Source organism: Betta splendens, chromosome 6 (assembly GCF_900634795.4).
Source record: "Betta splendens chromosome 6, fBetSpl5.4, whole genome shotgun sequence".
NCBI classification, from domain to species: Eukaryota; Metazoa; Chordata; class Actinopteri; order Anabantiformes; family Osphronemidae; genus Betta; species Betta splendens.
Genome location: NC_040886.2, coordinates 13,804,819 through 14,037,746, shown reverse-complemented (window position 1 = coordinate 14,037,746; position 232,928 = coordinate 13,804,819). Strand labels below are relative to the sequence as shown.

The 232,928-nt window shown below is 45.5% G+C and overlaps 21 protein-coding genes and 2 long non-coding RNA genes across 37 annotated transcripts in view; 11 read left to right on the top strand and 12 right to left on the bottom strand.

The window, feature by feature from the left end:
* The window catches only part of cd82b (CD82 molecule b), a 14,413-nt gene extending 963 nt beyond the window's left edge, over positions 1-13,450 (top strand). The window contains exons 2-9 of the mRNA XM_029154259.3: positions 2,445-2,517; positions 3,642-3,714; positions 7,320-7,444; positions 8,225-8,299; positions 9,536-9,631; positions 10,345-10,518; positions 11,209-11,292; positions 11,792-13,450. Coding sequence (XP_029010092.1) covers positions 2,455-2,517; positions 3,642-3,714; positions 7,320-7,444; positions 8,225-8,299; positions 9,536-9,631; positions 10,345-10,518; positions 11,209-11,292; positions 11,792-11,869 — 768 coding nt within the window. The 5' untranslated portion in view covers positions 2,445-2,454 and the 3' untranslated portion in view covers positions 11,870-13,450. The remainder of the gene's footprint in view (positions 1-2,444; positions 2,518-3,641; positions 3,715-7,319; positions 7,445-8,224; positions 8,300-9,535; positions 9,632-10,344; positions 10,519-11,208; positions 11,293-11,791) is intronic.
* A 21,536-nt stretch (positions 13,451-34,986) lies between these two features.
* tspan18b (tetraspanin 18b) lies at positions 34,987-60,087 on the top strand. Of its 2 annotated transcripts, XM_029154010.3 has the most exons (10): positions 34,987-35,260; positions 38,115-38,325; positions 49,570-49,653; positions 56,030-56,125; positions 57,098-57,292; positions 57,578-57,652; positions 57,951-58,049; positions 58,136-58,312; positions 58,855-58,938; positions 59,268-60,087. In XM_029154010.3, exons 3-10 carry the CDS (start codon positions 49,651-49,653, stop codon positions 59,313-59,315), a joined length of 777 nt encoding a protein of 258 aa, XP_029009843.1. In that variant the 5' UTR covers positions 34,987-35,260; positions 38,115-38,325; positions 49,570-49,650; the 3' UTR covers positions 59,316-60,087. The 2 variants fall into 2 exon arrangements, with proteins under 2 accessions (XP_029009843.1, XP_055365545.1); XM_055509570.1 differs by lacking the exon at positions 38,115-38,325.
* A 1,298-nt stretch (positions 60,088-61,385) lies between these two features.
* On the top strand, positions 61,386-67,532 carry LOC129604216 (uncharacterized). The gene is made up of 3 exons (XR_008694910.1): positions 61,386-61,490; positions 66,958-67,057; positions 67,230-67,532. It is a non-coding gene; the product is annotated as an uncharacterized LOC129604216 (long non-coding RNA).
* Positions 67,346-81,451, bottom strand: alx4b (ALX homeobox 4b). The gene is made up of 4 exons (XM_029154340.3): positions 80,684-81,451; positions 73,807-74,120; positions 69,628-69,756; positions 67,346-69,538 (listed from the first exon to the last, which is right to left on the bottom strand). The coding sequence occupies exons 1-4, from the start codon at positions 81,024-81,026 to the stop codon at positions 69,218-69,220; spliced, it is 1,107 nt and encodes a 368-aa protein (XP_029010173.1). The 5' UTR covers positions 81,027-81,451; the 3' UTR covers positions 67,346-69,217.
* LOC129604217 (uncharacterized) lies at positions 67,838-91,045 on the top strand. Its single transcript, XR_008694911.1, has 3 exons — positions 67,838-67,927; positions 85,590-85,724; positions 85,820-91,045. It is a non-coding gene; the product is annotated as an uncharacterized LOC129604217 (long non-coding RNA).
* A 4,778-nt stretch (positions 91,046-95,823) lies between these two features.
* lmo2 (LIM domain only 2 (rhombotin-like 1)) lies at positions 95,824-98,437 on the bottom strand. The gene is made up of 3 exons (XM_029154682.3): positions 97,930-98,437; positions 97,108-97,323; positions 95,824-96,855 (listed from the first exon to the last, which is right to left on the bottom strand). The coding sequence occupies exons 1-3, from the start codon at positions 97,968-97,970 to the stop codon at positions 96,630-96,632; spliced, it is 483 nt and encodes a 160-aa protein (XP_029010515.1). The 5' UTR covers positions 97,971-98,437; the 3' UTR covers positions 95,824-96,629.
* Positions 98,438-101,969: 3,532 nt separating this feature from the next.
* Positions 101,970-108,682, top strand: caprin1b (cell cycle associated protein 1b). 2 transcript variants are annotated; one of them, XM_029154482.3, is made up of 18 exons: positions 101,970-102,131; positions 103,068-103,232; positions 103,332-103,394; positions 103,476-103,562; positions 103,643-103,881; positions 103,993-104,075; positions 105,247-105,396; positions 105,473-105,525; positions 105,619-105,702; positions 106,384-106,551; positions 106,624-106,732; positions 106,829-106,881; positions 106,976-107,068; positions 107,222-107,353; positions 107,580-107,733; positions 107,881-108,054; positions 108,197-108,303; positions 108,398-108,682. In XM_029154482.3, exons 2-18 carry the CDS (start codon positions 103,068-103,070, stop codon positions 108,482-108,484), a joined length of 2,001 nt encoding a protein of 666 aa, XP_029010315.1. In that variant the 5' UTR covers positions 101,970-102,131; the 3' UTR covers positions 108,485-108,682. The 2 variants fall into 2 exon arrangements, with proteins under 2 accessions (XP_029010315.1, XP_029010314.1); XM_029154481.3 differs by having other exon boundaries at positions 106,820-106,881.
* Positions 108,683-109,335: 653 nt separating this feature from the next.
* nat10 (N-acetyltransferase 10) lies at positions 109,336-116,103 on the top strand. 2 transcript variants are annotated; one of them, XM_055509506.1, is made up of 29 exons: positions 109,336-109,494; positions 109,726-109,846; positions 109,968-110,059; positions 110,174-110,345; positions 110,439-110,561; positions 110,651-110,712; positions 110,799-110,913; positions 111,043-111,150; positions 111,322-111,455; positions 111,539-111,632; positions 111,721-111,819; positions 111,901-112,037; positions 112,123-112,247; positions 112,334-112,484; positions 112,763-112,859; positions 112,954-113,070; positions 113,162-113,263; positions 113,349-113,423; positions 113,503-113,619; positions 113,696-113,829; positions 113,910-113,958; positions 114,050-114,146; positions 114,227-114,334; positions 114,414-114,586; positions 114,677-114,796; positions 114,885-114,983; positions 115,151-115,224; positions 115,301-115,381; positions 115,456-116,103. In XM_055509506.1, exons 2-29 carry the CDS (start codon positions 109,733-109,735, stop codon positions 115,598-115,600), a joined length of 3,114 nt encoding a protein of 1,037 aa, XP_055365481.1. In that variant the 5' UTR covers positions 109,336-109,494; positions 109,726-109,732; the 3' UTR covers positions 115,601-116,103. The 2 variants fall into 2 exon arrangements, with proteins under 2 accessions (XP_055365481.1, XP_029009376.1); XM_029153543.3 differs by having other exon boundaries at positions 109,349-109,494; positions 109,729-109,846.
* On the bottom strand, positions 115,580-118,292 carry adal (adenosine deaminase-like). Its single transcript, XM_029153547.3, has 10 exons — positions 118,129-118,292; positions 117,905-118,035; positions 117,751-117,811; positions 117,595-117,682; positions 117,285-117,366; positions 117,021-117,147; positions 116,553-116,633; positions 116,338-116,476; positions 116,163-116,263; positions 115,580-116,060 (listed from the first exon to the last, which is right to left on the bottom strand). Exons 1-10 carry the CDS (start codon positions 118,171-118,173, stop codon positions 115,860-115,862), a joined length of 1,056 nt encoding a protein of 351 aa, XP_029009380.1. The 5' UTR covers positions 118,174-118,292; the 3' UTR covers positions 115,580-115,859.
* A 194-nt stretch (positions 118,293-118,486) lies between these two features.
* LOC114857238 (tyrosine-protein kinase CSK-like) lies at positions 118,487-126,915 on the bottom strand. The gene is made up of 13 exons (XM_029153546.3): positions 126,548-126,915; positions 123,159-123,268; positions 122,957-123,070; positions 122,754-122,866; positions 121,420-121,639; positions 120,903-120,996; positions 120,739-120,804; positions 120,517-120,616; positions 120,332-120,422; positions 120,172-120,245; positions 119,822-120,017; positions 119,624-119,710; positions 118,487-119,454 (listed from the first exon to the last, which is right to left on the bottom strand). Exons 2-13 carry the CDS (start codon positions 123,171-123,173, stop codon positions 119,266-119,268), a joined length of 1,359 nt encoding a protein of 452 aa, XP_029009379.1. The 5' UTR covers positions 123,174-123,268; positions 126,548-126,915; the 3' UTR covers positions 118,487-119,265.
* Positions 126,916-127,083: 168 nt separating this feature from the next.
* On the bottom strand, positions 127,084-131,457 carry edc3 (enhancer of mRNA decapping 3 homolog (S. cerevisiae)). The gene is made up of 7 exons (XM_029154579.2): positions 131,317-131,457; positions 130,887-131,052; positions 130,559-130,785; positions 130,127-130,465; positions 129,803-129,956; positions 129,348-129,565; positions 127,084-129,244 (listed from the first exon to the last, which is right to left on the bottom strand). The coding sequence occupies exons 2-7, from the start codon at positions 131,048-131,050 to the stop codon at positions 128,910-128,912; spliced, it is 1,437 nt and encodes a 478-aa protein (XP_029010412.1). The 5' UTR covers positions 131,051-131,052; positions 131,317-131,457; the 3' UTR covers positions 127,084-128,909.
* Positions 131,458-132,168: 711 nt separating this feature from the next.
* Positions 132,169-137,927, top strand: LOC121202299 (centrosome-associated protein CEP250). The gene is made up of 24 exons (XM_055509836.1): positions 132,169-132,216; positions 132,495-132,535; positions 132,605-132,669; positions 132,777-133,050; positions 133,168-133,262; positions 133,347-133,467; positions 133,567-133,644; positions 133,725-133,850; positions 133,928-134,032; positions 134,118-134,180; positions 134,261-134,478; positions 134,561-134,759; positions 134,854-134,959; positions 135,087-135,120; positions 135,217-135,286; positions 135,356-135,429; positions 135,517-135,601; positions 135,677-135,749; positions 135,834-135,916; positions 135,998-136,096; positions 136,188-136,316; positions 136,403-136,753; positions 137,389-137,449; positions 137,723-137,927. The coding sequence occupies exons 2-24, from the start codon at positions 132,503-132,505 to the stop codon at positions 137,908-137,910; spliced, it is 2,730 nt and encodes a 909-aa protein (XP_055365811.1). The 5' UTR covers positions 132,169-132,216; positions 132,495-132,502; the 3' UTR covers positions 137,911-137,927.
* A 248-nt stretch (positions 137,928-138,175) lies between these two features.
* syt18b (synaptotagmin XVIIIb) lies at positions 138,176-142,015 on the bottom strand. Its single transcript, XM_029153444.3, has 5 exons — positions 140,930-142,015; positions 139,833-140,815; positions 139,383-139,527; positions 138,718-138,878; positions 138,176-138,635 (listed from the first exon to the last, which is right to left on the bottom strand). Exons 1-5 carry the CDS (start codon positions 141,072-141,074, stop codon positions 138,462-138,464), a joined length of 1,608 nt encoding a protein of 535 aa, XP_029009277.1. The 5' UTR covers positions 141,075-142,015; the 3' UTR covers positions 138,176-138,461.
* A 139-nt stretch (positions 142,016-142,154) lies between these two features.
* LOC114857202 (AT-rich interactive domain-containing protein 3B-like) lies at positions 142,155-150,018 on the bottom strand. The gene is made up of 9 exons (XM_029153443.3): positions 149,686-150,018; positions 148,570-149,181; positions 145,794-145,865; positions 145,626-145,698; positions 144,937-145,120; positions 144,611-144,861; positions 143,513-143,794; positions 143,344-143,433; positions 142,155-143,271 (listed from the first exon to the last, which is right to left on the bottom strand). Exons 1-9 carry the CDS (start codon positions 149,707-149,709, stop codon positions 143,135-143,137), a joined length of 1,725 nt encoding a protein of 574 aa, XP_029009276.1. The 5' UTR covers positions 149,710-150,018; the 3' UTR covers positions 142,155-143,134.
* Positions 150,019-151,505: 1,487 nt separating this feature from the next.
* On the bottom strand, positions 151,506-153,851 carry LOC114857206 (cytochrome c oxidase subunit 5A, mitochondrial). The gene is made up of 5 exons (XM_029153449.3): positions 153,691-153,851; positions 152,746-152,862; positions 151,952-152,073; positions 151,731-151,848; positions 151,506-151,644 (listed from the first exon to the last, which is right to left on the bottom strand). The coding sequence occupies exons 1-4, from the start codon at positions 153,761-153,763 to the stop codon at positions 151,735-151,737; spliced, it is 426 nt and encodes a 141-aa protein (XP_029009282.1). The 5' UTR covers positions 153,764-153,851; the 3' UTR covers positions 151,506-151,644; positions 151,731-151,734.
* An 86-nt stretch (positions 153,852-153,937) lies between these two features.
* On the bottom strand, positions 153,938-155,610 carry rpp25a (ribonuclease P and MRP subunit p25, a). Its single transcript, XM_029153448.3, has one exon. The coding sequence runs from the start codon at positions 155,260-155,262 to the stop codon at positions 154,660-154,662; it is 603 nt and encodes a 200-aa protein (XP_029009281.1). The 5' UTR covers positions 155,263-155,610; the 3' UTR covers positions 153,938-154,659.
* Positions 155,611-155,635: 25 nt separating this feature from the next.
* On the bottom strand, positions 155,636-161,511 carry parp6b (poly (ADP-ribose) polymerase family, member 6b). 2 transcript variants are annotated; one of them, XM_055509495.1, is made up of 24 exons: positions 161,066-161,511; positions 160,875-160,955; positions 160,527-160,592; positions 160,204-160,301; positions 160,054-160,114; positions 159,899-159,986; positions 159,758-159,824; positions 159,534-159,683; positions 159,312-159,453; positions 159,101-159,232; positions 158,918-159,013; positions 158,753-158,845; positions 158,507-158,632; positions 158,352-158,417; positions 158,194-158,261; positions 158,043-158,091; positions 157,838-157,950; positions 157,693-157,765; positions 157,532-157,601; positions 157,368-157,447; positions 157,225-157,288; positions 157,058-157,142; positions 156,829-156,971; positions 155,636-156,095 (listed from the first exon to the last, which is right to left on the bottom strand). In XM_055509495.1, the coding sequence occupies exons 2-23, from the start codon at positions 160,875-160,877 to the stop codon at positions 156,875-156,877; spliced, it is 1,887 nt and encodes a 628-aa protein (XP_055365470.1). In that variant the 5' UTR covers positions 160,878-160,955; positions 161,066-161,511; the 3' UTR covers positions 155,636-156,095; positions 156,829-156,874. The 2 variants fall into 2 exon arrangements, with proteins under 2 accessions (XP_055365470.1, XP_055365471.1); XM_055509496.1 differs by having other exon boundaries at positions 160,204-160,298.
* A 1,155-nt stretch (positions 161,512-162,666) lies between these two features.
* pkmb (pyruvate kinase M1/2b) lies at positions 162,667-167,837 on the top strand. Of its 2 annotated transcripts, none has more exons than XM_029153447.3 (11): positions 162,667-162,806; positions 163,636-163,814; positions 163,904-163,995; positions 164,960-165,091; positions 165,170-165,356; positions 165,440-165,710; positions 165,800-165,950; positions 166,025-166,177; positions 166,579-166,745; positions 167,169-167,350; positions 167,475-167,837. In XM_029153447.3, exons 2-11 carry the CDS (start codon positions 163,664-163,666, stop codon positions 167,579-167,581), a joined length of 1,593 nt encoding a protein of 530 aa, XP_029009280.1. In that variant the 5' UTR covers positions 162,667-162,806; positions 163,636-163,663; the 3' UTR covers positions 167,582-167,837. The 2 variants fall into 2 exon arrangements, with proteins under 2 accessions (XP_029009280.1, XP_029009278.1); XM_029153445.3 differs by having other exon boundaries at positions 162,691-162,802.
* Positions 167,838-168,879: 1,042 nt separating this feature from the next.
* On the bottom strand, positions 168,880-181,168 carry hcn4l (hyperpolarization activated cyclic nucleotide-gated potassium channel 4l). The gene is made up of 8 exons (XM_029154542.3): positions 179,852-181,168; positions 176,294-176,717; positions 175,316-175,477; positions 174,828-175,046; positions 173,972-174,118; positions 173,331-173,571; positions 172,253-172,417; positions 168,880-172,069 (listed from the first exon to the last, which is right to left on the bottom strand). Exons 1-8 carry the CDS (start codon positions 180,496-180,498, stop codon positions 170,580-170,582), a joined length of 3,495 nt encoding a protein of 1,164 aa, XP_029010375.1. The 5' UTR covers positions 180,499-181,168; the 3' UTR covers positions 168,880-170,579.
* Positions 181,169-181,180: 12 nt separating this feature from the next.
* On the bottom strand, positions 181,181-194,581 carry nptna (neuroplastin a). 4 transcript variants are annotated; one of them, XM_029154257.3, is made up of 8 exons: positions 194,274-194,581; positions 188,886-189,054; positions 188,718-188,812; positions 188,086-188,219; positions 187,505-187,778; positions 185,966-185,987; positions 185,579-185,655; positions 184,453-185,411 (listed from the first exon to the last, which is right to left on the bottom strand). In XM_029154257.3, the coding sequence occupies exons 1-7, from the start codon at positions 194,362-194,364 to the stop codon at positions 185,595-185,597; spliced, it is 846 nt and encodes a 281-aa protein (XP_029010090.1). In that variant the 5' UTR covers positions 194,365-194,581; the 3' UTR covers positions 184,453-185,411; positions 185,579-185,594. The 4 variants fall into 4 exon arrangements, with proteins under 4 accessions (XP_055365473.1, XP_029010090.1, XP_029010091.1 ...); XM_029154258.3 differs by having other exon boundaries at positions 185,966-185,975; XM_055509497.1 differs by lacking the exon at positions 185,966-185,987.
* A 2,778-nt stretch (positions 194,582-197,359) lies between these two features.
* LOC114857948 (uncharacterized) lies at positions 197,360-201,536 on the top strand. Of its 2 annotated transcripts, none has more exons than XM_029154899.3 (4): positions 197,360-197,633; positions 199,804-199,863; positions 200,103-200,578; positions 200,710-201,536. In XM_029154899.3, exons 1-4 carry the CDS (start codon positions 197,621-197,623, stop codon positions 200,872-200,874), a joined length of 714 nt encoding a protein of 237 aa, XP_029010732.1. In that variant the 5' UTR covers positions 197,360-197,620; the 3' UTR covers positions 200,875-201,536. The 2 variants fall into 2 exon arrangements, with proteins under 2 accessions (XP_029010732.1, XP_055365647.1); XM_055509672.1 differs by lacking the exon at positions 197,360-197,633 and adding an exon at positions 197,747-198,570.
* Positions 201,537-203,127: 1,591 nt separating this feature from the next.
* LOC114857894 (uncharacterized) lies at positions 203,128-206,170 on the top strand. Its single transcript, XM_029154810.3, has 4 exons — positions 203,128-203,947; positions 204,389-204,906; positions 205,007-205,141; positions 205,565-206,170. The coding sequence occupies exons 1-4, from the start codon at positions 203,914-203,916 to the stop codon at positions 205,571-205,573; spliced, it is 696 nt and encodes a 231-aa protein (XP_029010643.1). The 5' UTR covers positions 203,128-203,913; the 3' UTR covers positions 205,574-206,170.
* A 906-nt stretch (positions 206,171-207,076) lies between these two features.
* LOC114857907 (uncharacterized) lies at positions 207,077-228,604 on the top strand. 6 transcript variants are annotated; one of them, XR_008694935.1, is made up of 13 exons: positions 207,077-207,236; positions 207,320-207,795; positions 207,903-211,368; positions 211,493-213,232; positions 213,712-213,768; positions 214,302-219,102; positions 219,234-223,105; positions 223,204-223,676; positions 223,775-223,903; positions 223,980-224,051; positions 225,519-225,953; positions 226,215-226,696; positions 227,340-228,604. XR_008694935.1 is itself a non-coding variant. In XM_055509673.1 (4 exons), exons 1-4 carry the CDS (start codon positions 223,075-223,077, stop codon positions 224,016-224,018), a joined length of 669 nt encoding a protein of 222 aa, XP_055365648.1. In that variant the 5' UTR covers positions 223,006-223,074; the 3' UTR covers positions 224,019-225,465. The 6 variants fall into 6 exon arrangements, 1 of the variants encoding a protein (XP_055365648.1); XR_003786293.3 differs by lacking the exons at positions 225,519-225,953; positions 226,215-226,696; positions 227,340-228,604 and having other exon boundaries at positions 207,903-210,747; positions 210,899-211,368; positions 223,980-225,490; XR_008694934.1 differs by lacking the exons at positions 225,519-225,953; positions 226,215-226,696; positions 227,340-228,604 and having other exon boundaries at positions 214,302-218,358; positions 218,642-219,102; positions 223,980-225,490.
* The last annotated feature ends 4,324 nt before the right edge of the window (positions 228,605-232,928 follow it).

Sequence of the window (232,928 nt, the reverse complement as noted above, 5' to 3'; positions counted from 1 at the left end):
TGTGGAATTTTTCGTCAAAGTGTATGACTTTTCCTTGTTTATTCATTGTTTGTAAATACATTATTCAGCTTTGAATGTATCTATAATATGTAAAGGTTTGTAATGTTTTGCTCTAGTACTGTAAGTCATGATGACTTTCCGCTTATTTTCCAAGTGGTTGGAGTAACCTGACCCTGAACCCCTGCTGGGGGATTTTACTCCATTTCTCATTACTCATTACTCATGTATGTGGGCACGTTCTATAAACGCTAAATTGGAGATCCCCTTCGGGTCAAAGAGGAGAGGACACAATTTTAATCACTCATAATCTACAGCAGCGCACAAAGTTCAATGTTCTCCGGCTAAAGTGACAGCCATCTCCCGCTGCTCAAACAAAAGCTGCGATCGGACCTGCAGAGATGCATAAAGCACCTTCGGGTTCTGGATCAGTGGAAGGGACTTAGTACCGGGATGCCGGGCTGCAGGCAGGTCTTTGCCAGCACGATAGCCCTGCAGATGTGTAAATGGGTCATGTATGAAAATGACGGATGAAGGTTGGCACCCAGCCAGAGGGTTGCAGTTGATCTGCACTCAGGCCATTAGTGACACAGTTACTGACATCTGTCGCTCATTCCGTCTTTGTAGCCATCTTTCCCCTCGTGTTTCTGAACGGGCTCTTTGTACCAAGAGCACGTTGGAGGGTGTTCACACCTCTGCCAGACCATGAGAATGGAAGCGGGGGCTCCGGTGTGATGTCATGAAGGTGGACCCCCCCCCCCCCCCCCCCCCCCCAGAAATTTCCGATTCATAACACCGCTATAGTGCTCACAGCTTTTACTAGTGCTCCAGACACAACTTGGAATTTCCATTGTACTTTACAGTCTTTGCTTTCTTTTTAGAGAACATTCATTGTAGGGAAATTCCATGCGATTAAGATTTTATCTAAAGGGAATTAGAAAAAGAATAAATAACACTTTAAATAGGCCCCTTGGGTTGTCTGCACGATATGTGTTCACATAAAAATTAACATATGTGGTTTGGCTCAGCTTTGCTAACCTCAGGACAGTCATTTGGCTGTCAAAGCACAAGTTGACTTGGCTTCCAAACTGTTTAATTCGATGTAGCATTAAGGAATATTTTTGTTTTCACATTGATGGAGCTCAGTCAGCAAATAGTGGTAGTCATAACTAAGTCTCTTTTTTAATCCATGCTGCTGATCACTATCTAGACATACAGACCAGCAATCTTCTTTAAGGATTATCTACATTTTGGGGCCATGTTCTGTTTGGGCGTCGTGCTGTGTTCAGTTTTATGAAGATGAAATATTTCTGTTCATTTTACAGCTTGGAATGGGAAACCACAGGTTAGTTTTTACCTACAGCCAGGCATGAGTGATTGGATGTTATGAACTGCACTTAATGTAATAGTTGTAACAATCTATTGAAAGAATGCACTAAAGTCAAAAACGTTTGTTGGGAAGTAAACAGCCTCCTTTTAAATACAACACTTCATATTTTATTAGAGCTTTAGCTTTTCTTGCACAGTACCTATCAACCAAATGTAATGAATGTAGTTTAAAGGCTTAGCAGTAAAAGCACTTCTTGGTGTTTCAGCACAAGGACAAACTAATCTACAGGTTTTCAAAAATAGCACCAAGCTAAATATAAACTGATGTAGACGGTCTGAGTGGCATGAAATGAGGCAGAAGAGAATAGCATGTCATCTTCCACACAGATATTCTTAGACTCCTCAAACAACTGCGGTGGCTGCTTGTGCTATGTTTTCATTTCTCCCAGTGAAGGAAAAGTTCTGGTTGTGGTAAATGTTTTCTTTGGACTTTTGGAGCACAGGTTGAATGGTGTTGCCAGCGAGTTTCTTAAACTGTGGCCACTGTACGTGTGGTGCCGGCCTTGTCTGCCAATGTTTCCTAAAGGAAAGTGTGAAGCTGCTGAATACAGTCATAAGCATCAGAAACCTGTACAGTATATGTGTGCTGTATTGTCTCTAATGTGGTCATGTGACATCTATCCAATGGGGCTGGATACTGTTGTAAATGAGCTATTTTTGTTGCATCTTTGCTTTTAAATACTTTATAAAACTCAGTGTAAAACATGCAGATGTTCATAAACTAAGTTTACCCTTTTCTCATTCAATTCTACTATTCTACAGCTGGCTGGTTATTGCCTATTAAAAGATTAGACTGGGATTGTTTGATTAAGCTTAATTAAATGTGTTTGTTGCAAATGTTTACTTATGGATCCAAGTGTCCAGATTTTTGTTCTGTGGCTCAAATATGAACCTATTGAAACAAGTTTATTGTGAAGCTGGATGTCGTATTTGTTTTTCTGGCTTTTCTCCACTATGTGTTTTGTCATTGTATATTGCATAACTATAATATCTCATAATATTTCTTTTTAATATAATTTAAATTAAAATTTTAATTACATTTTACTTTTGCCTTCCAGAAGTGCAACTATGGGAAACGGCTGCATCACAGTTACCAAGTATTTTCTATTCCTCTTCAACCTTCTCTTCTTTGTAAGTAAACACATTTCGTCATTGCTTGGTGGCCGTGCTGCAATAGCTGCACACGCACATCATGCACAGATTTACGCCACACCTCTACCACTTTGTCAGGAGCTGTGTTTACCCAAGATAGAAGATCGTTATAGTATGCTGAACTTGTTCACTTGAACCAACACGCATTACACATACAGAGCTGTGTGATGTGTTCAGGTTTCAGGTTTATTTGAATAAGGATATTGAGTCAGATAGATCTATACTGTAGGTTAGTGGGGAGGCAGTAGGAAATGTTGCCTTAACTCTGCTCTGGGGAGGAGGCTTTCCACTGTTTCTCAGCACAACTCTTCATAAAGCAACAGATGGTTTCTGTTTATTTCCTCTTCTTTTAAAGTGGCCACAACAGAATCCAGGGGTTTCTCCAAAAACGGACTCAAAGGGTGTTCTGCTATAAACCTGACAAACGACAGATTAGACCAAGGGAAGCCAGGAAGTGGTGGGCTAATGATGGCTGCCGGGAGCTCAATAGACCCTCTAAATGAAAAACTCTCAACCAGGACTCTAATTACTGTTGTGGGCTTGGGCTGGGGTGGCAGCACACTGGGGAAACTAGTGAATAAACAGAGTCTCTTGTCTATGGATTTTACCCCCTCTGCAATTCCTCACAGGGCAAACAAGGGGCCTCTTAATTAAAAGAAATCCAATAAACTGGTCATTTTTAAAGCATTCACACACCAAGTACAAACTGTTCCAGTCTAGAATTTACGACTCTTCTCATTTATTAAAACTGCTCAATTTGCTGCTAGATCTAATTGCATGGTTAGAGTGTGGCTCTTGATCTAGACTCATTCACGTTTCCCAGTAGCGATTTCTAGTGCTTTCATTTTACATTGAACCATCATTAGAGCAGATAGTTAAATGGAAAGCATGAAAACCTAATAATATTGCTGTGTCTTCAGTGTGAGTGTGAGTGTGAGAAAAAGAGACAGATAAAGAGAGAGCGAAGAGCTGGGACCAGATTATTCCCATATGTGACATGCTGGGGAAGCAGAAATGAGGCCCACCGTTTCATATCTTTGTATTCTCTGTTTTAGTCTCATGTGAAAATTGGTGCCTGACAGTCTTCTGTTTCCCTTCCACAGGTATTTGGGGCACTGATTGCAGGCTTTGGACTATGGGTTCTTTTTGATAAAGAAAGCTTCATTACGGTTCTACGTAAGTGTTTTGACTCTCACTGTCTTGCTGCTGCGCGCCTAATTGATAACACATACTGTAAGCAAGTATTCAGTTCTTTGACCCTTGCCAGTTCAGTCGGTTTGTGCACAGAGGCAGTTGCAACACAGAGCAAGGAATATTCCTGGCAGACCCTAAAACCTCTGACCTACTTTGTACAGCTTATGTGGAATTTACCCCAAAGAAGCACAGGGGATGTTCACACAAGACAAAAAATGTGACTCAGATGAAAGTTGATGACTTCCTCAGCTGCTTACATCTGCTCTAACACCCACTAACACACACCTGTTGAAGAGTAGGTTAGCCACTCGGCTATCAGGTCATCAGGCAGAGTCATACAGACAAAATCTCTCATCTTCGCAGGTGTTGTCACAGATCTACCTGTAGCACAAGAGGCAAAGTTTGCAACTTTGCACAGACAGTAACGTGTTGTCGTTTATGCTGTGAAGACACGAGAGAAAGCATATTGTAACCCAGTTCTAGTCTTGCCTGAAAAGAACTGGGAACTAAGGATGGAAACTATTAGTTGCTATAAATCTGTCTTGCAGTTATAAATACTTGCAGTATATTCATCCCAGATGGAGCTTTGCTCAGAGGAGCAGTGAAGTTTTCTGCCTTTTGTAAAGAAAAAGTCAATTGAATAACTAACTGGCAGCTTGACACATGATGGAGGTTAAATTTAGCATATCTTCTAATTGGACTAGTACCATATTTGATAGTATGAATAGTCTGATGATATAAGTTAAGTTGGCTCTGCAATAGGCTGGCGACCTGTTCAGGGTGTACCCTGCCCCCCCACCCTCAGCCTGCTGGGACAGGCTCCAGAACCCCACGACCCCCCACGCGCTTCAGAGGTAGAAAATGGATATAAGTTAAATTAGGTTAAGTTATAGTAAATTTAGGGGAAATAGTTTTGCCTCTTTTGTGACAATGTAAGAAATCAATGTTAGACTAAAAATATAGTTGGAGCTTCTCCTTGAACCCTTTTGATGAATAGAGCCTCTGAAGGCCAGGCAGGCCCAAAACACTGTTATTTAGGCTGAACAACTGAGCTGCTTTGACTAGTGGAGTGGCAAAATACTGGAGTTTTGATTCAACTCAGAACAGAACTGACCTTGTGTCCTAAAGCAGTTCCTCTGTCGATTGCTAAAATCACTCCAAGGTTATTATTGTCTGTCCTTATCTATGACTGCTCAGTATTCATCATGGCTGAGAGGCCGAGTCTCATTGTTATGATAATCCAGCTGTTTCTCCAGAGATAGCGGAGGCAATGCTTTACTAATGATATTCCTTCCTGTCAGAGCCTTGATGGCCGTCTCTCCTCTGTGTTTTTGTTCTCCTCTGTACCCAGAAGGTTTCAACCTCAGCTCCCTGAGTTTCTAACCTCATTGGAAACCTCTTACATCTTGGTAGAGAAACAAAAGCCAAAGCTGCTGGCAACTATGTTTATTGACTTTGTATGTTGCTTTCATTCGTACCATTGCCTGACCATAAACAGGATCTCTGTGTTTTCAGTTTCCATTCTTTATGACTGGTATTAATAGGACCTTTGCAGCTGTCCCAGTGGCTTGGGGAACTTTAAGGATGTTTTTTTAAGCCCCCCAATTTTTAGTTAAAAGGGTTTTCCCTTCATTGCAGACTCTCCAAAAGAGTCTTTTCTTGAAATATATAGCAGAGACCTACATGGAAATAAGCCACAGTACACACTGATTTAGGGAGAAATGTATGTATTCAGTATTGCAACAGATGCAAGCTTAACACCTACAGCTGCAACTCTGATAAAACCAGCCCGTAATATAGATACTGCTGAAGCAAGTCACAGCTGAATGTAGTTTACTGAACTGCTGCACGATGGTACTGGAAATAGTTAATCTGAACAATGAATGTATTATAGGCTGAGGATGTTAGAAAACTGCTGGAGAGTTGTTTTGAGGTCGTATTAGTGTTCCACTATTCTGTTCTCACTAACTCCAGGGTGTACTATTACTGGAAGTGTTTATTTAAGCACTAGGCTACAGAGACGCCACAAACGAGTATCTTTTGTACATTAACACACTAACTGGATGGAGCAGAACACTGGTGCTGTTCTCAGCTAAAACAAATCAAGAATAAATGTACGTCTAAATAAATGTCTGTTTCAGAATGAATGAATTAGTTTAGTTATTTCCTCACTTCTGCTTCTCAGCCTCTGTGCCAGTAACACTACAGTTGCATGATACTATATTCTTCAACCTGAATTCCCCAGTTACTTTATGTTTTAGGGACACCATGTGCTGCTTTCGCAAGCTCTAGCTGTGCGTGGGTGTGTGAATTAGAGACACTAAAATAACATGCTTCAGCAGTGTGCTGGATATGGAACATACAGCGTGCTTGTCTGCTTCCTTTTAAATGCTACCCTACAGCCACATAAACACACTGGATACTTTTAGCTTCTGGTTCTTCTTGAACCACCACAACCTGTACTCCTCTGGTCGCCCATGTACAGCCAACCGCATACATGAATGTAATGACAGAGTTGACGAAGCCCGTATGCAAGATAGTATCAGCCTCACTAAGCCAACAAATGTTACTAAGTTACCAAATCTGATTTATACCCAGAAATGTCATTTACAGAATATGTTTCATGGCTGCAATATTTATTATGTGCACAATTTCAAAACAGAAACAACAACAAAATTGCAGCTTCTGCGAAGTCACATAAATTTTTGGTCAATTAATTTAAAAAAGCAGAGTGATGAAAACATTTAAAAATGCCACAGTGCTTTTCGATGTTTATTAAAATTATTTGACCTCCTTGTTGTGATGAACACAGTAGCTTGTTTACTTGTTGACTGCTAACACAAAAGGGGAAGCTAATAATCCTCACCCTGCTAAGACGTTACAGTGCATTGAGGTCATAGAACTGCAGTAGAGGAGCTGCTGCCTCTGTCAGCGTCTTAATCAGATCAATGGGAGTGAGTTTACATCAGCTCCGGCTACTTTTCTAACCTCAGAAATCTTTTCTAGCTCAATCTGCAGACCTAGCTCTGACTCTCTAGACCCCGTCCAGCCCAGATAATACACAGCTACACAGAGGCTCCAGTGTATCTGGTCTTAGACCTTCCACTCTTCAACCCGTCCTCTTGCTCTCCCAATCCACATACCAGTGAGGAAGTCAATTACTCTTGCCACACGCTGACTCGCCTCGGTCCAACTCTGTCTCTCTGGTGGCCCATAATCTGTTGTGGGAGTAACACTAGAATGCTCTGAATTCAGAGAAGTGGAAGGTTTTCTGAGAAACATTTCTTTCACTTGTTGCAATCATCTGTGTCAAAATAGTTTTACATGTGATGTATTTATCTGAGCTGCATTCGTTTGCAAGCACGCACTGTGGTTAACATAGAAGAGATATCAGATCATCATTAAAGCCCCTGAATGAAACTTGATTCTGTATGATAGTCAAGCTTTTTTTATAAATAAGTTGGGTTTAACTAATAAACTCAATTTTATTTCAACATAAGGCTGTTGTTGTGTTGAAGTTTGCAGCACCATGTGGTTTCCATGTGTTTTGTGATGGCTGATACCTCACTGTGCTCATACATCTTCAGAGGAATCCTCAGAGACGGTGAAAGGCGCTTCCTACATCCTCATCGGAGTGGGTTCCCTGTCTATGGTCATGGGCTTCTTTGGCTGGATTGGAGCCATCTGTGAAATCCGTTGTATGCTGGGTCTGGTAAGGAACGTCAACAGATTATTCCTGCCATGTTTGAACTTGATATCATACCCTTAACTGGAAGTCTTAAACTGAATGTCATCAGAACCCCCACGTGATTACATTTCAAGACCACTCAGGAAATGTGTGTATATTACAATAAAGGTGCTAACCACTTTTGTTACAGTTAGGAGCATTATAAACAGACAAGCTTTGTGTTGTTGTGCTGTGTTGTTGTGCTGCCAATAATATATATATATATGAATGCCTCAAAAGCTGCACATACTGTTTGCTGACACTGACTTAAAACACCTGCTTGAAATCTCAGGCTTGGCTCAGAAGCCCTGATAGATTCCTGCTGACAGTAAGGTCTTTCAGCATTTCTGCTTATATGTGGGCTGACAGTGTGCAGCCTGTGAGGATTTACTGAGTGGAGGGGGTGGGAGGGATAAAGCCAGAGTGAAGCGGGGGGCGCCACAAGAGCAGGAATGGGTGCATGACCTCTACAATGTTAAACCTACTAGGGGTTAAGTGAAGAACTGCTGTGACCTACTTTCTCAGTGACAGTGACCAGCTGGCAGTAGACACAGCACCCTACACTCAGAGAGGCTCTTTAATGACTTACATTAGCCCACAGAAAGCTTCATTGTGTTTTTTTCATTATTATTATTATTATTATTATTATTATTTTTTATTTATTTATTTTATTTTATTTTTTTTTTATATATAGATATGGTTGGTTACTGCTACATTAATTTTATTTCAGTTGGTGTTAATCCCACATTTCTTTATCCCTCACAGTATTTCACCTGCCTCCTCCTCATCCTCATCGCCCAGATCACAGCTGGAGTTCTCATTTACTTCCAAAGAGACCGGGTGGGTTATTTTTTCAGGCCTCTTAGTTTTTGCTTTTGTACTCGCGCTCTCAACTATGACCTTCACTTACCCGTTTCTGCCTTTCAGCCCTTTTCTTTCCACCGGTACAGCTGTGCTGATTATTTGTGCTGCCCCTCCTAACAGATGAGTCTGACTACATCTGTAGTTCTTAGCTGAGTTTGTTGGGGAGCCTCCTCAGTCCTGTGGTGAAGCGCTGTTTTTTTTGTTCTGCAAATAGAATGTTACAGGATGTTGGTTTGTTTCTGAAGAAACAGGTGAACCCAGGGAGGTGCGTAGCAACTGTAGAGGAAGTCGAGGTGCCGCAGTTATTTCCACAGTTGCTTTAGTTTTCCTTTTGGCTACTACTTGAGATGTGGACTGTAGTAAGAAAGGGCAAAAATACTATAAGTAAATTTAAAATGGATTTAAAATCTTTGGATTGGAGGAGCTTTTTGTACAAAATTATTAAATTAAATTAAATTATTACATTAGAAACTTTTTTACAGTCAGTAATGGCACAGTGCCCCCTACAGGAGAGACCGAAACACATCCAAGTAGGAGATGAAGCCAGGTTTCACATTTATTAGCTGACCTTTTTGGTGCGTTTGTCGAAAGTCATTAAACATTTTGCACAAAATGCTGTATTTTTTTCCTTAAAACCATTGTTAGTCAACTCAATGACAGATAATACCACCACCTTGAGGGCACTGTGTGAAAAGGAAGTGTTGTGTTTAAACAGGCCAAGCCGTCAGATTAATTTAATGCTTTTTCCTCCCAGGGAATAAAATTTTTTTTCCCTTCATATATTTCACCCCTGAAGGATTCCACATAGGCGGAGCCTTCCCAGCTGCCAGGCCTCCAGCATGTTTGTATGTGTGTGCCTGTACCCTAAGACGCGCTCCCTGTGTTTAAGGCTCGCCACAGGGCAGGGTGGTGCCCTTTCCCAGAATAGGGCGATACTCTCACTGATCTCTAGTGGATCCCTGCAGCCGCATCGCTGTGGTGTTTCACACATAAACACTGTCCTGCTACTACTGTGCTGTGTTTGCACAGTGTAACCTGACAGTCAGCTGAGCTTGGAGTCTCAGTGTTGTCACCAACGCATGTATTTTTATATCAAACGCTTTTTTTACTTTTGCTGTTGCTAGACTGTGAGCAACCTTTGTAATCTGTGTGAGGTGCAAACTTTGCAGCAGGCCTCTGCAGTGTGCTGACTTCTCCTCTTCTATTTCCTAGTTGAGACATGAGATGTCCAACATCGTACAGGGCATCATAGTCAACTACACAGGCAACAGGACCACTGAGCACGCTTGGGACTATGTTCAACGACAAGTGAGTTGATTTTGCAACTTATAAAACACAATGAATCTAATGTATGTGTTCACAGTGTTCATTTGGAATATCAATGTTTTTATTAAACAGGTTTTCACACCTGTAAAGTAATAAACTAAGTGAATTAGAACATGGTGACATTTAATAATAACACCCCTATACCACTGCTATTGTCATATGAATATACTGTAGGCTAAAAAAAGGCATGAACAGCAGGCAATGTATCACTTTCTGATTTAGCTGTCAGACATTCTTGATACCTCTGAGGACAAAATGATGAGCTTTTCTCACTCGCGTCTACACTAATTACTTAAAATGATAGGATGTGAACACTGCTCATTAAACAGCTCCATGCTACAGTGTCACTTCACCAAATTACAAGAAGGTTCCTTTGTATTTGCCCCTCGTGATATTTAGCCATGCAATTTTGTTTCCATTTGCTCTGGTTTTGAATATCTCTAATTTCCGTCACTTTCATTATATTGATGAAAATAGTGCAGGGAATTTTTCATGTACAGCAATAGCTGTATTTGCCAGTGACAGAGACATCAGAGTGTCTAAGAACATTTAACAATGAGGTCTGGGAATTATGACCACATCTTTTATTATTTGTTCGACTTTTGCCTGCATCTTATTTATTGTGCCATGTGTTTATTATGTTGTTCACGCCATGTTTTGCTATAAGTCACATCTTCCCTCTGTCTCATCTCCAGATGGGGTGTTGTGGATGGACTGGTCCAGGAAATTGGTCTGAGAACGTTTCGGTCAGAAACAGCTCCAAACACTTCTACCCGTGTTCCTGCCGGAATGTGTCGATGCACGGCACAGACGTGTCGTCGGGGGGTCTGTGTGAACACCTGTCCCCAGAGTTACCTGTTTTTGAAACGGTACGTGGGCACTGGAAGATCTACTGTACCGATGAAAATCCTGACTTTCAGTTTTACTGGTGCTAGCTCGCATAGTGCATGCACAGTGTTCTGTATCACTGGAATTGCTGAACTATTAACATGTACAGTAAAAAGGTATATTAAGTAACTTCAGCCGATTACAAACTCTATTGAATTAAAAGAATGTGCATAGTTCCATTTACTACTGTGTTCTTGGCAGCTTACCTGAAGCAGTCTTTTGTAATAAATGCTGGGAATGTTTTATCTTTGGGTCCAGACTGTGATCAGTGTTTAGCTGGTGTTTCCTCTGCTGGGTGAACAATGCTACAGGGCGCGTTTACTTCAGTACATATGTCAGTGTGACGTGTTGAGTAACTCCTGTTCCCAGCGCTGTGTGGCACTGTGGTTGCTCTTAATCAGCACAGCCGAGTCATCGTTAGTGCTGCGTGATTTGATCGACCCCTAGGAAAAGACGCCGCTCCTCTGACGTTTGCTTTGAAAACTTGACTCTGTATTTCTCCGCTGCCTGTTTGTGTTACTCTCCCCCTCACAGGCTCGATCCAAAGTCAACTGCTATGTTTTGAAAAGGCTCTTGTTCATGTCCGGATGGGATCACGTAGTCCAGCTCACTGCCACACTCACTGCTTGCACTCTTCTCTTTTGTAACCAAACTGTCTTTGTCTCTCTCAGGGCTGTATTAGCAGTGTGGAGAAATGGCTCGCGGACAACTGTGGACTTATTTTGGGAATCTGTGCCACCGTGGTTGTAGTAGAGGTACAGGAGCCACGTCTTTCCTGCATTAGTATTACAGTACAGAATAGTCCTTACTTTTTTATCTTAGTGGCATTCTAACAAATCCACCATGTGAGGTGAAGTAAAGTCAGTGTTGACAGTATTGAACTGATAAATAAGCTGCAAACATCTACATACAGTAAGTCATAGGTGCCCTTTAAAGCTTGTGTTAAGGTTGATCTTTTAAAATCTGAGCTGCAGCCACTCAGCGTAACTAGAAGCAGGAAAAAAGCCAGAGCAAAGCCTTGTAAAACCACATGCTGTTTTTACACTTTTGTTGGCTTTTATGTTGACCAAATACACAATTAGAGACACAAATTGTTGTTGTGGATTTATGGGCTTTGTAGGTGCTGCTAAGCAGATGGTGTGTTTTCTTTGATCCTTTGAGGTTTATAGTGTTAGTGAAGGGATCTTAATCAGGAATGATACACCTGCATCCTTTATATTCAGTAACTAAGTCGTCTCCTCTCTCGTCCTCCAGCTCCTCGGAATGATCCTCTCCATGTGTCTCTGCAAGAGCGTCGTCCAAGAGGATTATACCAAAGTACCGAAGTACTGAGCTGAAGCTGGTCAGCACAGAAAGATGGACCTCTACTTGTCTCACATTCTCATTCATGCACACACACACAAACAGGAAATGAAACAGTTGTCTTCACCATTTCTTTAGCTCGTGCTTTGACAGCTGTGGAAACCTCTCACCCTCCACATGTCCCACCCACCTGTCAGTCAAGCTTGACACACTTGTTGACAATAAGTTCAATAAGTTATTTTTGTTGTCGTTTTGTTTGTGTTTTATAAGTAGATATTTTTGATGGAAGCCTGAGAATTCTGTTTGATCCTATGCAAATGTTCATTCATGTGTAATATTTTCCTTGGATGACCTCAATGAACCGCTTAACGTTAGTAGGGAGAGCACTTTAGTGACACTTGGTGAGCTGCGAACCAGAGCATCTTCTTCCTCCAGGGTAGGGAGATGAGAGGGAGGCGGGAGGGTGTGGGTGTGCTCGTGGATTAATGCCATTCTGTGATCTTGTAGCTGGTATTTTTAGTGGGAAGGGTGGAGGAAATGCCCAAAGCCGTGCTGCTGTGGTGGAGGTTCTGACTTAAATCATCAGCATCCTCGTATGCAGAAACCCTGATATTAGCCTCTGTTTACACCAAGCACCACCACCTCCTCCTACCTCCCACCATCCGTCATGTCAGCGACCTTTAATCACGGGTGTTCTTTACTGGAAACCAGTAGCTTTCAAAATGACTAGCTAGCATTGAGTTAGTGTGTGAATGATGAGTTGATTGAGTATGTTTCCTACCATCTTTATCTTGCAACTGTACAGTATATATGACTTTAACAATAGGTTTTTGCACAAAACTGATTAGTTAACATTTTTGGATGGGAACTCGCCCCCATGCCCTTGTTTTAATAGTCCCATTGTTCTTCATTTCCTTTCTATTGTTTGTGATGTACAGTATGTGGCTGCCACCGCAGCCCGTCAGCACTATTTTAGTCTGAATCAGAGGAATTGGATCCTTGGGGAACGAATCACTTCTGATGCTGGATTTTCCTTCCTAAAACATGGCATCAGCCCTAAACATCTTACCTTAAAGCTTCTTATGCCTTCATTTTGCAAAATATGTTTTTTAATATTGTAGCTGTAACATGTAATTTCCATTATATGCATGCTTTCCAAGCAGAGAAAACAAGACAGCTAGTGGTGATTGAATAATTTCAGAAACTGCTACATATGACTATAAAATGTTCATTAACTCATATCAAAGTAATTCTATGAGTTTCATCCCACGTTCTCCATCTGTCCATTGTTAGAGCAGGACCTAAAGGATATTTTGTGGATAGATTCAACTTTATGCATTTTTAATGCCATTTGAAAAAAAAAGATACAAACGGGAGGAAACTGTTTTTTTTAAGTTACTTTTGTACTTGTTACAAAAACAGACTGTTTTATAATCTGCCAAATTGAAATATTAATTTAAACCTCATTAGAAATGAAGGTTTTTGTTATATTTAAAATATTTTGTACGCAATTACACAAAGAGAATAAGTTTTATAAAGTAAATCTGCCAGTTTAGCTAAAATGAAAAAAGTGTTTTTACTCATAAATAAACTTTAGTCCATTTTTAAACACTTGTTGATTTTGTGCTAATTAATTGCAAACTTCAACACAAGGTCTTTGAACGCATCATTTGTAAGGAGCTTATAGTTTCCCCTGTGCGTTTGTATTCTGATCAACCAGATGAGGGCAGTAGACACTCAGCTTTGCTACTGACTCATGCAGTTGGGCAAGATGAGAAACATAAGTGAACTGCATCGTTTTCCGTGTATAATAGGAGCTTCTTCATCAGCTGATTAATTATGTTTTTAAACCCCAATTTATAAAGGCTGCAGCTTTAATTATGAGCTTCATGCAAATTCTTAAGACATTAGTATTTCCGCTGCCTTCACAGTTCTACTCCTTTGAGCTAAGTCTTTCTTTTTTGATTATTTCCCAATTAAGTCTTTGTAAGTTCATGTTAATTTAGTCTGACTAGCCTGTGGCTGTGCAGAACAAAGAGCTCTGCATCCATTCATTTCTCTGCGATAACAGGATTTTTCCCCCTCTGCAACGAGCACAAAGAGCTGCCCTCGTAAGGTTTAAGTGGAATGACTCTTATCAAGGTACACGGGGCTCATGATGTCATGTCGTGCCAGCAGCTAATGCCTCACCACCGAGTCTCTAGCACTGCTTTAAAGCACAACAGGCGCAGCACAGACTTTGCCGCTTTCATCTACTATTGTCTAAGACACTTAACCTCAGTATAATGAATCCAGCTCCGTGTTTTCTCAGGAGAATGTTTAGAAGCAGCTGAACAGAACCATATCTCATCAGGGAGCTCGGTCCGTGCCGAGTTCTTTGAGCACAAACATCAGCTTCTCATTTAAAGCTCGTCATTGAAGAACAAAAGCTGTTGGCTGCACAAGAGGAAGACGAAATTTCAGCGTCCGCCCGTTGGATTAAAGCCCCAATTCTGTAAAGAAAGATATTAAAAAGCAAATGAGATTTTACCCTTCATCAGGCAGAATGACTAAAGAAGCACAAAAGTGATATTTTATAAATGTCTCTAAGCAATTAAAACTAAAATATGAACAGTGGGAAGTGTTTGCAACACATCCACAAAAATACAAGCAGACCTGTATTAATATTTACACTGTGACCATGAATGAAGCTAAAATACTGAACTCATGCTTGTTCATTTTCAGTTAGTTTCTGTGTACTTAGGTTAAAGCAAAGTGATTAATCAAGGTTACATTTTAAAATGAGGTTCGTAGTCTCTGCTAGAGTTTTACCATTTCAGCGCCGGCGTTTCTGAACTAGAAGGTAAAGTGTGGGCTGTCTATAGTCAGGAGCGCCTCCTGTGCCTTTTCCACTCATCTGTCACTCAGTGAGTCTGGCAGAGGAAGTGGGACATGATGATCCCACTGAGACCGAGAGAAATGTAGGGATGAATAACGAAGGCGTCACGTGTTCAGTAAACTCTGAGCAACCTGCAGCAGGTTGAGATGGAACGCGCACATACACACATATTCACACACGCATCCTCACACACACATCCACATACACACACACACACATCCACACACACACATCCACACATATTAACACACGCATCCTCACACACGCATCCTCACACACGCATCCACATACACACACATCCACACATCCACACACATACACACATCCACACATCCACACACATCCACACACACGCATCCACACACACACACACACATCCACACACACATACACATACACACATGCATCCACACACACATACACACACACATACACACATGTATTCACACACATCCACACATGCATCCACAAAGCATCCACACACACACACACACACACACACACACGCATACCCACACACACACACACACGCATACACACACACACACACACGCATCCACACACATACACACACACACACACACACACACACACACACACACACGCATCCACACACACACACACACACACACACACACACACACACACGCATACACATACACACACACACACGCATCCACACACGCATCCACGTCAGTGTTTTAGCGTAGCTGATGCCGAAGGTCTCGGCTCGTCCTCTCCCATCCTGTTTTTGCTGAGTCATGGCACCGTTGTGGAGGTGCCCCCGCTTCCCGTCCCTCCGTCCGTCCACGCTGGACCCCTCCCCCACCTGCAGGCTGACCCGCCCGCGTGGCCCGGACCCCCGCTGGCCTTCCTGTTTGTCACCTCTGCGCAGCGTCCAGCGCTCTCATAGATATGTTTAATGAAATAACTGGTTGAGGCCGATCCCGTCGGCTGCGGATTACTCTTTAAGCCCGAGGAGCTATAATAAGAAATGAGCAGTGTGAGTCACAGCGACTCTGTGTGAGACGGGAAGAGGATCAGCCGAGTTCCATTAGCTGTTTAAATTGTTTCTATGATAGGCTGAGAGGCAGCAAGTGGCTGCAGGTCAGTGGGAGTCCTCCGCCTCATTTCCTGCCCAGCGGCTTGTAGAATCCAGCCCCACTGTCAGAATGATGCACTGACTTCTCTTCACGCCTCCCTCTCCTCTCTTGGAGGATAATCCAGCGCGATGAGGGCGAGGTCTGCTCTCCACGCGGCCTCTTTGACCCGCTGGGAGTCAAGACCCCTGAAATCACTCGGGCAACAGCTCCACCGCTTCGCCAGCAGCAGCACAGGGCTGGAACCACCCCGGCTTCAGCAGCAGTTCCTGTAACAGCCGGAGGCCGGAGCGGTCGCCCGCTTTCTTGCCTCCAACCGGATGTTTCCCCGTAGAAAATCCCACCGTGAGTGTGATTTCACCGGCGCCTAACAAACGAGCCTCGAGTGTGGGTATCGCCTGCGGATGTGAGGTAGTAGCTGTGGGCTTGGGTGTTACTCATCGGGCTGATGGGAGCCTTCGCACATTATCTGCCCATGTTAAATCCTCCTGAAGCAGCCTGCATGCTCCTGCAGCTGCGCCTCCACGCGTGCAATCAGTCCCCGCTCGCTCCGAAGCCGCTCGATGGGCTCAGGGTGCTCAGGCCTAATGCTTTGTGATTCCAGTGACATCTTTTTGTTTTTTTCACCCAGAAGTGGGAACTGCCAGAATTCCCAAGATGTCCAATTTAGAGCCAAAAATATGATAATGATATTAAACGCTGCATAATGTGTCACAGTTCATTTATTATTTATTATGGTATTCTTTCTTTGTGTGTTTTTGCCCTCTAACATCTGTCCTGCTGTTCCAGACCTTTCCACACGCCTGCCCTGCAGCTTTCCCGGCCTTCCCGTCCTCCCAGTCCCGGGCCCAGTTGTTTTCCCAGCCCAGCGTTGACCTCCACATCCTCTGCAGCTGCCCTGCCCTCTGTCCTCGTCCTTGCATCCTCTTTCCTGCCCATCTTCCCCTCGTTTTCCGAGGACCATCACGTTAAAATGCCTGCTGGCTGGTTTTCAGCCCTCCTCTGTAAAAGTGCTCATATAAGTGTAAACCATCGCTCACTCTGCTTCATCAGCGTGAGTGGGGGCGGTTTGATCATAAGCGACAAGGGAACGAAAGAAGACAGAATCAGTGAGTGACGTCTTTCATTTCAGCCTTCTGAAGGAGAAACTGAAAACTATATCTGAGCCAAAGGTGATTGAAATGAGACATAATATTCGCTTTCTTATTTTCCAGTAGGTGTGTATTATAGCAACCATTTCATACTAAGAGAAGCAAATATATACTTAGAAACTCATTACAAAAGGTAAGTTGATCTTAAATGTTATCTAGTATTGGAATACACTCTTTTAATGCCGTATCCTGACCCATAACTAGGTTTATCAGAACCCACACTGCCAGAACGTGGGTTCTGAGAACGGACACTAATGTCCCACTGGCACCGAACCACAACAAAACCAGATCTCCTGTGTGAGTATCAGCGACTGAACCTGAGCCTGTTTCTGCAGCAGCAGCAGCAGCAGCAGCGGCTGCCGTCTTTAGATGATCACACCTGTGCCTGAGGTGCTAATTATCTCTCATTGTGCTCATAAACCTCTTATAATCACACTGTAATCGCCAGCGCTTTGTGCCGCGCCGGCTGTGTTCCACTGTTTGGAGGCGCTGCTCTACTGTACCTGTGTGCTCCATGCCTGAGTGGGAGTTTATGTCTGATCTGATTGATGGAGGTGCTGGTGGAGGCAGTGCTCCCCTGATTGCAGCTACAGGCAGCACCAGTCTTCCCATTAACCTATGATAATGCACCTGTCACCTCCATCCCAGCCTCCAGCCCATTTGTTGTGGATGGCTGTTTTCGCTTCCTCCTGCCTCTCTCTCTCTCTCTCTCTCTCTCTCTCTCTCTCCCTTTCTCTCTCTCTTCCCCCCCCCCCCTTTGCTCGACTTTCCTCTCCCCGATCCATCCATCGCCTTCTGTTTTCTTTCTGCAGTCCTGTGCATTATGCATTAACACACACGGGGTATGTTGTGCCGTTTGCAGCGTCTCGGTAGCACAGCTGACCACAGCAGATGGAGGCTGGTGCCGGTGTTTTCCTCTTCTTCCCCTGAATGCAGCAGCAGCAGCAGCAGCAGCCACAGTATTTAATAAGATCAGTGCTCACTAACCCACGGGGACCACGGTGATGTGCAATCAACTGTTCCAGCTCTCGTGCATTAGTGTGTGTCCTACAAATGTGCGTGGCTCCACAAACTGGCTAACAGTATGTGCTATCACACAACATAAGCCCTCGGAGTTAACTCGTTTTCTGGCTGACAGAGACGTGATCTCTCCTTCTGGTCGGCGTTCGATGAGCCAACGGCGACGGGACACTTTTCTCTCTACACTGCCAGGATTAGATGGCACTAATCCTGTAAATCCTTTGTTTTTACAGCCCCACTATATATATATATATATATATATATATATATATATATATACGATCAGGTCAGTGCTCACACTAGTTGCTGGTGAAGCATTCAATATGTTATATAGTAGTTTTAATTTGCAGCCAACTAAATATAGAGCTTTTCTATTGGTTCTTGTTTCTTCTGTTGAGACCATTTATTGGTTGATTGTGGATGTTGGACATCATTTGACGCATGTGATGGTTTTATCTTAGAAGAGTGCCGCTTTTTTAATGACTATCACACGTTTGTTTAACAAACTAACCAGTAAATGTGTCTTGTTTCCCTCATATTTCCATGAGAATAATTCACCACAGTGTAATGTTTGCAGAACGATTAGTCGGCCGACGTCAGCTCCCTGACAGACTTCTCCTTATCGCCGCATCTTCCTACACGTCATCTCTCCTCTGCAGAAAGGCTCCAGATGTCTGCTCGGTTGGCTGCAGCCGGTTCCAGGCTCTGTCTCTGAGGGTCTGCGTGTGATTTATTCATCCTATCTGCACGTTCGGTGCCAGGAACACGCCCTGAGAGCACGCGGGGACGCTGGGAACGCTGGGAACGCCGCCCCCCCGCGCCGCTGGAGAGTCAGGACGAACACACAACACGCATCAGCCTCGACCCGAGGATGCGAGTCGGGACCAGAAGTCCAAAAGCAGCTCAGCGCTGGGCTTTTGCAGGGCGGCAGCTCCACGACCTTCCATCAGTCACTTTGTGTGATGATAAAACAGACAGACGAGGCGGCTCTGCTCCCGCGTGATGCCGGTTTTTCCAGCATTGGCAGGACTTGATCATGATTAAAGAATGAGCATGTGTGGTGCTGGGAACGTCTCTGGCACGACCGCCTCTTTCCAACCTCTAATCGCTCTCTATTTCATCCTGTGCCATGCGGATTTCTCCAGTGACAATCAAATATTGTTGCGTTGAAGTCGTTGGGGAGTGACTGGAGGTCGTTATCATCATCTGCATGTGGCAAATAAGACACAGGAACAGCTTCCTGTTGAACCACCAGCCAGCTTCCTGTCGGGGGCCTGGGAGTTCATCCCATTCCCAATGTGGGAATCTCAGCCTCAGTCACATGCAGCTTAAAAAGGCATCCGACACCTCTCAGTCGCGCTGACAGCCTCCCGGCCTTCGAGCGGCAGCGCTGCCCGTCTCCGTGCATCAGCACGAGCGCCCGTTCACGCCCGCTGCTCACCGAGTGGAGAAAACAAGCGTCGAGGGCAGAGTGGACGTCTTGAACACGCTGCCCGCTGCGCTCCACGTGTTCCAGCCTCACACGACGCGCCGTTAAGAGGCCTGAATTTATGCAGCACAGTAATCAGCATGGGAGGGAGGAGGTGGAGAGCGGAGCGCATGGCCATGATTAGACAAGCCGCCGTAATGAGATTCACTGATACGGTGAGCAGCAGGCAGCGCTGTGGCGGCTGCTGTCGGCGCCGTCTCTCCCCTCGCCTCCTCCTTTTCCCTCCTCTCGCTCTCTTTCTCACCATGTTTACGCTGGAGCCGGAGCAGCGGGGGATCCGGCCTTTTCCACCGGGCGCTGTAGCAATCACAGCCTGAGGAGCCGTGCTTTGGTCTGAGCAGCGCCCTCCTGCCTGTCGCCGCTTCCAGCGCCCGCCTCGCTGGAGGATCCGAGTCAAACGGGTCCGGCGTCGTTCAGCGGTTCCGCGTGAATCCACGAGGAGCTGAGAGCGACGGCCAGATGTTTCAGCTCAGCCTAAAGATGAGTTCACGGAGGGAGCATGTGAGGCTTTTAGCTCCGCTGACCCCAGAAAGAAATTCCTAATCCAGACACTTTGAGGACGTGTGTACGTATCTGTTTCATAAACTATTTTGCGTTGTGACCCAATTACCTTTTTTGGCATAAAACAAAGCCATGAGACCCAAACACCCAGCAGGCAAAGGCCACAAGTGAGTGTGTTGAGTGAGTAAGTGTCTGTGGGGGGGGGGGGGGGGGTCGCTCTTAAGGAAATAGCTGAGACTGTGATTGTGGACAGCAGGAAGTGGAGGTGTTGGATCAGCAGGACTCTGTCTGTGAGGTCGGGCCCCTCGTGGGGGCCGGGGGCCACACGCTGCCGTGTAGCCGTGCAGCTGCTCCCTCAGATCAGCTGACGGGAGGGAAGGGGTCAGCGGAGGTCGGGGCCGAGGGGTGGATCCCGGGGCGCTGTGTTTGCTCTGCAGTCATAACACCCCACCTCCACCAGCTGAGCAAAAGCAATCTGCTGCCCACAAATAAACGCCGCCCACGTTTCATTGCGCCGCGTCGGCCCCGGCAGACGAGCACTTCACGCCTTCCAGTGGAACGAGATCCCGTCCGCGCGTGTTTATTTACTTTTTCCGATCAAATACAATATTAGTTGGGCTCCTTCTGAACCTGAGCCCAGCTGATGCATGGAGCTCGCTCCCTCCGGCTCTGAGGCTTCATCCAGTCGCTGCACAGGTGGACGGAGGCCACGTGAGACCCGTTAAGTGTTTTACAAGGCCGAGCCAGACGGACGGGGGATTGGGACAGGCTTTATGGCCTTTTGGGGATGGACATGGACACTCTCAGCGCCTGCGGGGTGGGACACGACGCACCTGGGCTCTTGACCCCTCGGCTCTGTTCAAATAAGCTGACATATAAACGGCGGCCTTTCACACGCTGCGGTGTAGGATCCTCTAAAAGCGGCAGAACCCAACAGTGAAAACAAACAGGGCCCAGCTGTGGTTCCACACCCAACGCCCAGCTGCTGCAGTGAAGAGAACTCTGTGATGACGCACAGGTGAACCCACGCAAACCTGCATCAACCGGTGCGCTAACCAACCGGGATGTGATTAAGTCCAGCACAGGGAATGAGAAGTGAGGCCCAGTTCCTGCGCACTCGCCTGAAGTCTACTTGAAATTGAGCTCACATCCTCCCCGGCCGGTCCTCCTGCAGCCGCCCGTCCAGAAAGCTGAGCAATTTACAGCCGGCAAGGGAGAATTTGTCGCTAGATTGGCTTTGTCATTTTGATTCATGCGGGGCTCGGTAGTGACTGTGTTATTGTGCAATCCGGAGCCTGTTCTCCTGCCGCACCTCGCTCTCCTCCTGGTGTTATTAACTCGGCATCTGAGATGTGCGCAGGGATGATTCATTCTTAAAGGAAAGTTCCCTTTTATCTCGCCCAACTTCCTAAATCTTGCTGTGCACGGTCGGTGGATGAGCGGGAGGGGGCCGAGCGCGTGACGGAGGAGCGGGGACATCAAACGGCCTTGATTCGCCGCTCGTGACGTTGTGAGTCTGCAGCTCCGCCTGCCTGCCCTGCTTCGCCCTCGGCTGAGCTGCTCTCGCCCAGCGACGACAGCCGCGGGGTCTCACATGCCGCCTCGTCTCCGGGACGTTGCAGGAGCGCTCCCGCATCTGAACACCTGCTCCAACAGACTCTTTGCCAGCTCAAAACACGGAGCCCAAAGATGCTGCTGCTGCACTTGCATCATACCCGGTCCTTCCTCCGTCCAGTCTATACTTCTTTCTCCCCCCTCCTCTCTCTCTGCTTGGCAGCCTGTGGACACCAGAGTGAACCTGACAGTGCGGGGCCTCCACTGCTCCCGGGGGAAGGCGATGTCCTTCTGTCTGAGCGCTGAGCCGGAGCCAGAACGGCCCGAATGCAAGGCTCGATCCAAACTCACCCTGACAGAGCGGGTGGAGCCGCGCGTCCAGGTGGCGACGGGCGACGGGCCGCAGCCCGATCGAGACGCCGTCCTGAGGAACGTGCACGCGAATGCAAAGTGTGCCGTGATTCACGTGCTCGGGAACAGGACGTCACGCAGAGGTCTGGCTCAGAGCCGCCGCCCAGGACGAGCAGCGAGGAGCTGGAAGACGCTCCCGTCCGTCTAGTGTGATTAGAAGTCACTCACGCGGGGCAGCGTTGCTGCTTCATCTGCCTTCGTGTACACGCAGACGCGCCGGTAAACCTCAGGCGTGCGCCCTGTGACTGTGGAGAGGGACGACGGGCCTCTCGGTTAATGGTGAAAGCAAGCGGCGCAGGAAGCCTGTGTTTTTCCAGCTCATCTGGCTTATATTAGAGCACGGCTGCACTCAGTCACAGGGCGGAGGGGAGATAGAGGCATTAAGAGATGAACAGAGCGGAGCAGAGGCGAAGAAGGAGCAGAGGCGAGGCTGCGAGGGGGCGGCTTTAAAACAAAAATACAGACAGCGATCGACAGGGAAGCAGAGAGGGAGAGAGAGAGAGAGAGAGAGGGAGAGAGAGAGAGAGAGAGAGGGGACCCCCCTCTCTCCGCTCTTTGGTCTCTCTCGCTCTCTCTCTTTCCTCTTCTCCGTTTTTCTCTGCTCTCTCTCTCGCTCTTCTCTCTCTTCCTCTCTCGCTGCTTTCTCGTCTCTCCTCTCTTTGATCCTTTTCTCAGCTTCCTCTCCTTCGCTCTCTCAGCTGGCTCTGCGTCTTTCTCTCTCTCTCATAGGCTCTGCTTCTCTCTCTCTCTCTCTCTGGTCTCTTTCTCTCTCGGTCGCTCTGCTGGTCACTTCTGTCTTTTCGTCCTCTGCTCTTGCTAGCCGTCGATGAACTCTGCCTCGATTCGTTACGCAATTACGTCTGGGGCTAGGTAGAGGCATTTCTTTGACTCCTTGTAGTTGTGGAGGGGGCTGTGCTGGTGGGGGGGAGGATTCGACTGATGGGTGTTAAGAAAAGGCTAGAGGGAGTGGAGTTCTGGCAGTCGGACTGTTGGGGGTGCTGGCTGTGTATGGGTTTGAGGGGTTGTTTACATTATTGGTTGGTTTGTGACATGTGGCGGTTACTTTGACCGTGAAATGCGGTGCGCTGGGGGCTTATTCGTGGTGGGGTGGTGCCTGGAGGGTTTATAAGCTTGGGGGATGTCGTTTGGTTAGATTATGGCGGCGTCTATGGATCGGGGGGGGGACGTAAAGGGGTGCTGATTTGGTGTGGGCTGGGATTTTTATATGGGTAGGTCTTGGGGCGAAGGTGTGGGGGTTGGGGAAACATGCGGGGAGGGGGGGGTTGGTGGAAGGGGGGAGTTTAGTGGAGGAGGGTCTTGGTGGTGCAGTGACGGTTAGTTCCTGTATATGGTCCGCTTTCTGGTCTCATCGGTTGTTGTAGGGTGGATTGAGTGAGCGGGGGGGTAGGGCTCTGAGGATGGGTTGCGGGGATCATCTTCGGGGGGTGTGGTGCGGCCGGGGGAGGGATTCGGATATGTGCTTAGGGTTGGTTGGATTTGGACTCTTGCGGGTGAGGTAGGGCTTTAATTGGCGGTTTGGTGGCGGGGTTGGGCGAAATCATACTTCCTGGGGTGTTCTAGGGCGGGGCTGATGGCGGGGCGGGTAAGTGGGTGGGGGAGTAGATAGGGTTGGGGGGGGAGGGGGTAAGTTGAAACTGGTTGGGAGTATGCGTTCTCGTGCTGAGTGGGGGGTGGGGAGGAGCGGGTAGGCTGGTTGGGGGGGCTTGGGGGTGGAGGGTTCTCTATCCGCGGTAACTTTCTCATGTCATCTGTGGTCGTCTTCGTTGGCTCCTCTCCTTTCCTTCCTCTCATCCTCTTCTCTCAGCTCTCTTGCTCTCTTTAGCTCTGCTGGCGGCTCGTCGGTGGTTCTGTCTCTTCTACACTTACTCTTCCCTCTTGTTCCTTCTCTCTTCTACCTCGGGTCCGGCGCGTTCTCGGGGTGCGTCATACGACCGTTCCGAAAGGCATGGCGATTCTCTGCGTTGTTTTTTGGGGGCGAGGGGAGTGGGGAGGGCGTCGTCCGACGGATGGGTGGACGGCGGCAGTCTCGCTATAATATTGGTTGAGTGGTAGGAGAGCATGTCGGGCTCTGGTTGTGGAAGGGCAGAGCTGGGGGGGGACGCTGTGTTGGGTCTGTGGGGAAGAAGGGGGTGAGCTGAAGGGACTGGTGTGGCGATTGTCTGGGGGGCATCTCGGTGTACGTATATGCCCATGCTTTCCGATCCGGCTCGGTGCTCGGCTCTACTACGCCTAACTACTCTTCTGCTTTGCGAATAAGTGGGTTTTCCGATGTCGAGATTTTCCCTATCCTTGCTTCCGGGGCGTGACGCCTCACGGAGAGGTGGGTGTTTGAGTACGGTGGCCCCACGCTGCCAGAGGAGGCCAGCTCCCTCCCCTCCCCTCCTCACCTTCGCCCGGCCTCCGCCGGGCCTCGTTCTCTCCTCCGGTGGGGTTCTCTGCGTAACCATTCTTCTCCTACACGGCTTTCTTTCTTTGAAGTCATGGTTGCCTGTATATGGGTTTCTGCACGTTGGGGGAGTGTTGTGGCTGTGGGGGAGCGGGGTTGGTGTCGCTAGTTTTGCTTCTGGAGTGCATCATAGGGGGGGGGGTTGGTCCCGTCTTCGTTGTTCGACGGTGACGAGGTTCGTGAGGTCGGGGATCTCTGCGCGGGCGTTGTGGACCAGGGGAGAGGGCCGTTGGAAGTGGTGTGCTATTTTGTTGTGGTGACTGGGTGGGTGGCTAGGGGGAAGAGTTATCGAGCTCGATTAGTTGTTGGGCTCCAAAGCTTAGCCGTTCTCACTGCGCTTTCTCCTGGAGTCTGTCTCAAGGGCTTGGCCGTGCTGGCGTGGTGGTCGTCGCCGCCTTCGGCCCCCTTCGCTCGCCGGTTCGTTCGAATTTCGCCGTTCTCTTCGCCGGTTTCGCCATCGCCGCGTTCGTCCTGCTCCGTTCTGGTCTGTATTCTCGACTGTCTCCCTTGAAAACCTAATCTTCGTCATTAGGCGTTGCTGTCTCTTCTGTGATTCTCCTTCTTCTCCAAGATACCCTGAATGCATTCTCTCGCATCTCTCCGCTCCTGCCTTGCCTCTGACCACAGCCCTGCAGTGTAAAAGATTTGGGGGTGGGGGTTTCGGCTCAGTCGCCCGCTCGCCTTCCGGTCCTAGCCGTCCGGCCCCCCCCTCCCCGGCGGAAAGTCAGCCGGCCCTGCACCCGCAAGAGGGCTCTCCTGATTCCTTCGTTGCGGTATGAGGCTCGCGCTCTGCCGTCTTCCCTTCGCTTGGTAACTTGCGCATGTGGTGGGGGGGGGGGGGAGACGTGTCCTTGGGCTATGTGAGAGTTGGGGTGTTGCTATCAAGTGAAGGGAGGGCAAACAGCAGCGCGTGCGTATCAGTCGCTGCAGGTTAGCGCTGATTTACGCGGTTTGTCAGCGTCACCTGCGACTCGTTGTACCTGCAGCTTTACAGACAGGACGCAGACGCGCTGGAACTAATTTCTTCTTCTGTGGTGACGGCACACAGAGCCACTTCAAAGGCATTAGGAGGCTAATTTCAGCCTTGGCGCCGCTGCTGTACCGGTGTCAGTGCCCTGTTACATGTTACCTATAAAGTCTTTGGGTGAAATCTGTCTTTTTTAATTGCTGTTTTTTTTCCTGAATGAAATGTTTTTGTTTACATGTGTGTGAGTTAATCCAGGTTGAGACCCAGAGCTGCAGAGACGCGCAGCGTTTAAATCCCGTCAGTCAGTGTTGGCGCGTTGTGTAGCTGTGGTGCACGCAGGTTTTCTAGGTCAGGCCTAATTGACGAACCGTATTTATAACACAGAGTGATATGAGCCTGTGTGTTTATATGTGTGTGCCCTCACTGTCCTCGGGCACCGCCGAGACGCCCCAACCCCACCCTCCTACTGCTACTGTGCATATCAGTGTGTGTGTGTGTGTGTGTGTGTGTGTGTGTGTGTGTGTGTGTGTGTGTGTGTGTGTGTGTGTGTGTGTGTGTGTGTGTGTGTGTGTGTGTGTGTGTGTGTGTGTGTGTGCGTGTGAGAACGTCCTGCTGTCACTGCAGGCAGGCTGGTCTTCGTCCATTCCACACTGTCTCCATTCAGGGGTGGGGGTGATGTTGGGAGCTGCTGTCTGATGAAATAACGTCACGTTTAAAGTGGAGACGGTCCAACGAGCAGCAGGCGGAATGTGACTGGAGCAAACAGCGCTGGACAACAGGACGAATCGCAGGGTTCATGTCATGCTACACGCACAGTTTACTGTCTGGGGTTCAACAGAGTGAAGGGCGATGCTGGTTTTGGCCCGAATGCTACAGGACTCAGTGTAGTTTCATTTAGACACAGAATGTGACTAAGTGCTGGGTTATTAAACAGGATGAAACTAAATCCAAGTGAGCAAACAGTCGTAAACAAAGCCAACATTTGGGCCAGATGATCTATGGAGGTATCACATTGTGGCCGCGGTTGAATCGAGACGTCGGTGCTGCAGCTCCCATGATGCTCATGGAGGAGACTTTGAACAGCGGCTGCTTGTTTGCGCAACGTTCGAGGCCAAAATACATTCCTAATAAGCCTGAAGAGCCCAAACAAGTAGGTCACAGAGATCTTCAGGAAACGTTCAGCTCATTAAGTCTGAGCCAACGAGTTGAAATTTATTACATTTTCTTCCCTGTTTGTTGTGTGTTAAAGATGATCCCACCTCATCATCATCATCATCATCATCTGTCACACAAACAAACCCTGACTCAGCGTCCGTCAGCTATGTGTCGCTGTAAAGTGAAGACAAGACGACACCATGTAAGCTCTCATCTCGCTAAAGTTTCTCTTTGGGGAAAAACACCTTCTGCAGCTCGTTTTCCTTCACGCGGTTCCCCGTTAAATGGCGCAGGAGCCGCGTTGAGGCTCATTCAGAGTGCGTGAGTGAAAGCTGCGCTACCTTGAAAGCGAGAGCGGGAAGCTGTTCTCTCCGGAGCAAATCGCTCCTGCTGCTCGGCCTCCTGATCCCTCAGAGCCGCCGTGTTCAGCGCACACTCCAACAAGCCCGCGCTTCTGTCTCCCTCACACGCGCTTCAGCTTTATCTCTGCCTTCTGTCTTTCATTTGTTTCCCATCCACCAGATCCCTCCTTCGCTCTCTATCCGTCTCATATCCCAGAACCACCGAACTCCCGCAGGAGGTGTCAGCGCAAAGAGAAATCATGTCTGTGTTCAATATTCTGCCAGAGCTGTGTGTGTGTGTGCGTGTGTGTGTGTGACGGGACGCCGTGTGATGATGCAACAGATTCCTCCCTCTTTTTGCCTGATCAAGGTCACAGGGCCAAGTACTGCTCGCTGGCTTGCTGAACCCTGTTGTCATGGCGACGGAGATGTCGCCGCACTCGGAGTGCATCTCCTTGGAAAAGTAAGGCCAGCGCCAGGCATTATGCGTCTGCTCGTGCTGCCTCTTTACTATTAATGGACATAAATATTTATACGGTTTGGAAGATATTTTCACAGCGGAGGCGAGTCGGCGGCCTGTGGCGAGCGCACGCGAGCTGATGAAGTGCTCTGTCCCAGACATTTGTGCCTGTGCGCTCATGTGTGGCAGCACAAGTGCATCTCTCAGCATCCATTAAACCTCACACACAGGAATAATAACGCCGGCGTCCAATTTAACATACAAATGGGGTTTTTATTGTGTTTAATATACATTTAAATCTCACTCTCGTCTCCAGCGGTGCTTCAAATTTGCGTCATTAATCTCCGTCTGCGCTCCCTGACACAACGGGGCAGACTCGAGTGCTGTAGCCATTTGTTGATGGAAAAGATTAGGCAGATTAGAAAAATGTGGCTAATCAGATAATTGCTGCTGTAATTTATCCAGAGGAAATATCAAACACTCACCGATTCCAAATCTTCGTCTGAATCACAGGGATGGAACGCGTTTAAATCACTACTTCAGGCAACAGGAGCCTGTTCGTTATGTGTTCATGCAATTAACGCTGCGCGTTGTTACGCTGCGTATGGTTTGAATAAATCCCACCCGAGCCTCATCCTGAGAGCTTTTCCCCGCGGTCGCTGGCAGAGGTGGAGTCACCAGCTCATCACAAGCTCCACGGATGGAGGGTTCCTCCGCGCCGTGATGCTCAGCGGCGGTGAGGTCACCGTGGCGACGCAGTGTGATGCTGTTCAAGCTCCTCCTCCACCTGTTCGCCGCCGCTTGTTCGGTCTGTCCTCGTTCTTTTAAGTTTCCTTTGATTGTGTAACATTATTTCTGGGGACGCGTGGAGGAAGGAGACTTCTCCCCGAGGGCTTCCCACGGTGGCTTCATCTTTGCGGTGGATTCAATCACAAGACCGGGCTGTAAAGTCTACGGAGAAAAGAAGAATCTGCCTTTTTCATATTTCATTCATACAGTACTTCCCCTCCAGGCCTTCAGGCAGCGTGACCCGCCTCCCATGGCTGTCTCACCATCCATCCTCTCCATAATGACTTATTCAAATGACTTTGATAATCCGTTAGTGTTATGAATTAAATCGCCATTAGAGGCCTCACATGGAAGGAGGTGAATGGAGGACGTGTCCTGAGTCTTTTGTCCGTCCCCTCTTTCGTTTGGCACAAAAGTCATCAGACCGTATTTAAAACATTAAACAAAAGGAGCTGTGCCAGTTGTTCTGATTCATCTTCATCACTCAGAGCTTAACTATCTGTGGGGCTTTGTTTGCAGACTGATGATGACGTTGCCTAAACATTCCAGGGTTCGGGCTGTTTGGATCCTCTCCCTCAAACAATACTTTATCATCCTTCAGCCTTGAGCTAAACAGTGGGCGGATCATTATTGTTGCTTCCCTTTATCACCGGCAGTGCGCTAAACATAAAAGCAAATGTATGACATTCAGCCATTCAGGAATGCATGTATGCTACCACAGAATGTGACCTTGAGGCGAGTGCAAAGGATGGAACGACGGCCTGCGCGTTGAGGACACGCAGGCGCGAGAGACGTCTCAGACGACGCTGGAGTCTTTCTGAAGCATCCTGCCAAAAGGACGGCGCTGCCAGGTGGCAAATTATGTAAGGCGCTGCGCAAAATAAATGAAAGCCAACTCCCCGCGCGGAACCTCTGGGTCCGGTGCTTTCACGCGCTTTCCACCCGGCGGCTGGAAGTGCTGCTGATGAGGACACGGCGTCACCTTCAGCACGGCCGGACGTCCCGGTCCCGTTTGGGCCCCGGTCGCCCTCTACACGAGCTAGAGGTCAGTCACAGCCACAGCCTGAGTCTGATGAGTTCCATCACACGCAGCAGAGAGACGCGGGCTCAGTGTTAACCGTGCGGCTGTATTGTCGGCGCTAATTAACAACGCGCTTTACTCGCGGATAAACAGTTTATTAAAAGGCAGCGCGAGGTGAGCGGCGGATCCGCAGTCTGACTCGCCGTGAGGTTCAATCAGACGGAGGAGGGCTTGAACGTCAACCTGCTGCGTTCCTTTAATCCGCCCCTCGCTTCCAACGCTCCGACCGCCGGCGTCTGAGTGCTTTCTGAGGGCACGAGCAAATTGAACGTTCGTCTCGAGGGGATAAAAATACCACATCTAAGATCTGGATCCTATTTATTAGCAGTATGTACACAGCCGGCTGACAGAGGCCCCGCTCGTCCCTGATGGACTCGGCCTCACTGGTTATTATTTCAGAATGAGCTTTCATTCCAGCGCCGGCAGTCAGGTGTTCCCGCGGAGCCGCCCGCTGTGTTTTGACAAGGAGCAGAATGTCGGAGCCGACCCGCTGCGCTTCCGCTCCCATTGGCTTTCATGCGCTCACCGCGTCTCCCTTTTTCATGAAGTCCCCCGTCTCCCATGGGCCGTGACATGTTTGCCGCCTCGGCTTTGATGCGGCAGCGGGTGGATGGCGGCGCGGGCCTCTGATGTTGCCGCGAGCTCATTGGCGGAGCTTTTACTCAGCGTGTCTCAAGGTTAAATGTGCAATCAGGCTCGTCACCTTCACCTTCTCTCCCCCGCGTCGGGGAATAATTACTCCACTGGGCCGCGGCTTCTCCGAACAGGCCGGCCCGATAAATCACCCGGATTGCCTTTGACCGCCCATCACATCTCCAAATAACGATGAGTGAGCGGATGAGCCGCATCGCTCACGCATAATGGAAATCATCTTTGCCCCGGCGCACTAATAACTATCCATTGCTTGTTCATCCTCCCACTTTGTTTGACAGGCTCCTTGGTGTTGTGACTTATTTATTGCACCTAATTGTGTTTTAATTGATTTTTTATTGGTCCTATACATGAATGAATTCTGCAGATGCAAAAAGCAGGATGGTGTGAAGTGAAAACTAGAGGAAAGACGTCTTAATCCCTTGTGACAACGATGCGACAGACGACTGCGAGGCAATAAGCGGCTGGAGACAAATTGTCGTTTGTGGATTTAGACCTTGGAGGCGTGCGAGGAGCTTTTCAGTGAAACGACTGACTTTTGACTTTTTGTGTCTCATGCAGATGTGTTTACGTGCGGGATGATAAGGAGGAGATCCTTTGTTTGCGCGCTCGGATTTGTGTGCGGCGCCCTGAACAGGTGTGTGGAGGAGGCAGGGCTGGTTCACACTCACACAGGCGCGCGCGCTAAGTCCCTGATGGGTTCTCTCAGGCATGGTCAATCTCACGCGGAGCAGACAGTAATGAGGAACGGATAACTGTGTTCCGTCAACAGCTGAGTCCTGCAGCTCCTGTCAGCTTTAAATGCACATATATAGCCTCTGGCCACGCAGTTGCTAAGGAAGTGCTGGTATCCAAGCAGGAGTTGGCAGGGAAACATCCCCAAAGTTGATTCCAGAGCCTGGCTACCGCTGGAGTTGACTTGGAGCTGCATCCATTTCTCGTTTATGTCTGACGGGAAGCGGCAAAACGAGCTGGGCATCTGTAAAAACGCGCAAAGGCTCCAAAGTCAACTCTGGGAACGTCATTATTGCCGCGCGGGACGCGGGGAAACGGCGGCGGTGGTGAAAGAGCCCGGTTCACCATTAGCTGCACGGACCATGACAGCGCTGGCTCCAAAGCAGAGCCATCCAGGCCACAGCAATGGAAGACAATACATAATAATAATAATAATATATGTAATAATCTCATCCCAAGTTATTACATTGTGACTGTTTGTGTAGGTTTCAGGTTCCGGTGCTGCTGTTTATCTTTTTAATCCGTTTGCAGTGTTTGACAGCGAACTGGGCCACAGAGCCTCACTCCATTCATCATCATTCATTTTAAAAGACCCTCGTATCCCACAGTTCCACCTTCCAGACCTGACCACCGACCACAGGGCTCTGCTTTTGCTGCGACCACAGACCTCTGGCAGAAAACGTGTCCGAGTCACAGACCTGTTCACGTAAAACTACACACATCAGCCTCCTGTTAAAATGCGATGCACACAGACAGTGAGTAAAATGAAGATCTACAAACGCATGTGAGACCTGTTGTGTTGAAGGGAATCAGATTTCAGGAGGAGGCAGAGAAGAGGCCGCCATGGCCTATTTTCCTCCACTCGTCGGCTACTTCATCCTCCTGGGAGCTTCGGTGTATGGAGGCAGTTCAGCCATGCTTGGCCTGTCATTGCAACACAGCCAAAGTAATGGCTGCCCACAGGAGCGGGTGGTGGGGGGTGGGGGGGTTGTAGCTTTGAGGGTCAGCACACTTACTGTACATAAAGAGGGAGCAAGGGCAGAAATGGTGCAGTCGTTTCCATTTTTACACTCTCCATTTACTCCTGCCCTGCAGACTCACAGCCGTGTGTGTGTGTGTGTGTGTGTGTGTGTGTGTGTGTGTGTGTGTGTGTGTGTGTGTGTGTGTGTGTGTGTGTGTGTGTGTGTGTGTGTGTGTGGCTTTTTTCATGCCTTGGTGAAGCCGGAGCCGGCAGATGTTTCTCTTGTGGGAATTCTTCAACGAGGGGCCGTGTAGACACATCTCTGCACTCTCCCTCTGCCTCCTATGCATTCTCCTGCATTTGTAATTAAAGCCTAGCACTGGGCCTACAGGTGTTTTAATGCACATGAAACCGTGAAGGAGGCGAATGGAACAAAGAAAACATTAAAGACCCTCCGAAGCGCCTTTCTAATCTCAGTTTTACCGTTTCAAAGCTCTGACTTTCTTCTTCACGCCTCTTCCTGCACATCGGTTCAATTACTCCTCTAAACAGCGTCGGGGGCTTGTTGCTAGGTTACAGCCAGGTAACAAACCGCATTACCACAGGAGTTGTTAGGATGAAGATGTTTCCAAATAAAGATGATTCATTACCTTCCAGCTTAAGAGTGAAATGTTTTTCTGTCACCACCTTCCTGTGCTGCTTCTCCACACATGCAGGCTGGCGGCGTGACAGACGCAGGAGGACTCTCTGAGCCAGATGGAGCCGCACGGGTCTGCGGATGAAGGCGCCGTGGTTTCACATAATACACAGGACAAATCCACGAGCAGCAAAGCTAGAAAGCGGTTTGTCTGCGCAGGGGTCTCTGGGTTAAGAGCCATCTCAAGATGAGATGCAAGTAAAACGATGAGGTATAAATGAGACGTCAGCGGCAGGAGGAGAAATCGGTTCATCCAAAGGACGAGTCGTCCCATCTTCACCCCGTCGCACAGTCTGATCTGATCCGGGTTCTGGAGACGTGCAGGGGAGGCCGTCACACGTAGCACGTTTCCCCAGGGCGCCGCCTGATGCCCCCTGACAGATTGAGGCTGCGAGAGTGTGTGTGTGTGTGTGTGTGTGTGTGTGTGTGTGTGTGTGTGTGTGTGTGTGTGTGTGTGTGTGTGTGTGTGTGTGTGATCTGTTTGTTCAGCAGATGAAGTAAAAATACAAAGTTGAATTAGTCATAACAGCATCATCAGTGTTCTGAACCCTCTGTGGCTTCCGCTCGTGTCTCTCTCATCTACAGATGCCAGATCTCTTTTTAATTGCCTTCTTAAATCCCTGGTCTGTGTGTGACAGTAACGGTGCGCGTTTCAAACCAACCAAGGTTTTAAAGGGAGCCGTGTTCTTGCCAGACGGGGACAGGACGCAGGGACTTCCTGAGCTTTTGTCTTCTTTCCATCAACCGTCAAGGAAGTGGCTCGTCTTCAAGACCCGGTCCCGTCCTGTGACTTCCCCTAAAACCCCGCTTTGTCATTTATATAAAGAGCTAAAGGAAGCTCTGTTAAGAGGAGACAGATGTTGGATTCATGTATTAGCGCTTCACGGCTGTTTGTGTCCTTTCTCCTGTTTCTGTGACCTGAGTTCAGCATTTTAGCCTCCAATTTGTAGACAAATTCATTAGGAGTGAAATCGATTTGCAGCAGCTGTACAGTCGTGCGAGTGGGATGGATGTTCTCATCTACAGTACAGGGCAAAAACAAACACTTTCCTAAATGTCACACTTTGTGCAGCGCGTTCATCCAGCGTCGCTAGAAAAGCGGCTCTCCTCCATTCTAAAGCGTAAACCCTGTGGGTTGAGGACAGGATGTTTTCATCCAGGAACCACAGAACAGTGAAATTACACAGAGTGTTTACAGGAACTCACTATTTACATATTGGGGGAAAAAAACAGCAACGAGACAAAGCAGCGTCACATCCTCACGAAATGAAATATTGAATTAGTCCTATACTGTTGCCGGGGAAAGTCCTGAAGACTGCGTCCCCTGTGTTGGCGACAATAGGTCCCACTCTGTGTGAAGGACGGCCACGGCCTGTTTAATGGGACAGCATGTGGTACGATGCTATGTGTGTGAAATGGAAGCGTGGGCTGTGTAAATTGAATTAAAGGGGGGTTTGCGCTATCACAGACCCAGAGCTTGAATGGAGGCGGAGCGCGGCCCATCGCGCCACCAAGAATACGTGTGCAATGATCACGGTACGTGTAATGAACACGGCGCCGCGGCTAACGCTAGCGCTAACGCTCACCCGTTAGCTTGGAAAAACAAATGATTCCTGAACAAGAGCGCCGGTGACCCATGCGAGAGCCTCTCAGACGGGGGAGGCGGCTGCTGAGTCAGTGATCCACCTCAGCCGTCTCTCACTTTCTGAGCCCTCTGAAAATATCCAGGGAGCCAAAAAGAAAATACCTCACAGCTGTTCCCTTGGCAGCCAGAGCGCTCCTGCGATGCTTCTCCTCCACCGACGACGTCTTCACCTTCTCCTGTTCTAAAAAACCCGCAAGCTGCCGGGTGCCGACCTGAGGAACGGCCTCAAAGCCTGCGCGGGGACTGCGGGGGCCAATGAGAAAGGGATCAGGAGAAAACCCGGACCGTGTGTGTGGGTGTGATGGGGGGGGGGGGGGGGGGGGGGGGGGGGGTGTAAGTATCACGTTAGCCACTGGGAATGTCAGAGTCACGACCTCAGAGGAGAAGGCAAAAAGATCAGCCTCCGCTCCGCTTATCTCGCCCTCCATCTGCGGCAGGTTTAGTGACGCAGGGGGAGCGACGGCGGACCCCCCCCCCCCCCCTCTCGCCTCCCCCGCCTCCCCCGGCCCAGACAAAAGCACTCATCTTGTTTTCTGGCTGCGAGAGTGGCACACGGCATGAATAATTAACGAGGGCCAAACAAACTCCGCCGCCGCCGATCGGTTGCTCCCGTCGCTGACGCCGTCGAGGCCGTTTATGCCCACGAGTCGTGACGGACTTCGTAGTTTGACCCCTGAGAAGCTTCTGTTTGTTGAATTTCTTGTCTTTCATTTGATTTCCCCCAAGTTGTAGAAGTGAGATGTTGACTTTCACCGTCTGTAAACATGATGTCGTGATCGCGTCAGTGTTACAGCACTTTTACCTCTCAGCTGTTTATTATCATAGAATATCCTCATTTTTAAAGACAGATGGTTGTGGTGTTATTTTGTTTACAACAAGTTCCGCTGTAATAACTTTAAGTGAACTATCTATTTATCTAATTATCGCTGTCCTAAACTGAGTAAACACAATGAAATGGACGTAAGATTTAAAATGTAGCTTCCGATTCTAATATATTACCGTATATTTTTGTAGCATTCTGAGTTTGTGTTTTCTCACAGCAGCGACAATGGGGGCCCGCTGGGGGCGTGTCCGTCGGCGGAGAGGCCCCGCCCACCGGAGCACAGCAGCTGCAGGCTGCGGCGCGCGGCTCTCAGAGTTCGCTAAACTGTTTGCGTAGCAGCCTCCTCTCGCCGCCGCGCGCCGCTGCTAATTGGCATCCCAGATCTCGGAGCGGTGGATTTTACACGCCTGCCGGAGCGGTTCACCGCCGCGGACGCTGACCCACGGCTGCTTCAGTCCCGGTACTTCCATCCAACAGTTCCCGAGCAGAGAGGCTGATCGGTGGCAGCTTCTTGCAGAGGTGACGGCACCGAGCTGCGTCTTGAGGTAGGAGGAAAAGTGTGTGTAACTTATAGACTGTGTGGAAATGACGGCTGGAGGAGCGGAGTTGAAGTCTCCCGCCGCCTCGTGCGTCGCTCTCGGTTATTTATCCGACGGCAGCGGGTCGACGGTCGACGGTGGCGCGCGGCGTTTCAGCCCGAGGTCACTGAAAATGTTGGAGGTACATTCGCACATGTTCGCCGCCGATACGGCGGAAAGCACATGAAATGAAATGAAATGAAATGTAGAAGCAGCGAAAGTCTAATAGTTGTAGTGACTGAGTGGCTGTTACACCGTGGAGAGTTGAGCTGCTGTTTTACTGCGTTACAGCGGGTTTTATTATGAGAAACTTGACAGCAGCGGCGACGTGATGTGGATGTGCGTCAGTCTCCAAGCTGGCAGCTTCCCACGGGGTCCAGCCACGACGAAGGGGGGGGGCGGCCCGCAGACGCGAGTGGGTTCAGCAGATGGAGAACTCGGACGGCGCTACCGTCGCTGCAGGGCAGGAGTTTCCTGTCGGTGCGAATTAATCAGACGGGTGCATCATCCAAAACCGCCTCATCTCTGCGCCGCTGTCTGAAATGCACTGGAGCGAATATGACACGTTCAGGAGCTCGGAGAACGGAAAACCCCAGGCTTAGCAGCACGCGGTCATCAGGTGTGAGGTTCCCTGCATTTACTGACGGAGGTGTGAAGAAAGTTTGCTGCCTGGACGTAAGGAGCAGCGGGAGAAGTGCAGGTTCGGGGCAAAAAGGTCCAAGTCGCTCAGACGAAACTCAATTTGCCTGGTTGCTAGAACAGCTGGAAACCAGCGTTTAATCAGATTTCGCCCACGGAGATTGGCTCCGAGGGAGCCATTACCACACACGGGTCCAGGTGAGCGCGCGGCGCTGGCTTTCCTCGCCTCCAGTCAAAGTCAGAACCACTGGGCCCCGCTCTGCATCTCGCAACGGGCCTCGGCGGCTCGGGCCAGACTGACGGACCGAATCCGCTCCTGTCGTGATTAACGAGCTCAGCTGCTTCACTGGCGGCGTCATGTGCAGGTTGCTGCCGCCCGCCTTTGTTCCCCCTCCGCCCCCCCTCGCTCGCCCCCCCCCTCCCCGGTCCCGAATGAAAGGGAGCTGGAGCTTAGTGGGAGAGAGATGCACACAACCTGGAAACAGAGGCGTGTTTGTTCACCATGTTGTGGGGGAACATTTGCCTTGTCAGGAAGAAGCAGGGGAAGAAAGGGAACAGTAGTATTGATGCGTTCGGAACAGCTGCCAACACGGATGACTACACTCCGCCCGAAGCCCTTCTCTCCGCGGCTTGATTCACATGAGTGTTGGGAAATAGTTTAGTCGCCCAGACGCTGGAGTGATGTTTCAGGATACGAGGACAAATGCAAACAACAGGCTTTATAACCCCCGCTGTGTAATTTACACTGCGAATAAAGGTTAGCGGCAACACGGCATGTGGCCGCGGAGAACAGCAATTAGACGGGAGCACGTTCGAGTGCGTTCAGATCCGCACTAAGCCCAGTTGGTGTTTATTCCGCCTACAGACGCCGAACACCTGGCGTGAGACTTGCCACGGGTGATCAGGGCGCTGCTTTTACTGGGGCCTGTTGCGACGAGGCCGACGGGAAGCGGAGACGCACCTCCGGCGAGCGCGAGCCGCGGCGTGTGGCACCCCCCGCTGAGAGGGAGGGGGCGAACGACCCCGCGCCTCGCGGCGCACAGCTCATTAGGAGCCTGGAATGAATCTGTGGTTCCACGCGCTCCCGTCCGTCACGTTGACTTCCCCGGTCCCTTAATGCGACATGACACTCGCGCCGGTGTGTTCTTTGGCTGTTTGGTCCGTCGCATCATTTACCGCCTCCCTCTCTCCATCCGTATCGATGGAGGCGGAACCGAGACGTCCCTGCACATGAGCTCGGCGGCCGGAGCCGCGGTCCACAGAGAGCCCAGAACTAAATGGAGTATCCGTTGGCTCAATGAGAAAATAGCTTTTTTCGATTGCCGGAGGACTCTTCATTTAATGTGTGCGATGCACAGAGTTCAGTCAGTAATGGGTCCGGCATCTTTGTTGTCAGGAGACATGAGAAAATGAAATTTGCCTTTCAGCGGACTGAGGCCATTTACTGTGGTGGAGGTGCATTCTACTTCAGCTGTTTAACAGCCGTGAAGGCGCCGCTTTATTAAAGGCGTCGGTGCTGCGTTTAGGTGCATAGATGATGCAGGTCGTATCATGCACCAGCCTGATTCGGTGTGAAGGGGTGCGTTCACTGTGCTCCCCATGTTGTGATTGTTTTCTGCTCTGGCTGCGAGTGAAATGAGGTTCAACGGAGGGCAGCAGAAACAGATTAAGGAAGTTAATAATGGCGTCTGTGATGAACGTTCACGTGGCTTTCGCTCCACTGACGACGGAAACAACAGGTGTGGACTGATGCTTCTTAATTAATACGCCACTCAAATACAAAGCCTCACGTCGCGGGGTTTTTCCAATCGATGACTTTTGCTCATTTGTTAATTGCATTATCTTGTTTCTCCCGTTTCATTTTCCTCCTCCTGATGCGCTGGAAGGTTAAAGAAACGGACTCGATCTGTGAATTAAAGACCGTGAATCCAGTAATGGAGCTTTTCTGACGTCATCTATGACAAGTTTCTGTAGATGAACAGCTGATTGCGTAGGACGCATTTAGTATATAGTATAAATAGTTCCGTTCATTATTGCCTCCACCTATAATTATGTTACATTGTGTGGCTAAAGCTTCATTGTTGCGTAATAAATCTTCAGTAGAAACAATGTGTCCTGTTAAACTGCACAGTGAATCAGAAGCGACGTCTTCTTCGAGGTCTTCGTTTCTGTTTGACCACAGGCCAGAGGCGCTGCAGCCGTTCCTGTTCTCACTCGCATTCCCTCGTCCCCCTCGCTTCGTCCACGGCCCAGAGTTCGCAGGGAGCAGGAAGCCGAGGGGACGCGTCCTCTCTATCGGGAGGAAGCAGGACGCCGGCCTGTGCTCGGCCGAGGGTTCTTTGTGCTTATCTCGCGTCGGCCCCGTTTCCCTCAATGACGGCCGCGCGGAGCAGGTAATGAGCTGAAAGGTGTGTGTGTGACAAGCTGGTCTCAGCAGATAGCGTTTAGCTGTCAGCACGCTCGGCCCCCGTCTGGACCCCCGGCACGCGCGCGCACACACACACACACACACACACGAGGAAGGAAAGGCTGCAGGTCACTGCACAGTCTGAGCTCTGACCGTTTGGGGGGGGGGTCCTTTCGTCCCCCAGTCTAAGCCCCAGTGAGAGGGGCTTAGACTCGCCAGGACTCACCCATTCACCTGGCTGCTCCGGGGAAACTGGAGCACAGCAGCTTCGATCCTGTGACCCATTAGACCACCGCTGCCTAATGAAGACGTAGCGAAGCCCTGCACGTCTGTAACGTTTACAAAATGGCTCCTGACTTGGCGAAAGTCACACAGTGGTTCTGTTCGGACTCGCTGGGTCCAGTGTTGTGGCGCCGGGCGCTAATCAAGCAGCAGCGGGGAGGAAGAGCTCATTTTATGGATGCGTGATTGTTCTGCACAGTCGCTGCAGCTTTTCACCATAGAGACGCGGAACATGGGAAAGATAAAGAGCTTTTATAAAACGGGCGCCTTGTTTTGTTTCTATCTTAAACGACTTGGTTCCTGTCACGGTTTCTGATAACGGCCCAGTGTTCAGAGGAATCCTTTATCAACACAAACGGAGGATTGTGGACTCTGTGAGAGACGGCCGCTTGTGCGCGAAGGCTCTGGCTCTGCGTTGTCAGAGTAAACGCACAAACCGCCTCCATGTTGGTGGAGCAGCAGACGCTCCTGCTGCTCGTAATGGCCGTGAACCCGTGAGCGCAGCACCAGCGCGTGCGGCGTCTCCCGCTGCAGCTGAGGCGCGTCGCAGCATCTCTGATCGCCGTGCGTCGCCTCGTGCCCGCGGAGCCGACGGCGGCTGAGTAGTGCTTCCGCCGGCGTGTGCGAGACGCGCGTCCGCTCCGGCCGGTCGGGGATGGCACCGGGAGCCCTGCCGGGCCCGGATCTGTTTTTACAGCCGCTCCCTGTGACTCATTGGAAGTAATGGTGCTCTCGTCTCCTGACTCAGGCATTCTTCTGATGAAATGGGACTCTCTCCCGGCTTCTGGTCTTTCTCTCTCTGCTGCTTCGACCGCAGCTGTGCCCCGGCTCTCCTCCTCCGCCCGGGTTCTCCTGGGTTCTGCCGCTCTTTCCATGCGGCAGAGAGCTTCAGAACACCCTCATTAGTCGTGTGGGCCTTTTATAATGTGCCCTATTTTATTACTCGTGCAGCTCTGCATTTTTTATCTCCTCTGTTAAAAGGGGATCAGAGCCCCTGTAAATATTCTGTTTATTTTTACTCCAGCGGTGGGCTACGCATTAAAGCATGATATAATAATCATTACTGGAAAATAAAAACACTTGCTCCGTCTCACCACAAGTTGATTAGGTAATTTAGGTTTCACAAATTGAAGTAGGAATGGACAGCAGGTTGTTAATGATGACCCAGATAATTAGCCCATTATCACTATAAACAAATTAAGTGCATGTTGGCGCAGGATGTGAGCTCATTAGCTCGCTCTCCCTCCGTTAGCAGATGATGGCAGGCAGCGATATGAAGCCGAACGCTGTAGTTGTGTCAGATTTATGGACACGTTGGGGACCCTCGCTTGGTAGAAATGACGTGGTCTCGTTTGCTGCCTCGGCTTTTCCAGTGTGACTAAATTACAGAGTACATGGAGGAGATTTATTTTGAGCATGATTTGGGTTCGCGTCCCGGTCTGTTAATAACACTTTGCTGTTCCAGTCGGTGATAACCGTACAAACCTCACACACACACACACACACACACACACTGGAAATTGCTTGTTTTATATTAACTGTGTGTGTGTGTTTGGATGTATTTGGATCTAGGCTAAATGTTTTGAGTCCGACCAGTAAACACCACAGCGAAGCAAATTTCTTTCATTTAACTTGGACTCGGACTGAACTGGGCTAATGTTATTCCGCTTCTCTCAATTAGCATGCGCGCTTGTATTCAAACATCACCCGGCGCCGGTGGAAGGCCCTTTTCGGCGTCGCGCGCCTTCGCTCCTTCCCGCTGCCTTTGAAGCCCACACACCTTGTCCCCGGCGCCGCTTCTCCTGCGCCGCTGCCGCTCGTCAGCCTCCGCGGCATCAGGGGGACAGATCAGTGTTTGATTAAAGAGAATCCACAGCAGGTTCCAGCTCCTACCGGTGGGAAATCTGGGGAAAGGCCCGGCTAATGATCTCTCTCCTGCCAGGATCACAGGCCTCTAATATAAGCGCTTGTGTTTCACTTGAGCTTGTTAACGGACAGCGACTGAAATCCTTTAGCGCTTATAAACTGGGAGCGGCGTGGGCGAGTCGTCGTCCCTGTTTGCCCGGGGTCTTGGCTTTGTTGCCTCACCTGGGGTGAAGCCGTATCGGCTGATTGCGTTGCAGGCCGTTGAGACCTTGAGCGGGTACAACAATTAGACAGCGAAGTGCTTCCAGTGCCTCATGATTTTTTGATGGGGCTTTATGAAAATTTTAGCCCACGCTAAAAGCACGCTAGCTGGGGACGACATTCACGGGTCGCCGCGCTAAAACCCAGGCGCTGTCCTTTGGGCAAACAGTGGGTCAGCGCCAGCCGATGCGGCGCGGCCACAGGCGGCCATTGCTGCGGAGGGAGCGACCTGCATGTAACGAGCCCTGTGGTCCAGCGGCCGCAGGGAATTCCTAAGGAATAAGGACGAGGAGAAGAGTAAAAATGGACGCGTACGTTTTGGAATCAAAGAGCAACTTTGCACAATCTAAAAATAATAGTTATTATGGTAAATACGTGCAGACGGTGAATTATAATTCCCTTTTTCCTTAATCCATACTTTTGTGCTTTTGCTTTTCTTTGAAGCTCAGGCAGCAGCAAAGCCGGTCCCCGTTTAAGCATTTGACGTATATTAAAGGAGTTTGATATTTTCATGAAAGTCTCTTTCGGTCCAAGCATTTGTGAGGCTGGAATCCAGGGATCACCTTCACATGTGTTTGTCAGAGATAGCACCGGCACGGCAGGTGTTTCTACTATGTGAAATTAAATTGGCTGCAGCGTTGCCTGATTCCATGTTGAAAAGGAAGGCGCGCAGATGCCCGGTGACACCCCCCCCCCCCCCCCCCCCCCCCCCCCCCCCCCCCCCCCCCCCCCCCCTCCCTACCACCACCACCCCCGGCGGAGCACCGGCTGATCTTGGACGGCCTCCCGCCGGTTTGTCGCCTGTCCCGCGTCAGGACGACGGACCCGCAGCACAGTCGTCCAGCCTAATCTCTGCCCACCTGCCTGTGAAGCGTTTGAGGACAGAACACACGGTTTAGGTATTTCTCCAGGAGCGTCCTCCGCGGAGAAGCCGCCCAGATTATCTCTCCTGATAGTCAGATGCTGCAGTGCAGCGTGCCAAAGGCCTCTGCAAGCGTTGAAGCCAGAGGTCAGCGCTGTTATTGATGAAGCCACACAGTAAAAACATCATCTTCAGCTTGTGGCTCATGACCGTATTTTTTAAGCTTCTATTCCTTTCATATGTAAATAAAACTTGGTGTCCGCAAGTCACACGATGATGCACCAGAGAAACAATGAGCGAGGGGGAAGCCAATGTTTTGAGCAATTACCCAAACCACATTTGCTTATCTCTGCAGGCGCTTTGGATTCGGACAAGCTGCTCTTTTTCTTTTTCTTTTTTATAAAATAAGAACCAGATGTCTACGCTTTTCTAACTCACAACATCTCTGGGCCTTCTATACGTCTGCCACTTCTGGAGCAGCCTCACCCTTCACTCCCACCCCTGGTAATCCAGTCTATACTGGGAAAGCCCCTCCCCCTTTAAACAGTTGGTGCGTGTGTGTGTGTGTGTGCGTTCCTAGAAGCTTGAGAATTTGCAGGCAGATGAAGTTAAGGAACAAACTCATTAAATGTCTCCCACCGTACTTCCACCTCTCATTATAGTGAACGCATTCAGGGACCTCCTCCCATTTGTTTCTCCAGCATTCGCCCGCTATATGTGCATCAGAGGTGCCGTCGTAGCCGCTGATGTGTGATCTGCGGTCCTGCTCCGGTCCTGATGCGGAGGCCTCTAAACGTGCTGTTTGTTTACAGCTGCTCGGCTGCGACGCCAACGCAGACGCGCTCCCCTCCGAACGCTGGGGCGCACGCTCGGGCTCATTACCCGCAATTTCATCACTATCTCCAATTAATACTCACGACGGCGTCAGCAGCATCTGCTCGAGCAACACAGTTGTCATCGGCTCCCCAGAGTTGAGGAAACGGAGTTAGCCGAGCGGCGGCGGCGTCGTTAATATTCACAACTTCTCTCCACGCATGAGCGGCCTCATCTGCAGTCGTCACCGCTCGCAGCTCGCTGCTTTTCTACCGGTAAAACACAGCCCCGTCGCTTCAGACGTTTGACCTTACAGTGTTGCCAGTGTTTTTTCTGACCACATTCATCCTCCACACAATTGTCTCAGATCCATCATGTTTTGCGGTGTAAACCTATTGACTTGTATTTCTTCAGGGACCTAATCTTGGACCACTTCCAAGCGGCTCAGTTTCCATTCTCTCCCCATCTTTCCTCTGTCTCCCATAAATCAATGTGATGTAATTGCATAAACTCCCTTTCCCACAGCTCGGCCAGAAGGCAGAGAGAGAGTGTTTCAGTGAGGCCAGTTAACCTCAGACCCCCCTACCCCCATTCAATTCCCAGAGCTGCGATGTCCCCGGCTTGTGAAAGTTTTATTTTGACCTCTAAATATCTGCGTCTGCAGACCTTCACTCGTGTCTTTGATGGTCTGCGTGTTGCTTTTCTGGACCTGGGCCTGTGGAAGGTCACGTTCTCACAGCTGGTACTTGATGTTTACGTCTGGCTGAAGCACCATAAGCTCAGCAGATTAAATCTCCCTTCTCTGAGTGCATGTGTGTTGAGCCGCGCGTGATTCCTCCTGACGGCGCGAAGGAATGTTCCTTAAAGCTCTCCTGCACTTTGGGCACGGAAAACGCCCCCCTCCCCTTTTTCCACGTTTCGGTCCCACCTGACTTCGTTCCGGGGCCCGAGCAGAGGCTGCTCTGCTGCGAGCGTGAACCACCGCGGAGGCGCGTGCGTCCTGAGGTTTTGCCTTCGTCAGAGGTCTTCCTCGTTCTGCTTCGAACCCGTGCTGCTCCCGTAATTCTTCTGCCATCAGTCGCGCTCTGCTGCTTTAAAGGGGGCGGGGGGGGGTAGATGATAGCAAAAGCGATAAAACCATTTCTGCGTCTCTTACAGAAACACGTTCCCGGCTATTTGGCCATTAGTGAGCTCACGTCTGACAGTACGAGAGACAAAGAGCGTGAGCGATCTCCGCTCTGGCACCGTTATGAGTTTGTCACCGCTTGTTACCTGCTGTCACGACAGCCACCAGCTGACTGGCAGCGGCGGAGGGCTGGGAGGCTATTTGGCACATGTGCGGTTTAATGAGGAGGTCCCGGCGTGGCGCCCCCCTCTGGGCCCAGGAAACGAGCCAGATGCAGAGCTTGGGGCTCCCGTAACCCAGTGGGACACCTGCCCTGCTGCTCCTGTGCACCGCCCTGAAGAATCCACATAAATGAGGACGGCCGCGTCTCAGAACGGGGGAACTGTGTCATAACAGGTTTGCATTCGCTGCAGCCTGTGTTTTTTTTTTTAGCAGTTACTCATAAACTCAAGCGTGCTTCAGCACAAGAGACGACATCTTTTCTATACAAGGTCACAAAGTGCATTAATCTAAAAGCATCATGTTTTACAGGTTCTCATGTTCATGATGTATTTGGTCACATGTAGCTGTATAACATGACCCATACTTGCATTTATAGATGGTAACCAGGAAACAAACTACACGTTAATGCCGCTTCTTTCTAGTTGTGTTGCAGAGCTCATGTATCTGTCTGCATTTGCGGAGATTTGATTAGAACTAACTGGCTGCAGCAAACTGCTGTTAGCATGCACATAATTGCCCGTCCGACATCAAACCACGTTTGCTAACTAATTTGCATGTAATGTTGAACGCCGGGCCGGCGGACGCGGCCGACCGTGCACATGCATCTCTGCTGTTAATCGATTCATTTGGACTGAGCGATGAACCAAGTCTCCAGCGTTCCTCTGAGGATGCTGACGGTGGAGGTGCTCTTTGTTCAAACTCAGTCCGTCCTGGAGGTTTTATGTGTTTTGGAGCCTTTTGTCCACTGACCCACATGTTGGTGCTCGTAAACGAAGCCCACACCAGCGATGCTGCGTTTTGGACCCAGCGGAAAACAACAATTTGTCCGTCAGTGTGTCAAATAAAGAATATTGGTTCTGGGATCAGTCAGTCAGTCAGTCACACATCATCTCACATCACTCATCGTCAAATCTGAGAACGGTGCTTTTCATTTAGCAGTAGCTTGATGAGGCAGTGCAGTAAAAAACATCAGAAGAAGCAGCAGATGCACTGGGCCTCAGCCCAGTTCTAGTTTCTGTATTGGATTCATATTCATTTTCTGCTTCTGACTCTAGTTTTTGTTTACATTATTATACATAAATAGACAATACAGTCATGCAGCAAAGGTAAAATTAACACCAACATCTTTACTTTGGCAGATTTCCTTGTGCATATGAGCAATTTCAGAGGAGGAGTCATTCTCTGGTTTTAATCATAAAAATAAATTACATCTGGTCCCATTGTGCAAAAAATCTGTTTTCACTTCTTGTGTCTTCTGCGCCGAGATGTTTACCACATTGTTTGTCAGCGCGCTGCAAAGCTTCACGAGCCTTAAACAGAGAGGAGGGTCAACGCGGGGGCAGGTTGGGAGAATGTTCCCGAGCGGCGGCTGGTTCTGGGCCCCCTCCGCTAAAACCTGGTGAAGTGTTCTCTGCAACAGAATCTGATTTCAACAAACACAGAGAGTGGCTGCTCCTCCATCGTCCGAGGCCCAGAAATGGGTACCAGATGTTCTTAACACGTGTCTAAGTGGCTGCTTTGACTTATAGACTGACATATTTTTGCATTCTGATTCTAATCTTGGCAGGACACACGTGTTGTGGTGCAGAGTCACAAGATAAAGTGTTTAAGTTGTGATAACGTGCAACAAACAACATCACACTAGAACTTTAGCTTTAGTATGTTTGGGAACAGTGTTATTTGTTTGGACTGAGCAAGAAGAAAAGGGCTTTAATTAATAAAATCATTGCATCTAGAAGAAGTTTTATCTGTAAATTCCATCAAATACAATTGATATAACCTTCATCTTTCCATGAAGTCATACATCTTCACTCGGCTCAGACTAATGAGTCTTCCTGTTCCAGGACTTTCTCAGGGTGCGGTAACTTTATTTCACAGGAACGTCTCTGTGCGCTGTCACTCTTCTAATATGACTTGACTGCAGTTCTGGCGTGTTGTCTTTCGTGCACTCGTGATGTTTTAGCAAAGGAAAACATCCTGAGGGGGAGGCTCCTCTTGGCAGCCGGTCTGGATCTTTATCTCTGCTCCTCGCTGCGGCGAGGGCTGTGCGAGCGCCTCTCCGCCTCGCCGGGGCTGCAGGATTTGACTGGGATGGAAGCGGCTATCATCTGGCTGGCTGATCGGCTTACGGGGGCCTGTGGGTGGGGGAGGCGCCGAACAAACTGGCGAGAGTTTAACGCCCCCCAGCCCCCGTGTTTGTGGTAATGAAGCCCGCTCCGTCGGTATCTCCGCTGTGTTTTTGTAACCCTCACTGAAAAGCCTTGCTCTTAATTGCGTCCCCCGGGGCCCAGCGCGCTCAGCATTCACAGCCTTTCCTGTCCCTCGCGCTCCTCCCGCTCGTCTCCCGGCTTTAGCCCCGTCATCCCGTTTCGACAGGTCTTTCCTCTTTAATCGCTCCACTTCAAAGCGGTGCTGCTGACCCCCGGGCCCGGCCTCCCCTCACACGGGCCGCCGGCCCTGGGGCCTGAGAACGGGGCGCGAAGGCGGCTGGTGAGGTTGGACAGACGCGGCCTAACAAGCTGTTTGCGCCGCGTAAGGACGGGAGCAGGTTGCAGATGTTTGACGGATCTGCGCGAGACCCCTCTCGCTGTTTGCAGACGGCATCTTTGTGCAGCTGATTGATGCGGGCGGCTGCCTGGGAAACCCGCTGCGACGAGGGCAGGCCTGGCCAATGTTTTCCTGCGCCTCACCGAGCGGGTGGACGCGGCGTCGCCTTTCATCAGCATCAAGGCTGCGCCCGCCGAACGCGGCTGCGAGGGGGCCGCATTCTTATCAGGTTTCCATTTAGCCCAGAACAATTAACAGTGGGGAAAATGGAGGACTGCATAATGAGTTCAATCTGCATCTTTTAGCTCAAATCACTGTGGGCTGCAAATGAGTGAATGCACACTGGGCCGGGTTGCAGCAGAAAGCGTCCAGTGGAGCGCGGAGAACAAAGGAAGCAGTGGCTTGGCTGCGGCCAGACGGGGGATGCTGACTGATTAGGTGTGCGATGCCCTTTGATCGTAGCGGGGATTGTTCCTTCACCGTGATGGTTTATCTTTATCTCTGCTGGTTGACTCACACTGCTGGATCGATAAATCCAGATGGTGTAAGGCGATAATTCTGCCGGGGTATTGGCCTCATTAAGGCAGTCATTCCAGAAATATATGGCTGCCAACTATGGCTCTTTCTGCTCTCTATAGCATTACAGCATGATCTATATGGAGCGAAGATCACCAGGGATTTTTCTTTTTATTAAGTGTTTATCAAGGTTGGATTTAGGGCCCGCAAAGACTTGGTTTCTAAATGTACCTGGGTTCAAACCCAGCTGCGAGGAGTCCTTGGGAGAATTGTCACTTCCTTCCTAGCTTTCCTGTGCACTTCCCCACAGGAAGTGTCTCCCATTAGACTTTCTGCTGTTCTCTGACCTCCGGCGTTGTAGTCAAGGTTGGCTGCATGATTGACAGGATGATGTGAGTCATGAGTACAAAAGGGAAACTGGAACAATAGCAGCCTAGTCAATGTGAGCGTACAGGAAACGCTGGGCCGGGCTCATAAATGACTAATAGTGTGATGTTGGTGAGTGTGAAACCAGAACAAGTCAGCGAGGACTTTATTTTAGGGAAAACTGTGATAGAAAGCTTTTACAAAGTGATGTCCAACTATGTCTGTGGGAGAAAAAGTTTGGTTGGCTAGAAAGGCGAGAGGAGACGGTTGTCATGGCGAGCAGCAGTGTTACATCCGATCGGACGTTATGAGGTCACTGCCGCGAGCTCTCCATCTCATGGAGGAGCTGAAAGCACCAGTGGGCAGGTTCGCTGGGCAACATAGTCAACATGGTTCGCCATCATTTGGCATCAGCTGCCTGACAGAGACTGGGATCTGTGACGGAAAAGTGAACACTCACTCAGAGCTCAGAGCGAAAGAGGTTTAAACTCCACCTGAAATGAGTGTAAATGTTGGATTGGCGTTTTTAAGATGGACAGGAACCGTTACACCTGTTGTTGCCTGATAGGTTCCTGTCCAACGTGTTGGGAATTCAGCAGCTACAGGAGCCCAATTTACACCGTGCAACTGTCCTACGCACAGGACAGATGTTGGTGATGCAATAATACTGTCAGAGTGTGAAATATCAGTGGAGGCTAATCAATTAGTGGCTGCCTTGATGTTAAAATAACCCACAGTGCTCCAGAGCTTAAATGTCAATGAGTCGTTGCCCAGATCCTTTTATTGTAAATAAAGGAAGGCCGTGGAGCGGATGAAGCCTATTCTCCAGTGCTGTCGCTCCCCGCTTCGCCGGACCCTCGGTGGCCTGGCCTTCCCAGTCTCCCTCGAGGGCTCGTCCCATTGTTGTGCTTTCTCAGCCGTCTGCGCCGATCTCTCTTCTCACCCCCATAACCGATTCAATGAGGCTCCGCGATCCTATTGGTGCTCCACTTTCTTGTGAAAAGGTTCCCATGGAAACCACAAAATAATGCAGACCCTCAACACTGTTATTCTCCACCAGCTAATATCTCTCTAAACAGCGGTTCACGAGACGCCGGCCGTGCAACAGGCTCCAGGAGCGAAACCTGGCCGTTCTGCCAGATTACATGATGACGCCAATTATGCACCTATCTGCTGCTGCAACAGAACGAAAGGGGGGGGTTTGCCAGGGGGCCAGTCGTTTACTCTGTAAACGACTGGTTCCAAACGCAGCCGCCGTGGAGATGCCATCGGCTCCCCGAGCGCTATCGGAGTTCAAGGCTCCGTGATAAGGCTGCGTATCGCCGCGGCGCATCTGCCGCCGCTCACACCCGTCCGTTTCCTCACCCAAGCTTTGATTGCCTTTTCTAGATGCGATCGGGGGGTGAGTGTGTGTGTGGGGGGGGTGCGCGGCGGCTGCTGTCAGATGGCTCCCGCGCGCGCTGGTGGATCTGATGTCTGCTGGCGTGTCACGGGGATGATGTCGCCGGCTCCATCAGCCAAGACACTCCTGGGATTCTCTCCATCTTCAGCCCCTGTCAGGACGCGAAAGCCCCTGCCTGCATTCCACCATCTAATGTGGAGGCTCATGCCACCGCAGGCAGCTCTCACCGTATGTGACGCCGCTGTTGTCAGCGCCAGGGCTTTGAAACCGGCTCCAAAGTATTGTCAAAACTCTGCTGTCGACTATTTTTGCACAGCGCGGCTGGAATACCGGCGCTTTAATTGGCTCTGGTTGCTATATCATTATTTTCAGCTGGGAGACACTTGTGGCGACGCAGTTTAGAGACGGGGGGAAAGTTGAAAGCGTTTATGCTCATTAGATGCGCTTGGTTGGAGACGTACTGTACATTAACGGTTGAAGCCGCGCACGTGAGCGCGAGGTGTTGGACTTTGAGCGAATAATGCATGAGTTGAGCCGCTCGCCAAGGTCACGTCGGAGGAGACGGTGGCGTGTTGGGTCTTCTAATGAGGGATAATTCCCTGAGTGAGGAGGTGCATTGATTCCAGCGTCTGACGGCAGATACGAGCGCTTTATTTGAGCGGAACCCGCTGCTATTAAAGACAACGCGTTTTTTATTTTGTCTCTGTTAATTTTGCCTTCAAGCAGGAAAGTGAAATATTCACGCCGATAAAGCACTGTTGCAGCCTGAGATTAGCTCACTGTTGGGAGCCAGCGCTTCATACATAATTAATGCAAACTCATTTTAAGTGTCCTAGAATTTTTTTTTTTTCCATGCGCCCAGTCTAATTCTCCCCAAATCAATTTCGCAAACCAAGACGAGTTCGCCTCTCTTTGCTGCCATTTTCATCTAAATCCCGACCTCTGCTTCTCTCTTTGTATTCAACAGCCCATGAAAACAGGAGAGGAGAGGCAACCAAGAGGAGTCACCAGCTTCCCCTGAACAAAGACGAGGCACCAGCAGATACACATGGTACCGTGGGCTTTTATTCACCTATGCATCACACGCTGCGCTGAGTTAAAAACTAAACACTGCTCTGGTCCGACTGCCTGTACGACACACGCCTGGGCTCAGCTTTGCTCCTGCATCTGAACGATTTCCAGCAAATCCAGCAGCGATTGCACTCCGGCAGACACGTGTTAAATCGGGGGGAGCGGCGGCAGAAAGCGCTTGTTGACAGACTCTTTCACTAAGATGCTGACAGCACGGAGCCGAGCCATTGTTACCGTCAACAGCAGGCACCGAGCTGGTGAGAGCCGGCGCGTGAAGCCGGTCCTGGGAACGGGCTCAAAAATGCACCGCGCTTTGTTAGCGTCCCATTTGCATGGGCGCTCGCGTTTGGTATTCCAGGCACGGCCGAGCCGCAGACGTGCATGGATTGAGAGGTGAAAGGGGAGTTTGGAGTCAGACACATCAGTCGTAATCAGCCGCAGCACATCCGCTTTAAAATCAGCCAAACAGGCTCATTTATATTATAAGTGCTGCTTGATTATAACTTCTTCGGGAATAATTCTGGCTTGTATGAAGTTGGAGTTTCATACTTCTATCAGACAGTAGCCAATAAAACTAGAGTGAAGAAATAAAGTCTCAGCAGTAGCTTGAAAAATGATCTGGCTCATCTTAAGGTCTGTCTGGATGCTCCACTTGATTTCGATCGTCCTCAGCAGATGGAGTTTACTGAGGATTTGTCTGTGTTCTCAAAGACGCTGTGCCTGGTGTTTGTGCAGATGACAGAACGGCCTCATCAGAACACTCGGCAAACATCCTCATCTGTGTAGGACTGTGTGTGTCCTGATCAGCCCATAACTTGAGATCGTTGAGTAAAAAGTCAATTCAAATGAGGCCCGACTTGTCATAAACAGACATTATAAGTTCTGTGATGAAATCTTTGAGCTGAGCGCTTCGGAATCTGTCTCATCATCGCAGAGGTGCGTTAATAACAACATGTGTTTGCGCTGAAATTACAAGGTTCAGTAAAAGAATCACGATTCGGCGAGTCTCATCGTGCAGAGGCATCGACACACTTAGGGTTTATTTATATGAAGTTGTTATTTGCAGCAGGGCCTTCGATAGAAGTTGGTATCGCTTTCATCTGTGCTCCCACAAAGACGTTCACACGCTTCATCCTCAGGCTTTGTTTTGATCTAGAAACCCCGGCCTGTACTGTAGCACAGATCCCGTTTAGGGTTGTGGTGTTTTATCCTCTTTATTTGAACTTTAGCTGATCGTGTGTGTGTGTGTGTGTGTGTGTGTGTGTGTGTGTGTGTGTGTGTGTGTGTGTGTGTGTGTGTGTGTGTGTGTGTGTGTGTGTGTGTGTGTGTGTGTGTGTGTGTGTGTGTGTGTGTGTGTGTGTGTGTGTGTGTGTGTGTGTGTGTGTGTGTGTGTGTGTGTGTGTGTGTGTGTGTGTGTGTGTGTGTGTGTGTGTGTGTGTCGTAAGTGGTAAAGCAGCTTCTCAGCAGCCCCCGCCCCGGTGGAGCTAGCTGTATTCAAACCAACATATGGCCTTTAACAGGGCGTGAGTGATCGCTCATTACACAAATGACTGGCCAAGCTGTCGCCCCGTCGTAAAGCGTTCGCCTCTGCTCCCCTTTTGTTTTCCAACAGGAACTAGTGCTAAGTGGAGATGCCAACTACTGATCTGCACACAAAGGCCACTCTTGCCCTGTATCCGGGTTGCCGTGGAGACCAGCATCCCTCTCGGAAGGCTGGAACGTCTCCAACATGTGCTAAAAACCCACTCCAGGGGATTTCACAAAATTGCAAATTTGAGCCATAACAAAATCACAATTCTTATCGTTTGCTTCATATTCCTGTTTCCTCCAAGGGGTTGCGAGTCTGCAAACACTCATGTGATTGTGTTAGTGTGTGTTTTGTGTTCCTGTGTATGTTTGCCCTCCTAAGTTTCCTTTTATGCAGAGTTCCCTGAGGCTGAAAGTCTTGTCTTTCCCTAAATCCCTGCTGCCTGTGATGGACACTCTCTGTATAAGCAGACGTCTCGAACAACAAGCTCGCCTTGAACATCATTAATAAACACTGGTCAGACTGCAGAAGGCAGCAGGAGAAATGCGTTTACAGGCAGTTGCTGCAGAAAAGAGGAAAAATGAAAACAAGGAAGGAAGAGGTTGGAGTGAATGATTCCCCCCGTTGTCGTCACATTCATTAAGGAGCATTTAGTTTGAAGTGGAGTTATTACTCATTTCTGTGTATCCTCCACAGCTCCCTGTGGGAAAAGCCCAGTCCGAGTCCAAACAGGCGCTGAACAAGTGTTTATGTGTTCACCGTGTGCTGCTGCCACATGCCCCCAATGCCAGACAATCAGTTAACTAAGAGCTGGAACTCCAAGGTGATCAATGCATCATTGAGCATGTGCCCGGGCCTGGTATCGATCCGGTGCCGCGCGGCCCGTTTGTGTCTTCACTCAGCCAGATGGAGGTGCCGACACAATTAAGTGAGGACGTCTGCTTTGGGAGCGCGAGGGTGGCTCCCACACACACAGCAGCGTGCGGTGGAAGCCAAAGTCTGCTCGTCTCCATCACGTGCGCGTTGCACAAGTTAAGCGAGAGGCCTTCGGTGCCCTTCCCCCTCCGGCCTTTCTTATCTCGGCAGCTGGAGAATCGATTTCACTGTGGGAGTATGAGCGACTGTAAATACTAAGCCGGCAGATGGATGTGTGCCCGGTTGGGATGTCAGGAATGTGGCCCGCAGAGCTGCTGACAACACATGGTCAGTGTGTTACTGACTGTGCATTTGTTCATTCTGGGAGTCTTTCCTGGTTAATCAGCCTGTTGTTCAGGAGTGTGTCAGCTGCCTGGTCAGAGGACGTCTGCCCTCGGGGATTCGCAGGCTCTCCTTTCCAAAGCGAACGGGTCCGGGGAGCATTAGGACCTTGGCGTTTCCCAACCCAGTAACGCTACGCCCACGCACCAGTGTGAGCTGGGCTGCTTCTCAGCTACGTTCCACCACTCCTTCAGTGTTGCCTGCGAGCGGCGTGCCCTCGAACGCAGCGCGGGGTGCGCTAGCTACTTAGCATGCAGCACTTCAAAGCTCCTCGGTGTGACAGCACAGCCCTGGGCTCATTCTTTACTAATTGGAGGTTCATTAAGGGACACAGCGCGCCTCAGGAGAGGCCTGCTCACTGCCAGAGGAGTCTGTCTTTATTCAGATTTGGGGGGTGTTTATTTGCTTCAGCTTATTCAGGAAGTCATGGAGAAATATGAAAATGGGCTTTTAATTGAGATAAAGGTTGATGCGGCGTGTGTGGCCCCTTAATGTCATTGTCGGAGGGTATTAGTGCACCCCGGAGAGAGCTTTGGAGTGAATTGCAAAAGCTGGAGTGGCACACCTGCTCCAGCTGCATCTGGGCCCCGGGGCGACACCGCGAGCGCCGTCCCCGGGGATCAATTACAGGTGATCATTTGGAGGGTCAGAGGCGTTTAACGGGGTCAAGCTGCAGCCCTTATGAGCTCAACAGGGTTCTGGTACTAACGCCTATCGCTCATGCAGGCTCACGTTGGACACGAGGCGAGCCGGCTGGTTACTGGGGGGAGGCGGAGCGCCCCCCGTCCTTGTGGTGCCCATCCATTTGTGGCTTATGGAGTGGGGTGAGGCGGACCCGCCTCATTAAGTGCGCGTATCCGTGCACGGAGCACTCTGGGAGCCCGGTTGCGTGCTGTGGACGCCGACCAAACGGACCTCTGGATCTGTGCGTTAAGCATGAAAGATGGCCTGTAGCAGCATTTTATAATTCCTCCCCATCATGCAGAGAAGAATGTAGGTCAGATGGTTTTGCCCTCATTACAGAGCTCCGGTTTCTTTCGGTGCCGGTGAGGTGATTTGGGATCAGATCTCATTAATTCACTAGATCGGGCTGTGGAGCTGTCTAACCAGGAATAATGCATCAAATTTTACCGTCCTGTTTTTTCTGAAATCAGATGCTGCAGATTGATTTGGCATTTACTGGAAACCTCGGGCAAAGACTCCCACTTCTATTGCCAGGCAGCGTTTCCTGCTGAACTATTGTAAACACCGGCGGCATTGTTGTCGTATTTGCTCATAATTGGTGCTTTGCCGCGGTCCTATTCAAACACAACGCCACACAGCTCATTATCCTGCCACGCCGCTAGCGCAGCGATGCGGCTCACCTGAGGAGGGCCTGCCTTTGCTCCGCCGCTGACTCGTCGACGCTGTCGGAGGCTGCGGCTCCTGGGGCTCGGCGCGCGTTCGGCTTACGCGTGCGATGTGTTCGAGCAGACTCAGAGGTGTGATCTCCGTGAGTGAGCCGTGGTCCCAGTGAAATCATGGGAAAGACCCGTTTGTTTACTCGGCGCCTTCTCCTGGGTGTCTGTGGCACTTTGATTTATGTGGTGCCGGTTCGCACCGCGGGCTCCCTGCAGTACTGTATGTGGAGGCCGGCTGGGCCTGTGGAGGGCACGCCGTTCTGAGGCAGCCAATGCATTTTAATGCATAAAAGAAAATTGGCTCCATATCTGACAGTTAGTTTGACCCGCAGAGCAAAAGGGTGACGCTGGAAGCGAAATCAGACGTTTTGTCTGGAAAATGAGACGCAAGTCCTGCGAGGTTTTCCTGCCAACCTTATCCTCCTCTTCCTCCCCCTCCTTATTCCGCCTCTTCATCCCCAGCTTGAATAAATGCGGTTTGCACTCATCACAGGAGCGGAGGACTCATAGCGGAGAGCGGGAGGGATGAGAAAAGGTCCTTCCTGCTTCTTTGCTGAGACTGTAATGAATGCAAATCTTAGTGGAGACCTCTCGTGCCCTCATTAGAGCTTTCACTGGATCTTTGGAAAGGAAAGAGTTAATTGAAACCCATCTCAGGCTGTGAGGCCGTTGGTTTCTCTCGGTGCCGCTAGCAGAGTGATCAATACTTAAGCGTATTGGTATGATTTACAGGAGGCGTTTAACCATAGCTCTAAATCAATTTGCGTGGGTCCTGGGAGGGAAGAAAGGAGAGCGGAAAAAATAATAAGCCCTTCGGATGGCGCGGCGAGGAAACGCTCTCGTTCTGCGATAACAGAGCGAACGGCAGACACATGCTGCCTTCATATCTGTGGTAGTGTTCAGTTTTATTGTCACTACAGCCTGCAGTGAGACATTAAACTTTCACTCGCAGCACAACAGAAACGGGAGCGGGAGAGAAAAACGCAAACCAGAGGCAAAACACAGGGCGCTGCCAAATCTGCCGTGACTGGCTTTAACTCCCAGGGGTCGTGGCTGATTTCACCTGGTGTGTTTATATTAGAAGAGTGGAGGCTGGAGCTCATCTGAGGGGACAGCACAGCCAGACAGACAGGACTCGACGCTGGCGTCTGTCATAAAGCGGGCCTCAGCGCTGCCTGGCAGACGCAGAGATCACCCAGAGGAGTCCTCTGACAGCACATCAGCCGGTGGAACCACTGACTCAAGATTATGAGATTACGTCTGATGGATGTGCTCTGGAGAATAGATAAAAGGAGTCAAAGACGGCATTTCAACGTGGATTTGCATTTGGATGCGGCGCTGGCTAGCGGCGCTTTGTGAGAACCTATTTACCACTTGCTACCCACCCTCGGTCCCGACTATCGCTACGGGAGGGCAAATTAATAATCACAACTACAAAGCATAGAGTGCCGGCTCATTTCTGCCAAATAATTAATTTTCTTCTTCGCCTGAGATGATCGTTACAGCTGCCCTACAGAATGTTTCCATTCCTGTTTTCATGGAATGTGATTTCTTAGGCAATAACTATCTTCCCTTATGGGAGAATATCCTCCATTTGGAGCTTGGTAGGTTGAACTAACTCCTGGTGATACTGTCTGTATACAGGGTGTGTGGGGTTATAGACACGGGGACAGACTCTTCATTAACTGGGAGTGCTTCATCGGGGGAAGTGTGTTTGTGTCGGATGGAGGTTTGCTGATGGGAGCAGAGGGCGCCTACTTCTCATTACATTAGGAAGAAGCAGCTTGATCGCAGGAGCCCCAGTCAGAACTCATATCCTCAAAATGCTCTGAGACAGGCAGCCCCCCCGAGTCGCACTGAACCCTGGGATCCCGTCTCTCCGGACATGGGCCGTGCTGATAGGAAGTGAGGTCGCAGGACTGTGGAGGCTTATTGTTCAGCTTAGGCTGAGTCATGGTGTCAGGTCGGATTGATACAGTTGGGCCCGAACGCGAGGAGGGTTCTGCACTAAATGAACCGACCGGCGTCTGACTGGCAGAACTCGTTAAAAGATGCGAGCAGGTTTTATTTATCCATCCGGGCCGGAGCGCGGGCTCCATGGGGCTCCATGGAGAACGGGCATCCTGAAAGCCCGCGGCGGCGTTCATCATGTGCTGCTGTGTTTTCTCCAGGGGCAGGGCGAGGCTTCAGCTCGGGGGACCACCATGGAGGGGGACTGCCTCAGCTGCGTCAAGTACCTCATGTTCGTCTTCAACTTCCTCATCTTTGTAAGTATCCCTCGCCTCCCCCTCAAGGACGCCCCCCCCGCCGCCGCCGTCTCTGAAGCTACTGTCACTCTAACCATTGGAGATGGGCTCCAGGCTGCCCCCTGCCCGACCGGCTAATGGAGCCACATTTGCATTTCATTAGACGGAAGCAATCTTGATTCTGTCATATTCCCGTCTGATTAGATTTTAGCGTGCGGACGCACATCTGAGGCTCACGGTGCCTCGCGGACGCCGTGACTGGCACCTGAGTTTATCAGACCCGATCAGACAATCGAGAGTAATCCTGTTAGGTTGAAGCCTGCAAAGGAGGGGGGGGGCGGAGGCTTTGTATCCTTTCCTGCTTTATTAGGCGCATCCAGAGACTTTACTGGGATGAGGCTGTTTAAGGCTGTGGTGCGAATGGAACCGGCCGAGGCATTTTCTCACGTCTCCGTGTCGGCGTGTCGCTTGTGGCCGTTTCACGCTCGCGTTCCGAGCTTTCGAAATGGCCTCCACCTGTCAGCAACCTCTGGCTCTGTGCTGATATGGCCTTAATTTGCAGACAGCCAGGTGTCTCCCGGCGACAGGGAGGACGGGATCGTGGGGGAAGCGTTTGAGGCTCGCGTCTCTCCGCCCCGACACTGCTTTTCTTAATCCACACTGGCTGCAGACGGGTTTGAGTGGGAGGCAGGATAGTGGGACGGAGGCTGCAGTCGGGTCTTTAGCAGGTCGAGGGTTTAGGCGAAGCCTCGCTCCACCCGCACCCCCTGAGGTGTCATGGCTGTGTAGATACCAGCCGTGCGTCTCACCTCATCCTTTTAGAGATTTGCACTGCTCTTCTGGATAAAAACACACTTATTTTCCATTATGGCATCCTGAAATGTTCGGAGCTACTGAGGATACAGAGCGATCCTTTGACTGTCATTAATTTATAATGCGCAGCCAATTTTGGTTTTGTCTAACTAGTGCCTTCTCTCCCCTTGACTTCACCAGCTAGGCGGCTCCTTCCTCCTGGGGGTGGGAGTGTGGGTCCTGGTGGACCCCACGGGGTTCAGGGAAATCGTGGCGGCCAACCCCCTGCTGTTCACCGGCGTCTACATCATCCTGGGCATGGGAGGCATGCTCTTCCTCCTGGGCTTCCTCGGCTGCTGCGGGGCCATCCGCGAGAACAAGTGTCTGCTCCTCTTTGTGAGTCTGCCGGCACATACGGAATGCGGTCTTTGGCACTGATCTTGTTTGCGTGCGCGCGTGTTGATTATTCTGTGCGTCGGTTTTTTGAGGAGCGTCTCGCTCGAAACGGAAAGCAAAGGGAGCAAAATGCCCTTTTATTCGCCTTGATGCCTCGAGCCTCATGCATAGTTAATACCGCGTGAAGCCGGCAGAGCCGGGATGTGATGCGAGTGACTGACGTGCACTTGTTCTGACTCCCATCCACGTTGATCCGCTCTCACTCTGCCTCTCGTGTCGTTGCAGTTCTTCATGCTCATTCTCCTCATATTCCTGGCGGAGCTGGCCGCTGCCATCCTGGCCTTCATATTCCGGGAGCACGTGAGTTGAACGCGCTGAAGGTCCGGTCGGGCACCCAGTGCATCCTTTGAGCGAGCAAACAAAGGATTCACAGCAGGAGCAGATATTTTTACTCACATTACACAGCGTGACCTCTGGCTCTGAATAGTTTCGCTGTAGATGAGCTATGCTAATAGAAGCTGCTCTCGGGCCGAGGTGAGGAGGCTGCAGAGCTTCAGTCCCGGCCGGTCTGCTCATTAGGTCCTTCACAGTCAGTCCTGCTCTCAAACACTGTTTGAGCCCCAGACGTGCATGTACTAACCTGTGCCTGTTGCTTCAGCTGACCAGAGAGTACTTCACCAAGGAGCTGAAGCGCCATTACCAGGGCTACAACAACACTGACGTCTTCACCTCCACATGGAACGCCATCATGACCACAGTAAGGCCACAGCACACGGCCTGCGTATGTTTTAATTGACGCTGGGCTTGGGCGATAACTGCTCCGACTCCGCCTGTCTCCTCCAGTTTGACTGCTGTGGGGTGAACAGCCCGGAGGACTTCAAGGACAGCTTGTTCAGGCTGCTGAACCAGAATCAGGTGGTGCCAGAAGCCTGCTGCCAACGCGCCAGTCAGGCTGGGGAGTTGGCCTATGACAGGAAGGAGCAGTGCTTATCTGGCACTTTGATGTTCCGCAATAACAAGGTAACTCCTGACATCCACACCGTCAGCCCGCTTCCTCCTTCACATCACGTCCACGGTTAATTAGAGCCGGAGCCTGTTGGAAGGTGACATGGAGGAACTAGCCGAGTCCTCCATGGCTGATTAGTGAGGAGCCGTGAGAGACCGCGCTGTGGAATACGGTGTGCATTTGTATGTGTGGGTTTAATGAGTTGGATTCCTTGTGAAGCATATGGATATTTATAGCTTAGAAACAGAGCTCGCAGTGAAATGTAATTACAGTGAAAGCTGATAGCATGAAGTTTTTATTGCACCATACACCTGTTGTATTTCCAGACACCAGGACAATATGAAGCACACGTGACGTGCGCTTCTGCCTGGTCGCACAAAGAGCCGTCGTTAAGAGGCAGTGCTGCTGGAGGCCCTGCTTCCTGCTCTATCAGCCCGGCTTTTGTTCAGAGCCTCACTCGATTAACGCCGCGACGTTGCTTTAATTGTCTTGGTAATTCTGCAGGTTTGGAGCCTATTGATTGTCTACTGAGCTCTGCATCTCCGTGTCTCCTCAGGGCTGTTATTCTGCTGTCGTTGACTACTTTGAGCTGTACATCTATGTGGCTGGAGCGCTGGCCATTGTGGTGTTGACCATTGAGGTAGTATTTAATTTTATATATTTTATGTGTAGTATCACGTGGTGGTTCTTCTTTAAGCCCCCTGATGTTGATATTCTGTTAATTTCAGAAAAACTATTAATTTATTAATTACTGCATTGAGCTGGATGTCTGCGTAAAGTTCATTTTATGTTGTTTGTGTAGCAAACTCGCCATCTAGTGGTGAGATGACACAGGCACATACTAAATGTTTGACTCATCTTTCTAGTTTGAGCTTTTACAAATATGTTGTTTTTCTAAACCTACAAGCTTCATTATTGCTGTGTTTGCTCATTTACTGCACTAGTAAATAATTGAATTTCTTTCCTCAGCTCTTTGCCATGGTCTTTGCGATGTGTCTCTTCAGGGGAATCCAGTAGAGCTTCTCCATCTGCGAACTTCTTTTTAAAAAGGGAATTCAGGAGAATTGAACCAAATGGACTCTTGTAAATTTGTTGGTCTCTTTTTCTATTAGTCAATTGGTTGGAAACAACAAGGTTGCAAGCTCTTGTACTTCACAGCTGGACTTTTGAGGTACTGGGTGGAAAAAAAACATACTGTACACACACACACAACATAAAGAAAGAAAGAGATCAGAGACAAAACTGATGTAAAAAGATTTGTGTGTGAAGTGGAAACAGTCATTTGTGGACCAGGTCTAGCACAGACTGGGTGTAAAGTGGGCCGAGCATGAGGACCAGGTGAAGCCTGAGCAGACGGCACTGCACTGACTTTTGGATGAAGAATATTTATATTGAGTTGGTTTAACTTTAAAAAAAAAGTGTTTTATGTACACGTTGGCTGTTTTCCCCTTCATATAGTAACAACCCGCCCCCCTCCACACGCCTTTGTACAGCCACTCTTCTTTAGCGCTGTATTACATAAGCTCTGTGTGTGTGTGTGTGTGTGTGTGTGTGTGAACATACTGTACTGGATCCTTTTTTTGAATGTGTATGATCTGGATTGTGAGCTTGTGACTTTTCATGAACCCTCCCATCCCGAGCTTCAAAGCCAACTTCTGCTTCTTTTTCTATTTGTATTGTGGTGTTTATTGCAGTGGTGGTTACTTGTGATTTAGGTGGTGAAATGTATGTTTATGCATTTGTATTAGATTGTTGGAAAGTCAACAATATAAAAGGCATTTTAAATGGCTTTTCCTTGTGTGGTTATTAAACTGGTTGCACATTTTTTAGATTGTATTGGTTGAGAAAGATCAGTCAATTCTTTGAATTTAAAATGTATCCATACATTACATACAGCACAGGAAAACTGCCTCAACAATGTTCTCTCTGTCCAGCAGAACTTCATTTTACTGCACATACTGCGGCAAAATTCAAAATTAAGAAGTAAAGGATGAAGTATAGTTTCAGAGACACTTGGAGAAAATCTGTAGCAATTGCAAATGGGTCAAACATGCAGAAGGTAAAAGCTAATCAAGGAAAAAATAACATAAATCACAGAGGTGCATTTGTGAAACTGCATTAGAAGAAATGGGAGATTTCTGCAATTTACCTCAACCAAGGTAATGTATCTGGTATCTTGCTAGAGCAAATTATGTCGCAACAGCAATTTGCTGAATCGTGCCCATTTACTTATATCATGGCATAAATCCAAGAAACAGCTTAGGTCATATACATTTCAGAACGTTTTTATTTGTAGAAACCAATTTAGTTCTGCAATGTGCCGTTTTCCTCCTCATTTAGAACTGTCCACGCACACACACACCTAAAAGAGTCCACACAGTTTTTCAAAGCTGATGTTCCTTCGGCCACTAGGGGGCAGTAAACAACCCAGAGCCGGACGCCGTTCTTCAGGTGTCAGGAACCTTTATCTTGTCGACATGAAGAAAAGAAGGAGCAACTCACTCGCTGTTCTGGAGTCATATTGTGGACAGTTTTTAAAAGTAGGTTCACTCTCAACCCTATATGTACAGTAACTCTATCTGTTTGGGGGGTTTCACTTGGATGCTAGCTTGCTAGGTGTTTATCCGCCATATTTGATTGATGCATATCACCCGCATTCACGGTGTTTAGGATTTGAATAGAACTCCAGCGGGAGCAGTTGGAGCGTAAAAGCAATTCAACGTTAACTGTTCCATCCAAATATCTAGTTTTAACTCAAATTGAATAGCATTTTATCAATTTAAATATAACTTACAAGAAAAGTAACATTTGACATTATCATTGGCCAAACCACTGACCATAGTCCTGCAAGTGACGTCACCTCTGTATCACGTGCGTCTAGGAGGCAGGACGTTCAGATGTCACTCATTCCCTCTGCGTGGGTGCTCTCCATCATTGGAGGACGCTGCTTTCTCCGTGTCCTCCTCGCTCTCTCCCTTTGAAGCATGTTTCCACTCATTTCACTGTAGCCATCTTTGTATTCTGGGCTTTTTTGCTCATGTGCTGAATCTCGGTCTGGCTCAGCTCTGACAAATCCTCTGTCTGTAGTGCAGGACTGGTCAGCAGCTCCTGAGCACCACGTTAGAGACCTGGGCTCTAAGCGAAGTACCAACTAAAGCCGGCGGCTGCTGCACTTCTGCCGTGGAGGTTTAGGTACTAATTAAATGCACCACATGAGGGCGCTAGAGTTCCTAATGCTGCTTTCACTTTCTTTCTTTATATACAAAAAGGAGACTCTGAATGTTAAGATGCATATATGAGGAAGTCAAATATTTATTTATCTAATAATTATTAATTTCTAAATGTAAGTATTGTATTTTGCTGTATAAATTACATTACATTTGGCTTTATCGACATGATAAGTGTTTTTCATGCTAATATAATCATGTGTATCCTGGATTGCATGGTTGAGCCCATATTCTCCCTCAAACGCTCAAGTTTTGGCCTGAAGCAAATTTGACGTGACTACAGGGCCAGACCTTCAAACGAATTCAGTGTGTCTTTGGTATTTTAGGCACAGTTTGCATTTGACCTGCTCGATCAGAACGTGAGCACCAGTAGCAGTGGGCGAGACAGTGCCCCCCCCCCCTCAGGTCGGGCTCTCACAGGGTATTTAACAGCTGCTAAGTGTTACTGGTGGTCAGCGTGAGCGGCTTCTGGTCTCCAGCTCTAAAAGGGTTATTAACACAAGCTCTTCAAACTCTCCTGGTGGCATCAGAGCAGACAATAAGTGTATGAGCTGTTCACTAATACGGCCCCTGTGCCTGTTTCGGCCATGATGATGCTACAATCACGTTTGGATCCAGATGTGAGTTTTAAAAACAAACAAAAATCTGCCTGATGCGAAGGTTCTGTTTGTTATATCACACACATTAAAGGGCACTTTCATTTTTCTGAAGAAGACCAAAAATAAAGCATTTGTTCTGCTTGGAAGTTGTGATGTGACTTGACAGTTTGCGGTGAAAGTCTGTCTTAATTGTGGCCACAGGAAAATACTCGCAGAAGCTTTTAGATCCTCTTTATAGTAACAAACCTTAACAGAAGAACAAACACAAACAAACATGTAAGAGCGCTTCTTTGTTCTCAGTATGTCATCAGTTACATGGTTAGGATTTAAACCTTCCTACTGTTGTCAGAGACTTTTGAAAAAGGACTTTTAAACATAATGTTTAATTTCCTCCAGTTTGGGGTCACAAAGCACTGATGTTGTGATTTCGACGTCTCCGCTGAAGCGCAGTCTCGCAGCACCACATCTCTCCTTTGCCTCATAAAAATTCCTCTCAGGAAAAGGGAGACGAGTGTGAGGGATGAGAGCGCGGCGGAGCCGAGGGGCTCCGTGTTCAGTTTGTTTTAGGCCCCTGTTTAAAGAGGAAACTTTGATTGTGTGATGATTTATGAGTGGTTGGCCTCCCAGGGGGATTAGGGAGCCGGTTTTCCTGCTTGTAATAACCCACCCTCTAATATAAAGCGTACGCCTTGCTTTGTGTGGTGTTAGTCCAGCGTGAGAGGTGTTAGGTCCGGCAGGACTTAAAGGGCCCGGTGAAACCATAGCGGCGGCAGTGGATCCACATCTGCCGTGACGTGACTGCAGATCCTGTGTGAGAGTGTGGAAAATGCTTGTTTGACACACGGGACGTGCAGTCGACCGCCGTGACACGGTGCGTCCCACAGAGCGAGTGGCCTTGGACCCGACCGGGCCGCCTCTGTGACGCAGTGCGGTGCCCGCGACCACGCACGGAGCGGGAAGCGACGCGGAGAGGCCGGGCGCCGGGTCTGTGGGGAAGGGCTGCTTCTCAGGCTGAGCGTCCTCGCTGTCATGAGGGATTTCTCCAGCTCCGTGACTCACTTGTGAAGCATGTCTTTCCACAGAGCTGGGATTTAGCCGATGACTACAAATAGACGGCCCGGACCACGTGAGGCGACCACAAAAGCGCTCTACGGTTACAAAGGAGGAGGGCGCTGTTCAGAGTCCAGCTGAGGGCAAATGATCCAGCGTTCTCCATTAGTGATCTCTCTGCTTTCTCGCTTTCGCCCGCAGCTGGAAGCTAATGCGGCACTCAGCCGCCGGGTGCGGAGCCGCCCGTCACTCAAATCCGGAGTGACCCCTGTGCGTGCGGGTCCACGAGAGGTCGGCTGCTGTGCGCGTCTGACCTTTGACCCTGGCGGCAGCCATCGAGGCCGCACTCAAGCGCACGGTAAATCAGAGCGATGCTCCGCCGCCCCCCAGATTCACTAGATTCCTAATTGGAAGCATGTTGCAGAGAGCCGAGACAAAATGCTGCTCCAGAGCAACAGCGCTGCGGGGGTTAGAAACACAGGCTGATAACAGTGAAGCGTGGACGGCCTGCTGGTTTCACTATGTCAACTCTTAAATTTTAAGGGGGCTTCACACAGACAGTGTGAAAAGTGGAGGAATCCCACTGGCTGGCAGCTGACGCTCCATCAGTCAAGTCACTCATGTTCTGCCATATGTGTCTTGTAAACGCACAGAGAAGAGCGTGTTTATAAACATATCCAATGTTCTCATGTCTTTATGCTTCTGAGATCTGGCACTTTTATATTTGCTTGTTTCTCCAGCTCGCTCGCCCACTCTCTCTCTCTCAGCAGCGGTACACAAGTGCTGATTTAACCCACTAACCCGGAGGCTGGAGGCAAAGCCCTTCGCCTCCCTATAGCCCCGAGTCAGTACCACTTTAAATGCCTTTCCCCTCTGTTTATGTTAGCATGTCAAAAAGCCACACTAGACATTTCCACACGCTAATAAACTAGAGTTTTATTAGTGGGAGATGGTGAGCGATGCGAGGCCGTCTCCACGGCAACCGACCACAGAGTTGCCTCTCGGGCAGCTGACGGTTGTTTGGTGGCCGCTGTCGGCTGATGGGAGGACGGCGAGAGGCCGGGGGTTCTCACAGGTGGGAGGATGCTCCCTGTGACCCACTGGATGGAGACCGGAGCCTCCAGCCTGCTGTTTGTCCTGCTCCGTGTCGAAGTGGTCGCTCATCGTCACGGCAACGCTCACACAGCGGCCTCAAAGGTGTTTCATTTACTGAATAAGGGGGGTGCAGTTATTTGTAATTCAGTTTCATCTGCAGGTCTTGAATGCCGCTGTTGCAGATATTTAAATTGCTTGGCGACCACGTGTTGGAGCGACTCCGCCGGCCTTGTTTAGCTCAGTGTGTGAGGACGGCCTGGACCGCAGCCAGAGGTCCCATTAGAAAGCGCTCAGGGAAGTGGGGTTTTCGTGATCCACTCACAGCAGACTTCCACCCTGAGCCAAGTCCCCCTCCCACACTTATTTCCCTTTACCCACACAGCGACCTGTCAGTTTCCAGTGAACACACTCCCACTTGGTTGGAAAACGCAAAGCTGATCTTAGATCAGTGGAATATTGAGCGCTGCTCAAGGCTGGTTTTGTAGTTTCATGTTCTCATCGACCGGCCGTCGTGATGGACGTTTTGCAGGTCAAAGCCAAGTGTGTTTTGTTCTTTCATCCTCAGCCACCTGCCTCTCACCACAGAGCCACGCTGAGGGGATGTAGTTCGGACTTCCAGCCACAGCAGGAGGCTGTTTGCCTTTTATGTCCCTTAGGACAGCGTCATATTTTAAGCCTCCGCTGAGTGTGTTTGATTTACGACAAGGAGCCATTTCAAGTTATTTGAATGAAGTAGACTTGGTTTTACAGTAGCAGACGTAGCTGCTGTGAATTTACGCGTTTGGGTATGAGTTTTTGTTTTTTGCGAGTCATTCCTTTACACTTCACAGTCCGTCTTTCACATTTGATTAACAGTGTAAACAGCAGCTTCTTTCAAACCAAGGGGATCATTTAACAGTGTAAACCAAAGTGTCCGCTCTAAAATATGACCTATAACTGATGTTTTGCTGAAAGCTGATCTATAGGAGCTGATTTACTGCCTTGGCCTCGCTAACGATGGTCCTTCTAATGAGCAGCTCAGGCTTCCACTTGTTTATTGAGCATGTTGGCTGACGGGCCGACTGACGGAAAAACTGTGTATGAGGAATTGGATCTGTCCCCTGTTTTCTATATCGGCTGGGCCCTAATGCATTGGGGTGAACTTTGAAGTGCCCTAATGGTCTTCACGCTCTCTTGACCATGCAAGCTTCTATTAATGGTGTCAGTGGAGCCTGGCTGGAGCAGCGTGACCCATTAGACCTAATGAGAAAGCTCTTCTTCCACCCTCCTTCATTTTTTTTAATTTTATTTTATTTTTGCAGACACGTTGTCTCTTCAATCACCACTATTTCCAGTTGTCATCGCCATCCTCCGTGTTTGTGTAATGATCTCATTATCATCGTGATTTCTCATATTACTCGGACCTCTTGATTTTATCATTTATTGGGGAGTTGGATAAGTCAGTAAACAAAACGATGAACATCGGCCAGAGCCCCAGACACAGTTGGCTCTATAAATAATACAATTGTTGACATTTGCTCTTTGCACACCACTACATTCAATTTAATACGAAGAAACCATTTGGGAATTATAACCATTTCCATACACAGCTATTTTGGAACACATGGTTTCACAAAACGCTGGTAAAAACTGAGATTAACTTGCAGCAGAAAAATGGAAAATGGATGCGGGGGACACTGGGGGAGCTGTAAAAGCACTGACAGCAATGCATAAACATGCAAGTTTCTGTCCTTAAGGGACTTGTTGATGAAGATAAAACCTCTCCAGGGGTTTTCTGACGTACAGTAGAGTCACTGTAAGGCAGCCCTGTGCTGTTGTGGAAGACGTCTGTGTAAGCAAGCTTTATTGTCATTGCCACCGAAAGGACATAAAAGAGGAAATGGCTATTGTTTAATAGTATTTGATGTGACGTGTACAAGCCTGTGCTAAAACGGCCCCACTTCCATCCGTCCCGCTGATGATCTCCAGCTCCTCGAGCCAGATCCGGAGCCTCTGGGTGACAGCGGGCTTCTCTGGAGCCTTGCCGTTCTCATGCGATCAGAGCATTCCGGTTAAACTCTTGCACAACAGTGGAAAGGATGGCGATTGTTGCTGCGAGCAGGCAGCGATGGGAGGGCTCCAACATTCTTCGCAGGGCAAAGACCACAGCGATGGCAAGACGGGAGTTGGCACCGGTCGAGGTTCTTTTTCCTGGCCGTGCCTTCCCTTTGTCTTGCTCAGTGGTTGTGCTTCGTGTGGATGATACTCAGCAGCTTGAAATCAGGGGGGGGGAATTTATTTCGGGCGCAGTTTCAGTGGTGTGAGTTTTTGAAGCCCTTATGAAAATGTTTTTTTTTTCTGGAGATTGTTTTGTTGCATGATTGAGCTCAAATTGCAGAAACAAGGGACATGTGTGTGAAGTGATGTTGAGCACCGCATAGCGTTCCACTCGGCCCGGCCGTAGTTGGGTTGTTAGGCAAAAACCACCTGGAGGTATTTAAAGCCCATTCAAACTATTAGGCTCTACTTTGAGCCTAATGGCTCAGACAGAGCATCCCATCTGGAAGCTGCTGATGCGAAGAAAGGATCAGGATCACATATCATCCACGTTCAAACACGTTCATCTTGAGTCAGTGATACAATAAATATTTTTACAGTTCGTCAATGAGTTTTGACTCTGTTAAGCCCCTTTATGTCATTTCCTCTCAGTTTGTCAGCAGGTTCCGTGAAAACCACAAGTATTTAAGAGGAAATGTTTTAAGACTGAGGCTACAGCAGCTTACTGTAGCTGCCTCCACTCTGTCCAAAGGTAAGATCCAGCTCACCTCTGAGTCTTAGTATTCAACACATTATATCTCTTGGTCAGTTAGTAAAACTAAAGAAATACAGTAAAGCCGTATCTTGCAATGTCTGCAAAAAGTTTCCTTAACAAAAAGATGTCTTCGGTTTCATACGTTCAGGATTTTTTATGCTTTACACAGAATATTGTTAAAGGAGGTTTCCTGCCTGTCGGTACCTTTTACTGTGTGCCAGCGATGCTGCCAAAGCGACGGAGCAAGCTGATTCCCAAGGCCTTTAAAGAAGAAACCATTCCAAATTCACTGTTGGAGATTAATTTATTTCATATTGACTTCAAGAACAGAAACAACAAGTTACTTATGTACAAACAAACGTCCAGCACCTTGAATAGATGCTGCTCATGGTGCTAAATATGGAGACAGTTCTTGACTCACCTCTGGCTTTAGGAAAGACACTAGACCAGTAAAAAAAAATACAAAAGACCCTCTCCAACACTGTAAGTGCAATAACTTATTGCAATGGCACATTATGTAATGTCACAATCAGATGTAGAAATATTTGATTAATATACAAAAAGCTGCTTAAAGCAATAAGAACATTAGAAAGCTATTTCAACCACACAAACCATCATTTTACACTTCTTGGCATTATTGCTGTAATACTTTATTGGTTTATCTCTGGAGGTCCATTATCTGACAAACAAGCAAAAAAAAATGTACGAGCGAAAGGAACAATGTCGTTTTTATTGTTCGCGTTCACACGGTACGTCATAACATTAAACCATGCATTTGTTTCAGTAGTATCCACATGGGTGGAGCTGCAGAGGAGGGGAGCACTGAGGGAGCATCAGCCAGAAGACCAATACCGCAAACCTGACAAAGTAGGAACCCAGACACACTTCACATCCGCTCAATCCTGAAAACAGCCTAAAATGTTTCCTGGCACATCCAGTTTCTTAAGGGGACTGAGCCGTAGCTTCATTTCTAAAGCCTTTGTCTTTGTATTTACAATTCTAGTATTTTATTGACTAAAAAACAGCAACTGCATAAATATGGGAAATAACTGAGTTGCTGTGAGGCTGTAATGGGCAGCTCTAAGGAGCAGACCTTTCTCGAGTCCTTCACACCAGGGGCCGTCATAGAGAGATCAGCCAAAGGACTAATGAGGCCTGTCTCTACCCTCGGCCTGCAGCTCGGCGCTGGTGACGCGCTTATTCCAGGGAGGCAACGCACTGAGACACGCCTGCAATCACTGAACATGCTCTCCGCATTCCTGGAGTCCCGCTCTCACGTCATCACATTACCTAAAGCTCACAGAACGCTGCTCAGGACCCTCAGAGCCTCTGACGGAGTCTGTGTCCGAGCGCGTTTGCTGGCCCTGACGCTAATGAAGCGTGTCTATTCCTGCCGGTGGCTGATTGAGCCCGCTGTGGTTAGTTGGTGTTGAAGGCTGCTGCTGCTGCGCCTCGTCTGCCAGTGGAGACGCCGTTTCCTGTAACCCGAGGCCCGGGCCTCTGCGGGGGAGCCTCCCCCCGGGGGAGCAAACAGCACCTTGGTTTCAAATCGCTGCCGCTCCAATGGACGCCCTCCTGGACTAAACTGGCACAAGCCGTGTCTGCGCTCGCTCAGTTGGACACACTTATTGCTTCCGCTCGGTCCGAGCGTGAACGGCAAAATGAACGTTTTCAACAGAGGAGACTTGTCTGCTTCTCTTATCTGCTTCTGTGTTTGTCCTCATCAAGTGGAGCCATTTTAAACTTGATTTAAGTACTGATTGCTCACGTGTGAGTGAAGTGTAAACAACGTGACTGGGAAACTGGGGTGGTACCAGACGTAACCTGAAGGTGACAAACAATATGGGTCATCTAAAATACTATAAGGCGTCTGTGTTTTTGTAAACGATCTGTGATATTGCTCGGTGCATCATCTGTCATACGCCGGACCCATTTTTTTTAATTGGGTCACAAATTGAGGAAGAAGAAACATCTTCTGTGTCACACTGGTGTTTGTGTCTCACTCTCAGCCTCTGCTTATCGTCCCAGTCATTGTTACATTGGTCTGGCTGATTGTCCACCCCTTATTATCTGTTCTGATGACCTGTGTTGTCAGTGGCGCTCCCCAGGAAAAGCTCCCTCCTCCCCCACAGCGCTGAGTGGACCCGGGCGGGGGCATCATGTCGCCCAAGAGATGGCCGCACTGTGTTCCTTGGCCTTCATGCGCAGCGCGGCGATGCTGGAGGACTTGCGGTCCGGATCCACGTTGAGATCATAGCCGTTAATTCCCCCGCCCATCGCAGGGCTGCCGAACAGGCTGCCCATGTGCGTCTGTCCCATGTGGCTGCTTCCTGGACTGGGCACGCCCAGGAAGTCGGAGACGCCCCCCGGACCGTGGGGGTGGGGGGGCATGCAGGAGGGCACAGAGTCACAAGGCACCACGCAGCCGGGCACTGGGGAGGCGCCGCTGCTGCTCCCGATCCATGAGGGGTTCTGGATCTGAGGAGAGACCACGGTGCCCAAGTTCAAGCAAGTGCCACACATGGCACGAATCTCTATTCCAAAGCTGGGCTGTCGCTGTCTTTTACCTGTGCGTAGTTCTCGGGCCGAGTGAGGAGAGGCAGCTCGTACGCGGTGGAAAAGTGCGTCCTGACCTGCTGCATCTGCCCAAAACGCTCCCTCTTCCTCCACTTGGCTCTGCGATTCTGGAACCACACCTGCAAAGCAAGCAGAACACTGTATGAGGACAAGGAGGCGCAGAGATTGGTCTCAAATACATCTGCGGAGGTTTCCAACCCACATGCAGTACAGTGGAACCCCCCTCTGCTGCTAGAATACATAAATGGGGCCATCCTCTCCACGCAGCAAGACGCCGTAAGAAACCGAGCCACATAAAATGAAGAAAGTGAGGCGAATAAATTCTGCAGCACATGAAAGTCCAGGCGCAGGTTGTAAGAGTTGACGGGCCTTTAAAGTGCCGTCCTTACGAAGCTATTGATGTGAAAATGGCGAGTCTCCCCCGGTGCTGTGCGTTTCAGCTCCTCCCTTTGATACGCAGGCCTCTGCCTCCCTTCAGGCTGCCAGCGTCGACAGATCCACATCTGGGCCTGTAGCCATTCATAAATCACTCTGAGATAGGTGTGCTCTCCCCCACATGTCAGTACAGCTGGACAGTGGGGAATCCCTCTGTGTAGTCCATGAAACGGGTTCAGCCTTCCACCAAATGCTCGCATTCAAGTTTATTATATAAAGCGGTTTTCTGGCTAATTTCTTCTGTTGAGATGGAGAGACATTGTGCTTTGCAGAAAGCTTGCGGTGCTTGATGACAGACCGGGTGCAGGCTACCGAGGCCACTTCTTAACTCTGGAAAGGAAAACACTCAACATTGGAGCAAAGCAGGACTCAGACGAAGCTGTGTCGGAAAAGACGTGTGCAAAGATGTTGAATTTTGCAGCTTTGAAAGAAACTTCCAGACTGCAAAGGAAAGGAAGTCTTGCTTGCATCCAGATATGCTGCATTGCGTCTCTGTTTCACTTTTTGTGGAGTTTGTGCAGTTTGTTAACTGGTTTACTGACGCTCCTAACTGGGCTGGATAAAAATGTTAGCTGAGATAATTGATCTGACAAACGTAGATCTCAAATTGACCACTTTTCTCTGCTTTGCACAGTTTTTTCTCTTTTCTCATAGAGGAGAGTGGAGAGCAGGGAGTCTCTGCATGTTTGTGTTTCTATTTGTTGGTCGTCTGAATCGTATCCTCCCAAGAGGAAAGGGGGGGAAACTTCTTCAAAGAGCGAAAAGACAACGACTGAGCTTCAACGTGGGGGTTTGAACTTGGATTGCGGGTAGATTCCCAGCTCAATCAGCTTGTGGTTTTCACAGTCCCTGACATGCAATTTCCCCAGTTCAGACCCCCCTTGTGTATTTGACTCTTCCTCTATATCGACCTAAAATGCAAAGTAGTAGCTTTTTTTTAAAGAAAGGTTTTTAAAATAAAGCTGTTTATTCTGAGATGGGAAACTGCTAATAACGGGTGTTTTCTCCAGTTCTCTTGGTACTTATAACTTCAGCCTGCGTTATTGTGAGAAGCTGATGTAAAAAAATGTGGTCTGACATCCACATGCCGGGGCTCAGCTGGTGAGATTAGAGAGCAGCTCACGCTTTCAGGGGAAAGCTGATATTTGAGGTGGGGGCTGAACTCCAAAGTCAAGGTGACGGGCTGTTGCCCTGTGAATTATATCATATGGTTGCCGGGGGACCTGGAGTCCATGTTATATTCCCTGTGAGGGGAGTGTGTCATTTCTTTTTGGGGTCATGATTTCAGGCCGGCTTTGACACTTTGATTAGCTGGAATGAAACACGTCATGTAAACAGACTCTGTGCCTGTTAGCTGCACACAACCTCCTTCTCCAATTTTTTACTTTGTGTATATTGACGTTGATTGATGGTGAGGATATTAAATTTTTCAACTGGGCACAGTGATGCCGTCACAAATTTACAAGAAGTTGAATTCTAATTGATTTTATCTGTATAAAATTTGATCAGCTGCTGTCAGTTATATTGACGCATACCTCCAGTTTTCTCCTCCACTGATTTCCACCTCGTCACGGAAGCTCAGCCTTCTAGTCTCCCCCTCCAGCCCCCATACCCCCGCCCCCCGCCTCCCACCGACCCTTCTCTCAGTGTCTCTCCTCCCTCCTCCCTTTTAAGTCAGCGAGGGGAAGTGGGGATATTGGAAAGTGAGATGGGAGAATGTTCAAACTGGAGCTTGTTTTCATTTCATGTTTAATTTCCTGACGCCTAAGCCCTTGGCTTTCCCGGCTAACCCCTCTGACCTTTCAGAGGCATACAGACAGTGAGCAGCGGACCAGGCGCACACTTACACCCACACACACAGGATGCACGCGAAACACACATTAACATACGCTTTTACAGACAGGACTCAAAGTCCATCACTGTTTTTTAACCTGGACGGTCTCCCTCGCTTATTGAAACCAGTCATAAACAAGCAAACAGAGTCTTAGCGTATATATGCCCCTTGTCATGGGTTCTTGGTGCGGAGTGTGTCATGTTTCAGAGAGCGTTCGCTCGACGTAGCTTTGCCTTTGAACCACAGTACAAATGAGACCCAAGCCAAATAGTTTGGCGGAGAGATCATTCGGAGAACATTATGAAGTCAGATGTGTCCTTTGCTGCTCTGTGTCTCCTGTTCCCCGACTTATGAAGTCTGTTAAAAGAGAAGCCTAATGTTGCCTTTGCACAAGCCGAGTCCCAATTAACCGGACTCATGTCTTATTATTTCTTATTATGAACAACTTGAACCCGTCGTGTATACAGAACAATGCCCCAAAGTAAGTGTATTCACCCACGGCAAACGCACACTAGGTTTGTTTATTTTATCTAGCAGACATCTGCAAGGAAGGTGGCTCAGACCTCTTGGAGCTCCAAGTGCTTGGCAGTGATACAGTAATTGCTAAAGATGTTGACAGCAAAAGGCAGCTTACAGAGCCATTAAAGAGCTTTATTTATGCTCCAGAGCCAGCAGGCAGAGAGAGGGAGGAAGAGGGAGCGAGGGAGGGCAGAGTGCAGCGCTGCAAACGCAGCTTTGAAGTCCGGCCGTCTCACCTCATCTCTGTCGCGCTGGGCCGCGGCGATTGATAGACTGCCTCCGCAGTCACTCAAACGCGGCCTCCTCCTCCTCCGTGGCGACGCTCGAATCTGGGGCCGCCAGCTAATTGTGCTAAATAAACTAGTGGCGGCAGAAGTCGCAGATGTGATTATGGCGCGCTGCAGCTGGGTTTATGAAGGCATTCATCATCTGAGCGAGGATGAAACCGTAGGACCTTGACATTGGCATTTTGGCAGAAAACATCTGTACTCTGGCTCTCAGTGGCTGCAGTTTCTGAGATGAAACAACTTCCCCGTTCGCTTGCTCGGTTTCCAGTGCCCCTTGGTATTTAACGATTGGATATCCCTGGACTTTGTCTTGACGGACCTTCACTTGAAATTGTGGGGTTTAGTGTTGATTGTGTGCATATTTAGGTCTGATTTTAGGGTCAGCTCTCACAGTGTCACAGTCTCTGCTCTATGCTTTTCAGATGAGGAAGTTAATTATATTCATCTGGGGAATAGATGATTCTGTGTGAACACAACATGAATGCACTTATTTTACTGTACCAGCACAAGGACCCGGCCAGGTTCTCGGTCCCTGACTTTGTCTGGGACTGTGCATGGAAATTGAAGCTGGCATGTCAACGTGTTTTTTATATCCTCGCCCAAATATCTTTGATGATTTTTACTTTTTTCTCCCCCGGCCTCTTGGAGTTGTGCGGTGAAGCGGTTTGAACATGGCGGCGCTGGGGAGAAACCCTTGACCTTTGACCCTTCTGCCGAGTCTGCAGCATGTAAGAGCTAAGCGTATTCCCCTAGTCCCATCCATCCCACACTGATCTAAAACTGGCAGACAGACAGACAGACGGAGAACAATAGGCCTTGCTGTCTGCTGTTCCGAGCAACCTTTGTCATCATGCCAGCCTTAACTCTCCTAGTTCCCTCTGTTGGTTCCCTGGGTGATTATTAGCATGCAAACATGCAGACATTTAGCACGACACCGCTGACAGTTCTTTCAAGATCAAGGCACAACATTGGTCATTTTAGAGCAGCACAACAACAGACATTCGTAGTCGAGTCACGAGCATCATTGTGAAGTACTGTTTCCCCTTTGTTTCATAGTGAAGTTGTTTTCGACACGTCGATGCCGCCGTTCTCACCTGCACGCGTGCCTCTGTCAGGTCGGTCCTCAGAGCCAGCTGCTCCCGTGCGTAGACATCCGGGTAGTGGGTCTTCTGGAACACCTTCTCCAGCTCCTCCAGCTGGTAGCTGGTGAACGTCGTGCGGTTGCGCCTCTTCTTGCCCTTGTTGCTCTCAGCCTCGCTTTTGTCCAGAGGACTGGACATGTCGGAGCCCGGCCGCTCGTTTTGGCCCTTCATCACCGGCTCCTTCAGGTTCAGATAGCTGCCCTCCATCCCAGGAGGGTCCACGCTGGGGGGCAGCTCGGACTCAATCAGGCCACTGTTGTCCTTCCCTGTAGGAGGAGGTTGACATGGAGGTAGAGGGAAGTGTGGGAGCTGTCAGACGTCATTTGCTTAAGCTTCATCAGTTTCATACACAGCATCTAGTTAGTCTAGACTATGAACGTCATTATAGTAGTTTTTTTAAAATATGTCTCATGTTAAAGCACTTTAATTCTGCACTGAGGATTGACAGCGTCCTCATAACAGTTTAAATAATACAGTGTTTTTACAAAAATACAAAAGAATGTATTGTATATATGTATTGATATTATTTTCAAACAGGCCTGTTGTCAATAACAGTTCTATAATTATTGTTATTCAGCAATATTCAGCCATGCTTTCAAGCGGTGCCTCGGTCGAGTTAGTGAATGTCTGATCATCATCATGTTACGACATCCACACACAACCACATTTACTTTAAGCTTACATCACCTGTGTAATGTTTTACATTAGGCTTCAAAGGCCTTGTCTACATGCGGCAGGTCTAAACGTTGCCGGGAAGAAACGTCCTTTTCTGTTTGAAAGCCGTGTCACTGCACATTGGCGTGACCCGTGACACGCGAAACCCGAGCCGGCCAGAACCGGCTCCTCCTCGGGCCCCGCGCGGTGGGCCCCGTGCGTGAGGGCGACCAGACCTGCTCCGCGGCCGCGGCCCCCGCGTATGTAAACAATGCCGCGTTTGTCACCTTCAATTTCCAAAGCGCCCATTTTGTGACAGACCTCATTTTGTTTCTGCCGGCGCATGCCGGCGTTTTTTGTTTCCTCCTCGGAGATGAAGAAAGCTGTCCCTTCGCCTTCAATAAACAAACCGCCGTGTGAATAAATACGCCGACGGGCTCTGGTTGAGGGCCACTGAGAGCTGTGCTCTGTCACATTCTCTATTTGTCTTTCCTGCGAAGCACCATGTCCTAACTGTACTGGTCTGAAACCAGCACATAATGGCCTCCTCCGTGTAAACATTCAGCCCAAGAACATTTTAGCTTGGTCAACTTCATGACTTACGTCTGCCCGTGTTTTTGTTGTGAGTGACGTCAGTGCTGGTGCCTTTTTTACCAGGTGAAGGAGAGTCGACACCTTGTGGCGGTGGTGATGCTGAGCCGAGCGCTTCGGTGGTCATTGAGGTGAATACACGACTAGTTTTAGGGTGATGGAGCGAGGCGGAGGTCATGTGCAACATGCATGTTTGTTTTCATGGATCACTGTGCCTTTAGCTGGAGTGAGCCCCCCTCCTCCTCCTCCTCCAGCACCAGTCTCTGCCTCAGCCTTTTCCTGACTAAGATGCTAATGGAACAACACGGCTCTCCTAGCTGGGGGTCATGACCTCATATCGGTGTGGCCCACCTGATACAGATGCTCTAACTAGTCTCTTACTTTACATATTTAGGTTCTATCCGGGGTCGAAGCATAAGTACACGCTGATGGATGCAATGCAAAGGGGGATAGGAAAAAGGGGGATAGGACCTTTCTTCAGAGCTGTAGTTCTCACATTTTGGGATCATTCTGCAGTGAAGCATAAGGAATGAAAATAATAGGAAATATTTAAACTGGCTTTGTCTAAAGTCTGGCAGCCAGAGCCTAAAAATGCATCAATTAACATTTAATTCTTAGTGGGAACCCACTGCTCACAATCTGTCAACAAATTCACCGTTTTGTGCTTATGCCGACTTATAGGAATATAATTTACACTCTAATCTGCACTAATTAGAACAGATCTGCCCTAATCAGCATCTTTTCTGTCTGCTTCTCCGAGCCCATCTTTCTTTTTCTGCCATGCTAAGCACACTGAATCCTTTCCCACAAACATCTCCCAGTATTCCCGCACGCTGAGCTGTCTCTTCTGCACACTGCTCCAGAGAACGGGGCCATCGCACACGGCTTTCTTTTCGGAGCCAAGATTCCAGCACGCTGGCTCCGGGTTTTCCAGCGTTGGGTGGAATGTGTTTTTAACTGTCGTTGCCGCTGCAGCGTTCATCGGCGTATGTGCGATATCGCCTCGCAGTTTGCCCGAGTTACTTTGTGACAAGCTGCAGACCTCTTCGGTTAGCTGAGGTCAGATGTTTACTAGGGTCAGCGATTTAATCACTGCTGAAAACAGAGAGAAAACATCAAAGTGTAATATAACTGGTTGTAAAGCAACAGGGCACCCTCTCAGTTTTTATGGAATGGGACAGGGAGGGTCAAGTGAAGCCAAATAAAAGAAACACTATAAATTAGTAACCTGGGGAAGGGTTAATGACCAAACACTAAATAGAGACGGGAATGCTTTTAACCAGAGTGCTCCAAAATGTTCCTCACTCGTTTCCCCCTTACGTGGAGCAAATAAAGTCAAATATTCCTCTTTGGTCGTCAACAGGTGACTGTTACGCTGTGAGCTTCAGACATGCTTCAGGCTGTGTTCTTATTTTTTCTGCTCCGCAGTCTAAGACCTGATGTTGACTGTTGTTTCCTCAGTGGAAGGGAGGCTCCCAGATGTTCCTGAGGAAAGATCTATGCCAGCAGCTCATGCAGGAATGCAGATTCCCTGGGAAACAGAAAAATCTTTCTGTTCAGCCTCAGCTCCTGATAAATTGACACACTCGTGGCCTCGCGACTGTCATAATGCCTCGGGCCGTGGTTTGAAATGTCTCAAACTGCACGTATGGGACTGAGGGTTTATTGACTGTAGTAACAGTGGAGTATGTAAGTTTCCTCCTTAGAGGAAAAAATGTAGGAAAATCCCATGAATTGTACTAATAATTTTCATTTCTAACAGAGAAAATGAAATGCAAAGAAATGTCTGACTCCAGCTTAGCAGGTGTGAATGTTCCTCTACCCTGTAACTGTAATAAGTAGAGTTATGACACCAAAATGACTTGTGGATTTCAGGAACTGATAAAGTTTGATCAGGCCATCTGTAACATGTAATCACAATTCAACATAAACTGAGGAATCAAACTATTGTGATTCATGCCGATAAGAGACATCCTCCTTTTGCTTTGTTCAGTCCTTTTCAGTAGCTTTTGTGACAGGCTTAGTCATGTACAGTATATCCCCATAGATACATAGACTAAAGGAATTAGAAGGTATGGAGGCAGCACCAACTTCATTAAAGGCACAGTTTTCCAAATCCCGCATGCAGACCCCAGCCAATCAGCAGGGGGTCACCTCTGCCTGCGGGCAAACGACAGTAACTGACAGTAGAGATCAAAGCCGCCCGAGTTCACTGCACAGCAGCTTGAGGCAGAAAGTTGGAGAAGACTAGGATTTCATTTGGACTTGGGGAAATTTGCATCTCACGAGCTTTGAGAGTATGTGTACGTCTAAATTATGATTTCTTTTCATGGCAGAGTCACATTTTTATAAGCCTTTATACTTGACCTTGTCAACGATTCATCCTCAGGTTGTTCTAATTCATTCTGGTTCACAGGCCCATGTCGGCTTGATCACAGGTGTCACTCTGGCATTTGCTTATTGTTAACATCGGCCAAATGTGTTAGTCATCAGCACATGCATGTCCTGTGACATCACTTCCCGGGGCCGTTTAACGTGTGCTCGGAGAACTGTATTTTGACAGCAATCTTTTCAAATGCTGCCAAGGCTTTTTAAGATTCTGATTTAGTTTTTATATGCCGGGAGAATGTTTTGCATATCACAGGATGCGTCAAGGAAGGAGGGGTTGCTGGAGAGAGCTTTGACATAGCTGGGGTATTTTTTCATAATTTGATGGGCTATTTTGTGAAAGGACAATGATGGTGAGTCATGAATAGCCTTTAGGTGTGTCCCCAACGTTCCCACAAACACTACTTTGTGCATCAGAGCTGAACCTCAGTATCAACCACAGGCCTTTAAACCACATAACACACTTTGTGCAGTATAAGAAGAATTATATGATATATTAATTTAAATTATGCAGCAATAAATACATGCACAGAGGCATGTAAACAGCCGCACACGTGGAATCATTACCTAATCCCGTTGCCCATTTCTGACTGGCTGCTTATTTATACAATGTATTGTTGAGCTGGGGTTATGTAAACCAGTTCCACTTTGTCATCTCAGGGACTCTCCATAGTGTTGCAGACCTGACGTTTGGGGAGTATGAATAATAACTATAGGAGCCAGTAATGCACATCTGCCTTAGATTAATGCAGCACTCTCCTGCAGCGCTGACCTGCATTCCTCAGCGCTCCATCAGCTCCAGGGGTTTGATTTCATTCATTGCAGTGGGAGCAGGTAGACGACTGCATGTGGGACAACAGGGATGCAGGATGAACTAATCCAGCACCACTGGTTTAATTCAGACTTTCAGAAGAACATTATTGTATTTTTCTGTCTGATTCTGAATACAGCTGAAATGATTTTCTTTAACCAAGGAGTTTTAGAAAATTAACATTAAACTGGTTCATACACTGGATTAACTAATTATTGCAAGTATAGTTTTATCACAATGATCTTAGTTATTTTAAAAGTGTAAAACAATATGTGTCTCATACAGCACAAAATATATTTACACACAAATATCTTATAATAAGTGTATAGATCTATACACTTAATTCTAACCTTATAACGTCTTCTTTGTCCTCTTTGAATATGTATATTATCAATTTGTGCGTGTGACTTTCTGCTGTTTAGTTAAAGTCAGCATCATCTGAATGACACAAATGCACAAATGCTGTGTTCCCATGTAAACATTTAGTTGCCACACAGAAAACTCCCTTTGGGTACGAGACGACTTTTGTCATCACGATAGAGATAAAGCATCAAGCATTGAGCAATTTATCTCCCAATGAGGACCACACATAACAGCACAAGCCTGTTGACGCCTGAGGCTTTGGCAGGGCCCCAAAGCATCCTCCCCAGAGCCACGATGCCTTCATCTGGCTGCAACATTTTCAATAATAACATCTCTCTGCGCTCCTCAAGGGAGGCGTGCAGTATTTAATGGTGGCGTTTAAACGGTTCTGTCAATGCACGCGCCAAATCAGTGCGCTTCGATGCACCGATGCGCGGGCGTGTTGGAATATAGGAAAGCCAATATTCGCCTTTCGTTCCGTGAGACCCGGCTCCTGCGGTTCCGCTGCAGGCCCGGGGCTGTTTGCACTGAGCAGCATTGTTTGTCACTGATCAATTTCACCTGCACGAGGCGCCCGAGAATTTAAAAGTCTCAGGAAGTGTTCAGTGTCCACATTCACTCCTCTGCACGAGTCGCGCTCAGAATGTAAAGGATGCGTGGGTTTCAGTCATCACGCGTCAAAGTACAGCCATGATCGTGACACATGTTTTCCTCTGTAGCATCATGACAAACATCTGGAACGAGAATATGTGGGCGCCAAGGCGTCTATACTCTGAGAGTTGGCCGGAATATTGTTTTAACCTAATGTACAATAAACCAGAGTGGCTGTAGGCCGTATCTAGAAGAATTAGTTAGTTTCCTTTTGTCTCGTGTTTAGTTGATATCTGCTTCTTAAGAACGTTTTGTCTTTTTTTTATTTTTAACGCCAGTGTCGCATAAAAGACACAGTACAATAGTTTTTTTCTAAACGCCCCACTAGAAGAACATAGTAGTCCAACTCAGTAAAGCTTGTTAATCTTGTTTGTCAAGAGGTCACGTAAGTCACCCTGGAACATATTGAATAGCTTACCGATTTTACCGTTTTATTGGGGACCACAGATTATGAATTTCTGGAACCACAGTGCGCTTTGAATATTAAACTTATAATTCTTATAATGAAACTTAGTTTGGAAAAAAAATGAGATACGCCCGCTGTCTGTTTTATTTAACGTTGACGTCGTTGGCTCAGAATACGTAAAATAATAATGGAATAATGAAATCGAGTTTATATTCTTCTTTATATTTATAAAGATTATTGGTTTATTCGTGTTTTTTCGTTTCAGTCATTTTACGCAGACGCGCTTTTAAGTAATTAGTTAATATTTAATCATTAAGTTTAATATTCACAGCAATATGTGCAACTAATAAACAGATGTGGGCAACAACAGACTGCGGCTCAATCAAACTGTATTATTGGAATAACGATGATACTGTGCAAACGTTTGGCTCGTTAAACTAAACCCACCAGACAAATTCTTAAACAACTTGAAACGAAATCTAAAATACGTAACCCAGCTCTCAGTCACAGTGCAGTCACCATAAAATGGAAAAAATAAGTGAGTAGTCTTCGCTCATGTTACAGGCCTGACAGGTTTCCAAAGCCACACAAGTCACTTATTCCATGTATGTGATGCTTTTCTAAGGCTTTTTTTAAAGAGAATGATTCTGTTCCTGAGTCCAGAGAAAGTCATCTTTCCATCAAATGTCCTCTTTTTTGCATAGCGTACATTTATCTGCATCTGGCTGACACGATGATCATCATTCACGTTGATGAGCTGGCCACGGATTTGTTGTAAATATGCAGCAGACGGAGGCTGATGCCACTTTGTGCCTCGCTGCTCCTCGCTCAGTTTACCTTCAGATGGCGTGTTTGACATTCGCCTGAACCTACGCCTTACATTACTTATACGTGTTATAAGTGTGTTCTTCCTTTAACTCGGTGCGTTGCAGAGCAACGCGTCCGCCGTCCCCACGCGCACTCACCATAGCAGGGGATGAGCGTCCCGTTGTGTCCGCTGTCCGCGTGCAGCTTGCTCCCTTCGGGCGGAGTTTTGCAGGTCGGTCGCTGCATGAAGAGCTGGTATTTGCTGAAGGTGCCCTCCTCAGCGCCATCCAGTGACTGGCACTCCGGCTGGAAAGGACTACGGGACTTCTCTCCGTAAGCCTGCCCTTTGGCCGGAATGAACGTGGGGCTATATTTGGTTTCAGTGGTCGGGAAAGTCCTGAACGGGTTCGCCTGGTGATCCCTACCTTGCGCGTTAGACGTGCTATAATATGAATCCATCGATGTCATATCGCAGTATGAGACGCACGTATCCGCGTTCATACCTAAAAGTTATATTAAAAAAATCCACACGGTTCCCGATTCCCTCCCCTCTCCGCTCTCTAGACAGCAGATATTCTCCCCAAGTTCTCACGCACTGACGCGCTCACGCACACACACTCTCACGCTGGCGCATCTGGCTCTGGTTAAAAAACGAATCAGATGTTTTCCAGAGACTGCAGACTGAACAAATGCTAAAAGCCCCCTGAAGGTTTGCCGGGGTAACGAGGAATGCCTTGCTCGAACTGATGCCGCCTCGGTAGCTCGCGGTGTTTCTGACGCGCACGTGCACACGGAGCCGTCCGGTCCTCAGGCTCCACGCAACGTGAAGGAGGCCCGCACCGAGCTGCAGCCTGCGCTGTTATACGGCCGCCAGGACGGGGAGGTCGAGCTCTCAGGAGGCGAAGCGCTCCTCGCCGAACACGCGGGAGACGCAACACATGACATTAATGCAATTAGAGGTTGGAGCTTTGATTTTTGCTGTTGCGTCTCCAGACACGAAACTGTGACTGTTTTCATCAGCTTTATCTAAAACTTCAGAGTTTGGAGCGAGACACGTTTGATTAGTCAACATGTTTTCTTTAACTTCTAACTAAAACATCAAAAGTAAATCAAGCGCAAAGTCACATGGATCTAAGCATCGACTGCACCAATAAGCTACAATGTTTAAGTATTTTTGCGCCTTTTTGCTTATTAACCTTTATTTCTATAGTTTGACCTGACGTCATGGGCGTTCACTGCACGCTTGGCTTCACGCGCGTGGATTCTGACATCGCAGACGCATTTCAGTCATTTCATTTGAACAACTGTGCAATAACATTAAATAAATTGTAAACCATGAATCGTCCGATGCTTCCTTTTGACCTTTAGCTATTAAGAAGTTACAGCGTTTTAAGGAAACAGGATGAGGCTTCGTGTCCGTCAGACAAATTGCACGAATTAGCTCAAATCACGTTGTTACTTTCTAGAATAGTTCAGAGTAATGACTTCACTTAGAACGAGGAAAGCTTTATTACATCAAATCTCAGACGATGTTTTGTATCAGTGTGTTTAGGCCGATTTTAAAATCAGGCTGCACACTTAGATGAGAATAATCGTAAATATTTACACGTTATCACTATTATTGATCTTTTTTCCATGCAATAAGTGTATTTCTAAAGAGATAATAGCGAATAGGTTTTTCTTGCCTGTTTCATTGTAGATTAATTAAAGATAAACTCTGAAGCCCCTTATTTTTAAAGACATTAATTATGACTTTTATGACCCAGCAGGGGGTTTAGAAAATTATAAATAAATAAAAAATAATTATAATTAAATAATTAATATATAAAATGCTGTCCGGTTCTCACATTCTTTGGTAGTAAACGAGTTTCAGTTTTTGGTAAAGGCAGTTAAAAATTTTTGAAATTCAAAAATATAATTGTTGAGTTGTAAAACACAACGTTACTAAAGTTCTGGTCCAGACCCAGTTGACCGCACGTGCAGCTTTTCCTGTTCCCACCACCGTCTCTCTAGTCAGGTATTTATTAACGAGACGTCTTGACGCTGCTTTCGTGTTTAGTTCAGTCATTCATTCATTGTTTACGTTGCGGTTTGTTAAGTGGGAGTAAATCGAAGCTGTTCTGAGTTTTCTCCGGCTGTTTTCCGGGTCCCAATCCTGTTTTACTCTCTAAAATGCGATGATGATTCATTTGCCCGCATTGTTATTTATCAATATCAGTATCAAAACACTCATTTAACTTTCTTTGTTCAGTTTCTACATTGTTTCCAAAGGATTTTCGTAAACACCTTTTGCTAAAAACAGGAAAAAGTGTGAGCCTTAATTCAGGTTTTGCAGACTTATAATGAAAACAGTTGGGTCTGTGTAACATATTACTGTATATTTCATTTATCTAAAACCCTGTAGCATGTTAACAAACCTAAGGTGATGTGTGTATATATCTATGTAGGCCTGAGTGTTGAGTCCTCATAAGAAACGTACTGTATCAGTAGTGAAGTGTTGTGAGTTGGAAGGTCTAAGATTAAATTGTCCCACAGTCATTTGTGACCTAGTATTTTTATACTGCATTACTGGGCCATTAAGCTTGAAGTCCTTTATTTATTCATTTTCTACACAAACTGGGTGAATTTACCAGATATTGTGTAGAGACCATATTGACCCAACACTGGGTCTGTTTGTTTCTCCCAAACAATGCGTTTGTTAAAAAATAGAAATGCGATATGCTGCGTTTGTAGAACAGGCAGGCGTCCACTGTGAGTGCAGTGCATTTGCAGGCGTCCCTTAATAAAAACCACTCGAGCGCCACAGGCTAAGGTCTCGGCCGTCACAGATACACATCACCCAAGCGTGGCATTCCCTCTAAAAGGTTTGCACTAAACGGCATCTCGTCTGTTTAAGGCCTGGACTTCCAGCAGGGACCGTGTCCAGGTATTGGCTGCTGAGGGGACCAACCCTCCCCTGATGCAGCGGCTCGGAGCTTCTGGGGTTTGTGTTGGCTCGGGCCTCGCGTATCAGGATCCTGAAGCCTCTTCTGGCTTCAGCTCTGCGTAGGAGAGCGGCGGCGGTGCAGGTAATGGGCTGGAGAGCGCGCTTCAGGTCCGTTGAGTGTGTGGCTGTGGGAACGAGGTGGATGAGAAATACGCCGAGGGCCTCTTCACACTCATCCGCTTGTGATCACGCAGTCGTTTTAATTCAGCAAAATGCTCACGCGTCTTTCAACAACAAACTCAATTTAGAACTGGAGCTGGACTTCAACACGGGGATTTTAAGTAATTAGAATGTATAAATCTGTGCGACAGCCTCACATCACAGCTGCAGATCAAGTATCAGTGTGTCACCGTCATTTGTCCCAGAGTCTATTTTAGGGCTTCTAATGATCCCTGCTGAAACACACAGCTCCGTCTTCTCTGGATGTGAGACTGAAGCAGGCTTTGCTTATTGATAGTTCACCTGGACGTGTAACAATTTACAGAATGATCTTCAGTGCTGGAAATAATACAATGATAAGCTTTTACTGTACTTCAGTGCTGTGTTCTGAACTGACTTTGAAGGCGTAATGTTTCTTATGTTCACAGTTGATGTGGTGCAGAAACTCCCGCACTAGTTAGTGAACCTCTTGTCCTACTCACCAAGAGTTTATCTGTTGCTGCAGCGATAAGCTCATAAGCCTTGAGGACTCTGTCACGGTATTTATCTGCCTGTGGTAAAAAAAGACAGTTGCTTAATAAAGTTTATTCAATTCAATTTATTTCTACAAGAGCACTTCACTAAGGTGAAGATCTTTGGAGGCTTAAAAAAAAAAATAAAAAACCTGATCAAGCACTAAGCATCAGTGGACAGGGGAGAATCCCCTGATCTGAAAACAGCCTCTATTAGAATGTTCAGAGCATCATCTGCCTCAACTTGAGCAGTTGGAAAGTGGAGAGAGGGAAATCCATTTTTTCTTCGTCATTAACACGGCTGCAATTGAGAAATCGCCATCTCTCACCTCGCGGAGCTGAGGCTGCGGCAGGCGGGGTAAAAAGAGACACCAGATTTTTATGTGTAGCTTTAAATTGGTTTCACATGAGGCGTGCACACACGGCATCAGCAGATTCTCTGATCAAATTATGCGGAGATGAGGAGAGAGAAAAAAGAGACAGCGGTTGTACTGATGTATAATTCAATAAACAGGACCAAACAGGGGCAGACAGAGGGGAAGCTGTGCTGCCTTCATCTCTCAGCTCATGAGATGGAGACACAGGAGAACACCTCCATCCATCACAGGCGCCACAGAATGGAACAAATGTAGAGGAACAACCAGCTCTGTGCTGCTGGATATATCATAATAATATAATAATATGTATGCAAATATAATATAATAAATAAGGGATGACACAGAGTCTCCATGCTGGTGTTATACTGACTGGTGCTGGACTCTAGAATATCAGTCGCTGCAAGTGAACATGGAGGATAATGACCATAATGAGTCAGTTCCATCTGGAAATGTATCCTGTCATTTTGATGTTTGCTTTAATAATGTTGGAACAAGCCAGATGTGCTGCGTCCCCACGTCCTAACGCGAGGCCACAGCAGAGACACCAGACACCACCACTTTAAGACTGGAGCACTGAAATGAGCGTCTTCTAATACTCCCCTCATCCTTGTATGAGTCAGATATGATCGTGAGCCTTTCCTCCCGTCGCACGTCCAGTGGCTCCTGCTCGCTGCCATGCACCTGATCAGTTCCATAGCAGAGTCTCAAATTCAAGGTTCATACAAGTTGAATGGTGTCAGTCACTGTTTTTAGGGAACACGCTGCTGTCCTGGTTATATGTGAACCTCACATAAGCTGGTGCGGGATTGATGAGGCCGGTTACAACGGTCAAACACGGCCTTAGTCCTTGCTCTTCACATGTTTTTACTGTTGTCGAACCACCGCTGTCGCCCTGTGCGCCGCCAAAAACACTGCCACGTTGTTGTCTTACCCAGGTCTTCGCCGTGTGACTGTTTGATACAGTCGGAGTGAGTGTTTGGCTTGTAACAGAACACCATGTGTGCGCTGACCCGGCCTGATCTTCCCACAGCAGTCTGGACAGGACGAGGCGATGTGCACAGAGACACAGGGCCAAAACTAAACAAACGGGTCTGAGGGACCGTATCTGTCGATCCAGGGTTCAATTCAGCCTCACAGGGCTCAACGAGGACTCCTATCTCGATGGGTAAGGAGCCACATTCCCCTGAAATGAGCTTCTCTGGGATGAAAGCCTCGTGTGAGCTCCTCAGATGACCCACGACCCTGTCTGTATTTGTGCAGGGGGGAGCCCTGATCCCGGGTTCTCTGCGTCCTCGCCAGGATCCTGGGGAGTCGGGCCGAGGTGGCCAGACAGGCCTTCCATTCTGCCCTGCGGTGTTTTGCTTTTGGGGTAAGGAGAGCCCCTCAGATGAGACGGTACTGTCACAGCAGTGACCTTTGACCCCGGGGGATTCAGAGGTTGGGCCTAGGAGGTCGCTCCTGCAGTGCTGCACTATCCCGTGTCAGAGATCCACACGCTGCACAGGCGAGCCGGGTAAACTGGAGGCAGCGGAGCAAATGCGTGTGAAGAGGCGAAGACAGGAGCTGTCATCCAAAACCCGCCGGCCCTCCCTAAGCCAGCCGCCACCGGCGCTGACCTCGGCGCACGGCGAGCTCGGGGGGCGAGAGGAGAAGCGCAGGTCCGCAGATGGGCAGAAAGCGCCTTAATACGGGAGCCTGGTGACGAGCGGACGCCCGCGGCGGCGGCGGCGCACACGCTGTAGAGCGGAGGCGTAAGCTCCCATGTAGATGCAGCTACCATGACTAACCTCTGCCCCACACCAGGATGTCAGAACCAGCCCCAAACACGGCCGACTACAAACAAACAGATGCCCCGAATTCCACTTTCACTTGAAACAGTCGGCTGACCCCCCTTTGCCCTCTGTTCAGGTTACCTCTGCCCACTCTCACCCTCAGGCCAACGCTAATCCAATAGAGAGCCCACTTAAAAAGAGGCTGAACAGGAAGACGCTGGGCTTCCTCCACCCCCCACCAGCCTGCCGGTATCAGGAAGGGGACGTGAGGATGGGCTGCCATTAAATCATGGTAGAAAATAAGTAAGGTTAAGACTGTAATGGCCACCTAATACATATGTTATTCTTGAAGTTGCTCAATGCTCAAGGGAAAATGGTGCATTTCAGGGTTTTTAGTTCAGAACCTTTAACAGTAAATGTACAAAAACAGCCTGCAGACAAAAATGTTATCCTACAACCTGATGGTTGATGATAGAAAATGAAACCTAAGCAATAAGAAAACATCAGAAAAAGTTAAAGGAGAGTGATGTGATGTTTAAAAACTGCTAATTTAATCTAAAACATCCAATAGATTAATAAGCTAAATAAGTGTAAAGTGATTCTACAAAATTCTCTGGATGATGGATTTAAACCTCTGAGACTGTAAATCCACAAAACAGGCCTTTCACAATAAGGGTTCTCCTTCTTTTTCCATTAGGTGAACTAGTTAGAATTTGAACAGAATCATTTGACAAATTAAAAACGAGGTTTGTGGAAGCAGCTGAAATGTCTGAAAAGGTGTTGAGAGTCGTTATGTTTCATGCTCAGGGGACCACACTTCATAGTCATTGACATATTTCAGAGCAGATCTGTCTGGTGGATAATGTACAACTGAGGGCTGACCCCTAACATTATGGGATGCTTGTGTAAAAACACTTCGCCCAACTCTTTTCCTCTTTTTGCTTTTCCATCTGCGACGAAACCAAATTTCCTCCGTTCGTGATGCATTTTTAATATCGCCGCCTTCTCTCCTTGATCACTCCATCGCTCAAATGGACTCTCTCGCTTGTGCTGCTGGCGCTTTTCGGCGCGTTCTCAGAACCCAGAAGGCAATATCCGGATTAGGTTTTGTGGTTGCGCCATAAAATACCCTGACTGAGTGACACTGTTGTGCAGAGCTCTCCGTCCCCTCGTACCGGAGGCAGCGCCACATAATAAACATGTCTGTCAAAATGCTGCAGACGATGAGGAGGCAAAGGTTTCCTTTGTGCACGATCTGCTCCTTGTTTTTGCTGCTCATCATCTGTAACTGACATAAACAATAATAATAACATTGACTGTAATTGCTGTAATCTGACCTTCCTCCCGCTGGTAATGGGATGACTCCACTCACCTGCTGTCGCTGATGCTTGCTCGGGCCCACGTGGCTCCGGTGCATCTGGGGCTCCCAGGTGGCCGCTGACCCAACAGGCCCGGTTGTCTCCAGGAGACGAACAGAGCCGTACTCATCGTTGTAATTGTCAGGAATGTCCTCATGGGGACGGGACAGACGCGCATTCACATGGCGCCTAATCGGAGTCATGCTCCCCGAGCATAATTTCGGAGGAGACTTGTTGAACAACGGCCTTGTCCTCCTTCAAACTGCTGCAGGGACTCGACGTCCTCCTCACCCCGACGTAACCAGCGCAGGACACTGTTAGTTTGTCGCTTGGCCCATGTCGCCGTCTGCTAAACGCCACATCCGTCCAGTGCCACGTTAAACAATGTGTTGCCTTTGGCTCTAATTATTCTGTTGAACAACTCGGGCTCACGCTTTGCTCCAAAAGGCCAAAGCTCAGCAGCTACGACGGCGCAGAGTGTGTGATTCCTGCAGATCAGGCCGTTCCACGTTCCGATACGCTCCCCTTGAGTTTTAGGCAACTGTGAAATCAAATGGGAACATCCCATAATCACTGTCTTATTTTGACAGTGAGCACCGCTGCCAGTTACACGTCGTTCTTTTCTCTGCTGCGTTTGCAGCTCCGATGACTCCTGTGTTCTGCAGCGGGAGCTTTGGTGTGAAACAGTAAAATCGCGGGCGATAAATCCAAAACAATAAGTTGGACAATGCTAAAACGAGCATTTTATTTATAGTTTCCAGAATATTTCATCGCAAGCTATAAAACTGATCTGGTTTTTATCTGTTTTCCTTTGCACAAAAGTACTTTGGTGAAGTACTGATGTTTTAATCATCACTTTGCATAAAGCAGAAATCTGTAAGTGGATTAAACTTTTAAACACAAGGATTCCGAAAGCTTTCATAGTATTAATGTGTTTGTATTAAGAAAAACAGGTTTCTAACTATATAAATAGACCAGTTATTATAACAGGTGACTGATTCCTTCACTGTGATTTGCGGGTTCAGATGTGATGTAAGTCAGCTGCAGTAGTCGTCACTGCATCCAGGAGTCTGTAGCAATTACAGTAACAGAGCTTTACAACGTATAAGTGCAGGACAGGGCCTCCGGCTGCCGCCGGCCTCCGCGCTCGCCATCGCGCAGCCCCGTATTATTCTAAATCTGTGCGACGTCTTGGCACAAGGCGAGCAGGCGTCTGTCTTTAACAACGTGACAGTTGGCAAGTGGGCCGACCGAGCATTAAAGACACATGTTGGATAATACACTTGTCTACACACACGTTTGCCAAAATTGCTTCCACCAGTCAGCTCTTCAAATGGTGGCAAGAATTCCCTGACATTTCTATGATCGCGGATTTAAAATTAATAATTCCTTTTATATTGTATAACCACCCTTGGCTTTTTAATCCCAGCGAGAGCTCGTGTCCTTTTGGTTTAGTAATGCATCATATTTTACAGACTTCAGCTCCTCTGGGGACTTTGATTTACTCTGAGAATTAGCAGACATGAAGTAATTTATGGAACTATTTCAGTGCATCATAGTAAAATTATGGAGCAGGCCCTTTTCTTTATTATTGTGCCAGCCGTTTCCTGCCAAATTTGCTCGAGCCGTGGCAGATTGACGGTAAACAGCTTTGTAAATGTGCAGCTAATGGTCCACATGCAGGGGTAATATTTCAAACTGGGAAAATTGTGCCACAATTCAACGGTAATTTCACAATCTTGTGTCACTATCCTTGTATGAATTTGAAGTTCGTTTGGAGCAGCCTTGTGCCGCAGCGGCTTCGGGCCTGTCACAGTGAGCTGGTGGCAAACATTTCTGCAACTTGATGTATCGCAGCGAAGGGATTTGTCGAAATTCTGCTCACGGACGACAATGAGAGGGACGTGTTTGTGTGCTTCTAAAGATAGTGACTCACATGGAAAACACAAGACAGAGCGAGCACGAGAATTCGACCTGTAAACTGCGTGGTTCCTGAAATTGGTGGCTTAGACAATTAGAGCACAGGGGTCCAAACGGGGGTCCTGGCCAGTGGCCCACCCAACCGCGTGATTTAGCCTGAAAGGTAGCAGCGATGATGGAGGGTCACAGACAAAGGCTCCACTCACCAGTGCTCTTTTGCTTTACGCCTCACTCTCACGCGCATCGCTCTTCAGTCACTTATTGAATTAGGTCTAATCACTCAATTAAAGTCACATGGAGCAGCAGGATACGTTGTCCCAAGCGGAGCGCGGGGCTCCGGATAACGGCCGCTGTGTTGTTGTTCGTGGGAAGTTTCAAAACAAGATGTCTGAAATGTTAGCACTGTGACAGACGCCCCAGTCACTGGCCACAATCCGATGTGTTTGACGACAGCTCGGGAAATCACCAACGTGGACCGCTATCAAATACAAGCGTTTTAATGACTATGTCTTAGTTGAAAGTTGAAATCCATAAATCACACACTGACAAGGTGAGAAGGTTGCAGAATGTAAATCAGAGTAATGTGATGTCATGTACAACAGTAAGTGACTGGTACTAAATGATAACTGATGAGAGTGGATCGTCTTGCTCAGGTCCGGCACCTTCACCACATCAGAGCTACGTCAGACCCTGCAGGCCTCAATGAGCACGTGCAGCTCCAACAGCGGGTTCTAGAGGTGTGACGTCAGGCAAAACGACACCAGTCCGAAATGTGGAGGAGAATCTGGCATAAAGAGTAGAAGACATGAAAATAATACAGAAAGTACCAAAAAACACTGTTTGTTGTTTAAAATATAAAAAGACAAATAAACACAAATGGTCTTAAAACTATCATAGAAAATCAAAGATGCAAATTTAAACACTAATAATACTAAATAATCACAATAATAAAATAAGTTTTGTTATTTATATAATAAGAAATATGGGCGTGTACTGTAGGTTCAGGGCTTTGTGCGGGGTCGCGTCCGGGGTCAACGCATACACGTACGCGGGGATCCGCCGGGGCCTCGGCCGGCCGGGTGTTGAGGGGCAGCTGTGACTGAGGAGGAAATGGGCTGTGGCATGTTGACTCAGGGGTAAATCTCCCCGGACTTTTCAAAAGGCCGCTATTAGATTTTAATCGCCCCGCGATCCGGGATGCGCCGCGAAGCCGAGAGGGAAGACTGATGAGCGCGCAGCGTGAGGGGCGTGAGCGCCAACCCATCCAGAAGCTGCAATCAACGCTTTGGATGGATGAGTGCAAGCTAATGCTGAAGAAGCAGAATTATCTCCCAAAATAGGAAAGTTACGCTCTTCTTTCCACTTTTTACGCTCTGTCGTTTATTCAAAACTGGCCCTCGCCGGCTTTTGAACAATTGGTTCATAAAGCCACTAAATTACACTTGTAAATGATACTCGAATGGCCAGAGCAAGTTATTTGTCCTCCTAGTTATATTTTATTACTTTAATTTACTCAAGGCCCATGCAGTTGTGTTCTCAATTTATCAAGAAGTGAGACTCTTAGTTTTCATTACGCTGAGCTTATTTTTAGACAAAGGGCCCATTCTGCTGTCTGCAATAGCAAAAGACAGAGCACCAGTGAATTGTTTCAGGGACATTTGCATAACGTTCAGTGACGGAGTCTCTATTTTGAGCTGAATATTTTCCAGACACGACGGTTCGAGCTACCAGAGAGAAGAGAAAGAACAAGTGTGGAGAGAAACGGACTATCAAAGGGAGGAACTGGGCTTTCATGTTAGGACACTTTGATTGTGTTACAGATTGGTTCCAGGTGAGGCGACTGTGAAAGGGAGGAACTCCAAGCAGAGAGTTGAGTTCTTAACCAGGGATGGCATCGCCAGGATTTAAGCATTAGGGGAAGATTCGAAACAGCAGGTGTAGAGAATCGATGGGGACCAGATATTATTTGTTGTGGGTGGCATCTTCATGGGGTGGGTGAGCACTGAGGGAAAGCGTCTTTGTTTAATCAGAGACAAAAGGTCCAGTTAAATAAGAGGAAAATGTCCAAAATGTCACAAAAAAGATACAGATAGGGCCTATTTATTTATTTACTTACTTACTTACCTACACACACATATTCAATACTTACACCACAACCATAACAAAATGGCTACTAGAGGTAATAGAGAGTGGATAAACCTTCTGGCCCCTCAGGGGACTGATAGTCTTCCACTGTCCCTCACATTTCACCACATACTCACACCTTTAGGGCCTCAGGGGTTCGTCTCCCTTATCGGGGTCAGGAAGATGGGGCCTCGCATGCCGGCTCTAGAGGCGCCGTGGGTTCTGCCTGGGGGCCACACGGACTCTGGGTCAGAGACATGTCCTCCCCCATGAGTTAGGATGAGTGCAAGGTGTGGGTAGGCTCAGGTGTGGTGGGCGTATGTGGGCGTCCTCCCTGGTTCCTGGGTGGGTGTGGGCGTCCAGGGTGGGTTTCTTCTTGCTCGCCTCTGGACTGGGTCTCACCTCCTTGGCTTCTACAGGTGGCACCGTGCATCCTCTAATGCTTCTATCACGCTTCCGGTGAATGATGTAGAAAAGTCGCTTTTGTGATGGTGGAAATGCTACAACGGCAGGCGTTTCAAGCTCAATCGTAAGTACCACAAAAGAAGCATTTCACATACTGTCCAGTGCGGTTCCCCACCCGGCCGGTGCCTCCCTGTGCTGCCCCTCTGCTATGATTGGAAGCAGGCATTGCGTGGGAAGTCCAATTAGAGAGGGAAATTGCCTGGCGCTGTGCGGCCGGTTTGCGGTATGGTCACTTACCTGCACATCTGCACCGGCTCTGTGTTTGAAGCAGTAGCCACCTTTTTCCACCACCTTAATTGGACGTTCCATTGCTGATTGCTTGACGGAGAAATGCGCTGCTACGCTCTGCTGCCTGGTAATGGTCTGCCTTTTCACTGATGTCTGATGAGATGGAGGCGGGAGGCGGCCTTAGATTTATACCAGGAGGTATTTATGCTCATCTAGAGAGAGCGGGTCTGAACTTATGAGGTTCCTATGATGCAAAGGGCAAAAGGTCGCCTGCTGTCACTGCAGTAATGTGTCACATAAGATGCTGTCATGCTTTAATTGGATGCATTTTTGGTTGTTGAGTAGAAAAGCATCATGTTAATCACTTTAATTATATATTCACAAGCATTTTGTAATAATTTCCTCTTCATTTGACAGACTCACTCCTTTGACTCGCAGCAGTGGAACCACTCACTCACAGTCGTACTGAACCCCCGAAAATGTTTTCATTCGTCAAGTCGGTTCATTTTCTTTACCATTCAACTATGACAATGCAGGAAGCCAGTGATTCTGTCCTTAGAAGCACATACAGTGAATCCCATATTTCGCGGTCTTCTCATGCAGATAGCTGATTTTTCTGAAGCGCCGCCGCTCGCATGCGTCAGTCTGGGACCAGAAATGGTCCATCTGACGCCCTACGCTGGCAAAACAGCGGGACAGAGACTATAATGCAAGTGCAGTCAGTTCATCAGAAGCTGGGAACACTGTAAAACACATGGGGATCGTTTCAGGGGGGAAATAACTTACAGTCAAAGAAACATGTGCAAAAAACATACAATAGATTGTGTCAAAACAGATTTACTGCACTGGCATTGTACGTCTTTGTAGATATAAAGAACTGACTCTGTAGGATCTCTCAGTCACATCAGTTCAAACACATTACATACAATAGACTATGAGTGGTTTTATTTTTTTAGAACTCATTTTTACATAATTCGGCTCTTAAACAAAGGAGGTAAACTCTACTCCCACCACAGTTTCTGCAGCCTCATGCTTGAACGTAAAGGTCTGCAGGCTTCTGAGCCGAAGTCGTAAACATCATGAACACCACAGAGCCCATCATATCACACATCGCTACACATGGCCGGCGAAGAGGACAATGAAAGGGAGGAAAAGCAAAGAAACATAGTGGGAGTAAAACAACTGTGAAAGTAGAAGCTCAGTCTTAGACGGACTCTACCTAATAAATCCTCCGCACATATTTAATCGGGTCAGAGGGACGCGTTCTGCGGGAGTTAAAGGATGGACGCTTTTTACTCACCTATCCACCTCCTATCACCACCCCCCCTCCTCCTCCATCCAGACTGCAGGCGCTGCGGGCTATCGGAGAATCGGGGCAGGAATGTGGCTCCTGACGGACGCATCTCTCCGGGCCGCAGAATGAATGTGTTCCCAATTAGCCCCGTCTGATAAAGCGTGAGTGCAAGTGAAAGCCACGGCGGGCACGATCAGTAGCACTTGACTCATTCTGTTCAGATGCGCCAGACACCCGTGATTCATCGCTGTGGTGCGGCACGTAATTGTGCGACCGCATCTTGCTTCGCAGGTGTCGCTGAAGTCTCACTGTCACGTCTGCGCCGCTTTGAACGCGGCGCGTCACTGTCGCCTCAGACCTAATTCATCTTTCTTCGAGCTGGCATCTGGACCCTGGACCAGCTTAGTCCACACACACACACACACACACACACACACACACACACACACACACACACACACCAGGGCAGATACCTGATCCAGAAGCGCCCTCTGCTGTCCACTCTGCTGCACTGCAGCAGCGCCAGGTCAGCGAGTGGCGCATGTTTCACTGTGGGGCTCCTTGATAGGAACAAGCTGTGGTTTCATCCTCAGAGAGTGTCCTGGGTTTCCACGCACACAGCTGGATGCTTTTACCCGCGCAGTGACACGGGCGCCGGACACGGAGCAGGCCTCCCTCGGCACACGAACACGCCACCGCACTCCCCGCCTTGTGTCCAGCTGCTGAGGACGACGCACCAGGCACAGGGCTCCACTGAGTCCCGCTGACGTGGGTGCAGGTCGGCGCGGGGCTCTGGCAGAGCTCAGCCTGCAGGGCGGCCGAGCGCTGCGACGGAACACAGGCCGCTTGGCCGGCGCCGCGGCATCCGTTGAACCGGTGACCGTAGAGTAAATGATGTAGGAACCCTGGTGCACAGGCATCATCTCATGCCAAGACTTTTCTATTAGCAGTAAACACAAACAGCTCGCGCTCATGGTCATTAGTTTAATGCGTATTAGTCATAAATGTAATTATTGCACCGTTTAACCTGATGATGGCGCTGATGATGAATATTTAGAACATGAAAGCTGCTGCACGTTAACGTGCTAAACGTCACAGCGGTGCAGAGTTACTGGAACTGATCCCGTGAATGACTGTGGAAACCGTCTGGACCGAGGTGATGAGAGGACGTCTCCCGTGTCACCATGGCGACAGATGCAGGCGCCCGCTGAGGTTTCTGCCTCATTCTATTAGTTTGTGTAGTTAACGTGTCATTCACCCCATGATTTGTCGTTGAGGCCGCCGAGTAGTGGGCGTTTTCCTCACGTCACAGATTCCTCAGTGTGCAGACCTCTCTGCATGCCGCCGTCTGCCTTTATTCCTCTCTGTTGTGGGAACGCTCGTTAGTTCGCCCATAAGTGTGTCTTTCAGCAACACGTCATCTCAGCCTGGGTGGGTTTGCGACTCCTGCCTTGCCTTCATTCCTCCCTCTGCTGTGAAGGAGCTGCTGTCAGATCAGGCGCCCGATCAGCTCCTCTGCTCTTTCTGGGCCTTTTCTCGTCCTCTTTGCTGAAACTGTTTCCCGATCACGTTGTCCAGCTCGCTGTCGACCCTTAATGGGACATGGTCAGAGGTCCTCACATGCAAGAACGGATCGATCACTGATGTCATGCCTGTATAGATTACTATAAGGCAGTGGGGGAGCACAGCAGCTGGCAGATATGAAGACCAGAGTAGATGCACTGAAGTGACTTGAATGTGACTTAATGTGACCTGGTGAACTGAGCTGTGGGGCATTAGTGACTCATTCATGATATAGTGACCTCTTGTGGATAAAACACGTCCCTGAGCTTGTTTCTAGACTCACACTGAATGCAAGTTTTATTTGAGTATTTCCACCATGTGTTATTCAAACTTTCAACTAACTTATTTACTACGGCTTTTACTGTTGCTTGTCTGCACATGAGTAGTGTAATGCTAAATGTTTCTCAGGACACACCACCATCTCTTTTCACAATATTTCCAGACTGATTTTACTACATTAAACCACGTGATCATATTTGTCCAGGCTGTTTCTTTTGAATTTCTGCGTTGCTGAGAGACTCAGACCAAAAACAACAAAGGTTTCTCTGTTTTAGAATTTATTTATACAAGTTTATAAGTCAAAAGGTGAAAGTCGTAACAATTACAAATCAGACGCTGAAAACAAGTCCACAGTCAGTAAAAAAAATAATTGCCCGGCTTCCCCCGATCGCTGAAGGGCGCCACCATTTCAAGCTGGCATGAAGTGCAATCCTTCTGATGAAGACTTTTCCATTTACACTGTGAAATCTGGTAACACTTTATCTCATAGGTCTTCAAATTTGTGATAAATTATTCTAATTAATGACATTTCCTGGTTTCCAGTTAGATAAAAACAAATGTCTGATACTTTTCTACTTTATTCTTTTAATTAGCGTGTAACCAATAAAATAAATTATTAATTAACAATTAGATGTACATCAAATTCTCCCAAAGTAATTAAATAATCACTAAATATTTTCTTGACTTCACATGCTCCAGTTGCTTTAATAAATCCCAAATATAAACTAATAAAAGGGTTTAATGGTTAAAGAACATTTTTACAGACCCATAAAATAAAATGTTACTGGGAAGTTTGTGCAGAGTGTGATGCAACTAGGACTCAACACATTTTTAGTCTCGTTATAATCCCAGTGTGCACTAACGTTATTGCATGTTTAATAATATTTTTGCATTTAGAGATGAAGTGTTAGAAACAGACTGTCTCTTATTGCTGGTGCAGCCGTTGTTACTCTCCTGCAGCAGGAAGCTCTTGGAGTCCGTGTGAACGTGATGAGGCCTTCGCTGGCGACCAGGCGCCTCTTCATCAAGCGTTCACTCCCTCTGAAGCCACTGGCTCCGTCGCTCTCCTAAACCATGCTGCTGCCGTTGAGCTTGGTCCACTCAAAGATGTCCTGCTCGCACACAATGTCCGAGTTGATGAGCAGGTAGCGGTCGCCCACACAGAAGTGCTTCTGGCAGGCGGCGCACTTGAAGCACTCCAGGTGGTAAACCTTGTCCCGCACACGCATGGTCATCTCGAACGCCCGGATCCTCTTCTCACAGGACGCGCAGAGTCCGTCCTGACCGAAGAGCCTGAAGGGGACGAGGTAAAAATAATAAATAAATAAGAAGGTCACCATTAGCTTTACTGAACTTTATAGAAAAACAGAAAATTATGAAATTAAATAAATGTATTAATGTTTCACACAGAACTCTCATCAGACTCAAACTGAAGCTTCATTGTTATTGTTAAAGGAAAATGGGTTTAGAATATAAAATTAAATTCCTATCCAAGCGATGGCCGCAGCCACACTATTTATTTAAAGTGTAGACCACCAGACCCACCTGAGGTAATCCCTCCGACATAATTTCCTTCCCAGCTTGTAGTAAAGCCGTCGGCCCACCTCCCCGAGCCGACAGCCACACAGGTCGCAGCTCAGACAGTCCTCGTGCCAGTACTGCTCGATGGCCTTCAGGAAGAAGCGGTCCCCGATGCTCTGCTGGCACCCGCCGCACGTGAGCAGGGACGGCGGCATCTGGAGCACCTCGTCCACCGGCTCCCTGGGAAAAACGGCAGCCAGGTAGAAAATCACAGGTTACTGAGCTGCGACAAATTGTTAATGGCATGCGCTAATCGCGTGGTTTGTAAAATGCCACAAAACTAATGTCTGCAGGAGAAAAATAATATTTAATGTATAATAAAACCAAAGCCTAAACATATGAGCCTGGACGTAAATTAGGTAACAAGCCTAATGACTTTAAGCTTTACAGCATCCTGAGTCCATACAGTTTATTCCTACATTTCTAATAATCTAACACGAAGGCGATTTGATCTTGTCCACACGAGGGAGCCGTGTCCTACTAATAATAAATAAACTACGGCAACACACGTAATCTGTAAAATCTGCACCAACAACTCATAAAGTGGAACCAGCTGCCCGGCTCTTCTGCACCCGGACACCTCTCCTCAGTTCACAAATGAAACACAACTCCTTCCTTTTGTGCTGCCTTTTTGCCAACACTTCATCTGTCTTCGACATTAACTTCGTTATCTTTGTTGGAGACTCCTGGTCTCATTAATCATCAACCGCACCAATGACAGGCGAACGCGTCTGTGGAGTGGTTTTAATCTACAGAAATAACACGAAGTATTATTATAGGACTTACTCGTTGGCTTCCAGTGTCTTCCTTTCTATAGTGGATGCCATTCCTGAATGTCCAGCCTGATCCAGATTGGATGCGGAGGTCGGCAGCCAGCTACGCCGCTACCTGGTGCCAACACGCGCTGCACCTGCTCGCGCTCCTGCGGTTCGGGCTCCGGTGCGACGAATCCAGCAGGAGGTCCAGTCAGGTCGAAATGGCCGCGAGGCAGGCAAAAATCACTCTAAGCGGCCGAGCGATGATGGAGGACGCTGTCATCGTTTCCTGGGGCTGCAACGCGTGATGACATTTCCACGTTTCACGCGCTGTCTTTCAGATCACGATGCGGCGCCTCGACGCGTCGCGCGCGTCTAATTGGGAGCAAACGCGCACGTCCCCGCGTCTTTGTGCGTCTTTGCCGAGCGAGCGAGCTGCGGACGCGCTCATCCACTGAAAGACGCGGCCGCCGTTATGTTGTTCGGCAGCATCGTGTTTAAATACGTGCCTGCCCCCCCGCCCCCCCCCCGGTTTCTGCTTTCGCTTCCCTTTTCCTGCTCACGACTGCTTGACAATGGGGGGAAATGAGTCTTAAAGCGACAGCTGAACGGCGCGCGGGCTGCTCCGTCAGGCGTGAGTGCAGGTCGTGACTGAAACTAATGAGCTCGTTTAGTCCCACCAAAACGGCGGCACGATGACGAGCAGCGTGATGTGGGCCCGAGGTCCAGTACAGGGCCTCCCAATCACTGCCTGGCGGCATAAAACACGTGGACCCGCAACGGGTTCTGGTCTGCGTGGTTCAACACCTGACTTCATGCGTTACAAAGTACAATTACTCATCAAACAGCATTTTTGCCCTGGATTGTGCCTTGACTCTCACTCTACTGCAGCAGAACCTATTAATGGTCATTCCCATTAAGTCAAATCCTACAGAGAAGAACCAAAAGCCTCTCCTAAGGAGGCGGAACTAGTCCAATAATAGAAGAGACCTACTGTACTTTACTGTACTCGCCAATATAAATATCACGTATAATGTACTAAACAAATAAGGTGTTTTAAATGTAATAACACATTATTGAGTTCTCCCATGGTTGGATAGATTGGGTTGACACGTCCCCAAACAGCCGTTTGCTTTCAATGATATTTCCACACGTCCTCACAGCATTTCCTTTTCTAAGCAGAGCCGCTGTGGGCTGTGCCTCTTATCTGCTGCCAGGACCTCGGGGGGTGGGGGTGGGGGGGGGAAGCCTGCAGGAGGGAGCGGCGCAGACAAGCAGTTGGACTGGGCAGCGAGATAAAGCACCTCCGCTCCTCGATCGCAGGCGAACTCCGCACGTGGGCTGAAAGCGTCCCCCGGCCACGGGCTCACTGGACCGGTACCAAGCAGAAAGGCCCGTGAGCGAGGTGAGCGTGGCGCCGCCGTGTGCCAGCGACACACGCGTAAAACAAAGCAGCTCCACAGAGATAAAACTCCAAATGCTTAATCTGCAGATGAAACCGTTTTTACCCAGTGTCTTTGTCATAGTGTACACACGCACGCACACACACACACACACACACACACACACACACACACACACACACACACACACACACACACACACACACACACACACAAGCTGCAAGGCTTTCAAAATTCTAACTTTTATGGTTCTTCCTGTTATTCTTATACGAAAAATAAATAAGAATAAATATATTTTTATTATTCATCAGTCTGTCCAGTAAAGGCGTTTCTTTTCCATTGACACCAAGCTCTTACCATGCAGGAACTACAGCCTTTTTCATTTGGCTCAGCTGTTTATGATGGGGCTCAGTGACGTTGTTTTATCTACTTAATGGAAGTTTGAAAAAAAAACTCCCTTTCGCTAGATTTGAAGCCGATAAAACATTTTTCATAGAAATCATCGGATCACACTGATTACTGCGTATTTGGCCACAAGTGGCTTAAACATCAGCATATTCAATCTGTATAATCAAAGATAATTCTTGCAATAAATTGCACATCTCACATATTTCCAAATTCAACCAAGACGAGTGAAAAGATAAAGAGCTGAACGTGTGTTCATTGTTTTTATTTTCTGACGTTGGAGGAACAGGGGCAGTTGCAACCCACGAAAATGTCGAAAAGAACAAGTTTATTACAAGAAACGAGAGAAGGGAAAATCAGAACTGATATGACACCCATAACCCACTACTTCCTGGAGCTGACAGTGAAAGCCCAGAGGATGTGCAGCTGGCACACATAGATGAAGCTTTCCTGGGGGGGTGCATTCATTTCCTACAGCCACATACATGTTGGCATCCATCTCAAGGCTTCACAGATAGAAAGGTCCAGTACAGATGGCTCAGCATGATAGTACAATCATGGCATGACAGAAGAAGCAGAAGAAGTTGCGCTTGTGGCCATAGCAGACATGCACTTGATTTCAATGTGTCCTCCCTCTTCTCAGAGTGAGGGGTTTTAAGTTCTGACCGCAGCATTACTTCATCAGCCATATAATTTTATTGCCATTTGTGGAGGCCTTGTTTGGTTTTATGTCTGTCGTTAGAATTTGGGGAGCAAACAGTTAAGAGTGTAGAAAACCTGTTGGGAAGTTGGTTCACTCATGTCCAGCTTCCTGTTTTGCCTGCTTGGTGCTAAGAGGATGATGGAGCTGAAAGCCCATTAGAATTTGAGCGCAGCTAAACCTTTGCCTTAGCATTAATACAGCAAAATTCATCGAATGATCATATGTATATTATGTTTATCTACTAAACATTAGAGCAAATTATCTTATATTTGAATATAAAAGAGGTGTCTAGCCTTAGTGCAGACCTTTTAATAGCATAAAACCTTGATCAGCAATACCAAAAATAGCCGCTTCCTGTCTGATCTGGAAAAAAACTGATAAGTGACCTGTTTAAAAATTCTTTTCGTGAATTGTGACCGATCCAGAACGGGGGGACAATGTATCTCACATTGGTTACTGCACCACCTAAAAAATAACTATGAGACTGAAGGTCAAAGGTGAAGCAAGGAACCACCCAGTTCTTTCTAATGGCCAAGTTCAATGTTGTTGCATGATTGAAATACAACAGGCTACGGAAATGAGTCACTTGTTGAAAGGGAACTTCATGAACCCTCAGGATCCTCTTGTAATCAGTATTATCCCAAAAGAAAACACCGTCAGTGGAACAGTGCAATCAAAAAGCTGTGCAGTCATTTTCCTGTATTTGGCAAAACAAATCCTGTGAATTTTGGGTGAGTTTGCTCATCTTATAACGAAAGAGAATGCTGCAAACAGTAATTTAATAAGCACGAGTAATAGATTTAGAGCTACTGGACATTTAACACTTCAATGATAATTTTACTGTATCAGTACTGTGAAGCTGTTCATAGACTTGAGCTGTACTGCCCCCTGTTGATTAGAATTTACCATAACATTTTGGACCACAGGAATTCTATTTAGTTTATAGATGTAACAAAAGTCATGTCTGGGCACTTTACAAACTAAGGTTTAAGACCTTATATAATACACCGGTATATGAAAAACTACAGATCTAAAAAATGCCGAAATGCATAAATAAATAAATTAAAGAAGAAACGTAGGCAAAAATAAATTTGAATAGCGACATACTTTTTGGTTGTATTAATTTATTTATGCTTTTACATTTTCATATATTTATTGATCTAGTATTTCATTTCTGCATATATAAATTCATTTATTTTACTATGTCATTAATTTATTATATTTATGTATAATTCTCCGTCTTCCACAGAATGGAACAGCTGTTGTAGAAAACATACTATATAAGGCAGAGGGATGGACACGGGGTAGCCTAATCAAAGCTAATGATTGTGCAGATTTTCTGCCAAAAGGCTGTAGAGTGATTTGCCTGATCACAAATAGTACATTTAAAAAAGTTACTTATGTCACGTTTAAGATGCTGATAAACATTTGTATTAGAGAATTTTGTATTTTATTTGAAGTTCAAAAACAGCCTACTTTTGATTTTTTGTTTATTATTTTTGTAGGTAATTTAGTCAGGCATAACTTTAATAGCTAAAAACGGACATTCGTCTTTATAAAGAGTTTCTCCGTCTTTCGAACCGTCTCAGTTGTCGGTGAGGCCGGCGGGGCGGATCCCACACTAGAGTGAAACACAAAATAAAGCAACATAACAGTAAAAACAACTTGGCCTTTTTCTAAGAATTCGCAAATAAGCTACCCTGTGGATATATAAACGTCGAGGTGAGTCAATCAGGATTCATGCTGCTGAGGTAACGAGGTTCCCGGCCGGCTGTTGACTAGCACGCGACGATTCCACCAGACAAGCTAGCAGGGAGATGCTAAGTTCGTGGTGTGTGCTAGCGGCTGTGCGGCCAGGGCCATTTTACTATAACACTGACGAGTGAACAACTACAAGGAGAGTTCTTGATCAAAGGACCGATAGTTACAGAGAGTGATTCGTAACCCACGTATATAGAATATATGTCGAATAGAAGAGTTCTGGAGAGTGTGTTTTCCTATGGTTAGCACACAGTTGGCACCAAAGTTAGCTAAGCGCTGTGATGAAAATGGTTCTGGTCCTTGTTGCGAAGCTATACCTCGTGGTTATAGATCCTTTACGTCGGAGTAGTTAACACAGTTAATGCACTACTCATAGAAACGACATTTGTGTTTTCTGGTATTAAGTAACACCTCACCACTTTTACTCGAGTTTTACTTTTTGCTTACATAGCAAACATGTCCGTGACACCTGATTTATACGTTCTTCCTAGCACATAAGGTTTTTTCTCATCGGGCCTCGACTTTAGCCTTTTCATTCTACCGTTTGATGTATAACGCACCAGCAAATGTCCTTCTGATTAATCCTGAATCCACATGCAGTGACATCATCTTTTATCTGAACACCACACCAAAATGTTACTGGGTTGGTATTTTTTCGTCACTAGTAACAAATAATTGCTCTATACACATAGTTTTTTGGTAGATTACCCAAAAAATTGTTGCAGCTCCTATGACCTTGTTTAGCTTAAGTTGATTAACGTAACTTCTCAAATGCAACTATATACTGGAGCTTCTATGACTTTTAAAAAAACACATCCACGGTTTTGGTCTTTTTGCATCTGAATAAGGAAGTCTGTATGTTAAAGCGATAACCCATTGAAATTTTTGTTTTTTTAGATGCCCTCAGCAATGAATGCGAATAGGACAGACCAGTCTGCCAGCCCAGAGGTGGGATCCGCTCCAGGGTCAATGGGCAATTTTGCACTGGGTGGACAGTCCGAAGTCTTGAAGCAGGTTCTCTGTATCATTGACAAGAAGGTTCGCAACATGGAGAAGAAAAAGGTGAGTGCTTTTTCACAGCTGTTTGTTCTAGATCCTTTTTATATAACATGTACCTGTCTTGCACAGATCTCATGCTACATTTTGAATGTTCATCCACAGAGCAAGCTGGATGATTATCAAGTCAGGAAGAATAAAGGGGAGGGACTCAATCAGGACCAGCTGGTGGGTACAATTAAACATCTATTAAAAAAAAAGATTCTACTAAATGACATGTTTAATACATTTTTTTGTTTGTTGCTGTAGGAAGCCCTCACCAAATACCAAGAAGTCATGAATAATTTGGAATTTGCCAGAGAGCTGCAGAAAACTTTCATTACACTAGGACAAGATGTAAGACTTATTCTGGTTTATTTGCAGTGTTTATTCTGCCAGGTAGTAACATAGCGTTCTGTGGCATATGTTATCATAAGATCCAGAAAGTGGTAAAGAAATCTGGTCGACGAGAACAGCTGCAACGAGAGGAGGCAGAGCAGAAAAGGCTGAAGACAATTCTTGAGCTGCAGTTTCTTCTGGACCGACTGGGAGATGAGACTGTACGGCAGGACCTGAAGCAAGGAGTCAGCGGCTCGCCACTACTTACAGATACAGACCTTGCCGCTTTTGATGAGTTCTACAAGTTAGTGGGGCCAGACCGTGACCAAAATGTCAGGTTGGTCTAAGGCGTTAAGTCACATTATCCGTTGAACCTTTAAAATGCAAAAGATGTCCTCCTGCACATTTTTTACGAGATGGTCCATATAATTTATTTATGTTCTCACAGGTTGTCTAATCAGTATGAAGAAGCATCTGTGCACCTCTGGGATCTGCTGGAAGGGAAGAACAAGGCTGTGGTTGGAACAACATGTGAGTGAACCCTAACTTCTATAGAGAGAGAGAATAAAACTGTTAAACTAACAAGACAGACTACATGAAGACATCGACTCCAAACGACCTCAAAGGACATTTTCTGTCTTATTAACATAATATAATTTATAGTGAAAGCTATACTGTAATTTTTAGGAAATGAAGGTGTAATCATTATTGAAAACAAAACTGCTTGCTTTAGATGCCCAGCTGGCGGTGAAAATTGTTGGCAGAACATTTCATCAGATGGTTGGTGACAACAGTCACCAGCAAGCTTTTTATCAAAAGCTGGCTGTAAGTAATTTAACAGATACTTTTGATTAATCCTAGGAAGATGGAGACGGTAACAACTCTGAACAATAGCTTCTTGTCTTAAGTGAATAGAGGCTCAGCCTAGTCTTTATGTGTTAACATATCATGAACATTTTGTTAATGCAGTCTGCATGCAGTGCTGCGATGGGGAATAATCAGGGCTTGGGGCTTTTGGTGTACTGCATTCTCAGCGGTCTGGCCTCAGGACTCGCACTGCTGCATTCTGCTCGGGAGCTAAGCGCTCTAGGCTTATCCTGAGTCAGCAGTGGGGCAAGATGCCAATGGCCCTGTCGCCCATGATTCCACATGTCAGATCTGTGCCCCAGTGTGTTACTGGTGACCCAGTTCACAGTAGTGGCACCAAAAAACAATTTACAACTCAAGGCTTCAGGGTGTTTGTTCAAGAGGCCTAAGGCATCAGGCTGTCTGGAAGTAACTGCTCTGCCTTAACAGTGAAGTGGAAATACCTGTGCTAGCTTGAGGGCTTTTCCAGTGAATTAGTGCAGTTGATTGTAAGAATAGCTTATTTCTAATCTGATCAACCGTTAGTTTAGGAAATGCTTTTGTACTTGTTTGAGTTGCCAGAAAAGGATTCATGGCGCAATCAGGCTCCTATAAGCAGAACTTAAGATTATTGTTAAAAATACAACATTTAAAGAAATGGTTTTTAGTATGTGTCACAAGAATGTTGAAAATCTGAACTGTGTTTCTGTGTCAAGTTGTTTTTTTTTTTTTTTTTTTTTTTAAATGCATTGTATTACACATCTCACATTTAGTTCTGAGATCTGTTATACTATATTGAAGCTTAATAGGTTGATTCATGAGCATGTTTTTTATTTTTATGTTGTTAATATTTTAGACAAAGCACTGAGAGAGACTTTGGACCAGGTTTTGCTGAGTGGTTACTTTGACCGCGTACCATCGCACCAAAACGGGGTGTGTGAGGAGGAAGAAGAGCCAGTCGCAGCCGCCGTAGCTGAATCGTCACAAGAGCAGCCGGCTGATCCAGGTTTGAGCCACTCTGAAGTCCCTGTGCATAATGCATCTCATCGCTGCTTTCTCTTAAAAAGCTTTTCTCTTCACAGAAACTGAAATTATTGAGGAGTTTACAGAGCCCATTGCAGTGGAAACAACAGAGGTGAGAATAATGTTCTAGTAAAGTCTTGAGATGCAGATCAGTTTATTATAACTAAATTAATTAAAACAATGATGTGTGCTGTTTCTCTTCCAGTTTGTAAATAGACAGTTCATTCCAGACAGCACTTACAGCGGCAGTGAGAAGGAGCAGGGAGATGAGTGGACCACGGAAACAGAGGTATGCATCAAGGGCTTTTCTATATTTCTAAATAATTTCAGTGTTGTTAATTATTGGCCAAGCCTTGTAGTTATAATGTTTCACCATGTTGAACCTGGAACAAGTGAGTGAGGTATCACTGTGACACCAGCCTTCTCTTTGTTTTATGTTTGTACTGCCTGTAGGATATTCAGACAGTTTTTGGAAGACGAGTATTTGTAAAATGTTTGTCCAGTCATTCATGGTTAGAGTCGTACACACCATCAGATTGCAACAGCGCTGATAATGATAGTTGTGATGTCATTGGCAACAGACACAGTTAGACAAAGTTGATAAGCCTGTGGTTTCCTAGAAAGAATGATTGCACTCCCTGTGTTATATAAATATAGTTGGAACATCTGTTGGTACCCTTGAGACGATGGACAATTAATAGTCCAGTTAGTTGATAAATTCTGTAACTGCATTGTGACATGTTGTGTGGATGCTCAGAATTAGAGCTAATATTTTTATTATTTATGTTGGCCTCTCTTCTAAGTACAAGCAGCTGGTTTAGCCTAGGCTCATCAGTTCTTTCCCTGTTTGTAATCATCTGTAGTTATTGCATTCACTCAGTTGTATAATATTTCCTGTGGCGTGACTGGCGCTTTTCATTTAGTCCTCCTCATTTCTCATTCATCCATTATTTCTGGCTTTCACACCCAGGCAGTCAATGCCATGCAGCAGCCTGTGCAGACTGCAGTTACCCCTGTTGCCCTGGAGACCCACCCTATGAACCTGCAATCTCCTGTGCCACCTACTGACCCCATGGTCAGGAAGCAGGTGGTGCAGGATCTAATGGCGCAGATGCAGGGAACGTACAACTTTATGCAGGTGAGGACTTGGTGCTAAAATGACTGTTTACTGTAGACGTTCAAGTCTTAAATTAATCACCTCTTTCGTTAGGACTCTATGCTGGAATTTGATGGACAACCCATTGACCCAGCAATTGTATCGGCACAGCCCATGAAACCTGGTCAGAACATGGACCTACCACCGATGGTTTGTCCACCAGGTAAATCTTATGTGTACTGATGTGTTTAACTAGAAACCTACAGTGGACGTTATTGTTTATTAAAGTACAACACTCAAATCTTCTTAGTCCACCCAGAGTCCCGGCTATCGCAACCCAACACTGTTCCTGTCCAACCTGAGCCCGCACAAGTAAGTGATGGTCAGGAGATGTGTTGATGGGGTTAGGCTCCAGCGGGAAATCTTAAAATAGAACATGTTTAACTTTTGCTCTGCATGTTTACAGGTCCCTATCGTTTCTGCCACACCACCCCCACTGTATCAGACTTCACACACGCCGGACCCTCGACCTTCAACAGAACCCATCGATCCCATCCCGGTAAACCCACTTGTTGAAAGAATTCACTGTCTTTACTTTATTAAATTACTTTTTTATTGACCATAGTACTTGGTCACACGACCAGTATCTGTCACTGAGCCAATAGACCTTGTACAGTAGTGTTAATTTTATTGTATCTCCCCTCATCAACAGAACTCGTTGTCCCTGTCCTCAGAGCAGGCTCCACCCTCTGCTTCTCAGACACAGGTTTTCCAGCCTGCTTCAAAAGTTCCGCACAGCACTGGCATCAATGTCAATGCAGCACCATTCCAATCAATGCAGACGGTAAGACTGTGCGTAAGCACTCATTCACTGTTGGTTTGTTTTTGTTTTTACACACACATTGAGCACACATGTAAAATGCGCTTCCATTAGAAATTGCAGTTTTATGGCTTTTGTTGTTATACAGCTGTTTCCAGGAAGTAATGAGTAACTGATTTCAGTCCTAATGAGCCCCTGACCTTTCCTCTGGTTTGGCGTCACCACAATTCAGTGCTTGTTCTCCCCACAGGTTTTCAACCTCAATGCCCCAGTGCCACCCTCTAATGACACGGAGTCTTTGAACCAAGCCAACCAGTACCAGAACAGTTACAACCCGTCCTTCACCAGCCAGTCTCCGCATACTGTGGAGCAGACTGAGATGCAGCCAGAACAATTGCAGTCTGGTAGGCATGTTTCCATTCCAGTATCGCTTTAAATATTGTACTTTTTTTATTTATTTATTTACTTATTTTTTTATTTGGTCAAACAGATGTTTCATGCTTGTGTGACTATGGATGGAAAATGGTTTATGGTGTTTTTTTTTTTTGTAGTTGGTGCCTTTCATTCCCCAGACCCATCAGGAGGCCATCAGCAACCCAGTCAGAACCCAGGCTTCAACCGGCAACCTCAGTCCTTCTATAACAGCAGAGGCATGTCTCGCGGGGGTCCCCGCAATGCCAGGGGCATGATCAATGGTTACAGAGGCTCATCAAATGGATTTAGAGGTAATAGTCACAGTCACGTTTGTGCGCTAGACCTGTTGACGTGTCAAACGTTTCACATGAATTGTAACCTGCAGTGCCTTGAGTCTGTTCTTGTTGTTTAGCTCCATATTCTTGTTCACAATTTTACAATCTTATTTTCCAGGTGGCTATGATGGTTATCGTCCTCCTTTTGCAAACACTCCAAACTCTGGGTATGGACAGACTCAGTTCAACACACCTCGGGATTACTCAAATGGCAACTACCAGAGGGTAAGAGATACTTTTAGACCTTCCACAGCATCTTTATGTGCTGTCTGTTGGAGTTTCTAAAATGTTTTTTTTTTCCTCCTTCTTATTAATAAAGGATGGTTATCAACAAAACTACAAGCGTGGAGCTGGACAGGGACCCAGGGGAGTGTCGAGAGGCAGTACTCAGGCAATGCGTTCCTGAGAAAATCTTTTTATAATGACTGTAAAAGAGAAAAAAAATTACCTGCCACTGCTGGTCCAACCATTGGGAGTCGAGTCCCTTTATCGGTTTTTCCTGTCATTTTGGTTCTAAAAGATCGTTTTATGTTCAAGGAGCTCCCATTTCCTTGTTTGTAAATTTGATGTTGCTTCAAGAGTTTCAATAAAGTTGTGTTGCATACCCATGTTTCAGCTGTACAGTTGCATTACCAGTCACAAATATATTGCAACTTGTTGCACTAAGTAGTGGCATATAGAGGGAACATTTCTAATATAAAGAAATCTTATACACTTTATAACTCGACACATTTTCTTTTCACCTTTTGGGCTTTTTTTCAGTCAGACTATATGAAAATTGAGAAAACTTGTGAACTTGAAAACACAATGATGCATATGTTTAGCTTAACTAGTAAAAAGACATTCTGTTAAAAATAGTGGAAAATTAGCAAATACATATAAGTAAGCCCCCACTTATTTAGTGCCTGGTAATGACTTACCATACAGTTATTATACAGTTCATGACTAATTGTCAGGTATCAGAACATTTGTTCAAAATACACACATAAAATAGCAAAATAATTTACTAGCATTACAATATTGTATATTACGGCATATATTTGATTATGGTTAACAAACTCAAAATACCTGCCATTTAAACTCTGCATTGGAAGCCTGTGAATGTTTGATAATATTGCCCGAAAAAACAGTTAATATTATTTAAGAAATTAGCAGCTACTGTTTTTGTCAATGGATATTAAACGTGGTCTGTGATCGACAAGTTTCACCTGACAGGCAAAATGTAGGGCGCGTGCCTCTGGGGTGTTGTCGCGCCATTATGACGTCACGCAGGGGTCCTTAATGAACGGTTGTCTCCACGTGAGAAAATCAACAGCATGATGGTCGGCATGTAAATGCAGCTCTCAGCTTGTTGGGTTTATTTTTATCAGGAACAAACACCGAAACAGTTTCTTTTCACATAAGTAATTGAAAACGGTGAGTTTGTCAAGATTAACTTTAAGGTTTTACATTTTTTGTGTTTAAGTAGGTCTTTATATTCTGTTCTGCTTTGAACTGTCGTTTGTTTTGGCTGCAAGTTCCTTTTTATCGAGCCAGCTAGCAGCACGATGTATGTGTAACTGCATCGTTTGTGTTGCAGTGAAGCAGATAGTTGCTTCTCTGTGTTGATATATTTGAGGCTGTGACGTCTCCGGTTTCTTTCATTAGCAGAGAAATGGCAACAGTCCGAAAGAAGGTAGACAACCGTATTAGAGTCCAGATAGAGAATGGAGTAGCCCTGCAGCATCGCACCATGTTTGTGGTGGTGGGAGATCTTGGGAGAGATCAGGTAATGTGGTTTATGTACTCTTTATCGCAGTAACCTCAGGTTGAGATTAAGATTCACAGTATCCCTCTCTCGTACGAGGCTCGTTTTCAGCATTAAACCAGTTCATCTGTCTCTGACCCAGGTTGTCATCCTACATCACATGCTCTCCAAAGCTGCTGTGAGGGCACGGCCCTCTGTACTGTGGTGCTACAAAAAGGAGCTTGGATTCAGCAGGTGTGTATGTGTGTGAGTGAAACACTGAGAGAGAGAGAAAGAGATGAAAAGCAGTTTGTTGTTAGATGTATGAAAAATAGTAAAGACTTAATTTTTTTTAATTGTATGAACCAGCAACCGGAGGAAACGCATGAAGCATCTGCAGAAGAAAGTTAAAACGGGCACGCTGAATCTCAATCAGGATGACCCGTTTGAACTCTTCATCGCCGCAACAAGCATTCGCTACTGTTACTACAAGGAGACCCACAAGATCCTGGGAAACACATACGGCATGTGTGTCCTACAGGTGAGTCACAGCTGTCGAAATGAAGACACACAGGTAGGAGTAATTTGTGTCTGGTTTTACATCTTTCTAAATTTTACTTCATTTTACTCATAGGACTTTGAAGCTGTCACTCCAAACCTCTTGGCGAGAACCATTGAGACTGTAGAAGGAGGCGGGATCGTGGTCATACTGCTGAGATCAATGAACTCTCTTAAGCAGCTGTATACAATGACTATGGTGAGTTTGTAACCTGATTTATCTGCACACCTGTCAAGTTTACGTTGCCAGTCAGAGAACGTATGTTAACTGTGGCTTTATCTCTTCAGGATGTCCACTCTCGGTACAGGACTGAGGCCCATCAGGATGTGGTGGGACGTTTCAATGAGAGGTATGGTCCTGGGATTTAGTAAAACTTTGTCATAGTTTTATAACAGTGCAGTTTTTAAATTATTTATTTTTTGGTTCTGGTTTTAGATTCATTCTATCTCTCGCATCCTGTAAAAACTGCGTTGTCATTGATGACCAGCTGAACATCCTGCCAATCTCCAGTCACATGGTGAACATCAAACCAGTCCCTCCAAAGACTCAGGTACGGGCATTGGAATAAAATAATCGAAACTTGTGGAATGTTGTCTTAACCCTCTGAATCTGATCTCTCAGTCCTATTTTGTTAGTTACTGGCTCCAAGAGTATTGAGAATTTATCTGATTCCTACCAGGATGATAGTGTGTCACCACGTGAACAGGAGCTGAAGGATCTGAAGGAGTCCCTCCAGGACACTCAGCCTGTGGGTGTGTTGGTTGATGGCTGCAGGACTATGGACCAGGTCAGGACCTGCTGCTAAAGTTCCAATTCACACCTTTTTTTATTTTCAAAAAAGATTGAATGGAACATTTTTTGTACTTTTAAATAAGTTCAAACATCAGGAACTGTTTGTCTTCATGGTACCACATGAACATGTCTCAGTTGTCATTTTTTTGTGTTTTGTGCGCTGTAGGCAAAGGCAGTTCTGAAGTTCATTGAAGCGATCTCAGAGAAGACCCTGAGGAGCACTGTGGCTCTGACAGCTGCCCGTGGTCGTGGAAAGTCAGCAGCACTGGGGCTCGCAGTTGCTGGAGCTGTGGCTTTCGGGTACGGACACGTTTCACTCTTCTATAAATGCTTGTTTTGTTTCCAGTTGTTTTGTCGTTCCTTGACATTTTTTCCTCTTGTAGCTACTCCAACATCTTTGTAACCTCACCGAGTCCAGACAACCTGCACACCATGTTTGAGTTTGTCTTCAAAGGGTTTGATGCTCTTCAGTATCAGGTTGGCTGAATTGACCGTCGCCTCTGATGGAGTTGCAGCACTGATGTCACAAATAAATGTAGCCTCACTCCTTCTTTTGTATTTCTAGGAACATCTCGACTATGAAATCATCCAGTCTTTAAATCCAGAGTTCAACAAAGCCGTGGTGCGGGTCAACATCTTTAAAGAGCATCGGCAGACAATTCAGGTAAACAAGACCCATTTACCTGTTGTATACAATAATAAGTAAAACATCCATATCTGACGTCTCTGCTCCTGTGACCAACAGTACATCCACCCAGGCGATGCAGTGAAGCTCGGTCAGGCTGAACTGCTCGTCATTGATGAGGCTGCAGCCATCCCACTTCCTCTAGTTAAGAACTTGCTGGGGCCTTATCTGGTGTTTATGGCCTCCACTATCAACGGGTCAGTGCTTGGGCTGGATTGGATTCGCCAATTCGCTCTTCCAATGGTCTTCACAGCTGACTGGTACTTTCCCTCCTCTCTGCAGTTATGAAGGAACAGGGCGCTCCCTCTCCCTCAAACTGATTCAGCAGCTGAGGCAGCAGAGTGCAGACAGTCAACTGAGCATGTCCGCGGAGAACAGAGTCTCCAACACAGCAAGGCTTGCGGCAGGTAAAGGCCGCGTCACAGCGTTTCTGCTACTAAGTTTTTATTATTTCTCAGTTAAGTACCCCACTAACTGCCGTGTCTTCTCGCAGCCCGGACGCTTCATGAGGTTTCTCTTCATGAGTCCATTCGTTATGCTCCAGGAGATGCTGTGGAGAAGTGGCTGAATGAGCTGCTCTGTCTGGACTGTCTCAACATTCCCAGGCTCATTTCAGGCTGTCCACTTCCACAGAACTGCGATCTGTATCCTCAGAGTAACCCTAGTTGACCCTGGCTAGACCAGGCCGGTTGCGCCAATCATTAAAACAAGAGCTTCTATCACTTGTTTGATGAAGAAGCAAAGGCACAAACCAATACATTCATAAGAAAAAATCAATAGAAAAAATATGAATTAGTTTATTTGAAAAGCACCAAATCACAGTGTGATACAACAGTGCTAAGCCGTTTTATAGAACGTCTAATTGTTTTATATAAACTAAACTTACTGTCCAAGGCAAAACTGCTTAACTCGCTCTGTGCAGATACTATGTGAACAGAGACACGTTGTTCTGTTACCATAAGGCATCTGAGGCTTTCCTGCAGCGGTTGATGGCTCTCTATGTGGCGTCGCACTACAAGGTGAAACGTGTTTGAAATCAAGATTTTATTACACATCCTTCAGTATTATCCTCAGTGTGTTTATTTGCTGACTCATTGTTTGCTCCCACCACAGAATTCCCCCAACGACCTGCAGATGCTGTCAGATGCTCCGGCTCATCACCTCTTCTGCCTGCTGCCGCCTGTTCCTCCAACACAGAACTCATTACCCGAGGTCCTTGCTGTGGTTCAGGTAAGATGTCCTTGTTTTGGGGTAGATTCTGTGCTGTTTTAATTTTTTCATCTTTACTTCTCCACATTCACTATTTCCTTTGCTCTCTCAGGTGTGCTTGGAGGGAGAAATATCACGACAATCAATCCTCAATAGTCTGTCCCGAGGGCAGAAGGCCTCTGGTGATCTCATTCCATGGACTGTGTCTGAACAGGTACATACTGGTAATGAAGCTTTCAGCAAACCATTAGAGATTTATTCCACTGTGGAGACATCAATCATCTCATTTATCTTTATAGTTCCAAGATTCAGAGTTTGGAAGCCTCTCTGGAGGCAGAGTGGTGAGAATAGCTGTCAATCCAGAGTATCAAGGGGTAAGAACCCGCAGCCTCCTGATTGTTGGTCCAGTTAGTGTTTAGTTTGTGTATAACATGTTTCCAACCTTTTAATTAGATGGGTTACGGCTCCAGAGCTCTCCAGCTGCTACAGATGTATTATGAGGGCAAATTTCCCACAATGGATGAGAACACACAGTCAAAGCACAATGAGATAACCTCTATCAGCAGTGAGGTAATGTATTCCAATCATAAAGTCTTTAGAAACATCTGAACGACAGTTTAGAGGTCAACTGAGCTGTTTTTTCTAGGCTGTCAATCTTCTGGAGGAAGTTATCACACCACGGAAGGAGCTCCCGCCGCTGCTGCTGAAGCTCAGTGAAAGGAGGGCAGAGCGACTGGACTATTTGGGAGTCTCCTACGGCCTCACAGCGCAGCTTCTCAAGTGCGTGTGCTCAGATATGCAACGAAAAGCAGGGTTGTAATATTGGGCTGTTATTGAGTTAAACCTTGGTGACCCCACAGGTTCTGGAAGAAAGCAGGTTACACCCCAGTCTACTTAAGACAAACCCCTGTAAGTACAAGCGTCTCATCTTTAGTTTATTCTTAAGATTAAAGCAGCTTTATGCTGTTGTTACAGTTATTTTATGCCTGGCTCCCTCTAGAATAACCTGACAGGAGAGCACTCCTGTGTGATGCTGAAGGCGCTGCACACAGAGGATGCTCCAGAGCAGAGCCAGTGGCTGACGGCCTTCTGGAAAGGTGAACTTCACTGCACTGTCCCAGGACATCTGCTTCGTTTCAAACCTGCAGTTTGGCTGAACAGTTCTGGTTTCCCCCAGATTTCCGACGACGCTTCCTGGCTCTCCTCTCCTACCAGTTCAGCAGCTTCTCTCCGAGCTTGGCACTGAGTATCCTGCAGAAGAAGAACTCCAAGGAGGAGACGAGCAGTAAGACCTGACTACTACGTAAACCAGTAACATTTGCAAAGCATCTTCGTCTCATTGCACTTGTCTCTGGGCTCCATAGTTCTCACCAGTTCTGAGTTGACAATACACTTCAGCCCTTACGACCTCAAACGTCTGGAGTTGTATTCAAGGAGCATGGTGGACTATCACCTCATCATGGACCTGATTCCAGCTGTAGCTCGGATGTTTTTCCTCAAGCAACTTGGTGACGTTTCCCTCACAGCAGCACAGTGTGTAGGTCCTTCCCTCTGGTTTAGAGTCATAGCCGCTATGAACAGTTAATTTTTTGTGAATACCGGTTGTTTCATGGCTGCTCTTTTCTAGGCGTTACTGCTGGGGATAGGACTGCAGCACAAGTCAGTGGAACAGCTGGAAAAGGAAATTGATCTTCCCAGGTCGCAGCTCATGGGTCTCTTTAACCGTCTCAGTCGTAAATTTGTTCAAGTAAGTCAAGGCGGAGTGTGTTGTATAATGCATTATCAAAGAGAGCACTAAACTTTTAATACTTTCTGTTGTTCTAAACTGTCTCTAGGTATTCACCAGAATCCAAGAAAAAACAATTGAGGAGCAAATGACAGAGTCTAAAGATATCGACATGGAGCCAACTGTCACAAGTCTTAAAGATGATCTGGTGTGTGGTCTTAACCATGAATTTTTTTCTCTCTCTCTCTCGACTAATTTGCGAAAACTCAAGCCTGACAATGTTAATGTCAACAACAAAGTGTGCAAAAGGTGAAGTTGCTAATTAGGGTCCTAAAGCTATAAACCTAACCTAAGTTGTTTTCTCTCCGTTAATAGAAAGATGCAGCAAAAGAGTTTGAGGAAAGACACCAGAACGATCTAGAGAAAGTCAAGGAGATGGATCTTGAACAGTGAGTATGAAATTGGGAGAAGCCACTTTGTAGTTGAGGGCATTTTGAATTTGAACTTGATATTTTACACTTTCAGGTACAGGATCCGTGGAGATGATGAGGAGTGGGACCAGGTATTAAAGAAAGCAGGGAGCACAGCCATCATCAGCATAAAGAGGTGCATCTTCTTCTAGGGTCATTATAAATATCATGTGGTTGGATGTGTTTGTAATCCTGTCTTATACCCAACAGTGACAAGAAGAGGAAGCTGGATGGAGAGAATGCCACTTCAAGCAATGGAGTTCCTCAGTACGGCAAACTTAAAAAGAAGGAAATGCAACACGGCAAATTCAAAAAGACCAAAGGCAAACATGGGAAGTTTGGAAAGAAGGCGTGATGGTGAAGAGTGCTGCTGCTCCAGATATCTCAGATGGACTTATGCTGGAGAACACTGAAAGACTGGATATTATTTTTTTTAAATTCAACTCTCTCTAAACACACTCTTAACACATGTGGTTATGATTTGTTGTACAAGCACAACATAACACGTTATTCTTGCACCTAATATTTACTTACGTATTCCAGCTTCAGTATTTTTGGTTTCCATGTCTAAAACAGTTTTTTAATTAACTACAACCTGATGTTTGGCTTTAAATTTAAGATGCCGCTGGAAATAGCCGAGGTTTTAAATCAGTCCACTTCTGTTTGAGTTGCTGTTTTATAGTCTCGGGTGCAAAGGTACAGTCTATAGCCTGCTCAGAGAGATTCCATAGATCTTCATGACTGAGACCAAATGTGGATGATACTAGTTGATATTCCTGAGACAGGTCTGTACAGAAGACCCCCTTATCATCAGTCTGTAATGTGACAAAGAATAAATAAAATATGTGCTCAGTCAGATCCATCCTAAATGTTATTTTTTTTTAAGAATATTGTAGATAACTTTCACTTTAACTTACACAAATCACAATAGGATGTCCCAACTGGTACCAGTATTTGAAGTGATGTTGGGAATAGCACGGCACAGTTTGTCCTTTAACATTCGATGTCAAACATAACTCTACAAAAAAAGTAAGTGGATAGATGAAAATGTAATGCAGCTAAACATAAAACATGAACATGAGTAAGTCTTACCAAGTGGGATGTTGTTCTTTAGCACTTTGTCGACAAGGCTTTGAGATCCACCCACTTCAGGATGTAAAAAGGTGCCGTGACCGATCCTGTCCGGAGGAAGGTTCAACAGCAAATCTGACTCCTCCAGCTGGGATGGTATCTGCAACAGTTTAAGTTGTAATGATATAGTACTCACCAAATGTCAAAGGTCAAATGATGAAACCATTATGTCCTACTTCTGAGAGGTGCAGTGACAACTTTAGTCCCGAGTTTCTGCCCCTCTGTAAAGCTGGAAGTAGATCCTTGCCATGTCCCACCTTAAATTAATTACAACACAATGATTGAGCCAGTTACACACACAGTTTGGAACTACCTGGTGAAAGTTCAAAGCAAACAGAAAGACGCTCAATTAAGTCAAGTTAATGACTTCAATGACTTCAAGTTAAAGTCAAGTAAGTTAAGAACAAGAGGCCATTTCCAGCAGCTATTTACAGACCAAATTAAGATATGTTATGACTATAAAACTAGTTATAAAAGAGTAAAAAAGGTCATTCTGAGTAAGCTCATTATTTCCAATATATAGCGAGCCAGTCTAACCCATTGCCTCTACATTCTATTAAAACATTTCTATACTGCTTTTTAATATTTGCATTTTTATAACTAAGTATGGAATTTCCATCAGGTTCAATCCACCAACTACTGACCTTTGGATCTCCACTCAAGTCAAGTCCAACCACTGAACCGTCTGAGGACAGCAGGAACTCCTCGGCCAGCTTCACCGTCTCCATGGCAACCTGAGCCCCGTTCCTGCGGTCAATCGCCATCAAACACCTTCACAATAAATTAGTAATGTTTAGCTTCTTGCACCAGGGTGCCATCCTGCAGGGTGGCTTCATCATCATGCACAGGTCCAACAGAAACATCACGTACCTGACAAATTATTACTGCAATAATATCAATACACCTACCTGACATCAATATCCAAGCCTTCATTTTTACACAGCTGGATGGCTTTGACCACAGTTTCAACATATCCCTTCTTTGTCAAACCTAAAGAAAAACACAATTTCTTTTAGATTAAAACAAAATATTTTCATTGTAACTGTTTAAACAGCAGTTAAAAATTTCAATACATTCAAGTACATCTTGATAGAATGAAGAACATCAAATTCTCACATTTGAAACAAAATATACATATAAAAAACCTGAACTAAATTGTGCTGCTGAAACGATCCAGGTGGTAGATCCGCATGCTGGCCTCCTGTTGGTAATGCTTGCCTGTGTTTGTCTCCTCCCTGGGTGTACTTCTCAGCTCTAAATACTTGACGCCATCTGCAGCAAACTCTCTGATAACATCTGTAGTAACCTGTGAGGGCACAACACACCTTTTCAGATGCACAAAAAGACGACAACAACAAAACAACCGGTCCTCACCATCAGGATGTCCTCCTCTGTGTCCACCAGCTGATGGATCACCTTGAAGACCTGGAAACACCTGCAGACAGATGTGGTGGAGTTTAGTTAGCTTCCACTAAGTAAACGCTGTACTGTAGCATTCATCAACGTTGGCCGACCCCGTTATACGTACTCCTCCAGTGTCCTCCGCTGCCCTTTGCCGATGGCCGTCATGCTGCGTTCAATGTTGAGGTGCGGTTTTCGCCTGATGAGCTTATCGATGGTTTGGGAGCTGACGGAACCGTTGAGATGAGCATGAAGCTCCTGGCGACAACAAATCGCTGACGTTAGCATGTACCTAGCTAACCGGTAGCTACGCGGATATCTACGCTGATATCATGTAACGGGTTCACTCACCACTTTTGGTAACGTCCGGTGAAAGAAATCAGCTTGAGTATCCATAGCAAAGTAAAACAACGCTCTTGGTCGTTTGAAATGTCTGATACGATGATTGCACGTGCGCGATACTCGCTCGCGACCGGAAGTTGCTCAGGCGCTACTGGAAGCCAGACTCTGTTTTCAGTCTGTATTTCCCTGTTGCACCATGACATGCAACAACGAAATACGTCCCCTTGTTAAGGTTCCGCTGCTTTCACCGTCATATTACACTGATGAGAAATTGTTTATACTTTTACTAACTGCTACACTACATTAGCAATATTGGTAAATATATATCCACAGTAAATATGTACAAAATGTTTTGGTTCTTTTGGTAAAAAAAATGGCAGCACAGTATATTTATTATTATTATTCTCATTACATATTGTACAATATCCAGATTGTCAATGAATTTGCAAAATAAACCTTTCATATACGGTAGAAATCCTGTACATGGGAATACTCATTATATGATAAAAGTCATTGTTACTATATCAGTAGTAAAGTCAAAATTGTGCTTCCATTTTTGATTTACAGAGGGGTCCAAGTTGTTGTATATGAATTTATATACTAAATTATATACTATATAAAACTGTGGAACTGCAGAATTGCAGTCATTTTAGCTTTATCCCATTCAATTCTTGCAAAAAAAAACACTGTACCTGACAATCGTAAAAACCAAAATATAAAAAATACAGCTCCTCCTAAAACGGAAACCATGGATTAGACATCTCAGTCCAAATATGTTACTGTCTACAAGTCCATAAAAAATTTAATGATGCCGCCAGGCTATCAATGTAAAGCACATTAAAGATAATAAAATTAAAAACAGGTCAAGGCACTGTGGTTGTGAGGCAGGACTGTGCTCTACGAAGAGATATGACAGTTAATTATTCACTCTTGATAACAGAGTGCAAGAAAACTTACCACAGCAGCTGAGCCGTTAATTAAGAGTCATTGCCACTTCAACAGCCTGACACATTACACATTAACTTATTAAACTTATTGACTATTATTCAAAAAAGTTTGTTTCACAAAATTTGTTGTGAACTCTAGAAAATAAAACAGTCTTTTCAAAACAGACATTTTAAAAGCAAAAGGCAATATTCTGTCAGGTTACTCTTTTCTTCTCCCCCTCCCTTGGCTGATATGTTGTAACCACTCCTTTAGCATTTGAAAGCTTGGTCGGGCAGCAGGATCCAGGTTCCAGCACTGTTTCATGATGTTATAAACCACTTCAGGGCAGCCATCTGGACAGTCCATTTTGTATCCTTTCTCCACTCGAGGTACTACTTCTTTTAATGGCTACAAAACAATTGATACAAATGTTTTAGTAGCATCAGCAGAAAATATAATGAATTTCATTTAACTAGTGCAAAACCACCTCATTTACTTGTTTAAAGTTATTCATCCTCTTTTAATTCCTCTTTAGTAATTTATGTAAGCAACTTGTCAAGAAGATGTTGATACTTACAATTCTTGGATAAGGCACTCTGCCGAAAGAATAGATCTCCCACAGTAAAATACCGTAGCTCCAAACATCCGATTTGGTTGAAAATTTCTACCAATTGACAGGAAAACACATGTCAGAAGACTTATTTACTGTTTGGTGGGTACTAATGCCCAGCCACACTGCTCCACACGGTGGCAGCATCTGTAAACAACACTGTACCTTTTCTCTGAGGGCTTCAGGTGATGTCCATTTTACAGGTAGCTTAGCAGTATCCTGAGTGGAAGAGGCCTCCTTTGTCAGCCCAAAGTCACTGACTTTAGCAATGTTGTCTTCTGACACCAAAACGTTTCTGGCTGCTAAGTCTCGGTGGACAAAGTTGTTGGCTTCCAGGTACTCCATGGCTTCACAGACATCTCTGTAAAGGCAGCAAAAAGAAAAAAAAATTACAGAGATTCTGATGCGAACATATACCGGGTTATAGGGAGAGTGTATTTTAGCTGCATGCTAAGACTTTAGTATAAGACCCTGAGGATTCATCAGTATGCATAGTGTCCAATCTAAATACTTACAGTGAAAAATTAAGGAGCGCGTCACCACAAAGTACCGTCCGGCCTCTGGAACGTAAGTAGTCAACCAAACAGCCCTGAAATACATGAATCAAACAAATGTGTCATATGTCCTTTATTGTATCATAGATGTTGAACAATTATGAGTCAGCAACACGCCTACCTTTGCCATGTACTCAGTGACTATAAACAAACTCCCATTCTCCTCCACTATAACTCCGAGCAGCTGCACCAGGTTATCGTGCCGTAGTTGCCTGAAGAAACAAAAAAGGAAACAAATGATGTGATCCTGGTTTGCCTGTGCTCCTAAAATAATTTAAATTAAGAAAAGTAACTCATGCTCCTTACGTCATAACAGAAGCCTCTGCAATAAAAGCCTGTGCCGTAGCATCGTTCTTGATGCACTTCACAGCTACTTTGGTCCCTCTGTAGTCTCCTACCATGACATCTACAAAGAAAAAGGCATATACATATAAGATACACCGCAGGGAAACAAACCGAGTGACATTTGAGCACAAACTTTTGTGTACTGACGCCACAGGTAAACAGACACAGTGTGTGGGTCATTACCTCCAAACTCTCCTTTTCCAATGACCTGTTGCAGTTTGAGGTCCTTTCTGCTCAAAGACCAGCCACCTGTTGCATAGATAGAGCAGGACCCAACATTTAGCTAAAACACAACAGGCCCGTTACTGTGTCCCAGTGACATAACCTGTAAAAAACGTGAGCCTTACTCCTGGAAAACTCATCCTGAGCTGCCACGGTGCCTTCCTCCAGCTTTGGCTTGATTAGTCTAGTGCACAGTCCATCTGCATCTTTGGTGTAGTGCTGCACACAACAAAAAATACCACCATTACCCCTTGTGTAGGCCAGCAGTGCCTTACAGTGGCCAGTAGAGGGCCACGTGGCTGAACACACACAGGACACGAGTCTTTATCTGAGCACTAAGTGGTGTTCTACTCTACTCTACAAATAAGTGTTTCGCAGAGGAAGAATCATTTTGAGTAAAGGGCCTGATGTCTTGTTGAGGTTATAACTGTGAACCTCAGCATACACTTCACTCTTCCTCTTTGAAACTTCCTGTTCATCATTTGTTCCAGGAACTGTTATGTGGTCTATGATGTAGCACAGAGACATGCAGGGGTTCTACAAAACAGGAAAATACATCACACACATAGACCAACACCCGATGTAGTAGCACAGCAAAGTAAAATACCTGGTTTATTTATGAAGCATAACCTTATGCCATACCTCGACTAGCTGCATGAGGTTCTCAAAATACTCTTCCTCATCGATTGTGAGCTTGCCGTTGTGGTAGATGATGCGGTAGTGCTCCACCTTCCCATCACAGCTCACGCACAGAGTGTAGTCGCCGGGAAAGTTGGTGCTCTCTCGCACCAAAAACAGGCCTGTTTCAGGAGGGTTGAGCAGCTTCTCAGCTTGGTCCCGCGTTATCTTCCCATGGAACCATCTGGGAACAGTGGGGTGCAGCATGAGAATATTATTAGTTTAAAATACGTCCTCCTGTTTGGCCCTTTTCTACCCAAGCGCTTTTTTTTTTATTTCACTTGAGTGATTATGATATAGATGTACAATCTTTTAAGTTGTTCTGAGAAAGACTATGTGCTAAACATTCTTAAATGTTTTTCATACTTTCTGAGATTCAGTGTTTGGTCTGTTGCTGCAATTTATAGTTTACATTTATATCCTATAGTTTCACATACAAAATAGTTTTTGTATGTTTTGCACATAATTAAATCATATAGATGATAATTAACAAGTGACTATTTCCAGGATGCTCCCTGGACCTGTCTTGTTTTCTTTAGCCTTTAAGGCATTCTCATCATCTATGTGTAATGTAATTCATTATGCAAATAAAACAAATACCGTCCTCTATCAGTGGTACAGATAAAGGACTTTGCATATCCATCCTGTTTTATGACTGAAAGAATGTACAGCTCACTTATTTGCATTTGGCACCAGCTTTAAATATCACAGGCCTTAATTTATTTACCAAAATAGAAGCAGCTTTCCACTGAGTTGTATACGATGGACTGTCACAGCCACGTTTCTGTATCAGACCAACTTATGGTTTGATAAAGTCACTTCCTTTGGACATATATTTTCATAGGATGTTACATTTGACTGCATTCTATTCAGTGGTTTATATTGCAGGTAGGTGCTGGATACAGTTGCTACACTGCCGTGAGTTTGTTCAGGTATCTGCTATTATATGTACCTGGAAACCTGAGTGAAACAACAAACCTAATGCTTGAGATGCCTCCAGTCTAATGTAAAAGTAAAAACACTCCAGATAAACTGTTTAGAGTTCAAGGAAAGCTCAGCTGGAAACAAACACAAGTGCACTGCAATTACACACAGCCCGTGCCAGCTGTGGTCTCCATTCACATAACTACAGTGCTGCTGCCAAACTCGCCGCCATAGGAAGAGGGACGAGGGCAAGATGGAGCTATTTTAACCATCCCTGCAGACGCCACACAGCGCTGGCATGGCAGCAGCCTCTTAGACGCAGACAGCAGATACGTGAAAGGCTGCGTTAAAGATCAGACGGCGCGTGTACTCACGGCATGAGGCTCAGCTTGCCTCCAGACTTCACTCCCTCCCTTTTCTGAACATAGTTGGCAGGAATGGTCCCCTCACGACCTGCGTTATTTTTAGCTTTGTACCAGTTTGGATCCTGAAAACGAGATAATGTCATCGATGGGTGAAATGAACGAATCTCTGCAGGAAAGCAGCCAAAGTCAGAAATGTGCACGTGCAGCATCACCTTTGTGACGACAATGATAGTCAACACGTCGCCTTTGTTGAAGGGCAGGTCGTGTTCGGAGGTGCCTTTAAAGTTGTACCTGGCCACACACTCTGTGCCCTGCGGCCAAGGAGTCTACGGGAACACGTGCAGACGGCTCATCGATCAACAAGCCCGGCTCCTGTGCGCGCACGCGCCAGCGCTCTGTTCCGCTTTTGTTTACCTGAATCTCTGTCATGGTGAGGCGGTTTGGTCCTCTCACAGATGAGATGGTCTAGCTGCTACCATTAGAGCCAGCGTTCGCAGACACACGCACACACACACACACGGCTCCTGTGAAGAGAAACGGCATCAGTGCACCTGCTTCCGAGCTGCTCGCGGAACCGCGCGCATTCGCAGGTAGACGGTGAACTTGTGGTCTGGCTGTGCAGCCATGCGCCAACTCCCAGTCAGCCAGTCAGCTATTATCAGAACACACTAGAATAGTCAGAGTGTCAGTAAAAGAACTCGCTCATACAGAAAGGAGAACTAACAAGTCTCCTTTTTTTTTTTTTAAACACTTTCACAAGACTTTCCGTGACGCGGGACAACAGCGCAGTCATCAGAATCGGCCTCCTTCGGACAAACCCTAACCCGGCTGTGAGAGTTTAGTCTCGTACCTGACGCCGCTGAGGCCTCACGTGTTCATGTGACACGCACAACATGCAAGAGACGTTACAGCGAGTGGTGATGAAATAATGCTCAGCATCCCCCTTCCTCCTGCCCCCCCCATCCAACTTCCTGTCTTTCTGTACGAGTCCCTGTGGAGAGGCATCAGGGCTCAGAGGTCAGGATCCGTCCTGACTCACGTCCATGAGGTCACATCCTCTCACATCACCATGCGGCCAGCTTCCGCCATAGAAGCTCAGATGTTTTATTCAACCCGTCATCATACTTCCGTTAAAATTACACAACCTTTGTCTTCTCAGCCACACGCTCGAATAAAGAACCAGTGAGTAACTGAAGGCTCCCACGCGTCCAGGAGAAAGGACTGTCAGTAGGACGGGGATGAGGCGGATGTCGCCCCCGTGGACTTCTGCAGCTGTCTTACTGAATCAAGGGATTTCCCACGCCCCACGGCTCAGCAGCAGCCCCCACCCCAGCTCACACCGGTCCTGCTCGTCCCAACTACACCGACACTGACTAGGAAGCACAAGAAGATAGCACCACAGTAGTAGTAGATAGTATCATTTTGGACAATACACAATGTACCACAATGTAAAAGTAAAAAATGTAGACGCTCAACGCGATTTATGAGCTAGATTTATGAGTTGGCACAGAAACTGTTAACTTTCTCATCTAGAATCACATTCATTGGAAACAAAAGCGTTTTATAAAGCATAACTACACTATTACAGCTGTTTGTCTCCGTCCTTTCTCAGTTGTAACTTTATGACCCATCTTGCAACTCATGCACTGACCCCAGGTTGGAGATCACTGCAATAGATGAAACCAGAGTTCACAGACCAACAAAATGACAATCCATCCAACAGTAACCTGCTAGTGACACTAGAGGGAAGGTTTTACGGAAATCAATAGTTTTTGGATACTTTGGTCTGATCCGCTTTAAACGCTGGCTAGAAACACATCATTTCATCCTAACTATAATTTGATCCATACAAACAACTTCGCAGCAGGAATGATGGAGCTCGATGCTCTGAAAATTGCGAAGCAATCGCAGTTTGTTGATAGCAACAGAATGAGTCTGGGCAAAGTCCTCGGTGCAGGAGCGGAGTGATCTCACCCAGTGAGGAATGGATCAAGAGGGCCAAGGCTGACACAGATTCTGACTCATGTCTTCTGGGACATTGAACCCAGCTCAGCAGAAGGCCGCCACCAGCTGAATGAACGGGACATGGCGCTTTTGACAGTTGGAGCGGAGTCATAGCAAACAACAACACAATAATCACAAGCCGTAGATAAGTGACAAGGAGAAGCTGTCCGCTAAAGGGGAAGTGATGCATCTTTGAGCGCTGTATGAAACCAACAAAGCGAGACGAGGAGGAGAATACGATCCTTCGCTCCAGACAAGCAACTAACAAACACAGGTGAAAACCGTGCCCAGTAAATGTGCACAACCTCCAGATCTAATGATAATATCCAGACACAACAGGTTGACCAGCATTCAGCGCTCCTGTCACACACGTCAGCTCCAGTACGCAATGTGTTAGTGAAAGCCTGACGCCTCAAAGCATGATGGGACACGAACATAGCGTTTGATTACGATTGTGCTAACGGGAGCAATGACCTGCCCCATGATTCCTCCTAGTCTGACTTTACCCTACAGAAGCGCAGGCCTTGTGCAAATAAAGATTCCTGTCAGGAACTAAAAAAACTAAAATGTGTAGGTTTTAACTATGACTGCAATAGTTCTGCCAAAACTTGGAATGAGCACAGTGGGCTCCTCCACGTGCAGCAGGGGCTGATCCTCACCCTCACCCTCCTGCCCTGTCATTTGGCTACTACAGCGATAGCTGAGCTTTGGCGCAGCTACACAAACAAAAACAACCGGGTGGTGCAAGAGGAAGAAATAAACAGGAGGAGACCGAAAGCGTGGCAGCAGTTCGCCCAGCTGGGCCTGCAGAGGAAACCGGGCCTCCTCTGGGAGAACAACTGGGCTCCCTGCTCACTGCAGCAGCTGTATGAGCCGAGGTCCGATTCCAGTGGTCGGCCCTTTACAGAATTTGCCTGTGCATTACCTGAAACCATTATTAAAATGCAGCACACTTTAAGACAGGGTCCTTCTCAGAGCAGGAGGAACCCCCCGCTTAATGGGCTGATCAGGACACCTTAAAGGTCACGGTGTGACCTCAGAACACCCTGCGAGGGAAACCGAGGGAGCAGTGGACACACACTTCCTTGCCGCCGTGCAGTGCACGGCGTGCAGTGCAATGCTGCTCTGCTGATGCATGACACGTTACAGGGTAGCAGCTCTGCTTTGCTGCGGTTTCCCCTGCCTAATACTGTCACACTGTAAAGACTTGGTTTAGAGAGCTGTAAACTGGCCTCTTTCATACAGTGGGTGACCTTTGAGGGAAACCCTTTCTGGGCAGAGGCAGCATCACTCTCAGCTCCTCTCACCTGCAGATGCTGTTTTCCTCCCGTGCACGTTCTAATGTCATTAATTCTTTCTTATGAAGTACAAACCAAGAGTCGAGGCTTCTCGGTCCTCTGCTAAGGTCAACAACCGCTCTGAGTCATCGTCAGGGTCCGGTGGTAACGCTGGTGGTAACTGCGTTACTTGCTGGATGTGACCGAGCAGCGCAGCGGGGCGCGCGCAGCAGCCGCAGCCGCAGCGCAGCGCGGCGCAGCGCACGAGAGGAAGTGGTGCGAGTCTGAAGCGGGAGGATGTTAATAAGGCCACGTCTGTCATCGCCAAGTCACTTATCATTCAGCCTTTTACTTCTGCAAACTCACTCCATTGGAGCACGACTAACTGGCTGGAGGTAAACTCGTGGCTCGGTCGCCGTGTTCTATTCACTTGTCAGTAAAGACTCCAGCGTGTTCTGAGCAACCGAACGACACCATTTCGGGACGGTTGACAACTTGGTGGGTTCGTGACAAAGAACCTACCTGTGCGCAGAAAAAAGACGAAAATAGTTAAGGGGATTCAGCTACTTCCCGACGTCCGTCACGCGACTTCCCATTCATGACATGGAAACCCGACAACTAACGCCGCGATCCGACCGCATCAAGTCCCGTTGAGGAAGTGAAGTCCGTCCCAGGTGCCGATAAACTTCAGTAGCTCAGTTGGACCGCGATGCCTCCAGCGAAGACAGTGGCGTGTGCGTCTCCTGTCACCATCCTGTACAAAGGCTTTGTGTAATTAAACGCGAGCCTTCACACGTACGGCCGCAGCCTCCTGTGGAAAAAGTTCAGTAGGTGAGAAGAATGTGCCCTGTGATCGCACTGAGTCCGCCCCAGGCTGCCCCGCTCCTCTCCCCGTCACCAACATTCAAGTTTTTGCCCCACCTTGATTTGGCGGCGCGCATGCGCACTTCGGAGGCCGTGTCCGGCTAAAAATAGCTCGGCACCGCTTCCACTTGAGACGAGCTGGAGAATTCAGCCATCAATAAACTGTTTACAAAAGAGTCACAACTCAAAGAAACTAAGCGGGAAATGTGTTTTATTGTTTCACAGCAGGACTGCACAGTATTCACGACGGTGAGCTGATACTGTCCAGACAAAACATCCCACTGACTATTTAATGCGGTTTAGCTGCATTGCAAACTGCTCCTGAATGTATCACACATCCAAACAATGCGGAAAATACGAGCACGTTTACAGAGCATCAGAGAGTAAAGGCTGCTTTGACGCAAGCTACCGACAGTTCACAGGTCGCAGAGAAGTAACACTTATCCTAACAGAAACATTATTCTGCCGTTCCAGCAGAATAATGAAAGCAACAACAGTGTGGTTCTGTCGCCCCCTGGCGGACAGAAAAAACCCTCCACTCACTCAGTAACACTGAGCCAGGCGTGTCTCAACAAATCAGCTCAGAAGAATTTGTGAAACAAAAGTTGTGCACTGAAGGAAATTTCACTGAATCGAAAACACTACAAACATGGGCGCTGGGTTTTCCTGAGAGAAGTTCACATGTGGACTTAAGGCCACACCAAACACCATGTACACAAAGTACCAAAGAGTAGCGACTCCTCCAGCGAGTGAGAGACCAGATTCCTCAATATGACAGGACCAAAGTATTAAGCAAACGGTTTATGGCAGGTGAAGACTTGCCCCTGCTCTGGATGCACCCATCTTTAAAATAAAGTGGCCTTGTTGATTTGGCAGTAAGTAAAAATGCTGGCAGCTGTCTCAAACATTTCAACAGGTCAAACTAAATGACAGGATGGTACATCCTCACTATTAAATGTTACTTAGTATTTCACAAAACAACTTTTATTGTAAACCTTCCTGGAAATTAAAATTCAGGTGGTCCCTTTATTTGAAAGTTAAAAGGAACATACCAGTGATTTTTAGTCTATTTAAGCTAATGTTTAACAAACTGAAACACATTTACAACAAGGCATGTTTAGTAAATCCTGCTAATGTAATGCAGAGCAGGCTATAAGATCAACCAGCCAATAAGCTGCTGCATCACCACACAATTCTTCCACAAACTGAGATTCACATGTTAAGGAACAGCCATAAAGGAAAACCAATAATAGTAAAAACAGCATCAATGTCATGTGCATTGAAATACATTCAAAAGAAATATTTAATAAGCATGACTTCGATTAAGTTGGAAATGTCACTGGTGATGTCCTTTAGCTTTAACACAAAAAGCTGCTGATAGCTTGATTCTCTCCCTTAGCTGCCTGAGTGTGGTTTGGTTCAAATATACACCACTACTCATTTAAATGACAAATTTAAAGTAGTTTAAATTTCTACACAAATAAAACATCAGCCATTTCCTTAGTGCTGGAAAGTACAGTGGGGCGTCTGTAAAGAGGTTTCCGCTGTGTGGTCTAAATTATTGCTATAAAACTGTATTTGCATGAACTATATGGTTGATTTCTTTTCTTATTTGCCACATGGCTGGCTTAACATTTGTTTCCTTTTAAGTCAAAGATTGTCATATTCAGTTTATAACTGAACACTATGTGATACTATTATTAACCTTAGCTGTAAATGTGTCTTATCATGTAAATATAATGAACCTACATAAAAGTTAAATGGCCATTACATCCACTGTACATGTAGTGGCCATTACATCCATTTATCTAAGCCAAAAGTAAATGCTCTCGCCTTCTTCATCCATATTCACCATGCAAAATCAGCATAACAAACACTGGTCCTTCAGTGTGAGAGAAAAGTCCTAACTCATGATACTGAGTTAGAAATTAAAGAAAACAAAAAATACATGAAGCCTTAGAGAAATAAGGCACAAAAACTCAAATTTTAAAGAATGACGTGATGCTGGACATTCATCCATTTACGCAGAGTGCAGGGGGATAACAAATTTGCATCCAAAAGGAGAGTGGTACTTCATTCCCACTTCCTGAAACACCTGGCGGGGGATACCTATGTCACACAGGTAAACCCTGCCAGCCCCCTCACCCAAAGCAAGTGGGAGACAGAGAGAGAGTGACCACTTGGCTTCAACGGCCTGACCCTGTCCACTGGAAGGAGGGTCTAAGCTGAGCACTGGAGCTCGGTTCTGGTTGGCCCAGTCTGCGGCCGCTTGGTACCAAGGCTGATCCATCAGGAATGTGTTCTCGTGGCAGTCTAGACAGTTAATAATTAGATCCACTGGGGTGTCTGGAAGGTCTGTGAATTCAAGAAGGAAAACAGACGGGCAAACCTAATGAATTGCTTAAATATAGAGAACAGAGAAACTCAAACTAAATAAAAATTGGTAAAACATTCTTACCTTTGATACTGGACACCTGTTTGCCTCCAGTCTTGTTGAACAGTGTGAGCTCACTGGTGACAGAGTCAAGCATCTTGACAAAATTTGGCAAAAACAGAATGACTTCCACTTCATGATTGGCTAGATGACGACCACAGCTAATGCCTTGTGCCCCCTGAACATGAGGGCCACACAGCAATGCCACTGTGGGACGCTGGTGTAAATTTTTGGGGGTGAATCTGGAGGGAAAATTGAAGAAAAAAAGAAAGAAAAATATTACAAGACTCTATACATCCAATATGTTACTGTAACAATTGCTTAGCCACAGATTATGAAGTAATACGCACTGTAATTAAGTTTGGCTGCAAATAATGCAGTTAAATAATATTAATGCATTTTTAATTCAATATTGGTTACTTTAGTTGAAATGTTTAGGTATACTTGACATGATGACTAAACCGTCAGAATATGCCTACCTGTTGGGGCCACCTAGCAATGTAAGTGCCATCTGACTGGCGCATACTCCAGTCATTTCAAGTCTTCGCTCCAGTGAGAGACCATGACGCTCAGCGACTGACAGCAGGCGCTTGTGTAACTCATAAGATATACTAGGTACAACAAGCCCAGAATCTGCATGAAAGGAAAAAAAGGGATTTGAAAAAAAGAGTCAATTATTTAGTTTGAAAATATGATAATGTTTCAATTTTGGGGCTTCGAGTTTACAGTTTATTAAAACAATGATCTGTGGGAACGATGGATGATTCATTTAACAGTTAGTTAACATTAGTTTCTCTACCTACCAGTGCAGTATTCTTTAGCTCCGGGCTGGGGTACAGTTATCTGTCTGTACACAATTGGTTTAGCCTCCAGTATGTTTTCATCATGACGGTACCGTGAGGGAGTCTGCTCCTGTGGTGTCCCACGTGACCTCGCACCGTTGCGCCGCTCGGATATATCAATCTCTGAGAAAACTGCTGCTTTGTCAAAAAGTGCCAAATTGCCTTCAAAATCAAAGTCCTTGTCGAGGCCGTCATCCACACCGTCCCCAAAGCACTCATCGTCTCTGTGCTTCATTTGACCATTCTTTACGCCATTCTTTTTGGGTGTCACTGGGTTTGGCCCTCGACTGCTAGATGACCCTGATGGGACCACAAAAACACAGTAAGTCACCACTCGATGTGAATCTGTATTCATTGTCTTATTCTTGGTGAGCTGTAAAACACGGCACTCACAGGAGTTATGTCTTCGGCGAAAGCCTTTAGGCTGGCCAGGTACGTCCAGATGACGCTCTCCATAACTTTTAGAGCAGTGCTGGGGGGAGTTTATCCTCTCTACATATCTTTGGTCACCTTTTGGGACTGCAACTGGAGCACTGGTCACCTTCGCAGTGGCAGAAGAGCTGGTCCTACCAGTGCCGTTTCTGATCTCTAAAATCTTTAAGTCCTTTATATCAATAGCACTGTAGAAAACAGTTAAACTACTCTTAGAGCCGGAAACAAACTTTTCTGTGTATTAGCTGGATTTCTATAGGGGAGGAAACTATTTATTGGCGCGCTTTACCTGAACGTCACCTCGGGAACGGGGCACTTGACTCCATTATGGAAAGGCTGTCTCAATGAGATGGTCTGGCTTGACTGGTCCACAGATGACACCTCTCCTTGATAGACTCCCAGTGTTGGCCCACAGTTTATCGACACCAAACTACCCAACCAATCCGCTGCCATGTCTGCACAAAGCGCACGTTTTCCGTTAGCGTTAGTTATGAGTGTGTTTTTAGTTTTAGCTAAAAGTGTTTTGAATTACATTTACAAACTTTCTGAGAGCAGGACAACAGATAACGTGAGTGATGAACGCCAAGGCTAGCTAACACTGATGCTAACTGAATGGCCTGTTGTCTTGCTCGATAGCGTTAGCATTTTTAACAAGCGTCGTTTTTATTTAAATCTTAACATCAAATACTTGCACCTTTCAGAAATACATCAAAACACACCTTCTTAAACTACACGTATGAATAAACCACAAGGCGAAGGGTCGATTAGACAACAAGTGTTACTTCAAGAAGCTTCACAGATTCTTGAACGGCCGTGAAACCTGCCGCTGCTCCCGTGCATAAGACTTCCGGTTCCGGTAAGCAGCATCTTTCAAAATAAGAGCTTGTGGATGAGGATTAAGAGAAAAACAAATTTACAAAACTCTAACAATACATAAAACGTTATAAGCAAAAGTTTTATTTTTCTTTGTTTACTAGTTACCAGCAGAAAAAAGTACATATATGTACTAGTACTACTGGAAGGTAAATAAACTACTAATAAAGTACTAGTAATATGTATATTCATTTATAAATAACAATGGAAACGTACAACGGAATGCTTTTGTCAACCTGGATGTCAAAAAGTCTGACAGGGAGAGCAATGCTTCTGAATAATGGCTTGACACAATTTGGGATTTAGTCAGTAGGATGCAACATTTCACACAGATCTGGAGCGTATTAGCGCATTTACTATAGACGGGATATTGAAAATTCCTCATCTGCTTGTTTGTGCTTTAAGCCTTATTTTAGTGGTAATAGAAAATTGCCTTTTCTTAAAACAAAGCCATTAAGCCTTTTTTCTTTCTAACTCTTTCTCTCCCCACCCACAAATCACAACACATTCACTGTTATTATTACTTTATCAAGAGATGTCTAAGTGAATGATTACAGACAGCCAGCAGTGAATGAGATCATTTGGAGACTATCCCAGTAGTGTTAGCACATGACACGCCTACCCTGCTGGGTCCTGTACACACACGTAACCATGGCTACTTAGTTCAAGTGCTATACAATGAATAGCTGGGAATCAAAGCTGCGTGCACAGGTGGACCCTGGACAGCAGAAGGGTTCCGCAGCAAGGTACGGTAGAAGTAAGGTCAATTCAGGAGGAGGGGGTATAATATATAAATATAGAAATAACATAATTCTGGAGTGGACATACACAACCTGCTAGGTGTTAAAACTAGCAATTTATCATTAAGCAACTACTGGAATATATGAAGACATGAGCTAAAAATATACACACACCTCTATGTGAAAATCCATCTGAGGAATGTAGCCTCTCCCATACAAAGGGAAGCAATAGCCTAGATCAAGCAAGACACTGGATGTTGACAGGAGACCTTCTTCTTTCACAGACTGCAACATGTGGGACAGCAAATACCGTCTTACAGCCCAGGTAAGATCTAGATGTTTTTTCATTGTTAAGGCAGAACAAATCAGCTGATGTGTAATGTCATTTTCGTAGAGATCAGCATGGTGCGGTATGGCCTCTGTCTCTGGGAATGGCTTTCTGTCCACAGTCAACACAAGGTTAAATAAACTCCTACACAACGTTTGAGAGACAGCAACATTACTTTACCTTCAAGTCATAGGTATATATGAGGTGTAATATGTTGTGGTTAAACTCTGTGTTTTAGCACATCTGGCAGCTCTGGCGGGTTCAGACAGGATGATCCAGGTTTAAGGCGATGGCAGTCGTTGTCCCATCTGGAGCCTGAGAGCTTTCATTCATCTCTGGGGTCTGAATTTAGAGGTTCCCGAGGTGAAGGTCAATATAGACAATCAGAAGTGGTGCAGTGGCTGCAGGATGCCCGTGAGCATTTGGACACACAGCTGGAATGTCTGAGGACCAGAGATGCACAGCTGAGCTACCACATGCCTTCTGCACAGGTGTCTGAAATGACGCACAGGGTAAGGGAGCTGTCGAGAGTAAACGGTGTACGAAATAATTCCTATTACTTTGACTTGCCCATTTTCCTGCCACTTGCCTATGCAATTATTATTAACTTGCACTGATGTGTAACTCAGCTGTCAGAAGCACTGAGCAGTCTTGAGCAGGAGACGGAGGCTGCTAATTTATCCCAGTTTGAAAAGAACCAAAAGTGCAGCGAGCTCCGGGAAAAGTAAGTGCAGCAAAACACAGAGAAAGAAAAATTGGTATGGCTGCTGAAAATGCTGACATTTCTCACGTTATGTTTCCTCCCAAGGGTCCTAAGGTTGGAGAAGGACATGATGCAGATGAGGCTGAGTTTGGACAGAGGCGGTGGCGGCCACGCGTCCGAAAAGAGTCCTGGAGTCAGCAGAAGTCATGACGACTCCAACAGACAGGTCTGTGCTTCATGAATCACAACAATGGAGCTGTGATTTAATTGGCTTATTGTTCTCTGTAGTTTCTTCATTACATGGTTTTACATGCATATTTTTAAGGAGAAGCAAAAGGCTGCCATAGACGCTGAAATAAGGGCAAGAAAACAAGACAAAGAGCAAAACCAGGGGTCTGCAGAGGTTAGTTTTAAAATGACTCAAGTGTTTAATCAAATGTAAAATGACACGTCAGGAAATTGTGCTGGTGTTTTTACCTCCAGACACAGAGAATGCTGTTGAATCAAATCGAGGAGCTGAAGCAGAGGCTCAGCCACGCCGTACAGAATCACTTTGAGGCACAAGAGCGGCTGACTGATGCTAACAATAAGATTAGTCAAGCATGCCTGGTCGGTTACTCATTCAATGTTCACATTCCCAACATGATAGAATTTGTAGCAGTCACTCTTTAAAACTTGTCTTCCAGGAGAAAGCTGTCTTGTCAACTCAGGTGCTGAAGCTGGAAGATAAAGTAAAAGACCTGAAGACCCAACTAACGGCGGCTCTGTCTGACAAACACAACCTGACCCAAGTATCATATTCATATAATTTTATGAAGTAATTATATTTTATGTTTTAGAAGTATTATTTAGTTTCTCTGCGTGTGCCATGTGTAGGAAAAAGAGACAGGATCAGAGAAAGCAGAGGTCCACAGTAACGGGTCTCATAATGACAAAGAGGTTGGAAGAAAGGCTGAAAGCTTAAAATAGATCTAACATAATTTCTACATCAAATGATCATGCTTTTGTTTTTACACAAGGTAAATGAAAAGCTGTCACATGAACTTGGAATCATCCAGAAGAAGCTGGCGATATTACAGAGTCAGCTCCAGGAGCGAACAGCTGAAAATGTCAAGAAGTCCACACGGATCAGAGACCTGGAGGCAGAAAAGTCTCAGCTGATCCAAGAAAAAGAGGAACTGATGAGCAAAATGAGTGAAAGTGAGCATGAGATGAAAGAGAGGTGCTGCCAGCTCAGGTGAGACAATACCAACACATGCTCTATGCACCTAGTTAAATGTAGTAATAGCTCTCTTTAAATGTTCAAATTATTTGTGCAGGGAATCTTTGGACGTCTTGCGAATGGAAAAACAGAAACTGCAGGATCAGTGTTTGTGTTTGGAGGCGAAACTTAAAAATGATGCAGTGAGAGTCCAAACCGTGGAGGAACTAAAAGCTGTGGCTTCGCATTGGACAGAGAAATGGCAGCAAGCGGCTTCAGCCCTGCAGACCCTCGAAGGGAGCAACTGCAGGAATGACGTAGGAACATCTGTGTTGGTTCGACTAGATGTCTGTTGCATGCATTCAAGTCAGTCCACGTGGGTGATGAGACTAAATGCTTTTTATGCGGAAGGAGTCTGATTTGTTGCTGACGGCTGAGCTTGAGGCACACAAACAGCAACTGGAGCTGGACAGAAGCCGGAGTCAGACCCCGCTGCACTCATTTCATAAGTATAAAGGTAACCGTGCATTCAATTCTGTCTGCAGATCCGCTCGGCTACCGTAGATTAATAAAATTCTGTGCCCCAGATGATATTTTATATAATTTTATTCTTCACACGAGTCAAACCAATGTAATGTTTGCAGCTGGTGAGGCTCAGGACAAGAACACACAGACGGAGTGAGTGGGTTGTGATGAGATTTTCATTTTCAAAATGCTTCATCAGCAAATGCTCAAAATGAAATTCTGTTATCTGTGTCTCTGTCCACTCATCAGCTTATCAGAATCCTCTTTGTCATGGGAGTCACCACCAGATCACCAGAGCAGCCACAACAAATACACTCAGGTGACAATGAACACTCAACATGTGACAGTAAGTTGTAGAACGTTAACTCTCCTCCTGTGTGATTAACAGGTGTTCATGGAAAACCCTGAGCTCCAATGGTTAAAGGTGGAACTTGCAGAAAAAGAGAAACTGCTGAAGGAAAAGTATGTTTTATTTATAAACTAATACATTGCTTTAAAACTGGAAAGTGATTATGAGACATTTGAATCTTTCAATCGGTATTGTTTTAGGACAGAAGCATTGATGAGTTTAGAAACGCTGAGAGAGACGGAAAAAAACGAGGCTCGAATCAGGATCTGTGCTTTGGAGCTCCAGGTACGTCTGCGGTTTTAACCACCTGTGGAGCAGCAGCTGTGGTGAGGGAGCAACTAATGACATTTCTCATTAAAGGTCGGGGAAAAGACCTCTAAAGAGCTTCATGATGATGTTTGGACCACGGACTCGCTGAAGGCCCAGCTAGAAGGTACGAGCGTCGTCTGGCAAAGGCTCGTGTTGGTAACATATGAGCGGTCCTCACTGTCTGTCCCGACATACTGCATGCTTTCAGAGAGCAGGAGGAGGATGAGCCAGCTGCAGCAGGAAAAAATGCTGGCGGTCCAAAGGCTTCAGACCCTTCAACAGATTTACCAGGTAAAGATTAAAAAGACAGCACCTGTGAAGATGAAATCTAAGACGAATTATTACTTTAAGTGATAGATTCTTTATCCACAGATCAAAGCTGAAAAACAATCTCTCGAAGGCAGTAAAGAAAAACCTTCATGTCCTGCAGGTCTTGAAACTGACCAGCAGAGGAGGATGATCAACGAGCAGGTAATTCTGCACAGCACATTTATCATCATCATCATCATCATCATGCTGTCATAGCAACTGGTAGTTAAACTGTCCAAACTTATATTCTTAGTTAAAGAATCTGTTTAAAGAACGAGAAGAAAAAAAAGCAGGAAAGATCGACAATGCGGCAGCAGCAGCAGCAACTCAGACTGACTCTTTCTCACATCAAGACCAAACCTACACACCTAAAGCCGTGAGAGTAAGCTCCTCTCCTCCAGAGCAAAATCCACTGATACAGACTTTAGCAGCTACATCAATATTAACATGCATCTGCTCTTTATTCAGACTCCTGTGGACAGGTGGAGCTGGCAGCTGAGCTCTGGTCTGATGCCTGTGTACGAGGAGGACGAGGAGAGCGATGAGCTGCCGGGAGCAGAGGAGGAAGAGCCGGGAGCGGAGGAGGAAGAGCCGGGAGCAGAGGAGGAAGAGCCGGGAGCAGAGGAGGAAGAGCCGGGAGCAGAGGAGGAAGAGCCGGGAGCAGAGGAGGAAGAGCCGGGAGCGGAGGAGGAAGAGCCGGGAGCGGAGGAGGAAGAGCCGGGAGCAGAGGAGGAAGAGCCGGGAGCGGAGGAGGAAGAGCCGGGAGCAGAGGAGGAAGAGCCGGGAGCAGAGGAAAGCCTCCACAACCAGAGACCCGAGGTTGTAAATACTTAAATCACGTAGTGTGAAATGTCATCAAGTTAAGGCCCATGAGGACTGACCTCCAGCAGGCAGTGCTTACACGCCATGCGCTCAGCGAGTCCATACGTTCTGCCAGAGCATCAGCCTAATGATTAAAGCATCGACGTAAAGCCTCCAGCCAAGACCCCACTCAAAGCACCATCTATATTTGACCGCATGCCAGATATTTTATAAACGATATATCTGCAAACGCAAACTAATATCATTAATGTCATAATCACATCCCACAGATTATATCATGACATTAATAGCGACAGCCACATTCATTAATTACATATAAACACGTATGTGCTAATCCCGGCTTGTGCTGTCGTCAAAGGGCACAGAGCACATGGCAGCCGGCCCGGCTCCATATAACCACGGCAGCCGCCATAATCTCCCACATTCTGTAAACTACTGGTAAACATCTGTCTCAGCCACACAGAGACGCGCAGTCAATAAATCTGGATGTTACATTTAAAAAGACAAGTGTGAGTCTGGCACGTTCGGAACTAGATATGGATTTGGTAGAATTCAATGGGGGAACTCCACGTACGATGTAGGTGCACAGGATGAGGAGGGTAAAGGTCTGAATCGACTCTCTTCTCCACCAGACGTCAGCTGTGAGAGCAGCACACGGCACTTTGACGGCAAACAGTGGGAATCGGCCACAAGGTGACGTGCATGAAGCTGTGTAGTGTAGTTGTCCTGTGTGTTGTTAAGCTACAGCATTTCTGCCTCCACTCAAACAGGAACTCATCCTGCAAATATGTCGCACCAAAATCTAGTTCATTAACATTATTCATCACGGCTGGTTAAGTTCCTGGTTTGAATTAGTCATTCTTTATACCTTTGCGTTCCAGCTGCTGCATGTGTAGAACATTTATAGATTCAACAGTCTGACATATCACTTGTGTTTTATGATTCCGTTGTATTCTGTTCCTAAAGATTCAAGGTTCAAGCAGCGGATCCAGCATCTAGACGCCACTGGAGAACGAGCGTCTCAGTCTAGTAATGCTGACCTGGGCTCAGATGAGTTGGACCTGCAGTGGGAGCCTCGCTTCCTCTGTCCTGATGGAGTGTTTCTGGCCCAACGTGTCGAGGCCTGCAGCCCCGATGGCGATGACGACAAATGAAGCCTCCTGCACTGGACTGGAACTGGACCGTTGTATTGCACGGCTGCAGTGTGGTGTGACACCTTCTTGGTGTGATGCGAGCATTGTATGTTTTATAGCGCAGTTTAAGAGTGATTAAAAGTCCAACAGCAGCATTTTATTATTGCCAATAAAGTTCAACAAGCTTACAGAAGCAAAAGTGTGTTTATTTTACGACGTGAGAGAATTTCATATGGTTTTTACATTGCATACAGGTCCTTTACATCCCTGTGTATCACATGGTACATCAGAATAAATGACGACAAATCTGTGATATATCAAATAAAGGGTATTTTAGTCACAAAGACCAAATGAGAAACTCTTCATTTGCATTTAATTTAATTAAGACTCTGTGACATCCCCTTAGAGCGTGTAACATGGCTCTGACCCCTCACTGTTCTACATTGTGCATTTACAGTACTTTACTCACAGGTTGACAAAGTGACATAAAGGCCATGCTTTATAACTTTATTGCTTAGAGAGGTGTCAGTAAACTCAATAAGTCACATCAGCATCACTTGCGTTCAACCCGTTCACACGGCGTTTCCAGCGTAGGAGTCAGAACTCTGCTGTGGTTCTGGCTGAAGCGTGTGCCATCGCACCTGCTCCCCCTGCAGACTGCACGTGTCCCTCCAGTGAGCGCGACCCGCATCTGCAGCTTCTGCTCCGACCACGACTCGACCGAGAACCTGATCTCTGCAAATGTCCTGATGCACAAAGGGAGAGTCAACAATGAGCTCTTTGCGTTTGACTTCGTGCTCTCTCCTTCAATTGTGAGCCTCTCTTTACCTGCACAACTATAAATTCCATCATGAGCTGCAGCTGACTGATGTTTCCCTCAGGCACGTCAAACAGGAAAGAAGTATTCAACACGGCACTGGATCCTCCTTTAGTTTGTCTGCGGCTGATCACAGCTCCATCATGGTGCAGATTGATCACCACGTTGTAATCTGTACAACAAAACCTACAATTAGAACCCGTAATAATAATCTCCCTGCAGACACAATCCGGCCTCATCTATGACTGCGAATATGTTTAAACACTCACGCAACCTGATATAAAACAAAGAGATCGTATGTGATATACTGAACATGAAACAGACACCATGAAATCTAATGGGCTGTCTGCAACAAAGAATAATGCCCAGACAAGCTAATGCAAGCCAAGATTAGATCCGTCAGCTCAGAGATCCAGAGGAAATTGCAACATTTTCCTGAGGACTGCGAATAGTAAAGGATTAAACTACAATGTCATTTAAAAAAAGGGATGATCTCCTGCTGCATTCGTGTCCCGCAAGACATCATTTAATCCCCTAAACATTAAAAGCGACCATAGAGAATTACTTCACCGCAGCCCCTGAAAGAGAGAAGCTAGCTGTGTGTGGCCGCTTACATAAAGCCCGCGTTTCTACAGCGCTCCTGCTAAACATTTGGACGGATCAGCTTTGGTTTCACCTGCTCCTGCTGACGCGTGGACCAGCTCGTCCAAGTTAGCGACTCTGATGATGGCGGCCTTTATGCGGCGAGCCAGAGCCTGATAGTGAAGCAAAACGAGGATCTGTGGAGGACAGCGACGGCCCCCGTCGTCTGGGACCGGACCCTGCAGTCGAAGGGCGAAGGTTCAGAGAACGGAGAGGAAAATGGAGCAAGCAGATTATCGATCATCACCTCCCATGAAGTCTTAAACATGACGTTTGCTTTAAATTCAGCTGCTGACAGCCTCATACTATAACCCTGTGGACGGCTGGGCACAGCTTACAACTCTGTGGCCTCACATCCATCATAACCCAGGCTCTCTGAGGGAAGGATCAGTCCGAACGGTTCTCACGCGTCTATGATTATCCAGCCATATCATCCCCGTCCTAAAACGTAGTCGAGTGCTCGCAAACATGATGTGAAACCCACCTTTCTTGGCGCCCCTGTGTTCGTGCTGAGCTCCTGCAGGACGTGAAAGCAACGCTCCGCGAGCCAGTCTCTTCCTCCGCAGTCGGCCTCCGCTTCCCCCAGTGCAGCGCCTCCGGGGCCGTTTGGCTCGCGGGCGTGCACGGCTATTTTGAGCGTGCACCTCTGGAGCTCCTCCACAGAGCTCACCTTCAGCGCCAGCCCCAGGCTGCCGGCCTCGCGGCCGGGGTCCCCCCGAGCACAGGCCTGAGTGGGGCGGGGGTGCAGCGGGGGCAGGCTGCCCAGCACCCACAGGTCCTCCAGCGTGTGAGGGGTCCCGCTCACGCTGAGCACAGTCACTGTCAGGACCTGCTGCTCTGGAGCGAAGCCCATAATGAGATGGAGGCAAGGCTTTGGTGGCGGCGCCCGCCTGCAGCCGGCGCCGGAGCCGTACGTCAGGGGAGTCAGTGGAACTGGCTCCTCCGACATGGAGGCAGACACGGCCGTGAGGCGGCTGTGTTCGTTGCAGGACGCTCTGTCGCCAGCGATGGTGCAGCGCCTCTGCAGGGCCGCGCGCGTCTTGGAGAACAGTCCCAGTGTGGGAAGCGCGAGCCGGGAGGCGTGGCCGGCACCTATTGGTTTGTAGAGAGGCGACGTGAGCGGTGGCGTGCTGAGGCGGCGCAGGGAGAAGCTGATCCTCGACCGGTCCCTGCGGTTGGAGGCGCCGGGAGGCTGAGCGGTGAATTCGAGCTCTGAAGGGCCAGGGCTGGTGAATGTGGAGGGATACTCCACTAAATCCTCCTCCTGTTGCTGCCTCTTGGCCGCCGTGGCCGAGGGAGGCGGGTCCTGAGCGAAGGTCACAGGTTCAGGAGGAGCTGCTGCTGACGTCACGGGATGTTTGTTCTCCACCGCGCAAATCTGACTTTTCCTCCAACACAGGACGCATCCCAGCATCAAGGAGAGACAAAAGACGATCAGTCCAACTAGAAGAAGAACCTGGAGGTGAACTGCAGACACAAGAAAATAATAAAACGTCAGTTCACCCTCATTTAATTTATAGCACACAACTCAACAATGTACTTATGGATGTGCATGAATTAGTTTATTTATGAGAACCATACCTTCCAGGTGTTTGGTGAAAAGAACCTGCACCAGAAGCCAGAAGAAGAGTATAACCATGATGCCCTCGATCATGCCCTTACAGCAGAAGAGCAGCACCGACTGCCACACAGGCTGATCTGGATACTCGTCGTCATGGTGAGGCATGGCGCGCCCACGTTCCTAAACCAACATCCACAGACGTGCAATGGTTCCCGCGCTGGAGCTCATCCGCTGTAAATACATTCAGGCGTTCAGCCCTGGAGATCTCCCGGTGAACTCTCTTCTACGGACCACACAAATCCATCGCTCCGGACAAAGCAAGGCACAAAAACATCTGTAACCCATTACATCATCTGGGAGATTTAGAACCAGAAGTTTCACGTCTGTGCAGCCAAACAGGCAACGGCAGCCGCACAAGATGCCATGAAAGGGATTAAAGGATTTCTCAAACATGAAGGGAATCCTCCCGCAGGTTGTAGTCGAGCAGTCTGGAGGAGCTGCGGGTTCTTCCCTGGTGGACGGTGGAAACGCTCCCGATTCCAAAATGATCTACACTGCAGCAGGACGTTCCAGGCACCCTCCCAGGTCAGTAGTGTCCTCATCTGCAGAGTGACATGACTGGTATTAGTTCTCCCTAATACTTGTGGGGGGGGGGCGTGGGCGGAGATGTCATCTGATAATACTCTTCCAGCTTGTATAGTGAATGTCATGTGCACCAGTCACATCCACAAGGCGGGACGGAAAAATCTACACAAAATAAATCATTAGGATTTGAATCCTGATGTAACTAAGCTGCTCGCCCACAACATGAATCAGCTGAGTTTTAAGTCACCGCATCACCTTTCGCACATATAGGCATTGTCACTACAGTGTGCACATAGCATATTTCTCGGACACAGTTCCAGCAGGGTTCAATACAGAATAACCACGGCAACAGCAACGTGTCCCTCCCCCACCCTCAGCCTCCATCCCATGAGCTCTTCATTAGCGGAGTGTGTCGCTGGTCTGTTTCACAGCAGCAATCAGAAATTAACCCTCGATGCACCAGTCCCTCACTGCACACGTTCACATCACACAGTTTCATTGAACTAACAGAGAGCAGTGCACAAATTCAGTTGACGCACAAATGGCTTGATTACAGGTTGTCTGGAGTCTGAGATGGAGGTGAAACTTGTTGGACAAAATTCTCTCGCAGCAAATCTTCACGTTCATTATGGATTTGTTCAAACAAAAACACAAGCGCCGTTCATAAGATTGTTTTATTCCCCATGGCCCCATGGTCCATGAAATACATTAATCTAAGATGCAGAGTTTAACACCAACCTTTTTTGCACTTGTCAAGTTCACAGTGATGATTGTTTGCAATGATACGTCTACCTGATTGTCCACATACAGTGTTTCAGCAGATGGTTAAGTCTCCACATTGGCTTTGCATATTTATCTAGAAGAGTGAGGTAGCACTGTTTCAGTGTTCTCTTGTCAAAAGCATAAGGTCATTAGCGTTACATTCTCTGTGTTTATACAAAGACAACACAGCAAATTATTGTAAGATACAGTATAACAGTCATGGGTCCAGAGAACTTTCCTGAGTCCAGAAGAAACAACTACCGACACAAGAAGCCTCTCGAGGTAAATGTCTCACTTCCATCCTACATATGGCTCCAAGCAGAAACCTTGTTTCTCACATTTTACTTGATTCACAGCTGACACAAGCTAAATGTTTTTAAGGCCAGATGATTAAATAAAAAAACAATAAAAACACTACACTAAATGTAAAAAATAAAAATGAACCAACAGCAAAAACAGACCATTTCTAGAAAAAATGATGATCTACACAATCCCTGAAAGCCGCTCATAAAATGATTAACTATGAGCCAACATTTACTATCACGAAAAGAAAAACTGCATCAGCAGCAAATGTCACCGACAACGGAAAAAAAACAACTGCATTGGTCTCAATGTGCCTGTTTCTGCCTCCAAGACACTAAAGAACAAATGTTTTAAAGCCTCTAAAGCATGAACGTGATGACATGCGACACACAGGCACTAAGACAAACTGAGGCCGGACTCTCTGTTATAGTTAGTTTGGAAAACATCCTCCATAAAAGATTCAAAGCACATTACACGCTCCGATCCAAGAAAAAAAGCTAACAGTGTCAGTTGCAGCAGATTTGTCCATATAGGTCTTCTCTGACTGGAGTTAAATGATTTGACTTGGAATGGTCTCAGTTGGGTCCCTTTGAGGAGGTGGAGGACGAGGAGGTAGGACTGTGTGAGGACAGGGCGCTGAAGCCACTCGTCCCCGCCATGGTCACGGCCTGCGACACCACGGGAGCGGCGGCCTTCTGGGCAAACAGCGTTCCTGCAGGACGACAGCCACAGCGGTTCAGTGTCAGAAACTCAACCCGAAATCTGTTCCTGTTCCACCACTTACCAGAGTAAATGGTGCCGTTGATCTCCACAGATATACTGATGCTGGCGGTTCCGTTGGTGGAGATACTCAGGGACAAATCCTGTTTGCTTTCTGTGGGAAAACCATAAAAACCCACAGTCACTTCCTCGCAGACACGACGGACGGCACCTGTAGCGTCAACGCAGCCCACCGTGCCCGTTGTTCAGCTTGAGGCTCATGGGGTTGAACTGGGAGGCCATGGCCAGGAGGTTCTGCTGCAGGGCCTGCTGCATGAGCCGCTGCTGCTCCTCCGCCAGGCGCGCCATCTTCTTCTCCGGCCCGTCGGCTGCAGCGCCGCCCGCTCCTCGCTCCAGTCTCTCTTTGAGATGCTCTAATGTGGCAGCTTGTGCCAGCTGCTGCTGCTGCTGCTGCTGCTGCCCCAGGGTCAGAGCCATGGGCAGCCGGCTGGGTAACACCGGCATGGTCATGTCATCTGGTCGGAGGAGGCGCGATTGAAAAGTATGTTAATATAATGTTAACAGAGTTACCTGCAACATCCTGTTTTCAACAAATGTCCCATTGTAGGACACGTCCCCTTGTGTTTACACAGAATCATTCCTCCCTGTCCTGAGTGGCTCCGCACCAGGGTCCAGAGGTGGCTCTGGTTCGAGAGGCTCTCACGGAGCATCTGTTTGAGCGATATAAATGTCGTCTTTAGGCCGCTTTAGCGTTCACGGCCCGTCTGTGCATCCCGTTTTCATGCAGTTTATCCCTGATAACCTTGGGGCGACCGCGACGCTTAATCCAGCTTTTGTTCTAAAGGTGGTCAATCCAGGTTCACCAGTAGGCCTGGCAGCTTTCCAGCCACCACCTGACCTCTCCAGCTCCTCTGCATACGTTGCGTTCCCCTTCTGCACGTTGCATACGTCGGCAGAGAGCGCTGGGGTGCAGGGGGGACCAGCTGTTTGGATCCTGGCAGCGGTGGCAAGGCCATCGCCACGCCTTACCCGCGATTAGTGGATATAGGAGAGGAGCTCAACCTCTTGGGATCGGCTAAGAAGGTCTAGAACCGAGGACACATCTGGTCTGGCATTTGCAGGCTTTCGGTTGGATGTGACCTTCCTGAGCCTTTTTAATCAGTTAGTCTCAAGGTGGTTACGGCTTTGACACAGTGGACGCCGGGAGCCCCCACAGTCTGACCTGCTGCCCACAGTTAAGACTCTGGGAGGTGCTGACGTCAGGCTGGGAGTCACCCGGCTGAGAAACACTAGAAATCAGGGTTATTATTATGCCACAGACAGGGTCATACCTATGTTTCTCTTCAGGCTGGGACTGGGAGACTTATTGAGGCCGTTATGTCCGGTGGGGTTGGTTTGCACCGTGGGGGAGGAGAGGAGCGCGTGGGGGGTGGCGCTGGGCGAGGGCGAGTACCGGTACAGGCTGTTGGTGTAGCTCGCGCGTCGACCCTCTCGGCGGTTACTGTCGATGGCGGCTTTCAGCTCCACGGGAGAACTCAGCCCCTTCTTCTCGCACTCAAACGGGTACAAGTACTTCATATACCTACGAGGGAAAGGGGCATCACACATGGGCGGCGGTGCGGCTTGGAGTCATTGGACCTTCCTGTGAGACACCTACTGTGTGCGGAGGGTAAAGGCTGCGCTGGTGATGGATGTGGGGAGGTTGAGACCTTTGGTGATTTCCCTCCAGATCTTCTTGTTAATGACCTCCACCAAGCCTCCCTTGTCCGTCACCAGTCTGTACAGCCTGTACAGGTCCAGCACCTGCTTCGCCATGATGGGGATTCGGTTCACCGGAGTTCCTATAAAAATAAAATAAAAAAAGTAAGAGGACACAGACAAAATGTTGGTGTTCTGTAACAGGATTTGACATGTTTATTCTCTGAGAACGCGTCTAAATGAGAGGCGTTTCACATGGAAGGGGGTGGGTATTATTCCGTAACAGCAGCTGTGTTTCGCTGCATTGATTGGCGCTCGGGGGGGAGGGGGTTGATTTCTAAAGCAGGAAGTGCTTGCCAGTCACCGCGCTGACAGCTGACCCAGCCAATCCTGATTTGGAAGGAAGCCAATTAATGAGGAAGGCTCAAAAGCAATTGTAGAAATAAGATTAGGTTAGCTTAGTGCCACACACACTCATGGCCATGACCTTTGCCCACATGAGTAAAGATTTGTGATGTGTCCATCTGCAATTGAGATTTGTTCTCACTGGGCCAAACTAATGTCAGTGACACCATGTTGCATTGAAAGTACATTAAAAGGGTTCATTACGCTACCTTAAGGTTTGTTTGTTTGTTTTTTTAAACTCACCTCGTTTTTGCATGAATACAAAGAGTTCATCAAGAAAGTCCTTCCGCTGTGGATCATTATCGAGTTCGTAAAGCTGCAAATTAAAACAACACCGTCAGCAACAAACCGGTCGACCGTTAGCCCGTCATGGCTTTTGTCTGTTTATATAAATTAGACAAATGTGCTGACCTTAGCAAAGTCCCTGGATGTTTCTCCTTTTACCTTTCCACCGTCATTCTCCTCAGCCCAGACTGAACTTCTCTGTAGAGAAACATCAGTTAGCAGAGTGTCGTCCACATTTGTCTGCTGTAAGTCATGACATTAATGAGGACAGTGTGACCAGCAAAACATGTCACCACCCACCATGACCCAATAATAAAAGGAGAATTATTGTTTATATTAATAGTAGACTGCATAACCCTCTAGGAGCAGAGTCCATGTCAGAGCTGGTGAACGGAGCTGCTTTCGTTTACTTACTGTTCCTCCATCACCTCCCACTTTGTTGTGAGTTCGGGGGAGTGTGTGCAGCGTTCCTATTATGGTGACATGCCTGCATTGCTTGAGCGTATGAACATTAGAACGACTGGTAGGAAACCATGGCAGCGGTTTCCGGTTTCGAGTCACTTCATGCTGTTTTATATTGAAACAAGGACTGAGTATTTTAGACAAAAAACAAGCTTTTGTTTATTTTGCTTCAATTCTCACGCTTGCAACTGATCCAAATAGTGGAGTGCTTGTGTCCTCCTGGGTTATTCCCCTTTAAAAAAATCGAAACGCATCAGTTTGCACAGACTTGAGGAAAACCTGCTGCTTTACTGACTCCATCTATGCCTTTAAAATACACAGCGTTCCCATCTGTACCCAAACAGTCCTGCCCAAATTTAAACAGGATGTTTTCTCATACCAATACCTACAGAGGCGTGGCTGTCTGCTTTCTCTCCATCCATCCTGTGTTCAGTTTTGATTATTTTTATTCCTGTTTTAGCTGCTGCACTGGTATAAATGAATGCATCCGCTCTGCTCGTGTGGTGGTCAAGTTGTTGACACATCTAATGGCTTCAGCTTAGAGTTTCTAATAAAGGATTTCAACTCCCTGTAGAAGGCCTATTGATGTGAAGGCAGATAAACATCCCAGTCTTTTCACCATCACATGGAAATAAAACCCTTCCCCCGCTTATTGATTAGCGAGTGAGACCCACTGTGGATCTATTAACAAAGAGCTTTCAGTTAATTGCTCACATAGCTTTCACACATCCAGCCCTGGGAATCCTGATAGCATTCAGCTTTAGGCCAGGAAAAGGCTCTCCTTTGTTTTGTTAAAAAAAGGCCCAGTTTTTATTGGGCTTTTAGATTTGCAGGAGAATGCGGTCGACTATAAAAGTAGCACTTCTATGGAAGTAAGTTTGTTTACGACCACTTGAGATAAAAACAGACTTGAAATGTTTCATTAAAACACTCAAACATGTACAGTCACGAAGAACTAGCTCTTATAAATGACTTAATTGAAAGTATCACGGTGCAGCACAGCACGAGTGAAATCCTATCCCCCGTAACCGCAGGGGTCACCGGATTTCAATCCAGATCAAATTATTCGGCCCTTAGTCACCGACATGTCAATATCATTCATGCAGCGTCGTGCTGTGTTGGGACCGGCTCTTTGGCCCTGCCTATGCCACATCAGCCGTCTGAGGCCTGTACAGCAAGGCCACAACCAGGCACAGATGCTGGCGAGTCACAGAAACCCAAAGAATGAACATCAAGTACTTTAAATGGTGACAGACTGAGCCACAGGACAACTGGATACTAATAAAAACTGCAAAGCTGAGGACTTAAACTCTCACTACAGCAGTCATACAGCGTATTGATCGACGTGCAGCTGAATTAAGAGCCCGTTTAATGTTGCCAAGCAACAGCTAAATTATGCAAAACCATCCAGTGAGCAACAGCTGCATCAGCAGTTAATCTTCTGGTCTGATTGAGATTGTATGAAAAGGCCAGAGAACATTTATAAATATTTATATGAATTAACTCCATAATTGTCGTGTGTAGCTTTTACGATATGCTAGAAACCAAAAGGGGCAAAAAAGAAACATGGGGGAATGGGAGATATCTGTAAATAATGAACAAGATGTGTGTTAAAGTCCCGATAACAAGTACCATGAGGCCATTTTGTACGCTGAAACTACAGCAAGTAAACTTTATGGGTCACTGCCTGCTGGTATGCTGTGAGGCACCAACTGCCCCTGTGCCCACAGGCCTCATTAATCATATGTATTGTAGTGAAGGGGGGCCTTTGAGGGAAACATACACACAGCAACCAATCAAAACAGCCCACATACAATAAAAGACAGATCATTTCCTGTAAGAGGTGAAACACAGAACCGTGATCATAAATACTGGCTAAGGATCCTCTGCTTTAAACGTCTTAGAGAGCATTTAAATGAGACCTGACTGATACAATGAGGAAAATCTCCCCCACCCGAACCTACGTTTCTTTCCAGTAGTTAATCCTCGAAGCCAGCGCTGTCCATAAATACAGGCTGGAGGCTAATTCATTAGCCCTCTGCTCTCGTTTCAGCGCCATCACCGTCAGGCCTGAATCTGTGGTTTTAAACACTTGGACTGGACCACGGCCAAGACCAATTAGCTCAGTTGGTGGCAAGAATGTGTTTTCAACAGTGTGAGACATGAGATGAAGTCTGGCAGAAGCAAAGCTCGGTGACCTGGCCAGTGGTTAAACATTTAAAGCTTGCCAAAGGGGTCCTTTCTCCACATGTGGAGTCAAGTCAAACTAAAGCGCAGGGTCACAGATGTTTATTGGGATCTCAGGTTCTGGCCCCTTGAAAGCGGAGACGGAACCATAACAGATGTGCCAAGGGAGACTTAATTGTTGTATGTTTTATAAGGGGAAGCATTTCAAAATTAACTCATCGGAGCATAAAGGCCTCGGCTGGAGAGGACTTACTTGCTTTAGGGGTTCATCACAGCCCCAGTCAGGAAAGCTGTTGGACGAGGTGAAGGCACGTTGGCCTGCAGAACACAGCAGGTCTCTCTCCTCCTGCTCCTGTTTTATTTCTGGCGGGGAGGTTTCGGACATTTGTTTCACACCAGGTGGCTGAAATGGATAAGGAGGGAGGGGAAAACCTGAAACCTGCTGGAGCCCAGGCTTCTTCTGCTGCCGATGGATGCCGTTTTCTTCCTCCGTCTCCTCCTCCTCCTCCTCATCCACCTCATCGTTCTCCACCATCTCCTCCTGCTCCTCGTCATCCGAGTCTTCGTCCTCCTCGCCTGGGCCCATTCTGCCAAGATGGTGTCCCAGGAGCTTTGGAATGGATGGGAACGCGGGTCCATCTGCCCTGCCGAACAGCCTAGCGTCCAGCTTGGAGCCGGCGGCTCTGGCTGCAGCAGCGTGCTGCGCGAACAGCAGCTGAGCCTGAAGGAGGTGTTTCTCCTGCAGGTTCATCTCCAGCTTGGCTTCCTGTTGTCTCTGCAGCTGCTCCATCACGGCCTCCAGCTTCACCCCAGCAGGACTGAACTGAGGGCACCCAGCTGAAATGCCCTCGTCAGAGATGTTTGACTACAGGCAAAAGACAGAGTTAAAATAACCACTTCAAGAAAAATTACATAAATTACTTAATTATAGTAAAGCTGGGTTCGGTTATGATACAGCCAATTATTTAGAATTATAAATACGCTTTTACGAAATAAAAGTTTCCAAACAGTTCGCCTCAGAAAACATATTAAAACAAAGCTTAATGGTTTGGGATAATGATTAACAAATGAGTCAATTCCCTTCAGAATAAATTAGTAGCAGGACACAATGTTCCACGCTTGATTGTCTGCGGCCTCGGGTTCTGAAAAGCTGCTTAAATATGACGGGACCTGTTGGACCGCTTCGGTTTTGTTCGGCGTCACAAACGCTAAATCCGCGTCCTTTCACGGCGTGGAGGCGCCGAACTACAACGTCTGCGCCTTCGCCCGAAGCCGCAACTTCACGCAGAAGCCCCGCCGCGTCCAACGTCGTCGGGAACACGCGTCGTTCGCTTTGTAACAAACACGAGCGCGAGCCGTCGACACTCACCGTCTGCGCCTTGGAGTAATCCATCACCGCCGCCGGCTCGTGTCTAGTTTCCCGTCCGTCCGCCGTCGGACATAAATCGCATTGCACGAGCAGGTCTTCCTGCAAACTTGAGACCAAGCGTGATTTAAGGAGCGGAGCCGCGAGGGGGCCGGGGTTATCGGAGCTGGAGGAGGGGTGAGCTGCTCCTCACCTCCCTGGTCGCCGCGCATGGAAACTCAAACATCTCCGGCTGTCGGATTGTGTGGCCGACACCCCCAACTTGGATGAATGAAAGGCCCGCCCCGCGCGTAAAAGCGCGTGAAGTGGCTTTGCGTCTCCAGCACCTCGGTGAATGGTATCGCGCACGTGTGTGCGTTTACACACAAAAGGCATGTTTTAATGCGCCGCTCGGCGACCTCCACACCCGCACAATACGGTTTTAAACTGACACTGGTTGTTTCCCATTTAATCATTTCAGTGAATCCCCACGTTTGTATCGCTCACTTATTAAACAGGAAACATTCCGTGGGTTTCTGTCAATTAGCATATACTTTTATTTGTGTCCGTGTTCACTGAATCACTGGCTGGTGAACTTAAGCTTTCCTTATAATAAATCACTGCATTTCGGAACCTTCTCGTGTGTCCTTTGGCTGGTGATGCCCTTCGCATGTCCACTAAAGTTTTGATAAATAACAGAAAATACTGGTGAAGGATGCTCTGAAATAGAGCTGAGATTAATTACGCAACGTAGGTTTTTGACAAAACAACCTTATGCTTTTTATACTTTAATCACATCTTGGTCTGCTGAGTGACAATGATGTACAACTATAATGTATATTAAATATAATATCAATACAGATGTGAGAGAAATTTGACAGAAGTCATCAGTTTCCCCCTTTAACAGCTAAAGCAACACAGCCACAGGTTAATAGGAGGTGAAGCTACACTGAGTGTGTAACATACTGTCACACTTAGGTGAGAGGAAATTAGTTAAACAGTTTAAGTCGAGTCTCTGTTTACAGGTAATGTAACCAATGCGAACCACACAACCCCTGCTGCCAAACTCAACATGTTCCAGCTCAACTAAAAATTGCATTTTAGCTCCCTGTGAAAAAAGGTTATATGTTCAGATGAGGCACAGACTGAGATGTTTGGTCATAGTAGGCAGAGGTATGTGTATGTGCAAAAGCACATGACAGAATAAAGGAGAGTTACCCCTGGACAATGACCCCAGACATAAATCAGTTAATTTTAGATCAAAGAAAGCTGGATTTTGGAATGACATGCAACCGAATAAGAAGCGTGCTCAATAACAATGTTGACTCTGTGTTGAGTTCAGAAAAACTCCAAAAGAAAAAAGGTCACAACTGCAGGAACATTCAAATATTTTGAAATCATACAGCTGATAATCATAAAGCTAAGATTCAACTGTACTGAAATATTACTATTCTGCTTTTAGCAACTCTAAATCCTACAAATGAGTTAAATTATTTGTAAAGAAGTTACTAAGAACTGTAAAGGAGAAATCCTCTGGTCTTGATTCTCTGACTATATGTACAAAATCACAGCTATGTGTTGATAATCACACAATCTGACATTTGTTATGTATTGCAAGTTTATTTCACCAGCTTTTAATTTTCCCTGAAATCAACAGATGAAATATAGATTGAAAACAGAAGTATGCTTTTTACATTCATGTTAAAATGCTGCTCCCTAGTGGCAAGACATGACTGAGACAATGAGAGACAGACAACATGCACCAAGCGTCGCTCTGCTCTTAAAGCAATGTTCAAAATATTGCTTCAATATGTAAAATCTTCCAAAATAGGTTTGACACTCAATAAAGATACATTTTCCTTTATTAGGCTCATCAATATTTTACAAGCAACAGAACGTAATAAAGGCCAAATTAAATATCACACTTTTATGAGGCAAACATTTATAATGGTTTTGGATCTGGGGGTCTTCACTAGCAGGTACCTGCAAAAAAACAAAAAGCAACAATTTCATTAGTCTGCCATGTTGTGATGGTAGTAAAAAAAATGTTACACACTTCTAATGCTTACTCATCTACGCTTTGTCAATGCCAAGCTCTTCAGGTGTGGCGATCCCAAGCTCACTTAAAGTTGGCCTGAGCTCCTGGATCACGTATGGGTAGATGTCTTTATGAGGGCCAGCTTTTTCCTGAGGAAATAAAACAAATGTAAAACCCGTAATCACTCTCATATGGACAACAACTGCTAGGATACCGACTGGTACTGGTGTCGGAAAATGCCTTTGGTCTCACCTTCACGACTTCCAAAATTCGGACAGTGCTGGCAAAATCGTCTAGCCTCCGACAGGCTCTCAGTGCTGCCTCGAGAATCTTTGGCTCAGGCACCAGATCGTACTCGATCAATGTGTTCACCCCTGAAAGAAATAGCACATGTAACTGGAGGATTTCACACAGCTGCACTACGTGCTTCAGTAACGGTCGTTAAAAGAATCCAGCACCCAGGGGTTATAACACTGTAAAGCAAAGTTTAACGCAAGGACTTCCTACTGAGCCACTTTCTTAAGTGTATGAGTTGGCAGTTTCCTCACCTTGAAAACAGGTCTTTCCTCTCTAACCTGTTTTTCCATTTTATTAAATTATGCATTTAAGTGTAACGTTTTCAAATAACATAAAGCATGTACTGATATGATCAATGAAGAGTCTGAGCGTTATTGTTGATCAATGTGTATAACTGACAAGATTTTATTTCTATGGAAATTTTTCCATTGTGTCAATCATCTCATCTGTTGTGATAACACAGAGGTCAACAGTGGAAATGAGCACAGGTGTTACGAAATAATTAGCAGAAATATGGGTTTGAACATGTTCTGTTAAAGGCAGCAGTGGATGAGCCCAGGTTTGCAGTTGAGGCAAAACAGTCAGGTTTAAGTCTTCCACTAGACATTTTGTTAGTTCAAGCCAAGACTTCAAAATCACCCTGCTAGTTATTTTCAAAGTGTTACTTTACTCTTTGAAATAGCAGAAATGAATTTATCATTACTTATGGAAGATTTGTAAGTTTAGAGCTGAAAAGTCCATTTTCTTACCCTTTCTCAACTCCCATGCGTCGATGTCTGGCCTGTTGAAATAGGTGACCCAGCGGGAATCAAACTCCTCATCCGTCTCCTGGGTCCCATGTGAATAACACCTCGAGGCCAAAACAGCTGCAGACAAAAGCACAATGTCTGGTTAGGCATTCTGTCCCCCCCAAAAAAAACAGGATCAACAGTGGCATCTGGTGTCAGGTAATGCGGAAAGGCAAACAAAGTCAAGGATGTCTACTGGTTGTAAAGGACAAAACTGTCTGGTAATGTCTGGATTATAGCCAACGTGCTGATACGAGAGACCTGTTCCAACCAAACTGTGCAAACACTGAAAAAACAGGAAATGACTTTATTCTTTTAATATACATATGTGTTTATCACTTTTTATGGAGTCAGACACTGTGCACCTACCAGCTTTTACTAGTTTTAGTTTATTCTCTAAAAGAAAAGGAGTTTTAGTTAATTCTCTAACAGAATAAGACAGGAGTAGCATATTGTGGCTGTAAAAAACACAGCGGCAGAACAATAGCGGACGTTTGTCAACACAACACACAAGTCAACCGTCGTTAGCATGTTAGCAGGAAGCATCAGCAGCACAATCACAGGGCCCGAGTCTGCGCCTTGCAACTGGGTCATGGCAAGGGCACAGGAGGCACCGAGCCGCTCACGGAGACAAGACTAGAGCAGCCCAGACTCGTCCTACGCGACCGATGGCAACGTTAAGCTACACGCAACACGGTTGGACTGAATCCCCGGCGCTTTGACTGCGCGGTGCGTGGTTTCATCGGTAAAAGCTACACCGGCTACGCTAACGGGAGCTAATGCTAGCTAGCAACGCGCTTGCGGTCACCGCCACTGTGCAGACCGCCACGATGGGTTTCAGCTACAACGTGGTTTCGCACGACCCCAAAACGAAATACGGAAGTGTCCGCAAAATGGAAATATTACCTTGGCAACGTGGTTGCGTGCGGGTCAGAGCCCGGACCCCGGAGACAGAAAGTCGGACGGCGGCACTGAACATGGTGATGAGCAGCTGGACTACACGCACCGGTGAAGTCTGGCAGGCGGAGGCTACAGCTAGCAGAACCGCCGGTCACGTACACGATTTTCTTCTGCGCATGTGCAAACCGCAGCTCGTTTTTTTTTTTACTGTAGACGGTTTTATTTTGACCTAAAAATAAGAGCGCGTCAAACATTCTTCACATGTATGTACTTTATTACACAGTTAAATGTCACATGGGAAATAGAAGCGCTTGCTTGGAATACAGGCCTACTCTCATTGAATGCGTGATTTAAACACGTGTTTGGCCTGTGCTCCATAAATAACATTTGTATTATAACCAAAAATATTCATATCTTGTTCTTGCATTAAATAGATAGAATATTCAAGCATTTACAAATCTGTTCCCTCCGAAAATTTTCCTTAGATCGTTTAATATAAATAAATAAATAAATAAATACATTAAATCACATTCAATGTAAATATTTCCTACAAACAAACTGTGGGAGATGAAGTATTAAAATGATTTTTTATACATAACTATAACAACAAGACAAGATATTGAAGACATGTCTGGTATTTAATGGTGGTACCTCAATAAAAGTCCAAAACCATTTAATCTATACTTTATGTACTAAATGGATCATGCGCTATGTGCAAAAAGCTATTTTCTGTTAATATTTTAACAGTTAAGCTCTGGATAGTAACAGTTAAGCAATATTTGTCTTTATTTACTATTTTTTGAAAATTTAGCAATTAAATAAATGTAGTGGAGTAAGTAAATTCATAAAATATGGATATCATGCACATATGGTATTCAAATATGATCCTGCTAAACCATCATAATAAAACAAGTGAGGCTGTCTCAGGTTCCAGTTGTTTTAGAAATACTTGCAGTAATATCAGACTCTGGACGTTCAAAAGGAACAAACACCCAGCATGTCATCCCGACAGACTCTCTTGGATGGGAGCTGTGAGGAGGGACTGAGGTCCGGCCTAACCACAGCTCTCCGCGTCTCTGTGTCCTCTGCGGGGACGCCCGGGGCTTGTGGGGGTTGGTATCCAGGCTCCTGGGGATCCAGGGGGTCTTTGGAGAGCAGGATGCAGATGGCAGGGACTGTCCTCTGCACAGTCGTATTTGATTCCCCTCGATTCTCCCAAACCTCGCTCAGTGTTTTGTAGTAGAGTTTCGACACCTGGTGCAGACCTCCCACTCTACGCTTCAGAATCTCCACGCAGGTGATGGTCTTGGTGAGCCCCCTCCCAGAGCCACTGAAGACCACCTGCCTGGGCGGCGTCCCGCAGGTCCCTCCTCTGTCTCCCTGCATGCGGGCGGCTGCGAGTCGCAGTAGATTGCGGATCTTGCTGCCTTCTTTCACTCTCATGTGCAGGATGTCTGCGGCCAAGCCGGGGATCGGGAAGGGACTGCTGTCCTCCGTGCGACTGACTCGCCTCAAGTTGTGCCCGCCAAGTTTTGGAGACGTGACATCGGCGGTGAATGGAGCAGACTGAGGTTCCATTGTGAAGCTGTGGGCAGTCTTCAATCTGACCCCCGGATTCAGACTAACAGTACAGGACGCTGTTTCTCAGCCTGCAGCCTTGGATTATTTGCACAACTCCCTCGAGGCGTGAAGCACATTTCTTTTTTTGGATGAAACATTAAAAACCGATCAACTTTGAAATCCAAACTTATGACTTATGCTCCTGTCATTTGCTCATGCTGCATTTCCACTCCGTCTCCTGGGCACCGACATGACAGCCAGCAGAGTAAAAGGGACCATTTCTTCTTCTAATCCCATTGACGTGAAGGAAAAGATGCCCTTGCTCTATTCAGCACTGAGGACAGCTGATGCCCACAAACACATGAGGCTCAGAGACGCATGTAGAGCGGGACATAGTGCTCTTAAAGGAACATGCAGCATTTTGCCTGATTTAGTAATGTCTTTCACAACCCAGTTCATTAGGTTTGCATTTTTATTTGTCCACATGGTTGCATGAAGAGTACAGATGAATAAACACAAGTTAATGAGATTTAACAAGGCGTGCAGCTCAAACAGATCTTTGTTTCACTGGCTTTGTGTATCGTGTGTGTTTTTGTAGATACCGCATTAAACTGCAACGCCACTGGGGTAAAGATAGAAAGAAACATCACTTACAGCCATGGCAACATGAAGTATTGTAGTTTTCACATCAACTTCCTCTTTGCACAATCATCACAGAGCCATATGGTCCTTGAGAGATTTCTTCCTTTGGGCCATTACAGAAACTTGACAGTTCTCCTCCCTCAGTCCTTCGCCTGCTGAGCTGACCCAGAAAACCAGTGCTACCAAAGTTGTGCCTTTTCCCCCAACACCTATATAACAAAAAACGACAGTTTCACTTAAAGCTGCTACTCTGACAACCTCGCATAAGGACATAAAGCCAGAACGCTTTAAAAGGATGGATCTGCGACAGGAGTTTCCAGTTGCTGCCTTCAATGGAGCTGAACTGGGGGAGGAGACCAGGAGGCAGCTGTGGGGCTCATATGGCTGCAGCACCTTGTTATAATGGTCCATGCACCCCATGTTATTCACTGACTCCGTCAATCAGCTTGTTTTTAGCATAAGCGTGTGACCTGGCTGTGTTTTGGCCCCAGGGACACGTGCGTTGTTATATGTTTTTTACTGAAAGCAGAATTGCAGGACACACAGGCTACATCAGCACCAAGTGCTTTTCCAGTATTGTCTTATTCAAGCATCTGCAGCAGTCTCCACTGTTAGGAAAGTTATGACGTTTTATTGAATCAGTCGTATTAGGAATGAAATGAATGAATGAGCCCAGAGTGGATGGGACACCTCCATCTTGTGGCGGACAACGTATCGTACACGCATGCAAGTTGTGCAGGAGCTGCTTCAACGCAAATGGTAAAGAAATTAAAACCTTCAAACATAATAAGCAAAACTTTATAACTTTATTTAGCATGTCATTATTATAAAACATTTTACAAAAGAGTGACTATTGTATATAAGGCTTTTACGGGTTCGTAACACAACAATTCACTTTCATCCAACTAATTATATCACAATTTAAAATTTAACCTCTTTAACCTTTTGTCGTATTTTTCCTCCTGTGTGTGTGTTGTGCATCATTTTCTCAGCATGTCTTCGAAGCAATTACTTGCAAAATTTCCTTGCGAATCCTGGCGTCCTGCGTGTTGATGTGGACGTCTCCCACTTGGCCATTTTCATATCTGAGGAAGATAAACAGGGAGCGCTGTAGAAGCACAGATGTGGAGAAGACGAGCGGGTTTTCAGGCAGTTCTGTTGTTTTACTCACACAAAGAGGAATCGCGTGCACACGTGGTCGGACACAGGACAGACCCAAATGTTCCCGTGTTTCTGAAGGGCTTTTGAAGTTATAACTGTAAAAAGCACACAAACGGATATTAAAACGCCACCTAGTCCTCGGTTCATTTGTTAAATGACTGAATGGCTGTTTGCTACCTTCACAGAGGGCAATGCAGTTCAGGTTCCGGCTCTGCAGAAACCGCGCCTGACCCGGCTCTTCCTGAAAGAAGTGGGGAACAGGATGAGACACAGGCGCTGACAGCGTGAAGGCTGAGACTGGACAAACAGGACTCGTCTACCGCTTTGATTTTGTTGATTCGGTTGTATTTCTTCAGGAGTTCCTCCTTGGTGGGCATCTGGTGTTGACCTTTACCCATCTCTAAAATGGAAACGCACTCGAATCAATAGGGAATCTGATGAAGATGGATGCTGGAAGGAACAACAATAAAGTGTGTGTTCTTACCAGAATAGTCAAAGGATATGCTGGAGATGGGACTCAAATAGATGCCCTTCCCATATACAGCTCCATGAAGCTTAAAGGAGTAAAATGAAAGCTTTGTGTTTCAAAGATCTGAAGTTTAGATCCTCAACTCTACACGTGTGTAAAGTTCCTCTGTGTCTTACCTGTAATTTTGTGTAGGAGGCGTTAACGAGGCCATTTCTCAAAATCGAGTGCCAGTTTTCAATGTGGGAACCACTGACGAGGAGGAAAACACGGTCACCCTCTGTGTGCATGCGTGTGTTGAAGCACCGCTGTCCCGTTACTCACTGGAAGGCGAAGGTGCTGCCGAACAGCTTCCTGGCGGTTTGAAAACGAGCCTCTTTGGACGGAGGGCTGCTGATCAGCAGGAACTGGTGCGGCGTGTGCATGAACTTCAGCTGCTGCAAGACAAGACGGTCCGATTCGAGTGAAGCGGGAGCAGCAGAATGGGATCCGATGCTGATCATCAGAACCTAACGGCGAGCGGTCATACCCTGTTCAGGGGAAGCTTGACGATGTGTGATCGGTTGCTTGCTAAGATCCTGCGGTCAAACGCACACGCCTCGATGTGAGTGGAAACGTTCTGACAATAAATGATCTGAAGGGAAATGGAGTGGACGCTTGTTTCACAGTGCGGCGCTCACCACTGCAGCAGGGGGTAAGCCAGCGGGTCCACCTTGTCCATCTGCTTCTTGATTTCTGAATACGGACCCTGGAAACCAATAGATGCCAGAAAGTCTCCAGATTATTCTCCGACAGCGATGCTCACATGTGCATATTGTGAAATGCGTCACAAATTCACCTGTGCCACCTTCCTGATCAGCAACACGCTGTCCAGAGCTTTTTGCAGCCGCTCGTAGCTTTTTCTCTGTGATTGAACAAAGCTTTTGAAATAAATATAGCGAATGCATCAGCGGATATTAAGTCAGTGCCAAGTTGGCTGGGCGCAGCTGAGACCTTGGGACTGAACGCCAGGGTTTTGGGGTCGTACGGATCCACCACGGACGGGTACGGGTCAAAGATGATGCTTTTGCGTGAGGACTGGAGAGCAGCTCTGCACATGGCGACCAGCAAGTCAATCACCTGCAACAGCAGAGATTACCGGGATGCACTAATCTCATTGTGCGTGTGTGTGTGTGTGTGTGTGTGTGTGTGTGTGTGTGTGTGTGTGTGTGTGTGTGTGTGTGCGTGTGCATTAACAACCTCTGCGCCGGTGGCAACCTCCTCCGTTGCTCCAGACATGACCCCCAGTGTATAGAAGGAAAAGACACAGAGCTCCCTGGTGCAAACTGCAGGCTGCAACACAGACGACACAACCTTCAGTCTCCACGCTGATCATGGACTGTGCAGTGAATGAAACGATGATACCTTCAGCAAAGGCCTGTTCTGAAAGACGTGCCGCTCGTCACAGACCACGCAGTATTCACTGAGCGTGGGGATCCTCTGCTCTGCGTACCTCATCACCTGAGCCCCGTTTAAGATTCCATTCAGATCGTTGTATAACAATATATATTATATATATAACATAGCTGGATGCTGGACAGGACCCACCTGCACCAGGAAGCCGTGCTGCAGAGTCGGGCTGCTCTTACAGTGTCTGATGGCCTGAGAGGAGAAGAGCAGCTCTATCAGCTGCTTGGTGCTCAGCTGAGCTGAGGACTTGACGGCCGACACCACCACCCTCTGCGGAGGAGGAGACACGGGCATTTGATGCTGCCACACGCGTGCATTTCACGGCGCCGGCTGCAGGGGGAGCACTCACCCTACCGCTGGGCGTGTAGGTGAAGAGCTCCCCCCTGGGAGTCTCCACGGCGCAGGAGCTGGTGCGATGCGTGAAGCGGTTCAGCCTCATTGCCGGCAGGACGACCCGTCCTCCCACCGGCTTCTCCCGCAGCACGTCCGACCTGCTCGCGGTGAGGGGGGGGTGGAGGTTCAGAACCAGTGCAGGTCAATCAGAAGTAAAGGGAATGAATGCGGCAGGTACTTTGACAGCGGGAGCCAGATGCTGAGTCTCGCACGGAATCGCTTGATGGTCCCACTTGCCCTGAAGCGACTGTGTCTGCTCTTGTGTCGCACCTCGATGTTCTGGTTCGTCAGGTGATTCCACTCGCGACTTATGAAAACCGTGAGGATCCTGAGGGACGGACCGGGACCATTAAAACCGCGCCACGTGCTACGGTTCCTAAGTACTATAACGTCAGCACTCACTTCTGCAGCTGGTGCCCGAGACTGAAACGATCTGCGTTGGATGGTTGGAAGACTTCCACCGACGGTGCTGTTGTGAGAGGCGCCATTACTCAGGAGTCACACTACAGTGGCCTGAAGCGTGTCTGCGGCAGCGATGCTCACCAGGCCCATCCAGATACTGAGAGAGAGCGAAGTGCAGGCGTATCACGATGTGCTCTGCTGGGTTGATCCTCCAGGCCGTGGCCACCGCCTGCTGGGGACACCCCAGAGTCACACTGCTGTACCCGCAGCACGGACCCTAAAGAACCCTAACTTACGTCCAAGACGTTGGGCTTGATGTTCAGGTCGACGTCCACGCAATCCACCGAGCCGTACTCTCTGGCAGAGGAGAAGGAAGCAAAGGTCGTGACCGCGCGTAGCAGCAGCGATGCCGTCGGCTTCACTCTGAACGGCGCTCAGACTTCTACCTGACAGAGACGGCGGAGTGCGAATACAAAGAGCGGACTGCCTCCACGTCTGCGTCCAGCTGGGGGTGGCGGTGCAGGTCGGCGCCACAGCCCTCCTGCTGAGACAAACACACTCACCTTATGGTCCAAACAGCTCAGCACCGCGGGATTAAAGCACTGGTTTCTACTGAAGTGGCTCAGCAGAACCTCTACGCACGTGTGAATAGTAAATGGTACAAGGAGGGAGAATAGGTGTTTTCAGATTTGAAATGACAGTCATTTTAACAGCCGAGCAGGTCTATGAGGATTTATTCATTCATCATTTTTGCAGAAACGTGCATTACGTGTGTTCCACACAGGTCGTCCTCCGCGTCGCTGTCCTCCTCAGCCGGACTCCACTGCTCCGTGTCCTGTTGGGTTAATGGGAGACGTGCTCAGTGAGACTGTCACCTTACGTCCACGTCCAGAAGCAGCTCATTCAGAGGGCGTCAGCCAGAGAATGAGACCAGACCACTGCGTCTGCTAATTACGTCTTAACTGCGTGGTTTAGAAACTGTCGTCACGCGTCTGGAAGTGACTGTTGAAGCTGCAGTCAGTTAGTTTGTGAAGTGATTGTGAACATTTTGCCCTTAACGAAACCAGACGGTGAATGACTAGAAACCATGAAACAAATGGAGGAACCTTTAACTCACCATGTTTTCAGGTTTTGGGGCCGTCTTCAACAAAAGCCGGTAGTGTTCGCTCCACTGTGACTGACTGAACTCGACTCCATGCTGAGAGGACGACAGGACTTCATCAGATCAGATAACTGTCAGGTCGCTCCTTTTTTTCAGTTACCGGCAATGCGTTAAAAGTGATGTAATGCAGAAACACTGATTCTCACCTTTTCTTGAGGAGTTTTCACATTAGCAAATTAAAATCCTTAAAAAGAAGTCCCACAACTTTAAAGTTTGTCCGTCCCAGAATCAACACAACAAGAGGCGCCTGGTGGATGTCTGGTCGCTGTCCTCTGCTTGGAACAGAAGGAAGTCCCACATGTTCAGTCCCAGACTTCACGGTCACATGACCAGTTGTAGACAGATCAGCAGAACCTGTTCAGCCAATTGTCCCGTGTCTGAAACGAGGCTGCAGCTATTAGTTGATCATTTCTGGCCCATTCGCAGTGTCTTTGTGCTAGGTGTGTGATGGGAGTGACGCCCGTGTGATCCTTGCATCCATAAAACCAGGCTCCGGGGTCGAAGCAAAGACTCCTGCTGGTGGATGTGAACAATGGGGATGCAGGCGATGTTTTGTTTGGCATTTCTAGGACTTCCTGTCTGCCTCCTGTGCTGTTGTCTGACCCTAATCTGCAGTTAGCCTTGTTAGCAGTCACCTGCTGCTCTGCTGTCTGGCCAGATTAGACACTTCCAGGACGGCAAACATCTTCTCAACAAGGGCTTTTCTCAAACTAATCCACTTAGACACGAGAAGGTGTTTGTTACGTCGCTGTGTAAGTGGGTGGGCAGGAAATCGTGAACCCCACCTTTACTGCCATCTGTCACTGGACTGGAAACATTTTAACTCTAAGACAATGATGAAGTTCATAGGATTAAGTCACTGATCACTGATATTAAGCCTTCAACACTGAAAACTACTGTAGGTTACAACTAACCCTAACTCATCACAGACACGCATGCAGTGGTTTTACTTTTGCTGCATTCTGGGAACTTTTCTAGATTGAACACGACTCGACTTGAAACGTCTTTAGGTTTAACATGTATCCTCAAATAAACAGGAGGCGTTTGGAGTCAGATTTCCACCTCTTGACTGATTCCAGCATCCACACGTTCCAAGAATGTTTAGGAGTCATAAAGGACACACGGACACGGATGAAATACTGGAGAATGGGTTTATTTTTACCTTGTTTAACAGCTTTGTGGGCAAAGGTCACAAGTAACTAAGTGAGGTATGGGTATTTTATCTTACATCCATGTACAGAAGCTTCCACCCCTTCCATTTGTGACTTTCACACTAGTTCAGTAATGCACTTTTTACTTCACTGCATTTATTTGAAAGTCTTACTAGTTTTTATAAATGTTCTTTTTACAACATGGATGTAATTGTTTAAAAAGGGACAAATCAAATAATGTGGATGATTAAATTTATATCTGACCCATTGTACCATTATATTATTATGCTCAGCAGGGTTCAAAATAATCTTTATTCACCATTCAGTACATTTTACAACATGGACTCTGTGGTTTATATAAAATGAAGAATCTTGTGTTTATCCTTCACTTTTACTTTACTTTACAGGTTGACATTCACAGACATTATCTGCCATAAAAAAGTCTTCATTTTGACGGCTTTCAACCATGAGGAGTCCTTATAACTGCGCGGAGGATCTGGTTTTATGGTGTAACCGCACACAGCGCGTCTAAAGCGGCTCATGTTTAAATCTGAATAATAAGCATCACCGTCACACGTTCGAGCCTCGCCATTGGGCTCCGCGCGTCCCTCTGCAGCCTCCACCTTCGACCTATATCCCGTGTCACCGCGCTGAAAGTAGTCCCGCGTCGTGGGGATAAAAGGCGTCGCTCCGACGGAACCAGCGGCGCTTCGGTTCTGCAGAGTTCAGCCGGTAGGTGAGTAGCGGGGTCCGTCGCAGGTCGGAACCGACGCGCTCGTGTCTCAAACCATCGCTGCACGTTTGACGTCAAAATGTAGCTTCAACATCAGACGAATGTTTTAGTGACTGCATCACAAACTAACACTATTTGACAGTTACGCTCACTTTAGATGACGTCATATCTGTGTCGTTTTCCAATTACGCTTCATTTATGAACCGTTCAAAATCATTTGCATTTGTTTTAATAATATGCATTAGTCCGGCATCATTTCCTAATTCCTACTGTTCCATAGTCTTTCTACTTAATTGTAAGTCTTTTTATTAATAGTTAGTGAGAGAAAACAGTTTTCTGATTTATTTGGATGTATATTTTTTACATTTATGATCTAATTTTTACAAATACATCCTAGTGATATATTTTGCAGTTCATAAATACTCCCAGCTGTCCATGTTATTTTTAGTGCATGTTGTAGTTGCTGAAACGCCTCCTTGTCCTTTATGAGGCCTGTTTTGCTTTTCAGTGTCAGTTCTTTACATAATTCACAGCTATTGTTTTACGTACAAATGACCTTTGGCCTCTGTAGGAAGGGACCAGCTCCTCGTCCTCAGCTGCACATAATCTCCCACTCAATGTGGGAGAGAGGAGCCGGACAGGACTCGCTTTTTGCAGCCTGCTAGAATCTGAGTCCGTTTCTCCTTTCTAATAGTTTAAAGTGAAGCCACGGTGTCAGAGGCTTGACCTGGACCGCTCTGTGCAGCAGCTCTGAAATGCCTCAGGCTGAGCTGCTCGGAGGCCTGGTCAGGAGGATAGGTCACCTCTGTCGTTTGCCCTCCTTTCTTCCCAGGACTTTCTGTACAGACACAGATCCAGTCATGTCGAAGGCCAAAGATTCGGGCTCGTCCATCATTCACACCCAGCAGCTGCAGGCTGCCATGGCCGACACTTTGATCGAGCACATGTGTCTGCTGGACATCGACTCCGAGCCCGCTGTGTCGCGCAACACCGGCATCATCTGCACAATTGGTCAGATTTCTCACGGCTCAAATCAAGCTGTGTCCAACATCCGACTGTAAAAATGTCACATGCAACGTGTGACTCGCGTCTTGCTGCAGGGCCTGCCTCTCGATCTGTGGAGATGGGCAAGGAAATGATCAAGGCTGGGATGAACATTGCAAGAATGAACTTTTCTCACGGCACACACGAGGTGAGTGTTTGCTTCACAGCCGCAATCTCAAACGTCCCTCCAACCTTTTTCCTTAATTCCAAGCGTCGATGTCACAGCAGGTGGTTCGCCCTCAGCCGTAAACAGCAGAGAACCTGCTGCGGCTGATTGGAGCGGGTTGAAGCCCAGACGGGCTCCTCTGCGAGCGGTGCAGCGTGGGTTTAGCCTTTGCAGGGGCTGCAGTGTGACATGACTCCGTGTCCTGGTGACGGGCCGAGGCTGTAACGTGATCCGAGCGCCCGCTCGCCGCCTCAGCGCGGCCTCTCTGTTGTAGCCTGGGACCCGCACCCGGGCCAGATCTTTGGCCGACCTTCTCCTGCCGACCCCTCACCTTTAAAGGTCGTGCCTCTTTACCTTTCCCGCTGTCACCTGAGCGGAGGAGCCGTGGAATGTGTCATCGGCTGCAGCGCGAGCCCTCGTGCTTGATATTTGGGTCCTCAAAGGTTAACGGCAGCGAGTTGTTTTCGGTGTAACTCAACTCTCGGAGTGGCTCCTGTGTCGACTGGGCATCCGTGGGCCACACACGGGTCAGCACCGCTGAAAAGATCAAACCTTCACACACCCCAACAAAGTGAATGTGTAATTTATTATAAGGAGGGAGAATTCATTTGACCTCTGTCTCGTTGGCGTGTCAGTTGTCAGTGCAGCTATTATTAGTTCAGCCTCGCAGCAGCGGGTCGTGTAGGAGGCGTGTGGAGGCCGCGGGCGCTGGACCTGTGTGCGTTCCTCACACGATGTAGTTGATCAGACATGCGCAGCTATTCACGTGCACTGAATCACAACAATGCAATGCGCTAAAAATGAGCTGCAGTTGTCGCTTCAGATTTACAACCTTTAATTGTGTAACCACAGCCCCATGAGCTGTCATGCATGCACCTGTTGTGGCCCAGTTTACTTTAAGTTTTGGTTCGTGAGCAGTCACTGAGGGTCCTCCTGCTTCGTACAGTACCATGCTGAGACCATCAAGAATATGCGCGAGGCAGCCGAGAGCTTCGGGCCCGGAACCGTCGACTACAGACCGCTGGCCATCGCTCTGGACACCAAGGGACCAGAAATCCGGACCGGACTCATCAAGGGCGTGAGTTCCGCGCCGCGCGGTTGCTGCACGGCAGTGGTTTTAGCCTGAGGATCAACACCTGTGTTGGTCTCGTGTTAGAGCGGCACCGCTGAGGTGGAGCTGAAGAAAGGTGAGACCATCAAGGTCACGCTGGACGACGAGTACAAGGAGAAATGCGACGAGAAGGTTCTGTGGCTCGACTACAAGAACATCACCAAGGTGGTGCAGGCCGGAAGCCACGTCTACGTGGACGACGGCCTCATTTCTCTCAAGGTTAAAGAAATTGGTGAGCGCCGTGTGGTTTGTCTTTTTTAAAAAGGGCAAACGGCATTTTAGAAATAACTTTATCTTCATCTTTTACGCCTTTAGGCAACGACTTCCTGACATGCGAGATCGAGAACGGCGGCATGCTGGGCAGCAAGAAGGGCGTCAACCTGCCCGGAGCCGCCGTGGACCTGCCGGCGCTCTCCGAGAAGGACATCCAGGACCTGCAGTTCGGCGTGGAGCAGGGCGTCGACATGGTGTTCGCCTCCTTCATCCGCAAGGCTGCCGACGTGCAGGCGGTCAGGAAGGCGCTGGGCGACAAGGGCAAGGACATCAAGATCATCAGCAAGCTGGAGAACCACGAGGGCGTGCGCAGGTGAGGGGCCGGCTGCCGCACCGAGTCTGGGCCCGGGCAGAACTGCTTCAGAACCTCTGGACTCTTCCTTTGTCCCATTTTTCGGACAGGTTCGATGAGATCCTGGAGGCCAGTGACGGCATCATGGTCGCCCGCGGAGACCTGGGCATCGAGATCCCCACAGAGAAAGTCTTCATCGCCCAGAAGATGATGACCGGCCGGTGCAACCGGGTCGGCAAGCCGGTGGTCTGCGCCACGCAGGTCGGTGCCGCCGGGCCCCTGAGCGTTTAGCTGGGCGTGCGTGCGTGTGTGTTTAGATACGTTTTCCCCAACAGATGCTGGAAAGCATGACCAAGAAGCCTCGGCCCACGCGCGCCGAGGCCAGCGACGTGGCCAACGCCGTGCTGGACGGCAACGACTGCATCATGCTGAGCGGGGAGACGGCTAAAGGAGACTACCCCCTGGAGGCCGTACGCACACAGCACATGGTGAGAGCCCAGTCGGGTCAGAGCGGCATGAGGCCAGCGCAGCGGCAGTCCATGCTAACGAACGCCGCGGCCGACGACAGCGCCGGCTCCCATTCAAACACGTGTCTGCTAACAGCTTGCGTTCCGCTAACAGCCTGTGTGGTATTTGCTGAACCTGCTCCCCTGTTGCACCGCGCCTCCTCCATCGTCTGCTACCGAGCGTCGCTCAGTTTGCATGCGCCCGAGGACCTGCGGTGCCTGGACATCGTGAGCCCCCGCTGTTGTGAGTGAGCGCTCAGGTACGAGAGCTCTGCACCGAGACGAGCCGACCTCTGCCTTGACCTGTAAAATCCCAGCGTCCTCCAGCTTAAAGCAAACTGTGTGGCTGCGGCCTGACAAACCGTGTGTTCTGCCGAGCTCAGATCGCCCGCGAGGCCGAGGCGGCCATGTTCCACAGGCAGATGTTCGAGGAGCTGCGTCGCATCACCCATCTGACCCGCGACCCCACCGAGACCATCGCCATCGGCGCCGTGGAGGCCTCCTTCAAGTGCTGCGCCAGCGCCATCATCGTGCTCACCAAGACCGGCAGGTGAGGCTTAGCGGCGCGTTCTCCACGCGGAGCACAAGGAGCGGTGCGTTTCCGTAGCGCTCGCTCCCTCCCTGACAGATGCCCACGGCTCCCGTGGAGTGTGCCAACTTCCACTGCGCTCACAATCTGTGCTCCACTTGTGACCTTTCGAGATCTGAACCCTGACATTTTACAAGTTAATTTTAACTCCATGTTCATTCCTCTTCATTTGGGAGTTCGTCCTCATAACGCACGCTACAGAAGACGTGCCGTTGTCAGCTGGCAGCACTTTTTAATCATGGCTTATTAGAGACTGGAATTAATATAGTCCACTACAGAAATACAGCATTTTTAGATAATACACGTTTTTACGAATTTCAATTTGACCACATCTGGATGCAGTTTCCAGTTTTCTGTGTATTAACCAGCCCCTGCTTCCTGCAGGTCTGCTCACATGCTGTCCAGGTACAGACCCCGTGCTCCCATCATCGCCGTGACCCGCTGCGGCCAGGCGGCCCGCCAGGCCCACCTGTACCGCGGCATTTACCCGGTGCTCTACACCAAACCCGCCAGCGACGTCTGGGCCGAAGACGTCGACCTGCGCGTGAACTTCGCCCTGGAAGTCGGTGAGCGTCGCCACGTTTGGTCGGGAAGAGCAAAATGACCCGGACGGAGTAGGAAGCGGACTGTTGGGTCACTCCACTCGGTTCTGTAGGGTTCACTCTGTGGTTCTGTGTTCTCTGTTTTCAGGCAAGCACCGTAAATTCTTCAAGTCCGGCGACGTGGCCCTGGTTGTAACTGGCTGGCGTCCGGGGTCGGGTTACACCAACACCGTGAGGGTCGTCCTGGTGCCTTGAACTTTATGAAGGGACATGAGTAACAGCGCCCCTCCCCTCTCCAGAAACCCGTGTCCCCGTGTGTCGGACGTCTCGTCTGAGAGGACACAGGACCTCAGAGTCCTGTCCTCTCTGCAGATTCTAGATCCTGCTGCCAAAGACTCAACTCAGAACCTTTCAGTCAGAAAGTCTTGTGTATTTACCGACACTGTTTGATTGGTGAACAAAGCTGAAAAGAGTATTATTACAACATCCAAATTAAATATTATGTACAGTATGTACGGATTGTGGTTTGCTTTGTTTGTCATTGTCCTGTGTTTGATGCAGAACTGATGGTGCAGTGAGCAACTGCCTCCATCCATTCATCCAACCACAGATGATTTTACTATGGTTGAATTTGAAGTTCTTTCTTCTTTCCATTAAGGTCACTCTCATACAAAATTGTTTGTGAAATATATTAATATAAATATATATAGTGAAATATATATTACACTTATAATAAATTTGAATAAACGTATTATCTGTGCATCCCTAGTTCACTCCTGAATGTGCTGCTACTGCTGCTTCAGAGGTTCATATCAGGACAGTATTTGCAAGACAAAGCCTTGCATAAGAAGCTAAAGGCTTCCCACAAGAGCTGCAGAGTCCAATATTAAAAAAGTCATATAATCTATTACAAAAATAAGTCCTAGGAATAAATGTGGTCAACTAAAATTATGATGGTGTTTAGTCAAGTGAATTACGAGCTCTGCATGTTTTAGAAATGATTACACATTAACAGATTTTTGCTGTCATATTACACAGTATTTTACTCATACTTAATATTTGTTCATTTCACATATTGTTCTGTTATACCTCAACCACAAAGTTGTTGATATCCAGCAGCTGGAGAAATATTGGAAAAATTACATCAGACTGTTATATAATGATGCAACCTTCAAAAAAATAGCTCATCAAGTGGAGTTGTTTCAGGACATCTTTGTCCTGGATGACATCTGAATCAAACAGGTTCGGTGTGATTTAAATTGACCAAGTCGTTCATCTCAAAGTGGAAAAGAGCTTATTTTAATCAAACCTTGTGGTAGTGGTGAATTAAATGTCTATATTTACTCACTAATCCAGCAGTTTATCACTCCTGGAACACGGCAGATAATTTTCTTTGTATCGACGAGTGGAATATCTGACAGATTATAATCCTGGCTATTTTAAATGTTGGCAGTTCTCAATTCATAATCCGGCTTAAAGTCTGAAACTTCCCCAGCGTTTTATCAGATTCTCCTTCATGCAATGCTCTTGAAAGGAAATCAGGACGAACATCATTGACCATATGTTGTTTATTGCATTGAATTCAGTAACTAAAATAAAATATGCCTAACATACATAGGTGACAGAATCTTCAGATCCGGTGGTTAAAAGGCAGCAGAAATAAATGTACTTGATGGATGACGGACCCCTCGTCTCCTGCACACACCTGGAGAAACCTCGCACCCGAGCTGATGCCGTGGGCAGGTGGTGCAGGGTTGGAGGAGAATAGTGATAGGGGGTGGATCGGGCCCATTGGCAGTGGCTGGCTAGCGACTGACACCATCCTCCTGCTCTTGGTGGGGTGAGAGTCACAGCAACCTCTGGTTCAGTAACCAGGCAGCTGAAGCCACTGGACGGGATCCTGTGATGGTCTGACCTGCAGACCGGCTAGCTGCTCACAGTCTGTCGCCGGACGCAGGTCCAGAGAGAGAAGCGTCGTCTAAACACATGGACTTATGAACAAGCAGAAGGATTTTAAAAAGCAGCCAGTGATACACATCTTACTGATTCAGCATAGCATCACAAAGCAGCAACTGTCAAATTTTACAATCAAATAATGTACAATGAAAGAGGTAAATATGCAGCAATATGACCCATCAGGGTTTCTTATGAACCACACGTCCAAATAACTGCTTTTAGCCCTTTGATTGGTGCAAGAAACATTCAAATCAATCTTAGTGCATCGCTGGTTCAGGATGTTTGATTATTAACAATTGCTTTTTTACTTTTTATTTATTTATCTGTTCTGACTAAAAACAGAATCTCATCAAGTGCTTCGGTTCACAGTACCTTTGTATTCCCATAAAAAACACAGATTATTGCATACTATGCTAATGGCACGCAAACCTTGGCTCAGACGATTCTTCTGCAGTGAAGCAGAGACTCATTTCAGACTTGAATGAGTTGGCATCCGTTGGGCAGCTCGCCGCGCGTGGAGGGACCCAACGCATGCAGCCTTCGCACAGAAGATTCCACTTAAAACCATCATCGCCCTCACGTGAAACGAAGGCGCAACTCCCACGTCTCTCGCCCAGACGGACAAATTTTACATTACATTCATTGCTTTTGTGTGTTTTTGAATGTAATCGTGCAATATTGCTCAAACGCCATCTCGGAAGACTTGCCACCATCCAACCTTTGCATTAGGGGATCTCCAGAACAACCAAACACACAGTCTGTCTCTCCTAAAATCTCTTAGGGGGGTAACGTTGCATTCACACGGCTCGCTCGCTTTCTGAGAAAGGATATAAAAAGAGGGCAATCATTTTTGGTTTCAGTCATAACTGGATACAGTCATTGACAAATCTGCCTAAAGTGTTGCAGCTAAAAGGTGACACAAAGTGCTTGTTCAGTGGGATTTTAAACAAATACACATAACATATGACAGCATGGGGTTATAATATAATACACAGAACACTTGATATTTTCATGAGGTGATATATGTGTGTATATATATATATATATATATATATATATATATATAGCCATCAGATTTTGGATTTTATCACTATATTTAAATAAGCAATATCCTGTAGAAAATAATAGTCCCTGTCCATTATTATTCATCGTCCATTCACTCTGATTAAAAATGAAATCACTGATTTCCAATCTGATTAAACCACACCCTCCTTCTTTCAAATTTGACAAAATAGTGGTAAACAATGCTGTGAGGGAGACAATCTGTTCAGGCATCAAAGGAGGGTGTGTCTGAACCTCACAAGTTGGATGGAAGTTTGTGTTGGGTCTCTAAACTCTTAGCAGGAGACCTAGTGTGAGGGGAATGAACGGTAGTGGACAGGTTCTGAGGTTCAGGCCCTGAATGAGTCCGGCTGAGTGGAGTGGCTTGACCTGGGATTGGCATGTAAGGTTTACTGACAGCCATGGGGGAGGAGAAGGGGCTGGATACCCACACTACCCTCTCTGAGGAGCTACTCGTGGCCAAAGGCCGTTCCTGGTGTATAGCGCTGTGAGAGCCTGAGATAGTCTTTATTTCCTGGGTAAAGAGATCCACCGAGGACTCAGCCCTCTCTTTGAAGGTACAGGCCACCCTGGCAGGGCATGAGGTGTGAGGGGTTAGAGGGCTATGAGTGTCACTGTGGTAAACTGTCCTTCTTCTCACGGGGCTTTGAAAGTTGGGACTGTGCATGGGGGGTGTGGGGCAGGGGGAGCCTTCAACTGACCCGTACTGGGCCAGCGAGGCAAGAGCGGAGTGCTCAGGGAGAACCTGGGGGAGGAAAACAGACTGGAGACCTGCCAGGCTGTGCTGGGCCAGAGAAGCTGTGACTCCGGCTGTGACTCCAGTCACAGGCTGAATAAATCCAGTGGAGGACTGGGTGCTGGTGATGAAGGGTAAATGTGGAAGGTTCAGACCTCGGGATGTCCTGCCTGCTCTATCATGGCTGGACCCCATCAGCTGGGGGACAGCATAAGGGGTCGGTTGCAGCTGGCTTAGTATGGGGCTTACAGAGCTGGAGATCAGAGGGCTTATGGTGGAGGAGATGGGGACTGGGAATCGTCCTGCTGTTCTCCCTGGCACCCCCTGCTGGACTAAGCCTAGTGGGTGGGGTGGAGTGGTCATAGCCCCGTGGAAGGGCTGGGAATGGAGCTGAGCAGAGCAGGTGTAGGAAACGGTGGCCTGGCTAATGGGGAAGACAGAGGCAACACCAGAATGAGGAGGATGGTGAGGGGGCTGGTGTGTGGGCAGAGTGGTGAGGGGCTGCAGGCTACTGGTGAAGATGGGCTGGGAGGCCAGTGTGGGTGAGACAGGCCCAGGGTGGAATTTGATAGAACTTGCAGGAGAACCAGGCCCTGAACCACACGTACTGGACGTGTTCCCCCCAAGATGGACTCTCTTTGGATGACTGGTGGGATCCTTCAGGGATCCAGATCCAGGTGCCAGAGGATGGTGGAAGAGGATGGGAGGCAGCTGGGCGTGGTGGGCCAAGGCCAGAGCTAGTGGGGTGGTGGCTGCAGCAGCCTGGAGTGGGGCCTGAACCAGCGGAGCCCAGATGACAGAAGGGGGTGATGGGAGAGCGGGAGCAGGGTTCAGGCTCTGAGCAGTGCTGGTCTGGAGCAGCTGCGTGCACTGGGCCATGTCACGGTCATGCTGCACTATTCTTTGGATGATTTCATTCTCTTGAAGATTTAGTGCACCGGAGCTTTGGTGATGCTGAACTTTATGCTGAAGAACAGAGTTCCTCTTCCCTGTTAAGAAAATGATACAGTTGAGTTGAGTATTGAGTTACAGAAAAGTTTATGTTGTCCCTGAAATGAGCCTAGAAAAACCGAGCCACACGGGTATAATAAATATATAATAAATATAAATATATAAAATATAAATATTATATTTTAATATGAAGCCATTTGGACATCTGGCAAAGCACCCACCGATGCGGTCCAGGCGGTCGAGAGCCACGGTCTCAAAGGCCCTCCTCATCATGGGATACTCCTCCAGCACCTCGTTGAAGTTGTCCACGGACAGAGAGTACAGCCGACAGTAGTTATCTGCTCGCACGCTGGCGGTCCGCCTGCCGCGCGTCAGCAGGCATATCTCTGCAGGGGGGAGGGAGAAAAGGTTCACATATGTCCATCACTTCTCCGTGCTGAGCGGGTGCAAGGCAGAGATTAACGCCGGCGAACTGATGTTAACTGTTTAACCGCTTTGTCCTACAAGAATTCATGTGTTCGTATTAGGTCCATTCATAATAGGAAAGCAAAAAATAGTATTGTTAGTGTGAGACGATGATACATGAAAGGGCCGAAGCCTCCGAATCCCACAGATGGAGCACTTAATGCAATTTCTGCAGCTTACAGTGCTGACCTCATTGGTCGTGCCAGATCAGAAAAATAAAATAATGCGCCATTTAAAAATAAAGTAGACATATTTTGAGGGCGGACATATTGAGGAACTCACTTTCTCCCCTGTTTGACATCAGTTTAATCTATTTATTATACATGATGATGTGGGATTTCATACATATTTACTAGAATATTTATTATTTGAAGAAAACATTTGTATAGACAGGTACTGATGAATGCTGTCTGGGGTGGATCACGCTCCTTTCAGTGAGGTGATTATTATTTTCCTGGACAGCCAGTTTCACTCTGCTACACAGCTGGAAACTAATCACGACAGGTTGACAGAACGCAACAAAGGCAACAACAAAAGGCAGCGTCTGGATTTCAGCTTTAAATATGATGTTGACAAAGGGGGGAAAACCCCACAGATGGAATCAAAGATCACAAAGCTTTGCTCCTCTTAGTCCCGAGCCCTTTTAAGGAGATGATGTGGACAGTTTTCCCAAGCTGTAATAGTCAGTGAAGTTAATCTGCTGAGTGCCAGAGCCAAATAAATCAAAACAAATCATGCTATCACCACTTCCTCACATACATTCAAACTGACCTGCTGCCAGCAGCACAAAATATTAGCATGCAGTGCACGGAGCAGGTTTGGTGCAGATATTACCTCCGAAGTAGGAGCCGTCGGACAGCTTCGTGTCCGTGCTGCTCTTGGTCAGGACGCTGACGACGCCGTGCTGGATGAAGTACATCTTCTTGCCAATGGTTCCCTCTCTGATGATGTAGTCGCCCGGCTGGAAGACCTCGAAGCGCAGCTTGGTCAGCATGGAGGTGACGAAGTTGGGGTCGGCGTTGGCGAACAGAGGCATGGACGCCACCAGCTTACGACAGTTGAAGTTAATAATCTCCTGCAGAAGACACACAGCGGTGGATTTCACAATACACACGGTCCTCACACCACAAATATCAGTGTCACTACATGTGTACATTTCAATTATCATAAAAGCAGCTTAATGCTCTGGTAATGAGGTTTCCTGTCCTCACAGTGTCCAGCCATTACTAATCAGATTACATGACTATTAACCTCAGCGCGCAAAGTAAGAGACAAATATTATATTACATAAATAATGAATTACTAAATTCACATATTTGCTAAGAATGATTTGTGTTTGCTAATGCACAATACTGTTATTATAAAGAATTAAACCTGAAACGTTAAATTATCCTGTGAAAATAATTTTTTGTGATTTGTTTTACTGCACTTTTTTTCATCTTCTGTTTATACATTAGACTCTACTTATGGATTACCTCTCTCAGCGGCTCATTCAACTCCTCCAAAATGCTTTCTTCATCAAACATCTTGCCCTGATATCGATGTTCATAGTAGTCGTGGATCCTCTGACGCATGTCAGCGGGGAGCTTATGGAAGGACATGTACTGCTCCACTTGCTTGTACTGCAACGACACAACACAAGCCAGTTATTAAAAGGATACAAATTAAGAAAAGTATTTAAGGGACATATAACTCAAAAACATTCAACTGTATTTGTGTCTATGATAAAATTCAAAGTCATGTCAACAGGAGTATATTAAACTGATTGATGTGCTGGCTCAGAGGTGGACTATAATGTGTCTCATTATGTTAACAGTCAACTGTCAGGCCATCTGTGAAACCTGCCCACAGTGCAGCGTTGCGCCTCTGTCCCATCTGACAAATACAGTTGTGCTCTGCAGGCTGCAGCTAATAACATTAACGACTGTGTCCTTCAGCGGTGTACCCTACCAGCAACGCGCTCGAAGCGTCAGTGCTCTGTTCTGCTGTGTTACGCTGTCGTGCAGTATGTGCCCGTATGTTCTCTTTTGACTGTAAAGTCAAGGCTGCTCTGCATCATAAAGATATGTGTTAGCTTTAAAGCAGTAGTTTGGAATGAGGTGTCACGTTATTACAGAATAAAAGCCTTTTTTCTTTCGGATCTTCGCATCTCATTTTTTCATGCATATACAATTAATAAACACAACTAATAAACTTTAAACATGTGAATGCAATACTAATATTAATTACATTTACTGTTTTAAGATAGAATCATTTAGTCATGCTACTGGATAGTTCAAGTATAATAATGCTGTAAATGAAAATCATCCAAACAAAGCAGAAAGCACCCACCTTTTCTTGGTACTGCCTTCTGGAGGAGTCCAGAGACTGAATGAGTGCAGTTGCATGCCCTACAAACATGGCGAAGCAGGTGGCGCCCACAATCATGCTGAGGATGGTGAGCCACACGTCAGCCATGCCGATTGGGGGGTACAGGCCGTACCCGATGCACAGCATGTGACTCATGGCCTTAAACAGGGCGTAGGAGTACTGCTGACCCCATGTGTCGTTCTGTGGAGACATTAATGCAGAAACACGTCTAGTGAGGCTTCTCGTGGTTTTAGATCAAACACACAGGCAGTGAGGTTTTTATTTTACTGTTTGAAAGCTCTAAGTTACCATAAACATCCCAACATATATGATGACATATGTGACTTTTAATTCTGATTCAAAGGCAAATCCTAATGTCCCCATCGCTTCACAGTAACCAGGCTAAACGTTTCAGGGCCTTTAAGAGGAACACATTTGGATGCTCTCTGACTCATAAATAATCCACTTACCACCATCTTGTTTCTAGTGACCCAGCAGTCAGCAGGAAAGTCCTGCAGCATTGGAACCAGGAACTGCAGACATCCATCCCAGTGACACAGCAACAGCATCATACCAATCAGGTTCATGATCCGCACCATGGCGCTGGCCAGATCATAGGTCATATGGAAAACCTGTGTCACAGATTATCAGCATTAATGTAACTGAAACAGCCAAACACACATCTCTTTGTAAATAAATCTAGGAAACTTCTTTTCTCCCTTATGCAATCACGGGGATTTAAAATATACAGTAGGTGCAGAGTGAGCAGATGGATACAGGGCTCCTATACCAGACGACACTGTTCTTAATCTTCTATAGTCCACCAGATGCAGTTTCAGCGTTGTATAACCATCTGCAAGCAAAATTACCGGCCAATGGGGAGGGCAGCCTGTGTTGGAATTATAAAAATAAGACAGTGCAGGAAAATAACTGGCATTAAGTAAAATGAGTGCGTAAGCCTCCGAGGGAAAGCGACAAATTAACTCTGCAGCTTTAAGGACCTGGACATTTGTTTTTACAAAAAGCAGGATGATACGTTTCCCCTTGTTACGCGAAGCATGAGGGTTATGTAAAAATCTGCTAGTGCACGGAAAATCTCGCATCGTACAGGACTTCATTCAGTGGGGATGTGGGGGTTTAACAGCAGGGCTGCAACTAACAAGGGATGATTATTCTGTTGGGTAAATATTTATATTAAATTCTCAACATATTCTCAGAGGGAGAAGATTATGTCGAGTTTTTTTCCTGCAAAGGCAACCGTACAAAATGAAATGGCATTAGCTGGAATAAAAATATTTTCATAATTATTCTATTAGATCAACATAGTTTCAGATTCATATCCTGTCGACTAATTGGTGCAGATTTGTTTCTGGAGCACCACTAAAACTTTAAATATCCAGCCAGCTGCTAATATGAGGATCCAATGGGCTTGTTCTTGCAGCATCTACCTCTTCCCACTGGTGGATGTAACGGATGAGTCTGGAGAGGCGCAGGAGTCGCAGCAGGCTGAGGATCTTGGTGAAGCGTACAATCCTCAGGGCTCTGGCCGTCTTGTAAAAGTCCGAATCGATGCGTGTCTCAACGATGAGAAATATGTAGTCCACAGGTATGGAGGAGATGAAGTCCACCACGAACCAGCCCTTCAGGTACTTGATCTTGATCTGCTGCGGGTCCAGGATGATCTCCGTGTTGTCCTCCTTGACGATGCCTGTGCGGAAGTTGAGGACCAGGTCCATGAGGAAGAAGGTGTCTGAGACCACGTTGAAGACGATCCAGGGCGGCGTGTGTTCGTCCTTGAAGAAGGTGATGCCAACGGGGATGATGATGAGGTTGCCCACCATCAGCAGCAGCATGGTCAGATCCCAGTAAAACCTGAAACGCACGCACAGGTTTAAGCCTAGAGACGAATCATTACAACCATCACTCTGTATTATGTAAACATAATAATAATCTTAGATGAACAGACAAGTGCAAAACAGACAGAATATAAAAAATGATTTTCATTATCATTAACTACATGTACTATGTATAACATGAACACGTACGGTACCGACTGCCTAGAATTTGAACTTTCAGGTCTTAAAACACAAAAACAGCCAAATGTTATCAATGGCTGCTCCTTGGTCCACACAGAGCCCGAGTCTGGGTCCAGCGTGTGTGCATACCCAGTGTGTGCTGCATATTAAAAGCAACTCTGGGCCTCAAATTGAAATTAATCTCTGTGCAACTTGCCGTCTCACACTTTATAGATTCACACCAAGTTGAGCAGAAACAGTGGAAGCGGCTGGTTCGGGCATAAACAGTAACAAAGCAATAATGGTTTGATTCGAGTAAACAGCAGTAGTTCTCTAATTCAGCTCAATACTCGGCATGAAGCCACAGAGACAGAGAAGAAAATTGGTTATTGGAATTCATCTGAGTGGCTCCTGAAAAAAAAAATTGATTTTCACAACAAATGTGTGATTGAGTTCATCCGTAACTTCCAACTGCAGCAGGGCCAGTGTTTACAGTAGCACAGTCCCCTGAATGGATCCACAATCCTTCCACAACTCTCAAGGTTGATGCACACATGAGCTACAGTCACCTGTGACACAGGCACAGTGAGATCTGCCACCAACCACGGAACCGCTCGGCGATATGGAAAACGTGCACATTACCTGAAGCGCGGATGCGCGTGACGCAGCGCGCACGCATCCCAGACGCCTAATTAACCGCTGATCGATGTGCGACGCGCTTGACACATCTGCCGCGCCAGCGAAAACCGTGAAGGTGGAAGTGGGAGGGTGAATGCATTACAGCATTTATGGGCGCGCACTGACAGCGTGCACGTCATGGACCCGCTACGCGCAGGAGGAAGGGACGTCCAACGGTGGCGAAAGCTCCTAGAAAACGCATAACGTCTACGGCTATGAGGCGCCGGTGAGATCAGCTGGTTAAAACGGCCTGTGAGCAAGAAAACGACTTTGATGAGCACCACCAGGAACAACATGGACCCGGAGCCCAAAACACTGATGATGCTCTGTGCACTTCCAAGTGTTTTCATTACTTACACTTGACTTTGGCAGGAGAACACGAGAACACCAGCGAGGCCAGAGTGACCATTTGCTCTAATCAGCTTTCTGTTTTCATCTGCCAAACAAAGCATTTGCATTCCTCCTTTCATCTGTCTGTTGTCTCTGCGGTGACACACTGGTCCTAATTGCACTTCCCCTCTCTGAGTAAATCCAACGTTATCTCCTGGGAATCCATGTCATCTCCAGAAATCAGCTCCCATCAGCCAGATGTTGAGTAGTTAGCATTACTGTTCTGCACACGTCACTGTGCTGCAGAACCCGGGAACAGCTGGACGGGGAAAAAAAGGGGTCTCCAAAGGACACTGCATTATTCCCATCCATCCCGGTCGCTTTCAGCTGACTCCAAGCGCGCGCCACACATCAAACAACTTACTGGTGTAATCTCCCGTTACCAAGAAAATAAAGCTGACAGTTGTGGGGTCTCTGGACCTCCACTGGTCCAGAGGGGCAGGCAGCACTATTTGGGTCAGAGTGCAAACAGCATGAGAGCACAAAGAGAGAGGAGTTACAAGCAAAGTGAGCACAAAAAGGCTTAAAATGGTGAAAGGAGCTTAGATCAATCAGGACAGCTGAAAAAGGGATCACATTTGTACCAGAGATACTTATCTCTTGCTGCCAGAGCGCAGCTGAAGCACAACAGCCTGCATGCAGCTCAGTGGCTTAACACACACCTGTACCGGGGCTCATGCCCACCAACAATCACATTAAACATATTTACAGAGTGCCAGTTCATTATGTGTGCCGCCGCAGTCACAGGACGCTTTCACGAAAGGCATCAGCTGCTTATGAAACACGGGAGGAGGACGTGGCTTCCGCCAGTGCAACAGCCTCCAACCCACAGACACGAGGGAGAGAAGTGTCCTGTTTGCAGCATCAGGACCTGCAGCGGGTCATGAAGCAGCCATGAGCCCAACCATCATGGGTTCACCAGGATGGAACATTCACCTTAAGGCCTGGCATGAAGTAGTGACACTGCATAACTTATACAGAGTTAACAGCTGGGCGTCCTGATTCCTCACATCACTCTCATTTCAATCCTTTCCATCTCCCGCTCGCGCTCACTCCGTGTTCCGTGTTGTGTCCCCTCCCCGTCCACACCGTCTCCGCTCCATTAGACTAATTGTGCCGTAATAATCTCCACTGATGTGTGCTTCTAATATCTTGAATGGTCATGTTACCCTATTTTGATTACCCCATTTCCAAGCCCCTGCTGCACTCTCTGTAATCCACTGCCCTCGCTAAATGATAAAAAAAAAGTGTAATTCAGATGAGTGGAAAAAAACTGCAGTGACACACATCGGTGTACAACTGGCCGGTGGAAATATGATGACAGTGAGCCTCAAGGTTAAATGTGGGGAAAAACCTTAGATGGTGCTGATGGTCAGGATGCTGCTATAACATGTAGACCATTCAACAGGAAACCGGTGCTGTAGGTTGAACTGAAACCAGCCGTGGACCGATACCCTACGTTTGTGTGATATTACACCGCAGCAGGATTTCACATGCGTTGTGGTAAATCTCACGTTTGTCCGTAACATGCTCATTAAAGTCCGCATATCCGATTCTACACCAGAGGCTGGTTTTGGGAAACAAAGCCATTTATCGGCTGTAGGTGTGCATGGATTACTGAGGCTCATTCATCTAATGATGCACGTGTACAGCACCGGCTCAGACCCCTGATTATCAGCTTGGTATCGTTTTATCATTACAGTGATTAAAGACCAAACACTCCTGGCAGAGAGGATTACTTAGAGTCTATGAGGCCGAGTTTAAAGTGAGCTTTTATTATTTCACGGCTCATCAAGATCAGATTCTTTTGATTTTTTTTATATCTTACGGCCAATTGAGCCTGATGTGACAGGACCACTGCAGCACCTCATCTCCCACACCCCAGGTCCATAAAGAAGTAGTTAGTTTCTGCCCATAAATTACCTAAAATCGCTGTAGGGGTGGATAATCCAGAAGCCAGCAGACTTTACGCGTTCCCTCTCGTGCTCCACGGCCCTCTCGCTGCCCAACATGCGCAGGGAGAACTTGTTGACTCCGGGCTGGAGCATCGCCCCGAACTGGCGGTGCATGAACCCGGCTTGGTACAGCCGGTCATCCTCCGGTATTATCTGCTCGGCGCCCTCCAACTTGATGAAACTCGACTGGTCGAACAGGGACGCCTGGCCGGCTGCGCCACTCAGACCACCCGTCGCCCGCTGCTGGGCCCCGGGGCCGCGCTCGCCGGGGAAACTCTCTCTGACTCCGGACTCAGCTTCGGGGATGAGGCGCTGCTGCTCCGGCGGCTCCGACCCGGGAGGACGGCGCCCGGTGATGGAGGAGACGCTGCCTCCAAATAAACGGCAGTCCCCGTTTAAGTTGGTCTTGACGGTGACGTCCCTCTCAAAGTCTCCGCTCGTGGCCTCGTCGATGCTTTTGCAACTGCTCGCGGGCGACAGGGAGGACAAATGTTTTAGCCTGATACTTTTCCGCTTGGTGTCCTTGTCTCCTTCGTCCGTCACGAAGGGGTTTTGCCCAATGTTTTGCGGCAAGCTGTACAGCCGCTTGCGCATGGAAGACTGGAACCGTTCCATCTTGAAGAAGGACAAGCAACGCGCTCTAAGGATCGCCCGTGCGAGCGCAGGGATGAATCATGAATCGCACGCACTTGGAGCGGCGCCGGAGGCGAAACGGCGACGGCGCATCCGCAGGACGGCTCGTATCGTATTTGACACTCGGGACGTGCCTCGCTCCGCAGGTGCGACCATCGAGACGCGTCAGCGATGCGCGGCCGCTCCGATCCTCCGCTCGCGTGACATCGGCGAACGCGCGGAAGCACACAGGGATCCAGGTGGCCCGCAGCGTGCGGACGAGGGCGCATCAGGATGCGGCGTGCCGAGCGTCGGACGTGCCGGAGCGCGAGAGCGCCGTCGCTGAGCTCCTCAATGACAGAGCATGGTCTCCACCTCCCCAAAACACCGGCGCCTTCTGTCAGTGCAAGGTGACGGCACACGTGCACGCGGCTGGCACCGGCGTCCGGAGAGCGCTGGCATCACGGAGACGTCGGCCTCCCCGCTCTCTAATAACGCGGATTCTGACGGAGCTTATCTGTCGGGCTGCCACAGGAGCCCGGGCGGCACGTGCGCTCACCCCGCCCGGCCAGGATGACCGGGGAGGATGATTCGAAGACGCGATCCAGCCGCGGACTCGGTAGTTGAGGAGAGTTAGGGGAAAGCGACGGGGTGCGTGGGGATCCGTGGTGTGGTCCGGCGTGCGTGCATCACGGCACCTTCACGCTTGTGGTTCTGTGGGAGAAACAATAACGATGCACTGTGTCATAATCTGCATAATCACAATCTCTGTGGGGTTTTTTTTGCAAACAGTGCGTCAGACGCAACCTACATCTGTACATCTGTAGCCTGGCGAACTGCAATTAAGATAGTTGCATAATGTATTTAAACATGTACAAAGGATTATGGGAGTCGTTTCATGAAGCATTAGGAGGTTAAAATAGTCACAGAAGATGCTGGAATACGCTGCTTGTCGTGATATTTTCAGTTGCCCATAATGGAAACAACTGTCCCCTCAGGCTTAAAGAGAAAGAGTGTATTTACTGTACTTCATTCATTCCACTATGATGCATATTTACACCGAGCCAATACATCAATAAACACCTAACAGTTAAATAAATAAATTCACGATTCATCAATTATGAATATGAGGATTATGACATCAGATTTACAGCCTCGCCTCCGTATGCCTGCAGTTAGTGAGTTCATGCCAAACTTTAAGACATGCTCGCAAGTGCTCATAATGCATTCACAAAATAGGACAAAGGTGAGGGCACACTGACCTTGACCTTTTGACCAAATATTAAACTTAACTCAATTTGAGATGTCCTAAAAATAGTTTATACGTGAACCATATATACATACTGTACATATATAACACATAGAAATATAATAAATCATACTAATTACTGACATTATTGTAATGAGTGATTAAATGAAATTCTCTCCATGTGATTCATAAAAATAGGATAACAACAAAAAGGTAGATTTAAACATATTGCCAGGCCAGAAACCAGTGACGTACGATCCGTCCATACTCTTCCACACTAACACATTAGCATAGCAGGCTAAATCATCTGAATCATTTAAAACAGATACAGCATCAAGTTCTGGACCTGAGCACTGAAGAGAAGTAATGCTCAAAAAATTTTATCAGACATAAATGAAACAAATGAAAAATAATATTTTTCTGGCACACAGCGACATGAATCATAAAAACAAGTCAATCTGGTCAAAGCCGGCTAAACTCTTGTTGTATTAAAATGCAAAACTTCAGTAAATATATTTAAACTATATAGCAGTTTAATTAGGAATAAAAGCAAATGAGAGGGAGAAGCAAACAACAACCATGTCCATGTTAGAATTCCTACATTGTGGGTTGTCGACTTGTTGTTGATGTCTGTCTGCAGGTCACATTCGTCTTATGGCTGCTTGTTATTTATGTTGTACCCGTCAGTCACTTTCCCATATTGCTCAAAACAATCTGTGTGCTTGCGTCAGCACTTCAATTTTGGAGTCTCCTTATCATGAACTGGCCAGACGAGGATTTCACACTGTGCCTTATTTAGTACAGTCATGACTCTCCATCATGTCTGCAGGCAGCAAAGCCTTGTAGCCAGCTCTTTATTCTTGTTATGCACTGTAACTTTGAGATTATAGTACTAGACTGTTAATAACTTCACAAAGCCTCACATGTTATAGCAGGCTACTGAGCTATTACAAATTAACCTAATGTAGAAATAAATATGAATACTCTCACTTGAAAATATTTGCAATGCAACGCTTCAGTATTTGCATTTATGGACGCCAGATTTCATCAAATACAAATTAGTCTTATTTCTCATCCACAAAAAGTCTAACTTTTATGAAAAATTAAATTACTGTTTCACAATTTATAACTATAAATTATAACTATGTGCAGCCAAATCATGTTCAACTCCCTGGAACTGCTTCACCACAGTCACTAGATCTATTTTAATCAGCTGTTGCTATTTTTCAGTAAATTTCATGCGGAGAAACTAAATATAGAACTGAAAAGCAAGGCTCAACGTGAATCTTTACTGGACTAGCCCATCAGACAGATTTAACCCAACATCTCACTGACTGAGAGATTAATCCACACAGAGACAACTACAAATCATTTTTTATAAAAACTATGTTCCTCCTTTCAGCCGTTTATCATTTTTTCTCAGGGTTCACAAGCCACAGATGTGACTTTGTTTTTATTACCACTAGGTTCCCAATGACACAATAATCCAGGACACGGCAGAGCATCATGTGGTTCAGCCTGTGACAGTTACTGGTCATATCGGTCCACTGGTGCGACCTGCTAGCGGACACAAAAAGCTCACTCCCCCTCTATCTGTTTTTATGCCGCTGGAACATTTCAGTGCCGTTTCAGCTGTAAGCTGTTGAATGTGCTGCCCACTGGTGTTCAGGAATAACAGGACAAAATGCAGTCGGGAGGCACTTTATTATCTACACCTGTAAAATTAAACCCAGTCCAATATAGAGGTAAATATAAAAACTGTGCTGTCCCAAAAATGACATCATTCTGCTTTTAGTGAATATATATTAATGTGTGTGTATTACTGAGTTAGCTTGCAGTGTTGAGATGGAGAAGAAAACTACAGTTTAACTGAACACCAACCATCTATAATACACATAGCACCTAGCATATGAGCAAACCCTTATCGTCCCGCAGTCATGAAACATCAATGGTATAGCAGCCAAAATGTGCAAATGTGAGTTAAAATGTCCAGGCGTTCCTGATAAAGTGAGAAAGAAGAATTATAGTGTACACTATAAAAAGTAATAGAAGTAATAAAATCAGTCACTTCCTGTTGTAAATATTAAAATATAACTAAAGTCATAAAAGCAAATAGACCACCTCCAATAAAACATGAACTTAATATCAGAACCACTCAAGATGCTCATTAATGTGTCATCATTTCAGGTCTGTGGTCAAGGCTCAAAATTAGGTTGATGCCACAAAGACATAAAACAGTAGTTTTATTTATATTGTGCAATATTTAACAACCAAACTGTTTTGGTAAGTAGAGAAAATTAGACTGTTTATCATAAATTGTAAAATTGCTCCATAAGTTGGACATGACCCTTGTTTCATTAGTTGTAACCTTTAATAATAAAACGATAAATAATGAATAAAACTTCACCTTCAGCTTTTAATAGCAGCGAGCAGTAAATATTAAGACCACCTCCCAGAGTTGATTTGTTTCCGCTGCAGTTTTAGAGGCTGAACATCACAAACCATAAAAAATTTTTTTTGTTTTTTTTAATGTGTAGGATTTCGGAAGTCTTGGTTTTTTTTATGAATTGGTTTTAACATTTTTGCAGCTCATCACTCAAACCTTCACTAGATGGCGCTGTTCTCCATGAGCTTTTCATTCACTGCAGCTGTCTGAATCGTGGTGGTGAATGTGTGTTGTGCAGTAGAATAAGGCAACTCAGACTCTGTATTTTTCCAAGATATTTATTCATAAAATGACTCTGGATCTGGAGATTGGGATTGAAACGTGTTAGTCCTGACGTGTGCCAACTTTCGCCGCCTCCCACGTCAGCTGTAGAGAATTCATGCAGCTGTGCAGTATGCCATCAACGCTCTATGGTAATCCTACATGTTTAAAGCTTTGTCACAGAGAAATCAAAAGCCGCAATGATTTTCAATATATTGATATGGGTAATAATTGCATAGGATAATAGCCATGCTGTACAATACACAGAATTAGAAAACAATGTTAGAATGATTAGTACAGACTTCCTAAAGTAGGTTTATACAGGTTTTCATTATTCTCAACATTTAAGTGCATTATATGAATAGACTTTATATTAACGGTGATCTGATATATAGCTAGCAATTTAATAAATACAGTACATACATCCATTAAAGTAAACTTTAACCAATAGAAGAGGGACATTGCAAAGCCCTTAATATGTAATCTATATATATTCTGATAAAATGAAAACAAAAGCCTAAAAAATGGTATGCAGCGCAATGATAAAACTGTACACGACTGTCATACCAGATTATGGTGGCGTTATCTTTTACATTGCAGAGTTTTGTTTTTCCTTTAGAACACACAGTACTCTTATCTACATGAAGCCACTCTGAAAAAAGAAAGAAGCCATTTCTGTAGCAAACAGAAGGTAAACGTCTTGCATGCATTACATTAGAAGTAGTAAAAATGTGGATAAGAGGGAAAAATAATAAAAGTCAACAACCGCATGCAGCAACAATGATTATAAAGTCAACAATTCCATAGTGGTGTCAGTACCTCCAGACCTCCCACCCTCAAATCATAAGGCATGCCTCATTTGTCTCCACAAGCATACTTTCAATGGCAGATACAGCCCATTAAGTGGTATGTGTTCCCCTCCTTTTTACCTTCATATGGTCAATACATGTATAATGAAACCTGCAAATAAAAAACAGACAAAATCCACTCATTAGCCCAGTTCGCCTCATTACATTTCACACGAGCTGTGAGTGACACACTTCATACAGGATCAGCTTGTGATCTGTGGCCACAGGCTTGTGATGCATATTTATCATCAGGCTTCTCCTTAATTATTGAGTACTCACTTAGCAGACAGGCTGCTCAGTTTGTATTCCTCTGGCGCAGGTTCTTGTCTTTGTGGTTGTTGGTAGAATTAGTTTTCCTTTAACAGGAGGCAAACAACACAATGAGGTCACATCACAAATGAGAGACGACTATACCAGTGCTGACACAGTACCTGTCAAAACCACTGATAGAGAACAGATGGAATCACGCTCTACAGGCAGCGTATTGTAAATGGCATATTGTAAATGTAAAGTTTCTCTTGGTTGTCTGTCCCTTTAACAATTGTTTTTTATGTCAAACAAGGTAAATGGTGTACAGTAAGATATATGATAGGCTGCAATTAAACACACAATAACACATGTAGCTAAAAAGAAAGGAATTAGTGAGAATAAAACTTTGATACTTACACTGGTCCAGCTGGGTCGTCATCTGAGGCAACAAGGGAAAATAAGAAGAAATGAAGACCAAGAAATAAAATACTCGCCAGGAGGCCTTATGCGAAGATGAAGTGACACTTGTGAGAGGCAGGTGATGTTGGTTGTGACGTTTTTGAGAAATGATGTGTTTAAGCTGTACTATACAGTATGTGCAGGATGTTCCAGAATAAAAATGCATCTTCGTTGACGAAACAAAATAATGAGCCACAGGCTGACAAGCTGCAGCAAAAACACCTCACAAGTTCACAAGCACTCAAACAGAAAGCAGTTAAACCAAGGAAAACAGGAGCAAAACTCTAAAAGATAATGTTTTCATGCACAGACAAGCAGCTGATGACTGAATGATATCCATGACAAACAGCCTCTACATGAGGTGCTAACAGTAAAAAGACAATGGCTTCAGTTCTATGGTGACTTGCATGCGATTTCACTATTGCATTATGCATTCAATAAAACAGAGCTACTCATACTCTTATGTGGAGGTTTTAAAAAGGAAATCATGAAACTGTGAAACCTTGAACTGCATTTGACACTGAACACAGAGGAGGCTAAAAGAAACTGCGCGCTGTTCTGTGAAGTGGAAAGAGATGAGCCCAAACGCTTATTAAAATTCATGAAGCATGCAAAGTCTCACACTTACCACAAACATAGTTTAGGTTTTGCAATTTGGAAAAAGGGGGAGGATGAGAGATGGTATGTCAGAGTCTTAATAGAGCCAACGGCCACAGAAAGGCTCATTTAAAGAAATGCATGGTAAATATAAATTAGTAATGTTCAATTCTGCTGCATCACAACCTAGAGCGGTTTCATAACACTGAGAAATCTCAAGGTGACCTAAAAACTCTGAATTCTGCAACATCCCATTTCTGAGGCTGCAATGAATCATATCATCAACATATACCTGTACAGCATCTAAAAGTGTCAACCATCCACTGAACAGCATGTGATGACATCAAAATTCTGTTTGACAGCAAAAGGTCACCCAAATACCATTAATGCATAATTCATGATGACGCTAATCTCCTAAAAGAGAGGCTCTGAGCAGTAGTGAAAAATCCCATGATACACGGACGTCGGAGCCAAATGTTTTCATGTAGTTAAGCTGGCATCTGTTTGGGAATATCACAAGGTCCCTGGAATAACATTAATAATTAAAAATGTCCACTTCCACAAAACTGCACTATCACATTTCTCATTAATATTAGATGTATGAAAGCGTTGTGACGTGGTGTGACCTCCTGCTACAGTGCGTCTACCGAGACGACCTCGGCAGACTGAATTATTGAATGCCGGCTCGGCACAGTGTCAGGTGACGCTGTTGGCGTTTCTGGTGAAGGACTGGAGATGCCGAAAAGAAAGTGAGTGTTTTCACAGCCACCTCGCGCCTACTCCGATTTATTATAAAGCAAAAAGAAGTCAAAGAAGAGAATGACGTCAAAACTGCACCTTAAAAGTCTCTTTCTCCTGAGTGGAAGAATTAAAGAGGCTTAAAAATCGCTGGTGACTCACTGTCTTGTAAATCTTCTGGCTTCTTGCGCTTCTCATAAACAACAATGATGATGACCAGGATGATGATCTCAGCCAAAACCCCCAGCAGAGGCCATAGAGGGGCCAAGTGGCTGCGGACTCTCAGCACGGACTTCTCATCGCGGCTGCCAATCATGTTGGTGGCATTGCAGTGGTACTCCCCTGGGTCTAAACTAATGTTCAGGTTCATGATCTGGAGCTCAGTGTAGTTGTCTCTGCTGCTGATGAAGAAGCGTCCAGTTGAGTTATCGATTTCCTATCGAGGAACAAAAAAGACATATTTCAATATTCAGGTTCATAGGTTTTAAATGACCCTTACATCAGACTAGCGAGTGTTATTATCAGTTCCAGGGTTTTTGTTTATTTACTGCACTGTACTGCAGCCAGAAAAGTGTACTTTATATTATAAATATAACAAATATATCCGCTAAAACTCTTTAACTTCAGAATTACAAACATGTAGCTGGTGTTAAATTTAAACCAAATAGATTTTTCTTAACTTCACCCATTAGTGCATTCTGCTTAAGAAATGAATTAATATGACGTACAATCGTTCCTCATACCCTAAATATGCCGTTTTCAAACTTGCGCCAGGTCCACAGAGGGTGAGGGAAGCCCACAGACTTGCAGTAAAGTACAGCGGTCTGGCCCTCGTTCTTATTCTCACTCCGCTTGTGGCCTGTGATCTCAGGAGCAGCTGAAACACAGACCATAACAATCTCTGCTGATGATGATAAAGGTGTTACTGGTTAAATATTTTAGAACTGCCATCTTTTTAAAATGAATCACGTCAATGATCAAGAAAATGAAAATTTGAAACCTACATATAAAAATGTCTCTCAGTCTGTTTGGGTTATTCCATATATTTTGTATGGTTTTAGCTTACTTTCCATCTACAGTAGCTGAATAAATGCTGCATAAAACAAGTAAACTCCTCCAGAATCCAATTGGCATCCACAGTGATTGTGTTACAGACCAGATTCAACCATTGAGACATAATCCCCTGCCATCAAACAAACAAGACACCATCTGCTGCCACTGAGCCGGGCGTTGGTTGGATGGAGGTGTCAAGGGCACCAGCAGAACAGTTTGAAACCAAAGGTCCCCCACATGACAGGGCTGCTGGCGCTCATTCTTAGTGGTGCCATCTCTAATGTGGAAGTGAGGAGCCTGCAGCTCGCAAATCAACACCTACATTTAACTTCGATGGTGGCATTGGCTGGAGGCGCACTCTCAAAGGTGTAGACGCACATGTACACACCAGTGTCATCACCTCGTGGTCTGTTTATCCTGCAGAGCACAGACACATGATGTGAGCCCACGCTAGGCTGCTGACCGTGTCTACATTGTCTACAACGCCGACCTGCGCTCCGTGTTCCTATTTGAGCTGCGTGTCTCTGGGATCTCCTCCCCGTTCTTCATCCAGAAGCTTTCCTGGAAGGCATTTTGGTTGGAGGTCAGGTTGCACTGCAGCATGAGGACGTCGCCTTCCACGGGAAGCACGGCGGATTCCGAAGCGAAGATGCTCGGCTCTGTAAGAGAGAGGCGCAGATGAGCTACAGTACGACAGAAGCGAGGCTCACCAGGAACCGTGGGCTGAGGGTGTGTTGGAAGATCAATGCACAAAGCATTCAGACAGACAGCACAGCCAACTGTACTTCATACAATACGAAACAGCAACAGAGCCGCAAAGTGGGAGGAATTATATCAAGCGTCCGGGGGTTCCTGAAATAGAAATCCATTCATTCACAGCGTTGTTTTCAGGGTATGTTGAAGGCTCGCTGGACTTGAATTTATATGACCTGCCATTTTCAGATATGGGATAAAAAGTATTGCTGGGTGATGGATTCTGTCATACGGACATTGGTCACCTTTATATAACCGAAGCTTTACTGACAGAAGAAACATATTTTCCACACTATTAAAATGATATTGCTCTTAATTAACTCTGCATTCAAACAATGTCTTAGATTGAGATTGGCATGACTGAGAGGCCCAATATTCAATATGTGTGATACAGTTACCTGTCTAACCACCAATGCATCTACCTGCAGTTACTACTAACACTGAGTTTAACTTGATACTGAAAGTTTGAGCAAGTGAGAGTCTGAAAACAGAACCAGGGTTTCATACAGTTTTGAAGCTGACATGTTGCTGACATGCATTCAGTCATATTAACAGAAATTAGGCCACATCAGAAAGAAAGTTCCAGTTTAGGTAAAACCATGTGCACTTAGATGAGACAGAGGCCTCAACTATAGCTCCTGATGTGCATTTGATATCGAATTAAAACCATAAGAGCATATTACAGTATATCGCTCCAATGGCAGAAAGATTGAGATAAATTACACAAACATAATGCCAGGACTTTAACATGCAGACATTCTGTGTCTCTACACTGAAAATAGATTTTTTTCAAGCTCCTCTGTACTCTAGTCTCTAGTAAAGGCATGTCATTCTCACAAACCTTTTTATAACACACATACCTCCACATGTATAAAAAAATCACTGCTAAAATAAACCCAAGAAGGCTAAAAATACGAGCAGCTCATTCTGCTTTCATCACAGATACTGTAAGAGACGATGCAGCTATCTATATTAATAATTAAATAGCTAGCAAAAAAAAATAAAAACAAAAATAAATAAGAACTACAGTACTGCATGTTGCTCACAATTACTCCCCATTTGGATCAGCCTCTAAACAATAATGAACCTAATTAGAGAGTTTGTCTAGGGCTTAATCCTGATTATCTACATCTTGTTTGTACATGTAGACAATGCTGAGCCTCTCAGTCCCAATTGTCCCAATCTGAAACACAGGTTTCTGGCCAACACAGCTTGCTACTCTAATAAGTTAAAATAGTTTTAAACTAGTCCGGATCAAATTTGAAACAATAACGAATGAATAACCACTTCCTTAATTGGAAAACTTACAGTAGTGTGTCTAATCAGTCTGCAACATTTGAAATTTTAAACATGAGCAAAACAGAAATAATGATCAAGAAAAACTAAAATTCAAAAATGAAGGGAAAAGATGAAAGCTACAGGAAATAAAAATGAAGAAGAGGGAAGATGAAAGAAATTGCAGCTGTGTGTGCTGCGGGCTGTAGGCAGGATGTACTGAACTAAGGGATAAGCACGATGCAAAATACCGCTCAACTGTGCTGCCAAAAGATAACAGGAAGACACGTTTCCAGGTCTGTAGGGGAGGATGGCAGCTAGGGAGGAAGCTACTAGTCCTCAGGAGAGGACCGGGGAGGCAGAATCACAGAACTAAATCTGGCTAGTGGGAGCGGGGGATGTCTCCTCTACACTGACCACTCACTCTGCAGCACCGTTATAGTGGCCTGTGCACGGATCCAGGTGCTGGCTGGATTCTGCTGGAGGTCGTTGCGTCGCGGGTCATTGCTGGCTCTGCACTCGTAGGTCCCAGAATCGTCCAGCATGAGATGGGAGACACCCAGCACGCTCACAGCATTGGTGCCAAAGGCCATATTGATGGACACCCGTCGCTTACGGGCACCGTCCCACAGCTGCCTGAAGGAATCGGCTCGATTGATCTCCGAGTACCACCACTGGATTTCGGGGGTGGGGTTGCCCACCACCTCACAGTACAGCTCAAAGGTGTCGCCTGTGAGCTTAGTCTCAGAAAAAGGTGATTTCACAAAGCCAGCTGGTTGTGGTGGGTAAGGAAGACAGCACGTCCAGAGAGCAGTCCAAAGAAAGGAAAAGAGGTGTAGGAAGGAAAGGCAAGAAAATAAGAGGGTAAATCAAAAGGGAAACAGAAAAAGATCGAAATCAAAGACACTGACAAACACATGGTGTAATAAAATATAAAGAATAACGATCACAGTAAGATGTGATGTGCAAAGAAAATGCTTATAACCTCACCAGTTGAGACCAGGCAAACATTCTAAGATGAGGAGGACACTAATGCACAATAAAACATAATGTCCAATTTACCCTATCAGCGAGAGTCACAACAGAACAGGAATGAGCCCAGCTCAGGTCTGGCCGAGCTATTACTGCTGCTCATCCTGTGGGGCTTTAATTTGAGTCTGCTGGGACGTCCCCGACAGGCTGCCCGTTCTCCGTTTGGTTCAATTAATGACATCATACAAATTTATGGCCGACTCACTCCGCGCTTTCATCCAAATGTCCTCCAAGTGACATTGTCCTTAATTCTTATTTGTATAATGAAAACATTGGAGCTCGTTGGTACAACTATTCAATAATGGAAACGCAGACACTGGGGTGTCCTGGTAATTTCACTAGATTGAAATGTCTCTGTCTCAGAAGCAAATGCAATAAAAGTCTAACAATTGATCATGGCTGCACAGGAGGAGGAGGAGGGGGGGCGTAGTCATCTAGTCTATAGGCACTGTGCAGAGACTGAGTGGAGATTTATAGAAGCTGCAGCTCTGGGTCTCTGGGGAGCATGTGGGCGCATGGTGATAGACCCCCTCCGTTACCATAGAAGCACGTACCAGGCAGATCACCACAAGACAGACCATCCTTTTTTATCCCAGCTTACATCATAACACTCCTGCAGAGCCCGGTACTGGTCATGATGCCCAACCCATATGTGCTGCATATAGAGAGCATAGGCGCCCGCAAACAACATGATGGGGATGGAAGACTAAAACAAACAGGCCGGCTCTTAACATAGAACTGCTGACAGACGAGTGCTGCCACCTCACATTGTGTCGATGTGTCAGAAGTGCTGACCCACTAGCACTGTCCTTGCCTGGCGCTGTAATGTACGACTCCGCATAACGTCACCCACGTCCGGTTGAGGTTAGTTTTGTTTGGGATGACGTGTGTCTTGTGTTTGGTCCTAGAGCTGTTGAAGTAAAGTGAACTAATAATATTACTTAGCGGGGTTTCATCTGCAGCTTATTTTCTCAACAATCTACTTTTAACTGATGTAGAAAACATCGGAAAAGGGTTCTAAAGCATTTTAAAGATAATGCCATTATCCAGAAGACACTAAATTAATCAGTAGTGCCTTTTGCAATACAAATAATAAATAATTCAAATTTCTATGGTTGTATAGCAAATAATTTGTCAAGAAGATCATTTGGCGGCAGTCGATCATGAGCTCAGCATCTCTCTGCCTATACATTATAATGAACCTATCCCAAATCCTCACCCGGCTGTTTTTAAAGCACAACAACCAACAACCCGCTTGCACCGATCACGCCATTAACAGACAATCCTTATTTCCAGGCTGCATGGCTTCTGTTTAGGAATTTGTGGCAGAGCTGTTTGAGTGACGGCATTAAACAGCCTTCTTGTTAAAAGCCACTGCACTTTAGATGAAACACACCCTTGGAGGAACCTTAGTGGGACTGCTCCACATACAGGCACCATTAGCAGACACAAATGGCTTCTGTCATGTGTTCGGCTGCTGTGTGCATCAGTGTCTCACATTAGTAGGTTCAGCTACACAAGGAATTACTAAAGGAAAAAAAAAACAGGCAGAGATTAAGATATACTGATAACGATTCGTATAAAAGCACAGACTCTCAGATTCTCTGAAACCTCCAGCATCTGTGCAACACACTCTCTTCCTCATAAAGTGGCATTACATTAATCCTGGGCTTTATTTGCTGGTGCGCTGATTGAGGAAGAGCTGTAACGAGTGGGTGTGCGGTATAGGAGGAAATGTGTAATGCATTCCTACACATGGTCAGCGCCGGGGAGAGGGCAGAGCTGAATAAATTCACACTCGTCCCCACGCGGCGCTCGCTGAGTGGGTTAGAGCCACACACGCCTCCGGACGGCTCGGCCCGGACGGGGCGCCGCCGGCCCCATCGGGTCGGAGGGGATGCGATTCAGGAGCGATGGGCTCGTTTTGGACGAGCAGAACCGTGCGGAGGAGTCCGTGGCGTTCTGCAGTGCAGCACGTCTCGGCGAGGAGAGAACACGCTCGCTGGTGCGGGAGGACATTAAAGCCATGGTTCCCAGTGCAGCATCTCTGGTCTAAAAATAGAAGCATGCAGGAAAACGGACTGATGCTATTTCCAGAGCTGCGCTTCTGAAGCCCTACATCTAATTACACTAACGTGCTGTGCTCTGCTGCAAAGACCCGGAGTGATGCGGAGCATCTTCTCACGCTGCGGGAGGAGATGAGGGGGGGGGGGGGGGGGGGGGGGGGGGGGTAGTGCTACGCTGCTGGAGACTCAAAAAATCCTGAGCCATGTCTGTGGAGATCTGTGCAAACCCACGCGTGACAGCATGTTGCCCGTGTGCAGGGCAGCGCGTGAACTTCCGCAGCCTGATGAGCAGGACTCGTCCTCGCTGACTGCTCGGCTCGTGGGTCGACTCAGTATTCAGCTCCACACTTCAAAGGACATTTTAGGGACACGCAGGCCTCTGTACGGCCCACTTCTGGAGGCGAACGGAGATTCTAGCCTTTTAGTGATTTATTGACCTCCGAGAGAAACACCCCGAGAAGGGCGCTTAATCCCAGTGATATGTGTCTTTTGGCGAAGCGATGAGGGATTATCTAATGAGACTTGGCTGCGGGACGCGCTTCTTAATAACGCGCACATCCTGTAATGATTCACTGAAATGCACCGCAGTGTCGGAACGCTTCGACAAAGCGACGTGAATCCATAAAAACCGCATTTTGTCCGCGGCGTGCCGCCAGCGTCGTGTTTTTATATATATATGTATATATATATATATATATATATATATATATATATATATACATATCTATCCGTGAGGAGAGCTCGCTTCCTACCGTACTGGGAAGAGACGGACTGCAGCATCAGCGCGCCGAATATCGCCACCGAGAAGGACATGACTGCGGCTCCTCGTTTGCCAGGTGTCATCGTCGGGAGATGCCGGTGGACGAGAGCTAAGGTGACCCGAGCGGGAGAAGAGGATGCGGGGAGGCTTCGCCGAGGCTCGCACCTCCGCACTCTCCGGTCGTGTCGCTAGGTAGACTAGCGGGAGCCCGCAGTACTACTGCTGGCTACCTGTGCGCCTCTCCGCCGTCGGTCCGGTGCAGAAGGGAACCACCTTTTCTCACCCCCCCACCACTCGTGAATGTTTCAATCCCGCGAGAACGCGTTTGAAGTCGCGCGTTGTCACGGGACCAACGGCAATGTCCATAACACAGTGTCCTATCAAAGTGGAGGAGAAATTAAACTAATACAAATATGGACAAGATGGAGGCTGCTATTTATTCGACAAGTTCGTTATTATTAAATAACAAATGTCAGCTACACATATGAATAGTAACCGTATTAACTGTTGATTAACCAGCCTAATTGGGGAGTTTTTTTAGAGTAACGACTGTTACTATGGTTACCTTCAAGCTGGTTTGGAAAGGTGGCTAAACAGGAAATACTGTCAACCAATCAAAACACCGTATTTGTCAAGCGTAACAGGGATGGGTTAACTAAAGGGGTTTCCAGAGCTGGGGGCCAAAATGTCAGGGGCCAACTGAATTAGATCATTTGGGGGCTTAAAGTTAGACTCTGCTTAATAGACAAAATATTTATGGCAATGAAAGATTGTGGACACATAACAAATAACACAGAAATATTCAATAACTTAATTTACAAGAAATGACAGCAAAGTTGCCACCATTGCAATGGCCAATTGATTTTACCGTCTTTAGTCTGGGGGTCCTGGGATTTGCTCCATTGCCTAACAGCCTGTCTTTCCCTCTGATGTGAACTGCCGAGCAAAGAGCTACATGGCCTGACCTGTGCCATGTGTCACACTGTTTCTCAGGCTGACTAAGCCTTGAACTGAACAGCACACTGAGGCTTTAAGCAGACTTTTAATCCTGTTTCTCTGTGAACTCACAGAAGGTGATCCTCACACTTTCAACACAGTAGCCTAAATCTGTAACACTTATCTAAAGTCTTCTACCCTACTTGATTAGTTGCAGTAACGAGTAGTGTAAGGGATTTTAATGATTGCATTTTAGTAACACAGCCACAGTAATGCACTATTACTTGACTTACTTTTTATTATTTATTATCATCGGCTTGAATCTGTCCTTTTAATAGCATACACCTGGTCTAGTGCATTCATGGGCCATTGTCTCGACGTTGACTACCTGACAGCCTGATAAGCGTGGGTGCCATCATCGTGTGCTGTCCTTGTTATAATTGTGGACCTATGAATAAGACATGGTTGTATTTACTTCATGAAGTTAGTAGTTAGCACCAAGTCGTCACAGAAAATCGGTCAACCCTAGTGGGACTGACACTGGCCTGTCAATAGTTTGTATGATCCACTTATTGGATGCTATGGTTTTCTCCACCTGCCACAGACAAATAGGTAGGGAAGTTTGCTGACACTTTAAAATATGCCTGCATATTTTAAACCAAGAAGAAGAGCAACAGACCAACAGACAAGAACAGTGAATGTGTGGTGAAACAAGACAATCCAGCGAGGAGTGAAGAGCGAGCGCTGCTTAAATATTGCAGGGAAGATGAGCCTGATGAGATGCTGGTTGGTGAAGCAGAGAGAAACTCGACCTAATTACCAATTGAGTGCAACAGCTCAGGGAGAGCGTGTCCATGTGTGGCACAAAACCAAGGACAGAGAGGAACAAGGAAATACAGGTTAACACAGAACTAAACATGAGAACTAAGGCAAACAATTGTGACAGGTGCAGATGAGTACTTTATGCTCCTACATGGACTCTACCTCACAACTAATAGGTTTCAGGAGGTTTATTTGATTTTTCAAATGTGAACCAGCCTTATGCCAAACTTATGTCAAACCTCCCATTGTAACAGCACACATTTTAGAACCATTGTCATGTTGCAAAGATTCAATATCTGAGTGGTAGAATGTGAGAACTGTTAAATATATTTAACAATTATCTTTATATTATTATTCATTACGTTTTGCAATATCGATCCTTCAGTAGCATGGCACAGCCTGTATTTGTCTGTCTCAGTTGTATCGCCATCTAGTGGCAGGTTAGTGCACACATCCTAACAGCTCAATTTGTCAGACAGCATGTTAGATATGCTTTCATACCTTCTTGCCATTTTGTGCATAAACAATATTCATGAGAACAGAAAAGCTTCAGAACCACCAATAAAAATGAAAAAGGGTGGCACAGTTGGAGAGTATAAAATATAGCACAAAATAATTTCTGATAACAAAAAGATTTTGATCAAAATAAAGTGGAATTTATAGTTTACTGCATATGTTCATTATTGATTTAGTTGTGGCGTTAATGAAAATGGTACTTTGACAAATACTAATTACTCATATGGAAAATGTTCCCACCATTGCTGCATTTAAAACACGTCCCTGTCCTAACTGGGCTGAATTTAAGTGTCAGTGGGAATAGTTTGGTACCAGTTTGGGGATTTTGGATTCCAGCTCATCATCAAACACACTGAACTTTTGTTGACTTCTGTCCGTTATCACACTACAAAGAAAAACATATTCAACTTCAGTCTTCACGTACAGGTATGTGTTTACAAATTGACAACATAAGCATGTAGTATAATACTCTGTTTAGTGGACCAAGCATGATAAAATAATTTGTATACCCTCATTTGTTTTCTGAAGTAGATGTTTACTTTTCTGACATTTAGGAATTCTAAAAACAAAGACTTTGACAAGTGTATAGTGTAATTTATACACTTACTAAGTGAGAACTTATTCTCCACTCTGACAAACAGTCTGTTTCAACCTGTTCTGTGTCTTCCAGCTTAGATCAGATGGATACAGCTGTGCATATAGAAACATAAATGTATAGTGTAATGTGCAGAACTATGTGTATGAACAAGGTCTGCCAGTTTTAGAACTGGAGCTGTGAATGTGTCTGAACACGCTGGTAACACAGCACGTGGTTGTTTGGGTTGTCTGTCTTCCCGTTTTTTCGTCTTGAGAGAAAAACGTAAAACGAGAAAACAACTAGTTTAAAAAACTGTTAAAAGGTACACAAACCCGGGCTAAAGCAAGTGTGGACAAATACACAATGACTTAAAATGAAAAAAGAAAGTTTTATTCAAGGAATTGCGTCACAGTTAGAGGGTATAAATATCCGAGAGGAAAAAAACAGGAAGAAGAACTGTTACTACAAGTTTGAGTAGGAGACTAAAGATGGACAGTGGAAGTAAGTAAAATTCTGCATTGGTTTGTGTTTTATTCATTGTCAGTAGATAAGCATTGTGTAAATATTCCGTTTTGTTGAATTTAACATAGACCAAATATGTTGTTAATGAGTATTATACTGGTCCGTGTACATTTTAACAGTTTGATTTTCCAACCAAATTAAAAGTTGGAAAAACGAGAAAACTATCCATTTTCTCATTTTCCGTTTTTCTCTTAAAATGAGAAACCCCAAAACAACCACGTGCTGTGTTACCAGCGGGTTCAGACACATTCACAGCTTCAGATCTAAAACTGGCAGACCTTGTTTATACATATACTGTAGTTCTGCACATTACACTATACAGTATATTTATGTTTCTATATGCACAGCTGTATCCATCTGATTAAGCTGGGAGACACAGAACAGGTTGAAACAGACTGTTTGTCAGAGTGGAGAGTTTACTGTCATGTTTTGATCATTTACAGTATATGCAGACATGTAGTTGCCACATCTTGACTGACTTGTGGCGGTAATATTTGTATAGGCCACTAGGCCTCAACCAAAGGGCTTTAATTAATAACTCTGGGGATTGTAGAACACATAAATGACTGTAGAATAACATTTGGCGCATCCACAGAGAGTCAAAAATTATTCTCTACTCTGACAAACATACGTCTGGGACACATTCCTTCTATCGACCCCTGTGGTCTGACCCAGTGACAGTCTAAGTTTCAACCTGTTCACCCCCCTGGACATCTGTGTCTCCCATCTTAATGAAATGGATACCATGAACATAAATGTACAGTATAGTGTAATGTGTAGAACTATGTTCACAAACACGATCTGCCAGTTTTAGAACAGGAGGAGCTTTTAATGTGTCTGAACACGCCAGTAGCACAGCACCTGGTTGTTTGGGTCGGCTGCCAGGACAGGAAAGTCATCAGGACCACAGCTCCCAGTAAGTCCAGTACATCGATACTAATACAGGTGACACGCTGTCACTGGTTCACTGGAACACCAGAAGTTCATAAACACTTCTGTTCATCACCCATGTTACCATCACAGTACACCAGCCGTTTTTTTGTTGGTTGTATTTGGTAAAAGTTATACTGAAAAATTAAAAATAAAAGTGTCAATTATCTCTAAACCAAAAGATTAGATGAGTTTCCTCTGTTGCAAATAGTGCAGTTGTGTGTTGAGTGTAACTGCTACAGTAGTTTAAGGAACTGCATAGAAACTAATGCCATTTTTGAAAGTACTACAGTAAAATGTAGTGTCACAAAATAAAAACTTATAATAGGGGAATAAAATCCTACCCTAATGAGGTGTAATTTCTCACAGGACGTGGCACACAGCAGTTCATTTTTTTCCACATAATTATTGTTGCAAAAATCAATGTCTGCTCTGTATCTCAAGACCATGCTATGACTAACAGCTGTATGTGATGAAAACTAGGGCAGGACTATTGTTTAATTATTATATTCTGACAAGCTTGGGTGTTAAACATGTCAATGGCTGTCACAGCCTGTAATAATGTAACCAGTCAGTATTTACTGTAGGAGCCTCGGTAACATTACACCCATCCTTTCGTCGACAACAGCCAACTGCTAACAACAACATGAACATGTTCCCTCTTGACCTGAAAGTCACGCAATACAGTGACTCAATGACTCTTGCTCTCTGACCTACCTAATCTATTGTGCTGTTGTGGTTGCTGTTATGGCTGCTGTGCCCCCCGCAAACAAACACATCCCTAGATTTGGGTAATTTGGGTATTTCTCCTTATAAAAGCCACAAACTGATAAAAAGCACGTGATAAAAACCAATAAACCAACTGAGAACGGTGTTTTTTCAAAACTAGACACGGAATTGGATTTAAAGCTGTTTCCTGTTTTCTCGTTTTGACAGAAAAACAAAATGAATGAAATCAAACTGTTAAAAGGTACATGGACCTATATTCCATTTATATGTAATTTAACAGTGGACTAAGCATCATATAGTAATTATATATAAACCCTCACTCAGCTTGTTTTCTAAAGTGGGAATTTCTGAAAACAATAATTTTGTAAAAAAAAAGAGTTAAATGTCCTCTTTATTTTACCAAGTGACCTAATGTGTGTACTGTATGTGAAAAATGAGAACTATGTCTCTTCATAGTCTCTCTATTCTCATCTATTTTCTCTTTATGCAGCAACGGCAGCTGCAGGTGACTCAACTTTGAACAGGGAAAGTATCTGTAGACAAATATCTGGTAGGTACAATTCTGCATTGGTTTGTGTTTTATTTATTGTCATTAGATAAGCCTTGTGTAAATATTCAATTCTGACCAAATATGTTGTTAATAAGTATTTATACAGAATTTAACATGGTGGATGTTGGTGGAAATAAATCTCTTGTTATACCAAAAGACCTACAGTAATATGTTACTGTGTTGTCATAAAAGGGGGGGGGGGGTGTGATTTTTCTCATCATTATTTTCTCTTCGTGCAGTAACAACATCTACATTGAAAGAACTACTTGAAGTATTGAAAGAAGAATTTAAAAAAAGTGCCCTCGTATCAAATGCTGTTCTTGGCCTGATCTTAATTGGTGTAGAGAAAGCAGTGGAAGTGCAGTTTGCATGCCCTTGTCATCCTAAACAAAACGAATGGTTTTCATTAGCATATTTACTACTTCCTGGATTTTTTGCCTCTGTGCTGATGCTTGTTATTCAAGGATTTGACAAATTTCGCCAAAGAGAAGAGATGGTAAATCTTCTACTTTTTGGTCTGGTTCCTGCCACAATGTGGCTCATCCTGGTCCTCTTGGATGGTCAATACTATGTCTGTGGAAAGACAACATGGAAAGGCAAGTTTGCGATCATTGATAAAGCTGATCCCCAGAGATGGTGTGAACCTGACTGCACTAACAGCACTTCATACAATGAGAGACTGAGTAAAACCCGTCAGTGGTACTTTCATTCCCAGGTAATTAAAAGTCCAATATGTCTAAACCATTCATGTAAAACTTGTCATTCACTATAAAACTGTAATATATGTTTACACAACCATTACACTCATTGGTAATAGTTTTTTTTCTCTCTTCCTTGGTTTCTTAGGCGTTTGGACTTCTTGTGTTTTTCATCTGCACAGGTCTACTTATAGCATATGGAGTATATAAATGTCCATTTAATGGAAATCAACCAACAAACCAGGCTAGAGGTGGGACTAATACTGGTAATGCTGTAGAACTAACACCAATCAGCCAACACACTCACACTTAAACCAACACCTCCATGAACACTGATTCAACAGTCTCTTACTGTAGTTGCTGTGATATTTAGATATTTGTTGCTTTGCTAAATATCTAAACTTTAGCAGTAACCCAGCATATGAAGACAAATGAATTGATTAATTAATTTCCTAATCTTCTTTTACCTAATAGGATCCTGTAGTGACAGAGAGCAAGATTTTTACTGTATTCTGATGCCTTAATGATGATTTTTTTTAATTTGCTTTGAACCACAGATTTTATTTGGAAGGTTTGTTAATAGGCTTATTCAGGATTCATGTTATCATTTATTAAAATCACAGGTTTTACATTTAGATAGAATAATACATACTGTATATATACATATATATATATATATTTTGATAATATTAAACATAATATTACATTTCTATCATCTCCACTATTTTAATACATATAAAAATATAAAACAGAAATAAACAAACAAATATTGAGAGGTGGGGGTTAAATTGCGGGAGCAAGGTGTTCAATATGCATGGACATGCAAATCTATTCATACATTTGCACCCAGACTTTGGGTTCAGCACTTTCATCCAAGTTTCTTGCAACAGAAGGTTATCTAATAAAGTGGCCAGTAAGTGCAGCAAGCTTATGTTTCAATGATGTACCAGATATAATAAAGCCCATTTACAGTGATTTGAGCCCAGAGCCTTTTATGTTTACCCAATAGTTTTCATTTAATGGGATGCTCAAAGACCTCAAAGTAAACATTAACAAGTCAGTCTTGAAGGGGTTATTTTTACATTGATTATATGAAAATGAAATAGGGTCAAGAAATAAAATTTTAGTTTTAGGTTGTTGGTACTACTAATGTCTATTTATCCGAATCTGGTTGGACAGCTAAGGATTTCCTACTTTAGGTTGTTGCTTTGAGTACATTAGTTTCAAGATTCAAAATTCAAAAAACTTTATTAATCCCAGAGGGAAATTGCTTTGCCCACTTATGATCGCTTTAACATATAAAAGAGAAGATTGAGAAAAGAGCTCAAGAAGATCAAGGCCACGAGAGCAGTCGGACCAGATGGCATCGGCTCCAGACTCCTAAAGTCCTGCGCAGGCGAACTATGTTATGGAGCATGTCTTCAACCTGAGCCTCAAGCTGAGGGTGGTACCACAGCTCTGGAAGACCTCCTGCGTGGTACCAGTGCCTAAGACACCACATGCAAAAGACCTCAGCAGCTTCAGACCAGTGGCTCTCACGTCCCATCTGATGAAGACGCTGGAGAGACTGGTCCTGGGTCCCATCTGCTCCGCAGCGATCGTCGGACTGATCACCGATGATGACGATGCAGAGTACAGAGGACTCACTCAGAACTTTGTGGACTGGTGCTAGCGAAATCACCTCCTGATCAATGCAGGGAAAACGAAGGAGATGGTGGTGGATTTCCGCAGACAGCAGCCTGCTCTCATCCCACCGATGCACATCCAGGGAAGGGACATTGAGAGAGTGGACTCTTACAAGTACCTGGGTGTGCATCTGAACAATAAACTGGACTGGACTCATAACACGGATGCACTGTACAGGAAGGGTCAGAGCAGACTCTACCTGCTGAGGAGACTGCGGTCTTTTGGAGTGAAGGGGCCACTCCTGAAGACCTTCTATGACTCTGTGGTGGCATCAGCCATCCTGTACGGTGTGGTCTGCTGGGGCAGCAGCATCACAGCGAGGGACATGAAGAGACTGGACAGAGTTAACAGAAAGTCCAGCTCTGTCCTGGGCTGCACTCTGGACACGGTGCAGGAGGTGGGTGAGAGAAGGGTCCTGGCTAAACTGGACCAGGACTCTCACCCACTGGAGGACTCACTGTCTGTTCACTGTTCTCTTCTCTTGGTGAAAATATAAACACAGACAGAAAAGAAAGTAAAATGGAACAAAACACTGTACTAAAACACTGTGTCCTTGTGACACAAACCCGAGGACAGAGAGGGACAAGGAAACACAGGGTAACACAAAACTAAACATGGGAACTAAAGTTCTCAAAGCCAATTTTATCCATTTAGTCAGATCTCCCATCATAACATACGATTTCAAACCATTCCCATGTTGCATAGATCCTATATCTGTGGGAGAATGTGAAAACTATTGAACACATCAAACAATTATATTAATATCATACATTTTATATATTTTGCATTATCGGTCCTTCAGTCTGCGATGGACTGCCGATCTGTCCAGGTTGTACCTGCCTCTCCCCCCCCCCCCCCCCCCCCCCCCCCCCCCCCCCCCCCCCCCCCCCCCCCCCCCCCCCCGACCCCGCATGGGAATAATGGATAGAGTATGCAGCAGCATAGTACCTTTGTATTTATCTGTCTTAGTTGTATTGCCATCTAGTGGCAGGTTAGTGCACATACAGTATAATAGCAGCTTAATTTGTCAGACAGCAGACAAATTAAGATATGTTAGATATACTTTCATACTTCCTTCCCCTTTTTCAGCATGAAAAATATTTATTTCTCTGACCAGCCTGGCAGCAATGCAAAGGTATACCTAGATATTACTTCTTCGCATATTTCCAAAGAATTGGATCCAGATTAAGCTTTCATGCCAGTTTGGACTGTTTGAATAACATCAGTGTTACAGTAACTGTTTTGCAAAAGGAGGGAGGATGTGTCAAACCAATGAGGGTTTACATTAGTTATGCGTCTTATGCTCTGCTGGAATAGTGACAATGAAGACTGAGTGGAATCTACATTAGTTTCTTAAAACAGGTCAAAGCAATCAATAACAAGCGTGTTTTGGTGTGAGTTTGGGGTTTTTGGATTCCTGCTCACATTTAAACAAAATGAACTTCATGCTGAATTCTGGACGATTCCACACCACAAAGAAAAATGAATTCAGTCTTGTGGCTAAAGTACTGTAAGTGTGGGCAAATACACAGTGACCGAAAATGAAAAAGAAAGTGGGAATAAAGGAAGGGCGTCACAGTGAGCGAGTATAAATATCCTAGAGGAAAATAACAGGAAGAAGAGGAACTGCTACTTGTGCAAAACAAGTTTGAGTAGCAGACTAAAGATGGACAGTGGAAGTGTCTCTAGAAGAGTGTCTGGTAGGTAAAATCCTGTATTGGTTTGTGTTTTATTGTCAGTAGATACGCCTTTGTTTAAATATTCAGTTTTGTTAAACTATAATCAAATATGTTGTTAACAAGTGTTATACTACGTTTATACGTAATTTAACAGTGATCTAAGCGTCATATAATAATTGTATACAAACTATCACTTAGCTTGTTTTCTAAAGTAGTTTTACTTTCAGATAGTGAGGATTTCTGAAAACAATAATTTTGTTCAGCACAAAGTGTTATTTATATACATGTATATTCATTGTATATTTAAATATGGTGTTTTGCTGGAGTTAAGTGTCCTCTTTATTGTACCAAGTGACCTAATGTATACTGTATGATGACGAGGGGAGGTTTTGGTTTTGAGTAAAAATAAGAACTATGTCTCTTCATAGTCTCTCTATTCTCATCTATTTTCTCTTTATGCAGCAACGGCAGCTGATGGGAAAAAAACGTTCATCGACAAACTAAAAAGTGAATTTTTAAACAGTCCTCTTGCATCAAATGTTGTTCTTGGCCTGATCCTCACTGGCTTAGAAAAGGCTGTGGAGGTGGAGTTTGCGTGTCCTTGCGATCCCAAATGGAACGCTCTGTTTACAGCAGCATATTTCATACTTCCTGGAGTTGCTGTCTCTGTGCTGATGCTGGTTATTAAAGGTATAATATCTTGTAAATGCAACATCTGCCAAGAGGGAGATCCTAGTTGTTCATATGAATGCAAAATTTGCAAAGAATGGAAAAATTTTATTTATGGCCTGGTTCCTATCATAATATGGCTCGTCCTGGTCTTCTTGGATGGTCAATACTTTGCCTGTGCAAACACAAACTGGTCAGGCCGGTATATAATCGTTGACAAAGCTGAGCCCCAGAGATGGTGTGAACCTGCCAATGGCACCTCATACATGGAGAGAATGAGCCTGACCCAGCGGTGGTACTTTCATTCTCAGGTAATGAATCTGATATCTCAGCCTATTTCCTATTCAGGTAACCAACATACTAACTACAGAAGTCAATAGTTGATCTTGTCTCTCTCTCTTTGTCTGTTAGGTCATTGGATTTGCGATTCTATTTGGCTGTCTTGTTTCATTAGGAATAGTTATATGCTGTATTTGGCTGTATAATCGTTGGTGTAAGCAAAAGAAAAAAGCCAGAAGTCCAGAGGATCCAGAGGATCCAGACCAGGTATAAGAGTCTAAATAAATAAACTAGAAATGTGGCACCTGCCAAGTGAATGAAATGTGTTTTATCCTCGCAGCATTGGTGTTAGTTTTATTAGAACGTCACTAGCATTATCTAAAATTTACCTTTACATGTGTCAGGTTCTGGGTTTATTTCCTGTTTTATTCTGAAGTACTTCCGTTTTTTTTGTTCTCACCTTGTTAGTCCCAGCCTTACTTCCGGTTCTCATTACACACACCTGTCTCAGATTAGTCATCACCCACCAGTATTTAAGCACCATTACTCACCACTGCCAGTTGCCAGATTGTTGTATGCCAGTCATCACATTCCAGCGTTCCGTCATTCTTCTTGCCTTGACCTTGATCCTGTTTCTTGTTCCTGATCTCCGATTCCTGTCTGCTCCGAACTGTACTGTCGCTTGGAAAGATCCTGTGACACTGACCTGATCGTCTGACCTCGAGAAAGCCTGCTCCCCACTGGTACCTGTCAAACCATTGCAGAACTCTTGCCTTCCCTTGTCCTTGAACCCGATTCCGCCTGCTCCTCCTGTACCGTCACATGAAATATACTGTGTATGACCTGGACTGTTTGTACCTTGATTATTGGATTAAACCTTGACTTTACCGTCTACTCTGTGTGTTCGCACTGTGCATGTGGGTCCGATCTCTGCCTAAGCCTGACAACATGTTTTAGCAGTTGCTCATTCTAAATTCAATTAAAGTAAATGTAATGTATGTTCCATGCTAACAAAAATATGAAATGATTTATGTTACTGGAGAAATGTAATGTGTAATGCTTTGTAAATATTTTCTTTTTCAGTCTTGTGTTTCTGTTAACAATGTGGTGTCAACACATGATTCACTATTATACTTAGGTCTTGTCACTAGCTATTCAACTGTAAATCAAATCATCAGCTTTTCCACTCATTAACAAATATAATGCACTGAGTATTAAACAAGAACTGGTGAAGCACAAGGCTTATTTTTTGGGTATATGTTTATTAACTGTAATAAAATCTTGTGAACATGTGAATTTTCTTCATTTTCATCACACATGCAATGTGCATGCTGGCAGTGTTAAAAGTATGCAGTAGTGTAATGAATCCTTCTCCATACAAAAGCATGCACAGTGAAGCGTTGCAGAAATGTTATGCTACTGTAGCAGTGTTATTTTAGCATTTTTGTCAGAGCAGGTTCAAATCTAGCAGCAGGATGCAAGATGCAAATCAATGGTTCAATGCAGATTGAAAGACTGCTAACACATTAAAAGACTTTTTTTAACCATTGGACCTGATGCATTGTTCCTTCTGTCTCTTATTTATTGTCATCTAGTGGCGGACAAGTGCACAACAAAACAATCTTAATGCGCCCAAACAACAGAATATATTTTAAAAAATGCAGTTCTGACATTTTGTATTAAATTACAATAATCAAAACATTTGTGGGACACTTTTAAATTAAACAGAAACAACTACTATTAAAAATGGAGACTGTCCTTTTCTCTTCTCACTGTAATAATGATTCAGAGGTCTAGCGTGTCAGGTACACTCTCCTACTACATCTTTTTTTGTTGTGCATGAATAATATCTTGTAAGAACATGCAACACTGTAAAACAACCTTTATATTCAAGTTGTGTGTTGTTCCCACATTAATCTCCTCCATGAGCCATGAGTCAAAGGCAGAGGCTGATGTTTTCTTGGTGGCTCATAAACAATAATTGATTCATTTATTGTTTTGGGACGTCAAAGCTGGTACATTAGTAGAGGTTGATGGAGCGGTTCCTAAATCCTGTTCATCTGCAAAAATACCATGATCCTCATAATTTAACATGAACAGTTTCAGATTTACAGCAGTAACAGTTATTAAGTTGTTAAGTTACTGCAACGGAAGGAAAGTGATGTTCAGTGTTGTGGTTAACGCATGCGTTCACAAGTTCAAGCTGACTTGATGTGACAAACAATTTGAAAGTAGGATGGAAGGAAGGGCGTCACAGTTAGAGTGAATTAAAGAGCAGAGAGAATGCAGAAGAGCTGTTAATCACATCTGACAAGTTTCAGCAGATCACTAAAGATGGAAAGTGTCAGTAAAAAAGTATCAGGTAGGTGAAAACCAATGTATTATATAATGAGAATATGTCACATCACAATTCTCTAGTTTCTCCTCTTTATCTTTTCTTTGCAGAATTATCTAAAGATGGAAAACGATTATACCTCTCCACACTGAGAAGTGAGTTTATAAAAAGTCCTCTGGCATCAAATGTGTTTCTCGGCCTGATTCTCACTGGTTTGGAGAAGATTGTGGAGGTGGAGTTTGCGTGTCCTTGTGATCCTGCATTGAACGCTGTCTTTGCGTCAATGTTTTTTATTTTACCTGCAATTGTTGCTTCTGGGCTGATGCTTCTTATTCAAGGGTGTACGTGTCAGTGCAAAGTTAACGATTACTGTGAAAGGTTTGTACTTCTTGGCATGGCTCCTATCATAATGTGGCTCGTCCTGGTCCTCTTGGATGGTCAATACTTTGCCTGTGCAAACACTAACTGGTCTGGAAGGTTTGTGATCGTTGACAAAGCTGAGCCCCAGAGATGGTGTGAACCTACCAATGGAACCTCATACATGGAGAGAATGCGCCTGACCCAGACGTGGTACTTTAAGTCTCAGGTAATGAACAATCTCATGTCTCCTATTGTGTATTTATCATTTGTCTGTATTTAATTGCTAATTCCACAAAGGTTAAATTTTTTTTTGTTTGTATCTTTGTCTAACAGTTCGCTGGAGTTTTCATTCCGATCGTCTGTCTCATTTTATTTGGAGCATATAAAGGCCTGATGCAATGTAAGAAAAAGAAAGAGATAAAAGAGAGACAGAGAGGAGACAAAGTAGAGTTACAGAAGCCAGAGAATGAAGAGTTGGAGGCGTTCCAAGAACCACAAACCAGTGGTTCTTTGAACACCTGATCTTCTGGGTCATGATGCTCCAGCTACACAAGAAATGGGGCACTTGCCCTGTGAATGAAAAGTGATTTATCCTCATTCACAGAAATAGTATCGATGTTAATAGAACTTTACTTAAACACATTTAAAGCATTAATACAGCATGTTCTTGTTTTAACAGTTGGTTTTCCTAAATACCTGAAGTAAAACATTCATTTTAAATGCATTTAAATGCATTATGCATTGCTTTTGTTTACTGTAAATATATATCCTGTTTATGTCAAATGTCTTTTGCACAGATTTTATTCTAACATTGTCAAGCGATGCACTGATGTAATTAATACCTTTCACAATCATACAGCTGTGTAGTGCTGCAAAAGCGTGCAGTCATTGAACTTCCTGTTGAAGCATCCCAAGGCGAGACAACTGTGTTTTTCACAGATAATAATTCAGAGAACAACTGAGCGACATGTTTAAAACTTCCTGCTTGTTTCCTGCTATGCTCATTGCTGCATATGAATTTGACTTTTGTCTTCCTAAAAAATGGCATAAAATGCCAAACATGACAACTTGTCTTTAATATTCTTTTGAAACAGTTCTGTATATCTGTCTGTCTGCTTCTTTTACAATAAAAAAATAATTTTGCATTAGTCTAGTCTGGCCTTTGTCCCATGTGAGTCCATCAAACCTTCTGAGGCAGCTGAACAAAAGCTGCATGAAGTTCCTCAGTAATATCTTGATGGAACTCTCTAACTATGTCCCTACGTTCATGACAATAAACTCATGATCCTCAGAATTCTAGATAAACGTCTTGTGACCAGCGTCTGGCATTATCCACCCTGTGTTCTCCCTGCAGCAGCAGCTGCACGGCTGGGTGCGTTTTTAAAGAGAGAGCCGAGCGCAGGCACTGATGCTTGTTATCCAAGGACGTAGGTTATTCAGTGTTTGTTTGGTGAATCCTGCCTGAGATGGACTGCCGCCTGCCTGCATGAGATGGTGGGTGAGTGCATCTGGTGGCACCCCTTCATCTCTGGTCCAGACTTTGGGTTCAGCATTGTCATTCACGTTTCTTGCAACAGTAGTGTAACTACAGTATAAAGTGGTCAGCGGAGGCAGCAAGCTGATTTTACTGATGTACCAGGTTTAATGCAACCCATTTACAGTGATGCCCATGAGCACATGTGTGTTTACCCATTTATATTTCCCTTTAATGGGAAAACAATGATTTTGTGCCCAGGTGAATTAGTTTAGATTCTTACCGTCTTTTTTATTTAAAGTGTTTGTTTTCAATTCTTCCACGGATTAAATAAAAATCCAGAATAATTCATGATTTCATTCTGACATTGTTGCAATGAATCTCTCTGCACTTTTCAATTGCAAACAGCTATGAAGGTGTTGCAAAGCTGCCCCATCATTTAACTTCCTGCCAACGTCTGAAGACGAGGCGACTTTTTTTCACTGTGCCGCTCATACTAGTCAGTCACCTTGGTGACAGGTTTGACACGGTTTCCTGTTATGTTCACATTATACTTCTTCTTCTTTGTTTTCTAGATTTGGCAAAAAAAAAAAATCTTTTAAAAAATGTCTTTACATTTTCACCAAAAATATTTATAATAATAAATAAATAAATAAATAATAAAAATAATATTTATAAAGATATTTTGCTCTAGTTTTCATTATTTTCCTTCCAACAATTACTTTATCGGTTTGAACACTGCATAAAAAAATTAAACTCCAGATGAGTGTGATGAACAAGGCCACATTCACAAAAGCACCCATGACTCAAGGTGCATCTTGTGTGTTTGTGTCTGCAGATGATCAGCTCCTTTATATCTGATCCCATGCTTTATTCAAAACACTGCGTGGTTTCATAGGCTGATCTCTGTGCAGCCTTGAGAGCAGCTGCATGGTTTCCTGTGAGAAGCATTATAACCATCTGCCATCAGCGCCTCAGCAAAGATGTGTCTATTAAGCTTGGACACAGTTACGACCCGCTGCTCTTTAAGCTGAATCTGTAGAGTTTATGAGGCTCATTGAAGAAAAAAGGAAACTCTAGGATGATTTGCTTCCTGGAATCCATTTGCTCATCTACAGTATGTGTCACATATACTCTCGCTTTTAGACGTCCCACTCGAAGACCTTCATTTTATGCAAAACATATTGATTCTAGATTGACTGTACCATTGGACCTCTGATACCTTCCAGTTTCTTTAGGGATCCCATTCTGCACAAGGCATGTCTTTTCTAATTTTACCAGTGCCAGCACTGTGAAACCTATGACAACCACTAGAGTTTCAGCATTTAGAATACATATTCTACTTCTCCTGTTGCAGATCTTCTTTCCCCTTCACAGGAAATGACTACAGTGGTCTTTGATTCATCTTTACTTGGAAGGAAATGCATCAAATGAATATAGATGTTTTTCATGTGCATTGTTATTAAACGTTAGCAGAACAGGAGCGTGACAAATTATTTAAAATTCAGACCGCAGTGCTGCCTTTAACCACTTGATGTCAGTCCTGCCTGCAAGTGTTAACAAGTTTGGAATAAACACAGGAAAACTGAAAGTAAAATGGAGCACAAGACATTAAAAAGCAGCAGTCCAGTGCTGGAGTGAGGTTTTTATCACAAGACCTTTGAGCAGATCATTGGAACATCATCATGACCACTACTACAACTGGTAAGTGTAATTATAGTGTAATTATAGTTAGTTTTATCCATGCAGACAACTTTATGTCTTATTATTCAATATATAACATGCAATATATATGGAGAAGAAGTGGTTGGTGTCACCTAATCAATTTACCATCTTTATTTTCTCTTCTTTGCAGCAGTGGCACAAGATGGGGGAACTATCTCTGGACTAAAAAGTGAGTTAATGAACAGTCCTCTAGCGTCGAATGCTGCTCTTAGTTTGATCCTCCTTGGCTTGGAGAAGGCAGCCGTGGTGGGGTTTGCGTGTCCTTGTGATCCTAAATGGAACACTGTGTTTGTATCAGCATATTTCGTCCTTCCTGGAGTTTCTGCCTCTCTGCTGATGCTTACCATTAAAGGAGTAAGAATCTGCGAGTGCAAGCATCAAGAGTGGAGAAACCTTCTGTTTTATGGCATAGCTCCTCTTATAACATGGCTCATCCTGATGCTCTTTGATGGCTTATACTTTGCCTGTGCAGTGACAAACTGGTCAGGCAGGTTTGTAACTGTTGAAAAAGCTGAGCCCCAGAGATGGTGTGAACCTGCTAACGGCACCTTATACATGGAGAGATTGAGCCTGACCCACGAGTGGTACTTTCTATCTCAGGTAATTCAAAGTCCAATTCATGAAAAACATTGTCATTCAATATAAAAATTGTATTACTGTAGATGTTTACACAACCATCACACTCATTGGTATTTGTTACATTTTTCTCTTTCTTTGTTCTTAGGCCATGGCACTGGGGATTCTTTTTGGCTGTGTCCTTCTACTGATAGTTTATGGAGGATATAAATGTCTATTTGAAACACCTACTGATGGAAATAAACAGGATGTAGAGGGGTTGAATATTAGTAACACCTTTGTGCTTAGAACAGGAGAAAGATTCTAAAAACGAGACCTCTGAAAGACATTGATCCAATATTTTCTGTTCTGTATATTGTATAACAATATAACAAAATTGTAATCTGTTCCACATGGGTGCAAACAGAAAGGTAGAAAATAAACGGACTAAAAGATCAGAAAACCTTCAAAATAAATAACTATAACTAACTATACCCACAGAAAATGCCTGCTTGATTTCACTAAAGCACAACTTGAAACACTGGACTACAAGCCACATACTCTATGTCGCTCCTCTTCTGCTTTAGTGTCTGGTCCTTTGGGTGGACGAGTTTCTACGAGTCAGTTGATGGGTTTCAATTTACAAAGAATAAGATTTTTTACATTCAGGACAGAGAAGACAAGTGATTTGAAAGTGTTACATTTACAATTAAACAGCCCCTGACTCAACATTGTATCCAATTTATCAGGCTTCTTTTTCATCTGTTCCGACAAAGATCTGGACCACTTTACAAGCCCCCCATAAAAAAGAATTAACAACCCTGTAATGGTGGAGGTAGAGTCACTAGTCACTACTCCCAGTCCTTTGTGTACCCAAGACACCTGTTTATTACAGGCATGAAATAAAACATAACTGAAGGATGCATTTGTGAACGCTAGCTTAACTTTCCTCAGACTAAAGAAGTTACCTGGACAGGTGGTGAAAGATTTCTACTCTTGAAGGGAGAAATCCAGTTGCTTGACTCAACTTTCAGACATGTACAATAGTTCGGTTATTTGGCAAGTGTAAAGTAAATTGTGTGTGAGTGTGAGAGTGATTTGTTCTTTGTGTCCTATTATAAACTAGCACCCAGTGTGTGGTGAACCATTAGGCTCCGTCTTAGATGAGATCCTTACCAGGAATATTTGCCTAAGATGTTCACTGAGTGCAGTGGTTGAACCCTTTTATTACTGCTCCAGACGTTAGGTCCATACAATACATACAGTACTGGATATTAGCTCAAAACTGTAATTACTTCAACACATTGTAACACAAAGTATACTAGGTACACATAATATACTGTAGTGTGTAGATACTAGACAATAAGCTCACTGCAATATCTGCCAGACTTTGCTCTAACTGTCAGACGCCAAACAAAGGAAACCATAAAACCTCTGTTTAAACAATTTATGACCTCCTATTTGCAACAGAGCTTTTCATTTATAGGTTTTCAGCAAAGCTAATGCTCATTTACCCATTTAAGCATAACTGTGTATAGTGCTTTTGTGCACTTTTGGCACACTCTTTACAAATGGCTACAGTCATGTTTGATTCAGCTTTACATGGAGAAAATACATCAAATGGATATTTTAAGTGTACTGATAATAAACGTCAGCAGGACAGGACCAGGACAAATTTCACAGGCTTGTGTTGTCATTTAATGTGCAGTACTGTTTTTAACCGCTTGGTGTCAGAGTTGACAGTTGACAAGGTTGTACAGTAACTGATAAAAAAAAGACAAATAGAAAGGAAATAGGAAAAACATATTTACTAGAAAGCAGTACTGTACTCAAGTGAGGCTTTTATTACAAGACCTTTGAGCAGGACACTGGAACATCAACATGGTCAATCCTTCTAGTAGAGTGACTGGTAGGTGTAATTATAATTGGTTTTGTGTTGTTTATTATTCATGCGGACAGTTTTATGTTGAGTTCTAGAAAGCTTTAATATACTTTAGAAATAAATACTTAATGGCTTAAAAGTCACTGAGACAAAATTAAATGAGTATCTTTTAGAAACAAGTTGTCTTTATAATTTAAAAATATGAAACAATAATTAAACATAAACTGAATTTCTGAAGTTAAATATTTAAGCTTTTTAAAAATATTTTCATTAAATTAAATAAAATTTACTTTCAGAAAGTTTAGTTATACACATGTGTTTTTGTCTCTAATGCTTCTCCTGAATATTTTAAGATATGAATTCTAGATTGTTTATTTTATTTTCAGGGCGTTCACAGGTTTATAGTTAGACAACAAGATTGTTGGGTTTTTTCATGCAGAAGGAGTAAAAATGTCTTTATGTTACTATGTTTCTAACTTTGCATCTTTATTTTTCTCTTTTTGCAGCATTAGCATCTGATGAGACAAAACAATTACAAACACAATTCATCTCCATATTGAAAAGTGAGTTAAGAACAAGTCCTGTTGCATCAAATATGGTTATTGGCCTGATCCTCACTGGCTTAGAGAAGATTGTAGAGGTGGAGTTCGCGTGTCCTTGTGATCCTGAATGGAACACATTGTTTGGGTCAGTGTATCTAATTTTGCCTGGAGTTACTGCTTCTGTTCTGATGCTATTATTCATGAATGTAAGTATAGAGTTGAAAAAGAGCATGAAAAGCTTTCACTTTCTGGCCCAGTTCCGCTCATAATGTGGCTCATCCTGGTCTTCTTGGATGGTCAATACTATGCCTGTGCAAGAACAGACTGGACAGGCAGGTTTGTGATTGTTGACAAAGGTGAACCCCAGAAATGGTGTGAACCTACCAACGGAACCTCGTACGTGGAGAGAATGAGTCTGACCCAGACGTGGTACTTTCAGTCTCAAGTACGAAAAAAGCTGATATCCCACACTATCACACAAATTTGTACTAGATGTATTCACAACCATCAAACTCATAGTAATAATTTATATTTTCTCTTTCTTGGCTTCTTAGGCTTTTGGATTTGGTATTCTTTTGGTCTGTGTTTTACTATTTGGAGCATATAAATGTCTACGTACACAACCTACTGATGACAAAGACCAGGATGAAGAGGAGCCAAATATTGGTACCCTTTCGAGCTAACAGAAGCAAGCCAAGAGGACAGTCTTTAATAATATTAACCCTCATATACTGTAGTTTCTCTTATCTCGTAGAGAAAATACAATTTTTTGTTGAGAGGGTACAGCATTAGTTTGTCGTTTTCTGGGCAATCTGCATTCAAGTTTCATTGGAACAGGAATATGGGTGTGGTGGAGTGCTGCAGATAAGGTTCCTGTGGGCTTCAGATACAGTAGTTCATGCTTAGCTGTAAGCACATCAGATGTACTTGTTTATATGATTCTCCTTTTGCCTCCAACCCTTATGAACATGTTGCCCATAAAAATACGTAATGTCCCATCACAGATGTTCTGCTAATTAACTCATTCATTGTTAAATGCCCTGTTCACTGCGTTGAACTGTTATTCTTTGTTTGTTTGTTTGTTTGTTATTGCTTTCTCTGTCGCAGCCACTGCTCATAGACACTGTGACAGTTCAGCAGCAGCTGGATGAAGCAGGAAAATAGGCTACAGGACAAAAAAACAGAAGTCGTAAAACCTGATTTCTCATCCACTGTTTGAGTGAAAGGTCGTGTAGGGTCAGAGCAGAAAGACCCAAATTAGGAGCCGACTGAAGACTGCAGTAACGCCAAGAGCTTCCTTTTAGAGGGTGTTGTTGTTTACATGGTCTGTGGTCAGATTTAGGTGTGATGACCACTGGTTCACAGCCTCTGATCAAACCTACATCGTCAGAGCGGCCTCTGCAGAAAATATCTAAAAAAAACAAAAACATGCAATGTTGTTATGTCAAACTTATTATCAGGACCAAAAGACACATGTGCTGTACAAGACAGGTCAGATGCATCTCTGGAGCTGGTATCACATGTGATGCAGCCTGCTTCACATGTGCCTCAGCAGCCAATGATTTGAGTAGCTGAGCTGACGTTAACACCAACAGGAGGGATTATTTACAATGTGTGTAGATGTAACCATCACTCCGTCTGGAGTGGAAATCAATCTTCCTTATACTGTAGGTTTAACTGGGCATACGTTTGAGAGCAAAAATAAGTGTTAATATGTGTTGATGTCAGATGTTGCACAAGACAGTGAAATAGTAAGTTGTTCTTTAATAGTCTGGTATGTACAGTAAATATTTTTACTTTTCTCTAATAGTCGTCTCCCCTTTAATAGTCATTAATAGTCTGATTCAGTCTTCTTTGTTTTCCCTATAGTCTGGCCAGACAAACCTATATTGTGCACAATTCTTTTTAGAAACATGGAGGATTTTATTACTGAATTTGTTGCAAATCGAAATAGTTTAAACCCATCAGACTGCAAATTCATGCAGCAGTTGTCATTTAGCTGGTTGCCATCATTTTAAAATCACTGTGGGATGTTTTGAGCAAAAAGCAATTCTTTATTGCAAGCAAATAAGCATGAATTTAGATCAGTTGAGCAAAGAGTTGGACTAATTGAGCGTGTCTCAGCTATAAGCGTGTTTCTTCATTGCATGCGTGGAAATGTGTGTGTGTGTTTGCGGTACCGTGTTCTACGTCTTGTCGCCTTCCTCCTTCCCCAACCATCAGTCTGATGTGAGCGCCTGAGTGGGTGGAGCTTGACGTAGCAGGGACACTTGTTCTTTCAAAGCCCCTCCTGACCACAGCCATGACAGATGTATCCTGGATGCAGCTCCATTGAGCCAATCACGTCTGAGGTCTCCTGTTGTTTCAACCAGTGTCTGCGTCAGAGCACGTCTTCTTAGATGGAGCTCACTTTGCTCTTTCTCTTTTCTCGTTCTCCTTTGCTGAAGAATGTCATAAGCAGGAGTCTGTGTCAGACACACAGCTGTATCTCAGTTTTACGTCCTCTGAAGCTTCAGACACAGTCCTTTCATGCTGGTGCAGGGCTTGTAGTAGCTGGTGAGTCTGATGAGCCCAGAACATGATGGCTGCAGACGTTGTGGGAGTCACTGAGGACAATGGAGGTCCTCACTTTAATGTACTGCAAGTACAAGAATGTGTGTGTTTCTCATCTCTTTTTTGTTTCTTTTAGAGGTTTAATTTGGATAGATTTGCTTTTTTCAAATCTCCTGTTCTTTTGTATCTAATTTGTCTTTTAAGGTGCGTTGACTGTTACGCTAAGGGATTCTCATTTTGAACCCATGAAACCAGTTTCCCACTCATGGAAAGATGAAACGCACAAATAACCATATTTACTCATCATTAATGTAAGGTTGCTGTCTGGTGGTGAAGACTCAGATTGCCCTGAACCCGTCTTCCAGAGTTCGGCAGTTTCCTGTCTTAGATTTTTTGTGTTCCGGCCGGAACCTTCCCTTAATTTCTTTTTACGGACGTGTCCGGAAAAAGGGACCTGCTCAGATCTAGCGACAGAGTCTTCCCGGAAGTGATCCCTCACCGTCCGGCCCTTCTAAGACCCGGGTCTCTCGTGTCTCGAGAAAACGTCCCACTGCAAACGCACTCCGTCCTTCAGGAAAGCCGTCTTTTTTTTTCGTCTCCCACTCTCGGTGTGGACTGCGCTCAGATCTGCACTCACAGTACGGACGAATGCTCGGTTCCACGAGCCAACCTTCAGCAACCGTCGTCTCGCCCCCCAGAGCAGACTTTTCAAAATTTATTATTGGGATTATTATTATTTTGATCAATTTTACTAATCAAATTTAGCGTTTCAACCAAATAGAAGATTTTTTCCCAACAAATTGAAATGTTTCATCCTAAAAAAAAAGTTTCAAAAAAGAAATCTCTCTCACCGGGCCAAGCCAAGTTAGGATTTTGGGGGCTGGGGGGACTGTGAATGAAACTGGTCAATGCACTGATCTCCTGGTTTTTGGTTTGTTGATGTGCACGATCAACATCCATGTTTTTGATTTGCTTTCCCCATTATATTTATTTTTATTTATTTTTATAATAAATCACACAAAGGACAACTCTCTCATCTGCCTCTTCCACCACATTATATTAATATAATTGTTACACATGCACATCATAACAGCTAAACCTGTCAGACAGCATGTTAGATATACTTTCATTTTCCTTCCCATTTTTGTGCATGACTAACAATTACTGTATGAGCACAGAAAAGCTTCACAACCTGTTATGCTGTATCTAAGCCATGTTCTCTGACCAGCCTGTCAGCAATGCACGCCCTCCAGGATTTTAAAAAAAGAATAGATGGTATAGAAAAGAGAAGCATGGGTCCGACAAATGTACCGACTAAAATGGTCAAGAGTGTTTTTTACAACTTAAATTTATTCAATACTGGTGGTTACCACACCACAGGAAAGATTCAAGTTCAAGTTCAGTCTTGTTCCAAACGTATGTGATTACAAATTCTCGATGACTAAAATTGAAAAAGAAAGTGGGACTGAAGGAAGGGTGTCAAAGGAATTGGGTATAATATACAGCACAAAACAAATTCGGAAAACAAAAAGATTTTGATCAATGTAAATTGTAATTTATAGTTTACTGCATGGTATGTTCATTATTGATTTAGTTTTGGTGTTATTGGAAATGTTACTTTGACCGATACTTTGTCATTTGGAAAATGTTTTTAAACTATATAAGCAGAGGAATATTCCCATCATTGCTGCATTTGCAGTATAACCCTGTCCTCCTTGGTCACATGCAGAGACTGCGGGTATCAGTGTGATTAGTTTGGTACCAGTTTTGGCATTTTTGATTCCAGCTCACCCTCAAACACAATGAACTTTTTTGTACGTTATGACACCACAAAGAAAAATGTATTCAAGTTCAGTCTTGTAGCTAACGTATGTGTTTGAAAATTTACAACAGCCTGAAATGAAAAAAAGGTGGGATTGAAGGAAGGCGTCACAGTTAGAGGGTATAAATAACAGGGAGAAAAGAGGCAACAAGAGGATACTGTATGTTACTTGTGCAAAACAAATCTGAGTAGGAAACTAAAGATGGACAGGAAAACTGTCTCAAGGAAAACAGTGGGTAGGTGGAATTCTACATTAGTTTGTGTTTAATTTATTGTCAGTGGATATGAGTAAGTGATTTTGAGTTTGTGACATTTACTGTAGAGACCGCTAGGATTTCATTTTTTTCAGTTTTGATGTTGCTGGAAATAAATCTCCATAATCTCTTTGTTGTACCAAGAGACCGAATATGTTTTACAAATGAATAAATGTATATATGGACAGTATTATGAAGGGAGGTTTTGTGTAAAAAAAGAACTATGTCTCATTTTGTTTCTCATCATTATTATCTTCTTATGCAGAAGCAGCAGCTGAAGGGAAAAAAATGTTCTTCACCACACTGAGAGGCAAATTCATGAATAGTCCCCTCGCATCAAATATTGTTCTTGGTTTAGTCCTCACTGCCCTAGAGAAGGCAGTGGAGATGCAGTTTGCATGTCCTTGTAATCCCAAGTGGAACGCTGGGTTTTCATCAGCATATTTTGTCCTTCCAGGATTTACTGCCTCTGTGCTGATGCTTGTTGTTCAGGGATGTAAGTGCAAGTTTCGCCAAGAAAGAGAGAATCTTCCACTTTTTGGCCTTGTTCCATTCACAATGTGGCTCATCTTGCTCTTCTTGGATGGTCAATACTATGTCTGTGCAATGACAAACTGGAACGGCAGTTTTGTGGAGATCAATGGAGCTGAACACCAGAGATGGTGCAAACCTGACAACATCACCTCACAACTAAAAACCAGCCAGGAGTGGTACTTTCATTCTCAGGTCATTAAAAATCCAATATGTCTAAATCATTCATGTAAAACATTGGCATTCAATATAAAGCTTTAATATATGTTTACACAACCATTACACTCATTGGTAATAGTTTATTTCTCTCTTCCTTGGTTTCTTAGGCCATTGGACTGGGGATTGTTTTGGTCTATGCCATACTACTCATGGCATATGGGGCATATGAATATGTACAAAAAAGAAATACTGATGGAACAGACCAGGATGAACAGTGGAAAGATACTGGTAATGGTATAGAGCTAACAGAAACAGGTCAACAGTTTTGCACTGAAAGAGACACCTTAAAGAACATTGATCCAACGGATTCATATTAACATTTATTGATGTTACAGGTTTTACTTTTAGTTTAGACAACAAGATTTCTTGTATGGAATAATTAATTGTGTTTTTAATAATATTAAAGTTCCTAAATTTGAGAATTTATCATCGCCACTACTTAAATACATATAAATACATATAAATATAATAATTTAAACCATAAAACAAAAACAAACTAACATCTATTGATGGGTGGGGGTTTAATTTGCAGGTACAAGGTTTTGAATATAGAATTTTATGCATATTTAACAACAACAACAACAACAACAACAATAATAATAATAATAATAATAATAATAATAATAATAATAATAATAATAATAATAAAGTAAAGTAATGTGAAGTGTCTCAAGGATGCACCTGAAGCCGAAGCAGGGGATTAAACCGCAGATCTTTGCTTTCTGAGGCTGTTGCGCTACCAACTGAGCTATCAGGCCAATTAGTACATGCTTGAATAATAATGAGAATATGTCAATAAACGATCGCATGCAAAATCACCTTTGCTGTCATTCACATTTAAAGTTGTTTCCATGAAACTTGTTTCTCCATAGTGCGTCTTAAATCTAAGTGAATGTGATAAGCACATATGTTATTCTTTATTTAGGGGAGGTCAAGCATATGCTGCATTACATAGAAATAAATATTGACTGATAAATGTTAGCCATGTATCAGTATTCAGGAATGATGTTAAGTAGTCTACATTGGGCCAAAATACTGATTATTGGTCACACAAAAAGTGCTATTATAGACAGTGGTGAAGTAAGTTGCAAGATGTTATGCTTATCTCTATGTTTGACTGGAGTAACTTGATTAGCAAAGTGACAATAATATGGATCCAATACCTACAGCCCCACCACCCTGAACCTGCCCGAGCTTGTCCTGTCTTGTTTAGTTTTTGGATGAAATGCAGGTACAGTACAGTTAAGAACCTGGTGAAACACTTTTTACATAATATAAGGTACATTTAACTCAACTTTAACTTCGCTTAATGGACATACGCACACTGGACATGATGTGTTGGTTCTTCTGTGCTGGGGCATCTTCTTGTGTACTGTTGCACAAGCAATAGATGAGAGGGACTGTCCATGATGGATGTGTTCTAAAGGAACACATTCAGCAATGTCTGAGTCGTCTGAGGATTTCTGGCTATGATAGCTGGTGGTTGTATATGTGAAGCCTGTGTAGAGGAATTGTTGGAAAAATACTGCATTTTAATTATTGAAACATTGTTGGAATTTATTTTGCTGATCTGCTGTGACCTTGTTAGATGTGGTATGGCCTTGAAGTTTTCTCCCTTCTGCTCTGCAAGACATACTGTAGGGAGTACCAGACTGTAGCATCCTTATTTGATGTGCCCAATTCTTGCTTTGTGTAGAAGATATTTCCCACGTACTTTGTGACTATGCACCTCCCAGAGTGGAATATATATTATGAGCTGAATTCTTGTCTTCAGTGAGAGGAAGTTTCCTGTGTTGTAAACAGCTCACTCATTGCAAGTAAAATACTGAAGAAGTTCTCAACTCATTGTGTTTCTTTTATTTAAGATTTACAAAGGGAATTCACAATTTCGCTAATTCACTAGCATGCAGCATGCAAGGATAAAATAGAAAGAGAAAGTTAAGGAAGTTAAACAGGATGGAATTTGATGCAATGTGGCTTTAATCCTGGCTCTCTGGAATTTTGCAGTTATGTTAGTTAGTCAAAAAACATTGTAAATGAATCAATCTTGCATCAAATAGCACAATTTTATCTACTGAACACGTTGGTTTCATGACGGTTGAAAGTTCTGGTGCACCTGAATTTGAACTTTGAGTCCAGATGAAGTCTTTCCCTTTCATAATTAATCCGCATTGCAGGTTTTATAATCGTTATCTCCTCGTGCCTGTGTAGTCGGGAGGGATAAGGAAGATCCTGTTAAATTTCCTGTTCAATTTAAAGATAGTGTGCCTCTATCAGTATCCATGTTCTTTGATGCTAATCAACTCAATCAGTTTCTCTTGTGAAAATATGATAATTTCTTTATTCATTAATGTGGTTTTAGAACGTTTCATTCACATTTCAGATTGTTTCCAACTGCTATAGAAAAAGATAGACTGATTAAGTTTAGCCATGTAATAATATCCTGGAATAATTTTGATTAGTCCACACTGTAGTGTTTGATTATTGGTTCATAGATTAAGATTTTATGCTTGCAATTGTTTCATCTTGAATATTCAACCTGACATTATAGACGGGAGGGACAATATGGACCCAATACCTACAAATATACCACTCTGAACCTGCCTGAGGTAGTCCTGCCTTGTTTTAGTACTTGGATGCAACAGTAAAAAGTGTATTCAACTTAAATTTAACTTCTTCTAAATGTAAAATCACTAGACCTGATCTGTTGATCCTTCTGTGCTGCCATCCTCTTGTGTATACAGTATCTGTTTGGTTCCACCAAAGTACACTTTTTACTGAGGACTCATCAACCTTTTCCATGTTGATCTTATGTGATTCTCCTGTGGCTTCCAACACTCAGATGTCCTGCTAATCATCAGTCACTCATTCAGTTTCTCTGGGGAACCTTGTTAAATGCCCTGATGAGTTGACAGCTGCTAATCTACTTCACATCTTCTACACATAAAGGATTAAATAATAATTTGTAACTAGAGACAAGTCAATCACTCACTGTTGGACATACTGCAAAAAGAAACCTTCAGTAGATGGACACGCATTAATTCTCTAATCTTCATTACCATCTAGTGGCGGATTAGTGCACAACATAACAAACTTAATGCGCCCAAATGTCAACAGAATACATTTAAATTTAAAATTGCAGCTCTACATTTTGTAATGAACTACAAGAATAAATAGAAAGGACCACTTATAAAAATGCAGACTTTCTTTTCTTTTCTTACTGTTATAATATTTTCCCAGAGGTCCAAATTACCGAGTATACTTATATTAAAAATAAATATAGGTATACTTATAATGTGGAGACGTAGATAAGTCTTCTTCTTACAAAGCCTTGGATTACATTAGAACTGACTGCAGTGGAGACACCGTGTGGGTTCAGGATGCAGCTGTGTTTCATTAAGCATCTTATGAAGATGCTTGAGACCTTCAGGTCTGGTTGTTGGTCAGGATGCTGACACACCTGAACCCTCCAGTTGCACCTGTATTTATACTAGAAGTACATTTACTGCAACAAGGTGATTCTTAACCTGCTGTAAAGCAGCCTTCAACAAGTTGTGTGTGTTTCCCACATTACTCACCTCCATGAGCCATGAGTCAAATGCAGAGACTGATGTTTTCTTGGTGGCTCATAAAGTACAACTGTGGTGAATTTTGGGACGTCAAAGCTGTTAGACGTTAATAGAGCTTTTTGTGATTTCTTCTCATCTTCGAGCATACAGCACCATATTCCTCATACTTTACCATGATGAAATTCAGATTTGTAATGGTTAAGTTGTTACAGTAAGTAAGGTACTGCAACGGAAGGAAAGTGATGTTCAGTGTTGTGGTTAACGCATGCGTTCACAAGTTTAAGCTGACTTGATGTGACAAACAACTTGAAAGTAGGATGGAAGGAAGGGAAGAGCAGAGAGAATGCGGAGGAGCCGTTAATCACACAGCAGATCAATAATGATGGGAAGTGTCTCTAAGACAGTATCTGGTAGGTAAAATCACATTTATTATCCAGAAATACAGTATCACTGTATGTGTCGCATCGCGGTATCTCCAGTTTCTCATCTCCACTCTTTCTTTGTACAGCAGCAGTAGCTCCTCACGGGAAAGATCTATTTCTCTCCAGACTGAAAAATGAGATTATAAAAAGTCCCCTCGCATCAAATGTGCTTCTTGGCCTGATCCTCACTGGCTTGGAGAATTTTATAGATATGGAGTTTGCGTGTCCTTGTGATCCTGCATTTAATGCTTTTTTTGCATCAGTGTACTTATTTTTTCCTGGAGTTACTGCCTCTGTGCTGATGCTCGTTACTCAAGGATGTAGGTGCAAAGCTCAGCAAGAGTTGGAGAAGGTTCTACTTATTGGCTCAGTTCCTGTCATAATGTGGCTCGTCCTGGTCTTCTTGGATGGAGAATACTTTGCTTGTGCTAAGACTTACTGGTCGGGCAGGTATGTGATCGTTGACAAAGCTGAGCCCCAGAGATGGTGTGAACCTACAAACAGCACCTCATACATGGAAAGAATGCGCCTGACCCAGAGATGGTACTTTCAGTCTCAGGTAGGGAACAATCTGATGTCTCAGTTATTGATCATTTCTATTTCATACATACATTTCAAACATTAATAGTTAACTTTGTGACTTTCTTTGACTGTTAGGTCATGGGAATTGTGGTTCTGATAGGCAGCCTTGCTCTATTTGGACTATTCAAATGCTCCCAAAGGCTTTTTATTCAAAGGCCAGAGGAAAGAGCCACAGGTCTACGTGAGCTAATCCAAGAAGAAGAGGTACAGGCATTCTTAGAATAATAGCAATACCTAAAGAGAGTTGATGCAATAAACCAATTCACCATTTGTCAACCAGTTCGTGGTGAATCTTGCCTCTTCCTCGACTGTCAGCTGAGATGGACTGCAGCCTGCCTGCGCAGCTAAGATGGTGAGTTAGTGCATCTGGTGGCACCCCTTCACCTTTGGTCCGAACTTTGGGTTCAGCATTTTCATCCAGGTTTCTCGCAGGAGGACAAGTATATCTACAGTAATAAGGTGGTCAATGAGGACAGCAAGCTGATTTTTCACTGATGTACCAGGTTTAATACAGCCCATTCACAGTGATGAGTCCCATGAGCACTTTTGTGTTATTTCCCTTTAATGGGAAAACCAGCTTTTGTGCCCAGATGAATTAGATATTTGGACCAACAGTAGAGTAAGTGTCTCTAAACCCAAATGAAGCACCTTCATGCTGATGTGCTCGGGCCTTTTAAGTAAACATTAATAAACTGACATTAAATAAACGAGTCAGGTTGTTAATGTAAACAACTTCAAGATCTTCCAACATTTTATGACCTCCCACTTGCATCAGAGCTGTTCATATTTATCCAAGTCTACTTGTGCAGCCAAGCATTTCTATGCGTGTGAACTGTTAAGGTTGTCGCTTCAAAGCAAGCAACAACTTTTCAGATCGTCTGCATTCAAGGTTTACTGGAACAAATATGTTGTAATAGATGTTATTTTGAGTTTTGCTCCAACTAAACTAGGAATATGGTCTCTTGTCCAGTGAATGAAAAATGTTTATTTCTCACTCAATATTACTGTTAGTGTTATTAGAACTTTACTTAAACTTTAATTCCTATGTTACTTTTAGTTAATTAGTTCTGTTTTCTTTATCAATATTAAATTTTTTTCTGTAAATATATATCATGTACTGTATGTGTCAACCTCCTTATGTACATGATCCATGACATTGTCATGCTTACAGTAGTCATGCATAATATATACTTAAAAAATAATGATGTAATTCATTATGAGCACTCACAGCACATGCAATATTTCCACTTATGTAACAAATATAATGCATTGTTATTATAAGTTTTAAAGAACCGGTGAAGCTTTTACCAGCTTTTTTACTGTTTGTTTTTGAATTGTAATAAAATCTTCTATTTAAATTAAACCTAAAATTGTGCATTAGCTTCAGCTACAGAATACAGTTCATCATGATTTCATTCTGACATTGTAGCAATGAATCTTTCTGCACTTTTCAATTGCAAACAGCTATGAAGGTGTTGCAAAGTTGCAAAACCATCATTTAACTTCCTGCCAACTCACTGTGCCGCTCACACTAGTCAGTCACCTTTGTGACAGGTTTGACATGGTTTCCTGTTATGTTCACATTATACTTCGACTTTTTTTTCCTCTATTTTTTTGCAAAGAAACCCCAATCTTTTTTTAAAAAAAATATTCACATTAAAAGAACATTTATAAAAATATGTTGCTCTTCATTATTTTCTTTCCAACAAGTATTTGAACACTGCATATAAAATTAAACTCCAGATGAGTGTGATGAACAAGGCCACATTCACAAAAGCACCCATGACTCAAGGTGCATCTTGTGTGTTTGTGTCTGCAGGTGATCGGCTCCTTTATATCTGATCCCATGCTTTATTCAAAACACTGCCTGGTCGAGTGGTTTCATAGGCTGATCTCTGTGCAGCCATGTGAGCAGCTGCATGGTTTCCTTTAAGAAGCATTATAACCATCTGCCATCCACAGTATGTGTCACATATACTCTCGTTTTTAGACGTCCCACTCAAAGACCTTCATGTTATGCAAAACATATTGATTCTAGGTAGACTGGCTGCCTTTAACCGCTTGGTGTCAGTCCTGCCTGCAAGTGTTAACAAGTTTGTAATAACTTGAAAATATAAACACAGGAAAACTGAAAGTAAAAATGGAGCACAAGACATTACAAAGGAGCAGTCCAGTGCTGGAGTGAGGTTTTTATCACAAGACCTTTGAGCAGATCACAACATCACCATGGCCAGTCTCTCTAGAAAAACAACCGGTAGGTGTAATAAAGCTTTTGTTTTATTTATTATCCATACAGGTCGGTGGATGTCTCATTATTAAATAAATAGCATGCAATCTGAACCAAGAAAAAATAGTTTTTTTTTAAATTATTCCTTAATAACACTCCACAATAGCTGCAGTCAATGAAAGACTACACAGTTAGACAACAGGATTAAAAAAAGATTTTATGCAGGAATAAGAAGTCTCTGTGTTACTATGTCACTAATGTTGCATCTTTATTTTTCTCTTGTTACAGCAATAGCATCTGATAAGACAAAACAATTACAAAAGCACTTCATCTCCACACTGAGAAGTGAGTTGTCACAAAGTCCTTTAGCATCAAATGTGCTTTTTGGCCTGATCCTCACTGGCTTAGAGAGGTTTATAGAGATAGACTTTGCGTGTCCTTGTGATCCTACACTGAACGCTCTGTTTGGATCAGCATTTATAATTTTGCCTGGAGTTGCTGCTTCTGTGCTGATGCTTGTTATTCACGGATGTAAGTGCAACGTTCAACAAGACTGGAAGAAGCTTCTACATTCTAGCCCAGTTCCTGCCATAATGTGGCTCATCCTGGTCTTCTTTGACGGTCAATACTATGCCTGTGCTAAGACTTACTGGTCAGGCAGGTATGTGGTCATTGACAAAGCTAAACCCCAGAGATATTGTGAACCTGCCAACAGCACTTTATACATGGAGAGAATGAGCCTGACCCAGACGTGGTACTATCAATCTCAGGTAATGTACAAATGATATCGCTCTATCTAATAATTTATGAAGAACATTTTTATGCGCATTTATGAGCATTCAAGAAGCACCTTTAGCAAGGGGCTGATCAGCATTTGGTGCACAGAATGCCCCCAGAGAGCCTTCCTACCTGTGGCCATCAAACTGTGCACATTAAAACACAATACTTTTGTATATATCAGTACAAAACATATCTACTGTTATTCTGTTGTTCCGTTGTAGTTCCCCTTCTTTTCTTTCTGTTTCTCTGCCTGTGTTGATTGCAATCAAAAATAGGCGAAGCAATTTCCCTCTATAAAGAGGGATCTATATATAATGAAGATTTTGAAACTTGAATCTTGAATATAACATTGTATTACACTATTCATAATAGGTTAGGGATATTGCAAGAGACTCCATGTAAATGTCTAAAGTTCGGGGTAATAGATATTAAATTAATGAAAATGGTGTTAATTACTAATAATGTATGAGAATAAACACCATGTTCAATAGTTTAATATCTATTACCCTGAAATTTAGACAATTATAAGGAGTCTCTCACAATATTCCTAACTTATTGTGAACGGTGTATATGTTTACACAGCCATCACACTCATTGGTAATAGTTTATTTCCTCTCTTCCTTGCTTCCTTAGGGCATTGGACTTGGGATTCTTTTAGGCTGTGTTTTTTTACTCGTACTATATAAAGCATATAAATGTCTACGTAAAAAATGTACCGATGGAAATAACCAGGATGAAGAGGAGCCAAATATTAGTAACACCTTAGAGATGGGTGCTAGAGGAGCAGCCAATGAAAACACGACCTCTGGAAGACATTGATCCAGCAGTCTGTTAGTTGCTGTGACCTTCAAATATTTGTTAATAGTGAAGATGTGAGTTGATGTGAGTTGTTTATCTCCAGGTGCTGACGTCTGACTGGCTTGTGTGTAGAGTTTAGACATATTTTGCAAAAAGTGTGTAAGCAAAAACTAAATTAAGGTATATGTCAAAGAAGGAAGAGAAGGAGGAAAAGAACAAGGAGACAAGCAGTCTCAGATGAAATTCAAGCCACTGTTGTACTGTAGTTGAGCATGTCCCTGTCCATGGGGACTAAGAGGGAGGCTGAGTAATGAGTGCAGCCACGTTTGAGTGGCTTCACTGTTGCCGCCATCATCAGAACCTTCAGCGTGGAAAACCGGTTGGTGTACTGACAGTAAGGGGCACGGTACAGTAAAGTGCAGCCACTGCGTCACAACAATACTGTAGAGCAGCCTCACTATGTCGTTGGTTGCAATAGTGTGACTGCTTTACACAATTACCTGTACCCAATAAACTTTAGCTAGTAATTAGATGTTATTAGACAACAGTAATTAGACTTGATGTAAGTATGTGTAGATGTGTTAGCATTCTTATTTTTAATCTCCCTATCTTCTTGTGTGTACCTCCATCTGTGACAGCAATCAAAGTGTGCAAAATAATTTCCCTCTGGGATTATTAAAGTTTTTTGAATCAATCTTGAATCTGAGGTTTTTAACATCTTTCTGCTGCATACTCGGCCTGGTGGTGGAAAGTGTATGACCGGAAACCTGATACTTGTGCTCACCTCCTACAAGCCATGGAAAAGCTACGTAGAGGGTTTTATCAATTCAGAAAAACTGTAAAGTCAGTGAGTGTATGAAGCTGACTTTTCATTGATGTACTAAATATATTACAATGCATTCATAGTGATGTTGAGTTTCATGAGAACCGTTCTGGTTCAATGGGTTCCATTTAATGGCAAAACCTGAATTTTTCCCTCATTGAATTAGATATTTGAATCACCAGTAGAATGCTTCCAAACCCAAATGAAGCACCCTCATGCTGACATGCTCAGACCTTTACATGAACTGTAACATAAACAAACAAGTCAGGTTGTTAATGTAAACAACTTCAGATGAGATTGGTGCAGGGTTTTTTCACCATTCTTATGTAACATGAGATAGCTCAGAGAAGAATGTACTTTCTGAGGAGGCTCAGTTCTTTTACAGTTTCTATCGATTGCTTCGATCTGTTTTAAGAAACCAGGTTCCACTTAGTTTTCATCATCACTGATCATTGCTATTTGTTGTCTTTGTAGTCTATGTCAAATTTGCAAAAACAATTTGCAATTTGCAAAGTTGCAGAACAGGTGCCACTGTGAGTTCATACTGGTCTTACTAGTTTCTAATAGGTTAGGGATATATGGTTTCTGTTTGCTGGAATAGTGATGATGGAAACTGAGTGGAACCTAGTTTTAGGTCAAAGCAATCAATAAAAACTGTAAATACCACTGGACAGCCTTCCTACCAGTGGCCATCAGTCTATACAATTTCTCCCGCCTGTGTGTTATGTACATACAGGTGCTGGTCATATAATTAGAATATCATCAAAAAGTTCATTAATTCCATTCAAAAAGTGAAACTTGTATATTATGCTCAGTTCGAGGGGGTTTGCTTGGGGAGTAAAACACCCACTAGCGCCCCAGGAGCCTTGCATGGCAGTCCACTGCTCCCCCAGGGGATGGCTTAAATTCAGAAGACCAATTTTGTTGTTACATTGTATGTGATAATGACCAATAAAGTCTTTCTTTCTTTCTTTCTTTCTTTCTTTCTTTCTTTCTTTCTTTCTTTCTTTCTTTCTTTCTTTCTTTCTTTCTTTCTTTCTTTTTTTATTCTTTCTTTCTTTCTTTCTTTCTTTCTTTCTTTCTTTCTTTCTTTCTTTCTTTCTTTCTTTCTTTCTTTCTTTCTTTCTTTCTTTCTTTCTTTCTTTCTTTCTTTCTTTCTTCCTTCCTTCCTTCCTTTCTTTCTTTCTTTCTTTCTTTCTTTCTTTCTTTCTTACTAATTGAATGATGTCAGTGTTAACTGACGGTCAGCAGCCATGTCCAGCCTTAGTTCCAGTTTAGCAGGTCCCAGTCATGCACCCAAGCCCTACTCTAGCTCAACATTCTAGGCCTGCTGAGCCCCCTGCTGAGCTTTCATGTCCATCCCCAACTCTGGTTCCAGTTGTTGGGGATATGCGAGGAAACACAGTTCCAGAGCAGCATACAAGTCCAGCCCAAGCCTTGCTAAGCAGTCTTGCTCACATTGCTGTTCAGCCTTTCACGTGGCTCAGGTTCCTGTTCAACCTTCTATTCCTAGCCCCAGCCCAGTTTTTTCATCCGGCTCGGGCTCCAGTTCAGTCATGTCTAGCTCCTACTTCAGCTCTAGTTACTGATGATCAGAAGATGACCACTCCAGTCCTTGTCTCTGGTGGCCCGGTAAAGCGTACCCCTCCAGTCCTAGTTCCTAGGACTTGTTGCACCTCCATCCTCCATCCTCTTTGAAAGGAGTTAGGGACTTTGTACAGTACAGTATTGATTCTTGGACTTATTGAGTCATTTTGGTTGGGTTTTCATCTCTGTTGCTTAGTCCTGTATGTCATGCCTTGTTTTGTTCTGACCCACCTCCAGTCCTCCCTCCGCCCACTCTGCTCGTCTGACCTGTGTTTTGGGTGCCCTGGCCTCGCCCGGGGGGGTCTGTGTTATCTATCTATCTGTGTTTTCTTAACTCTAACTTAGATTTCACCAGCTGCAATCACTGTCATTTGTTCCTGCATTTAAGCACTCACCTGTTCTAGTTGCCAGATTATCTGCTCTGTACATGCGATTTGCCAGTCAGCCTTCCAGCTTTCAGTAGGTCCTTCCAGTGTTTTTTTTCATACCTGTTCCTGACCTTGCCTTGTCTTGTTCTTTACTATTTTGACCATTGCCTGTCTGACCCAGAGTTTTCCTGATGTTTTGCTCCTGTCACATTTGGGTCTTGTCTTTCTGCCGTTCTTGACAAAATGTTACTAATGTGACATTTATGAATAACAAAAATTGAAAATACTTCAGTTATGTTTGAAGAAAAATACGCTTTGTGGGTGAATGGTTAACAAAAGGCCGAACAGGCCTGATCCTGAAGAGCCCCCAGAAGGAAGCAGTCCTATCCAACTACCAACCAATAACCTGCCTCTGTACAATGTGGTAGCTCCTGTCAGGCATTGTAGCAGCTAAAATGTGCAGGCACATGGATCAATACATTAACAGTGCCCAGAAATGAATTGGTAGTAACACCAGGGGGAACAAAACACCAGCTACTGGTAGAGAAGCAGTCACTCAAGACTGTAAGACCAGATTGACTACAAGAAATCCTATGACTCAGTGCCTCACACATGGATCATGGAATGCTAGCAGATAGCAGATGTCAAGGATAGCTACAAATACCTTGGAATCCCACAGGTAAATGGTAACAATGAAGAGGTTGAAAAACAACAAACACTAAGTACCTCCAAAGGGTAAGGCAAGTCCTGAGACATCAGCTGAATGGGAAGAACAAAGTCCAGGCGATCAACACCTACACCCTCCCGGTCATTGATCCTAGCAGTACAGCAGCAGGCTCTGAGTACTCATCAATAGAGGCTGGGATCTACCATACCAGACAGCACCCTAGGTGCAGGCTGTACAAAGATGCCCCTGAAACAGTCCAGCACATAACAGCGGCATGCAAGATGCTAGCAGGCAGGGCATACATGGAGCGCCATAACCAAGTGGCCAGTATAGTGTACAAGAACATCTGTGATGAGTCCAGGCTGGAAGTCCCAAGCTCAAAATGGTACACACCTCCAAAGGTGGTTAAAAATGACAGAGCTAAGATACTGTGGGACTTCCAGATACAGACTGAAAAACTGGTAACGGACAACCAACCCGACATAGTAGTGGTGGACAAACAAGAGAACAAGGCTGTAGTGATACATGTAGTAATCCCAGGTGATAGCAACATCAGGAAGAAGAAGCATGAAAACATTGAAAAGTACCAAAGGCTGAAAGAAGGGATAGAAAAGATGTGGAAAGTGAGGGCACAAGTGGTACCCGTGGTGATAGGAACTCTAGGGGCTGTAACTCCCAAAGTGGGAGGGTGGCTCAAGCTTCGCAGCCCGCTGCGGGTTGTGCTGCTCCAAGCCTTCAGAAGAAAACGTGTGTAATCGCGCCCTAAGGGGAGGACAAGGGCGCAAAATCTCACCTAGGGCGCCAACTTGGCCTGGATAAGATTATTTACAGTGATTTGAAAGTTTAATTTAAACAATTTAAACATTGCATCCCATTTATATCCATTTATCAGCCTGCCTTTTCATCGGTTCCCACAAAGATCTAGACCACTTCACAAGTCCCCCATAAAAAGGAGTTAACAACCCTGTAATTGTGGAGCAGGAGTGACAGTTACTACTCACTACTTCCAGTCCTTTGTTTACCCAACACCCCTGTTCTTTATAGGTGTAAAGTATGGATGTGATTCTTACCAGGAACAATTGCCCAAGATGTTGAGTGAGTGCATCTGGTTGAAACCCTTCATTTCATTCACATATAATACTGTATTGTAATTGCTCCAACACAATGTTGCTCCTACAGACACAAAAGTCTATAATGTTTAGTTGATAGTTTTGATTCCTTTGAATAATTGGTTTGTCAAAACAAGCAGTGAGGCAAAATAGTGAGTAACTGAAATATTTCTTCTTTGTAAACAATGCAATCAGTTATGTGTTTGTATATCATATTTATATAGTGTGTTTTCTTTTTTCATGTATGTATTTTAAAAAGTCTATAGACACAAAAGTATACTGTACATGCTGTAATAACATGACAATAAACTCATTGCAGTAACTGACAGACTTTGCGCTTACTATCTGTGGTGGAAATTTTCCATAAAGAAGTAGATGAGAGAGAGTTGTCCTTTTGTGCGATTTATTGAAACAATAAAGAAAATAAAAATAATGGGGAAAGCAAATAAAAAGCATGGATGTGGATCGTGCACATCAACAAACCAAAAACCAGCTGGGGAGATCAGTGCACACACCACGAAGGTGTGATGCAAAGAGCCCACGATCCTCAAGTTGCTTCTGCCTTTTAGCTTCTCTGTCCGACTAGGGTGGAATGTCTTTCTAACCCAATCAAATTACATGCACCATCTCCTCCCTGTCGCAGTGCGTGTGAAGATTTTTACTTTCTCACACCTGCATCGCTGACGTCCAACTATCTGTGAGAAAGGAGCACCAAGTCTCAACAGACAGAGACACAACTCCCCGACCTTGTGTTTGGGAGCTAGAGTTGAGAGTCTATCAGGCAGAGACAACCATTGAACAATCTAGGTGAAATGTCAAATGCATACAGTAAGACAAAACATAAGATATTAATTGCAGAACATAAGTCAT

Coding starts and splice junctions, on each gene's coding strand:
- LOC114857202 (XM_029153443.3), bottom strand. CDS start 149,709: ATGGATTACTCCAAGGCGCAGACG. Junction 145,121..145,625: donor TGTATTCATGCAAAAACGAG/GTGAGTTTAAAA, acceptor TTATTTTTATAG/GAACTCCGGTGAACCGAATC. Junction 143,795..144,610: donor CAGCCTGAAGAGAAACATAG/GTATGACCCTGT, acceptor TCCTCCGACCAG/ATGACATGACCATGCCGGTG.
- adal (XM_029153547.3), bottom strand. CDS start 118,173: ATGGATACTCAAGCTGATTTCTTTCACCGGACGTTACCAAAAGTG. Junction 117,683..117,750: donor CAGAGGAGGACATCCTGATG/GTGAGGACCGGT, acceptor GTGCCCTCACAG/GTTACTACAGATGTTATCAG. Junction 116,061..116,162: donor GACATCCTATTGTGATTTGT/GTAAGTTAAAGT, acceptor GTCACATTACAG/ACTGATGATAAGGGGGTCTT.
- LOC121202299 (XM_055509836.1), top strand. CDS start 132,503: ATGTGGGACAGCAAATACCGTCTTACAGCCCAG. Junction 133,051..133,167: donor TGTCTGAAATGACGCACAGG/GTAAGGGAGCTG, acceptor TGTGTAACTCAG/CTGTCAGAAGCACTGAGCAG. Junction 134,181..134,260: donor GGTCTCATAATGACAAAGAG/GTTGGAAGAAAG, acceptor TTTTTACACAAG/GTAAATGAAAAGCTGTCACA.
- LOC114857907 (XM_055509673.1), top strand. CDS start 223,075: ATGATGGGAAGTGTCTCTAAGACAGTATCTG. Junction 223,677..223,774: donor GATGGTACTTTCAGTCTCAG/GTAGGGAACAAT, acceptor TTTGACTGTTAG/GTCATGGGAATTGTGGTTCT. Junction 223,904..223,979: donor AGCTAATCCAAGAAGAAGAG/GTACAGGCATTC, acceptor TTTGTCAACCAG/TTCGTGGTGAATCTTGCCTC.
- lmo2 (XM_029154682.3), bottom strand. CDS start 97,970: ATGGCATCCACTATAGAAAGGAAGACACTGGAAGCCAACGA. Junction 97,324..97,929: donor AAGACACTGGAAGCCAACGA/GTAAGTCCTATA, acceptor CGTTTTTCCCAG/GGAGCCGGTGGACGAGGTGC. Junction 96,856..97,107: donor TGTCGGAGGGATTACCTCAG/GTGGGTCTGGTG, acceptor CGTCCCCTTCAG/GCTCTTCGGTCAGGACGGAC.
- parp6b (XM_055509495.1), bottom strand. Junction 159,454..159,533: donor ATCTGGCTCCCGCTGTCAAA/GTACCTGCCGCA, acceptor CACCGCGAGCAG/GTCGGACGTGCTGCGGGAGA. Junction 157,143..157,224: donor CTGCATTGCCCTCTGTGAAG/GTAGCAAACAGC, acceptor TGCTTTTTACAG/TTATAACTTCAAAAGCCCTT.
- rpp25a (XM_029153448.3), bottom strand. CDS start 155,262: ATGGAACCTCAGTCTGCTCCATTCACCGCCGATGTCACGTCTCCAAAA.
- LOC114857238 (XM_029153546.3), bottom strand. Junction 119,711..119,821: donor CTGAAGCCCTCAGAGAAAAG/GTACAGTGTTGT, acceptor GTCAATTGGTAG/AAATTTTCAACCAAATCGGA. Junction 119,455..119,623: donor GAGTGCCTTATCCAAGAATT/GTAAGTATCAAC, acceptor ATTGTTTTGTAG/CCATTAAAAGAAGTAGTACC.
- caprin1b (XM_029154481.3), top strand. CDS start 103,068: ATGCCCTCAGCAATGAATGCGAATAGGACAGACCAGTCTGCCAGCCCA. Junction 105,397..105,472: donor AGAGCAGCCGGCTGATCCAG/GTTTGAGCCACT, acceptor TTCTCTTCACAG/AAACTGAAATTATTGAGGAG. Junction 106,882..106,975: donor TCCAACCTGAGCCCGCACAA/GTAAGTGATGGT, acceptor GCATGTTTACAG/GTCCCTATCGTTTCTGCCAC.
- nptna (XM_029154257.3), bottom strand. CDS start 194,364: ATGACACCTGGCAAACGAGGAGCCGCAGTCATGTCCTTCTCGGTGGCG. Junction 188,813..188,885: donor AATAGGAACACGGAGCGCAG/GTCGGCGTTGTA, acceptor TGTGCTCTGCAG/GATAAACAGACCACGAGGTG. Junction 185,656..185,965: donor GACGACCCAGCTGGACCAGT/GTAAGTATCAAA, acceptor CTCCTGTTAAAG/GAAAACTAATTCTACCAACA.
- nat10 (XM_055509506.1), top strand. CDS start 109,733: ATGGCAACAGTCCGAAAGAAGGTAGACAACCGTATTAGAGTCCAGATA. Junction 114,147..114,226: donor GCTGACGGCCTTCTGGAAAG/GTGAACTTCACT, acceptor GGTTTCCCCCAG/ATTTCCGACGACGCTTCCTG. Junction 114,335..114,413: donor CTCCAAGGAGGAGACGAGCA/GTAAGACCTGAC, acceptor TGGGCTCCATAG/TTCTCACCAGTTCTGAGTTG.
- edc3 (XM_029154579.2), bottom strand. CDS start 131,050: ATGGCAGCGGATTGGTTGGGTAGTTTGGTGTCGATAAACTGTGGGCCA. Junction 130,786..130,886: donor GTTCCCGAGGTGACGTTCAG/GTAAAGCGCGCC, acceptor TGTTTTCTACAG/TGCTATTGATATAAAGGACT. Junction 129,957..130,126: donor AGCTAAAGAATACTGCACTG/GTAGGTAGAGAA, acceptor CCTTTCATGCAG/ATTCTGGGCTTGTTGTACCT.
- syt18b (XM_029153444.3), bottom strand. CDS start 141,074: ATGCCTCACCATGACGACGAGTATCCAGATCAGCCTGTGTGGCAGTCG. Junction 138,879..139,382: donor CCACGCGTCAGCAGGAGCAG/GTGAAACCAAAG, acceptor TTTGTTGTACAG/ATTACAACGTGGTGATCAAT. Junction 138,636..138,717: donor TGGAATTTATAGTTGTGCAG/GTAAAGAGAGGC, acceptor TTTGTGCATCAG/GACATTTGCAGAGATCAGGT.
- LOC114857894 (XM_029154810.3), top strand. CDS start 203,914: ATGGACAGTGGAAGTGTCTCTAGAAGAGTGTCTG. Junction 203,948..204,388: donor TGTCTCTAGAAGAGTGTCTG/GTAGGTAAAATC, acceptor CTCTTTATGCAG/CAACGGCAGCTGATGGGAAA. Junction 204,907..205,006: donor GGTGGTACTTTCATTCTCAG/GTAATGAATCTG, acceptor TTTGTCTGTTAG/GTCATTGGATTTGCGATTCT.
- pkmb (XM_029153447.3), top strand. CDS start 163,664: ATGTCGAAGGCCAAAGATTCGGGCTCGTCCATCATTCACACCCAGCAG. Junction 165,357..165,439: donor TCTCAAGGTTAAAGAAATTG/GTGAGCGCCGTG, acceptor TTACGCCTTTAG/GCAACGACTTCCTGACATGC. Junction 167,351..167,474: donor GAACTTCGCCCTGGAAGTCG/GTGAGCGTCGCC, acceptor CTCTGTTTTCAG/GCAAGCACCGTAAATTCTTC.
- tspan18b (XM_055509570.1), top strand. Junction 58,050..58,135: donor GGAACGCCATCATGACCACA/GTAAGGCCACAG, acceptor TGTCTCCTCCAG/TTTGACTGCTGTGGGGTGAA. Junction 58,313..58,854: donor TGATGTTCCGCAATAACAAG/GTAACTCCTGAC, acceptor GTGTCTCCTCAG/GGCTGTTATTCTGCTGTCGT.
- LOC114857206 (XM_029153449.3), bottom strand. CDS start 153,763: ATGTTCAGTGCCGCCGTCCGACTTTCTGTCTCCGGGGTCCGGGCTCTG. Junction 152,863..153,690: donor CACGCAACCACGTTGCCAAG/GTAATATTTCCA, acceptor TTTTGTCTGCAG/CTGTTTTGGCCTCGAGGTGT. Junction 152,074..152,745: donor CGCATGGGAGTTGAGAAAGG/GTAAGAAAATGG, acceptor TATTTCTTTCAG/GGGTGAACACATTGATCGAG.
- hcn4l (XM_029154542.3), bottom strand. CDS start 180,498: ATGGAACGGTTCCAGTCTTCCATGCGCAAGCGGCTGTACAGCTTGCCG. Junction 176,718..179,851: donor CACCCCTACAGCGATTTTAG/GTAATTTATGGG, acceptor CGTGCGTTTCAG/GTTTTACTGGGATCTGACCA. Junction 175,047..175,315: donor TCACTAGAAACAAGATGGTG/GTAAGTGGATTA, acceptor ATGTCTCCACAG/AACGACACATGGGGTCAGCA.
- alx4b (XM_029154340.3), bottom strand. CDS start 81,026: ATGAACGCGGATACGTGCGTCTCATACTGCGATATGACATCGATGGAT. Junction 69,757..73,806: donor TGACAGAGGCACGCGTGCAG/GTGAGAACGGCG, acceptor CTTGCTTTGCAG/GTGTGGTTCCAGAATCGCAG. Junction 69,539..69,627: donor GGCCCGAGAACTACGCACAG/GTAAAAGACAGC, acceptor GTCTCTCCTCAG/ATCCAGAACCCCTCATGGAT.
- LOC114857948 (XM_055509672.1), top strand. CDS start 198,486: ATGTGTCTGAACACGCCAGTAGCACAGCACCTGGTTGTTTGGGTCGGC. Junction 199,864..200,102: donor TATCTGTAGACAAATATCTG/GTAGGTACAATT, acceptor CTCTTCGTGCAG/TAACAACATCTACATTGAAA. Junction 200,579..200,709: donor AGTGGTACTTTCATTCCCAG/GTAATTAAAAGT, acceptor TTGGTTTCTTAG/GCGTTTGGACTTCTTGTGTT.